The 286,269-nt window shown below is 50.9% G+C and overlaps 1 protein-coding gene and 1 long non-coding RNA gene across 2 annotated transcripts; one reads left to right on the top strand and one right to left on the bottom strand.

The window, feature by feature from the left end:
- Positions 1-59,447: 59,447 nt before the first annotated feature.
- On the bottom strand, positions 59,448-60,366 carry LOC123928148. The gene is made up of 2 exons (XR_006815627.1): positions 60,157-60,366; positions 59,448-60,065 (listed from the first exon to the last, which is right to left on the bottom strand). It is a non-coding gene; the product is annotated as an uncharacterized LOC123928148 (long non-coding RNA).
- Positions 60,367-66,546: 6,180 nt separating this feature from the next.
- Positions 66,547-276,758, top strand: PLXNA2 (plexin A2). Its single transcript, XM_045982465.1, has 32 exons — positions 66,547-67,234; positions 91,682-92,949; positions 98,557-98,739; positions 162,286-162,420; positions 199,962-200,062; positions 203,680-203,803; positions 205,517-205,670; positions 206,541-206,637; positions 209,687-209,801; positions 218,302-218,502; positions 220,294-220,390; positions 224,422-224,612; positions 240,498-240,649; positions 246,853-246,970; positions 248,736-248,872; positions 249,810-249,977; positions 250,130-250,223; positions 254,556-254,795; positions 255,624-255,767; positions 256,047-256,281; positions 258,766-258,908; positions 259,532-259,800; positions 261,740-261,806; positions 262,022-262,168; positions 262,805-262,964; positions 263,333-263,436; positions 267,291-267,390; positions 268,387-268,577; positions 269,939-270,108; positions 272,646-272,858; positions 273,601-273,751; positions 274,932-276,758. The coding sequence occupies exons 2-32, from the start codon at positions 91,717-91,719 to the stop codon at positions 275,025-275,027; spliced, it is 5,730 nt and encodes a 1,909-aa protein (XP_045838421.1). The 5' UTR covers positions 66,547-67,234; positions 91,682-91,716; the 3' UTR covers positions 275,028-276,758.
- The last annotated feature ends 9,511 nt before the right edge of the window (positions 276,759-286,269 follow it).

Raw genomic sequence — 286,269 nt, 5'->3', positions numbered from 1 at the left:
TTTATTAAAGCTTTGATACATGTACTTCAAAGGACTGGCCATCCTCCTTTTTATCTGAAGTATAGGAATTTTCTCTGGCATCTGGGCTGCTTGGAGCCACCGCTGCCTTCTGTAGGTCTCAGAACCGAGACCCTAGAAGATACAGAAGTTTCTGACAACCCGAGTCTTCCCTAAGCCTATTTTCCTTTTCTTGATCTGCTCCCACAGAGTTACAGGAGGGAGAGAGGGGACAATGTGACCTGGAGTCCCCACAATCAGGGCCCTGCACCATTTAGAGATTAGTAAAAGTGGCCTGGCCCAGAGACCAGATTGCAATCCTGGAGTTGAAAACAAACATGAAGATTCCCTGGCCCATCCACCCATTCTGTACTAGAAGCTTCTCACGTATCCTGGTCCTCCGGTGGTCACCTAATCTCGTTTTTAAGCCTGTTTTTAAGCCAACCAGGAGCTGGCCAACTCAGAAGTCAGCCTTACCTGCATATAGTTACCACTATTCTTTTAAATCTTCTTTACTGAGGCACTATACACTTCCTATCACCGTTCCTGGGCCTCAGTTCTGCCCTCTGGAACACCACAGAATAATCCAATCCATCTTCTCTGTGAGACTCTCTCACATGTCTAAGCCCAGTTGTTATCATTTCCCAAAGCCTTCTCTTCCTAAATGCATCACCAACTTTCTCAATCCATCTTCTGTTGACAAGACGTCCGGACCCTGTTCAGAGTGTTCTGGTTTCCATTCTTCTCTTTGTTAGTGTCCCTCTCAAGCATAGATCCCAGAACAGACCACAGTGCTCTAAGGGAGCTCTAACTGGGAGAGAGGAGGACAGTTTGCTCTGTAGATAAAAACTCTCTCAATATTTATATATAAATAAATGACATGGTAGATAAAGCTTATATATGTATGTCTATGTATTTCATATAGTGTATATTTATATAAATATAAATTATAGAGAGAGAGCCTGGTCAAGTCTATGGTCAGCCAAAGTCCTCCCAGATATTTCTTAGATGAAATGCACTCAGACCCATTCCTCCTTATTCTCTATTTGTGAAATTAAGCTTCTTTCAAACCTAAAACCCAGACTCTGCTTTCATCTTTGTCAAATTTATCCTGTTAGTCTCAAACCATCTTTCCAGATATCAAGATCTTTTAAAACTTATTTATATCCTTTGTCATATTAGTTGACCTCTGCTTTGTGTCATCACAAATTCGATAAGCCTGTGCTCAATATTTTATCCAAGTCATTGATAAATACTTGGAACATGACAGGGGTAGGTATAGCCCTTGAAGTTGCTGCCTGGAGACCTCCCTCCCTCCCTATGGTTATCATTCTAGAGATCAACTCTCTTTTGAACGGTGTGGATTTATCAGCTGCAAATCCACACAAAGCCTGGATTTTCGAGGTCATCCCAGATGACATCAGGAGAAACTCTGTCACCAGCCTTACTATATTCTTATTCTCTGTGTCTACATGACCCACCCTACCATCACCACCCCTGTCTGCCAGTCTAATAACGATGTCAAAAAAGGAAGTATGATTATTTGGCATGCCTTACTTTTAGGAAATCGTGGATGTTTCCGGTGATCACCTCTTTATTTCTTCTGTGATCACAGACCATCTGCTTAATAATATGCTTTAGTGTTTTTCCTACAGTGGGCCAAAGATCACTTGCCTATAGTTTCTATAATTCACAATTTCCCCTTTGTGAAACTGAGGACAGAATTTTCCTATTAATCCGAATCCTCAGATGACAGCGTCAAGACTGCCCAAGAGTATATAACTCTACATTAAATTCAGGGTCCAAAGAATTGGAGAATCTGCATTTTCAAAACATATTACTAAGCCAGACGGAGTGGCAGAGCCCAAGCCTCAAAGAATTCTCCTGACAACCTTGAGGATTTACCATCAAGGCCTGACTAACTGTTAGAAGATGGAGGATAAAAGTAGGTCTTAGTTTTCTCATCTATAAAACGATGGGATCTATTCTAGTTCTAAGTTTTAGTGATTTAAGAGGTTAGCTGCTAAGGGTGAGGAGAGAGGTGGCTGGATTTACCTACAAAGATCTAGTTTCCTCCCCCCTCCTCTTTTGGAGGGTTTCCACAGCTACAAAATGTTTATATGTCTTCTGGACCCAAGCATGCACACACAAATACACACACACACACACACACACACACACACACACACACACACACACCAGCATCCACAATCATTAGCTGATTTTCTTTCTGGTATGTACATTTGATGAGAATAAAATCTGCTGTTTTAACATGATTTCTATGTTATAATGAATCTGCTTTAGGAGCAGCTTGTTACAGAGTCATCTGTCAAGAATGTATTACTAATGCCATTTAAGACATTCTTTGTAATATGTTACTAGAGAACAGCACTGGGTCTAGATAACATTTATTAAATATTAGAAACATTGTCAAATAACTTCTCATACAAGTAAGGTTTGAGGAGTTTGTGTGTATTCACATCCATGTATATTTTTAAGGAGAATAATGAAATCCAATGTGAACAGAAATATTTGTTCTGTCAAATCCAACATACCCAATTAATGTTCCCTGAGACATTCCAGGGAGTATCTATTTATCCAAACAGAATTGCAGTAAACAAAACAGAGGGAGGCCAGAAAGACACACACACACACACACACACACACACACACACACACACACACACTATCAGCAGCCCCAAAAGGCTCTTACCAAAAAGAAAATTAAGAAAAGGAGTGCAAAATTTAGCCCAAAGGGCTAGGAAGAACCTTCCTAGAAATTACAAAGCAGATGGGGATATCTATTTTACCTCTGCTTCCTTAGATCTAGGTGGAAAGGTCTAAACATGGTTCTCGATCCTCATGGCTGGTAAGAATCACTTACAGAACCTTTCTAACCAACGCATGCCTAAGCCAAAACTTAGACCTACCTTTCTGGTAGGATTTAGTTCCTAAGCATGTTAATTTTGAAAAATCTCTGCTACAAAACTTCAGTAGATTGATAGGAATCCTGACTCCCTTTGCCATAGCTGCTGCTGCTTTTGATAAATACCTAAGGAATATTTAATGCATAAAAACACTTCATTGCTCCGAAAGTCAGTATGATGGAGTGGTTGAGTGCATAAGCCCTAAAGCCAAACTCCTTGGGTTTAGAAATGTCAACTACCTTCAAGCATCTCTGCACATCTGTTTCCTCCTCTAGGAAACAAGGCTGCTAATCGCACCTCCATGGAGAGCAAATGAGTTAATACACGTAAAGGACCAATGTTTCATTCTTGGTGAGCATTCAAAAGTGGAAATTATTTTAGGCAAACGTACTCTTAATTTCCAGGATCTTAGTTGACACAGGTAGCTATGTTTGCTGCTTGGAACTCTGGCCAGCTTGACCGTGCACTGCCTGGCATCTGATTTTTGTCCTGCCCTGTCCTGGTTCCTTTTTGCCTCCATCTTGCTTCACTCAGCTACACACCTACACACCTACACACCTACACACAATAAAGCATTTGCCATAAATTTTACTTCAAGCTCCATTTCCCAGGGAACAACATGAAGACTCTAGGATTACCAAGGCAATAACCAGATAAACTGGCAAAGAATGTTTCTAGGCTTTTGCACTGAAAGCATGAATACTCATCATTGGAATCAAAACAATTGTCAAAAGTGATGAGTTGCAATGGTCTGCCTTGGACTTGAGGGTTAAAGTAGGTACTGATCTAGAGAATAGTTCCCACCTCCATGCTCCTTCCCCCACATCCCCAATGAAAACTGCCAGAGGAGAAGTTCCATTTTAGTTCAAAAAAACTTTTTGCCGATCACAGTCCTGGAGGTAACCGGTGGGACTGAGGCTAGATTCAGGCAAGCCCCAGAGACCACAGAGTCCTTCCCTGGGGAACAAATCCACCTGGGAAGAGCTTGAGATGTTCCATAATTTGAAGGCTGACTTCAATCCCCAAGTACCTCTAAGGTCATACAATCCAAGGTCCATTTAGGAGAAAGAGAGGCCATGGAAAACTAGGACTCTTTGCATAGCTAAGCCTCTTAATCCAAGGTCTCGTGAAATGGATCCTCTCTACCGCCAACACGGTGCTGAGCAAAAGCTACTTGCACAGGTCCTGCCTGCATTCCTGAAACTGACTCAGGAACTGGAAACTGGAGGGGACCTAAACTCAAAAGTAGGACTCTTCACTATATGAATCTTCCTCCCTGATGAAGGGAGAGCTAGAAACAGGGGCTACTTCTACATAAAATTTGTCCTGTGAAACCACTGGACCCTACAGAGAATGACTCTGGGACCCAAATCTTTATCTAAGCACATTCATGATTAAACTTATTAAGTATGTGGGGTTCCAAAGAGAAATTGAGAAGAAAGGCCATGGTTCCCATAATTAGCTGTCTCCAGTTAAAGCCCTCAGCCCTCTGGGTAGTATCAGGAGAATGCAAACCCCAGGAGCAAGAATCAGCTCTCTTTCTGCCTCCCCAGCCAGCCCCAGGCAGTGATTCTCACCGCCTCTTCCTGCATGGCCTAGATCGGCCGTCCCTGTTCTCACCCACACAGCAAGGGTATGAGGGGCCACAAATCAAGGCCAAGAATTGCCTCAGCAACCACAGTCCTTATTACCGACACCACCCATCCGCGGCCCCGCATTTCCCTCCTGGTTCCATCTCTGAGCTTTAGCATATCCACTGGTTTCTAACATTTTGCCTGGGATTTGACATTTTTCTCTTTCCTGTACCTTTTGTATCTTCTCCATAGGCTTGGGTTTGGCCCTCAGCTGACCTTGCTCTGTCTTTGGTTGGGTCTAACTTGACTTTGGTTGACCCGCCTGACCTGACAGCCTTCTCCTGCCAGGTGTCAGCACCCAAATTTCAGCTCTGACCCTACACTCCCCACACTCTACACACACACAAACACACACACACACACACACTCTAGAATGATAAATGACCCATTTTGTGACAGAGTTTTAAAAGAAACAAAAATCATCTAATTCTGTTCAGGAGTTCCCAAGTTCGATCTATGATCCCCATCATAGCCGAGAGTCCAGATGAATTCCAGAGACAGCCCAGCTATACTCAGTGCAGCTCAGCACATAAGTCCTTTGCTGAGAGAAGACCTAAGCAATGCTCCATGCCCCTGCCGGAGCCAAGCTGATGGATCTTCTGCTCCTCCTACTCTGTTACCCAACCATCGGGAGCCCGGAAGCCTCATTTGGCCCTTAACAAGAAAGGGAAAGAGAAGTGATGCTGGGAACTGGATGAACTCAGAAAGGGGAAAACAAATCAAAGTTGTCTGCAGGTCCCCATCTGTGCTAGACCCACTCCTACCGGTGCCTCAGCCCAGCCACGGACGTGGGTGGATTCTCACTGAGGAGGCACAAAGTTGTTTCCTAAGCCACCAAATTCACATTACTTAAACGAGATTGAACTGTTTAAAATTTCAGTGTTGTCCGCCAAAAAAATAATAATAGGAAGTTGTATAGAGCAGAATGTGCTGACAGCAGTAATGTTTCGGTAATAATTCATGTGCCGTAGAGGATGCTCTGGAAGTCAGCCCAGCAGGCTAATGTAGATTGGGGATGTTCTCCTCCTGATGGCCAAACGATTGATTGGCATTTCTGCTCCATCATGAAATCAGCTCACAAATGAGGTGGAGGTGGTTCCAAAGGGAGGGAAACCGAAGAGGAACAAGGGAGTGAAGGGAGACAGAGGGGCAAGTTTGGGTAGAGAGACCAAAGTAACCCTTTCAAGCTCAGTCTCCAAACTCAGCCAACCCCCTTATCTTCTGCTATTATTTCAAAAGAAAGAAGCAAATCATCTCATAAAGATGACACTTTCCTATTCATTCTGTCTTCCACTTGGAACCAGCTCTCCCTCAAAAGAAATTAGCTGCTCCTTTCCAATTGTTCTGTTAATAAGATCCATACAACCAATTAATTCTTCTCTTGGTGCCCACAGAACTGAGTGGTTATTATCTGCCTCGGTCCTCTTTGGTAAATGCGCCATCAACTCTTGATGTCAATGAGTGGACAACGTGTCTCTCTGTTTCCCCAGGCTCCGCTCACCCTGCCATCCAGGTGCCTTTAGGGTCTCCTATGCCCATGAGTCAGAAAAGGAAAATGCACTTCTGAACTATGATCTATGGAATATAATTAGGCAAGAAAATATGCTGCCTTCTGACTGCATAATACATAACAAAGCAAAATGGAAATAAAATTTTAAATTGTATACATTAATTTTCCAGGATTTAATGTGGATTATTAAAAGACTTCCAAGTAGATATCCTCAGTGTTTTTGTGATTGGAGGGTAGGAGTCACAGAGAATTTCCCAAGGGCCTACCTAGTGCCTAGCAGTTGAAATGTGAGTAGACCATTGTGTTGTGTGTCATACGTGCACAAACATACACTGGATTTGGAAAGTAAGTATAAAAAATGAATGTAAAATATCTTTTGGTAACTTTTATATTGATTACACATTGAAATGATATTTTAGAAATATTGGGCCAATAAAATATACCATTAAAATTAATTTTACCTCTCTTTTGATTTTTTTTTTTTTTAATGTGCCCTAGGTTCAAGTTTCTGCTTCTTCAAAGAGCCTCAAGCTCCTGGTCTGCTGGTCTTCCTCTGGGAGGCAGTGCAGGAGGAAGACCCAGAGAACCAGGTCAACCTGGGTTTAAGCCCAGCTCTGTTCTTTATGATCTATTTCTTCTTAAGTTACTCAATCGCTTTAGTCCTTAGTTTTTTCATCTATAAAAAGGCTTAATGATAATTAATTTGCAAGATTGTTATGAAGATTAAATGAAAGGATATATGTAAAGCAGTTATTACCATGCCTGGGATGTAGTAGGTATTTAGTAAATTGGGATTGTTGCTGCTATCTGTCAAAAGAAGTGGTTAAACAGATGATGGCTAATGGTTTCATAAAGCTGTTATTGAATAATTGCATGCCACTTACCATGGGGTGGTCATTCCAAATCAAATTACGGATACAGAGGAAGCTTTTTAACAATTGCTGGCTACTCTGTTGATGTATTTTCTGCATGGGTTTAAAATATTCTCTGGGATTGTTTTAGATCTTTTTTCAATAGAGATAAGAGAACATTCTCTGATCAAGTTCTTTCTGCTCCCAGTTCCATGTCTGGACCCTGCAACTTGTCATAGGGGACCACTCACATCCAGTCCTGAGAATAAGAATCTCCCACCAGCTGATCTGTTGACATCACCCGTGGAGCTCAGGGTTTAGAGTGCGCTAGAGAATCTGTGGTGAAGACCTCCATCCTCCCCTCCCTACAGGTACCTAGCTGGCTGAACCCTTGAGGGCAACACTCATAAGATTGACAGAAGTAAATCTAGCCATGTAAATAAAGTTAAACAGAGGGAATCTTCTTTACCTGTTGACTTTTCATTAGCTTATTTAACTTCTGCTTCAGGACTTGAGAGGATCTGGCCCACACCTGCCTCACCAGCTGTGTTTTCATACATTGTCCTCCTTCCTTCACATTGGGCTCCAGGCAAGTTGGTCTTAACTCAGCCCTCCAACACGCCAAGGTGTTCCCTGCTTCAAAGCCTTCATATATGATGTCTCCTCCTCCCCCAAATTTTGCCCAACTCACTCCTCCTCATCCTTCAGCTCTCTACTTTCCTATCACTTCTATAGGAAGATTTTTCCTTTATTTTATTCTAACATCACCCTGATTTTTCTCTCCTGCCTTTTTATGGTCCTGACCATAATTTTACTCTTTCTTTCACTCTTGGGGTTATAGCTTTCTTGTTCTGTTGCCCCATTCCCAGCACCTCGTGCATAATGTGTACACAATCATATTTGTTGATTCAATGCACAAATAGATAAACAGACACTAATGTCCAAAGTGAAATTTGTTAGTCGTCTACCTTTCTACCACCTGTGTATTCTGGTTCCTTTCTGTTCCCACTCCAGAACCTCCTGTAGAGAACCTCCTCTCTTCCGTGATTCTTCAACAAGCCCCACAGTCAACCTGAAGATTGAAATCGATGAATTATTCTACAGCCTGATGAAGCAGTCAAGGGAAGAGTTCCATAGGATCCATCGATGCCCAAGAACACTGCAAATAACAATAACAATAGCTAATAGTTTAAGCACTTGGGAAGTGCCCCCCGCTGTATGATGAGTGCGGCACATACTATCTCGTGGGTCCTTCATAAGAGTCCTGTAGGGTAGGGATTCTAATTGTCCTCATTTTACAGATGAGCAAACTGAGAGCTACATTAGGCAGCTTGTCTGAGGCCATACAGCAGTCCGTTGCCAAGAGGAGATTGGAAACAAATAATCTGATTCCAACCCTCACGCAGCCCATCTCTGGAGTTCACTGTCTTTCTCAGCTTCAGAAACCAGCTTGGCCAGTGTCCACGCTGCTTCCTACCCAATCCAACCAAACTCCCTTAAGGAGTAACATCTCAATGGCAATATCTAAAAACAGTTCCCAATTCAGACAAAAGTTCTTTTTTTTTTCCCTCAGTGCTCTGTTATGGTACAAGGATTGACCGGTCTCTCCCTGGTTCTCACATCTACCGTTTTATTAACTAGATTTCTATAACTCTTTAAAAAAAAAAAAAAAGTACACCCACTACCACCACCAACAACAAAAAGCCAAGGTCACTGTGACTCTTGAACTTAATTGGGGGTGGGGGCGGAGAGGACGTAAAAACATTTACTTTGTCCCTTCTGTGTGTCAGCCACTCTTCAGTCTCACATGTCATCTCATCCAATCGCCTAAGAGCCCATTGTGTGGTTATTAGTATCCTCCTATTACACAAGATCTTTATCTACAAGATAACACTGAGCCTCAGACAAATTAAATAATTTGCCCAAGGTCACACAGCTCCTGCGTAGCAGACTGAAAATGTCATACCTATTTTTCTTTGATTTCAAAGTCATGCCTTTCCCTTTATACCCGTCATCTTTCTGGTTTGTCTAATAAGCCTCCTCACATCCTGTTTCTCAGTCCGGTTTCTCGTCCCTGTTCTTATGGCGGTTCTCCCCTCAGACATCTCCCTCTGGGCACTGGGTTCTAGTTCCATCTCCCACCACTCACAAAAATCTATTTCTTCTTTCCCCCCCTTCTTTTCTAGGCAATGGTTTGCCCAGTGTAAATTTATGTTTATATGTACGTTTATTCGATTTACATTTGCAGAGCAACTACATTTGCATATCTCTTTTCTACAGCCACATTTCCCAGAATGTTAACCAAGGCAAGAGTCCTGAGCCCAGGCTAAGGGAGCATTTTATTTGGGAGCTGGTCTTGTTCGAATGCAAATACATTGTCACATATCATCACATTAGCAGAAAGTAGACCCTAAGGGACCAGGACACAGGACAGCCCAGCTTTGGATAGGATAAGGGAAACCCTTACATAAGGCCGCTGGTGGATGAGGGGGCACCAAAGCTACTGAAGGTGGAAATGGAATGGAAAGAGCTCTGGGGGCCCTAGGAGGACACTGCAAGACAGAAGATGACCAAGTGACGTAGGGAGCACATTGTTTGGGAAAATGAATAGTGCTCTTCCATTTTCATTCAGTCTGGTCTGAAAATACCATTACCATTAACTTATCTCTAGAAAACAAATAAAAGAACACTGGAGAAAGATAGAATTAGAATGGGATGCTTCTAGGAGATGCCATTGGTCACAGAGGATCTGGGCCACTCACTGAATCTGATTAGACCGCGTACCCAGAGGATATGTACGAAACCACAAGCACCCCGCACGGCAGACATAGTTTCCTGGGTTCCTCACACCACTTAGGCCTGGCATCTACCCTGGTCAGGCAAACATAAAGGAGGAGTCTGCTCCTACTAGTGAGAGCTCTAGGGACGATCTACCTTGTGGGGTTTGCACCCTCCAAGCAGATCCTACCTTTTAAGTTTCCTCCTGGGAGTCACTGGACACCCCCTGCCACGGGTAAAGCCTGCAGGCTTTAAATTACACACAAAACAATCAAGCTGACTTGTAAATGCTGCGGTTTCGGTTTAAGGGCAAGTGTAGTGACAACTGTAAGAGATTTTTTAGAGATACAATTTGAAAATATTGACGGGCTATGTGTGCATATGGGGCCCAGGCACAAACGCCTGGCTGTTCTTGATAAGAGTCATAACGATATCCAGTTTATAGTGCCACCAAAAGGACCCTTTGGCCCTCTTCCTGGGCTGCCTGATGTGAAAAGACACTCCCTGAGCCACTGCTGTTCAAACTGCTCCCATTGCCATAGAGAGGACGCTATCCCTGCCCACCCTTCACCTGTGCCTGCAGCCACTCCTACCGCTCTGCCGTGTCTGGCTGCTACTCCCTTCCCAGCAGCTCTGCCTTTGGCTAAGTGGGAGCAAGACTAACTCTGAGATTACACTCTTCCACTCCCTGCAGACCAAGCCTTGTCTCGGGTGGGTCATGTTTTGTCTGTGATTTGTACTTCAAAGACTCCCTGAGGGGTCAGAGCCAGCGAGTCCAAAAAAGAACATACCCTTCCTTTTCCATTCCCTTTGCTCCATTCCGCTTTCCTCACTCCCCTTCCCCCTCAAACATGCCCCCCAAAATGTGGGGTATATATACCCACCCACACACATGGAACACTATTCTGCCATGAGAGAGAGGGGAGTCTGCCGTTTGCAACCAGGTGGATGGACCTTGAAGGCGTTATGCTGAAGTGAAACCAGGCACACGGAGAAAGTCAAACACTACATGTTCTTACCTTCACACTATGTGTGAAGTCTTACAAAGTTGAACTCACAGAAACTGAGAGTAAAATGGTAGTTACTGAGGCATGGGGGCGGTGAGAGGAAAAGGGGAGATGTCGGTCAAAAGATACCAACTTCCTTCTAGAAGATGAATGAGCTCTGGGGATCCAGCGAACAACATTGTGATTATAGGTAAAAATACTCAACTATATACTTGAAGGTTGCTAAGAAACTCGATCTTAAATGTTCTCACCACAGAAAAGAAATGGTAATTATGTGATGGGATGGAGGTGTTAGGTAACACCCCAGTGGTAATGACATTGCAATATATGTGTATAAAGTCAACACTTGGCAAGCTGAAAGCGAACACAGCGCTGTATGTCAATTACATCTCAATAAATCTGGAGAAAATCGTTTGAACAAGGATCCCCATCTCAGGCTCTGCTTCTAAGGGAACGCCCCCAGTGGCATGACCCTCCTGACCCTGGACTGGACAGAGATGTTCAGGAGCCCTAGCCTGGACAACACCCAGTCCCTCTCCAACCTCCACTCAGTCTTGCCTGCAGGTGATGGGAGCTGTCCTCTGTCCTGGGCAGGGACACTCACTGAGGACCCAGGAAGAGGCTGGCTTTCCCTTTACTTGATCAGATCTGGGTCCTAGGCCAGTCAAAGAGTCTGGCCCTGAGTTCACCTACAGAAACAGAAAGTGAGTTTTTAGCCTGGCTAAACCCATGCTGCTCCTCCTACCTGTGGAGGCAGGGAGGGCCTGGGGAGGGCCTAGGGAGGGTCTGGAGTGTGGCGCAGCGAGAGGGTGGGGAGAGCCAGAGTTCTCTTGTCCCAAGAGAAAGGTCAAGCCTCTCTTTTGTACCCAACACTGAATGGTCCTGACACCTCTTTTATTTTATTTTTATGTGTTTATTTATTTATCTAGAGAAAGAAAGAGAGAGCGCACATGAACAGAAGGCGGGTTGGCGCAGAAGGAGAGGAAAGAGAGAGAATCTCAAGCAGGTCCTCTGCTCAGTGAGGACCCCCAAGTGGGCCTCGATTCCACAACCCCAAGATCATGACCTGAGCCAAAATCAAGATTCAGAGCCTTAACCAACCGCACCACTCAGGCACCCCAAGTCGTGACATCTCTTTTAACGATCCTCTCCTCACTGGCAGCTGGGATGAGGGTGGCCGTTCTCCCATTAACCAGTGATGAAAGCAGACTCTGGCAGAAAATGGGGAAGCCAGAAGCACACACATTGAGGGGTGTTCAGGAAGTGACACCCCTTTTTCCCTTGCTTCTGCTTTCCAGTTTAGAAGAAAAAGTCTCCAGAAACAGAGAGAGATCAAAATATCACCTACATCTTTGGTAAGCTGTATGGGAAACGAGACCATCCCAAGTCTGCTAACACTCCCTGCCTGACGTCCACAGCTTCCTGCACAGTGAGAGGCTGAGTGGCCCGCCGCCGGGGAAGCTGGACATCAGCAGAGGGTCTAAGGTGACACACTGTCTCTGCGGGCAGGCAGGCTGGAAAGTGAGAAAGGCAAGGGCTGAGCTAGGATTCTTCCCCCAGATTCACCGAAGCAAAAAAAACATTGCCCTCCCCCAGGGAAGAGAGAGGGAGGGATGCGCCCCCTCCAGCAGACCACCCACAGATGCTAGTCTGTGGGTGGTCTGCATCCTTTCCATCCTGACTCAGTGTCCCTGGGGAGCGGGGGCTGTTAGTGCACTGGAGTGAGGGATGGAGGGATGCTCAGCCCGCTGTGACTTGAAGGACACTGCCACAGGACAAAGAGCAGTCCCACCCCCAAAACCAGTCACATCCCCCCAGGGGGGGAACCAGAAGTCCCGCAAGGTGGGGACACATGGCAGGAGCAGGAGGCCTCGTCCCAGAGGCCCGTCACCCAAGGCGCAGGCTGAGAAGTGGAGCTCATCAGGGAGACGCATGGCGGTCCTGCAGCCTGGGAAAGCCCAGGAGCCTCAGAAGCCCACGGAGGAAGGCATTGTTCCGCACTCCATCCAGCTCCTGACTGCAGTATCAGAGCAGCCGTCAGGCGGCCTGTGGCCTTTCCTGCGAGAGGAACACAATGCCGAGGCGGCCTGGTGGCTGGCTGGGGCCATCTGTGCTGAGAGCGGCAGTCAGCTCCCCGGGAGTTCTCACCTCCCTTTCTTCCTTCCCTGTCCTCTTTCCCTTTTCTTGACAGTGGTTCTTCTCTGTGAGGCTAATTGCTTACCTGTCACTGTGCCCAGGACTCCCCCCTCAGCTCCCTCTGCATAAGGACGGAAGGTGTCAGAAAGAGAATTTCTACTAATGCTACCCTTGCATGCCCACCCCCCTGTTCCTTTCCAGCTTCCAAAAAAGGCTACTGTTCCTTTGGCCTTGGCCTTCAGGGAGCCAGGGCCCCAAGCAAGTGTTCCCAGAACCGTGGCTCAGTCATCGGATTCGGCACACATCACTGTGTCTGGCCACATTAACGGGGTTATAAATATGTCTGGTAGGAGTCTGAGCTTCAGAAAGGACTACTCAAATAAACATGCTTCTTATGGAAGCCCCGAGAGCGAGGCTATGACATGCAGAGAGCTCGTGCACGTCATTTTCACCTTCATTTCCTAATCTCATCTACTATTATTTCATGCCACATGGAAATGGATGGGGAGCTCCTTGCTATTTTTCATGAATTTTCTCTTTAAGTGGTCTTCCCCCACCTGCTGCTTCAATGAGAGTGATAGCGGTCTTCTCAGATTCCCCCCGTCAGGCCAGGCCGGCCATGAAGACGGAACCAACAACCGGCGGCCCCGGAGAAATGGGGACTCCAGCCTTCCATGGAAATAAGGAAGGCGTGTTCAAGAAGGCAGCTGCCAGGCCTCAGAGACTTCTGTATGCTCACTCAGGCTTATTCGGTGTCTCAGTGATTGAATGAGACCCCAGCAAATGAAAGTTTGTAGATAAAAAGAATTATGGGAGCCAATTGGTTTTATATTTACTTACATGACTGGTTTAGAGAGTCCTTCTGAAATGGTCCTCTACGTCTGGCCCTATTACATTTTGTAATATGCACATTTCATGACAGCGGACACTCAGTTTGGTCCTGGAAATTTTAGTCAAACATTTTAAGATTATTTGTGACTCAAGACAAGATTGTGTAAATATTTCATAAAAAGACCTAATAATAATCACAGTGACAGCTAACTACTATTGACCATTTAAAATGTGCCTGTCAGTATTCTGAGCTCTTTAGAAAAATTGATTCATTGAATCCTCACAGGAGTATGTCCATTATGCAGATGAGGAAATTGAGGCAGCAGATCAGAATAGTAATGTGCTAGTAAGTGACAGGCAAGGATTTAAACCCGGGCAGACTGGCTCTAGATCCCTAACACTTAGCCAGGGAACTATACCCCTTCTTACGTTCAAGGTCATCAAGATTTTATTACAAACAGGCTTACCATATCAATAGAACCAAATAATGTTAGGGATTTTTTTTAAAGTAAGTGGTCCAATTGTCTCTACCTTGAATGTCTATATTAATGGATAAGTAACATCTATGCATAAATCCAGCAAGGTGTAGAGAGACCAATGAATTGTGGAGTATGAGAGCAGCCTAAATTGTTTTTGTAAAAACACTTGGCTTTAAAAAAAAAAAAAAAATGCCCCTAGGCTGAATTCTGGCAGCTGGCTGCCAATATGGGAGCCCTGTTTTAGTCCAAAATTTTGCAGACAGTAAAACTGTAGCCCAGAGAGGGAAAGTGGATTGCACAAGGTCACACATAGTGACAGAAGCAAGGCTAAATGGCAAGGCTCGGGGTCTAGCACCTTTCTGCCTATATAACACCAAAACCCTTCTCCACCCCTACTTCCCCGTCCCTCCACCCAAGTACCCATCTCTCTTATGCACAAGCAATAAGGTTTTTATTCTATTTGCAAAGTAAATAGAGCTGAGATACAGATTACTCTCAAGCATCGAAGCTTTTATCCAATATAAACAGAATCAGGGTAACTTGTTCCTGCTCACTCCTCTCTTGCTCATACCGCAGGCTCCGTGCCAGCCCTCGCCCAATTAGCAGAAGGCAAACAGAACTCAGGCATCCTGGCCAAACGGGGGAACGCTGCCTACATCCAGTGCAAGCAGGGAGATGCTCTTAGAATGTCCTCCTTCCTTCCCTTTTCCCCACTCACCCTCCAGGGGAAATCAAGGCTAGACAGTTACATCACAGAGGAGTCCACTGTGGGCTGGGAGTCAGCGGGGAGACCCAGGTTCTCCCACTGCCTCTTTGAGTCTTGGCTAACTCATCTGAGGTGAGGCCAGAATTAAATGGGTTAATAGAAAATAACGATCTGAAATATGGTACATTACTAAAGTCCCTAGTCTCTGCTTCTGAGAGTTCCCAAACTAGCACACATGTACACACACAACTTCATATATTAATACCCATGAAAAATCATGTACATGGCTGAAAGTTACATTTTTCTAACCACAGAGCTGCCATTATTCAAAAGACTATTTTTTCAGAACTTATCCAGAGAATGACATCAGGGACTTTAGTAAATTCAGTGTAACTTTAACAGTAGCAAATCTTCATTTTCTGAGGGGGAATTGATTTGACCTTTGGTAACAGCCAAAAGTCTTTCTGAGCTCTGCGGGATAAAGTTGGAACACAAGCCTGAGACACGAGTCTTGTCACAGGGAGTCGCAGTGGAGCAATGAAAAGGATTCAAGATTCTGTGTCAGAAGATCCGGATTTAGGGATGCCTGGGTGGCACAGTCGGTTAAACCTCCCACTCTTGATTTCCGCTCATGCCATGATCTCGGGGTCCTGAGCTCAAGCCCCACACCAGGCTCTGCATTCAGCAGGGAGCCTGCTTGAGGATTCTCTCTCCCTCTGCCCCTCCCCCGACTCGTGCTCCCTTGCGTAAGCACTCTCTCTCTCTCTCAAATAAATAAATAAATCTAAAAAAAATAAATCTGGATTTATTCTCCACTTAGATACTTGTCAACCTTGTGTCTCTGGTGGGCCCATAGCCTCTCTCAGCCTCGGTTTCCTCGTCTGTGAATTGGAAATGGTAGCCATTCCTTCACCAGATATTTATGAACATGGAAAGATAATATATGTAGATAGAGTGTTCTCTAAGCCATAAAGCCAAACTGTCAATTTGAAGCAGTTTTTGTCATTGTAAAAGGCATGGAGGGACAAGTATATTAAACCTGAAGGCAGTGTTTCGAAGTCCTTGTAATGGGAGCAAGAATAATAACATCATTGTAGAGTTCTCAAAGGGAAACCTCTAAACAGCCAATCTCATGTCCACATACTTCAGTCAGTCACCAAATGTCCTCTGAGTGCCCAGAAGTGCCCAAATCAGGGAAACCAAGTCAAACGCCTGTAGCTCCTTGTCCCCTGAAAGTTTGCCATAGAATGCGACTGGAGAGCTCACATTTACTTTTCGTTTATTTCATTATATTATATTTCAATCTAGTATAAAAAAAATCGTAGTGCAGAACAAATGTAGAAGCTTCCTAAGGCTCCCAGATGTCTACAAAATGCTTTGAAAAGGAAAAGGGGCTCCCATACCGTGTGCCAAAGGAGAGAATGAACAAAGGAGCAGGTGAACGAGGACCATGGGATGGTGGGATGAAGGGGGCAAGGGGAAAGTTTCAGGAAGGAAGTGCAGGAGGAACCAGGTTAGGAGTGCCCCCCACGGCTCCAGAGTAACCCCCTTACCAAAATGTACCCACCTTTTTTTCCTCCATCTGTCCTCTTGTGCCATAATCCCCCTGGTACAGAGCGGCCACCGTACCAGCTAGAAGATCCACCAGTATTTTCAGTTTCTCCTCAGACCCAGTCTATTTCTACTTTAGATTTTTCTGTATCGTGGAAAGCAATTTGCTGTAGCCTGGAGGAAGAGCGTGGAGGAGGCCCATGTAACCTCAGTCATGTCAGTGTCCTCCTCCTACTCCATTTCCTCGTGTTTAAAATAAAGGACCAGAGCCAAGTGACTACCAAGGTCCCTTTCTGCTCCAAAATTCATATAGGATGGCAGCAATGGCAACCTCAAGGAGTTAATTCACCTTGAAGAATATTTCAAAACTTGCATCAGCTTAGGTGAGGCAGAATATAAGGAGAATCACCCTTACCCCTTCCCAAGAAGACAAAGCTGCCCATCATTTGCCTTTAATCTGTTTCAGTAATTTTCGTCCTAAGAAAGTCACAGCTCCAATCAGCCCTGTAATCAATGGCTGTACCACTCCTGCACAAATGAGCTCGATTCATTAAAGGGGTCCTCTCTTCGATGGAAATGGGCTCCCTGCTGGGGTTGCAAATACAGGCTAAGATTGACTGCTCCCAGAATAGGTAAAGACAATGAGAGCAGGCAAGTGATGGCCAAGAGGATACCCAAGGCCTCTGTATGCCCACTCCATCACCGTGACCATGAACCAATGGCCACCATGGCAGCCTGGACATCTGTCTCTCGTGTAGGCTGCCTCTGGGCACAGAAACCAATAGTGACTCCCAAGCAAGCATCCTCTGTCACTTCCCTACACACCCTAGGGAAAGAAGTGCACCCAAGAACAGACAAAAGGAGAAACTCTTCCAAATGGACCTCACAGAAACCAGGAGTTTCTAGGCTCTCAGAGCCAGAAAGGGCTTTTGAGGACAACATACAGCCATGCACTGAAGGGGTATTCTGTTAAAGAACCTCAATATTTCTGAATCACTGATGGCCAGAAGCAGAGGAAATGAATATTTCAACTGTGTAAGAAATTATTCATATTCGATAAAAATTAGATATTTGCATATTCATATTTGGGGTCTGAGAGCTCTTTGTAAAGAAGAAGTGGACATCTTCTGAAATTTCTGTTTATATACACAGAAGAAGCCAATGGAGACACTTGGGACAGGGAAAACTTCATCTGTTCTACAAAAGTCAAGCTCTGCCTTCACCGTGGGTAGATTTTTTATTTCTGGAAATCAGTACTGTGTTTCAGGGGCCGATGATGGAGAAATCAATTTCTTTTTTGTTTCCCCCTTGAAACCTCAGAGAAGTCTGAAAGACCTGGACCCCAGTAGAGAATATGAACAAAGGCACTCATGTGGGGGGTCAGTCCTTGACCCCAGTAACATGGAAGACAGAGGAGAGAGAGAGAGAGTGCACACGCCCCCACACCTGCCCGAGCGCTAGGATAAGAGTCCTGTCCTAGAAGCAACAGATGACAAGTTGCTTAGTATCCTTTTCTCAAATTTTCTATTCTTAGTTGTAATTTCCTTCTGTTGCCCTCAAACCTCAGGTTTGCTCTACATGTCAGCCTGAGAGAGAGCAGTCTGGGGAAAGAAACCAGTTGCAAGACGCTACGGAGGACACACACAGCTGAGATCCAGGTAGATGTGTTGATGAGGCGGACCAACCAGGACGGGCCTGTGGAACATGTGAATGTTCCTCAGATGAGCCTTCCTTCAATTTATGTGGAGAGGACAACCTGGTACAGGGCTTGACATTCTGCAGCTAGGCAGAAAAGACAGGCTGGTGCTGATTTTCAAGAATAAAGGGCAGGCAGGCCAAGCTCTGAGGCTGGGGAACTCGGAGTCATCTGGGTCATCTGGCCTCCAGAAGGAACAAGACCAGAGGGCATCATTCAGGGACTTGCGAGTCTGTGACAGAGACATATTCTGTAGCCTGTTCTCTTTAACCCTAGACTCACCACACCTCTCCCAACGTTACAGAGCACAGCCAAGCTTTACTTACCATCCAGAGAAGAAGGGTGGGGAGGGAGAGGGCAGAAAGGAGAGGGAAGGGAAGGGGATTCATTCTGTGTTTAGAAGTATGCTTTCTAGAGTTACACTGGTTCCTCACTTTTTTCTTGACCTCACTCTGCTTTTGGAGACCGGCATCCTGTTGCAGTTGGAAGACCGGTTGACGTCCTCATTTTTAAAAGGTGGGAAAAACTGCTCTGACAGGAGCAGCTTGCCCCAAATTACTTGCAACTAACAGCCCAAGTGCGTTTGGAAGCAGAGAACAAAAGCAGCAAAGACAAAATGTGGAGGGAGAATACAAAAGAGGAATAGCCCCGGTAGGCCTGTAGCTCTAGCCCAGGGAGTGGTTTGAGGATTACCTGTGCAGCTCTTCCCATCCCACCTTCTCCACAAGGCTTCCCTAACTTGGCCAGCTGTCTTACTCTTCACCACCTTGAACCTCTAAAATAATGAGAGTGAGAAACCATAGCACCTTCCTGGTTTACATTCCATCTGTCTTACTCTGTCCTAACTTTCCTGGTGTAAATCTTGTCTCCTCAGTACCCCCAGCCTTTGGGGCAGGACCCGGATCCCAGGGAGAGTGCTCCACCACAGGCTTCTCTCTTTTAAATCGCCTCACAGAATTTGAAATAAGCAAATCATGCTCATTAAATACTTGCTTGATTACTCTTTGAGAAAACTTGCAAAATGTGTCACGGTGCAGATTCTTAAATTATAGAAGGAAACATGTAAAGGTAGGGAAACGAGACTCAGTTTTCTACTCGGGAAGAGGGAGAGTCAATGACATCTTGCCTTTCCTTCTTGTCTGAGATGTGTCATCTGTGAACAAGATGTCGCTACTGTGTTGGTAGACCACACCTTGCACTGGACCTTCTCATCCCGAAGCTTTCTCGTTTTCCCTGACATCTCCCTCATCCCACATACTATCCTACAGGAGCCTCGCCGCACAGGGGGCTCAAGCCCGGACCAAGGCCTTGAAGGACTCTGGCAAAGACACGGGCAGGAATTGGCCTGAGCCCGGGAAGCAGGGCTGCTCTGTGTCGCTGCGATGTTTGCTTTATTTCAATTGAAATGCCGAGTCTGAAAGTGAGGAATGGGGGTTCCGGGTGCATTTGTGGTTGGGATGTTGCCAGAACACAGAGTTCACTTTGCCTGCGGGGATGGGGCCCAGTCAGAGCCTGGGCTAGAAGTGAGTGATAGATGCATCTGGAAAACATGTGTCAGGCAGGTGAGGATGTGGGGGAACGTGTCAGGGGTCAGGGGTCCACTCTCTCCAACAGCTTCTTCCCCAAATCTTTTCCCTCTTTGTGTTTGTGTATCATTAAAATGTAACATATAAAGTGCCACCTCAGAGTCCTAAGGTGACTACGGGAGTCGTAAAACACTTTGGAGAACTTGAATTTTAACTTGTATCCTCTCCTCATTGCAAAACACTCTAGGGAGTTGCGGGAGGAGGCGGGGACCCGCTCAGACCGTCTTCTGCATCAGCGGGGGACACGATGACAAAAGACTGGGGAGCAGCAAGCATCTCCTGCCTAAAACACTCAGGACAAAGTCTACCGCCTGGCATTATGCAGCACTTAACCTTTTCCACTTGAAAAGCAGATTCCAAATTCATTTTTTGTCGAGCCAGGTCACAGCTCCGGGGCCCTACCAGAGAGGCATGCCTGCGGCCTCCATCCTTTCCACTCTGCCATATCGAATGCAGAACGAGAGACAGACCCTACTTTGTTCCCTATCTCTGACCTTCACTTCTGAAAGCCACTTGCTTTCAAGGTGAACAAGTCTTGTCTTGGAACCAATTAAATATACATACCACAGTGACTGGAGCGTTCTTGAAAGGAGGCGCAAGGGGAGGACCAAGAAAGAGGAAGCATTTCAGAATGAATTATTGATCAAGATTTCTCTCCTACACAAACACACGAACAAGGGTCTGGCGTCCCCAGCCAGGGGCAGATTGCATCTGGTGCGGTCTTCACGGGGTTAAGAAAGATAACCTCTTTGCTCTAAACTCTATTTATTTGGTGGATGGGAAATTCATTTACATCTCTGTGTATCTCCTTTTGTTTGGTTTTCCAAGAAAGCCTGAATCAGCAGATTTCAACAGAAAGCTAACACATCTGACAGGCTTAGAGAAATGATGTGTGCCACGCGAAAAAAATTAATTGAAAAAAAAAAAAAAACACTTTTCACTTATATAGCAGTTTTTAATCCCAGTCTTTAAACAGGTTATGGGTATTAATTAAACGTTATCATGCACCACTTGTCACCTTGGTTCTATGAACCCAGGTAGAAACATCATGTTTGATTATCATTAGGGGTGGAAACTGAGGCACTGTAGGAGGAGACAAAAAAAACCCTGGGGAAGTGAAGGGAAGCTTTATGAGGAGACCACCGCAATTTCCCTCAGCTCCTGAGAACGATGGAGACGAAAACCAGGCACAGGCCGCGCTCTTCCTGTCACCGGCACTCCTCCTGGTCACCATTTTCTGCTGACCCAATCGACTGAGGTGTCTTCTTGCAGGTCAACTTAGCAGCCATGACCAGAGTGCCCCTTGTCTAAGGCTGTAGAACTGATTACCATGAACGTATAAGCTGAAACAACACACAATATTGTCTCACAGCTTCTTCGGGTCAGGAATGCAAGCATGACTCAGCTGGGTTCCTGATTTTAGGTCTCCAAAGTCAGCGGTCATGGTGTTGGCCAGCGTTGGGTGCTTACCCAGAAGTCAGCTGAGGAAGAATCAGCTTCCCTGCTCATGTGGCTCTGGCGGGCTTCCCTTCTGCTCGGTTTTGTGCTAGCGTTCCTAACAGCCACCCACAAGGCCTCGCCGCCTGGCCTTCCGCAACACGGCCCACTTATTCATGGTCAGCAAAGAGCATCTTGAGTCCATATCAAGAAGGAGTCTCATAGAATGTAAACATCATCATGTTATAGGCTTGGTCATTACACGGGGGTCAGCGCATCCCTTTTGCTATATTCTGTTGGTTCCAGGGAAGTTACAGGTCCCGCCCACACTGGCACTGAGGGAATTACACAAAGGTATGAGTCTGTCTCCACACCCAGAAATCTGAAGCAGAAGCTCCTTCATAACTCTAAGCTTTGATGTAGGCTTTTGGAAAAAAAAAAAAAAAAGGTAAGGAGCTGATCATATTATGATATTATTACCTATCTAGCAGGAAATAGGAGAACTCAGCAGAATACTGAGCCCGTACAAAAATAGGTCTGTAATAAAGATCTCAGGGCAGTCCCAGTAGTTTAGTGCATTAATCAAGATATATAGGATTAATCCACTCACCCAGCAGCCAGACTACCAAAATGACCACCTTCAGATCCCCTTTCTTAGTACAGGGGAAAAAAAAGAAAAACCAAGGATAAACTAGAGAAATTAAGCTCCATGCAATAAAGATTTAAATGAATGCCTACTCCTTGCTCACACTATCCTAAAAGCTGGACAGAGACATAGGATGCTTTCAGACTGGGGCAGCCTTTCTCAAAGTGTAGTCTCCAGCTGGATCAAAGCCACGTGCAGGGTGTATCATGAAAGGCAAGTTTCTGGGTGCCATCTCTGACCTACTGAGTCAACTCTGTAGAGTGGGTTGTAGAACCCAGCAATCTGCATTTTAACTAGAACCTTGGGGCATCTCATTCACACTGAGGTTTGAGAGAGGTGGATGCACTTTGCAAACTTGAACATGCATACGATGACTCAACCGAGGTCTTGTTAGAATGCAGGTTCCAATTCAGTCCATCTGGATGTGGGGCCCGAGATTCTGTGATTCTAACAATCTCTCAGACCACGTCATTGTTGCTGGTCCTCTGAGCACACTTAGAATAGCAAGATAAGAGAGACTCGAAGATCCAAATACAAAATTTCTCCCCCTTTCCAAAGTGGCTGTGAATTATAGCATTTTAAGCAATTAAATATTTTAAGTGAAAATCTCTAAAAACTTCCCAGAGCCAGATGGGGATTGCCTTTTTCTGTGCACATGGCATATTGTGAATTTGGGAGGAAAGAGGTGTTTAGGCTTCTGGGGGTGGGAAGGGCTTGGGTCAGGAGAGTGAGTGATACCCCGGAGTGAAATTGTGACATCAGTGGATAGACAGTTAAAGAAATAAGGGCATGCAGAGGAGACAGACAGAACGGAGAATGGCTGGGAAGCCTAGAGTCTGGTCAGAGCTAGCTAGAATAGCCCAGACAGAGCAGCAACCCCCTTCTAGCAGGACCCAAGGGAGAGATGAAACACAGAGCCCAGGCGGCTCCTGAATCAGCCAGGGGGAGGTAAAAATAAAAGACAAGCAGACAGGAGTTTTAATAATTATGGATCAGAATTAACCAAGCATGCTGACCAAATTCACAAAAGCAAATGGAGAGCAAATAAGATTTCCTGGAAGAAGCCAGAAGGTAGCAGGCAGCTGGCAAGATAGATCGCCACCAATGTACTCCACCATCACAAGCTGACAATGGTCTATCTCAAAGATGAAGGTTTAATTGGAGTCACACAACAGTTGCAGGGAAAATGCCTGGGAGGTCCAGGTGGCTAATTAATATTTTAAACCTGAGTTAAGCTAACTCGATCACGGGAGTACCGGGGCCATTTTGGAAGTCCTGAGGCTGGGTGATCTGGAGGGAACTGGCAGTCAGGAGGCTTGCCTTCTCCTATTTCATCGACTCATTTGTTACAAATTTATTGAGTGCCGACCAGATTCTAAGCCTTGTGCTAAGTTCTCGAAAATCTAAAATAACTATTAAAGGAATAAAAGCAAGATCTCAGATAATAATGTTACTACTGATGATGACATTTAGTGATTAATTTGTGTTGAGTACCAACCTGAGGCATTCGTATTTACTGGATATCTTATATGTAAGAACAAGCTATTGAAGTAGTTAATGCTTTTATACCCATTTCTCAGATGTGGAAACTGAGGTGAGGAGATAACTAGACAGACTATCTCTGCTCTCAGGGACCTTATACCCTAACAGTCATGCCTCCCATTAATGAATTGAGTTTGGGGACTTTTCCTGCTGTTTCCTCTTCCATTGCCATGGCAATAAGAGCTAAAAATGTTTAGAGTTTTCTCTGAGGATATTATCTCATTTAATCTTAGTGATCACTTTATGAGGTAATTATTATCATCATTCCCATTTTACAGAGGAAGAAACTAAGTTTCAGAGAAAGATGTAATTTTCCTAAGAGGACATGCCTGAGATTTAAATGCAGGCAGCCTAACCCCTGCCTAAAACATGAGTACAAATTAGTAGATTGGACTCCATCTCTGAGCTTACATTTCACTGGAATGTCTGAGTGCCCTGAATTTCATGTAGTTTATAACCCAGATATTTAGTATCTGAACCAGCTATATGTACTAAGAAACTCAAAGGAACAGCCTGAATAAAAAGTCACAAGCTAAGGACGAGTTGTGACAGGGGAAAAAAAATCTATTTGATGTCCGTGGCAATGGGAATGAAGAGCAAATTCAAGGTCTCCTCCCCCTACGTGGACTCAGACCCAGCACTGCACAGGGATGCTCCATTCGGCTTGCAGACCTCAAGTCTCAAGAAATAATTGACTCCTTGTGAGTGCAGGGACTTGTTTCAGCACAGATCCAGAATGCAACCTTTCCTGATCGAGTTGAACAGGAAAGGATTTAAATTGAGGTCCTGAACTCGAAGGAGAACACATTAATCATGCTCATTGCTGGAGTCAGAAACAAATTCATTTTTCCTGTAAAGAGTGTTATCAAGCAGGAAATCAAGTCCACAGGTGAGGGAGGTGGTGAGATGCCTGGGAGCAGACACTGGAGTAAGTGCATCTCCAGACCCTGTAGAACTTCACACACACACGCGCGCGCGCACACACGCGTGCACACACACACACACACACACACACACGTCTCCATGTGCAGAAGACTCTGTGCAACCTTTTGGCTTGTAGAATGGATGACCCAGTGTATAAAAGATGCTCCAAAATTTGAGACCTTTACCTTGTCCAGAGTTGAAATGAGTCATTCATTCATTCAACAAATATTTAGTGAATGCCTACTAAGCTCCAAGCCTAAGCAGTTCAGCAGGGAAACAAATCAACATTGGCCCTTCTTTTCTTAAGCTCATTTCTAGAAACTAATCAAAAGACTTGATAATGATACATAAACCAGCTAAACAAGACAATTCTAGATGGGCACACATGTTATAAAGGGCGCACATAGGATGGTCTGATAGGTATCTTAGACCTGGTTGTCAGGGAATATCTCTATTGTAAGGTGATGTTGGATCTGAGACCTAAGGGATGAAGAGGAATCCATGTAACAGGCAGGAGGACAGTGATACTAGGAAGAAGGGAGAGCAAGCACAAAGCCCTCTGAAACAGAAAGAAGCAAGCTTGGCCTGTGCAAGGACCCAACCGGAGGCCACTGTGGTTGGTGCATAATGGGAGGAGCCTGCGGGATGACCTGAGTGTGAGAAGCCAGAGTAGGACCAGATCGCACAGGGTTTGATGCAAGTGAAAGCAACTGAAGCTTTTGAAGCAAAGAAGGGATTTGATTTGCTTTATGAAAAAGACTGCTTTGCTATAGGGTAGAGAATGAATTGTAGTGGTTCCAGATGGTGGCAGGAAGAGCAGCTAGAAGATGACAGCCATTGTCCAAACAGCAAATGATAGTGACTTGGATCAAGGTGGGGACCAGGGGGCACTGGAAAAAAGCAGGTGGATCTAGGAGCTATTCTGGAGGTAGAATTGAGAGGACCCACTAATGGATTAGGTATGCGGATGCATAGTGCACTAGGATTACCGTTTTTCTGTACTTGAAGATTGTTTTTGTGAACTGGGTTCAGCTTCATGTAACAGAGATGCCCCCATGTGTGAAGCACAGTCAACCAGTCTGGAGTTGCTCCTGCTCTTTCCTCCTGTGGAGGACCTTGAGCAGAGGTGGACCACAGGAGGGAGGAGAGAGAGTCAAGAGCCTGGAGGACACTTGTCCTGGACCTGAGGCCTCCTGGCACTATCAGCTTCCGGCGTAGCTCTAACAAAAGAGTAGTCCTTGGAAGAAGACAATGACACAAACTGTTGGGCACAGAAAGTTCGAAGATGGCCTTGCCAGCAATTGCAGACTGACCTTATCCCATCAACGAAGAATGAGCCATAAGATCAGCATGAGCACACACACACTGTGTGTGTGTGTGTGTGTGTGTGTGTGTGTGTGTGTAGGAAAGCTGAGTTAAATTGGGAAAGACATGGAGAGCAGAGGCAGGCTTGCTATTGTCTTTGGAGAGAAAGGATGTTCCTTACCTGTCTTGAATTAACAGAAAGAAAAAAATAACTACATCTAGATCCTGGATGTCTAATTGTCTCTGATTTGCAGCAAAAAATAGAAGGGTGGGTGGTAAAAATGTGACTGAAACAGTGTTCAGGAGCCTATGTTCCCTCAGAGCCCAGCACCTCCAGTCCTTTGTCCAAGCAGGTCCACACGTGGGACCCTAGTATGAGGAGGCCTGGCTGCTGCCTCACGGGAACCAGGCTGTGAGGCAGAGGGGATCCTGGGAAATGTCCCCTTTCGGGCCCCTGTCAAAGCCAAATAGTCATAGAGGGGTAGGTAGGTCTCTAAAATTTTCTTTAAAGTGAATATAAACCCAGAGCTGGGCCTGAGTGACCTGCCTGGGAGACCCGGGGGACGAAGCCGACTGCACGGTGGGAGGATAAGCAGCATTGCTGAAGAGGGTATGGGAGAGCGTGTTCTGCTTGGCACACGATGAAAGGGAAAGAACCAGCGAGGGGTGGTGCTCCTCTGACCCTTTAACGGGGGGGGGACTCCCTTCCCTCCAAACACTTACTATCTCCATGTTTTGACAAGTTACTTAACCCCTTGGGCCTCCATTGCCTTGTACACAGGAAACATATAATAAAACTTCAAGTGTCTAGAGATAGGGACTGGACAAGTGATCTCTGGAGGTCATTTCACAATGTTGGGCTTGTGGTTCTATACAGGAGACAGTGTCGTGCGATGGTGAAGAATGCGGCAAGGGAAGGAAGCTTATACCCAACTCCTCCATGTCCTGGCTGAGGAGCCTGGGCGAGTCATTGATCTCCTCTTTGTAAGGTGTGGATTACAACAGGGTTGTTATAAGGATTGAATGTGTTAATAGATGCAAATTGCTCAGAACAGCGCCTGGCCCATGGTTATGGCTCCATAAATATTAGATGTGTTTTCTCTGAAAACCAGCCTTCTGTACCAATCACCTTATTATTCGGGCTCCAAAGAATTCAACACATCCTTAGACTACCAGGATGATCCCAAGTCAACTTGTCTCTTCTCCTGCTTCCATGGAAACTTGGTCGAAACTAGTCCAGAGAGATAGGAGTTGGTGCCACATAACATCATTTGGGGAAGGACCCTGTGGTGTCTGGTTTCCATGGTTACCATCACAGCTGGTGGGATTGGATGTGACCATGGATTCCCCTTTGACCCGGAGACCTTGTGGATACCACAGCCACTGTAAATGAAGCCAAACTCAAAAAATGAGGCATTTGGGCAAAAGGTCACAGGGAGGGGCTATTTTCAAACATCAGAAAGTGACCCAAGGAGTCAATTCAAGCTCTTGTCCCCTGCTCAATGTTCCAGGGAATCACAAAGCTGAATAATATCTTCTCAAACTTGTTTTATTAGTAAGGCCAATGATTCATTAATTAACCACTAGTCTCATTAAAAAGAAGAGACGCGACTTCACAAAGCACAGGGGACCAAGGTTCTCAGTGCCAGGAGCAGAGGCCGTCAGGAGAGGGAGGAAGAGAACTTCGTGACCTGACTTGGGGAACAAAAGCATACCCAGAAGCCCTTCCTTCCCTAGTGCAATGGTGAATGTTTCTCCAAAATAGGAATAATAAATGGCATATGGTGGGTGGTTCCATTTTCTAACAAACTCAGACACCTTCAGGAGCAACTGCCATCTTATGCCTTCCGGAAGAAAGAAGCGTTGCAAATGCCTTTCCTTATGTAATGAAAGAGAAATCCGCGGTCCAGAGAAGAACTTGTCAAGATAGCAAAGCAGTAGAAGACTTGAAATAGAACTTCACTGTTCTACTCCAGCAACTCAGGAAGCCCGTACCTGATATTTGAAGCAAAGAATAAAAGATGGTTTCCCATAGGATCTTTGGGTTAGCCCCCTGGCCTGACCCAAAGGAGCAACAATGTTTTGAAAAGAATAGGGAAACCATTTCCTAATGGTCTTTCTGCCTCTGGTCCCTTCCCCTAAAATTCAATACTGTTGCCAGGGTGATGTTTCTAAAACTTAAATCTGCTTATGTCATTCCCCTGGTTAAATCCTTAAATGACTCCCCATTGACTTTAGGATAAAATCCAAAAGGCTTGTAATAAGACCTTTCATTAACTGGCTCTCGCCTTCTTCCCCGGCTTCATCCCTTCCCACCCCACAACGCACACGAGCGTCCATCCATCAGGATTTTCCACTGGCCCCCAGTAGCCATACACTCTCTTTTCTCTTTTCTTCTATGTGCTGAATGTATTGTTCCTTGCCTGTCCATCCTTTTCTTTCTCTTTTAAAAAAAGATCTATGTACTTATTTAACGGGGGGGGGGGGGGGGCGTGGGAGAGGGAGAGAGAGATTCTCGAGCAGATAGCCTGCTGAGTATGGAGCCCAAGGAGGTTCTCGATCCCAGTACTCTGAGATCATTTCCTGACTTCAGGTATTACCTCCTCCAGGATGTCTTCCCTCACCTCCAGGTTGGATAAGGCTCCTTTGTCAGTGCTTCTGCAGCAGGACACTGAAGAGACCCCGTAGCCAGGATGTTTCACCACCTGTGGAGTGATCCCGCTGCCAGCTGGCCTGCGAGCTCCCCCTGGGGCAGAGGCCAGGCCATATTCGTGCCTTATCTCCAGCCCCCTCTCCAGTGTCCGGCACAAAGTAGGTGCCTAATAGATAGTAAACAGATGTCTCTCTCTCACCTAAAGTAGTCACCTATCCTTTAGTAATATTAGATATAACTATTTGCCTGGCTATTTAATTACAACCTAGAAAAAAAAAAAACAGGGGAGGAGGATCAGTTGTTACTCAGAAAGTGGTTATCATCTGCTTTGTTAGAGAAATAGAATGTCAGCAATAACCCAAACTACAGAGGATCCAGAAACCATGTCTAGCTGGGTTAGGGGCACGTGACATTGTGGCATAAATGTGTGTGTGTGTGTGTGTGTGTGTGTGTGTGTGTGTGTGTAGGGAAGGGGCATGTGCAATTATGTATGAGATTTACTTTTATAATCTGACCTTAGTTTTTGTTGATTGTGTGTCTGTGCCTGTTCCCTGGGAGCATACTCACCAAAGTGAGGGAAAGGGGAGTAAATGGCAAGAAGTTGGAAGAAGTGAGTCCAATATTGCAAATCGCCCAAAGACACACCCTCCTCCCAAGGTATAACCCACAATCATACCTCAGGAATGCAGCCAGGAGCTATCAACGTTAGGGATCTCTTTATCATAATAACCCCTCACATTTGTGGTGCATGCTAGAGTTTATTTACAAACACTGTTACATTAAAGTACTCATTTGTTTCTGACACCATTCTAAAAGGTATGAAGACGATTTTATCTTGTCTGGTTTTATCTTTAAATAATGTAATAAAATTGTGTTGTGCCCACAAACAACACAAAAAATTAAAACCTTCATGATAACTTGTTGTGGTCTGCTCTGGTTCCATCCACGCCCCATCCCACACCCCGAAACCCCACACTAAGGGAAACCATCTGCTTTCTTGTATATGTGTTTCTAAAAGGCACATTTTTGTTTTAGTCTTTAACTACATAAAATGGGCATCACACTGCATGTGCCTCACCTTTCAAAAACTTAGTATGACAGTTCTGAGTTTCATCCATATTCTTGCCCAGAACTGTGGTTTCCTCCTCCTGCCTGCCAGCTCTTATTACAGATCTGACCGACTTTCCTACAGTTCCCTCCCCCACTTCTCAGCCAGGAGGTACGTGAGTTGTTCACACTTTTGCTACTAAACAGTGTTGCTGTGAATATTCTTATACATTTATCTTGGTATCCATAGACAGAAGTATCTCTTGAGTATTTATGCAGCATCAAAGTTGCAAAGGGATGGGGAAAGTGAATGTTTAATTACAGAATGACGTCGAACTGTCTTATGAGATGTCATACCAAATTGCATGCCAGTGAGCAACATACAGGAATAGCAACCGCCCTGTATCCCCTCCAACAACTTGGTTAACCTCAGTGATGAAGAGTGATACAATATGGGTCTCAAACTAGCATTCTTCAAGCCAGATCAGGCTGTTTGTCTTACAGGGTATTTTTCTAGTTGTTTTCATTTTTTTTTTTAAAGATTTTATTTATTTGAGAAAGAGAGCATGGGAGGGGAGGTCAGAGGGAGAAGCAGCCTCCCCGTGGAGCTGGGAGCCTGATGTGGGACTTGATCCCAGGACTTCGGGTCCATGACCTGAGCTGAAGGCAGTCACTTAACCAACTGAGCTGAAGGCAGTCGCTTAACCAACTGAGCCACCCAAGCACCCTTGTTTTTATTTTTTTGAATTTTAGTTTGAAAGTCTTTAGATGGAGACTGCAGAATACCACAGAGCCCACTACTCCTCGTGTCTGTTACATGGGCCAGCTCACACATTTATGTTATCTCCTGGCCTCTGTCAGCATTTGAGTCGAGAGCCCTGTGATTTATAAAGTCTATGAATTTAGACTTATGGAATAATAGTGAGCCCAAGGAAATGTGCTTTCTGAGAGAGTACAGGAAGAACTCATTTCTGCAGATTTTGATGAAGTATCCCCAAACCCAAAATTGGATAGTCTGTGCCGAACAGAAGGAGTTATAATCTAAGGAGTTAGTGGAGTCAAGGTCAAGCGACAGGCATGAATGCGATGACGCTTGAAATAAACAAACTGTGGAGGGGCACGTGCTGCCCCAACTCACCACACCCCCATTCTTAGACGTGCGTATCAGTAACCCCATTGTACAGCCAAAGAAAATGAGGCATAGGCCAAGTCGCTGGCTTCCATAATAAGAAGTGGGGAAAACGGGGTCCGAATTTATGGCTGAACAGTTGAATCCACACCCATGTACAGATTACTGTAGCACACTGCCTTCTGGGTAGCACACTGTCTCTTCTCTGTCGGAGCACTAATCAGGCTCAGGGGAAGCCCCTGCACTTTTTTTAAGATTTTTAAATTTTTTGTTTAATTTCTTCAAGAGAGAGCACGCACACGTGTGGGGGAAGGGGAGCAGAGGGAGAGATGCAGACTCCGTGCTAAGCATGGAACCCAATACCCGTCTCGATCTCAGGACCCTGAGATCATGACCAGAGCCAAAACCGAGAGTCAGCCGCCTAACTGGCTGAGCCACCGCGGCGCCCCCGCGAAGCACGTGAATTAAATCGCAAACCGTGGTGTAAGGTGACTGGAGCACTCGTTCTTGCAGTGTTTGGAGATAAGGAAATTGAGGTCTGGAGAAGTTAAGGGGCTTGCCCAAGATCGCCTGGGGAGTCTGTGAAGGTCCTGAGATAGGAGCATGCTCTCCTCACACGAATGCTAACTTCTCATTCCATACTGACTGAGCCTCGAGTTCCTGTCAAAGGCCCAAAGACAAGTCATTGCAAACTGATATAATTTACTCTTTCTGGGTTCAACCACATGTCTCCTTGCAATCAGACCCAGAAGTTGATAGTCCCAGAAGGAGCACGTGTGGGGAAGGAGAGCATGACTTTACCTGTACTGATCTAGAAACGGAATACCTTCACAAATGCGGATGTGGGGCTGCACTTTGAGTATAACTATCTTTTATGAAAAGCTACTAAAACAAGACACACATGCCAGAACTTAGAGATTCACTAATCCTTCTGGAAAGGAGGAAAACAGTCTTTCAAAGAACAGCAACAACCTTTCTAGAAACAGTGACAGAGGAGAGGAACCCCCTCCATCAAGTTTTAATGTGAGGCCTTTCTCCTCAGACTAGGTTTGGAAGGTGGCCAGAATAAACGGATCTCCTTTAAGAATAAATTCCACGTTGAATTTTTCTAGTCCAGATCTGCTTCCTGCAGTGTGGGATCCCAGTGAAGGCTATCTTCTAGAGACCAGAAGAACCCTCCAACTTCAGGATAATCCCCCAGAGAAATTTCACTGGATCATTTACCAGCAACAATTTTGACTCTGTTTCAGTTGAGAGAGAGAGCACGTTCCCAAAAGACTGAGATGTCCTTAGCAGGACGTTCCCAAAAGACTGAGATGTCCTTAGCAGGAGCTGCAACACACAACCCTGAGGAAGGCTTGGGTTGAGATCACTTGCCGTCCCTCAGGCACAGAGCTAGGCACAGGAGGTGCAATGATGAATAGGATAGACGTTGCCCTCAAAGATCTCACGGCCTAGTAGGGAAGGCATACACAGAAGCGAGCACAAATCAGGGTACCCTGTACAATGGCAGAAGTATGCAGCGAGGCCTGAGGAAGAGAGGACTGTGATTAGTGTTCCCAGTGGTAGAGGAAACCACTAGAAAAGGAGATGTAAGAGCTGAGTTTCAAGGATAGGTGTAATGCTCAGTTCTGTCCATTGGATCTCAAGCATGTTCCTGGAACCCTTTATCTTGGGTTATCTCTTAACCAAAAAGGGGGAGTAGTTATCTCCTGTGTGGCAGAAAATTAATACTTTCGTTTCGTTTCAGTGGGCCTAAGACTATGGAGTAAATGTATCCCCTTGAAAATCACCCCCGCAGAGTGCAGCCCTTTACCCACAGCACATGAAGAAGAGATATCTCCGCCCAAGTGTTCTCCAGCTATCTGGATCTGTTTCATACCTGTGGAGACAGGTTGACCTGATGACCTCTCAGCAGTAGCATCCTGCCTCTTATCTTTCTCCCTATTATCCAGCAATAACGGCAACCTCTCATATTGTCTCAGAATCCAAGAGTTCAAGCCGGCATCTCTATCTCCTCTGACCATCAGATCGCCAGATGTGACTGCCTCTGCTTTCCTCTCCAGAGAAACTAGAGGTTACTTTGGTTCCAACCCAGTGGAGGAGAGAAGTGGGGGAGGAAGGATTATCATCTCCCACTCCCAGGCAATTTTAGCATCCCCACTCTTCCTGCCCCCTCCCTCCCATCGAAGTCAAACAAAGCCAACCATTCCATCCTGATCTGTCCCTTTCCCCTGCACTATATAAAGCTAGCCACAGATGGCATGCACGGATTGATGCTCCAAAACTCCCCAGTGCCCACTCTCTTCCATCAAGCTGGTTCCTAAATCTGTGGACGCAGCAGAATTCAGAAGAGGAAGCAGCGTGATCATGCAGCGTGAGCATTGGCACAATGGCGCCTGGGCTGTGCCAGGGCCATGATGCCCGAGTCTCACCCACTCTGGTGCAGCCCTCAGAATGGCATCTGGTTGCCCCACTGTCCCTGTGATGGGATCCTCATGCTAAAAGCCAAGTTTCTCTCTTTAGTGTTCTCTGGGTAGTAGGTAAAGAAATTCATGATAAAGTAAGGAGAAAGAAAAAATGGAAATGATTAAAGAGCAGTAGTCGAGGGACTTGGAGGCAACACAAACTTGAATGCCTCCTTCTCTACTCATTCATTTTCCCCAAATACAGCTTCCAGAGGGGGGTTCTTGGGGAGGGCTAGCCAAGGAAGTAAAATAAGGTTTTAGGGGCTGGGGAGGGTCTTTTCTTCCTTGGGAGCTCTTGTGCTGCTCCCAGTAATCCTGCCCACAATTATCCTAGATTCCATCCCAAAGCACTTAACCATAATAATACTCATCTGTTGATATTTATTATGTCTCAAACACTGCTTAAAATGTTTTATTCTCATTTCTTCACTTCATCTTCAGGCAAAACTGAAGGCTAGTATTATTTTCCCTCCATTGTTCAGAAGAGAAAACAGAGATGTTAAAGAAGTTGCCAACATCACACAGTTCTTAAATGGCGGAGCCACGATTCTCAGCGGGGTCTATAGGATTTCAAAGACTTCTTCCCTGAAGGATCTCATCAGCCCAAACTAGCTGTCATAACAGAGCAAAAAGGCATTACCTGAAGCTTTCTATCTGGGAGATATTTACATTTTAATAGCCTGTCTCTTAACGAGGCTTCAATGAGCAAAGAAATGAATTGCTTGTAATGCTATTTGGGGCACTGTAATAGGTCACAGAGGAAATACACGGGGTCAGGGGTGTCTCGAATAATAGTGTGTAGACTGTTGTCTATCTCAACTCCATATAATGAAGCCAGGCCCATCAGAAAGAAGGTTGAAACTACTGCTTTGCATTTATTCCATTAGAAACTGTGCTTACTAGGGATTAAAAGCAAAAGAAGTTTTGTTTGGATATAGGAATATCTTGCCAGTGAAGAAGACTGTGGAAGTTTGGTCAATGACTATTATATATACACACGTGTGTGTGTGTGTACTTGTGTGCATGCATACACACACACACACACACACAGCTCTCACAATGCCCCTCCCCCCCCCCCCCCCCCCCCCCCCGCCAAGCCTGGGAGGGACTGAGTTGTACCTAATCACAGAGAGATGAACAAGGTGATTTCCCAGGAGAACTCCTGGCCTCAACTTGGAAACATTAAGTTTGACTTGGAATATTCCATTTCGTTTCCCGGAATTTCCTACAGACACAGTAGTTGGCATTTTCTGTCCTTAAAACAACATTAGATAAGCAAGGCAAGAGACTTCTAACACATTCTTTGAAAAGAAAAACATTTTTCCAGACTTGGGTCAAGAATGAGTTGTCCAGCCAATAACGTTGGGGGATCCAATTGTCTGCCCACCCCCTCCAGACTTTCAGATCTTTCAACCCAAGTTTGATTTTCTGTCCTCCTGGACCAGCCCTCCTCGGAAATTATCTTCTGACAGGCAACCAAACACAACTCCTTGAAAGCAAATAGCAGATCCCGAGGTCTTTATTTGTCTTTGTCTACTCCCTCTGCCTATGCAGGAATCATCTCCGAGTGGTGCTGACCTGTGCTGATCCTGGGACTGGCAGAGGCTGGTTGCCAGTCCCCTCCTCCAGGGCTCCCACTCTCTTACCCCTTCCCTCCCAGAGTGCTCCTGTGGCTCCCTACCTGAAGTGGAGAGAAGAGAAGGGAACAGAGACAAGAGAACAACACCAGTAACATTCCATCAACAGGGATCCTGCCCTACGCCCCTCGATAATAAAAGGAAATCTAAACAGGGCTTCAACTCTTTCATTCCAGAAATATGAATGCAATGAGCTAGATGCATATAGAGTTACGTTTCCATTCCTCTTCATCATTTTAGCACAGGGAGGAAGCCCTGAAAGTTCTAGTTCCACCCTATCAACAAGAAGTACATTCCTTGACAAATGCTTTCGTGATTAGCAGTTAGTTACCCGGGCACGCATTTGTCCTAGGGACATTGATACCTGAGAAAGGATGCTCACACTGGCCAATGCTTGACCTCAACATAAAAGCCACCATCCCTGTCATGGTTTCCTATAAGCCCTGTAAAAGTGCCCTCTTCCCCAGCCTCTCCGTCCTCCTTTCTTTTTTTAAGATTTTATTTATTTATTTATTTGTCAAAGCGATTGAGAGGGAGACAGTGAGCACAAGCAGGGGGAACAGCAGAGGGAGAGTGAGAAGCAGGCTCCCTTCTGAGCAGGGAGCCAGGCGATCCCAGGACCCTGAGATCATGACCTGAGCTGAAAGCAGACATTTAACCGACTGAGCTACCCAGGCACCCCTCCAACCTTATATCTTACTGATTTGCCACCTGGATTCCCCACTCACTCCAGTCCAGCCCAAATGATCTACTTACCAGATCTCCCATTTTAGTCTTAGTCCTGGCTATTCTTTCTGACCTGACCAATATTTCCCCAGAAATCTCCTTGGCTCACTCCCTTACCACATCAAATCATTGCTCAAATACCACCTGTCAAGGAGCCTGCCCGCCCCCCCCCCCCCCAGTTTCCTAATGCAAAGTTCATCTGCCCCCATCCAGTCCTCAGCCCCGTACTCTCCCAAAGCCCCCTCTACCCTGCACTGTCTTTTCTTCTTCCACGGCACTGGTCCTTTAATAACATACTGCATTTAGTTGTTTATTATGCTTATGGTTTATTTTTCCTTATCTTCATACCCCGCAAGAATGCTAACTTATGACAGTAGCGATTTTTGAGTTCCTTTATCACTGCTGTATCCCGAATGTCTAGGAGAATGCCTTCTGCATAATAGATGTTCAAGAAATGTTGGATGGGGGTGCCTGGGTGGCTCAGTGGGTTAAAGTCTCTGTCTTCAGCTCAGGTCATGATCCCAGGGTTCTGGGATCGAGCCCCGCATTGGGCTCTCTGCTCTGCGGACAGCCTGCTTCCCTCTCTCTCTCTGCCTGCCTCTCTGCCTACTTGTGATCTCTGTCTGTCAAATAAATAAATAAAATCTTTAAAAAAAAAAGAAAAGAAAAGAAATGTTGGATGAATTAATGCTGAGTGGAAGGATGTACTTCTGATGGCGCGATTTCAAATACGCTCTCCACCCATATTCCAAGCAACCAGGTCCACCCCCGCAGGGGCACCGGCTCCAAAGGAGAGCAAGCTCCCCACGCTTCCTGTGTTCCTCACAGCCTGATTCCCTAGTCCCCGCCCATCTATTTTCCTTTGCACATTTTGCACTCTGCACCCAAACTTGAAATGCACCTTCCAGCCTTTTGACCTCCTGATACATTTCCCTTTGTAGGTTTCAGGTACAATAACCCAGGGTTTGCTTCTCTACTTGCAATTCACCTGGATCTGCTTGGAGATTGGGTTCCTCTGCCTGGCAACAGCCCCCACATGCACCCTGCTTGGTTCCGAGGGGAAAATTGGACCCGTAAGCAAGTAATGGCTCTGGGAAGTATCTTTATTCATTGTTATCAGGAATACCTGAACACAGTTAAATTGGTAGCACCGAGCTCTCAGTGTCATCAGGAAACAAGTTCAGTAAAGAGTATGACGCACAATTATGCCTCTGTGTGTTCCGAGTGTCAGAACTAACTTTGAATTTGTACATCAGTCTGACAGGCACAAAACATGTAAACGCTGAAGCCACAATGATCACAAACCATCCCCCAAAAAATGGCACATGTGTTTTACAGAAAATTTCTCCTGGTCTAACTCTATCTGACAGCAAAAATCAAATTGTACTTTAGTTTTCAACAGCTACTCAATCTCAAAGTGGGGCAGTCACTCTCAAGCTGTCAACAGCCACACAGCCAAGCTTGATGGCACAGAGAGTCTGAGCGCTCTGGACCACGGCGAAGCTGAGGCATTTATGAGGCGCTCCCCAGGCCCACTGCCTCTGTGAGACTCCAGCATCCACCTTAATCACAAACTCTTCCCAACGGAACCCACCCCTCCCCATGCTGCAGGACCCACTTGCCTCACACTTTACAGTTTTAGCCTTTGCCCTCTTTTCCCACAGTAGAAAAATGATACCTACCCTGCATCTATCACTCTGTGGATTCCAGAGGACATTTACATCCACACCTGACTTTTACTCTCACGTCCACACTGCAGAGCAGGGTATCACTGTCCACATGTTAGTGAAGCAGGAACTGAAGTTCCAAAAGGATAGGGAAGTTGTGCAAGGCTCACAGCTGGTACATGGTGAGTCTAAATTCGAACCCAGGCCCACAAGTGCACAGCCAGGGCTCAGCCTTCCAACCTTGTCTGCATGATTTGCTCACACAGTCCTCAGTGCTCTTCAGCTCCCCAGGGATGACTTCTGCAGCTTCTGCAGATGAGCTCTCTCCATGCTGCCAACAGACTTCTCATGCCAACTGCATAGCAATGCCGTCTGGTTTGGGGGGCATGCAATGCACGTATCATAGTTCTGACACCAAACAAACATTCTGTGTCTGGCCGCCCTTCCTCCTCTGTGCTCCCTATCCATACCTTGACTATTGCACTTATTATATTGCTCCAGACTTATTTGTGTGTGCATTTGTCTCCTCCTAAGGGCTCCTCCAGGACAGGGGCTGTGTCTCGGCTCTGTTATCCCAGATTTTAGCACAGTGCCTGATAGGAACATTTTCAATAAAGATGTAAAATTTTTGAGACGTCGAATGAATGACCGTTGTGCCCAAGAGATGCAGGAGGATCCTTCAGAGTCCACGTGCACATCCCACTTTCCCGGCCCACATGCCCTACACGGCCATGCAGACCCCGCCAGAGCTCACCAGGAAGAGGCGTACTGTGCAGCCACAGCCCACTTTGGCATCAAAAGTCCCAGCAACCCTCAGTACTGTTGCTCCAAGAGTCTTGGGGGAAACTCAACTCAGTGGCGAGTTGACAGGGACAGAGACACAGGAATGGAGGAGAGAAGATCTACCAAGAGAACAGAAGGGGGAAGGAGGTGCCAGCGGGAGCTTCAGTAATGTCTCTAGTCTTGGCCTTGATGTGGTAGGTCTGAAAGACTCTGAGGCCCCTAGAAGGGAAGCAATAACTGAGTCAAGAAAAAGCTTATGCTTCAATCTGGAATTATTTTTCTATAAGCAGATCCTCGAGCTCCCTGAAAAGTGGCTTAGTTATAGTCAGTTTTATCTCCATAAAGCTTTGTTGCAAATTCCTTTTCCGACTGGGTCCTCTATCCTATGCATGTGCACACACGCACACACACACACACAGCGCCTGGGACAGAGCTCAAAGATCTGTCACAATGACATGACCTAGAACTTTCTCAGCTCTTTGTACAAATCAGCTAAATTCAACGATTTCAACGAATGTATTAGGGTCTTCTCTGTGTCCAGCAACATTCAGGACATACAAACCTAAAGAGACATGGCTTCTACCTGATGGTGTTCTCATCAAGGACATCACATAGAAGCCATATAAAAATTGGAGAAGCTATGACAAGTAATAAAAATGCTGGGGGATTAAGGGAAGGGAGCAGTGAATTTCCCCCAGAGAAGAATGAAAATCCCTGGTGGCGCTGGTGTGAATTAAGGGGGGCCTGCACGGGTGGTACTGGGGCCAGTTACTTAGGTGTCCAGGCAGAACATCTGTTTCTCTCACAATCTCCATTCCAGGGAGGAACTCAGACAGGACTTGAAGGCTCTCCTAAGAACAGTAAAAGTCAACCAGAACGCCAGAAAGCAAAGACTCTGGGTTCAGGGTCATCCCCATTTTGGAAGTGGGAAAGATGCTGGTCCACCAAGCGTGCTAACTCACTCAGAAATGGTACAGACTCAAGATATTAAATGAAAGCCTGGATATGAAGTGCTTGGAAGAGAACCTAGATGAAATCACTCTGTAGCACCTTTCCCCCTTCCCAGCACCATCTTACACTCTTTCATATTCACTTCCAAATTTGCTCCCATGGCAGGCCTGCTCCCAGTCTTGGGATCAGATCTAAACACAGGAACTTGAATAGTAAATTGTGGAGAAAGGCAGCATTCCATGGGAATAGCTCTTGGGACATGTCAGGGCTTGGGGAATACTTCCACATGACTCCCTAGGGAGCAAGTGAGTGAGGATAGTGGGAGGCCATGTCACCAGCATATGTGGGGGTCAAGAGCATTTGGGGCCATCAATGCCAAGCCAAGGAGTTTCCAGTGGATGGTCCCTGCAGGGTGGACCCCTGAAGGCTTCTGAGGAGCGAAGTGATCTAATCATGGCTCACCCGGCTTTCCCAGGACCCGTGTCATTACCTCAGAAGTTACCACTTTCTTACACAGATGACAGTATTGATTCTATCCCTAAAAGATGGAGAAAGCCTTTGCTGTCTCTATGGTCTACACTCTCTGTGGGTGCCTGGAACTTGGACTTTGTACAGATGTCTCTGAAGGGCTTCAATGCCAAGGACTCAACTAGACATGAAACACTGACACGTGAGCCCAGGTGAACACTGATGTGACTGTGTCAGCTCTTGGTGAGGAACCAATAGGTCTGTCTGTACAGACCCTCTGCCAACAGTATTCAGGTCCCCCGATGGCTCAGGCCAAGCAAATATGGTACATCTCCTTCTCATTCATGGCACGTGTTCTCCAAGAAGAATGTGTTGCTTCTTCAGTGAGAGGCAGTGATTTTCATCAGAAATTTATGGTATTAACCAAACCATGGGGAAGAGTTTCCACTGAGCCATGCATATTCCTTTGTGTAGCCCAAATGGTAACATGTGTTAGCTAGTGGGAAGCCACAAATGACCCATCCTTGGCACGGAATGGCATTCCAGGAAAAGCAAGTAAACTCTAATCATCAGAGGCAAGAGTGAATAGTGGTGTGGTCAGTCTTGCTCTTTGAAGAATGCCACTGATTACCTAGCAAGTTGCATTGAAATTCTCCAGCCTGAAATCTTGGGATTGGTAGGCTGGTGTGGAGCTAGGGCAGAATCTGTGAAGTAAAGAGAAGTGAGGCCTTTTTTCCCTTCTGGTTTCTGGGTTATCAGGGACTAGAGAGTGTTACCATGGCAAAATAAATAATCTGATAGTTACAGGGAACATATTTTTTAAAACATAAAAATGGGACATATGGTTTGACAAGTATGAGTGCACTTTGGAAAATATAAGAAAAAAAAAAGCATGTGAAATTGGAGCTGTTCCTGAAAAATCCTCAGCATGTGGTCACCTTCACACAGTGCCCTTACTGAGGAGGGATACAGTATGTACAGTCCAGGATAAGCCAATTAACACAAATCACTAATTGCAACTATGGCTAACCTATGGTCTTTGTGTAAGAAGAATTCATCAGCACTGCTCAGCTCAGCCTCTTCCTGACTCTTAGCAGCTAAGCTAGTCACTCAGAGGTCTCGGCCTCCTGCAAGCAAGCAAAAGAGCCTTCATTTCTGCACGTCAGGAAGTAACACAACTCTGGTCAGTGTCGCCTTTGGTGAGTAGACTCGGAGGCTAATCAAGTTACAGGGAAATTACACACTGTCCTCCAAGAGAGCTTACCCCGAGGGATTTATCCATCTCTTTTTTCAAACAATTTAAACCAGGCGAAAGTAACGGCTTTCCTTACTACCTAAGAATTGCTTTATTCTTATCTGCAAATGTCGTAGATGGTGTTGCTTGTCCCAGCATAGAAATACACACACCTTTACCTCACAGTTCCCTCTCCCCACCCCGCCTCTCTCTCTCTCTCTCTCTCTCTCTCTCTCTCTCACACACACACACACACACACACAGGATGTAAGAGTGGGCTCCATTTGGTTGTAGCTCCTGGGAGGGATGCAAAATGGAGCCAAATTTGCATAGTACGCCAGACAAGCCCTCCGGCCCCTGAAACTTCACACCTGTCTCCTGCCAGTACCCAAAGTGCCATCTGCTTCTCTGGGAAAGCCAGACACAAGGCCCCCTCTTTATGCCTTTGGTAGATGATGAGAAAATCTGGCATGGGGAGCCTTAATTACTCAAAAATAACTCCATGGTACGTAACATACAGCTACATGAAGATCCGAAGAAAAAGCCTTGGCAGTCTTTTTACAACCATTCAGGATAATGGTTGGGGCATGCAAAAGGGAAACTATTTAAGGACTCAACCTAGTCCCAAATTATTTCCACTGCCAAGAGCTCTACAAGTGAGGAGTTTTGTGTGTGGTAGAAAGCCCCAGAAAAAAAGCAATGGGAGGCACGGAGGCAGGATCCTATTTTCTCATCACCACTCTGTGCTTGAGCTGCTCTCCCAAAGAGCTTTCGACTACCTCCCATAAAGTGAAGTTGACTCATTAATGTGACTTTTCAGTGCAGGTCTATCTCCAGTGACGAGAGCAGAGCAGAGGGAAATCCTCTCTCTCAGACCTGCACAGATCTTGCCTGAGCAAACAGGAATATCTGAGAGGAGTGGGAGGGTTTTCAGCCTGGTCCGACCGAGCACAGGACGGGTGTGAGGCAGGAGGACACAGGTTTGCCCACAGTGGCACTACTGACATTTTGGCTGGAAAGTTCTTCCGTGGGGGGAGGTGGGAGGAGGGGTTACTGTTCTGAGCATTGTATTGCGCGACACCCCTGACCTCTGTCCACCGCATGCCAATAGCACCCCGCTGTCCCAGTGTGACCACCAAAAATGTCAGATGACCCCCGGCAAACAAAATTCCCCCTTTTAAGAGCTATTAAACAAGATAATCTCTTGAGGTTTCCTCAAAGCCTGTTATTGGGGTATGTGGGTGGCAGAGAGGGCTTAGACAGCATCGCATTTATCACAGAGAATCATATTTGCTTGATTATGAGTCTGTCTCCCATTCAGTTGCTAGTTTTGCGAGGACAGGAGCCATTTCCCTCTGAGCCCACGGCCTTGAGTGTTGAAGTGTTATGTGACACGATTGAATCAGTGACTGAATGAATGGTGGGCTGACTCCCAGGCTCCTCTCCCCATCCCATGTTCCCTATGCCAAGTGCTCAGTCCTTGTGTTGGTGGTAGGGACATGGTGGGGTGGGGGGTATCTTCAGAAAACTAATAAAATAAATGACTAAATAAATGGAACCTCTTGTCTAAAGAACACAGAGATAAGATAAATCATTTTGAGTCCTGGGAAAATTATCTCCACCATCCTGCCCTGGTTTCTCCGTTCAGCCAGAAAACACTTTAATTTATCTTGTGAAATTTTTCATCCGCTAGACGAACATTAAGTATTTCTTTCCTCTTTTTTTTTTTTTAAATATTCTTCTCTCTACAAAGGTGGGTTGGCTCTCAACTCATTGGAATAAAAGCTCCATTAGCCTCAGTGCACGTAAGTCTTGTGAAGTTGGCCTGGATTCAGGGCCGGCAGAAGGATAAAGAAATCTGACACTCATTCTTCACGTAATTAGAGTTGGTAAAATAAACTGTGTGCATTTCATTAAAGGAATGGATCCATCAGGCCCTGGACAGGGCGGGAATCCTATGCTCACAGCATCAGTCTTTTGTCTCAAATTAAGCCCTAGCTGATTAAAAAAAAAAAAAAAAAAAAAAAAAAGGTTCCCATAGAGTCATTGGGGAGCATTCCTGTACCCTGCTCCCTGTTCCTTTGTATTATTTAGTCTTGGAGCCCACATCATTTTTCAGCTGGCTCAAACCCAGCAAACACTACAGCTGTCCTCTTACACATGACACAGGTTCTCCAACTCACTGCAGAGTCCCTGATAGGATGCTTCCCTCCCTCAGTTGCATGATGTCATTTTCACGTGTGTATCCACATGTGTGTGGCCACGTTGGCCAAGAGGGCATTGCTTCCCCATGCTTGTCCGTAGCCAGGATGAGGTTACCCTGAGAAACCCATGGTTCTGACCCATCTTACGACACATAGCAACATGAATGAGACCGCTGATTAGAAATCCATAGAATGGGGTGCCTGAGTGGCTCAGTGGGTTAAGCCTCTGCCTTTGGCTCAGGTCATGATCTCGGGGTCCTGCAATTGAACCCCACATCAGGCTCTCTGCTCAGTGGGGAGCCTGCTTCCCCCTCTCTCTCTCCCTGCCTCTCTGCCTACTTGTGACCTTTCTCTGTCAAATAAATAAATAAATCTTAAAAAAAAAAAAAAGAATTCCATAGAATAACCTGTGGTCATGAAATAAATTCTCTTTGAAAAGTAAACAGCCCCTTCCTAAATTCAAGTTATGGTCCTCAGTTATGTTAGCACCCACTTTCGAAAATCGAATCCCACCGAACCCAACCCAGCTTTCGAAAAGCCAAGAAGTTCTTGGCAACTCCCTTCTGTGTTCTTGGATTACCAGACGTCACAGTCATAGCTAGGGATGGTCTTCCTCTCCATCATAGCTCTCTCTCCCGCCCTCACTTTGGCTAATGTATAATCAGTAGCCATTTCCTCAGATGGTCTTCCGCACCCCCCTTACCCAGCAAATGCGCTTTGTCTCAAATTTGATCTCTAAAACAGAGAGGCAGGTAGGTGGCAAAATTAGGCAGGCTTACATAACAGACAAGCGAGCTCTCTGTTAGCCGTGGAGGAACATCTGAAGCGAGAGGCAAGAAGGGGAGCCATAGGAACAGCACAGGGCTGCCAGGAAGTCAAGGAAGTCGCCGAAGCAGACAGGCTGAGGAAGAGGTGATGGAAGTAGGAGTTGTTTTGTCAGGAGACACCAGCGAGCAGCCAGAGAGTTTCCCTTACCGCGTCCTGGCAGGGCTCCGGGGTTCTGGTGCTGGTACTTGGGCCCAGTCGTGGCAGACGAGGAAGACAGCCAAGTATCAGCTAATGAGAAGACTTCTCTGATGACACGAGCTGTGAAACATGGCGGCCACCATTTCTGGGGGCCCTTAACATGAGGAGAGGCAGGGGTGCCTGAGTGACTCAGTCAGTTAAGCATCTACCTGCTGCTCAGGTCATGATCCCAGGGTCCTGGGATTGAACCACACATCAGGCTCCCTGCTCAGCTGAGAACCTGCTTCCCTCTCTCTCTCTACCTGCTGCTCCCCCTGCTTGTGTGCTCGCTCCCTCTCTCTGTCTGTCAAATAAATAAGTAAAATCTTTAAACAAATTTTTTTTAGAAAATTAGGAGAGGCAATCATCTATCCAGGAAAAACAATGCTGAGCTGGCCTGGATGAACTCTTAGCAGCATCCCTAATTCTAGAAAACTGTGGAACTCGAGGAATTACATTCAGGGAGAACGCAGCTCCAGAGCAGTTCTGGGGTGGGGGACGGTGGTGCTAGCAGGAACCCAGCTCTGCCCAGCGGCTCCACAGTTCAGGTCTCCCCTGGTTTAAACATGTCCTAAGGGCCTGGTATCTTTCCCTCATGGTCGTGGTTGGTCTATTTCGTGGTGTTTTCTCCTTCATTATCCCATTGATGGTGGAGTGTGTGTGTATATGTACATGCACATTTCCTTGGCCATTTGTGTCACAGGAACCTTTCCAGAGACATTTCTATGAGTATAGAAGCTTCAGCAGAATCGAGAGCAGACAGAGGTGGGTTTGGGGGTAGGGAGGGGCTCTGCTCGTGCCTGTGCCTTCTGTTCTCCATGAACTCAGCCATTTGGCATCCGTGACATCTCTCCCATTAAGCTCACTGGAGGGTTTGGGGGCAGCTCCTCTTCCCTGCTGCTCTTTGTACACCCTCCTCCCTCTCTCTGTCCTCACCCCCTTCTATTTTCTGCTCTCCTTTCCCCTCTGGTTTCTTCAATTTCAATGAGTTTATTGGCATGACGAATGTTGCCAAAGCCAATAGCACTGAGTCTCAGCGTCTGGGGATGGATTTCACAGTGGGAAGGGGGTGACCGGGGCCTCGGACCACATTCCCACTGTGGGTTTCTGCTTCAGTCTGAGCGGGTGGCAGGCTGCCAGGGACCTTGTTCACTTGGATTTCCAGTCTCAGCTGAACTCACCAGCCTTGTCTCCAGACGGGGAGAAAGTTCTTATTATGGCAGAGGTCATGTCTGGAGCCTCAGTTCTGGGAGGGGTGGGGGCTTCAAGCTTATGTTTTCAAGAAACGGTTTCATAAACAAGTCCCACACTGTCCCCTACAAACAGTGCTGTTAAAACTCCAGCCTCCCACAGACACTGCAAACCCACAGGCTGGGGCCAGAGTGACAAAGACCAGCCAGGCTCACTCCAGGCGTTCACAGGAGATTAGAAAGAGTCCTTGACAGTCTTCTAAATAAGTGAGAATCTTACCTTTTTTCGATATCACCGCCCTGCCCCAAACACACACACAAGAACAACTTGGAGAATGAGAGATAAGCAGGAGAAAATGGATATTGTGACAACTAGAGCCTCAAACATCCATTTCAAGTGAGTTGCAGCTAAGGAAGTCTCCTTCCTAATGAATGAGCCTGATGAGGCTGATCAAGCTCCTATTTTGCCACCCCCTACCGCCCCCACCCCCGACCCCGCCGGGTACCTCAGCTGATGGAAATTTCTATTTGCAATGAAAATCAACTTTGGAAAACGTCACAGTCAGGGACTTTTTTTCCTGCCTGCCCCAAGATTGATCTGGTCCATAGGATGCCCCAGATCATTGCATTCGGTAATTTCATTCTGCTTATGATCTATTTCTTATACGATCAATATGATAAATGCGATGGAGAGCAAAGTGGGTTACGCCAATGCTGGCGAAGTAAAGAGGAGAGGGGAGCGCTGGGCTGGCGCGCCGTGTGTCTCATGAAGCAGAAAAGCAATTCAGTCAGACTAAAGGCTACAGACAAGGCGGTATATTCTCCCTGATAAATGCAAATGATGTGACTGCATTCCCCCCAGCCCACATGGGGAGGGTTGGGGGAGGGGCGGAAAGCCCCGCTGTCTGGGAGCCCCGCATTCCCTTAGGAACCCACAGGCATTCTGCTCGTGCAAGCATATAGGGCCGGGGGGGGGGGGCAGGGGGAGAGTTGGGGTGCTGGGAAAGAAGAATTAGAGTTTGCTTAAATAATCAGGGCTAATGGCAAACCCCTTCTTCCTGACCCAGCCATGCCTCCCAGCATTGCCCGTTTTGAGACAGTACAACTGACTCAGGCATCCGGCAAGCAGAGAACCACAGGGAAATAGCAGACAGAGCACTGAACCATGAGAACCCCATCATCCTCTCTGAGCATCCGAGTTCCCCTGGCTACAGGTCTTGTTAGGTAACAATCAGTTTCGTCCTCTGCGTTGTTATTTGGTACTAGGGCCTTCTGTTCTCCCGTGTGAGCTGACGTCTCTAGATGTCCTCAGATAAGCCATCCAATTCTCTGCATCAAAGCTTCGTCATGTGTTCCGGGGAATCAATTAGATCTCTGCTGCTGCTGGAGAGTGTCTACGAAGACGGAATGAAATAAGGTACTACGTCATGTGCCCAACATGTTGGGTATTGGTTTAGCCACCACAAAGCCTCTAACATGAAAAAGAGGGGCGACGAGCCCTCAGAAACTTTAGAGATTAATGGGGATGTGAGTCAAATGCGTGATAAAAAGAAACAAGACAAATTCACACAGAAGAAAGAGTCCTCACCCAGGAGGTGCAAACTCTGACTTATAACCACAACAGCTGTACCACTCTCTTATTTCACAATCCCACAAATTCCTTCCCCACTTTGGGCCTCAGTTTCCCCAAAGGAACATGAGACAGTTGGGTAATCTCTAAGGCCACCTAGCTCTGACTTTTTAGGATGCTGTGACAAGTTGAGCCCTCAGGTCAGTGCAGGTGTTCAGGAGTGAGGTGAGCTCCGGAAGGAGATGTAACAGAACTTGATTTTAGAACAGGGAAGGGCGAGCTTTGGCAAAATGGTACAGAAGGGACATTCCAAATGTGGAAAATCAACTTTACTAAGTCGTCCTCAATATGGGGCAAGGACGTCCTGATCAAGCGGACAGTTTGAGTAGCTGGAACCTAGAGAAGAAGAATAAGGGGAAAGGTAAAGAGGTACGGAAGGTGCCCTTGGCCTCTGAGTCCTTGTCTAGAGGGAGGAAGGAGTGGAATGTGCTGCCGGGATGGGTGGGCTCTTCACACTAGTGGTGAGAAGAGCCTGGCCTCTTGCCTTCTCCCGCTCCCATCTGTGTCCAAAGGACCTCAGCCTTAAAGATCTTTCTCAGGAGTGTTTTGTCACAACATGCTGTTTCTTGTGTTCCTTCAGGAAATTAAACTGGGAGTTTCTCAGCCCTGCTAGCGTTTGATCCCTAACAGACACTTTTTTCTACTGCAGAAAGCCTGAGGAAGGCTGGGGAAGGTACAGGAGAGAGTATTGTGGTTGGGGCTGTCCTGGTAGGACGACTCTACGTTGCTGATTCTCTGCCTTCCCACACCTCCCTCTGCATGGAAGTCTGGTCTCTGGAGAGGGGCAGGCAGAAGGCCCCTCCATTTTCTCATCTAGACAGCAGAACCTGGAGGAGAGCTTCACTGGAAATGTTGGTAAGTGGCCACTGATCTGAGGGCAGAGCTGGAAACTGTGATCCAGCTGAGAGTCAAGCCACTCACAGCCTGTATGAAAGTGTCAGGACAGCTCACCTGAACACGTGCATTTGCAAAGGCCCCAAAGAACTGTGTCCTAATATGGACTGCATCTATCAAAGGTAGATCTTAGATTGTATTCAAGATGACCATCCATTTGCTCATGAGGCACAGTTTCACCTACTGGGAAAAGCGCTAAGGAACTGCATCCCTTCTCTCTAACTGAGATGGCTGAGGCCCGCCCAGGGTCCCATAAACCCACAGGTCTAGACCATCTTTTTGAGGACACTGGGGCCTGGGCAGGAAGAGGGGAACATCCACGGGCAGATGTTGAGCCACAGGAAGGAGTCTGCAGATTTAGAAAAGAAATAAAACTTGAAGAAGTGGAAACCACTTATTTTAGTCAAAGCTTCCTCATTTCATCTCCATACAAATGCCTCAGCAAATGTCACACTCCTAAAGGAGTGCAGGGTGGTGTTAGGGATCAAAAAACAAGTGCCCCCCCCCACCCTGACCTGCATGAAATGAGTTGCCTAGGATGACAGCATCAGCTTCCTTATCAGTGGCTGAGGATCGTCAGCCAAACCAAAAAAAAAAAAAAAAAGGTATGGGCTTGTCATCCAGAAGGAGAGATCTCTCATTCTTCCCCACCCTTCTTCCCTCTGAGTTCATTTCCTACTGACTTTACTCAAGCTTCTTTGGGTTCTCGGCCTTGAAGAGATGTTCGACTTGCTCTGCCAGCATCCCAGGCTGCTCTCCTTTTGTTGGTAATGAGTTCAAGTCACGGGAGAAGCCGGACCTCACTTCTGAGGCACGTGGGCAAGTCCCAGGCAACACATCTGCAAGGGCCGTTTGTCCAAAATTTCCTCTCTAGTCCTCGGACAACTCAGACTTCACTTTCTCCAGAACTCTCCAGACTCCTGATGCTCCAGAATAACCCCAGCACCAAAAATTCAAGGGAATTTTCCAATGGGAAGACTTCCAAAATCACCAAAGACTTGAATTACCTTTCCATAATTGGGAAAGGCCACCAAATAGCAGAGAAATGATCTCTTTCTTTTTCCTCTGGCTTACTAATCAAAATGCTGTCTGCTCCCAATCCAAGGAATGTCATGAGACCTATTCCCAACGAGCTCAACCCCAGTAATTGGAAGCAGCCCTGCCTTGCCTTTGGTCTTGGGTATTTTCATCATTGGACTGTTTGAGCCAAGACATAGGTTTTGCCAAGGAAAACTTTCCTTTGAAACCTCCATCTTATCCAAACAGAGAGCTGGAATTGACTCTTGGCAGCTCCAAAGATAGTTCTGAGTTATGAAAAATAGGACATATGTGTCAGCCAATCCATGAGACTGTCCCCAATCGCGGGGGGGGGCGGGACTTGCATATAAACCCATCTTTCCTTCCTGTAAACTGATAAAGTATAGAGTATAGAAGAAATTTGGTCCCATTCTTCAAGGGGAGACATTTGAATGTCAGCTCTTAACAAGACAATGGTTTGGGGAAGGTTGGGTCCAACTTGGAGGACTTGCAATCCTGGAAATCAGACTACTTGCAGGCATGATTTCCTTGGGGAAAGGAGCCGGTATTTATAAAGGAAACCATGTTTATACCCAGAAGCTGAAGAAAACATTTTGCAAATATTTAGACCAATGAGCTTACCTGGAAAACAGAGTGCATGTGATTGGCACACTGCCTTCTGTAGGGGAGGGTCCAGGTAAGGGACAGATGGGCCCTTATTGAGGAACTCCAGGTTTGGTGAGTTCCCTCCCCTGCTGCTATCTCATCCTGGGTTCCTGGTTTCTCTCCTAGTTGCTTCCACAGCTCTGAGAGGTGAAGAATTGCCATATCACACTCAGGACTCACTTTCACAGGGACGAAAACTACTTAGAACCATAGAATCTTGGGACGCACCTTCTTTCAGCTCAGATCATGATCTCAGGGTCCTAGGATTGAGCCCTGTGTTGGGCTCCCTGCTCAGTGGGGAGTCTGCTTCTTCCTCTCCCTCTGTCTCTCCCCATGCTCTCTCTCTCTCTCAAATAAATACAATCTCAAAAAAAAAAAAAAAAAGAACAATAGAATCTTATAATGGGACACCACCTTAAAGTCCGTCTATGTCAAATGGCCAGTCTCAAGCTAGAATGCCCATAGAGCACAATCCACACCAACAACGGGACATCACTGCCAAGAGCACAGGTCAACATGCCAGAGAGCGCAGGTCCGCATCCCCCCAAGGGCTAACTACATACCAAGGCACATAAACCACTTTGCCAGTTTAGGGGACGACTGGTGATTAAGCTCATGGGCTCAGAATGCTTGGAGTTCAACTCCACACGTAGTCCTACATGACCTTGGACAACTTACCTCACCTTCCCTGCCTCAGTTCCTCATCTGTAAAATAGAGATAAAGATAATACTTACCTCTTTTGGTTTTTGTGAAATTAAAATGAACTAATATAGGTCAGGTACTTAGATCCTGCTAGCCCACTGAATCAGGCAGCAGAGATTCCCTTAATTTAAAAAAACACTTTTTTAAATAAATAATCCTATGTATATACAGAAACATAAATATCAGGATAATGAGCCCTCGTGTATCAAGATGGTATAATGAATGCCTCACTGAGCTTAACAGTGATCCACATGTAGTCATTCTTGCTCTCTCTACATGCCTCCCACCTCATCTTTCCCCCCAAGTGTTTTGAAAAAATTTGTATTTCATCTTAAAGTATTTTGGTATGTATCTCTGAAAAGGGGGACTTTCTGAAAAATTAATAACCATAATGGCATTATCATACTCCCCCCAAAATATAAAAATAAGGCTATAATACCAAACTCAATCTTGGTATTATCTATGTCTCTCTGTCTCCGTCTCTTTCTTTCTGTTGCAAATGATACGAGAAAAGGTCCACACTTTGCAATTGGTTGATATGTCTCTTAAGTCTCTTTTAATTTATAGGTTCCCCTTCAATTCTTTCTTTCGACCATTTTCCCCTTGTTACTTTTTAGTCTGGAGATTAGACCATTTGCTATATAATGTTTCTGACAGTTTGGATTTTGCTGATTGCATATCATTTAACATGTTACTCTGTCCCTCTGTATTTCCTGTAAATTGATAGTTAGATCTTCAGGCTTGATTGATTCAGGTTCAATAATTTGACAAAATTACTTCACAGGCCGTGCTATGTATTTCTATGAGAAGGTTCACAGTGTCTGGCTGGTCCTTTTGTTGTGATGTTAGCAATATCAATGATCATTGTCTACATTTATTTACTCATTGTCAGGTTGCCAAATAAAATACAGGATGTCCAGCTACATTTGAATTTCAGATAAACAACAAATGATTGTTTAGTGTAAGTATATCCCAAATATATATATATATATATATATATATAGACACTAAGCAATTATTTGTTGTTCAAATGAAATTTATATTTAACTTGGAGTCCTGCATGTTCATTCGCTAAATCTGGCAACCCTAATTAGGGGCTGTAAAATGGTGACATTCTAATTCTGTGTGTCCTTCTTTGTTGGTTGCAATGCTTTTATACAGAGAAACTTCCCCTCGTCTAGTTGATAGACCTGAAATACCAACCATAGATGAGAAACAGGATAAATGCTTGATTTTTTTTCTTTTACTTATCAACTTAAAAATAATGAGATATTTCCTCCAATGACCAAGAGACATATCATTATGAACTCATGAATATGAATGTGGTTGTTGTGAATTTCAACCCTTTGCAGTTATTATCCATCCTGGTATGTCTAAGCTATCCCGTCTCGGGTCAGTGAGAATCTAATCTAGTAGGATCCTGAGTCCTTCCTACATGGGGACGCCAGTATTGTTTAATATGTAGCTTGCTTTCTGATATGACAAGATTTGGGGGACTCATCTTGTATATTTCCTGCACTGGATTGGCATCAGCCATTTCTCTAAGAAATCTTTTTTCCTTTTAAGAGAAAATGGTATTTAGAAAACATAATCTGGGAACTAGGGCTGTTCCTGCTACTGAATTTGTTCATTTCTTTTAAGTCTCTTCCATACAGAGAGCCACTAAACATGTACTTTTTTTTTTTTTTATTTCTTTGACAGAGAGAAATCACAACTAAGCAGAGAGGCAGGCAGAGAGAGAGAAGGAAGCAGGCTCCCTGCCAAGCAGAGAGCCCCACGCGGGGCTCGATCCCAGGACCCTGGGACCATGACCTGAGCTGAAGGCAGAGGCTTTAACCCACTGAGCCACCCAGGCTCCCCAACATGTACTTTTTAAAAGATAATATATACTGGGGTGTCATAATAATATGTCCAAGATACATGCAGAACCACAGGTATTTCCTCTCCTCAACAATCTCACATCAGTATGTCCTTTCTCCCATAATAAAATCCCTGTCCTCATTTGTATAATTGCTTATATGCCAACACACACATAAAACAACGGTACAGGTTCACAAAACCTACAGCCTCAGAACAACAATAGAACATCACCACCACCAACACAGCTGCAAAAAATAGCTCCAGGTTTTGTTTCATTTTGTAGTTCTTTCTGTACTTAGGGCATGTCCCACTAGGGATATAAAAAATACACCCTTGTTTTAAGTTACTTGAAATACTTTCCTGGTGTGGTTATGCTCCAACTGGATATACATTTAAGTTCTTTTTTTTTTTTCCCTCCTTTCATTTTACTTTCTAAATTTTTTAGGGATTGCTTTTTTTGTATTTTGTTTTAAGATTATGTAAAAATATTTACATAATTCCAAAGACAAATCTATAAAACATGATTTATTCAAAGAATTCTCATGCCTATCCTGGCCTCCTCTATTCCCTCCCTCTTTCTAAAGGTACACATGTTATTTTTATGATCTATCCTTTATTGGTTTCTCCTTCTGTAACTACTTTAATCTAAATAGATACAAAGATATATCTGTATCCTCCTCATTTTTCAAGAGTCCACTCGAATATCATTCTTCTGAGCCCCTGCAACCCGGAAATAGAGTACTCATCAAATCGATTACAGCCAGAAATATATACTGCCTGGCAATATACCGAGGTGGTCACACAGATTGTTTACGGCCACCCTCCATCCTGACTGTTCATGTCACAATTCTAATTGGTTGGTTCCCAAGTTTTACCTAATTACAGTTTGTAGCATTCATGTCTGCCCCTCTGGGTAGCAAAAGTTGCTAGGATTTCCTAGAAAGTCAAGGCCAGATCAGCCCTTATGCGTTTTTCTTTTTTTTTTTTTTTTAAGATTTTATTTATTTATTTGACAGAGAGAAATCACAAGAGAGGCAGGCAGAGAGAGAGGAAGGGAAGCAGGCTCTCCGCTGAGCAGAGAGCCCGATGTGGGACTCGATCCCAGGACCCTGAGATCATGACCTGAGCTGAAGGCAGCGGCTTAACCCACTGAGCCACCCAGGAGCCCGCGTTTTTCTTTTATATCCCATACAGCCAGAGCCACAATGAAAATCTGTTGAATTGAACGCATAAATCAGTGCTTATTAGCCCTGGATAAGCATCCAAATTACCCAAGCCACTTTTTCAACACACTTGTAAAAGTACAGGTTGCCAAGTTCTATCCGAGACCCACTGAATCAGAATTGCCAAAAGTGATCACCAAGAGTGTGGATTAAATAACAAAGCACGATTCTGCTTTTTGCCAGCTTGGGAGCCGTCGACCAATGGCCACTCGTGTAAATGCCCTGTTGAAGCACATACAAGGCCCTTGCAGGGGACGCTTCTTGGCTGACCCTCCCTCTGCTGTTGGAGATGGTGCGATTCTGCGCTGGTAAAGCCAAAAGGAAAACTTAGCCAGCCATGCCATCTACCTTGATGATTTTCTCCAGAGAAAACTTAAAGACGGATGGAGGGTGGGTTTGTGCCTCTCAAAGAGAACTGGTTGTAGGAAAGGGTTAATTACATTTGAAGGTCGCACCGTTTGTCAACACCTAGGATGAAACTGGCTTTGTGATTTTGGGCCTCGAGCTCTGTCACTATTAGCAAAACAGTTGCTTCCCTTTTCCAATCCTAGGATTACCCGAGGGCAGAGATGACACAGGGCTTCTCATCCCTTCCGGGAGCATCTGTCCCCAGGCAGAACTTAAGAGCCAGAGGGGATCTTAGGGATCAAGTCCAGTCCCTAAGGTGAGATGACTGTGGCCTGCATCAGAAGGGCAGTTAAAGTCAGCGGTAGGACTAGGATCCAACTTCCCTGCCTTCCTGGCTTTTGCCATCAGGCTTTTCCCTCCCTGGCTGTGTGTACACCCTCATCCATTCTGGGCTCATTCCCACTAACAGTCCAAGCTCAGAGGACACCTTCTGGTATGAACGGAGCTGCGTAGAGTCTTGGACATCTAGTACAGCCACGCAGGTTAATATAATGTGTCTGCAACTATGGAGAAGGCAGAAATCAGACCCTATCCCGCTTCTCTGGGCTTCAGGGACAAAAGCCATGGCCAGGCGGGTATCTAGCGAGTGACAATCAGCGTCAGCTGAGAGGAAGAGGCCAGTGGGCTGAGAAAATCCCCTCCTCCTACAATAAGTTTAAATGAGCTCTCCCGTTTGATTTTTCTTGCTCATCCTAGCAGTGAAGAGAGGCCGTGGGTGGGTGGGTTGGCCGGGGGCAGGGGGCCTCCCAGAAGCAACAGCACACTTGCTTCCTCCACATCTGCCTTTTTGCTTTTATCCAGAGCTCTCCAGGCCGGAGATTGTCTAATTGGTGTCCTGGTGGAAGGAGATGGTGGCTGAGCCTTAGAGAAATAAGGCTCAGGGATTTCTTCCATTGTGCCCGTCTCCATAATCCTCACCATTCCCTGTCCCCAGCTCGCAGTCTGAACCAAAGGCAAAAACTGGAGGGGGTCCACTGGTACATCTGGCTATTTTGGAAAGCTCCAGGGAGGGAGTCATCGTGGTAATCGAATGCATCAATTAAACCCAACAGATTCTTTTCAATCACGGCATGCGGGCACATGTGAACACACACCCATGCACACACATGAACACACTCTCACACACACACACAGACACAATCGCCTGTCTCAGTGTACATCCAGGGCTCTTTCTGGCCTCTCTGGCTTCTGCAGAGTGAGGCAAGGCAACAAATGTATTCAGTCCACAAGAATGAGGTTATGGGGGTGAAGGAAACCAGAGGGGGTGGACGAGCATGCTGCTGAACTTGAATGTATGCCAGAGAAGGGGGCAGAAGGGCTTTGAAGGCAAGAGTCCTATAGGGATGCTAATCGTATTTTATCGTGATTATTCTGGGTCTCTTTCTCTCACTGGGGATGCACACAAAACTGTGACGTGGGATAGGATCCTCCCGGCGGCTCGCCTATTGCCTTTGGAAAAGAGGTCAGTCAGTGGTAGAAAAAATCTTTCTGCCCAAGGCTTTTGGAGAAATCATTCCTTGCACTGGATTAAGGTTCAAAAGGAAAATTTAGGCTAGAATTTAAGAATCTTTCAGGCTAAAAGTACTGTAAAACTATAACAGGTGCCAAGAGTATAAGTAATATATTCTAGGCCTCTCAAAATTTGTAAGATGGTAAATGCCTTATCATTAGATGCACTCAAAGAATGACCACCTACTTGGTCAAGACTTTATTCGGAAATAAGCTCTTTGCAGATGAAATCAAGTTAAAACAAGGTCATCCTGGATGAAGGTGCCCCAATCCAATGAGGGGCGTCCTTCTCAGGTGTTCATGTGCACACACATGCGCACACGTACATGCACACGCGTGGGTGGAGAGAAGACGGCTATGTGAACACAGAGGCAGACATTAGCATGATACAGCTACATATTAAGGACTGCCAAGGATTGTGGACATCAGCCAGAACCTGGACAAAGCAAAGACTTCTTCCCTAGAGCATTCCAAAGGAGCAGGGCCTTGCTGACTCCTGGACTTCCCACTTGGAGCTCCGGCACCCGGAGAGAAGAAATTGTTGTAAATCACCCAGCTCATGGTTCCTGGTTCTGGCAACTTTAGGAAACTCACAGAGGGTCAGACCGAATGGCCTGGAGGGTCTCTTTCCACTGCAACAGCTGTAGTCTTAACTTTGTGGGGGTGTCTTTGTTGGGAGTTAATACGGCAACATCTTTCTGGACTGATTTCCACACGTTCATATCGTAAGAGGGAAGGAAGAATGGTTGTAAATGAGAAGGAGGGAACTGTGAGACCCATGGGGCCCTGTAGAGAGAGTGCGAACTGGACTCTCCTTCCCTCTGGGAAGGGACCGATTTTGTCACACGATGAAGTTCTCATGCACAACTGCTCTCTTCCTTCTCCTCCTCCTCCTCCTCCTCTTCCTCCTCGTCCTCCTCGTCCTCCTCCTCCTCCAAATAAGTGAAAACAACTGCATACTTGGCTATGGCTCTGGGGGACAGGAACCAGACCCCAATGCCCAGGGCTGTCCAGTGGGATTCCTGACTCAGGAGCCCCATTCCTTCCCAAACAATTAAGATAATCCAATCAGTGCAGCCCACAGCACACACTAATGCCTTTAGAGGCAAAATCTCCCCGGGCAGTGGGGGGACGGGGAGAAGGAGCCACAAAGCAGGGTGGGCTCAGTGTGTTCTCGTTGACTGAGTTACCTGAGCCGGATAGCTCTGAGGCAACGTCAATGCCTTTCTCCAGGGAACGCATGGCCAAAAGTAAAGATGGCATATGCTAAAAGGAAATAGAATCATCCAAAGACTTGAAGGACAGACCTGCATCTCCCTGAGCAATGCAGGGGCAAGTCGGGAGACCTTGTTTTGATCCTGGCTTCTCCATTTATCAGCCGCATCCCCTTGGGCAAAGCACTTAATCTCCTAAACCTCAGTGTTTCCTTGGAAAACAGGGACGGTTTTACCCAAGTTCCTGACTTTCTTTGCAAGACCAAAGAGCATCAGGTCGGACACAATGCTTCTTGCTTTGCAGAGGAGGAAAATGAGGCTAGTCCCCCGTCCTTCCCCCGACCCCGAAGGCCACCACCAGTGAATGACAGACGGGGGCGGCACAGAGCAAGGGCCTTGTAAATAACACATTTTCTTCCACCAGACCCTGCGGTTTACACGACCGTCCCGGCCGTTGACTCTAATCACAACACTTTGATGTCCAACTTCTTTTCCTGTTTTACGGCCGGGGGAGATGGAAGTTAGCAAGAAGTTGAGTCATTCTGCTGAGACCAAGAGGCATCGGTATGGGAGCCAGGAATCAAATCCACTCTGAAATCTCTGCTCTCAGCAACGACAACTGAGCTTGCGAATCTTTTTAGGTTACAGCTACCTGCTTCTCATGGACATGAAAACTTGCGATATTATATTATTACATTAATGGTAACTGTTAAATGTTATCGCAGTAAGGGAAGTGGGCGTTAGTTTGAGTCTGAAACTCATCCAAAGCACGGAGGTGATTTTCAGGTCCTGGGATGAGGTGAATATAAAAATTGCAAAACAGTTTGGCATATTCTTCTGTTAAGGATCTTTTCTGAGCTCATCAGTCAAGGGGAAGAGAGGATGGTACTGTGTTTAAATAGAGCTCTCGAGGTGTTGATGGCTATCCTCACTGGTGTAACAGGGAAACCCAAGGCATCTCTAATGCCTCAAAGGAGGAGACCTTTGACCTCCTGACATTTCCTGTGTCATCTCGTTCCATGTATGAAAGACATCCAGGTCCGTGGAGCAGAGCTGGATGGCTCCTGCAGTCAGCCTTGGCATGGAACATGGATCATGGGTGTTCGCCAGTGTGGATCCACAGGAAACCCCAGCATCAGAACCAAGACCTTCTGTTGGCTCTGGCAGACTGAAGACAAGTTGGAGGGAAGTGGTTTAACAGGTGATAAAAGAACTTTTACTTCCAGTGTTAGATACAAGAGAAACATAAGATATGGTTCTTGCCCATAAGCAATTTGCAATCTGATGAGAGAAGACAGGTGCTGAAGTGAAGCATACCGATTGGTAACGGAAGAGGTCAGAGCGGACTGTAGCGCGAACACAGCACAGCGGAGCAGAGGGGACCCAGGACTTGGAATTAGAACATCTGAGTTCTACTATCTTCTCTGCCACTTCCCGGACATGTGATCTACATAGTACTTAACTTCTCTAAGAGAAGGTGATCTCTAACATCTCTGAAGTGAGTTAAAAAAAAAAAAAAATGGCAGATATTCATGAGGGCAGGAATTCAGCAAGCATTTGTTAAGTGGCCTTTCTATACCAAGCTTGCCGTGGGTAGGAACAATTACAGACTCTTACACACTGAGCATGAAGTGCCCTTGGCCAAGATAGCAGAAAAGAGATGGGTCTGGAGAAGATCCTGGAGATTGCTGAGCCATTGGATGGCTGGCGGATGGGCGTGAAGGGGGATGATGACACATTCCAGAAGGCAGGAATCCCACGGGCAGAAGTTCAGGGAATAAAATGAGCTTAGCAATTTCAAGGGACTGATGGGAAGCCGGTATGCCTGGGGCGGGTAGGAAGGGGTTGTTAGAAATAGACTGTGCACAAAGGGTAGGGCAGGATTCTGAAAAACCTTGAAAGATGGCCTCTAAATCCTCTGATATTATAGTTACGGGTGTTATTTTTATTCAAGGGAAGAAAAAAGAAAAGAAATGCACGCTGCTCACCCAAACATCAGGACATTCTGTTCCTCTGTGATTGTACTTCGTGAAAATGCTCTCCAGCAAAAAAGAAAAAGAATGATTAAGGGAAAAATATAACTAGAGCCACATTCATTTCAACTCCACTGAAAGCACAGCAGGAGGAAGTCGCTGTGTTTGCCAAACTCCAGAAAGAGACACAATTGATGGGGGGGGGGGGCGGGGAGGGAGAGGGAGGAGCAAGCAGGAGATGGGAGATGAGGGGGGCACAGTTGTTTTATTCTCCCAAGAAGATGTTGTAAATAATGGCAAGGTATAGTGCACGAAAGGGGAAATTACTATGACAGGGCCCTTTCAGGGAGGAAAACGGAACTAAATACACGTTCTGTTATTCCTGATCTTTCATTCAACCCCCCCCCATTTACATGGGGGCTCCCTGGAGCTGATGTTTCCCCTTTGCTGTCACAAGCAGTCATTGACTGGAGCCCATCATTTCAAAATAACGGCCTGCAACCCTTCCATTGTCGTGATTAATACAGGCTAATAATTATTAGCCACACTGAAAACTGCACAGGAAAGAGGGGCGGCTGCCAGGCTGCCCAGCTCTATGGAAGCCAGGAAAGTTCCCCGTTGTTCCACCAGGGGGGGTGATGTCCCCGAGAGACCAAGGAAGGCTTTCTACTCTCTCACCTTCTCCAGGAGGCTGGGACCTGGGGCTCCCTCACCTGGGGGCAGTAGCCTGGGCTGGGATTCACCCTACAGCCGTCAGGGACCTTGCAGAACCACACAAAATGGGAATTCCACGAGAAAAACAAGAGGCTGGGGCTCCAGGCTGGTGGGGGAAGGAGAGAGAAGGTGAATGAATATACGATACCCAACCATGCCACGCTCTCAAGCCTTTGAAACAATAAGAAATATCGTCGGCTGAATGGATCGAAGGGGCTGGAGTCACCCGTGACTCAGGGAGATTCATAACGCCAGAGCTCTGAGCAGAAGAGTTTATCAAAGGCAGGCAGAGAGAGTAATCATCCCACTCGAGACAACTCAAATGCAAAACCCTATTTCTCAGCTCTGTCCCTATATTGCACTTCTCGCTGACTTTTTAGGCACTGGGATGTCTTCGCCACTACAAGGAGGCTTTCCTATATCCTCTGCCCTTCCTTCATCCTTCGAGGAGACAGGTGGACTCTCCTCCTGTAGTGAGTAGTGAGGTAGTGAGGCAGGGCTAGGAGAGGAGAGCATGGAGCCTCATTCTTGCTTCTTACAGATGGAGGGGCCGGGACCAGCAAGGGAGGGGGCTCATGCAAGGCCAGAGAAGAGCAGAAGCAGGCTCAGAACCCAGGTCTCCCAATTCCCAAGAGAGTGGGCCCCACTCTCTGCTTTTTGGTGGAAATAACAGTCTTTTCATTCATACTGCGATTCTGAATAAACAGTAGCCATTCCAGAAAACAAAAACAAGCAAAAACGGTGCTCTGACCCCAGAGGGGAAAAGAGGAAAGTCAGAAAAGAAAGATGGACGCAGAGAACGGCTCTTGTTCTGTCCTTCCTGCGTCATACTCTACCTGGGACATCTGGCAAGAGACTATTTCACAAACTGACACTGAGGGAAAAGCGTGGATCTTTCTTTCTAGGAATTCAAAACTCAGAAGACAGAAAGCAAGGCTAAAGAGCTTTATTCCGGTGCCTATTAACTGTTTCGCGATGCCGGTGATAATGCAGTGGTTTCCTGCCGGCCAAGGGCTCGTACCATTTCTGGATTATTTCTTTTCGGACCTTTTCAGTTCCCACGCTGCTCCAGATTTAAAGCATTGAAGCAGGCACTGGGGTCTGCACCTGGATGGCTGGGTATTTGATTTACTTAAGCAATGTGTTTCTTTGTTTTTGCATGGGGCAATGGACTTGACCCTCTGCCAGACCTGGGTGAGGTTCCACCTACCCCCACTCCTGCAGGGCCCCGGACCAGCCCCCACAGGTCTGGCTTGAGGCCTTCCAAACTGTCCCCAGTGGCTGCTCTCCCCTTATCGCAAACCAGAGACAGGACCCTGGGGCTGGGTCTAGCTTTTCAACCAGACCCTCCTCGTCCTTCCCACCACATACCAGCTCCACTCCCTGGGAGGGCCTGGGCTCTGTGTTAGGTACTCTATGTGTCAGTCAGGAAAGAGGAGTCGGAGGCTGGGGGCAGACAGAGGGAGAGTGTAGTGTTCTGTCCCAGAAGAGCTTGCAGTTCGAGGCAAGAAGAAATTCTTCTGCTATCGTTCTTGTCCTTCGTTCTCCCCTAATTAGGAGGAGATGTACGTTCAATTCTGCTGGGGTTTGTAGGGCACAAATGCAATCAAGGCAAAGGCAGACACCAGTGTTTTTCTCACCCTGCTCCCTGTGGGTCCCCACAAAGATGGACTGGCGGGCTCTCTGGCAGGAGCGGGGGTCACACGCGTTGCACGCAATTATCCCATTATTTTGAAAGGCAGGCATGGCCACCTACGTGGCGGTGGTGCAGGGCAGAGGCGACAGGAGCTGGTAGAGAGGTGTCTGTGCTGGCAACTTCCTTCCTCCGGGCCAGCTCTCATTGTTAAACACCCGCCCTGCAAAATGGGGAAGAAGTGAGCTCATTAGTATGATTGTTTATAATAATCACGATAACAACTACAACATGCTCTCCTTTGTAAGAGAAGATGACACTCGTGACCCTAAGTAGGGCTGAAGCTTTCCATGACTCAGGATGAACCTGCAGGAGCCCCGCCCCACCCCGCTGCAGGGGCTCCAGGGGGGCAGTGGGGCGCTAAGAGGGATGAAGCCCGACGCCTCCCATGAAGTACAGATTCCCACAGTCTCGTCACTTTTGCCTCCTCGGAAGACAATGAGACTGGAGAAAATGGATGTCAGATCAACCCTGGTTCCAATTCTGACCACATCATGTGCTACCTGGGTGGCCTTGGGACCAATGACTTGACTCTCTAGCCATCAGTTTCTGCATCTGTAAAATGGGGTGGTGATACTCACCCCGCAAGATGAGATTGGCCTGGACTACATATCATACGGGTCTTCTGCTGAGTGCTGTGGCTGAGATGGGGTCATTTTCCATGGGTAATTTTAAGCAAATGAAGGTATCATTTTGCCTCAAGAAAGAAACCTGGACAAAATGATCACTTCCTATTGGTTCTGAAAGTTTCTGATCCCAAAGGAAGAAACTGCGCTGCCTCTGTCCGGTCTTACCCCCGCAGCCCTGGGTGTGCCCGCCATCAGACGGAATCCTCACAAAGCCTGGAAGCCCAGTTCCAGCTGAAGCTTGGAGAGCAAGTGTCCCCCGAATCAACCTGGGCCATCAGAGCTAGGGAGCTCAATGTGGGGCTTCCTGGCAAGTGAGGGCTACCGAGCAGGGGAAGACCTCGAAAGTGCGCCTTCATGATATACCTCAGGCGGGGAGGGTCCATGCCATTCTCAGTCCTAGACAATTAAGGGAGGATTCACTGAGGCACCTTGGCCACTCTGCCTGCCTGGCAGGTGTGAGAGGACGTTGGCTGCCTGCTCCAATGTGCATGTGCTTTATGATTCTGTAGGCAAAGGTCAGAGGCAGAATCTCTCTTGCTCTGTAGCACTTTCCAGTGGAGGCATGGTAGGGAAAGAGACCCGGAGTAATAGGGAGACAACGCAGTCACCTCATAAGCAGAAGCGTATTTCCTTCTCTTTCTGTAATTTTATTTATTTATTTGAGAATGAGAGAGCACAAGCGCAGGCAGGGGGAGAGGGAGAATCCCAAGCTGACTCCACACGGAGCACACAGCCCGACACAGGGCTCTATCTCAGAACCCTGAGATCATAACCTAAGGCAACACCAGGAGCCGGGTGCTTAACTGGCTGAGCCACCCAGGTACCCCAATAAGCAGAAGGATATTTCTAAGCCCAACTACTTTCCCTGGAAAACCGAACAAGAGAATGAACTGTAGTTAACCGCAGTGGAGAAGTAAGTTTGGCTCTGGAAGGAGCTTCTAGATTTTAAGGCAACCTCCCCATATGCTTGCATAATTCTCTCCAAGTCACAGTCAGTGTCTTATTTGATTCTTGTGAAGCATAATATGCAAGGCAAGGGATATCATTTCCACTTCAGAGATGGGGAAACTGAGGCACAGAGCTGCTTAGCCTGGGATTATAGGACCAAATAAATAGTGCCTCTTTTTTTTTTTTTTTTTTTTTTTGGAATCTCCTAGAAAAAAATTAGGAAGGAGGGCCCCTTCACAGACTCGCAATGTAGGCACAGAGCAGCAGCCAAAATCGCGAGCAGAGGACTTCATGCAGCCCTCACCTTCCACACCCGCAGCCCAGCAGTCCAGACTCCCGGCCTGACCCCTTACCTTGCACCTTCGGATTCCTGTGGTTTGTTCCAGGGCATTATTCAGGTAGGTTTAGGCTATAGTTGGTTGGGCCTCACAGAGAATAATGTCCTCCCAGAGGAGCATACTAGATGGATTGGGGAGGGGAGGGGACTTCGGGAAAGAGGGCAAGGTATATGGGACGGGAACGTAAGCTCCACTTGCGGGAGGTTTAGCGAGAACAGAATGAAATCCTGCTTTGTTTGAAGTGGAGCCTTAACAGGCTCGCTACTGTTTAAAGTACACAGGAAAGCAGGATTTGTGAAGGGATGAGAGGGGACACAAGGGGGGGGGTGACATCTTTATGAATGGTCCTGAGAATCCCGGAGCCGGGGCCCCGTGGCTGTGTCCTGGGCCCATGTCCCCACGGCCTGGCGTGAGGTTCACCAGTCTGGCATCCCAGCAGCCTCTCCTGCATGCATGGGACTTGGCCCACGTACTCCTGTTGGGCCCGTCAGACCCATCCCTCTGTTCCTAACAATGCAGGGGGTAGAGGAGCCTGTGACCAGGGTCCACTGGGTGAAGCTGAAGTACGGCATGGGAGACAGAGGGGCCCACCCACGAGGGGAACGTGTCCCTGCCTTGAAGGCTCGGGGTGAGGGCAGCTGAAAGATGACACGCATTTGGAGTAGAGACTGCCCGAGTTGGCAGCAACTTTGGGAGCTAAATGCAAGCCTGGTTATAGGACATGCACTCCCCCAAATGTCCCCTGTTGACACTGGCAAGCGGGAGGCCCTGATCTCTGTCCCCAGCGGTCAGGTCACGCTGCCTCCCAGGCCCAGCCCCCATCCCATTCCAGGCACCCTAAATATATGCACACACACACTCACAGGCAGCGTTCCCATGCAAAATGCGGATGGCTTGCCACCTACCCCCCACCCCCCACCACCTCTGAAAGGGAGCAGACTTAATGCTGAAAGCCTGCCAAAGTATGGCCGGCTTCCAGCACCAAAAATACCTCCCGGGATCGAGGGGCTACTGCGCTGGCGTCTATTTGCGGGGTTGGAGCTGCTGCAGTGGCAGAGAAAGGACTCCCTCTGGGGATCAGCTGGTTGCCCTTTTGGGCCTCGTCTCCCCAAAGTCTGAGGCTTGCTTTCCGGAGCCTGAGAAGCCCTGCTCAACCACACTTGCCCTCTGCAGGAGAAATACTTATTCATTTCTCCCTGAAAAAAAACCCAGCCCCGTTTCTAGAATGCTATTGCCTCATCCTCTTCCACTTGTCTGATCTTTTTCCCCAAGTCACCCATCCAATGACGAGCAAAGAACAGGCAGTAGCGGGCGGGGGGTGTGGTTAGGATAACAGGGTGCAGGAGTCACAGATGACTTTGCAGGGGTGAGGCTTCAGGAGCACCGTCACTGGCTAAGATGGGCAGGTTGGGTGAAGGAGAACCCTGCTGAACTTATGAGGATTTTCCAAAGATGGGAATTTGGCATAAGACAAAGAGATGCCCGTCCATCCAGCCATCCAGCCATCCAGCTATCTATTCATTCATTTGATAAGTATTTATTAAATACCCACTACTTGCCCAGAACTGTGCTGGGCTGGGACCGTCTGTCCTTGTGGAAATGAGGATGAATTTCAAGGCATTGGCAGAGTTTCCGTGAATCCCCAGGGGTGATAGGTTTGACACCAGCTGGACGGGATGAGGAAGAAGACATCAAAGGCCAGAGAGACACCAGGAAACTTGAGTTCCACGAAGACATAGACAGGTCCAAGTGTATGGAGCCTATTAACACAGTTATTAGCACGATTTCTTTAAAAAGTATGTGACAAGATAATGAGGTATACAATTCTATTAAAAAAGAAATCTCACAAACTTATTGTCGATAAATAATATTTGTGGGATGAATGAATGAATGAATGAGTACCCAGTGATCGGAGGGGCGCACTTAGCAGAGCACCTTGAAAGACCCAAAGCTTGTGTATATTGTCATTATTTCACAGGATGTTACATTTAAATACAAACCATGAACTTGAGTTGTTCTTTTTTTATTCCCAAGATATATCGTTATAATTATGTACTTAACTAATAAGATCCATATTTATTCTAGCCTATTGGGACTAAAAATATGAACAAATCTTTCCATGTTAATGATGCTATTAATTCTTCCAATGGTTTTACATAGATCTATTTTAACTCCATCATCTATGTAAAGATTGGAGGTAGAAATTCCCATCTTATAGATGGACATACTGAGGTCCTGAAATGTTAAGCATGCTTCAGCCAGGGTATGGCTCAGTGGACTGAATTACTGTTCTCCTGGTGGTTATGCTAACGCCCGTAACCTCACAGGATTCAGATCTGAGACCGTGTTCAGTGACGATGTGGAAACTTGGTGATATTGTGTTATGCTGCCTACAATGTGTTCTTCCATGTGTCTTCTCTCTCCCTTGCTCTCTCTTTCCCTCCTTTCATTTGGGAAGCATGGAGGAGGCTAAGGATGAAGGATGGGGTAGGTGGAGGAGTCTGTTTCATTGTATCCTGTCTTGCTCCTCATTCTAGGATTTATTTCTGGACCACAGGTGGGGGAGGTGTTATGAGACAATTATTTAAATTGTATTATAATCTTCCCAAGATGTGATTAAATTGAGGCATGGGGAAGAGATGTGGGACCCCCTTCCAGGGTCCCACAGCATTCGATGTAGAACCAGAAAGTCCTCATGTTCAGCCTCAAGCTTTATCAGTTGGATATTTTCAACCCTACCACTGGCTGTCTTGGGTGTAGTTGGCCAGACTGATGTTCCATGTATCGACCAAATGGGAGAAATGTTGTTCTAAAATCTTCTAGCATCTTCTTCAAATCATATTCTTTAATAAATTGTGGTTTATATGCAGGGTACTCTGATAAGAGGGTAGACAAGACTGTCTGGATGGGGAGACAAGACCTACTTATAAAGAGAAATAAATAATAATATGGGGTAACTTATGATAATTGCCTGGAGGGGTGCCAACAATAAATGTTAAAGTAGTTCAAAGGAAAAAGCAGGTATGGATCAGGGAAAACAGCTTAGATAGAGTCTATGTGGCTCCACAGGACACCACCAGGAATAACCAGTGAACGTCACAGGGAGACAAATTTCAGCTAATTACAGTGGTGAAAGAACTTCTGAGGAATTAGCTCATTTTTGTAGATGAAGGAAAGCCTAGATTTTCTTACACACATATTGTACACTGTGTTGAATGGACGATTGTGCAAGACCACCGGTGAGTCTAAATTTCCAACTACCACCACCCCTTTTCCTAAGCTCCTGCTCAGAGAATTTCATAGACTCCCTCCAGGGCTCCCCGGAGTGATTTTTTAATTTTTTTTTATTTTTTCCTGTTTATACCACTGAGGACCGTGGCCACCAGAGGGCAGTAGATGGAGCTTATCCGAATACTTGAACATGTTGAGTAAACTCGCCTGTGCTTTAATTGAGAGCAGGGACTACGCAGATGCTGCGAACTCACTGGGGTCTAGCTTGCAGGCCTCTTTCGGAAAGCCTCATCCAGGCACTGCGGACATGCTGAGACTCTATGGCACGGAATCAATGGTCGTAAAAGCAACCGAGGCATTGCCATCCGGAATCCAGAAACCTCTCACCTTAGGTTATTAAAATAAGTTATTTCACCTCCACCTCTGATTGCCCTGCCAGCAAAGCTCCCTGGGCCTGAATATGGAAAGCGCCCCTAGGGTCCCCCCACGCTTGCCAGGTGCCCAGGATCCCTAATAGAGCTGGAAGCTTGAACTTCAGAGTAAAGCTCACCTTTGCATTAGAAAAATAATAATAACAACTTCAAACCTCATTTGACAGCTTATTGGCTTTTTGAAATTCACGAGCAGAGGAAATTTGCTCCCACCAATTCTGAGGCCCGGTTCTCCACCGCATCCGCCAAAGTCCCTTCCTCCCCACTCACCCCTCACTCAAATCAAAGATGAAGATGGAGGTGTGCAGGATGGGCGCGGTGACAGGTGATGCTAAGGCAGGGGTGGGGGAGGTGGGGGGAGCACATCCCCACTGCCCTTACCCACTCTGCGGGCGTCCTGAGCTCTACGCATAGGGGGCTACGCCAGCTGGGCTCACAAGGCCTCCACCCGAATCTCCAGGTCCTGGCAGATTTTCTTGCCCCCTCGGCCACTTAAGGTGGCCGGTGGGTCTGGGCTGAGCTGGGCTCGGGGCGGGCAGCCCGGAGGCCTCCCTTTGCCAAACCTGATTCTCCTTTGTTGACAGCTCGCGGAGGAGGCAGTCCCGGCGGGCGGGGGCGGGGGCAGGGGGCTGGCGGGCGCGGCGGTGCCAGCGGCGGGCGCGGCCCGGGCCCAGCAGGCGCGGCCGGCAGGGAGGGGGTTAACAAGCGCGGCCTCTATGATAATGAGCTGCATGGTAATATAGGGAGGCCGGCGCTGAGGACTCAGCCGCCGCCGCCGCCGCCGCCGCCACCGCGGGAGCCAGAGCTGCCGGGCGCAGCGGCGTCCGCGCCAGACTGTAGCGGGAGGGTGGCCGAGCGCAGTTGCTGGGAATTTGTCAGCCCGGAGGGCGAGTGATCGAGAGACAGACCCCGCGAGCTGGGGAGCGGTGGGGAGCGCGGGCGCAAGAGCTAGCCGAGCCAGCCCCGAAATAGATCTAGAAAGCCAGGTTCCCGGAGGAAATGGGACTGTGACCGAACCGGGGAGCTAGAAGGGAAGGAAGCGCCGGGCTTGCTGATGTCAGAGGAGCCCGGAAAGTCGCGCTGGAAAAATCCTAAGACAGCCGGGGCTCTGCTGCTTTCCCGGGAGAGACACCGCCAGCCACCCCCACACGCCCCCTCGGCGCCTCCGGGTTCCCCCCGCGAGCCCGCTACAGCGCGCGGCGGGGCTGCTGCGGGGCGACGGGGGACTGAGGGGCGCGCGGACCGGAGACCGAGGGGCCACTTCAGGAATACAGATAAGTGGCTGGCGGCTGGACGTGGATTTTAATGAATTTGGACTCCATGTGGATTTGGTCGTCCCCGTGATTGCGAGCTGCGGGCAGCGAGAGGGGCAGCGCGCCGCCCTCGGCAGCCGGCGGCCGAGGCGGACCGGCCTGGAGCGGAAGGACTGACCGACGTCGCCGAGCTGGGTAAGCGGCGCCTGGGGCCGGGCGCTCCGAGTCGCCGGCGCCCTCCACCCTCTCCCCGAGCGCGCGCCCCTGCCGCGGCCGTTGCTACCGCGCCTGCCTGGTTGGGGTCCCGGCCCCGGGCCCGGGGGCTCGGCTGCGGCGCGCGACTCCCCGCGCGGGGCTCGGCCACTTTCGCGGGCCGGAACGCGGCGTGCGCGCGGGTGCGGGCGGACTCGGAGCAGCCGCCTCCCGCCCGGGGTTCCCGGCCAGCAGCCGGCTCCTGGCGGGGAGGGCGCTCCGCGGCGCGTCCCCGCCGCGCACCTGCTGGCACTCTGCGGCTTTGGGGAGCACGGAGGCGGCGGGGCTGTCCCGAGAGCTGGCGCCCAAAGCGGGCCTCGCCTGCACGAGCCAGGGAGCCGGAGGCCACTGTGGCCAGCGCTGAATTCGGAGGCGTTCATTCTGGTGCCACAGTCCCTGGTGGCTGCTGCTTGTTCCGTCGGATCAGGGGACTTGGGAATGGAAGGGGAATGCTCATCCGCGCGGGGTCCCTGAGGCTCAGGGAGCGATTCCAAGGCACTGAGTAGGGATAAGTGTTCCGTGACCCTCTCTGTGCTCCCTCGTGGTTGAGCACCCATTAGCACCGTTCTCTGGTTAGAGCAGCACGAGAGCGTTGGGGGCTGAAGTAGGAGGCTGCCCAGAGTCCGAAAAGCTCCTAATAAACCATTTGAAAATATTTCCCTCCATGTGTTCCTTCTTGCCCCACCCCGCAAGTGATGGAGGGATCTTAGAACATTCTAGCTCTTTTAATCCATCCCACAGGTAGTCTCTGTAAATATTAATCCTGGTCTGGATGAGCAGAGGGAGTCACCAGAAATTGACATTCCAGGTCCGTGACAACTTTCTACCTGTTTGGCATGACCCTTGCCCTAGGAGGAGCTGCCTGCTTAGACTCAGCTCTGAGTGATTATAGGGGTGAAGTGGATAAAGGGCTTGAGAGTTCTAGGTCCCTTAAGAGTCTAGGAATGAGAGCCGCATGAACCCGGCAGTGGAATCTGATCAGGTCTCCCATAGGAACGGAAGAGCCTAAGGTGCCAGTCACATACCAATAGTGTCTATGAAAGGGACATAGGGACAGGACCAGTTGTGGGGGGGCTGCCAGCTGTAGCTTGTGGCAGTGGTTTAGGGCTCTAGCAGCTCAGAGGAACCCACAAAAATGTGGGGATCCATTCATTCTCTTCCTGCTATTCACAAGGACGGTGGACAAGGTTTGTGAGCCTCTGACTAAGATGAGTATCTGGGCCGAGCTGGATGTTTTAAGAGTAGGAGTCAAGTTCAGCTGTCCCCTCCCCAACACAGAAGAAGGCTCCTGTCTTGTTGGGCTTCTTTCCCAGACCTTGAAACTTCGTTCTTCCCTCTGGGCAGGCTCTGGGTTCTGGGGCCTTCAACAGAGTGACAGAGCCCTGGAAGAGATAGCTCTGGCTGGAGGAATTCAGCTATTCCTAAATAAATGCACAACTTTTGTGCAATCACCCCAGAAAGCTCCTGGAGTTGCTAGCTGCCCTCTCCCCTCTGACCTCCCAGCAAGAGAGGAGAATTCATTAACTTCCCCTCTCCTCACACTGCACCATTTGAACTAATTACCTGTGATCTCTCCTCCTTGGCCTAGGGGGTGGAAATGGGGGGGGGCATGTGGAGTGAGGGGAGAGGGTAGGGAACCAAGGAAACTGAGACCAATCTGTCAAGATACCCTAGCGAGGTGTTTTTTCTTTTCCTTCTTCCACCTGGCATTTCCCCCTTTCTCGCCGACCCTTCCTCATCCCAGAACTTGCCCTCCTGCGTCACCTGGAAGAGCCTTTCCCTCTCAGGGACCCGCTGATAAAGGGAGGGCAATGCAGGCTGCCCTCTCTTGTTCCATCACTGTCTTCAGCAAATTGCATTAGAACGGGGCAAACTGGCTTGCAAAGCAGTTAAATAGAAATGACATTTGGAACGATGTGCAGTGGGGATACTGGGGTAAAGTAAAAGTACCAGAAGGTCTCCTCTGTCCAGGGGTCATGAATCTGGCAGGAGAAGCCCCTCCTGGCCCTTCTCTTTAGCAGGACAGGAGGATCAGGATACCCCACAGTCTGGAGCAGGGCAGAGGAGCTGGTTGGCCTTCCAACCCAAGTCCACATGAGCAAACGATGTCCATTCCCCCCACCCAAAGAAACCATACCCTTATAAGATTGGTGACTCACCTTTCAGAGCTGGCCTGAGTACCTATCCCTGTTCCCAAAGAGCTGGGGAGCATCCTCCCTCCCCCCACATGCTTGCCCATCAGAAGCTGCAGGTGTAGTAAATGTATGATAGGAGTTCCCCATCAGGTAGACTGGAGTCTACCCTTAAAATGTGGTGAAAAAGAAAACCCTCAAAGAACAGCTCCTTCTCCACTAGGCCCCTTTCCCATTTGTGAATACTTCTGATGATTCCGTTAATCTCTATTTTGCGGGCGTGATACCAGAAGGCACCGGAGCAGGAGAGGAACCAGGGCCACAGTTAAATATACAAGGCGCCAGCTGGCAGCAGCGGAAGCTCCCCCCCACCCCACCCCCGCTCCGTTCAGGTACTATGGAATATTTACGTGGCTGGAGCTGTCACTGTTTGGGGGTTTATAGTCTCTAACCCGCCTCCTCTTCTACAGCTGCCTCCCCAAGATACGACGTTTGTTGTGGGGGGAGGCGGTTCCTATCCCCAGCAGCAAAGCCCCCCCCCCCCAGCCCCCAGCTGTCTCTCCGCACTGCCACACAGCTGTCTCCACACACACACAGATTGGGGCCTGATATACTTGTGTCCATCATGGCAAATGGAGAGGTAAGGCGTTCCAAGCCAAGCCAAAGCCCCTACCCCCGCCCCACCCCCCATCCCACTCGTAAAGAGCGCAGAGCATTGTGTTACAGTCTGTCAACTACAAATAATTCAGAACTGTCCGCAGGGAAACTGGTGGAAACCGGCTTGGGGGTGCTGTCGCCTTACCTCTCCTCTGCACCCCCCATCGCCACCGCCCTCACCCAGGGGCAGTCTGTTATCAATTCATTATATGTGGACATTCTCTTTCTCCCCTTCACATATGCTCAGCTCCAACAATGATGAATGGAACCGATTCCCTTATGGGAAACAGTTTTTTCACTTAGTTACAAAGATTTCATGCCTGATTAGAGTAAATGAAGGCTGGGTGTGCGTCCACTTCTTTTTTGGTCATTTCTAAAGGTGAGCCCTGCGGAGACAGAGAAAGGCAGTTCTTCCTGGGGTCAAACAGCTGGTTCCAAGGCGCCCTGGGAGGGATGGATGGTAAGAACAGGACGCCACTTTTCCCCTAGGCTTAGCCCTCCGGCTCTCTGGGCCCCCATTCCCTGGCATTGGGGCATATGGAACCTCTTTATCTAGCTCCACACTGTTCCATCTGGAATTTGAGGGCAGAAATAGAGGCGAGAAAGTTCTTTGTTGGGGAGCAGGGTCCCTACCAGGCAAGAGTGTAAAGGAAGAGGAGGAGGGGAGGGTGAGAGCTGAAGGAGAGGACATAGGCCTGAGCAGTGCAGAAGTTCCCTGCTCCTGCAGTTGGTTAACCATTAACCCCCTGCCCTGCCTTGGCCAGATCTCCTGCTTAGGGGGGAAAGGATCTGCCTCAGAAACCCAGAAGCCCAGCAGGTGTTCTCTGCGGGTCGCCCCCCAAACCACCCTCCCCTGCCGGCTCAGCAAAACACTTGTTCTGTCTCTCCTCCTTGCTCCAGCCAGAGGCTCAGTCCTGGCCCCCAAGAACCCTCCCCCCTCTTCCCTGGCAGGGCCACCCCCTTTCCCCCAGGCCTCGCCAGCTGTCCTTTCACCCAGGCATTGCCCGCTGTTTCATGCCAGCATGCCTCTCAGTGACCAGGAAGCAGGGGGACTGGTGGGGAGAATTGATTGAGGAAAGCAGGCTGGTTCCACTCAAGACCACAAGATCAGGTTCAACAATGTTTCAAACATATGTATCAACCCAGATGGCCCAGGTTTGCTTGGGGCACAGAGGAGGGGAGAGTTCCTGTCCAAGTTCCCTTCTCCAGAACTGTGGATTGTCCTAGTACTTCTGTGATCTGGCTGGCAAGTCCCCATATAGGCTCTCTGAGAGTGAGTCATTTGATCCCAGGTCATGTAAGAGCATTTCCAGTTCATCAGACCTGGCGTCTGGAACTTCAGAAGCTAAAATAAATAAATAAATAAATAAATAAATAAATAAATAAATAGCCAGCAGATGAACCAAGCAGGCAGACCAGCAAGAATCAGGAGCAAAGGCACACGTGGAAAGCCCGAGTCCAGATGGAGAAACAGTCACAGACACACAGAGAAGCAGGATGACGGGAAAGGAAGATAAGGATGGAGAGACTGACAGAGTAAACGGGGCACAAAGAGCTGAGAGCAAACACCGAAAGCAAGTGGGAAAGAACAGTGTAGGCAGAAGGGAGCTCTGCTCAATTTTCCCAGGCAAGAAGAGGCTCCATCTGGGCTGCAGTGGGAAGCTGAAGTAGCAGGTTATCTCCACTAGAGGGGGCTCTTGAAAACCAGGCTTGGCCCTAAACAGTGGTTTTTGTGCCTTTTTTTTTTTTTTTTTTTTTTTTTTTTTTTGAGAAGAAAGAAATAGATATATTAGGAACTCCCAGCTGTCACTACCCAGAGACTACAACTGGCAGGGTCCTATTGCCAGTGGGACCTCCGGGCCGCCGTCTGGGAAAGGCGTCGGCGGCATTAAGTGGGGGTGCCCCAGCAGGCCCCGACAGCGTGCATCTGGGGGTGGGCCCTGGGGAAGGGGTGCCCTCTCGAGTAGCAGGCAGTGCAGTCTGCTGGCCTGCCCGCCAAGAGGCTCTTGCCTTTCTTTATCAGCAGCGGAAGTTCTTGGCCCAAGCCCAAGGTGCCTTCACATGCCTCCCCCTCCCACCCCCTTCCAGCTCCCCAAGTGTGGATTTTTAAGATCTTCCCAGGTGGTGGCAAAACTGCTCCTGAGGTGACTCTTTTAGAAACAGTTTTCAGGAACCGAACGCATGTCAACGTTGCCTCACTGATTCCATCTTCATCTTCATATTCTCTGTGGGAGCCTTTCTCTGAATCATAATTCCCCCCTTTTGTCTCAGCAGAGGACAGTTTGGAGAGGGAACAGAGTGCAGAGGCTTTTCTCATCTGAGGAGATAATAACGGGCTAACGGGGGTCTGGAAAAAGATGGACGTCCGGGGACGGGCAGGGGGCCAGAGACCCGCTTCTTTTCAGCTCTGATACCAGCCTCTGATGCCGCATCTCCGCTTCCCTTCGGCTCCTGTTTACCTGGGGTCAAGCGGAGGGAAGGAAGGGAGGAAAGAGAAAAGAAAAAAGAAAAACAGGATAAATGTGTCATGTTATGAAAATTTAATTCTGCTTTTCCTTGGCTAAAATTCCTTTCAGCGTGAGAGATAAAAGGCAGTGGCGTTGTCCTCGGAAAGTTCAACTTGTCTTTGAGAAGGAAGAGGGGGAGGGATCCCGGGGCTCAGCGTGAGCAGCCCATGAATGAACCTCTTTCCTCCGTGCCCCCCACAACAACGTCCTCTCTGAAGCTGAGAGAGACAGAGAGAGAGAGAGGACAGAGGTCCCTCCGGTGCTTGTCTACGCGGTCAAGGAGCTCACGCCAGGCTTTCTCCTCCTGTCTTTAAGCACCCTCCCTTCCCATCTTAGTGGCTTGCTTGGGTTTGCAGGGGATGGAAGAGGGGAGGAGGGAGGACCCCAGGACATCCCCTCCAACTTTACCCTTGGTATATTGATCGGTACGCCACCCGTCCTGCCCTTGCATTGAACCCAATAGGAAGACACCAAAAGCAGAGAGTGGAATCCATTTTCAGGTAAACAGATAGAACTCAGTCACTGACTTGTGCCGTGCTGGCCATGGAGTTGCACCAAAACAGGGATGAAAAAGTACGAGCTGCTCCCTCCAAGAAATAGTAAGCTTCGGGGAAGGGGGTATTACCTAAGCCAGGCAGCCTCCGAGAAAACCTTATTGCACGGCAGGGTGGAGTTAACGGTGAGCTGGGGGACCGGGAAGGCGAAGGCACAGAAGCTCCTGGAAACTTTGGCTCTGGTCAGTGGAAGGTGGAGATTTCCAGGAGACTCACATGCCTGACAACTTCAGCTGGCTGTCAGGAAGGACTGTCTCACATTGTCCCATTCCTCAGTTTCTCAGAACTACCCCCTGATTCCCCTCATTCTCTGGGATTGTCAGCAGACCCCCATGTCCTTGTTCTCTGTTAGTCAACATCCGAGAGCAAGAGCCCCATGGCCCACACTCCCGAGGGCTTTCCATTCTGCATTCTATGCAAATTGTATCCCTTTCCGGTCCTGGCGGTGAGATGCCCACGTGGTTCATCAGGAAATGTTATTTCTCATCTGTGTTCACATTTCAGTATCCAGAATCCTCCTTTTTACTTATCCACTCTTACCTGAATGAACTCATGAAGTTGAACAGAACCGAGAAGAAAAAAATCGAATTTTACCCCTACCCCTTTGGCTGGGCAGGCAAGCCAAGTCCACCAGCCACCTTTGCCCTGTTCCTTACCTTGAAGAAGGGACCAATCTCTTTTTAAGTTTTCTGTCCAGAAAGACGGCAGGAAGGATGAATGGAAGGAGGTTAAAATGAGGAAGATTTCAACTCAATGGAAAACCTTTATCCAATCCTATAGTGGAAGGCCATACTCTCCCTGCAGCTTAAAATGGCCACATAAGATCTGGGGTGGGCAGACCCTGCCTTGGGACAGATGGGACAAGGGGGGATGCTTGGGGTTCAAGAGGCCTTTAATCTATGCATGTGTATGTGTAAATATATGTGGATCCGTATGTGTATGTGATACATACGTGTGTGTGTGAAGAAAGAAAGTTATGATCCCTCCCCCCATATGTACAGAACCACTAGGCTCTAGGGTCTGGGGCCTCTTCCTGTCCTCATTTTCTGCTTTCAGCTCGGGCTGTAGAATGCGGGCTTCAGAGAAGGAACTAACCCAGCACCTGCGCATGTCCCAAAGTGGTCGGCCACTCACTCTCGGGGCCAACGAGAAATCTAGGGACAAGAAGAGGCTCAGAATGTCGGGGAAGCCCTGGCTTCATCACTGCTCCGCAACTCTGGACAAACTGTGGAACTTCTCTGAGCAGGAGACAGAGCAGAGGCTCCTCCCATTAAGGGAGAGAGGGAAAGTTCAGGAGGAGAGGAAAAGGAGATAAAAAATCCCTACGTTCCCTGTAAGGCAGAGGGACCAGAGAGCAGACAGAAGTGGCAAGAGGGGATGTTGCTGCTTTGAAGTGGTTTCCTGCTTTATAAAAGCGAAAGGCCTCGGCTGGGCTGGGTAAATATTACGTTGGCCTCTGACCTCTGGCCTCCCATGACTGCTCCCCAGGCTTACCCTTTTTTTTTTTTCTTCTGAGCAACAGAGATACCTGAGGGAGAAGAACTTATTTTCTCCACTGTCCTCAGCAGGAGCCTTGGTCAAGGCTAGACGGGAAGACCACTCCTTCCCTGTCCCCAGACACAAGAGCCCTCTCTTGGGCCAGCAAGCTCTACCTGCTCTCCACACACGCCATGCTGGCCGTTGGTGGTGCGTCCCAGAGAGAGGAGGTCAGACTGGCCCGCGCACCCTCACCCCAGCCACCTAGGCCTTCCTGACAAGTCCTTTGGCATTGTGCGGAACGAAAACCCATACCACCGGGGTTTCTCTTAGGCAAATACTCCTCTGAGTTTTATCCAGAAAAGAACACAGTTCAAGTCCACCACCCCATTCTGAGGGGACCCCTCCCCACCAGGGTGTGGAGCCCTTCAGCTCCCTGCACCAGAGGTCCCAGCTGTGAGACACTTGGGGAGAATGATGAGAATTACCTGTGGCGCTGGGAAGCCCCACCTGGCACCCTTGTGTAGGAGGTTTGGAACCCCTGAGAAGGGTGTTGGAACAGATGGCCAGGAAGAGTCTGGTATCAGAATAAGGTCCTAATGCCCAGGAACAAAGGGCCTTCCGTCACACTTGTCACTCTTCCTCTTCCTGAAAGATTTCTCACCTGCCCACTGGGGCTCGTCTACCATTTGCTTTCTGATCACAGGAGGGGGGCAAGAGGGAGCACTTGCTAAGAGAGGTGGCTCCTGCCCCTTATCTTGTAATCAGTCTCTCCATCTGTACAGTGGAAAGGAAAGCTTTGCATGACTACCCAAGGACCCCCACTGCCCTTCGTTTCTGGAGGCGGGCAGAGGAAAACGGGATTTGGAAAATGACAGTTGTTACAAGTGTGCAAGACTGTTCTAAAATTTAGATCAGGAATAAAGCCAGGCTAGGGACACTTTCCTCCTCTCTCTCGCTCTGAATTTGTTTGGAGCTCTCTGAGAAAATAAGATTTTACTTAAAGGAAATCTGTATGCTAGAGGTTCTTCTATAGAAAAATAGGTAAAAGTCTCAGTGGAGACAGGAAACTGAGAGGGAAGGCAGTAGTGATCCTGTCACTGAGGCCACATACATGGCTCATGGGTAAATTTAACCAGTGTGGCTGGAATTTGAATTCTGAACGTGCTACCCTTAGGGTTTTGGTGGCTTTGGCTTTAAGAGTCGAGATGACTGATACTGTTCTAGAACCCGTAAGCCGGCGTATTTCTGGGAGTCTGCCTCCCATGGCAGAAGGGGCAGATCTCGTGGGCCCCTCTGGCAGCCTGCCTGCGGGAAGGCTTATGTCTCTCCTGCAGAGAGAGCGCTTCTCAGAGCGTGAGTATTTGAGGCAGACTCGGCATGAAGGGCATTGGCGGGAGCTGGATCCCAGAGCCCAGACTGGACCGTAGACCTCCGGGATTAGACCCTTGGCCAGCGCTGATCATTGCACACAACAGGAGGATGGCTGGTGAGATGCATCAGCTGTCATCTCTCAGTCCAAGAAGCCCCCTGCCCTCCCATGCAGCTGAGGCACAAGAAGCCTTGTCCCTTGCGGGAAGTGCAGAACCCCAGAAGGCGGTTCTGCAAGGAGTGATTCCCGGGCACCGACAGCCCTGTCCAAGAGCCAGCTGTGGGAAAATGAGAGTGACAGGGCACTTTGATTTTTTTTTTTTTCCTAAATCACTTTTGAGAAAACAACTTGAATTACAAAAGAAATGGGTGTTAAATGTAGACTACCTGGAAATGGTCTCTGAGGATTTGATAGCAGCTTTTACCCAGGCTCATATCGTAGATGTGAAACCCGAGTCCGAACTAGGTGCAGACGGTCTGGAGTCCCACAGGAGTGGCCATGCAGAGCCCTCCACGTGCAAGGACATGTGTCTGCCCCAGCTGAGCCCAGCACTCTCCAGCCCTTAGCCAGTGGTCTCCCAGTCTCCCAGTTCGAAGCTCTGTCCAGTGACCTCCCCCATCTCTCTCTCTCTCTCTCAAGATTTTATTTATTTATTGAGAGAGAATGAGCACACAGAAGCACCAATCCCAGGACCCCGAGATCATGACTTGAGCCAAAGGCAGACACTGAACAGACTGAGCCACCCATGCACTCCTCTCTCTCTCTCCCTCCCTCACTCGGCTTTGAGCCAGCAGGCACCTCAGGGTGAAGCAGTACTCCCTGACCACCGACATCTCCCGCTCTCTGCCAGTCCACGGGCACTAGGGCACCCAGACTGCCTCTTCGTGGAGCTGCTCAGCATGGTGTAGAAAGGCCCCCCTCTTTTCAATTGCTCCAAGCAGCTTTCCTCCATCCACCGCAAGCCTTGCTATTTGCACAGTCAATGGCTCTGGCAAGGCCAGGCCGCCCCTCCCTCCCCTGGAGGCACTGTGGGCACCGTTTGTGTCTCGGTCTCTATAGACTCAGCAGTCAGCACTTGAAGAGGGTGAAACAATGGCCTGAGCAGCTGCCTGCAGACGGGGCTGGCTGGGAGGCTGCCGGGGAGCAGCAGGCCAGCCAGAGTTTGTGCACCTGGCACCTGTGAGCTTTCTCACAGGGCCAACATGGAGGGAGTGAGCAGGGGAACTGGGATCCAGAGGACCTGGTCCAGGCCACCTGATTGGCTCCCTCCGCATGCCCGCAGCTTTCTTGGCCGAGCCTTCCACCAGCTGTGGAGTCCCTCAGGGCCTGGAGGGCAGGGTCCTGGCCCCTGGGAAGCCCACCATTTACAGCCTCAGGACAGGAAGAGGCAGGACACTTGCCCAGGTAGAGAAAGATGGACACTTCTCCAGGAGCCCGCCCAGGTAGAAAAAAGGTGCATTATTTGCAGAGATTGAAGTTGGTGCGACATGATTTCATTGGATTGAACATGCATTTATCGAATATGTACTGTGCGCCAAGTATTCTGGGAGGAAGGCATGTCTCCGTCCAGCTCGAGACAGGCTTGCAGTATGTCAAGGGAGTCAGGATGCACGTGAAGGATGTTCGCACAAGTTCAGTGTAAGTACTGCAGGGGGCCAGGAGAGAGAGGGACTAACCTGACCCGGAAGGGGCCCTCCAGGGAGGGAATGAGCCCCGCTGCATTTGGGGAATTTAAACAGAGGTTGGAAGGTGACAACCGCGCCTGAAGAAGGGATTCCTCTGTGGAACAGAAAGGTACGATGGTGTGATGGCTGAGATCCCCATCCACTTCTGGGTCCCATAACCTGGAGTCCCTGTTTGCTGCTCGGTAAATACAGCTGAGGGAAAAGGCTCCACTGGAAGTGAAGTGGCGTGTTGGCCCGGGCTCGCGAGAATGACCCGCAGCTGCTGGCCTTAATTCCACAGTAAATAGCGCGGGTTCTTCCCCCCTCCACCCCCATGACTCCCCTCCGAGCAGGGTGCCAGGAAGGCTAGGCTGGGCTAAGCCCTGGGCTCCCCTGGAGCCAGAATTCTCATCATCACGTTAAAGTGAGCACTGAGTCTACAAGCAGGGGCAGACCCGTCAGAACAGAGTCTTGGTCAGCTCTCTGCTTGCACAGCTCTAACTTCTAATCATTGTCATAACCAGGACGGAAGCAGCTGCTCACTCCAGTCTATTATCAGCTTGGTTGGAGACAGAGAAATTTAAATGACAGTACGATGCTTAGCAAAGAAACGAAAGTCGGTGTTAAAAATAAAGAAAACAAGACAGCTTGTTTCATCGAAATGGAAGGGTTATTAAACAGCCCCGAATTAATCAGTGATCTGCCAGGGCTGGGAATTGAAGAGCAGCAGGACCAGGGGAGAGAGCCGGGAGAAGGTGGGTGGGAGAGACGTCCCGTGGCAGGGGGGGGCTGCAGTGCTCTCCTCTCGGGCTGGTTGCCGAGATGGGGGGAAGCGGGCAGGTCTTCAGAGGGGGAGGTGGCAGCTCATTCTCTGCCCCCCAGGTAAGAGCAGTTAGAGGGCCCTGGGGACTTTGGTATCCCAGCCTCTGTCCTTACAGAGTCCTGCTTCTGGACTCTCCATCAGCCACCCCCGGCGTTAGCCCTTCTCCTTCCCACCAGCCAGGGCTGGGTGGGAACTGAATGGTTTTCTGTGGATGGCCAGAAGCTCCCCACCAGGCCTTTCCCTCTTTCACGGGAGTCTGCAGGAACTCAACTCTGAGTTGAGCTCCTGATACCCCACCCCCATTCCAAACGGCATTCCTGGGTATGACTGGAGTCTTGCCCAGCTGGAGGCAGTGAGTGATCCCTGAAGCAAGTAGTCTCACCTTGGAGATCTCAGGGGGTGGCACCTCCAACTCCAGGAAGCAGAGCAGCAAGCCTAACAGGAGCCCCAAGTCTCACTTCCACACTTGGTACCTTTGCTAGAACATTCCATCTCAGGTATGCCTGTCTTCTCACCCGCGGAGCTCTCCCGCACAGGCTGTGGGAGGAGTATGCCCGTGACATAGCATATGGGACGTTCTTAGTGAGCTCTAGTATCACTGCGCCAATGGCAGTTTCTATGACGGGGCAGGGGGTGGGGATGGTTCCTGGGTTCTAAGAACAAAACAGCAGAAGAAAGCTCTCGCAGAGGGCACAGAATGGGTCTGGCAGAGAAGCTGACTTGCTCACACCTTGGCAGGGCCATGGGAGGGGAGGCCGTGGCCGAGCCCGTCTCCGTGCACATGTGCACCCATGCCGCCGTGCAACATGTTGGATCTTGAACCAGTCACTCCGAGAGAGCATTCTCTGCTCTTTGACCCCAACATTCTTTCTCCCCAACCTCCCTCCCTCCTGCTTCCCTCCTGGCTGTTTACCCTTTTCCCGGCTCTTCTCTCACACCCCATTCATCATCGGGGCCAGATTCTCACTCGGGGAGTTCTTTTCATCTCCCGCCCCAGGCCCCACACCCTCCCACCACCCTCCCCCAACTCCCCTCTCCTGCTGCTCCAGCCTGCATCACGCCCACCCCCAACCAGCTTACCCTCCAGCACATTCTTCTTCCCCTGTGTCAGCCTCTCTGATAACTGTGTCCTTCACTTTCCCTCCCAGGAGGGCTGGGGTCCTAGACATTGCAAGCTGATGGGACTACACAGGTCTCCCCGAGGGGCTGATGCCACTCCAGGTGGTAAAGTTCCTGCGGACCACATGCTTAAACATCTGGGCACCGACAAGCCCCTTCAGTGGACAGATCTCTTTCCAGAATGGCAGCCCCTCCTGGTCCACATGTGTCCCTTTTATCCAGCTCCAGAGCACTCCTCCTGCTCCGTGTGCAGGGGTGTGAACATGCCTGTTACTTAAGAGAGGCTGCCTGGCAGCTCAGGATCTTTTCTGCAAGAGCTCGGTCTCAGACAAAGAGAGAAGAAGAATAGAACCAGAAGGTGGGAAGGCACAGGGTGGGGACACAGCCTGCTTAAGAAGCTCCCTCTGAAAAAAGAGTTACAACTTTGTATTCGGAGGCTGGCTGTCAGTTCAGAAGAGCGCGGGAGAGGAAGAGAGGCAGGGGAGGATCAGGTGGGGGTGGGAGGGGGGACTTTACCGAGTGGCCAGACCCGGTATGGGAAGAGTCTGGAGAATGCGGAGCTCCAGCCTGGGGACAGTCTTCAGCACAGGCTCCTGGTCCTCCGCTCCCAAGGGCCAGCTTCCCACTTTCCTCCTTCCCTCCTGCTTTCCTGCCAAGGGCACCTGGGTGAATCACCAAGAGCAGCAGAAGTGGCCCTTAAATCACCCTCAGGACCAGAGGAAGTGGGAGGTGAGTTGGAAAGCCTGGGGCTCAGGGACTGGGGAGAAAAGTGACAAGGGACAGTGGCACCTAGTTCCTCCTGAGAGGCCAGGATCTCAGAGGCTTCGCCGTCCTAAGAATCTTGCATCACCTGGCTGACACACAGCCTCCAGCCTTTGTCACCAGCACACACAGGGCAGCCGGTTGCTGTCAAGGGGGTGATGTCCTTGTGCAGCGTTTCTCCAAAAACAGAAACAAGGGTCACGGGTGTTTATTCAAAGCAGTGGAGTTTGCGGAATACTTTCCACCTCCATTGTCTCATTGACACTGAGAGGTGTCCTTCCACAGCTGGGGACATCGGGGCCCAAATGGTTAAATAACAGGTTCAAGGTCACCGGACTAGGAAATGGTTGAGCAAGACCTGAGCCCCAAAGCCCACAGTGTCTTCCCTGTGTCTGCTGCCTGGCCACACATGCACCACCATGAGTTGGACCCCATTCTGGAAGAGCCCTGTGTTCCGGAACTTTCCAGAGAGATTCTCACCCACTCTGCTCCTGATCACTCTTGCTGTCAGTTGGCCACTTATTATACGCATTTTGTGTGGTCTGTGAACTTGGGCAGTTTGGGTCTTTGGAGCTCTCTTGCCAAGACCGTTCCTGCACGAGGTCCGCCTGTGTTGCACGTCCTTCACCGACAGAGCTGGGGCCTCCCCCGCCATTCTTCATCCTTCTGCCCCTCATCATCCACCTCCCAGTGACATTGGCTCTTTCCCCAGCGGGTTCAAGATGATCCACATTCAGGACCCTTCCCAAACAGTTCACCCCCTTCTTCATTACCTCCATCAGTTAGGGCAAATCATGGAGCCAAGCGTGTTGGTTCATGCCATGTGGGAGGGCAGACTCGTCACTGAGAAAAGCACATGGGCATCCCTGTGTCCCCTCTCCCCTGCTTGTCATGACTCAGACCGAGCACAGAACTGAGGGAGAGGCATCATGCTGCCCATCACGGGATGCCGAAGAGCCAGGGATTATTCCTGGACTCTTACCTAAGAGCCTCTAATACGATGGAGAGTAGGACACAGTCCCATAACAAGACATCCAGCAACAGCAATACAGCGTGCCCTAAAAACAATGCTTTCTGGCTGACTTTGGAAGAAAGAGAGGTGATGAGGGGTGGGGAGGTCCTCGAGGCTTCCTGAAGCTTTGAAGGATGCACAGGGTTTGGATAGGCCAAGAAGATTGTGGAGACAGGTGTTCCAGGGAGAGCGGCTGTGGCAGTGAAACTCTGCAAGGTGTCCTGGGGACTCAACATCTGAACCAGTTCGTTGGGAGTGAAGTCACTCTGGGAGAGGGGGAGGGGAAGCTGTAGAAAGAAGAGCCAGCTTGGGAAGAACTTGAACTTGGCGATTTAGCAGTCCGGCCTTGAGTCTATCTGGGCAGCAGAAGGAGTTGCCATAGGTGGATATCACACTCTGGCCATGGGCTTGGCCAATAGCCAAGGAGTTTGAAGCACAGGAAGTGATGCAGGACAAGGCACACCAGGTAGGGCATCTGGGGCCAAATCTTCGCCGCCAGTGGCTTTCACTGGAGTCCGTCTTCGAGGAGAGTCTGGGCCAGTCTTACATGTCTCAGGGAGATGACACCAGGCTTGCCGGTAAGGAGACCCACTCTAGAACTTTGGGAAGCCTGACTTCTGGAAAAGGACGAGGTTTAAGAAACGCACGTTGATCTGGCCCCAGCGGCTCCTTTCCCTGCCGTGAGGACGTAGCTGCAGTGGTGGGGAGTGCTCCTTGTCCCTGGAGCACGTCAGCGGTCAGTGGCCGGCTCTGGGAGCCATGGGGTAGGGTAGCAGAGAGGCAGGAGGGTCCCCAAGAGAAGGAGGACGTGCCAGGAATGGCCAAGGCCATTGCAGTTTTCCTCCAAGAGAGGCAAGACTGGGCAGCTTGCCGGGAAAGTGAGAGGGGTTTGGGGCCAGGCCACTGGCGGAGAGCTGAGAGGAATGCCTGGTGTTTTGTTTGGGTTCTTTCTTCCTCTCCTCTTCTCTTGCTTTCCCTCCCACCACTGTGAATCGGAGCTGGGTCATTATTCTTTGAAAACATTACAGTTAATGGCAGCATAATATGCCATTGTGTGGTAACTGTAATTTATTTAGCAATTTAGTTGGGTACTTTCTACCCTGTGTCCTGCTCTCCTGTCCCATTTCAACCCCAGAGCCCCATGGCTCTCCCGTATACAGTAAGGATGGGATGAGAAGGCAGGAGATACGTCTCTGGGCTCCTTGGAAAGGTCATCTGGAATGTCTCTGAAAGGTGACTGCAAACTAGCAGACCTCTTGCCACCAAACAGCCTCAGAATCCACCTTGTAACAATCATCCCAACCCACACCCTTCTGCCACCCCTGGCCCTGCTTCGGTACCAAAGTAAAATGGGAGTCTCACGTGTTGACCTTTGAAATAAAGCACTTGCCCGGTCTTCCTTAACATTCTGCTGAGTTTTCCCAGACAAGTGACGAGAGGGTTTTGGGTGGCTCAGTGGTTTGGGCCGCTGCCTTCGGCTCGGGTCATGATCTCGGGGTCTTGGGATCGAGTCCCACATCGGGCTCTCTGCCCGGCAGGGAGCCTGCTTCCCTCTCACTCTCTCTGCCTGCCTCTCTGCCTACTTGTGATCTCTCTCTGTCAAATAAATAAATAAGAAATCTTAAAAAAAATTTAAAAAAAAAAGAAAAATAACATCCAAATATGTAGGTAGTGTGGAATAGTGGAGGAAGCATGGCCATCAGGAGGTCCTGCTTCCTAGTGGAATGACCCTGGTCTAGTAATTCGGTCTTGCCGAGATTCGGGTTTTTCATCTGTGAAATGGGGAGGAGAACACTCATCTTGCAGGGTAATCACAGAATTCTCCGTTGCATATGCAAAGGATCTAGCACCGTGGGCCACTTAGCAACCGGTTAATAAATAGTATTAGAATGGCGGCTCCCCTTTATTATTTTTGCTATAGGAGACAGATGGCAGGGGCAGTGGCTGACTTATGCTACTCGTGGCCCTCGGGGTACGAAGGCTCTTAGCACGAATCCAACTCAGTTTAGCAAAGCCACATCCCCACGTTGATGCCTAGCCTGCCTTTGGGAGGAGCCTGAGAATTCCTTTTTCTGTTCTTTCATCCCAAAATGCCTACCAGAACAGTGACCCCACTTCTCAGATGGTTGAAGCAGGGGCCAGCTCAGAGTCACAGGAGAAGCCGAGTGACCTTTCAAGGCCCCGTGCCCAGGGCGGGCTTGCTCCCAGGGCCTGATGCTCAGAGTCCCGCTAACTCGCCGCAATTCTTTCTGCCCCAAGGGTGAGGTGGCCACGGCAAGGCTTGCTCCTCCTTGGCCATCCCCCAGAGGGGGTTGAAGAGGGCAAAGCCTGCAGAAGGGGAGTGGGAAGGGGGGCGGGGGCGGGCAGCTGCTTGAAATTGATTGCTCTTGGAGTTTAGTTTAGACCATGGGCTCTCTCAGCGCTGCCCGGGGGGCGACCTTTAGATAATAAAGGGAATTCTGGGAGATTTCTGACAGGCCCATGACATATGGGGCAGGTCTGCAGGGTCAGGCGGTGTATCTCCCTGCTCCTGGCCCCAGGGTAATGAATCTTGTTTTGACTTTGTGAAGCTAGCCCAGGCACTGCCCCAGAAAGGAGCCGAGCCCCCTCCCCTCCACCGCCCCTCGAGTGTGTGTGTGCGTGTCTTTGGAACCCTTCATAATTCAGGGAGACAACTCCAAGCTTTTATGGCCCTAGAGGGGAGAGGACAAACACCGAATGTTTTGCTAAGGCCCTGGGAGGGCTGGTGTGGTTTCCAGGGCCCCATCGGAACCCACTGGGAGAGCCGGGGGGAGGGGCTGGTTTCGGGAAGCAACAGAAAACCCATCACCTGGGGTAAAGAAGGCAGTGGTCCCATAACAGAGCTGGGAGAGGAGCTGGTGTCAGCTGGAGGGAGGCACAGAATTTCCCATAGGGTTCTCGGGGCCTGCAGGTGACTCCCCTACTCCTCTGGGCAGGTGCAGCAGAGAGGACAGGAGCCACTCGCAGGAAGAGCTCCATGAGCTAGAGGCAGCAAATGCCATCTCTGATCCCCTGGGGTAAAGCAGTGACAAGCAGTGCCATTGAGGTCTCTGGGCCTCAGTTGGGCGCTGGGTGAAAGAGGATGTTTGCTGCCGTCAGTTCCCACAGAGACATGGAGATTGACATGTCTACTGCCCGGGCCCTGTGTTGGCGTATGCAGACACGCGTGCCTGCACGGGCCTGCCTACACGCCTAATTCCTTTAAAAGAACAACCCCCCGAACCACGATGGGAGATGGGGGAGTATGTTCTCCGTGCCCCCGCTGTCTTAGCTCCCTAGGGCTGCTCTAACCAAGTGCCACCAGTGGGATGACTGCCCAGCTCTGGAGGCTGTAAGTCGAGGTGTCTGGAAAGCTGGCTCCTTCCAAGGGCCATGAGAGAAGGGTCTGTTCCAGGCCTTTCTCCTTGGCCTCTGGATGGCTGTCTTCTCTCTCTGTGTCTCTCCGCTTGATCTTCCCTCTGTGCCTGTCGGCCTCTATGTCCAAATTTCCCCTTCCTATTAGGACACCAGTCATTTGGATTAGGGCCCAACCTAATGACCTCATTTTAATTTAATTACCTCTGTAAAGTCACCGTCTCCAAATACAGTCGCGTTCTGAGGCGCTGGGGGTTAGGATTTCACCACACAAATTGCGGGGGTTCATGATGGAACTCCGAACGCCTGCCTTTCTGCCTTTTTTGGCACAACCCAGCCTCTGCACTTTGCCCTGTCACTCTGCCTCTGCCCACTGTGCCGTCTGAGAGGTCATCCTTGGCTGTCATGTCATCACGTGGGATCCAGAGCAGAGAACCACACACAGCTCTGGTCACCCAGACCCTCGCTGCCTCGCCGCCCGGAACATGAGCTCCTCTTTCACAGCCGATTGGAACCCCTAGGGCCCCCCCACCACATTCCCTTCTCTTACTCCCCAGTGCTTGGCCACTGGCTCTGCTCACCCACCTGTGACGGGAATCCCAGGCACATACAGGTGGGGCATGTCCCTGCTCACAGTGAGAGGAGGTGGCTAGAAATTGTCACCAGAAGTTGTCTCAACACACACCGTAGGGCCACCTTATCATCCAGTATCCTCCATTCCACCTCCTCAGGGACGGATGCCAAGAGGCCCGTTTTCCCCCTCAGGCTCCCCTCACCTTCTTCCTCTCGCTCAGGGGCCAGATATAGTCACTTAGCTTCACATAACAGCACAGAGTCTGGGGGAAAAATGACATTCGATTAATGAAGCACACGCAGCTGGTACAGCAGTGACATCTAAATTGTTCCTTTGGTCCCTTTATTTTCGGTAGGAAATTCTCCCTCTCCCCACAGCCCCCCCCCCTTTTCCCTTTAAATCGCATGCATAAAATACGCTAATAACAATCTTCGGTGTCTGTGCATGAGTGACAGCTGAAATAAGAAAAAGACTAATCGTACCTCCTGCAGCCCTGTCACATGGAGATTAAATGAGCCTCCCCCAGCCCCTCCGTGCTCGCCGCCCCTCCCCCACTCTATCCTCTCCATCCTGGTCTCTCCTCAATGAGAATCATGGGCATTTGAATAATAATATTATAGACGCCATCAGGGTGACAGTGGGGAAAAAATCAGCTCAAACCCGTGATTATTCCTTCAATCTAATAATTATTTAAATACCAGATAACTCCTTTCACTCTAATTGAGGCCTTTCAGCTGTCGGCATTACCCAGGGCCTTTGCGTTCGCCCTCTCGCTCACCTTGTGCTACCCAACGTGCCTGGACTACCTCCGAGGTCCGTGTTCGACAGAGTGACGTTCAGCATGTTTGCATGTACGACTGCACAGATGACATGATGACAGGTCCTTCAGGATCGTGCCGCCCACAGGGGACAAGCCAGACCCCCAGAATCGCACATGCAGACATTTTATCCTCATAGACTTTAGTTCATAGAAATCTTAAACCCAGAGGAGACTTCTGAGGTCACTGGGACCAATCCCTTGCCTCTGGGTAAACGTCTTCCTACACAGCTGCTGGGAAAATTAGAACTGTTAGAAGAGCCCATAGTCTCCTTGGCATGAAGCCCAGGAATCCTCTCTAGACAGGATGTCCCCCTTAATACCTAACGTTAGTCTCTCCTGCTGCAGTTCTGACTCTTTGGGAAGAAGAGGCCTCCTGTCACTTAGACTGCCTCTGACCTGTCTGTGAGGTTGTCTGCACCCCAGAAAGATGTGGCTGGGACAGCACAGCTCCCGAGTCACAACGTGGGTACCATTCCCGGATGTGACAACGGCTGTGGCTTAGAGGAGGTCAGAGGAGGTCATCCTCGGGACACAGAAAGGAGCCGCTGACAGTGGCTCTTTCATCCCATCCCCCTCGGCCCCGATCCCTCACCTCCTCGAGTCTGCCCTGCACAGTCACTCCCTGCCCAGGCTGAGTGGCAGGCTCCCTTCTGCCCATCCGGGGACTGCCACCGTCAAAGGCACCTTCTTTGCCCCAAATGGGGCAGTCTTGAGGTGGAACATAACTGACTCCTGGGACCCTTTCACCTGCAGAGGAAGCACGGGACTTTCTATCAAAAGGTCTAGCGTGTCTGTGACTCACTTTGGGTCACATTGGACAACTGGTTTTTTTCTTTCCATGGTCTGTGGTTTCTTTATAGGAAGGAAGGAAGGTGGGAAGAAAGGAAGGGAGGAAGGACGAAGGACGAAGGAAGGAAAGAAGGAAGGAAGAGAGAAGAGACAGAGAAAGAAAAGAGAAAAGAAGTGAGTTGGAGTGATCTTATAATCTCCTTTACCATTGGCTCAGATTCCTGCTTTATAGGCTCTACTCATTAGAAAGGCGAGTTGGAACAAAGATCGGCCCTCCGCCTTCCACAAAGGTGACAGTGGAAGCCAAGAGCAGCAGCTAGCTCCTTCTCTGACGTCACAGCCTCACGGCCACATTTACCTTCGCTCTGTCACCATCTGGCTCCTCAGGATCCTGGCCGTGAGAGCCACCGAGTCAGTGCTGTGGTAATAACAGGCACCTTTTGCCGTTATTGTCATGAAGAATGTCATAGGCAAGAGGATGCTCGTGATGACGGTGCAAGCCAAGTGGTGGTGACAGAGGTGGGGACAGTGACAATAGAATGGAGAACGTGGTGGTGGTGTTGCTGCAGAAAGGTCCAAGGGTGTGAGATCTATGATCATGAACTTCAACTCAATTTAGCAAAAATGGTACCCCGACTCTAACTCTTCTTCCTGTTGGCTCCTTTTGCAATAACGGAGACGGAGTGAAGGCACAGAGGCGTGTCACCCAGATCTCCTGGGAAGAGGCATCAGAGCGGGTAGGCAGGGAGGAGAGGATCCTGCCCTGAGCTGAACTGGGAGTGCCTGATTGTCGCTTCCTCCCTGCTTTGCCACCGACACCTACAGCAGCTGATCTCGAAGGTATTAGATACTTCCACGGGCTGTCACCAACACCTGCCTCCTGAATCCTGATCAGGGAGATGGTGTCATCAAGCCCTCCGAATAAAATATTTAGGGATACTTGCTTCCCAGAGAGCCAGGGGTGGCCTCTCCTTGGTATCAGGAGTGCTCTGAGTGAAACGTCTTCAGAGGCCGGTCTTCAGAGGCTCGGCCGAGAGGGCGAATGTCCAGGAGCAGTGTGTCCTGAATGGGGACAGGAGGCGGGGAAAAGAAAGAACAGGCAAGTTTTGGGTCTTGAGAATGCCTGTGACAGACTGACTTCACACACAGCCACAGAGAGAGATGACAGAAAGGAGACGTCCTTAAGGGAAAACTCCCAGGTTGACGTTAGATAGTTGGTATCGGGAAGCAATGCTGGTTATACCAAGTTCATAGGCACGTGTTTGCTGACTTCTACCAAACCAAGGCTGGAAAACTCATTCTAAGAGAGATCGTGGAATGGCGGAGTTCATGAAGAGCTGGAAATATTGACAAATTATTAATAATAGTGGCTAATGTCTCTGGAACGTTTCAAATGGACTGGACATCATTCTAAGTGTGTTATATGTGTTAACTGACTTCATCATCATAATCCTATGAGATAGATGCTACTACTAATCCCATTTTATATGGATGGGGACTGAGCATCACAGAATGGCTAAGTACCTTGACCAAGTTTACACAGCTGTCAGCTCTGTTTGAACCCAAGCAGCTAAGTTCAGAGCTCAGGCATTTAACCATGAGAGCACACCACCTCTCAGCAGAGGCACAAATGTTCTGCTTTTCTCTGAACTCAGATAGGAGACCTGATCCTTGCCAGCTGGGCCCTGCTTTGGAATGGTAATATCAACCTTGGCACAGAGTGACGGAGGCTCTCAACTTGGCTGTTAAGTCAGTTGTCCTTGTGAGAGCCACATTCCCAAAGTGGACCATGAGCCTCCCTTGCTAACCCTGCACTGTAGACCGTGCCTCCTCTTGACTCCTGTGCACCAGTACCTGCTGCTACAAGGGCAGAAGGTCCCAGGAGCCATCGGTCCCAGAATAGATGTGATTAAGGAATAAGAGTTAAGCAGGCCAGTATAGTGGTCTAGTGAGAACTCCTGGCCCAACCAGCCTTACCAGGACCACAGTCTCAATGACAAACTCTAGAAACTAAAGGAAACACACTTCCACCAGTCTCCCTGCAGGCTGCTGAGAGGCAACGTTGGGACGTGTGCAGTAGTATGATAGAGAAAATCACTCTGGATCTGTTCCCTTTCCCCTGACCTAGGCTTCCCAGATTGAGCACCTTCACTGGGTCAGGGAGACCTGGGCTTCACGGTCTACCCACAATGTTTATTCCCATGAAAAGGAAGAATCTGAGCAAAAAGGGAGCTCAGGAGCTCTGGCAGGATTCCTGAAGTGCAGTCTCCTGGGGAGGCTTCGGTGATCATAGTAACAGTGGGCCCTCACTGAGCACTCACTGTGTCCCAGGCGCCATGCTAAGAGGTTCCCCACATCATCTCATTCTCTCTCGTGACAACCTGAGAGATACCTTCAGTCATTCCCCCGTTCTGCCAGAAAAGGAGGTGAGATTGACTTGCCCCAGAGCCCGGCTTGTCCCCAAATTGTGCCTAACAAAAGCCACTCACTATTCAAATTGTGCCTCAGGAGGAGAGTGGGCAGGGGGCTGAGATGGCTGATCTTAACCTCACACCGTGTGCTTTGGTGCTGTCTCTGCTACCAGGACCTTCTTCCTCCAGCCATGGGCTAAGCATGTTTATGTGGAGTGTGTGCCGTGGCAAAGGCAGGGGTGCAATGTTCAGCCCAGGACCAGGGAGCCTAAGGGCACTTTCTAAAAGACCAAACCCCAAGTGCAGGGTGGGGACACTTCCACGGCCTTCCTCACAGCTCTTCAGGGGACATTCTGCCCTCCGCGTGGCCAGAGGAGCTTTCCTGCCCAGAGAGAGGGGCACGGCCGGAATGGTCTCTTGTCATTCCCGCTCCAGCTGGAGAATGTGAGGCTTCTGTTATTTCCTTTCCACAGCTCCTCTTGAGGAATTCACGTCCTGCTACCGGCCCCAGGACGTCACTAAAAATAACCTCTGGTTTTCAAACCGAAAGCCCAAAACCCTGTCTGTCGGGAGGCTTTGCTGGTGCGCGCGTGGGGCCGGAAGGGCTGGGTCGGAGTCGCTGAGGTCAGCCTGGGCCTCATGCCGCTGTTGCCTTCCTCTTTCCAAGGAAGCCTGGGGCCTCGTGAGTCACCCCAGAACACCCCAGTGGAGCCTGGTTCGAGGAGGGTGGTCAGGTGGGGCCTCCCTCTGGCTCCATGGTGGCTGTCAAGGCCTCGAGGAGGAGCGATTCTAAAGATACAGAGCAAAACTGTGGATTTCCATGGTGGCGCCTGTTCTAATTCTACCCCATTCCAGCCAGATTGGGGGGGGGGGGGGCGTGCAGGAGAGAGGAGTTGAAGGAGACACGACTCTCCTAAGCCGCCTTGGAGCAAATTCTCCATCCTTAGTTTGGGCGTTTCCACTCCTTTCCAGAGTTATGTCTGGACTTGTCTGAGAAGGTTGCCGGACAGTCTGTCCAGCTAGAGAGCAGATTTCTCGGCCAGACAGCTCACTGCCTCCTCCTGCTGCTGCTGCTGTCCCTGTCCCTGGAAATCAGAGGCAGTGCCCTCAGAGATGGCACCAGCTCTACTCTCCCATCCTCTCTGCCCAGGAGTCTGGAAGCTCCCATAGGAGCCCCACCTTGCCCTTCTGGCAGCTTCCTTAGAATACAGAAAAGCTTTCAGACCTGGGGTCAGAGGGGAAGGAGCAGAGGAGACGGGACAAGAGAGTGACTGGGCTTCAGGGAGGACAGGCATGGACTTCAGGCATCCTTAAACTGTCACGGGGCCCCCGCAGTGGCTGGAATGAGAGCAACCATCGACTGGTCTCCCTTTGCTTCTCCCCACATGTTTGAAGCCCAGAACTCTTGCCCAGATGGCTCAGGCCGGACTCAGGGAGCCAGTCCCCCTCAGCAAGGAGGTCGGTTCCTCCCGTGCTTCACCGGGAGAGAAGCCGAAGTGGAAGCAATTTCAGCCAGACCTGGCCGCCTGCTCACTGGAACCATGGTGACACCATCCCCTTGTCCCTAAGCAGGCTGTTGGAGGGGGAGGGGTATTCGCCCTTCTCCCCAGGGCCATTCAGGCCCCTGAATGGCACACCTGAGAACCCCAGTCCTGTCAGGCTCCCCGTATTTCACTTCTCTAACAAGTTTCAACAGCTCACTCTCAGGGATTCTTGTTTCTGGAGAGGACGAGTCTGAGGGGCCGCGGGGGGCACCGTTTTTCAGAACGAACAGCTCTCCTTCCCTGTGGAGGACAGAGCCTGAGACGGCACTGAAATGCGGCAGTGCGAGGGGCTGGGTAGTCGGAAATAAGAAGGAATTTTATTGGCCACATCAGGCTCTGGGAGTAGTTGACCTGGAGAGCTGAGAAGAGGGCCTTCTAAACAAGCTTTTCAAAAACTGGAGAAATTTCCACTCGACCGGGAGAGGACAGACGTGACACCTGGGTAGGGAAGACCGGCTTTAGTGCCGACACTCGGATCGACTGGCTGGGTGGACTTAAACAGTCTTTTAACCTCTCTGATAGATAAAAAACGATGTCTCAAGAAGACAGAAATAGAGATGCTTTGTAAAGTTAAAAAAAAAAGGAAAGTATTTTACAGCATCAAGGCTGGAGACCAAAATAGATGACAGGATTCCCTGAACATCCCAAAGAGGGGGAAAGTGTATTAAAAATAGAAACACCAAAATACAGAAGGAAGAGACTCAGAGCGAGCCGGGGTTGGGACCCCGGGTCAAGTCATCCTCTTCCCTCTTCACAGGATTTCTTTTCCCCTCTGACCACTCTGCCTTGTGTTTTCCAGAACCATGTGAGGGCCAGCCCAGGAAGGCGGAGTAGATGAGAACTGAGAGGCGCAGTGTCCTCCTGCCCGCCCTGCTCAGGATGGAACAGAGGAGGCCCTGGCCCCGGGCTGCAGAGGTTGACAGCTGGTCGGTGGTCCTGCTCTCTGTGGTCTGGGTGCTGCTGGCCCCCGGGGCCGCTGGCATGCCTCCGTTCAGCACCTTCCACTCGGAGAACCGGGACTGGACCTTCAACCACCTGACGGTGCACCGAGGCACAGGGGCGGTGTACGTGGGGGCCATCAACCGGGTGTACAAGCTGACGGGCAACCTGACCATCCAGGTGGCTCACAAGACGGGGCCGGAAGAGGACAACAAGTCGTGCTACCCACCCCTCATCGTGCAGCCCTGCAGCGAGGTGCTGACCCTCACCAACAACGTCAACAAGCTGCTCATCATCGACTACTCGGAGAACCGCCTGCTGGCCTGCGGCAGCCTCTACCAGGGGGTGTGCAAGCTGCTGCGGCTGGACGACCTGTTCATCCTGGTGGAGCCGTCGCACAAGAAGGAGCACTACCTGTCCAGCGTCAACAAGACCGGCACGATGTACGGCGTGATCGTGCGCTCGGACGGCGAGGACGGCAAGCTGTTCATCGGCACCGCCGTGGACGGCAAGCAGGACTACTTCCCCACCCTGTCCAGCCGGAAGCTGCCCCGCGACCCTGAGTCTTCTGCCATGCTCGACTACGAGCTACACAGCGACTTCGTCTCCTCGCTCATCAAGATCCCCTCCGACACCCTGGCCCTGGTCTCCCACTTCGACATCTTCTACATCTATGGCTTCGCCAGCGGGGGCTTCGTCTACTTCCTGACGGTGCAGCCCGAGACCCCCGAGGGCGTGGCCATCAACTCGGCGGGGGACCTGTTCTACACATCCCGCATCGTGCGCCTCTGCCAGGACGACCCCAAGTTCCACTCGTACGTGTCCCTGCCCTTTGGTTGCACGCGGGCGGGCGTGGAGTACCGCCTCCTCCAGGCCGCTTACCTCGCCAAACCCGGGGACTCCCTGGCCCAGGCCTTCAACATCAGCAGCCACGATGACGTGCTCTTCGCCGTCTTCTCCAAAGGGCAGAAGCAGTATCACCACCCGCCGGATGACTCTGCCCTCTGTGCCTTTCCCATTCGGGCCATCAACCTGCAGATCAAGGAGCGCCTGCAGTCCTGCTACCAGGGGGAGGGCAACCTGGAGCTCAACTGGCTGCTGGGGAAGGACGTCCAGTGCACCAAGGCGGTAAGGAGACACTCCCCTCCCCCTCCTCCTGATGCGCCACTGGCCTTCCATTTTCCGGCGGGTGACCCGTGGTACCAACCTGTTCCCAACCACCCAGGGCCTCAGATGAGAGGGGTTTTAGGTTCCTGTTATCTGGTTATAACCAGGAACACAGAGCCTGACCTAGACCCAACACTTGGAGTGTGTGCGTTGATCCACTGAGTTGTTCCAAAAACGCATAGCAGGTGCCCTTGTAGGCCCTGCCGGCTTCCGCAGTGACCCAGCCAGCCAAGCGCCCTGCCTTAGTGGCACTTTCAGAGTGAGGGGAGACAAAGAAACACATAAGAGGTGTAGGCTGTCAGACAGCAGTAATTACTGTAGAGAAAAATAAAGCAGGGAAGAGGGAGGGGCCGTACCCAAGAAGATTGGTTCATTGAAAAAGTGGCATTTGAGCAAAGACTGAGGAAGGTGAGGAAGTGAGTCATGTTGATATCCGGGGAAAACATTCCGCAGAGGGAGCGGCAAGGGCAAAAAATTCAGGTCTTGCTTGGTGTGTGTGAAGAGGTAGGGAGCATGTGGGATCAGGGCATGGGATCGGGGCATGTGGGGGAAAGGACGGTAAGTATTGATGCCAGTGGGTGATGACGGGAACCAGATTGTGCACATGGAGGGCTTTGTAGACCACTGGGAAGCCAGGTGCCGGTGTCAAGTAGTCAGGGAGATATGTAAGTCGGAGGAGAGGGAAAGGAGTCAAGCTGGACTGGTAGATTGAAAACTAGGGAAAAAGAATCCAGAGTCTGGGCAAAAAGAAAAGATGAGAGGAAGGGAAGCTCGGAATCCAGACCTAAGGACAGAAGATACAAGAACAACAGCGATGAGCACTGCCCTGAAAGAGGGCCAGGATGCTGCCATCTAAGTGGTCACCATGATCCGTCCATCCATCTGTCCATCCATCATCCACCCCTCACTCCATCCATTCATCACCCATCCATCTATCCATCTATCCATTCATCCCTCCCTCTATCCATCCATTTCTCCTCCATCAACCCACCCATCTCTCCTCCATCCACCCACCCATCCATCCATTTAACAAGAGAGTACTGAAGATGTTCTGAGTGCCTAACACCGTCCCAGGCACTGGGGATGCACACATAAAAAGACGTGATAAGTACTCTCACATGTGTCATAATCTAGTGGGAGAGAGAGAGAAAAGGAGAGGGAGAGAGAGGCAGATACTGGCAACGTAATACAGTGGCTAGGAGTTTAGGCCTCAGAGACAAAGATCACAGTCCAAATACTATCCGTGCTGCTTCCTGGCTTCAAAAGTAATTTAAGTCTCTACATTATCATCTGTGAAACGGGGATCCTAATGCCTACCTCATGGGATGATCAGATGAGATAATACACGGCAAAGATTAGCACTGCATTAGGCTTACCATCGTTAGTTACCTATCAGGACGGGTGACAGGTGCCAAGACAGATTTCTGTGCAAAGTGTGGTGGACTCTGGATCTGCAGCTTGGGGAAAAATCTGAGACCAAGAGCCCCGTATGGCCTTTTGAGTTCCCTAACTTGAGGGTGCCCGCTACTGGAACCAAGAACCACTTCCTAAAGTGAGAAAACAGGTCATGCCTCATCTATGCTTCTGTTCACACCGTTGTTTGCTTGGTATGATAAGATAGTGGTTAAGACAGTAGACTTTGAAGTCCAGCGGATTTGTATTTAAAAACCAGTTCTACCACTTAAAACTCTGTGACTTTGGGCAAGCCATGTGTTTGGTCTGAGCTGTAATGTTTCATCTTTAAAATAGAGATAATGATACCCTCTTTTTATGACTATTAGGGAGATCAAATAGAAAATGTATATAAAATGCTTAGCACCATACTTGACACATAATAAGCCTTCAATAAATGGCAGGTAGATTGTTAATATTAATCATAATAACCCAGAACCAGTTATTTGCTCTTATTTCACTTTTTTAAAAAGACTCATTCATTCATTTATTTATTTATTTTAGAGAGACAGAGAGAGAGAGCGCACAGGGGCCAGAGGGGCAGGGGGAGAGAATCTCAAGCAGACTTCCGGATGAACATGGAGCCCGACGAGGGACTCGATCTCATAATCCCGAGATCAGGGCCCTGAGATTGCAACCTGAGACACAACCAAGAGTCAGATGCTTAACCGACTGCACCACCCAGGCACCCGTGTTATTTCACTTATATTAAATGAGGAGGCTGAACTAGATAATCTCCAAAATTCTTTACAGCACTGATATTCTATAACTTATGGTCTCCAACCAATCAGGAGAGGTGGAGAGGAAACGCAAGGGTTAACCCCCTTCCAGAGTCCTGCCTGGTTCCCAATGCCCAGCGGGGGCCTTGTCAGGAGGAAACTGCTGATTCCTGCCTGCTTCTGAGCCAGAGCGAAGAGGAAGCCTACACCCTTCTCTGGCTCCAGTGGCTTGCAGAGAGACAAGCCCGGGCTAGTGACCAAAGAGCAGCAAAGGCACTGGGAGAGAGGTGACAGTCGGTGGGACAGGACCTGAGAGAATAGCCCCTCATCAATCCCCTTGTCCCATCCCTGACAGTCGTGATCATTGGGTGCAACCTTTGCAGCAGTGCGGGCAGAGAAGCTGGAATACGAGTTGCTGCTTAAAATCCCGACAGTCTCAGGGGTTCCAGACCTGGGGATCCAGAAACATTTGGTGGCCCTTCAGGAGGGCGAGGGATGGGTCAGTGAAGCTGTGGTCCCACAGTTTAATTTTAGCATAATCTCTGGACTAACATGCCTCAGATGAAGGGCTTGAGCTTTGTGCCCAGAAGAGGGACGAGAAAGAGGACTGTCACTCACTGAATGGAAGCTGTGTGCTGAAGACCGAGCTGAAGACCGAGCCGGGCAATTGAAGTGTTACCTTATTTGATCCTCGGTATAACCCTGTGAAGCAAAGAGGATCATCCTCATTTAGCAGATAGAAAAACAAAGGCTCACAGAGACTAACTAAATTGCTTACATCTACACAACTCTAATGACAAAGCAGGGATTTGAGTTCCGCTCAGCCCATACGACTTCTTAGTCCAAGCTCCTTCTGTCCGGCCCTGCTGCTACTAAGGGAAGCCATACTTCAAGCTCTCACCGTTTGAGCAAAAATAAAGGGACATCAGATATTTGGAAACCCCTGACAATTTAGAGAAGAGAGAAAGAAATGCCAGTCAACTCCAAGGGCTGAGCTTCTGGAAAAAAATATCTCCCTTTCAGGTCTGGAGATTCTAGAATCAGGAAGGGTGTAGAGAAATCCACAATCATGGCCAGGTTTTTTTTGTTTGTTTTTGGTTTTTTTTTGCTGTCATTTCTCAGAAATGGTCTTGGTCTCTGCCTGTGCCCAGACTCTGCAGCCTTACCAGCCCCTGGAGAAAGTGGGAAGGAAACTGAAGCCCTGAATCGAGGACTTTAAGAGCTAAAGAAAGCTTGACCATCATTTGGTCCAATCCTTTCGCCTCACAGAGGTTCAGAGAGGGTTTGTGACAAATCCAGGTCACATGGCTGGATAGTGGGAGCAACAGGACTACAGTTCAGATTTCTTAAGTCTTACCAGGGTACCTGCTGCCTACGGTGTAGGGATGAGAAAGAAAAGCAAAAAATATAAAAAGCGGTAACTGATTCCTCTGACCTGCCTTTCTTGGAAGCTAGAAATTTCCATCATTGGGTCTAGTGCTGGGCTAGTCAACATTAAATAGCTGGTTCTATGCAGGGAGAGGGGTCGGGGTGGGGACACTTGATTAGAAGCATTTGGTGATTTCCAGGGTGTAAATAATCCCACCATGGCCAAGTTCAGGCCACCAGTGTGATGCTACTGACTGCAGACAAGTGCACTGTCATCCCTCATGAGCGGCCCAGCTTGGCACTGCCTCACTCCCTTCTTGAGGAGCTTATGCCTTCTGATGTATCTCCCTTTTCTCTAGTGGTTCAAGGTCACCCTTAACCTGAATGTCGGTCCCTTTGCTAAAGAATGCATACATTCTCTCTCTCTCTCTCTCTCTCTCTCACACACACACACACACACACACACACACACACACACTCACCGTACACTCAGACACACACAAGAGCAGCTCCACCTTTCCCACCAGAGTCAGGGCAGCTGCTCTCTGGAGAACCCCAAGGAATCACAAGATTCCTCACAAGGCTCTATTCCCTTGATCTGAGAAGGGAGCAGAAGGGAAGTCCCCAGTTTAGCCATCACATGCCCTGGCTCATAAACCATTTTTTCCAAGGAAGTCAGCTGTCAGTGAGTGATGCCCTAGCCTGTTCTTCCCCCGGTGAGGGTGAGAGGAGGAAGCTGAAGGGAGCAGCTTACAGGTTTCTCCCTAATGCTTTCTATGTTTCCCACAACAGTCATTTCCTTCCTCCTCTGGGATGCCTTTTCAGACCCAGGAGGAACAGCTTCTCGGGGTTCTTCCTGGCCCGGGGTCTGCAGCCTCTGCCCACAGGATTCCTGGTTAAACAGTCAGCCTGAGTATCTCAGGGGACCCATCGTGACCCAGCTCCAGGCTAGGAGCTGTGCCGGCAGGACGAGCCCCTCGGCAGCCCCCATCCTTAGGAAGCATGTGGTCTTCTTCTTCTTTTTTCTTGCAACTGAGTGAGATCTTAGAAATAATCCATTTACTTTCCCATTTAACAAGTCCAAGAGAGTTCATTACTGTTCTAGGTTTACACAGCCACTTAGCAGGTGAGCAGAGGCTAGAATTCAGGTCTTTCTACTTTGGGGTAAGCTCATTTTTCATTGGCTCAGGGTGGTCTTTCTAAGGTGCCCTAGTGGCTCCTGAAAAATACTCTTTATCTGGGCACACCAGCAGTCCCTTCAGACAGGAAGGAGACCACCTCCGGCATTGTCTTGTATTCCTGTCCCCATAGACATGGCTAAAGACTAGAGTGTACAGTAGCGGAAACCGTTGTACAGCTTAACAAAACTAAGGAATGGATTCTTCCATTTGCTCCCCAATAATTTTCTCAGAAAAATGGTCAAACAGTATGACGAATGAAGAAATGGAGGTGTATGCAGATGGAGTAACTTTTCCAAAGTATAAGGACCTGCCCCATATTATGATGATCCTTTTCAGTCTATCCTCAGTGTCCGATCTGATGAATGTTGGGATAGCTTGCAATGCCTTACACCCAAAGGGAGACGAGGCCTGGCAGCCCAAAACACAAACAAGAAACCCTCTCCAGCTGATAGAAATCCTGTGATGCTGCCTCCAGACTGAGTCTCCCCTGTCTAAATAGAAGGATATGGTCCCCAGGGACATGGAGGACATGGAAATGACCAGACAATGAGTTTAAGCAGTCATCTTTCTAGATGGCCCCGGATCTCTTGGCAGAAGAGTGCATGAGGGGCTGGGGTTTAGTGCGAGGAAGCCTGCAGACCCCTCTGTCTGGCTTCACGGGAGCCGGCGTAGGATTTATGAATCATTTGGTGACATGTTTTCGTTGGAGGCATGTGTTAGGTTCCTGAACCTCACATGTGTACCTTCTGAGGCCTGGTGTCCTCGGGCTAGCGGTTGGGTGTGGGCTAGTGTAAGGAGACTGCCCTTCTTCTGCTCTCATTTACCCCAATTCCCTCCCTTCCCTCCAGCCCGTCCCCATCGATGACAACTTCTGTGGACTGGACATCAACCAGCCGCTAGGAGGCTCAACTCCAGTGGAGGGCCTGACCCTTTATACCACCAGTCGGGACCGCATGACCTCAGTGGCCTCCTACGTTTACAACGGCTACAGCGTGGTTTTTGTGGGGACAAAGAGCGGCAAGCTGAAAAAGGTAAGAGTCCGTGAGCACAGACCCCACCCCCCAGTGCTGTTCAGCTGTTGGCAGAGATTTGATACAGGTAACTCTTCCTTTCCTTGAAGGGGGTTAGAATGGGCGAGTAGAAAGGGGTTAATTTTGTGGCCTGTCTTCTAGCTGCTTCCTCCAGTCATCAGGGAGTGTCTGGGGAAGGCCAGCATATTTCAGTATTGTCCAAACTTCACAGAATTAGAAAGGTACCTCAGCCTGAGGGCTGAAAAAAGGGGGAAAAAAGAATCAGCCTTTATCTCCAAATCAAGTAGAACCGACACTTTGACTCTCTGTGTCATGAATCACCCACATCACAAGTCCCTCGCCACCGTTCACAGAGTTGACGGCTCTGGTCAGAAGTCTTTGTTGCGTCCAAAGCAGCTGGTCAAAGCAGGTGACTGGGCCCAATTGGAAGAATCCAGGCGTAGGGTGCCCGCGTGAGAAACCGCTGTCCTGCCTTTCCTCTGCCTGTAATCGCAGACTCTTCCCCGCCCTCCCACTCCCCACTCCAGACTTGAGCTGCCGGGAGGAAGTCAGTGTCTTATCTCCAGGCTGCCCCGGGCCCCTCTGCCAGCTGGAGGGCACTGGCTGGCCGGGGCCGGCGGCGCAGAAGGCCTCTGGCGTGGCGGGCTCGGGCCAGTAGCTTGTTCCTACTTGTCTAGAGCTCAAGGTACGGAGAGGAGCGCGGTCTGGTTCATTATGTGGGGTTCCGGCAGCCACATTCTTTCCCGTTCCAGCTCATCCCTTTCCCCATGCTCACCGTCCTGCCTCCTTTCCCCAGTCCCGCCACCTGTGGGCTGAGGCCCGTGCAAGACCTCAGCACATCTCACCCTTTCGTGTCAACACTCCCCCCGGCAGCTCTTTCCCCCAAACCACTTAGAGCCCAGGGAGAAAGTTCTTTCGGAAATGTGGAAGGACGGGCGGCGGGGAGTGAGCCTGAGGAAGAGTTTGCCTGTTCTGTTTGTTCTGAGTCCCTGCTAGAGGAGGTGAGAAAACGGGTCTAGTTTTGTATGGAGGAGCTCAGCTGTCCAGACAGCTTCTGGTTCTCACGATGAGAAGGACCTTTAACCCTTTTCTGGCTCTGCTGAAGGTTACTACTTGTTCCGGTCCTGGGACCTTGGACCTTGGCTTGGCCGTTAGGCCCATGGAAGAAAGTATGGATGTGGTTCCTGCGTTTGCCTTTCCAGAATTTAGGGGAAGGGGAGGGAGTTGTCTTACTCTTATTCTACCAAGATTTAAAAGCAGCATATTCCGGGGCGCCTGGGTGGCTCAGTGGATTAAGCCGCTGCCTTCGGCACAGGTCATGATCTCAGGGTCCTGGGATCGAGCCCCTGCGGAGCAGAGAGCCTGCTTCCTCCTCTCTCTCTGTCTGCCTCTCTGCCTACTTGTGATCTCTCTCTCTGTCAAATAAATAAATAAAATCTTTAAAAAAAAAAAAAAGCAGCATATTCCACTGGGCCAGTGTGGAATTTAGCGTGGTCCCCTGAGTAGCCTGGGCTACTTCCCTGCGGGGTTATCTCCCTGTACTGGCAGGTAGATAGCGCCTTGCATGGGGGCATTGGGCCAAGGAGTCAACAGGAGTTGAAGTCCAGCCTGAACTCTCTCTGTCAAGCCCTGTACCCTGGGGTATCATCATCCACCCAGAGGGGCTCCCCTTACTAAGTCATCTGCCCACAGAGACCACCTTTTTCTCTAATGCACAAAGCCTTGCCAAGGGTCAGTGTTACCCACCGTGAGGCTGGCGCGCTGCACCTTCCAGCGCCTTCACTCACCATTCTGGATCATTTGTGTGGCTGTTTGTGTCCTTTATTCTCTCAAAAGTTCTGTTAAAGGCAGGGGTCGTGCTCCAATCATATTTATTTACCTCCTTCTGCCTAATTCTTTCATCAAGTGTTCACACATGGGTTAGGCCCCCAAACTGCTTTTGAGAAAGAGAACCATTCTAAGAAACCTTCGAGAGCATCTTGCCCAATACGTTCATGGCTGGGCAGGGAAACTGAGGCCCTGAAGCACAGACACGAGGACAAGTCGCTTCTTGCCCTGACACGCAGTTTGGCATCCTTTTTGCCCTAAGAGGCAGCCACGGAGCATGGCATGGAGGCCGAGAACCATCTTCAGGTCCAGGCTTGCCAAGGAGCTCAGGCCTCCGTTCTCATCAGTCCTGGGTGTGCGTTAAGGAATGAACGGCTGCTGACCGGGTGGACAAGGACTGGATGAGCTCAGAGATCCGGCCAGATGCAAAGCAACCCTCGTGCCGACCTTCCCAGTCAGCAGTGCCAGCCCCAGTGTCTCTGTGCATCTTGTGCATCACACCGGGGCGCTGCCTGGGGCATCTTTCCCAGCCACACACCCAGGTTAGCCAAGCACTCTCGGCCTTGCTGGAATCCTGGCAGACAAGTAGCTGTGGAGGCAAGTCAGCGGGTTCAAGGGCAAGGCTAGGGGCGCCGCTGCCGATGGCTTGTTCCAACCTGCAAGGTGGCCGCTCCTTCTCAGTCTTCACTTGGCCTTTCTTCGACTGTTTCTATGAGCTCATATTATCTCTCCTTCTCCTGTGCAGCCCGCCCTTCCTTTCCACCCACACTCTTTGGAGGCACCTGATACTTACACCCTGGCTCTCACTAGGCTCCCATTTACCCACCCGCTTGCCCCCACCCTCTTCGGAGCATCAGCCCATGAGGAATTTGTGGAATGTCCCCAGGAAACTCTACCATGGTCCAGGCCCCATAGCTCTTTCAACACAGGAAGGAAAATAAAGAAAAAAAAAAAAAAGAGTTTGGAGAGGGGAGGGAAGCAGGGTGCGTCAGAACTGGTCACTTCTTCCCTGCCTGACAAGGCGTCTGTCGGACTGTCTAGCCCTCAGCCACTACAGCCATCGGAACAGGATGTTCATGTGGGGAAGTGTAGAGGATGCAGAGACCGTGGCATGACCATGAGGGGCTCTTACATGCTGTGACGCATACTTGCTTATACACTGTTCTCTGCTAGCCAGTGGAGGAGCATCCCAGACGAGGCCTTCTGAACCCCAAGCCTGTAGAAGGAAAGGGAAGAGTAAGAATGAGACCTCAAAGCCAAGAGGGGGTCATATCTGCACCAGCTAAGAGTTAGTGCACTACAGGTGGTAAAAAGACAGGCCATGGCCCACCACAGGGATGGAATAATGGCAGAGAAACTAACCACTATGGTGCAGTCGATCTTGAAAGCTTTATTGAGGAGGAAGAGTACCAGGATTTGGGACAGAGAAACTAATGAATGGGCCAATGGGTGAGAGAGAGAAGGGCATTCCAGACCTTGGGTGCCACACTGAGAAGATACAGAGCATGTACCTGGAAGGTCCAGAGTGCGCAGGGAAAGGGGTTGGAGGATTGGTGAGGGGAAGGTCTGGGTGGTGCACCGTAGGGGTCCAGCCCTGAGAGGACCAAGTGAAAAGGATCTTGGGATTTTTGTTGACCACAAGGTCAAGTGGAGCCAACTGTGTGTTGCAGATTTCCCCAAATTAATTAGTCCTCACTGCTCTAATAGGAGAATCATTTCCAGGTCGTGAGACATAGTAGAGTTATGCTATGTGAAAAAAAATTTTTTTTAAGATTTTATTTATTCACTCGACAGACAGAGCTCACAAGTAGGCAGAGAGAGAGAGAGAGAGGTGGAAGCAGGCTTCCCTGTGAGCAGAGAGCCCGACTCAGGGCTCGATCCCAGGACCCTGGGATCATGACCTGAGCCGAAGTCAGAGGCTTAACTCACTGAGCCACACAGGCACCCCTGTGAAGAATATTTTTGAAAGGATAGTAACTCAAAGAAAGAGGAGTAGAGGAGGAAACAAAACAGCTTTCTTCAGATAATACAATTTAGAGCATTTATTTTATATCAGGTGTTATTCTAAGAACTTTATATCTACTAGCTCATTTAATCTTGACATAATTCTGTGAGGTGGGTGCTGTTATCACTTCCGTTCTATGGATGAAGAAATAGAGTCCCAGACATTCATCTGAGGCCACAAAGCTAGTAAATGGCAGAGCGAGCATTCGAACCTTCATCGTCTGGTTTCGGTGTTCACATGCTTGGTCTCCAAGCTGTGGAAGATGAACTAGACTTACGTGGTATGGCTCCAGAGGGCAGAAGAGAACATATAAGCAGGAGTTACAGTAAAACACATACCATAAGGAGGAAGTTTCTGGTGGCCAGACTGTCCCAACATGGGAAGAATTGATTCCAGAAGGAATGAGCTCCCAGTCATGGAAATATCCAAGTCACCAACCAGGCATGCTGTGGTGGGGCTCCTGCACCAACCACGTGATCCTTATGCTGCCACAGTTCCTCTGACAGGCGTCAAGGGAGGGCAGGCTGTGGCAGAGAGAGGGAAGCCCAAGCACTCTCAGTGTGGGCTTTGAAGTCACGGACTGGGTTCAGCTTGCTCTCGGAGTGCAGCAGGAAGCCGCCAGGGTCAAGGAAGAGGTGTAGGGTATAGACAGGACAGGGCATGGGCAGGATGGTGAGGGCAGACAAGCCTTGCGGGGGCGGGGAGGGCGGGGATATAAAGGAGGGGAAAGCGAGTTTATTCTGGGGCTGGGCCCCGTGGTGTCGTGGCTGAAGGCAGGCTGAGCATCCAGAGAAGAGAGGCAGGGAGCTCGTGCCGAAGCAGATGGAGGAGGACCAGTGGCATCAGGAACTGCAGACTCACTGACTAAGATGTCCCAGCTTGAAGGGAGGAGCCCAGGAGGCAGTCGGAGCACAAGTCGTGGGGAGAAGGAGGGAAAGAGGTGGGCTGAGAAGACAGAAGCTGACAGGACATGGGAGGGAGGACTCTCTCCAGGTTTGGGGAGGAGTCCCTCTGGTTCTTTCTCTCCCTCGACGACTGCTGAAGATTCTGTCTCTGTCCCAGCTTTGTGTCTCTGCAGGCCTCCCCTCCCCTCCCCGGGCCTTACCCAGCAGGAGCTGGTGGCTTTCTGTTCTGTCTTGCCACTGGAAACAGACTGGTAACACATCCTTTAGTCTGTCCCTCCAGGCATTGTGAGGAGCACCCTCCTCAGACCCCTCCCAGCAGGCAGTTTTGCCCTGATGGCATCCAACATGGGAGCAGCTACTGACTCATGTGTCCCCTTGAGGTTCCCAGATGCTGAAGGACAGGGACCCTCTCTTTCATATTTATGTCCCCCTTCCCCACGGCCAGACCCCACGTCGCTCACGCATTAGGTGCTCATTAAGTTTCTCTCCAGTGTACTGGGTGCCGCCTTCCTATGCCCGGGACCTAGGTGCACTGACCGAGAGAGAACGAGACGCCAAGAGTGACGGCTGTTGACGTGGCTGGTTGCAAGGGAAGGAAGTTATGCTGTGGTAGATATGTCAGGGGGAGGAGGGCGGCCCTGGGAGGAGGCGTCAAGAAAATGGGTAGCTTGGTGGGTAACAGGAAAAGAGTTTATGAACAACACTTGGAAGAGGGTGGGCGGTGCTCTTAGACACAGTGTCCGGGGTGGAAGAAGGGGACAGTGTTTACTCTGTTGCCTAGAGATCTCCAGAATAGCATGGCCGGCCATCTGCCTCCCTTGGATCAGACGCGGGCCCGCTGACGGCGGGGAGCAGGTGCAGAGGCCCAGGTAACCACCGCCCTGCCCGCACCCTGCCAGCCCTTCCCTCCGGTGACAGGACTCTCGGGCAGCTTTAGAAATCTACAGACACTTAGCCCTTTTCAAGTTCTGGGGAGAGCCCTGGCCTCTTTTGGCCCCACCTCCTTTCCCATTAGCTAACCAGCATGGCCTCGGAAATGCCTGTGAAATTCTTGAGGAAAACTCTGTCCTTCCCTAAGGGACATACCAACCAACCCAAGGTCCCTGCTGTCCGCAGCCCACAGGAAGCCCTGACTTCCCAAGCCCATTCTTCTTCTGATTTCACAAATGGTTTACTAAGCAAAGCCAGGAAAACTGGAGCTCCTTGCAGTAGCAGCTTGGGCGCTGGACAAAGATCCATTGAGAGCACTGAAGTCATCATTCTCCTGAGCCCCAGGGCTGTTGTCAGCTTTTTGGTACCACTGATTATTTACAAGACACTTTCCTACGGGTCTTTCCGTCTTCTGAGAATACTTCAAGTAAATACGGTGATTGCCCCTTGCATCTCCGCCCCATTTTACAGATGTGGAAAACCGAGCCACAGAGATACGAAGTGTCCTCCCGAAGGTGACACGGCCCCTCTGCTGGAAATAATGACATTGGCCTTTATACTTCCTCCCCAAACACACGGAAGTTCCTAACCTGTTACTTGACTTCCTCCTGGGGTGGAGCTGTCTTGGCCGCCAGGAGGCCAAAACCGACGAAAAGCTGAGAAACATGCTTTTCTGTCTGTGCCAACGCCTCCAAACAATAGCCACTCATTCCTCTGAGTGGAAATGATTCACTCATTTCTCAGTGTGAACCCTGGTTTGAGTCAACAACCGGGGCTGTGGGTCCAAGTCTAGGCGACCTCGGGGCTCTCCTGGCACTTGTGACGGCTGACCCGAAGCCCTGACCGCCTCGGGCATCTCAGCAGGGCTGGGAGTTGGGGTCCGGGGCAGCAGACGCCCTCTCCCACCTCCCTGGAGCCTGCAGAGAAGAGTCGGGTGGTGGCCCCGAGCTCACCACCACATCCCTGGTAATGAGTTTGGCTCCCTGCCCAGGCTCCTGCCGCCAAACGCGCTGTTTGTTTTGTTGTTTTATAGGCCTCTTGGGTCCCAAGCACTGGTCTTCTGGAAGCTGGGAACCGCAGCACTCGGTTGGCACCTGGAAGGAGGCATATTTTTACAGAATCCCCCAGACCCCCTCTTCCCTGGCCACCACATCCCTCTGTTTGACCATGGCAGGTGTGGGGGGGGTGTGGATTTCCATCCAGAGCCCCAGCTGCCCCCCAGCAAGGAGGCCCTGATCTCCCAGAGCCACTCTGAAAGGGGAGATGTTAAAGGCTCGCTTATTTTTTGCGCCTTTTGTGAAACTCCACAGAGGCTCCCATTCCGGACGGTCCCTGTAGGAGGCATCAGGCCGTGTGCCCAGCAAGCCTCTCTGCCGTCCAAGAGGGAGCCCCTGGGACTCGAGGCTTTATCTCAGGACAGGTGAAACTCAGGGAACTGGGTTTCAGGGACAGGGTGGAGGAGGGGTAAGGATTCAAGCTCACAGAATCCAGGTGACCCACATAAGGCCAGGCAACATTTGTCAGGGACCAAGGTGCTAATATTTACAGAGCTCTCATCTTTAGGAAAATACAGAGTACATCTTTTCAGGCCATTGAGGCTTGCTTGCCCATGGATAGAGGATGTGCTCATGTATGCTGGGGTTGGAGGGGACCTCCAGAGGCCACTGGTTCCGTTCCTCTGCCTTCAGGTAGAAACTGATTTGCATAAGCAAGCGTAGATGGCTTACGGGATATGTTCTGACGCCCCGTCGCTTTCTTTGTCTGTAACACGTGAGCAGTGACAGGAAAGGCTCACTTCGCGAGCTTCTGCTGAGAATTCAGTCCAATGATTCGTTGCTGAACCAAGAATGACTGAGTACCCACTGTGTGCCATTGTCTGGGTATACAATAGTGAACAAAGCTGTCAAAATGCCTACCCTCAGGGAGATTTTATCTCCCTGTCCAAAGACAGAAAAAAGGAAAGGAAAAGAAAAAAGTTAAGTCAGCACAACATATAATATGTTTGGAAGAGAGTAGGGGCTCGTAGAAAAAACAGAGCACGGTGAAATAATTCCTGTCCAGCATGGTGTGGGATCTGAGCGTATTTGCTCTTAAATATCACTACTATTGCGACTTTAACACATGAGCCTCGATTTTCTTCTTCTGTGGAGTGGGGTCGCAATAAACACTTGGCATAGTCGTTGGAAGGACCAAATGAAATCGTGTATGGAAAGTACTTCCTATTAAGTGCTTGTCACAAAAGAGCTTTGCGTTATTATTACTAACTGCCATGAGGCTTTCCCCAGATCCCACTTGTCGTCTGGCTCTCTGGGGGAGTGGAGCTGTCAGATCAGCTCCTTTTTTAGTGACATATTTGCAAGGTCAGAGGGAGGAAGAGAATCCTGCTCCCTTCCCCCCCAGCCCTGAGTCATGGGAAAAAGTACTTCGAAGACTAGACCAGCTGAGCCGAACTAATCTAATCCTGCTGGACATTGGCATCCAGCTGCATTAGTCACTAGTGAGAGCTTTCTGAGAGTTACACGAACAATATGAACGGACCCCTCCCCAGGGCGGGGCTGGGGGAAGTGGCCAGCTGCTCTGGCCGCTTAGCAGAATGAACCACAACAGAGCCCTTCTCTGTCCTGTGCGTGCTCCCAAGCCAACCATGTCCTAGAGCTGTCCATTCTGCCTCGGATAAACTATGGAGATTGGGGGCGGGACGGGGGCGCTCAGTTTCCTCCACGGGCCCCTTGACGCCTGCATGGCAGACACAGCAGATATAAAGAACCTGCTACAGAGCCCGAGGCATGGTAGGTGCCCAATAAATGATGGTCGTTGCTGCCGTTGCTACGAATGTGACTCTCACGCGTCTTATTGCTGCTACCACTTCTGTGCTGTTATCAGGCTCTTCTTCTGGGGCCCAGATCCCCCAAGTTTCTATTAGCTCATTATTCCCATGCCATTTTCTGATGACTAGGAAGGGCTGGGATATTTCTCTGCTCTGTCGCAGAGGTTTATACAGAAATTCAGAGAGGTTAAGGACTGGCTCTGGGTCACAGGGACGATCGAGGGAAGTTGTGGGAATTGGAACCAGAGCTACAAGTATTTCAGGTGGAGATGGGCCCAGCAGATGCTTAGGTCACTTCTGTGGTTCAAGATGATGAAACCAGAAGCTTGCAGCTACTCGAACTTCTGTTTTCTTCTTATCATGTGCTCAGAGAAGCAGGAAATCCATGGAGACGCGTGGTGGTGAAGGTGAACCTGGATTTCTGTCCTTTGGAGCCTTTCCTAGGATTCTGTCCCTCTCCTGCCACATGAGAAATGTCTCTAGGCTCCAGGGTGGGGTAGACGTTCAGGAGCCAGAGCCTTGTGGCTGTCCCAGTCAGCCACCACTCCTATTCCATGTTCTGGGTTTTTAAATCAAACGCTACTGCCACCAGCCAGGTGTCCCCACCTAACCCGGAAGGAGCAATGGCACCCACAGGCTTTAGTAACAAATCAGGACTCTCACCTTTATTGTTCAAGGTGGGTGAGCAGCCTGGAGGAGCTGGGGAGAAGGTGGACTCCCTCATACAAGGTCAGAATCTCACCCTGATTTTATACCTAGAAAGGATCTCAGAAAACTGGTCCAGACAAAGATTTTGGGCCGGTGAGATTATTTATTGTTACATTTTCTACTAAGACAGCTGATGCCTAGATCCGTTCAAAATCACTCGGGTTCTTAGCATCAGAGGCAAGACTCGAATTCGGGTGCTTCAAGTCCAGTGTTTGGTCCCTTCTGTCTCTGGCATATGGAAGAATATTCTTTCTGCATAAAACATCGGATTCACCTCCACGGCTCCCTGGCATACAAGCATTCCCTAAGCAGAACCTGTGGGATCATTCTCCCGGGGACAAGGGTCTGGCTGAGCTTCCTGTTACGGGCCTGACCACATAGCCTTGCTTTGGGGTGACCAGCATCCCCAAGCCCTCTCTTCATGCTTGGGGATCTTAGCAGGTCCTGGCCAGCAAGGAGGCTTGCTTGACCACAGAGTGCTTGCGTTGGGGCTAAGGTGTTCTGACCTATCAGAAGGACACTGAATTGGGAATCTCAGGTCTTACTTGTTTGTCCTCTCTAGGCATGCCATTTTGGGGGTGTATTGTATTATCAATCATACACTTACTATGTGCTAAGCACTGAGCTAAGTGTTTTTCAGTGAAGTGTCTTAATACCTTTGTAAGTTAAGGATCCATACTGTTTTCCGTGTGAGCAAACTGAAGCTCAACAAAGTGAAATAACTTGGCAGTGACGGGGCTTCCCGGTGGAGAGCTGGAGCCTGAGTCCAGGGCTGTGCTCTGGTCCACCCTGGCTTTGAGCACTCGGCTGGCCTTCTCTTCGATCCCATCGGTCCCTCTGTCACCTACCACCTGCCCTTCAGAGAGAGGCAAGGAGAGGCACAAGAGGAGCACGGGAGGGCTAACACTTTGCACTCTTTCGAGCAAAAGTGCCCTGGGAACCCAGGACATGGCAGCTGTCACCTCAGCACACGCTGCCTTGTATCACCCCCTCGGGCCTCGTCCTCCCCCTCCCCACCCATCTCAGCCCAGGCCACAATGGATGGGGTGGCAGCCCTTTGTGCCACACACAGTCCCCAGCTGAATCCCCTTTCTCCAGGCATCATTGTTTGCCGTGAGCTTTCTGAAGGGAAGACAAAGGAGTGTTGCTGACAAGGCCAAGAGCTGCTGTGTAAAGCGCGGGGGACTCGGCCCATCACCCGTGCATCCCTCCGAGGCCCCGGGCTCTTCTTCAAAGATGCTGTCTGGGATCTTTTGTGTGCCAGTCATACCCATTCAGAGCTGGCAGGGCAAAGGTTCCAGGGGGGTGGTAGGAGGACACTGAAAAATGGAGTCATTTTGATCTGGCGAAATTGGAAGAGACATTAATGCAATAGTTAACCGCAAACCTCCGCTAGGGGGATGGGCCCGAACGCTTGTTCTCTGTTTATGGGGCTTATGCAGTTCCATCAATATTGATGCCTGATGCCTTTGATTCTGACACTAATCATTGCTATGAATTAAATTTGCAGCCATATAATTAGGATTGCTATTAATAGGGCCCTGAGCTAAGTACTACGATGCTGCGTGTCTTTTTCTTGATAGAGAATGGCATCCTTGGAACTCTGCTAATGGGGCGCACCTGGGATTTGCCAAGAATGATGTGAAAATTATACATTCTATATTTGTGTTGGGCCTTTTCTGAAATACCAGCAACCCAAGGTGAGCCTGGAGGAAAGGTTCCATCCTGCCCACTGCTGTGGACAGCGACGAGGTGTGTCTCCAGCTCTGTAAAGTCGGTAGGAATGGCTATTTCAGAGCTATTGTGGTTGCTCGTGGTCAAGCCTCCAGCAGGGAGGTGGGAGCTCATGGTCAAGCTCATAGTCAGGAAGGTCTTCCCTAAATCTAACCTTAGGAGTAAGCTTAGGCTAAAAGACTGAATCTTCTGTTTCAGACTTTGAGGTGGCCATGAGTCAACTAAAGGAAGAGGAATGTTTCTTTAAGCTCTAAGCTTGGTTGAAAGGGGCTAAGCCAAGCCCCTACTGGGGCTATTGAGAGGTCCAATTGGACAGATGATTAGGCAAGACCCGTACTCACAACTGATCTCAAGGCCCCTCTCCCAGAGAGCTCCCTGGACCACAGAGCACTGGCTAATCTCATACCTAAAAGAACCTGCTGCCCGTAATGGGAAAGAATGACAAGCTTCTTCTCTGGGTAAATTTGTAGCATATTTATTTACTGGGGAGCCCCACCTGTGATTATGATCAGGCCCCCAGTTCAGGAGTGCCTCATTGCCCCATTCACCCTCAATCTGAGTAATTCATCACACACCCAAGGCTTCTCAAGCCTTCTGCTAACACAGAACATGTGGGAACCCACCCACCCCCTGCCTTATCACTTAGAATAACAATATGTGCCCCTCAACATAAGGGATGCATTAGTCCCTGCTCTTTTGACCTTCAGACTGAGAATAATTTTTCCTCCAAATCATCATTTATAGATTTTTTTTCCCTTTCATATTTTTAAGTCGTCATGAGAAGACAGTGGTTTGAGCTCACATCCTCTCCCTACTATTTATAAAGCATATAACCCTGGCCAAGTTACTTAACCTCCTGGAAACTTGGAGTTGAAGGTGATGATAGTAATGTCTACTTCATAAAGATGATAATAAGGTTCAGGACGTATCTAAATCGCTTATCACAGGTCTTCTGCACCTAAGAACGGCTCCCGCTCCCCACTTCTCTGTCTCCTGTCACGTAGACCCAGCTACAGAAGACAAAGGGGTAGCTCTCGGTGCCCATGGCCTCAGAAGAAAACCACGTTCTCTGCCACCCATGCTCAGGGACAGCACAGGGCAAATGAATTCCTCCAGAACAGATGGGGTACGAGAACATGAGTTCCAGAGGCCCTCAGCCTTCTCACTTCACCCTGACACACTCAACAAGGGCTTCTTTTTTGCCCCACAGCTTCTGCTCTTTCTCCTGCTCACCAGCGGTCCAGGCTCTTGGGTGGACCAAATCCATCCTCAAGGTCAGGACCCACAGATCCAGCACTACTCCCAGGCACTGAGTAACTTTCAGGCCGTGGAGGAGGGGGCAAGATGACATTAACCTCACCCAGAAGAGGCTCTTCTTACACAGGATTTGTGTGCATTTCTGCCTTCTCCCTCACACATACACTGTACACTTGGCCGTTCTATGCGAGGGTGTACTTAAAGACACGTGTGTGTGGGTAGACAGCAATTGGCCAGTGGCCACTATTGACCAGAGATGGAGGTACTTTTCCACATAAAACTCTAGAAAACAGTGTGTGTGGTTGAATCCCCAAGTACCTGACTTTTTCATTAATTAACAAACAAGGGTCCTACTCTTCATACCTGAAGCTGCGAGGGCATGGAGATTCTTGTTGGGTTATTGTCGGGGTCGCTGCTGCTTTTGTTCTCACTAAGTAGAAAACATTAATCAGATAATATTAGTCCTTTAATATTGGAAATTAACCTGATGTTGGGCAAGCACATAGTTACTCATAAATTCATTCAAGCACACATTCAACATAATTACACTCCCCCTATTTGGTTCTCTTGTCACCCGCAAGATCTTGGAATGATACAAACAAAACCCAAGACTGACTCACCCTATGACGCTATGCCGTTTACCCACAGATCCTCCTGCCCCTCCGGTCTTTCCAGGAGTCTCACTGCTCTGGAAGCCATAAAACACTGAGGGGCTTCAGTCTCAGACAGACTGGTGGTATTCCCAGAGGAATGGCCACAGTCAGAGAAACAGAGGAAAAAATATGCCCAACTTCCCCCTACCATCAAATCAAAGAAATAAAAAATCTGTCTCCTTGGTGCCTCCCCAATATTTATGTCTAAGCTCAGCAGACACCCCTGGGCTGGAGCCAGTCTGTGTATTAGCATTAGTCCATTACGCTTTTTATGATGCATGTTACCCACCCTCCACTCCCCCCCGCACAACATTTTATGACTGTCCTTTTCATTTCTGGAAAGAGCTTCACAGAATGGCAGATGCCTGCATTTCCCCACTCTTTGGGGAGCTATTTGTAGGCAGCCTGTCCCAGGCCATAAACAATGGGAGATAAACCACAGCCACTGGCAGTAAATGCGTCCAAGGCCAAGGAGGTGCAAGGGGCGGGGGGCGGGTAAGCTTGGTTCTATCTGTGCAAGGTCAGTGGCCTGTGGGTCTCGGGTAGATGCCACCCACAGAAGGACAGTCGAGGGGCTGGTGTGGAAATGGCTGCCTTCCAGATTTCCAAGAAAGCTCAAGGGCGCCCTACCACTCTCCTTCATGCCTGTCTTCCTCCACCGAGGCCACTTGTCCCTTAACTGCGATCAGAACCAGTAAACTTTCCAGTGAGAAGAGTATGCTTCCCCTTGGCATCATTCTTCTCCTGCCTGGTCCTGTTGCTACGTAGATTACTATGTACCACTCATCTCCCACTGATGCTTCTAGATGGGGGAGCATCTCCCTGTGAGCTTCTCTGCCTTGTCCCAGTCTCTTTCCCTGTGACACTCCTCCTCCTCCTCCTCCTCCTGTAATCTCCCTCTTTCTCGTGCCTGAGACCGGCTCTTACCAATCAGTTACCACTGCTTCTGGCTCATTAAAACTTCAGCCAGGACTCTGGCCATGGCAGTGATATTTATTTCCGCTTCTGAGCTGCACCCACAAGCAAGTCACTTGTGACGCCGCAGGAGACAGCACCTGGAGCCAGCTTTGCTCCCTAAAAGGCACCCCTGGGAGAAGAAAACCAAATTCAGAATGAATAATTGGTCTAGCAGAAATTTCAGATGCTTCCTACATGCACAAACAGCAACCGAAAGCAAAGGACAGAGCAAAGATAAGAGGGGGTGGGATGTGGAAAAGAAAAGCCGGCAAAGCCCTGAATTATTGGTGCATCGACTAGTTTTCTTCCTCATCAGCCTCATCTTGGGGGCAGGACGTAGACAGAGGGTGGAGGTGACATTTTTTTTCCTCCTCCTTATTTGGTTTTGGACTCCACATCAAATGGAATCATGTAGATGAAAGTGATGTGCATTTAAAATGTATGTACACATCAGACTGCTGGAGATAGTAGCTATTACACTGCGTGTAGGTTTTTTTGCAGTAAGCTACTAAATTATTTATTGGGCACTGGGCTTTAATCTCATAAACCTGCCTGCGGGCCCCAGGCACCAGCAGCCTGAGCACTGCATAAAACACAGACGTCGGACGGGCTGTACAGAGCACTCTGGTGACTCTGGGTAGGGATTGTTCATTTTCACTGGGTTTTTAATGCCCCCCACCCCAGATCAGCTCATTAACAGCAGGCAGACCCAATGAAGAACCTTCTCATTTTCCTATCACTGAGAACTTGGAAGTTGATTTGCACCTCGTAGTATCCTGAACACAAAGGACCAGGGAAGCTACTCCCTGAGTCTGTCCTTCGCTGACAGTGGGAGCCACAGATGAGAGAGCAGATGACTCCAGAGTCACTGGATGTTGCTAGGATTGTCCTGAGCTATGAGCTCCCCCCACACTCCCCAGGTCTCATCGATGGATGACCGGGCAGTTCATTATATATCCGGGGCCTGAATTTGTCACTTTTAAGAAAGAGCGATCTCCATTATCCTCTCTGGTTCCCAGTCCATACCTCTTGGTATGAATCTTCCCATCGTCTCTGCATGCCAAGATAAGGAGAACACCCTTAAACCTGGTCAGTGGTTTGAGGAATACAAACAGCTTTCATTTATGTTTTACCCATGCCAAGCTCATGTAGTCATCCTAACAAGCCCATGGGCTGTTCATCTTAGGGATGAGGAAACTGGCCCAGGAGGGTCAAGTCATTTGCCCAGCATCACCCAGCAGTGACACTTACAGTGGAACCTAGATGTCCACCCATTGTCCTAATCATCACCTAAATATGTGAGCTCACTACCATGCATGTAGTGTGGAAACTGAGGCAGAGATCATTTCTGACAGCCAGACCCCTTAGGGCTGTGTGGGAGTAGTGTTAATACCCTTGTTATAGAAAGTGGTGCTCAAACCTGGGGCCTCTGCTCTTTCAAGCAAATGAAGCAAAGCCGGGTCTGTTTGGTTTCACCATTCATGGTACCGTAGCCGCCCACCCCATCTTAGAACGCTCCTCTGCAAGGCACAGAGGCAGGGAGACCCAACAGGAAATATGGCAGAAGTTGAAGGTATGGCATTTAAAACCTGTGTTCTAGGATTCAGAGGGACCATGATCTACCAAAACAAAAAAACAAAAAACTGTAAACACTTGCATGTCTATAATTTTTATGTAGACAGCCCATCACTTTCGTAAGGTTCTCGAAGCTGTCTGTGATCCTAAAACGTGAAGACACCTTGTCTGATGGCTTTTAAATGGTGTGCCGTTGAGCCCTAGAGTGACCACTCTAATCCCCCAGTTCCACCCTTTTTTAATCAAAGCATCTTGTTCGCATCTATATTTACATATGTCAAGGTTATGAGTATGATTTTTTTTATTGTTGCTTAAAAAAAACAGATTCAAATGACAGCGGACGAAATGGTGGGCTTGTCTGTCCATCCACATGGTATGTATGCCTTGTGGCAGGCGTACACACCATTCTTGCACCCCCCCCAAAATGTGTGTATGCGCACACACACACACACACCTGATGTCAGTAGCAGCAGAACAAGGCAAGGCTGCAAGAGCCTTGATCAGGGCAAAGGGTGAACCAGAGGGAGAGCAGATGAGGCTTGCAGGTTGGGGAAGATGACACCAGCGGGAGACAGAGCAGAGGTCCCGGGCTTGGCTGCAAAGCCCAGTCAGCAAGGGCTGGGAGAGGAGGCTGAACAGGTGGTTCCCAGGGGGTGTACCCAGGACCAGGCCAGGCCCAGAAGGTAGGAGTCCTATCTGCTGGCTGGGCCCTAACCTAGCCATGAGACTGAGGGTGGGGTGTCCACGCCGGTAGGGGAGGACCTGTTCCCTGGAACCCTGGCATGTCTGTCTGCTCCTCACGTTCTCACTCTTCTCTCAGGCTAGGGCGACCTCTCCCTTCCCCTCACCCAGAACAGCACCTTCACCTTCTCATCTTCAAAAGGCTGTGGCCTCACTGCGTCCAGGAAGCCTCCCTTTGCTCACTCTGTGCCACACCCCCCCTCGTCACATGGCTGTCAGCAGAAGAGCACAATGGTTAAAAAGAGTTCAGGTGCAAGAGCCACGGTGTCCTGGGTTCCACTCCCGATCGTGCCCTTTCATGTATGGTGATACAGTAAGAGTCTTTCCCTTCTCTGTGCCTGCTTCCCCATCTGCAGGCTGGAGATGGTCGTGGTTTCTGCCTCGCTTGTTGCAAGGGACACGTACATGAATGTCCACATGTGAAGCGCGCAGATCAACGTCCATGAGAGACTAAGTGCTCAGGACATGTTACCTGTTATTATCCCATGTATCATCATGGCCCTTTTCCTTGTCCCCGCCCTTCAGCAATTTTAAGACAGGGGCTGCATTTGTCATCTCTGTGTCCAGAGTGCCAAGTAATTTGGCCAACGTTCAGTATCTGTTGAAAACGGAATAAAGGTGGGGGGGAGGGAGAGTGGGGAGAGGAGAGGAAGGAAAAAATCCTAGGACCCGAATCATCGCTCTGTTCCAGGGCAAAAGCATCTTCTAGTCAGAGGGGCTCACAGGTGTGTGCTATGCCTCCAGGCACGGTAGGACTTGGGGGTTCCCGCCGATGTCTATGACGGGCCATGGCTAACGAAGAGGTCCTTTGGGAAGTACAGATGGTTCCAGCAATCACATCTCATACCCAGAAATTCAAGTCATCACTGCTGCTGGCAAATCCCGTTGGGACTGGCCTTTCCCAGAGGGGACCCTGCCTTCAGCCTCACTCAGCTCGAAGCCTCCCTCCTGTCAGTGCTCCACCAGCAAAGCTCAGGTCTGCACCCAAAGACAGCTGGCAGCAGAGACACCAAGGGGTTTGGGGGGGGGGGGTGCTGGGTGCCCTCCCAGACCCCTCTGGGAGTCCATCAGGCTTCTAGAGTATAGCACTTAGTAGATGGTACGCCTGCAACCAAGAGTGTGAAGATGCAGAACAACACGCCTTCTTAGGTAGTGGACTCATTCATACATTCGCTCACCCATTCAGAAAAACAACCGTTCCTGTCTGTGCCTACTATGCGCCTTCAAATGTATCACCTGGTGGTAAGGCCACCGTTAATTACATGCAGCCGCCATTGTCTCAACTGGGGCGATTCCGTGGATGTTTGGCAACTGTCCAGAAGACATTTTGGGTTGTTATAGGTGCTCGGGGCATCTAGTGGATAGAGGCTGGGGACGCTGCTAGCCATCTCACGTGGACACAGAACAGCCCACGCAACAGAATGGGAGCCCGTCCAAAATGTCAGCAGGACGGAGGCTGGGAGGCTTTGGTCAGGGTTCCAAACATTTATTATCAATTACATCCCCATCACCGTGCTAAGCGCTTTGCTTCCTTCACGCCCCCTAAGCACCCTATAACACAGGAATGGTGACGTGAATCTTTCCAGGTGAGAAAACTAAGACTCGGGGAGGTTAAATTATTTCCCCATTAGTTCACGCAGTCTGTCTTTAACGGACAGCTCAGTGGGTGGGAGGTTTGGAGACCAAACCCAGGCGGCCTGGCCCCGAAGTCTGTGCTCATTCAAAACTATGCCAGCTCTCTGCACAAGGTCAGGAAGGAGAAAACAGGAAATAAGTGAGCGAGCGAGAAACCTAAGTTTGGGGAGGAGAGTGTAGTTGATAAATGCCACTGGGTATGGAAAAAGATATTACTTTCCCTTTCCCGCCTCCTTCTTTCCCTCTCCCCCACGTATACTCACAGAGGCGCACAGAAGCAATTGAGCAAAATCCTTGAGGGCTGCCGTTCGCCTTCAGGTTTATTTTGGTGTGGGTGGTGATGGGAGCCTGAGATTGTACCCTCCTTCCCCTCCCCACAAAATGTTTCTCATCTCACAAACACAGCCAACCCTCTGGCTGGGAGGAGGGTGGAAATATTTCTCCTACTCCCAAAGTGTCTTGATAAAGATCTGTTCCCTGCCAGCCTCCAGCTTCTCCTCGTGCTGATTTAGTGCTTACCGTAGGAGGTGTGGTATTTTATTGGTAGCTCCTGACTGGTGAGCTGTTTGGACAGGGGCCGCATGTGTAATGGGAAGAATGTGGACTCTGAAAACAGACCACCTTGTTGCAAATTCTGTCCTTGCCACCTGCTGGGGAGACGGTCTTGGCGAAATTGGTTAACCTTACCAAGCTTCGCTTCCTCCATCTCCAGAGTGACAATGATGATGCCTACCTTGAAGGGTGCGTCAACCTCTAGATGAGGTCGGTATGTTCATCTTTTCGCATGGTGTTTGGCAAAGAGGCAGGACTGCGGAAACGCTAGCCAATGTGCCCCTCCCCCCCCAGCCCCAGGTTGGCTCCCTCCAGAGGCTCAAACAGATGGAAAGGGATAGTCAGTGCACCCCTCCTGCTGGACCTCCCTTTGTGCTCTGGGTGTCTTCGGGGGCCCTGTGTGTAGGATAGCCCAGGCACCTGAGTGAAGCACAAGACGGCCGCCTGGCCCTGTCTCTGCGGCGAGTCAGCGGACGGAGACCACAGCCACCACCACCTCCCCTAGAGTGATCGTGTAGAGAAGAGTCATCCGTATTTTCCCATCAACCCAGCAAGGACCCAGAGAATGGCCCGGAACCATTAAGCAGTGGCAGCAGCTGACCCTTTCAGAAGGCATATCATTTTTTTAGGACTATAATTATTTTACTTTATTTTTAATTTAAATCCAATTCATTAAAATATAATGTTTTATTGCTTTCAGAGGTAGTGGTCTGTGATTCCTCAGTCTTATGTAATACCCAGTGCTTATTACATCATTACATTATGTGCCCTCCTTAATATCCATAACCCAGGTACCCCCTTCCCTTCAACCCCCTCCCCTCCAACAACCCTCAGTTTCTTTTCCTATGATTAACAGTCTCTTATGATTTGTCTTCTTCTCTGTTTTGTCTTGTTTTATTTTTTCCTCTCTTCCCCTGTGATTCTCTGTTTTGTTTCTTAAGTCCCACATATAAGTGAGATTTTATGATAATTGTCTTTCTCTGGTTGACTTCTTTTGCTCAGCATAATACCCTCTAGTTCCAACCAAATCATTGCAAATGGCAAGATTTCCTTTCTTTTGATGGCTGCTTAGTATTTCATTGTGCGTGTGTGTGTGTGTGTGTGTGTGTATACACACCACATCTTCTTTGTCCATTCATCTGTTGATGGACATCTAGGTTCTTTCCATAGTCTGGCTATTTTGGACATTGTTGCTACGAATATTCAGGTGCACGTGCCCCTTGGGATCACTACATTTGTATCTTTAGGGTAAATATCCAGTAGTGAGATTGCTGGGTCATAGTGTAGCTCTATTTTCAACTTTCTGAGTAACCTCTATGCTGTTTTCCAGAGTGGCTGCACCAGCTTGCATTCCAACCAATAGCGTAGGAGGGTTCCCCTTTCTTTGCATCCTCTCCAGCATCTGTCGTTTCCTGACTTGTTAATTTTAGCCATTCTGACCGGTGTGAGGTGGCATCTCACTGTGGTTTTGATTTGTATTTCCCTGATGCCGCATGATGTTGAGGATGTTTTCATGTGTCTGTTGGCCATTTGGATGTCTTCTTTGGAGAAATACCTGTTCAGAAAACATCATTTTAAAGACGAAATCATTTAAGACTCTGAGGGTGGGGTGACTGGGGGGCTCATTCAGTTAAGCATCTGACTCTTGATTTCAGCTCAGGTCTTGATCTCAGGGTTATGATTTCAAGCCCCATGTTGGGTCCCATGCTGGGTTGAAAAAAAAAAAAATATTCCCGAGGCTGGGAGGGATCCTGAAGATCCTCAGTTATTGTCCTCACAGCTGTCCCTTTGCCCTTCTCCTAATGCTTCTCACCCGAGAGGATGTTGTAGAATGGATACGCATTCATTGAAAGCCTACCATGCAGCAGACCCCTGGCCCCCCCTCCACGTTTGCCCACCCTCCCAATCCTGGCACACGGCGCTCAGCCCACCTGGGACAGGAGGGCGTGAGCGATGCTCTGAGGGCCCTCAGAGGAGGAGCTTCCTTATCTCTCTGCTGTCCGACCTGTGAGCCCCGGAACCTCAGGGTCCTGCATCACAGGATGCCGCACACTCTTCCATGCGTCATCTCGGTCCCTTCTGATGGCATCTCTAGGGGTGGGTATTCTTACCTCCACCTGCAAGATGCAGTAAATGAGATCCCCACTAGATTTTTCAGTCAGCCAGTCCTGGAGCCTTTGACATAAACCCTCATTTTGTGGTTCAAAGTTCACCACTTCCCATGACGCCTTGGTTCCCTTATGTCCTTCCTTATATCCTAACCCAAAAGAGCCATTCAGACCACTTTTTTGGAAGACTGTGGGTTATGGGCCATGGGAGATTGAAGGACTGCAAGAACAAGGGCCGTTTCCTCAGGCACCTACAATCTATTTGAAGGCATGGGACGTGTTTTCCTCCTTCCCGCTTCTCCTGAAGACGGGAAATGGTGCACCTTCTGACAGAGGCTCTGGCTCTGAAACAACACGGAGCTGGGGAAAAGAAGTCCAGAAACTGAGTGGTCTGGGCTCTAGCCTGGCCATACAGCCATGACCTCAAAGAAGTCACCCTGGTCCCTTATCTATAAAAAGGAGACCTTGATAATTCTGATTCCCGCGTCACAGGATTAAGGGACAGATTTAGTGAGACATAGTGTGTGTGGAAGAATCTGGAAAACTGCTCACTGCTGTCCAGATAGAAGGGATCAGTGCTGTCCCCTTCCCCACCCCCTGCATCTAACTAGTAGCCTCAGACCCTGGGGACATACTTCTGCAGCTCACCACCAGTCAGTACCCTGAGTGTCCTAGGACCAGGGCGATTACAGTCACCTGCTTTCCCTGCTGTCCCAAAGCCTTGCCCTTCCCCCCATCAATTTCATAGGTGACTTATGTGATGGTGAAAATGCCACCTCCATGGAAAACAAAAAAAGAAAACCTAGAATGACCAAGGCCCTGCAGAGAGAACCTGAAATCTGTAAGTTCTTTACAAGACTGTGTCCTGGTGATGTCCTGCAGGTGGAGGAAATCAACCTGTGAGGACCTTGCACAAAATGTCAGTCATTGTCCCAACAAGAAGTGTCACCACAGTTCAGGGAGGGCAGAGTACCTCAGGACCTCTTCCCACCATGCTGGTTGCCAAGGAGGGTTTTTGATGGGTGAGACTTTCAGGTTTGCCTCCAGGAAGTTAGCCGGAGGGAATATAAGCACAGAACAGAAAAGGACGTCAGACTTTGGGGGTTTCTGAGGAATGCATTGGTGGTTTAAGGCTCTGTGGCCACTGCCCCGCCACCTTCCAAATCCAGCCTCTCGCACAGCATGGAACAGAGATCGGCTAGGTAACAAAAAACAGCTTCCTCTCTCTGGTCTCCGGCCTGCCCCTGCCAACCTGGGAGCCATTACCTTTTCCAGATGTGGAATAATTGCAGGGCTCATCACCCCCGGGGTCTGCTGGGAGCTGTCTCCAAGGGTCTCCAGGTCCTTTTATTTAATCCTCATGATGGTCACTCACAATAAGGATGAAAGTGGGAGCTCCTGAGTAGAGGAGCCAAGATATCTGCCCAAAGACACAGCGAGCTGCCCAGAATTCCAGCTCAAAATTCTGAGGTCCTCCAAACGCTGAAAGATGCCTCTTGTCCCTCCCCCTTACTTCCTACAGGAAGAATTTTGTACGAAATCACATTGCAGTTCTCAGAACGGCACTCCATTCCTTAGCCACCTCTCTGCACATGTGGGGCCTCCCCCTCCTCCCCACTTTCTCCATCACCCCCCCGCCTCCAAGCCTCCCTTCCTGAAAGACGTTCTTGACACTGTCATTAAACAGCTGCCAGCAACACCTGCTGGCATTCTCCCTTGCAAGGATAACAGCCCAACTTTAAAAAAGAAAAAAAGAATACTAAGCAAAAAAGGCTACAGGAGGTGTAGCTGGGGGTTTGAAATTTGTTTGGTTTTTGCCAAATTACGTTTTCTCTGCATTTCTCTGTTGATTCTCCTTTGCACTTTCCACTCTCCACTTATGAATCCCCTCTTCCAACCCCCACTTTGAAAATCAAGAAAAGAAAAACTGTTTCGGGATTAACTACGGTATCAGCCTGTGGCTGGGATCTTTGTGCCTCCAAGAAAGGTCGAAGGGGCCATCTCCACCCACTTTAGTAGTGGAAGGGAAAAAAAGAGAGAGAGAGAGAGAGAGATGGAAGAGCCAGTCATTACCTCCTCCCTTCCTGGGCCTTCTTCCAACAAATGTTGATGCAGGCTGATGAAGGTAGGGTTCTCAGAACCTGTGCCTAATGAGAGCTCCCTTGGAAAGTCATTACCTGAGTGGCTTTTCCGGCCCTGTTCTTCTACCGTGGAGTCTCTCCTGTTTATTCCAGAAGCTGTCACAGGGGGACCCATCACAGCTTTGCTCATGGCCCCAGTGGTGCCCCAGTGGTTGCTTAGCCTTGATAGATGCCTACTCAGTGCTCCCCATCATGCTGCCCGTGGAGGTCTAGCCCGCTCCGAAACCTCCAGCAGCCCATCCTTACCCACACTGTCCCTCAGTGCCCTGGGATCCTGCCACCCAGCTAATTCCTCCTGCTGCCAGCTGGAGCTCAGATACTAAGCCCATTATTTTTTTAAGATGATAGGTCAAAAGCAATGGATTTTTTTTTTTTTTTTCTTTCGGACAGAGGCGAACAAGGAATGAAGTGGCAGCTTCAGGAAACTGAGCTTTATTTTCCTGTTGTCAGGGGCTGGGAGGCCGGTGAGGGCTAGAGGGGTTCAGTTTTGGGAAGCAGGGTTCAAAGGAGCTTTGCGAAGGTCAACCCAAAGCTGTGTTTGAGGCAACCATCAAACCGATGACTCTGCTGGTTTTCTATTGTGTCATGGAAAAGTCTTCTAGGGAATTCTTGCCAAGTCTTTAGAAGAAAAGATATATATAACTAAAGATGTGTGTATTTATAGAGAGATGTATGGATATATTTATGCCAGTCATGCCCATGAGCTCTGCGGGGAGGAGGAGGAGCTCTAGGAAAGGCGGCGTCAGGATCTCCCTGCAGCTTTTCCAGGCCCTCGGCAGAAGGAAATGAGAACATCACGGAAGGTTCAGAGATCTTTGGCTTCCATCCCCTGGGACCCCCTCTGGGACCGAAAGATGCTCCCTAGTGGAGGCCAAGCCTCTGAGCCCCGAGTTTTCCTTTGAATTCTTCAGGCAGGTCCCTGAGGTCTAGAGGACATCTTGGAAGGAAATCTTTCTGGGGGTCTGTGATCCCTGAGTAACCTAATCTTCAGAGCAGAGTGTGGGAGGCAAGGAATCCATATGGGAAATTGCAAGGATGCCGAGGGGGAGGATATGAGGCCTGAGAGCTTGATGCCCAAAAGAAGGGAAGGAATGGCTCCGAATTCATTTGCTTTCCACCTGTGGGAACAAAGCTTAATTGGACTGTTGGCCTTGGAGGGGCCCAGACCCTGAATTTAGAGGCACTGGGAGACTTGCTGGCTTTGCTGGGACCATCTGCTGGGCCTCCCCACCTTCCCCCCACCCCCGCCAGAGCCTGGAGGAACAGCTGAGGCTTACTGAGAATGGGCCAGAGAGCCTTTCCAGAATCTCCCTGCAACTACGTGGTGTGTGTCAGTGTGTTTGTGCGTTTATGTGTGCGTGTGAGGTGTGTGTGCACATGCACGTGCGGGGGGACCGTCTGTAGTGTGTATGTGTGCGCGTGTGTGCACATGTGCTCTTCCCGACTTCTCCCCGCCAGGGGACCTCTTGACGTGGGGAGAGCAGCTGGGCCCCTGAGTGAGCTGGGTGGCAGGTTTAGCTGGGCGCGCCTGGTATCTGACTCTGCATCTCTCATTCCATCTCTATCATGTCAACAACTTTCCAAATTGACTGAAGCGTAACGACTTGCCTCATCCCCTAGTCCATGTCCCTAGTCCCCCACCCGGCCCACGCTCGCCCTGGTGGAGGCCCGGGGTGCGATGAGTAAGTCAGGCTAATGACACTACGCCCACCTTATCGAGGATTGCCCTTGGTGTACCTTCCTTGCTTCTGAAGCGGGGGGTGGGGCTGGGAGGCAGGGTAGCATTCCAAAACCCCATCGGTCGTCACGACGGCCCCCTGCACCCCTCCTCTGCGACAGAGAGCCACCCCCTCCTCCCCGGGGCAAACTGACTAGCTTCCTACTAGCAGAGACTCAGGGTCTAAAGAAAGCATACAGGTTGGCAACGTGAACGGAAGAGTTGTGACATTCTTACACGTATGCCCACCCCACCTGGCCGGGCTCCCACCCACAGCCTGGAACCAGGAGGCAGCGGGCAGGGGGTCGCGCACGGGGCCGGGTGACGCTGCAGCTGCTGCCAGCCACCCTCCCTCCATCTCTGCCACTTGCTTTCTCTCCTGTGGGCAGCAGCTTCTGGCCCCTGATGGTCAGCGGAGTCAAAGAGGCCCTGCAGACCTCCCTTCCTCAGCTCCTGGTCCCTTGCTGCAGAGGGTGGGTGGTGGGGAGGGAAGACGAAGAAGGAGACAGGAAGGCAGAGGGAGGGTGAAGTGAAATGTTAGTGACATTCAAGCAAGTGACTTCCTACGGCTCCACTGCCCACCCCCCTCCAGACTCAGGATGAACCTTGTCTGCTTTCCAAGCCATCAATGACTTCTCCCCCGCCTGAGTTGTCAAACCCTGGTGCCCCCACCCCCTTCCTTCCCAGGCACGCAGGAACACATGTGCCTCCCTCGTCCAATGGCAGGTCCATCTGTGACCTTTATTCTTCTGACCTCACCCCTGGAGGGGAAGGGAGCCCCAGAGGAGCTTGCACTCCCTCTACCAGACTGAATCCCTCCTTCCCCACCCCTGGGCTTCAGCCTTCCCGATTCCTCCAGGTCTGCGGGAGAAAGAGAGGAAAGGCTCTCTTGCTGGGCCAGGAGGTTGGCAGCCCTGCCTGGATTCCACATGTGGAGAAAGCTGGCGGGAGCAAAGTGTCCCTTCTTATGATCCCAGTCCCTTGGCCTCGGCTGGCTCCCCCAGCCATGGAGGTGACCGCCCTGTGAAGTTATGTTAATTCACTAGGCCATCCAGTCCAGCTGCACATTCTCCCCAGAGACAGGCTGAGCTGCCCCTCCCCAGGGGGCAGTGGGCGAGAACCCAGCTGCGCTGGATGCAAACGCCCTCTGTAGCTCTGGTCAGTCTAAGACAGGTCTTCAAGCCCCTTTCCCTTCTCGTAACTGCAGAGGACAGCCGCAAGGGCTCTCGTTTCTGCAACCAGCAGGAGATAGAGATACGCCTCAGTTTCACCACCACCACCTAAATGAGAAGATAGCACTGCAAGGCCCTTCTAGAGCTAACCTTCCGTGAATGGAATTTCCAGGAAGTTCCATTCACGGGGGCCGAGCAAAGCCCTTTTAGTAACTCTGGAACTGCAGTAAAACCCTCTCGTGGGCTTTCGGTGGTCCCAGTTTCTCAAGGAAGAGATGTGAGCTGGCTTCTCATCTCCCTAAGGAGTTGAACCGCTCATTGCGTTTGGAGCCGAGCTAAGTGCCGAGCTAGACTGAACAGGCGGTGGAAAGAAAGAGGACCGAGGCTGGGTAGCTTAGCTTTTGTTCCTGTAGCAGCAGCTATAGCAGGAAGGAGCTGAAATGAGATCGTAGACAGAACTTCCAACATCAGCCGCTTCTCAGGGGGATGTACGCTTTCCTTCCCTACCAAAGTTTCCAAAGAAGAAAATTGGAGGCGTACATTTGCATCTCGAGTTATTTTGGGGGGCAGGATTAAAAAACACATGTTCTCCTCGTATCTGTCCACCAGTACTTCCAGGCCGCAGCCCCGGTCCCCACCCTCCCAACCCTGCGGGGGCCTGGTCTGCAGATGGTGGCAAGAGGTGGGCTTGAGGAGGAGGGGGGCTCGCTGGAGAGCAGGGGTGACTCCCCTCCCAGCTCCTCGCTGACTTCTGACCTCTGCACCTCTCTTGCTGGTGATCCCTAAATTACCGAGCTGTCTAACCCTCTCCGGGGAGGAGAGGAGCAAACAGGGCTGATGGGAGGTGGAGCAGAGAAAGTATGAGGTGGAGGTCAGGGGTCGTTTCACAGTATGTTTTGGCAGAGGAGGCCTGTGGAGCAGCCAGTGGGATCAGACTTTCATCCTTCCAGAATTTCCCCAACAAGGAAAACAAGGGCTATCACTGGAGCCGTGATGTGGAGCCTGTGCTCTGGGGAACAGGGACTCACCCCTCGGGATCTGCCTACCTGGGAGGATGTGAAAACAGTCATGGCCTTCCCCTGTGCTCTTCTCAGCCTGGGCAGGTGACCAAAGTGTCTGCGGAGGTCACAGGCTCTCCTTGAAGGGGCTGCGATGGATGGGAAAGGCTCCTCAGTGCCCTAGGCAGGACAGAGCACCTGGGACACTCCTCATGGCCGTGCACAGCGCCGGGTCACTGCAGAGAACCACACGTGCAAATTTGTTTCCTGTGCAGGGACATTAAGGTCTGAAAGGAAAGAAGAGGTCACAGGCTCAGGCCTGGAGGCTAGATTTTTCCTGCCGAGTGAGCGCTGGGCTTGGGGATGGGGCTGGAAGGCTGGGAGTTTGGGGTTCCAGAGGAGCCCACAGCCCCCAAGATCCCTTCTCAAACTTGGGCTGAAGGAAGCGACCAAATGCTTCCCCCACCAGGGGAACATTCTGGTCTGTACTGGAACAGCTGGGATTCTTTCCCGGCTGCCTCTGCTCTGCTGCCCACACCCCAGCTGAGGTGTCTTCTGCCCCAGCTCCCCGTGGCTGCTTTGGGGTGGGGGGCTATGGTCACAAATACTCTTGAGGGGCAGGAACTCCATACAATGAGCTGGTCTTAACTGGAGTAAAGTCTCCAAAGATGTGGGCCATGGTGTCATGTGGCCTTGTTTCCAGGCTCGGTCTGCCACTTGCTAACTGTGTAACTTTGGGCAAGGTACTTAACCGCTCGGACTCAGTCTCCTCATCTGCAAAATGGGGTTCACTGGAAAGTGGATGCCGAGTGCATACGCTGTGCCTGACGTGTAGGAAGCTCACGGTCCGTGTTAGTTCTTTTTCGCTCTGTTTTGTCTCCCAGCTCTTCCCTGTCTTTAACACAGGCACAGTGACCACCCATGCCCAGGCAGCCATAGCCACTGCCATGGCCAAGGCAGGGACTGAGGGACGAAGTCTTTCCCTTCACCCTGCTCTCAGCCATCTGGGCGCAAAGGTGCCCACTCAGGCCCCCGACCCCAACCCCTCTCCCACTCCCTGGTGCAGGGGCGTTTCCTCTGTTGACAGCCTGAAGACAGGTCATTTTTCTTCTCTTCCCATATAATGGCCTTTACTCCCCTACCCTCCACCCCCTTTTCAAACCTTAATGACTTTAACATACACACAGTTCTTTAAAAAAAAAAAAAACAGGCCCCCAGTGAGCTGCCCCAAACCTCTTGTAGTGGAGGAGAAGCGACCCAAGCACATGTTCACAAGTCACTGCTTGCGATGACAGGGGGCCTTGTGCTAATTTCCTCCTGTGCTTGAAGCCCAGCATGGGGGCGGGGCGGCAGGCGGCAAGAGGGAAGGGATGGGGGGCTTGGGTATTTGGTTGTTCCCTTTGATCCTCCTGGAAACGCTGTAGCATTTAGGGAAATATTTCATCCCGGGAAATCTTGAGAAATCTTGAGGAGTAAGAGATGGGTTGCACGAGTGGCGGGGGCTTCAATGTGGAAGGAGACCGCTACCAGATGACCTTTTCTCTCCTTGAGATTCCGAACCTCTGCTCTGCCTGGTTCCTCTGGGCAAGGGCGGGAAGAGATGATCTGTAAGGGGAGACTCCAGCTCGAGAAACTATTTATGGCTTTGCTGAGGCCTCCTACCCCAACATGGATTCTGTGTCTGGTTTCTCTTCGTGGCTTGCCATGGGAGGCATGGAGGCAGGCAGGGCCCCGGTGCCCTCACCTTCTCCAGGGTGAGCCTCTCCCCAGCTGCCTGCCTCTGGCTATCCCCTGATCTCCCGGGTTGGCATCTCGTCTGCAAACTGAGACCCACCAGATGTTCTTTCCGGGGGTGGAAGGCAGATGCTCCCTGCCTCTTGGCTGCCTCCCCATCCCTTCACCTGCCCAGACTCAGGGCACACTCCCCTTCTAGGAGCGGGGAGGGGACTGATGACAGGGAGGGTCCTGCGGCAGGGAGGGAGGACCCAGGTCTCGGAGCCCCTAGCTGCACCCCCCCGCCCCCGCATGGAAGCGGAGCTGGCTGGGATCCAGGTTTTCCTCTAAGGCAGAAGCAAATGCACCAAAGCCGCAACCTTACCCCTTGACCGAAGACGGGAAAGTGCCTGTCTGACCTCACGTTATTGGTGCTATTATCATCATTATTGGTAATATCACCATCATCATCCTGCAATTTACCTGTTTCCATGGCGGGGAAGCGTAGGCCCCCTCTGGGCATTAGTTTTACGACAAAATGAGTCCTGGCAGCCTCCCCGCCTCTCTCCTTCCCCCCTCACCACCCACGGGGCCTTGCCTCCAGCGCTGTCACCACAGACTCTCTCTGGCCTGTGCCCACCACACCTTCACCCTCGTGGGGCGGGCCCTGTGTGGTGGGGTTCGATGCCAGGGCAGGGGAGACGCCCCCCTGTTGTGGGCAGGGAGCGTCCTTCTTCTTAGGAAGAAGAAAAGCACTTCAAGCCTTGCCCTAAACCAGTGGTTCTCAAACCTGAGCCTGTATCCACAACCCCCGGAGACCTTGGTACAGTTCAGACGGCTGGGCTCTGCCCCGGGGTCTTGGACCGATCTGATAGGGACCAACCTGGAACACTGCTTCCCTCAGATGCCGAGCCAGCATTTCTGCCATGGTGCCGATGCCCTCATTCTGGGGACCGCACCTTGCAAACCACTGCCCTACATCATCCTAAGCTGGGTATATTGAAGGGGTGAGCCACTGAACTTCCCGTCTCCTCCCGTCCTCACGATACAGGTCTTCCCACCGTGTCTCATTCAGTGCCCTCCGAACGGCTTTCCCAGCCCGGGGGCGGAGGGCGCAGGAGCAGCGTGAGTTAAGGGAGTGCTGGCTCCAGCATAAGGACCCCATGGAGAGAAGGCAGAGGCAGGAACACCCCCTCCCCACCCCCTGAAGACTTATTCCTTCATTCGGTATTTTAGGCCTTTCTCAGGGGGAGGCTGAGGCCAGCCTGACTCACTGAGTAAACCTTTTTTTTTTTTTTTTTTTTTTAAAGATTTTATTTATTTATTTATTTGACAGAGAGAGATCACAAGTAGATAGAGAGGCAGGCAGAGAGAGAGAGAGGGAAGCAGGCTCCCTGCTGAGCAGAGAGCCCGATGCGGGACTCGATCCCAGGACCCTGAGATCATGACCTGAGCCGAAGGCAGCGGCTTAACCCACCCAGGCGCCCCTCACTGAGTAAACCTTTGTCAGGAAGGCTGGGCCCCAGCCAAGCTCTCCTCCCTCATTCCTTCCCACCTGCTTCTCTAGCTGAGCCTCAAGTTCCGCAGAGAGGGACAATGTCCCTGTGCACACTGTCCCCACGCCTGTGAACGAATACGTACCCAGGGCGCACAGCATGTGCCCTGATCCTCAAAGCAAGGCTCCCACAGTTGCTTTTGCCACCCCACCCCCCCGGCAACAGAGAGCTCGGGGATTCTCCAGAAGCAGTGCCCTGGGAGCAGAGACTTTCTCTTTCTTCCCTCGGGTACCTCTTCTCTGCAGGAAAAGGAGGAGAGAGGATGCGAAGTGACACTCGGGCTCCTCCTGCGCGGCAGAGCCCATGCTAGATTCGAGGACATAGTCCGCGATCCGCACGGGTGTCTTCTCCCTGATGCTTGTTCTGCTCTGGCTGGAGCCCAGAGTTTTTTCAATAGCAGGTTTGAAAGCTCGGGGTGCACATTGTACCCACATAGTAAAAGATGGAGGAAGTCTGGCCTGGTCTGGTGGCCTCTCACCTAGAGAGTATATTCGAATCACTGAGAGCTTGTTAAAATACACCCTGTGTAGCCCCGGCTGGGCAGGGCCTGAGCATTTCTAGAAAGTTCCAGGTGGGGCTGATGCCGCTGGTCTGGGGAGCACACTTGGAGAACCGCTGGCCTAGTTCTCCGGGCCACTGATGAGGCTTTTTGCTAGCCGTCATTCCCTGTTTCACCCTGTCAGAACCTTCCTCTCACCCCTCCATAAACTGACACCCTTTCTGAGTTCACAAGGAAAAATGTGACCAGCTTGCTAATTCCATGTTGTTTCTTCCTTCATTCAAAAGAGAATAATTAGGGGCGCCTGGGTGGCTCAGTGGTTTAAGCCTCTGCCTTCGGCTCAGGTCATGATCTCAGGGTCCTGGGATCGAGCCCCGCATCGGGCTCTCGGCTCAGTGAGGAGCCTGTTTCTCCCTCTCTCTCTGCCTGCCTCTCTGACTACTTGTGACATCTCTCTCTCTGTCAAATAAATAAATAAAATATTTAAAAAAAAAAAAAAAGAGAATAATTATTACAGTAAACACTTATGTAGTGCTTCCTAAATGCCAGTGTCCTAGAGCTTTGCATATATTAACTCTTCTAATCCTCATAATAACGCTGTGAGGTATCTGTAATTATTATCCCCATCTTACAAAAGGAGCAACTAAGGCACAGAGAAGCGAAGGGTGTGCACTTAACCAGAGGCAGAGCAGGGACGGTTCTAGAATCCGTACTCCTAACCAGGCCTTGACTCGCTGCAAGTCATTCCTACGTCCGACACCGCACCTGACTAGTGAGAAGTTGAGACCCGGCCTGGGTGAGCTGGGAGGAATACAAAGATACGTGTTGCATTTTGCCGAATGGTAACAAATGGAATATGCCATCGGAGAGCACCGAGACAGAAATACGTACTCGGGCTGAGGGCCTGAAGCAGAAAGAACAAGGGCCTTGGCCTGGCAACGTTGAACAAGGCATCAAAGAAGAGTAGGCATTCGAGCTCAACTGATAAATATAGGAAGGAGTTCTCAGATCAAGAAAAGGCTGAAGGCTGCTCCCCAGCAACGGCAGGAAGCGTCTATGCAGACCTTACATGCACGACTGCAGTACGTGCAGGGCCTGTGAGCAGATCGGGGCTCCAGGAGGAATGGAGGAGGTAGAGTCACGGTGGAGGCACGCAACGGCCAGGTGCTACGCGGTCTGGACTGGCACGCTCAAAGGTTCGACTTTGAAGGCCTTCGAGCAAGTCAGGGACATAATGGGATGTGTAATCGTGAATGAGAACTCCAACTCCAGGGCTACACGCCAGACACACCAGTAGCCCACCTCCCCGCGCTGTTTTAGTCACTTACTTCCCCCAAATGAAATACTCTTTTCTTGGCACTCGCAGTACCCTTTGACTGTCTGGCTTTCACTCTGGGGCTTTCTCCAGTTCTATCTTTCATTGTTCTCAAGACTTAACAACTGCCTTCATCCTCATGCGGACCTTCTCGCTCGTTGTCTCTGGCTCTTATTCTCTATGACCTCAAGATCTGTGGGTCTTACTCTCCATACCCCCAAGGCCTGTTGTTACATGGCCTCAAAGCCCATGCTTGGGGTGGCCAAGGCTGCCGCTCTGGGAAGTAAGGGTATGCTTGGATACATGGGGAAAGCAAGAAGCCTGGTGATCACAGCCTGGCCCACATCCATGGAAATGGATCAGACCCGGAGCTCAGTAGAGGCCATTGGGACCTCCTCTGCGGTGCTCACCTCCACGGCATTTAAAAGACTTTGCTGGGCCCATCTAAGCTGATTCTTATCATCTGGCTAGAAAGGCTGGTGGGAACTAATGCCAGAAGCTACATTGTCCTTTGACCTTCTTTCCTCAGCTGTGAAGTGTCGGGAAGTCTTAACCCACTATTCAACAGATATTCTTTGTGCGTTAGATTCACCTGACTTTGAAAGCATTTTGCAAAGTGTAAAGCCCCAGACGAGTATGAAGGGGAAGAGAGGTCCATCAGGCTGGTGGCTTCAGACAGAAACAGAATTGAGGCATCCATCAGTTCACGTTAAACAAAACCCCAAGATACCCCTCAACAGGAGGTTGACCCATGTCCAACCCTATAACCCTCCTGATGAGTCCCTAGGTATCTTTTAACTGTCTTTTGAGCCGTACGGTCTTCCGTCTTGGTCTGTCAGGTTTTCTTACACACTCTCTTAGGAAGACTGTCTTTCTTATATCCTTTCTCCAGCCTGACCCTTGCCCCCTGGGGCCTCAGGTTGTAGCTCCCATCCTGCACTGGGGCTGTGGCTCACCTTTCCAGATTTCCAGCCCTGTCCCCAGGGCTTACTTGGGGGTGCGGGGGTGGGGGGTGGGCAGCTGGCCCCAGACCTCCCAGCAGAGGACAGAACCAGGCAGCATATAGAGCTCACCAGGTTGCCTAGAATTTGAACGGGTGCACAGTTAGGCCTTGTCCACGTTAACACCCCCTTTCCAAGGTCATTTTTCCTTTATCTTCTGGCAGGCCACGTAGCCTCACTCCTTTCCTACTCACAGGCAGGAGCCTTTGCGTCTCGCATTCAGAGGACCCGGGGTGGCAGAAATGCCAGCCATGGGGGGATGCAGGGGGAAGGAAGGAGGGACCTCCTCCCAGAAAGAATGACTCCGCTTGCTTGCCCAGCAACCAGCTGTATCCCATACTTGCTTCCCCATTTTCCTGTCAGGTGCTGAGCTGGGATGAGTGGACCTGGGTGGGAGACCCCCACTGCTCCTGACCTAGCACATCCCTGTCCCCCACCCCGGACCCGTGCTCGCCCCTTAGCCTTCTTTTACGCTCTCCTCAGTCTAGCTTCTGAGTCCTGTTCAGGTAAAGGCTCTCCAGGTGTCCCGCAGCGCTGATCAGACTCCTCCTCCCAAAGACTTCCACCAGATCAGCCCGTCTGCTCCCCGCCGGAGGGCTGGTCGGCGTGCCCCTGAGGTCTGTTTCCTGCAGGGTCTGCCAGCTCCCACGGAGTGGCCAGAGTGCAAGGTTCCAGCCGCAGCTGGCTCCAGGCTGACCCAGCTCCCCCAAAGATAGTAATGGGCCAGGCCCGGCCAGAGAATTCCGGGTCCCAGGGAGAGGTCACATCAGCCGGGGCCAGATCAGTTTGCCGGGCATCCCAGGGACATTGAAGGAGACTGGGAAATACAGACTCACTGGCTTGGGAAGATTTCTCCCGTGGCCACCACTGCAGTCTGGGGACTATGGGCACTTTGCCGCAGTGAACCTGAGGGTGTAAAGGAGAAGAGGAGGCATGAGGGCGGGTGCAGAGCAGGGGTTGTGGTGTGGGGGTCTTGTCGAGCCCTGGGGGAAGCTTCAGGCAGAGCAAGTGGGCAGAGCGTTCAGCTGAGGGCCTGGCAAGCCCCACAGTCCTGGTGTACCAGCCAGCGGTGTGCAAGCCCCTCCCATTCTTACTCTTGTGCCGTCTCTGGGCCAGTGGAGGTGAGCTGCTTCTCTGCTTGCCTCGGATGTCCTTCTCAGCCCTCCTCCTCGTATTTTGTCCTCGTCTCCCCCACGCCCACCTCCAGCCCTTGTCCTCCATATGGTCTCCACCTCTGGCGACGACCATCCAGAGATTCTGACAGCGCCTCCTTCCCTCCCTCAGCAGCCCCAACGTCTTACCACCTCTGCCAATTGAGCCTTCTTCTGACCCTGCCTTCTGGGCCCCTCCCTGCCTCCCCCAGGTGCCCTGCAAGAATAGAACAAGAACACACGTTTTCCTGAGAGCTGTCCCTTCTTTCGCCATCCCACAAGCAACCATAAGCCTCCAGGCCTTCTCAAGTCCCCAGTGCCCTCCTTCCTATGTTCAGAAGCCACTCTCACTGATACAGGCCAAGACCAGCATGCAGGCAGGGCCCCTCCATTACCAGGCAAGCCCCAGACAGATTTGCAAAGACCAGTCTCATCACGACCCCAGACTCTGGCCTCTGACCCCAGTACCCTCCTTGGAGGGGGCTCTGCATAAGGAGGAAGACCCACGTACTCCCCTCACTCTTCTTCTCTCCAAGGATCTGCATCCCCAGGGCCCTAATTCTGTCCCCCGTGTGAGTATGTGTTCCTACACTCCTCACATCTTGGCACCCGGTGCCCGTGTAGCATCCCGGGGTGGGATGGAGGAGACAAAAGTCCTGCAGACCGCAGGAGCAGATGTGGCTGAGCATTCTTGCCGGCTCGAAGCTGCCCATCCCTCCAGGTCAGGCCTGTAACGAAAGGGTTAATCTTACTTCTCAGCCCCAGTATGGCTGGCTAATGCTGGTTCAGCTGGTAACATTTTCCCTGGCCAGTCCCCTGTCCGCCGTTAAGACGGGCTCTGCATACACACTGGGTCCAGAACGGGATGGGCTGGGAGCCAGGGCCTTGGCCCTGAAATCTTGGCCAGAAGTGGCAGCTTTGTACCAAAGGTCTGGTCCTTTCTCCCGGATTTGAGTGGAAAGAGAGCCAGGTGCAGCCATGTGTGGATCCTGACTCTGCAATGGGCTAGCTGTGTGACCTTGAGAGCTTCGCTTTCACTCTCTGAGCTATGATGGTCTCATTTCCTAATGAGCATCCTAATGTCAGACCCGCGAGACTCGTTGGAGGATTAAATACAATAAAACATTCACATGCGGGAGGTGCTCGGCAAAGCCTAAGGAAGTCAGAATCTAGACGGTGCCCAGAGTGCCAGGAGATGGAGCACAGACTTGGTGGAACCTTGGAAGGGCTCGCTGACCCAGCAGGTTTGTTGGGAATCATGGGGGCAGCGGTCCTGGGAAGCACATCCAACGTTTCCAGTGCCAGGTCAGCCTCTAAGTTTTGAGCATGTATTAATTCATGACCCTGCAGCCCATTTTCCAAGTGAGGAAGTTTGGCTTATGTAGTTTAAGTACGTTGCTCCAAGTCACGTGGCTCCTTAAGGCCACGGCCAAGAGTCAGACTTAGGGAGAAGGGCTCTGGGCTTCACTCCCAACCACTGCCTTCCACGGCCCTCCACTCCCACATGCCATGCAGGTAACTCCAGCCCAGAGAGAGCAGGGACTGACTCAGCTCTTATCTTCTTCCTCCAAGGCCTGGGCTTCTTTCCATGGCATCAGGTCAATCAGCCACACTCCTTAGGAGGAGCCGGAGGGACCCCTCTTCTGTAGCCACTCAGCCCCAGAGCAACTCAGTTGCCCCATCTTCTCTGCTGCTCGAGAAGCTGCCCACTGAACACAGGGAGCAGCTTGGTTCAGGCTCCTAAGATGCACGCGGGGTAAGGCGCGAGCCCAGTCAGCCCTCCCTTGGGTACAGTGGACAAGGTGCATTCTGGGGACACCAGGAGATCTGCTCTCTCTGCCTCCAGAATCTTTTAGAAGAAGACAACTTCTTTGGGACAGTCACCACCCCCAAACTCAGAGGCCTCGCTCTCACGCAGTGAGATAAGTATAAGGGCGTGTGCTCTGTTCTACCTTCCCTTGCTGACATCAGACCCTGGGGAGCCCTGGGCGACACTTACAGATGCAGCAGGGCTGCGGGCATCTGGAGCAGGCAGAGGCATCCGCAATGGAAGCAGCAGTGGGGCAGCGGGGGCGCGGGGTGGGGGCAGCAGTGAGTTGCAGGTACTGAGGCATTGTTTGTAAGGCAGTAGCAAAGGAGAAGAGTGCATACCCTTTTCCAGGCCTTTCCTGATGCGATCCCATGACCTTTCCAATTACACTTCCCCCAGCACAGAAATGTTCCTCTATGAGTTAACAGAGGCCCCAAACAAAGGCTTTCACATGGGTGTGCAAGCACGATGAATGTGCACCTCTTTCCCTGAGCCACTTTCCATGACGCTCAGGCTAATATTGATTGAGCACCTACTATGTGCCAGGCACTGTGCCTGGCGCTTCCCATTCGGTTTCTTGTTTAATCCTCACCACACCACCCTATCAGGTAGGAGCTACTATTGTTGTCATGTAATAGTTAAAGACATTAGCATTTACAGAGTCCATTAGGTCATTTAGGCAAGTTTCTTAAACTCTCGATGCTTCAGTTTCTTCACCTCTAAAGAGGGGAATAGCCTTCCTAATTGGGATTTGAAGATTAGATGAGATGGTGCATAGAAAACCTTTAGAATGGTATTTGGCCACAGTGAGCTTTCAGTAGATGTTAGCTTTGATTATGAGTACGATTATCATTAAGTCTGAAGGTACCCCACCCCTCTCCCCAAATCCTTAAATCTTACTAGGACTTTAGGCTCAAGCAGAGGCATGCTGTCACTCTTTGATATGGATAGTTTGCCTCTTTCTAAGTCCATCAAACGTACCCACTTATCTTTAATCTGTGTCCCCTTGTCCCATCTCGCAGTCGGATGGCAACCCTTGATGAGACGGTACCATCCATTACAGCACCACGAGGAGTGACACCCCCTCCAGGAAGCCTTCCCTCCCCAGTCCCACCTGATCCCGGAGTGTCTGGCACCACGACCGTCATCAGGCATTTGCTCACTGGCATTGTTCCCTGTTGTTTTTCTTTCCCTGTCTTGCTCTCATTAGATCCTGGGATTCTGGAGAACAAGAACTGCGTTTTGTTTATCTTCTCACTGTAAGGACATTTATCACTAGGAGGAGCTTAAAACACTAGTTGGTTAGTGGATCGCCCAATCACGGTTAGTGGCTCCTTAAAAACGATACAGGTTAGAGGGTGGAAGGCATCTAAATCCGTTCCGAAGGCCAGAATAATTTTGGGGTCATGGAACCCCATCATGAAGGCTATTTGATTTTGCCCACCAGGTTCATCCCGTCCTCTTGTGCTTGGCTGAACTAACCCCTTTATGAGCCCCCCACAGATCACTCTGGCCTGCTAGCCAGCCTCTTACCCCCCCCCACAGGGCCCCCAGTTCCCCTACCTCTGTGGGTGGCTGTGTCTCTCCTCCTGGCTGAAGTTCAGACCCCAACTACCCACCCCCCACCCCGCTTCCCCTCAGCCTGTCAATCACCAGTCTCTGGAGATGGTCCCTAAGGCCCATCCCATTCTCCCCAGCCTCCAGTCACAAATGACTGCTCCAAGGCAGGCTGGTCTTTGTTTAACGTTCCTTTCATTTGACTTTGGGTTAAAGAGGAAGATAAATGACACTCTGTCTCTTTAAGGTAAAAAAGAGGCCTTTAAAAAAAAAAGACCTCGATTTTTTTTTTTTTTTTTTTTTTTTTTTTTTGCCTTTTAAGAGGAAAAAAAATCCTCCAAGTTATTAGGGGAAAGAAAATCATTTGACTTAAGCAGCCTCTGGCAGTCTGGTGACACTGAGACAATCTACCTGTCAGCATCCATCAGGTTTGGAAAACAAAGCCATCTGCATATGGGGAAATAAAGGGGGGCTGGGGAGTGAGAAGAGGTGGGGAATATCTAATGAGGGATGCAGGGGACACCCCACACTTAGCCGGAAAAGTCCTTGGAGACCCTCTTTCTGAGCGTGGCAGGGACCAGAAAAGTCCAGACATTTAGGGAAGGATAAGTCTGGAATTTAAAAATTTTTTTTAATAGTAAAGGAATTTAGAGTTTATCCAACCTAAGTCCTTTATAGGGGCGGGGTGGGGTGGTAAATAAAGTCAAGATCATGAAAGAGAAGTGACTTGCTCAAAGCCGTACTTGGTTTGTGCCAACACCCAGACTAGAGTCGGCTGTCCCTGGCATCGTGGGTTTTGTCTTCTCTGCGGCCTGAGGTCTGCTTTCTCACCTGTTGAGCATGCTCTTTCTGTTCTTCCTCTGTCCCCATCCCCCAAGCACTGCCCCAAATCTGTCTTCCATTCCCCTGGATTCTGCCTTTGTGAACCCCAATGTCACCTCCAAGTCCAGGACTAAGTCTCTCTGACTCCATGGTGCTCCCAGCCCCCACAAAGCTGGGGCCACTCTAGAGCGTATAGGAGAGGGGCCCCTCTCCTCGGGGAGAGGAGCCCTGGCTTGTTTCCGGATAGGGCCAGATGCACCCAAGGTATACTTGTGGATGGAGCAACGGTCTGCACTGGGACCAGGCCTCTGCAGTGATTGGCGCACCAGTCTGCCCTGGGACCAGGCCTCTGCAGCATCTGGTCCGCTATAGGAGACAGAGAAATATTCCTGATGAGCCAAAGTTCCAGAAGCACCCGAGCTGCTGGTCTATGCCTTTGCTGATCACGTGTAGCCCATCTGAACTTGTTCTGTGTCTTGTCGCCACTCCATTAATCTACTCTTGTTTATCAATTTTTTAGCATGTGTCATGTCTGGGTCTGGAGCATGTGGCCTGTCACTCCGTCTGCTCTGAGTCCCAAAGGTCAACCTCTTCTGTCCTCTGGCTCTCTGCAGCATACGGGGGCATGCCGTGCAGGGAGGCGCCTGCCTTTCCCCCAGCCCGGCAGTCCCATGTCCAGTGACTCGGTCTGGAAGCATCAGCAGGCCTGGGTGGGGACAGTCAGAACAACCTCTCTCCGGAGTTCACTCCAAAGAGTGCAAGATGGGCTCATGGTCAGCTCTGCCTAATGGAAAACTGCCCAAGGGGAACAGTGTCTTTTGAAATGAATGTGGGGCATGGAGTCTCCAGTCCTGGATCCCCGGGGAGTCCAGCCTCTCGTGCCTGCTGCAGAGTCCCCTTTCTGTGGCCTCATGTCCTGGTTAAAACTGGGACTTAATGGGACAATATAACCTGGCCACAGCTGGCCAGCTAAGAACTGTCTTGGGGCCCATTAGCCTCTCAGGAGCACTGCCTGTCATTCTTAAAAGCCACACCCACTTTATCTTCTTTCTGTCTTTATTTTCCCTTTTTTTTATAAAATGAGAAACTCCCCAAGTGTGTAGAGCCTCCTGGAGGCACTGGAAAGAGCCCTTGAGTCAGACACCTGAGTGGTTAATCCCAGGCTAGCTGCTGGGCTTTGGGCAAGGCATTCAGCATCTCTGAGCCTGTTTATTCTTCTGCAAAATGTGGCCATAGATTCCACTGCATGGGATTGGTATGAAAGTTGAATAGGAGGAATTCTGTCCTTCAACTATTTCCTGAGCATCTGCTATACAGTGGTCACTTGTAGGGGTTAGGGATATATCGGTCAACAAAACAGGTAAGAACGAGTTGCATTCGAGTGAGCATGCTCTCAGCTGAAATCCGAGTGGAAGGCATATTTCCATCCTTGGGGCACACCCCCTCCTCCGAACAGATGCCCCCACTCCCCATCCAGATGCAGGTGTCACTGTGCCCACTTTCCACATAAGGAAAGGTTTAGGTCAACTGCCCAGTGTCCCACAGCCGGAAAGTAGCAGCCTCGGGATTCGAACCCAGGCCTTCTGACTCTAAAGGCCTGCCCTTTCGGTTCCACCAAGCTGCATCATATAACAAATGCACTTTGTCACCCATTTCAGTATTAATAATGTGGGACCCCCCCAAAGCCAGAAAGTAATCTCTGGATGGATTGGAGGGGGGAAACAGAGGCAGGGGCAGCACACGGGTGCTGGTGCTTGATCTGCTTAAGTACATTTGGGGAGGGGTTCAACGACGGGGAGCTCAATAGGGAATTGGTATTTGGACTGCTAAATAACCACAATTTATATTAAGCAGAAAGAGAGTCATTATGCCCCCTGTGCGGACTGCTGTGGCCGACCGCATTACGAGGCAGGAAGCCGATGGCGCTGTGGCCTGTGGTCTGGTGGAGAAGAGTCCACCTGGGGTCCTGAGATGCCCTTCTGGGGGTGGGATGTGGGAGCAGGTGGTGGGGAAGCAGGAAGAGGGGGACTGCACTTAAGGACCTCATCTTTAGGTGATACGTGCCTCACCCCTCTTACTTTTCTGGGCCTCCCGTCAGGAAGGCCACTCCGGTTCTCATTAACGCGAGCAAATATGCGTCCCAGCACTGGGCAGGGGACACATGTGTTGATATTTAATTATGTAGCGTGCGCTGCGTCTGTGATGGCTCCTCCAGGGAATGGCGGCTGCGGACAATGAGGTCCGATGGAGTCCATTCAAAGCTACTTAGTTAATTAATGCATTAGCGGCTCCCGTGCCCATGAGGGCTGTGGGAGACAGGACACCAGCTCTTTTCCTGGCGTCTCCTGTTCCTTCCCCTGCCTGGCTTCCTCGGAGCCCTTTCCTTCCAGACACGCTCGATGAGATTCTCAGTGGCCGGGGCAGCCCCGTGAGGAGCTCTGGACCAAGATTTAGTAGGCAAAGGGAGTCATAACTCGGCACACAAGTCGGTGAAGCTTCGAAGTTAGGGCTGGGTTTCCTCCAGCAACCCGAGAGACTGTGGAAGTCAGCCTGCTGACATGCCTGCTTCGCCCGGAGCCTGGCGTGCTATTTCGGGAACTCCCTCTCCCGCTTATAGCCCCAGGTGCAGGAGCAGGTGCTGAGCTGCTCTGAATCCTGTTGCCTGGGGAAGAGAGTGGCTTGGGGCCTGGGGGGAAGGAGCGGAGGTGGTGAGCTCACCAGGTGAGGCGGGAGGGACAGAAGCCAGAGGTGAGGAACCCATCCACTGAGAGCTGCCAGGAGGGAGACCCTTCCTCCTCGGTTCCTGCCCCCATGTGTGTCCCCCCAACCCTCCTGCCGCTCCAGGCCTGCTTCTTGCCCTTGGTTAATTATCGTGTCAATGCATGATGCCCTCCTTTTGTGTTCTTTGCAAATCTCATGACTGCACTACTTTGCACATTTGTTGATTTTCCTTGCCTCACCCCCCTGGCCTATGGACTTTATCTCTCATTCTTTTGAACTCTCCGGAACAATTTCCAAATCTGTCTACATTGCATTTGTCATTAAGGCTCGAAGTTTTCTGCATTGCTTCCTCGGGGTGCAAGCTGCCAGGACCAGGACCCCATCAAGGCCAACTTCCCGGGCCTAGCACTATGCTGGGCACAGAGGGTGTTCCACAGCCTTTGAAGGGATGCGTTCTGTCCTTCTCAGCTCTTCGAGGAGTCCCTGTGGTCGGTGACAGTGTCTTTCTATGTTTTGGAATCTCTGCTCCCACGTCAGTGGGCAGAACCTGTTGAGGGTTCCGGCCATGCCAAATGGGTGGCTGTTTGACTTTAGTTCTTAGGGCAGCCTTTCCGGGCTGAGAGTGCACGGTGAGAGCGGGGACTGGGAGTAGAACCAGGGAACCGTGGTGTCGCTGGGGGAGTTTCCAGTCAGTTGAGATTTCTTTTTTTTTCTCTTTTTCCAAATCTTGCAATTTGGGGTTGATTTCTTGCCATACCATTCCCTCCCATGATTTCTTGCCAGTCTATGAGAAATGTAATCTGCTCTTTCCTGGGGTGGTGGACTGGGGTCCTTTTCCAGAGTCCTCTCCTTGGGCCGTTGGACATGGGTCCTACCTCATGTGGGAAGTAACCTTCAGTCTAAATCGACCTCAGCTGGAGCAGGAAGTTGAACCTTCGGGGGAGCTTTCTGAACAGGAAGGAAGAATATAGTGAACCCTGAATCGGTTTGCCAGTGAAAGTCTAGACATTTGTTCTCTTGGGTCAAAAAATGAGACCCAGTTCCCCTGACCTACGTGGAACATGAAGGCCCACCTGGAAGTTTGGGGCTGCCCTCGATCCTGGGATGCCGTGGCCCTGAGCCCAGGAAGGGATGCCACAGCTGCAGGCTTCCATCTGGGTGTGAGGGACCGAACGCAAATGGCCCCCAGGCCAGCCCAGTGCTGGACCAGCCTGGACCCAGTAGAGGCCAGTGGGCTTTAAAGACAAATGAAATTGAGGGCTGGGCTGTTGGGGACAGCCCCAGGGGAGCAAAATGTTGAGAGAATAAAGGATACAAGATGAGACCTGGACAGGAGATCAGGAAACACTTCTTCAAATGTACATTCTGCTACTTCTTAAATATGTGACCTTGGGCAAGTCTCATAAACACTCAGAGCCTCGTTCTCTCATATATCAAATTAGGACAATAATTCTCACCTCACGGGCATGTTTTAAGGCTGCAGTGAGGTACTGTATACAGAAACACTTCAGAAGCAATAAAAACATTCTATAAATGTAGGGTATTATTATTCCCATCCATCCAGGACTCGGTTCCTCTCCCTGGGTAAGAGAATGTGTGCTATAAAATGAATCAGAGCCTGGCCATCCACCGCCTCAGGCAGAGTGGGCCGGGTGGCTGCACGTTGTCCCACCCAAGTCATGGCTGGAGAGGCCTCGTAAAACAGGCAAATTGAATCCGCCTCCCCCATCCCCGTCTCCGTGCTCATATTCAAAATGGTGGCAAATTAAAGTTGGAGCAAAAGAGAAGCCGAGGGTCCAGCCCCTTTGGTTCCATTGCTGATTTCCTGTCGCAGAGGCTTCTCGTCGCCGCAATTCTCATGGCAGGGGCCCCCACCTAAGCCTCTTTGCTAACAGAGTATTTTTAACCTGCCCTCCTTCCGCTTTGCCCATCTGCAGACAAGGGTCCTGGCGAGATAACAGAATCCATTAGTACCGCTAGCGTCAGGCCGCGCCTGCTAACTACGTCCGGAGGCGCTCCCTCCCACCCGGACCCGCGCAGGGCGAGGCAGCCTGGCTCCGGGGCCCGGGCGAAGGAGGCTCCAGCTGGACACCGAAAGGAGTTCGCTGCCCCCCACCCCTTCTTGGGAGTTTTCAGAGCTGCTCCCTGCCCTTGCTTGGTGAGGAGCCCGTTTATCTCACTTCTGACAGTGAGGATCAGATGCTCTCCTCTTGCCTTGTTTCTCAAAATCCCACAAGGATTTGGGGGGAAATGTCTGGAAGTCATTTTGACTTCTCCGAGGAAGACACCATCCACAGGTAACAGGTGGTAAACTTGGTGGGAGGAGGGGAAGGAAGACCCACCCGCGCGGTCTTACTTTCTAGCCGGGGTGGGGGGCAGACGGAGCCGGAATTCAGGTAGGGCTGAGGCAGGAAACTTCGGGGGAACACAGAAGAGGCAGAGGTGGATGGGCAGCAGGGACTGACCAGGGAAGAAAAGCCCTAAAGATCTCTTCAGCTGGAGCACCACGGCTCTGAAGGTATCCCCTAGCCCAGCGTTCTCTATCACACACGCACACAGCAGCCCCCTCCTGCTAAGACCAATTTCCATGCTAAACTGTTCATTATTGCCACCCAGCAACACTGCACAGAAGTGTCAGAACCCATCAGTATGGCGGGAGTGGACAGGTGAACACATGAATACCTCCCCGCCCTGTGCTCCACAGGGAGGCATGGACTCTGGGGAAATGGTGATGAGAAGCCACGGGGCTGACGTCCAAGGGTGGGAGAAGGGCATCCAGCCGAGAGGCAGAGCTCGGGTCACGGGGAGGAGGGACTTCCTGAGCATTGACAGGCCGTGTGCCCGATCCGGCCCTGAGGTGCAGCCCACAGCACGGGCTTAAGGGGGAAAGGACACCAGCGAGTCACAGTGCAAATAACGGCTTGTCGCAGTGGTGACCAGTTGAAAGTGATGTATAAGGTCCCATCAGCAGCCGAGACCCTGTCACTAGGGAACCCGAGCTGTTGGGGCTGGGGAGGGGCCAGAAAGGTCTTCCCTGGGAAAGTGATGCAAGCTGAATTCTAAATGCTCCAGCAACCGCGTTTCACCCCTGCTGTGCAGTTTAGGGCCCTCCCACCAGTGGTTCCAGGCGAGCTCCACCGGGCCTTCTCCTCCCTCTCCCTCATGGCCATGTTTGCTTAGCTGTCTGTCTTCTCGAGGGCCCCCACCTGCCCTCCTTCCCACTAGCTCTAGCTGAGCTTTTATGAGCTGTTCTTCTGGAACTTGGGCCGGCTTCAGCTCACTGATCACTCTCTTTCACCTCCCTGAAAGGCTCCTCCCAGCTGTTAGGCTATGGCTCAAGCTCCTAATCAAGGTCCTGGCACCCCCCTACCAGTGATGCCTCACCCCTTCCTGCACCCCCTTCCCTGCACCTCTGCTACACTCACACCCCTTGGTCCCAGCTTTGCCAGTCCCGTTTCTCTTCCCTAAGTGCCCCTTCTTCAGACCATGCCTGTGCCATGGCTCAAGCTGTTCCTGAGGCCCCGTCCTTCCTTTCAGGGGCGACTCAGATCCCATCTCCTCAGTGAAGCCTTCTTGGGTTTGTCCGGTCAGCTGAATCATCACTGGTTACGGCATGTGGCAGAGCCCGCTCAAATGTGAACTACTTCTGTTCCTTTCCCCGAGACAGTGTGCACGGCGGTGAATGTCGCAGTTTGGATTGGGACTACCTGGGCTCAAAATGAGGTCTCTCTGTTTGCTAGCAGTGTGACTTCAGACAAGTGGCTGAACCTCTCTGGGCCTTACTTTTGTCACCCGCAATACAGCGCTAATAGTAGACACTGTCTCATAGAGCTGTTGTGGACATTTCGTTGTTCTTCTGGGTAAAGCACATAGAATGGTACCCACTGGCTATTATCTTTACGTCCTATAGTATCATAATCTGTCTTCTCCTGCTTGTGAATTCCTGGAGGTCCAGAAGCACACAGAATTCATCTTTGTTTTCCCCCAAAGAGACTCTGCTTCTCCCCATAACCTCTCAGAACTTCTCCCAGAATGAAATCCAAAAGACCCAATCTAGAAAGGGCCCAGAGGACATCTTGAGCCAATACCAGTTTTACAGATCAGTAAACTGAGGCCCAGAGGAGTGGGAAGGAGTTGCTCTGATCACCCAGCTGGTCAGCAACAGTGCTAGACATCTGGTGGTCAGGAATACCATGTCTGGGTCTTACTCACAACTTTCTTGCTCTGGTACAAATGCAATTTCTGTCTTCTCTTGAGAGAAAAACAGACGGTCAGTATCATCTCCGGCCTTGCCTTGGCAGATCACTGAGCCACACTTTCAGATGGCCCCCCGCAGCCTCCCATCCTCCCTGCCATTGCTCTCAGTTGTCCTCAGCCCTTTGGCCCTTCCTAATGAGGGAGGTTTTCCTACCTTCCTCTCAGGGTGCTGTGTGTTCTTTAAATAGAAAGCTGTGAGTGGGATCGGGGCTTGATCTTACCAGAGACTCGGGGTGGGGAAGGGGAGGGGAGCCCAAGCCCTGCAGACACAGGCTGGCTGGCCCCCAGCCCCGACCCCCAGCCAGAACCCACCCTGCCCGGCACCCAGGTGGCATTCAGGTTCCTCCCTTCACAGTGGATTTGATACAATCTGGAAAACACATTAAACATTACACAGAGTAGTTGACGCGTAATTAATAAAGTACAGATTTTGGCTGGAAGCCTCAACTTAAAATAGCACCAGGACTGGGGAGAGGAAGGGCAGGCGAGGGAGGCTGGGAAGATGGCGTGTGATGAGAACAGAGACAGTTATCTCTGAGAATAACAGGACCACTTCTCTCCAAAATTGGGGAGGGAGGAGACAGAGGACAGTTTTACTTACTGTTTTTTTAATTAAAAGGGTGAGACTGGGACTCAGGGAGGCTAAGTATCTTGTCCAAGGATACTCGCAGGTCCCAGGACAGAGCCAGGGAGCTGGGGGAGGAGGACAGCGCCTTTGACACCTGTCCCCACTCCCAGGTGGTGGAAGACCACCGCTGGTGTTTCCCGGAACCGCTCTCTCGTGAAGTTGCACATTCCAACTGTTTTTAATGTGAGAGATGTTTTAATGGCATTTTGAGACAGCCTGTTCCCTCCCCGATTCTCCAGAGAGGCTGGAGGGAGCTTCGCATCTTCTTTGAAGAAGCAGGAAAAAAAAAGGCCTTTCTTCTGCGAGCATGTTCAGAGAGCCCTTTGCTGCAGTTAACCAGCCTTCTGGTGTGAGGGGAGAGGTGAGGAAGGGGCTTGAGGAAGTGGAGGAAAAGGGGGGGAAAGGCTTCTGTGGTTAATTCAAATGCCTGGCCTCAGGGGCATTCTCTATTGAAGCTGGAGCCCTGCTGCTTTCTGCCATCCAGATCCTAAACTGGTTTTCTGAAGCAAAATGCAAATTTCAGCCCCAACTAATCAACCCTGACAGGGCAGCTCACCTCCAGCCTGCCAGTCATTAACAAACGACCCAAGGCGGACCTGAGAGAAGAGGAGTGCTAGATGGAAGGAGGAGGCTGCGTGGAGGAGACTGAGATGGAAGGTTCTAGAAACTTCAAAATCAAATCACCGTCTAGTAGACCTTGACACCAAAAGGGACACTGAGGCCCATTTCACCAGACAGGAGAGCCTGATGTAATCCCCTTATTTGATCCGCAATACTACTTCTCTCTGCCAGGCAGAAATGAACTTGATCTTCCTGTTAAAACCACAGTGAATGGGTGAGGATGTGTGAAAGTCTGATTATATTATGAGACCCTGAGGGCCCTCTGTGAGAATAATTAATCTATTAATTACGTGACGTAAGGAAAACAGCACTGGCTTCTAGGGCACCATCTATGCTATATTTCTTTCTGTATTCCCAAAGCATAAGCCCAGTCCTTGGCACACTCTTCACACTGTTTCAGAAATGTTTGCGGCCACATCAGGAGACCAAAAACAAATCTTGGCTCTAAAACCTCCCCAAGCCTCCATGTATTCATCTGTAGGATGGGAGTAAAGAGAGCTTCCCTTTCCTCCAGCCTGTCGGGTGGAAGGAGACGCTCCGGCTGTTCTGGAAGCCGTGCCATGGCGCAGCACTGTGGTGCGATCAGATATCCGGCTGCCTTGTTCCTGGTTTTCCTTTCTCCCCTCCCATGTCTGGCCCAGGGCCGAGGAGGCACATCTGACATCAGAGAGACACAGGAACCTCGGCCCTCTACCTCCCAGGCTCCCCCATGCAGGCAGCTGGGTCTCAGAGATCCAGAACTTGAACCCAGAACCTTATATAGCTACTTCTCCTCAGGAGAAAATGGGTGAAAGATTCCAAACGGGGGGGGTCCCCAGCCATGGGCAAAGTCCCCAGCTCTAACCCTTTCTACCTGTGGGGGCAGGGAGTGTACTGAGGAAGGAGAGAAGGGGCTGGGAGGAAGGGTGCTGTCTCTGGTGCACAGGGGGTGAGGGGCAGCCAGGGGGAGAGGCGGGTTGGGTTTCACTGGCATTCCAGAGCAGGCTTCCGCCACGCAGCTGAATCAGAGCTGAAGGAGCTGCTGAGACCAGAGGAGCCTCAGAGTCGACTCTGGGCAAACCTGATAGTCCATCTGGAACCCATCCATGGCCTGCCTCCCTCCCCCCTGCTCTGAGCTCACTGGGGTGGCCTCAGTGGGGGAAGCAGGGCCAGGAGCCTCCCCCAGCAGGCTGGGCACAGCCCCCAGGTGCTAGCCCACAGCCCCGGTTGTTCCCTTACAGCCCTGAAAGCACAGGTCTTCCACGCACCGGCCAGGCTTCAATTCCTGCCCCTTCCTCTCAGAAGCTAATCTAGGGCTCAGAGGAGTGCTGAAGAAAAGGGGGAAAAAAGCCTCCGAGTTCTCCACACCAGGGTTATTCAGGCGGCCCGAGAATGCCAGCCCTGTTGTGCATCACGAAAAAGTTTGAGTGGGTGTTATGGTAGCACTGGGCTTTCAGAATCTTCATGAAGTTGACCCCTACCGCCTTGGCTGTCAGAGTCCTCGATCTCCCTGGATATGGGTGTCCCAAATCTTCTGTCACTCCGACATCCTAAATAAATGCCCAAACTCACAATGGAAAGATCTCACAGCTGGAAAATGTGCAAAGAACAGGGACCAACAGCTGCTGGAGCCCGGAGCCTTACCCTCAGCCAGGCCACGATGATTTGCTTTGCAACCTTGCTTTCTCAAGGACTCAGGTTTTTTTCCTTCTATCATGGGATCCCACCCCGACCAGATGATCATGAGGATCAGAGAAGGAAAACTGAGATGACAGACAAAAAACATGAAATGTCCTTACCAGCGCACATTGTCTGCAGAGCAGATGACCCTGCAATGTGCCAGCCTCAGCTGGCCTCAGCCTCACTCTGAGGAGTCCTCCCCAAAGCCTGGAAGAGAGAGATTTATTTCTCCCATTTTGCTGGCCTGTCTCCTACTCCCTGGGTCAGTAGGAGTCATGGCAGACTTAGCACCTACCATCTTGTATTAACCTTTGACTGCCACCCGTCCCACATGTGGAGCTGGATACCTCCGGGGCTGTCCCTCCCTCCCCCACGTAGAGACACTCAGTGCCCTCTAAGAGCAGAAGGAATCCCCTCCCTGAAAATCCCCTTGGCATGATGTGCTGGAGCCCACTGTAGGGAGGAGCCTGCAGGGTGGGGAGAGATATACCCATTTGTTGGAGAACCTGACAGGGTCCAAGGCAGCTCGGCTCACCAGGCGGGAAACAGGCAGGCCCCATACCAGCCACAAACCTCTTTCAACAACAAACTTTGTGAACAGCCCGTCTCCCAGGGCAGCTTCCTGCACTGTGTTTGCCTAATCTGTCTGTCCAAAATCCCTCTCCAAACACGAGGTTTCCTGCCCCACACTGGCAATCAGAGAGCTAATTATCTGGGATTAGAGATGGAATTGGGGGGGTTCCCTTCTAATTACAGGAAAAAATTAGTCCAACGATGTTGGCAAGGCCACTGGGATTAGAGCTGGAGTCTAAGCTGGGACACAGGTGAGGAAGGTGGGAGTGTCCTGAGCTCTGGGTCAGTACCTTCTCCTCCTGACTGTCTCTGGAGTCTGTGAGATGAGGGCAGAAGGGGAGCTTCTTGCCGGGGGACCTAGGAGAGGGATGTGTGTGTGCTCATATGCCAAAGAGAGGATGAGAGGCAGAGAGACAGACAGGGAGGTAACAGATGAGTAGAAACAGGAATTGGCAGGAGAAACAAGAAAGAGCAGGAGAAGATGGAAGATTAGAGGTAAAAGGAGATGACCAGACAGACAGACATCTATGTAGAGACGACCATTTGTCTCCCCACCGTTGCTGTGGGCCACGTTCTCCTTCAGAGGGGAAACACAGAAAGGCAACAGAATCGGGCCTCCCTTTTACCTTCCTCCTTCCCCCTCTTCCCACTCCCTTTCTTCTGGTGTCCAGGACACCGACCCCGTTTTGCCACACACCGTGCTGGTGACAAATGCTCTTGACCTGGCCAGGGGACAAGGAGGAGGTGGGGAGCTTGATGACCTCCATGGGGCTTCTAGTAATTTTGAGTTTCTTCTGTGGCCTGAAGATGGGACTTTCTGCCAAACAGTCCTTGCCTTCTCTCCTACGAGGAGAATCTCTTGGCTCAGAAAACCATTCATTCACTAATTCATTTATTCATTCTTCCGTTTTACACAGTTAGAGAACATTACTGTGGGCAAGACCCATCGCTGATCTGTGGATTTCAGTAACCCAGCAGAATGCAAATTGAAATCTGGTTCTTAGTTTTTAGGGGTACCTCCCTATTCCTTCCCTCTCTTCCAACGTAACGGCACCTATATTTAAACCATCCTAGGAGTAGTTCAGGCCTTTGCTCGGAAACATCCTGGCCAACAGTGAAAGGATATGAGCACACAGTGCAGAGACCTGAGAATTTATCACAGCAATTTACAACAGAGTACAAATTCACGTGGTGCCAACAGAGCATGTGAGAGCATGAGCATAATTATTTGTAAGTATTCCCATCCCACTTCTTTCCAAATAAGGAAATAGAGAGCTCAATAATAAAAAATTTGGCAAGGGTATGTATTGAAACTCACGCAGAACTAGAAAATCCCAGTCACATGAGGGGAGTAGAAATAAGTGTGCTAGCAATAAAGCGAATGTAAGCACCAGGACCCAGCCCCAGATTTGGCCTGAGTATCCTGGTAGCCAAGTCAAAAAGGGAAATGGGATGACCTAGAAACCCTTACTCTCAGATAGGAAGAAGTGTACCTATTTTCCAGGAGAGATGATGCCCAGACATTACATTCTCGAAATGATCTATCCCGCGAGACCATGTATATAAACCAGAACAAAAGTTTGACATCAGAATCAGAGCGTCTGTTACATGACAATTTCTGGTATTAACTCCTGCTGACGCGCCCAGGCTGTCCAGGCTACCCAGGCTGTTGTATCCACGTAACAATCAACATCCAGTGAATTCCTCTCTTGGAGCAACAACAATGAACGGCAAATAGATAAGGCCAATAAGGAAAGCGAAGCTTGCTGGTTAAGCTTCTGTCGTCCAAGAATTTGGCTTTCTGGGGCTGTAACTTGATTCAAGGATAGAATGCAATTTTTTAAGCACCCGATTGTGCTTGGCACTCTGCTAAAAGTTGAGTAAAATGAACTATAGAGATTCAGCGTCTAGATCTGGGAATTTATAATTTTTGTTGGCACTTTTACAGGGGCTCAGGCAGCAGCATAAGGGCATTAAAATGACAGACAGTAAGATGTTAACATCATACACAAGACAAAGGTGAATGCATTTTCAGGAAGCATGTGGCTTAATACAAGATCATAGAAGCAAACTGACCCAGGCTCAAATCTCTTTCTACCACCTGTTGTGATCTGAGGCAAGATACTTGACCTATCCGAGCCCTAGTTTCTTCATCAGCAGAATGGGTTTGGAGATTAAAGTCGATATTTTAGGTAAGGCGCCAGGGGCCCTGTTCAGCACTGAGTCTGTGCTTGGGAAGTGGTAACTGTAGTCCGTTCTAGGATTACTAAATAAGGCTCCTTTGCCAGCGGTGGGGAGAGGAGCAATGGGCAAGACAAGGAGAAGACAAGGAGTTTTCTGATTCTCAGCAGAGTGCCTGGAGACCCCCTGGCCTTGCTGAGAAATCCCCTCAAAACCATCGGCTTCCTCCTGGTTGGGACTGTCCAAAGCCAGTTCTGTAGATGTTCCAACCTAGCTTCTTTCCCAGGAGGCCCTAGAACGCTCTCTTTCTTGACTCTGCTTCTGTCACAGCTTGATTGGAACCCATGACCCTCCTTTCTCTCATCATTTCTTTTCCCTCCTGGGAAATGGATGGCACCTGGGTTTGGCGGCCTTGAAAGGTCACTGTTTAGGCTCCTACTTCCTTGTCAAACATCAGCCCTCGGGTGCCCTTCCTCTACTTGTCACAGGGAGACTCAGGTGCCAGTAGGGTAAGGAGCAGTAACTCCTGTCTCTCCTTGAGGTCTCCCTCATCCAGATTGAAGGCAGCCAGCCCCCCTCACCCCCCCACTCCCCCACGCCCCCACCCACCTCACCCCACCCCCCCCAGCCTCTAGGTGAGGGCAGAAGGGGGTTAGGCTAGGAAGCCACACAAAGCTCCCTGCTCTCCCCACTCACACCTGCCTGACAGCTGGGGACCCCAGCACTCCCCGGAGCCACAGAGCGGGAGCCACAGAGTGGGATATCCAGGTGCGGGGGCCAGGGGCCCAGGCACACAGCAGACAGGGGTCCTCAGGACACACCCCTCTTGCCCACCCTCTCTCCAGCTGCTGCTTTGCAGTTTCTCCGTATGTTCCAGCTCACTGCCAAATTGTCAAAAGCTATGAGAGGCAAAGTGCTGTTCAGTTAATGATTCCAGTCCCTGGAGAGGTGGAGCGCTCTTTTAAGAGAAAAAAAAAAATAGAGAGGAGTGGGGGTGTGGGAGGGGCGGAAGAGGGGGATGCTTTAGTACTCCGCACAAAAGCTAAGCTGTAGCTCCTTCCAGCTCTTTTTAAGGAGCAGATTAGAAGTGGGTAGGTTTGCCCCAGCGGCCTTCTCTCTGTGGGGAAAAGCCTGGAGCCTCCCCCTCACTTTTCTGCTTTTCACAAAGTAAAAGGGTTTGAATCAGAAAGCTGCCATCCTTTTGGCCCCAGTGGCCTCAGCCCTCTGTCCCCAGCACAGGTCCTGTGGAGACCCTAGCAAAACCTTTCCCTCTCATACCGAGGCTGCCTTCCTGAGCTGACCACAGACTCCCACAGTGCAAAGGGCTCCTGCCCCTTCCGCCCCCTCTTTACTCTCCTCCCCTCCTCCCCTCTTCTCTTCCCCCTCCCCTCCTCTCCTCCCTTTCCTCCCCCTCTCCTTCCTCTCCCTCCTCTTCCCCTTCCCTCCTTCCACCTCTCCTCTTCCTTTCTGCCTGTTTCTCCTCCTCCCCCTTCCTCTTCCATTTATCCTCTTCCCCCCTCCTCCTTCTCTCCTCTCCCTCCCCCTTTCCATCTCTCCCCCTCCCCTCCCCCTCCCCCTCTTCCTCCTCCTCCCCTTCCCCTCCTTCTCTTCTCTTCCTGTCCCTCTTCCCCTCCACCTCCTCCCTCTCCTCCCTCCCCCCCACCTCTCCTCTTCCTCTACCTCTCCTCTTCCACTTCCCCCTCCTTCTCCTGCTCCCCATTCCCCTTCTCAGGCTCCTCCTTCTCCTTCTTCCCTTCCTCCTCCTCCACCTCCTTCCTCCACCCACTCTTGCCCCCCCCACACCCAGCTTACTCCCTTGGAATGGACAGAAGGTGGGGGTGACCCATTACCCCAATGGGCCCCTGAAGAATTTCCTCCCTGCCCGATTTTCCTCCTCGGGCTTGGTCCCACCCAAGTCTGTGGATCCAAAGAAAATTCGTCAAAAATTCCTCACCTCCCCACAGCCTTTTCCAGGGTCCCAGATGCCTTCCCATTCCTTATCTAATCTGTCCCCTCCACAGCCTTCTCAAGTAGGCAGTATTGTTTTTACCGGTTTTGCAGATGAGAAAAGTGAGAATTAAGTCCCTTGACTGAGTGCCCCCATGTGACCTCCGCCCCAGCCAGTGAAGACCTCAGCCCTGACTGGACAGTCAGCACCTCTCAGCCTGGAAGATTGAAGTGTGGGCTTGAAACATCTAGGAGGGAAACTGAGAAACCTAAGAGGCTGCCGGAGAGGAGACCTGTGTGCCCTTTAATTTCCATCACCTCCAAGTGTGATCTGGCTTTATGGGTTGTTTTTTTTTTTAAGGTTATTTTGTTCCAAAATGTCCCTAGAGTCATTCCTTGTCAGTGTTGGTCTCAGGCATCTGCTCAGATCCTCATGCAGAAAATTCCGCGGACTGCTCGAATGCGGCCACTCCCTGGGTGAGGTGATGTGGGCTCTCCAGACTCCAGGAACACATGGCACCCTGGGATGTGAAAGCCTCTTGGGTCGGGAGGATGGGGGGAGGCTGGGCAAGAAGGACAGGGCTGCTCTTTGCTGCCTATGAGCCTGCTGGACATTCTGCTCATGCTCCGAGAAAGCCAGTGCAAAGTTTGCCCTTTGCCAGGCCAGGGCGCTTCCCTCCTTCCCTCTGCCCAGTGGAATCCTGACACCACCGGTACTATTGTAATGAGCCCCCCACACACACACACAGGGGCTGCATTCTGGCGCTGTGCCCAGCAGCTGTGGGGCATTGGTGCCAGGACGGTCTAGGCATTGAGGAGAGGCAGGTGTCCAGTGAGAGGGAACAAGGTGACCGGGAAGGGTCTAGGGGCAACGAGGCAGGCACGTGGTCAGTGTCAGACCACGGAGATCAGACAGCCCTTGCTCGGCCTCCGCCACCCCACCCCATCTTGATTAGAGTGATCAGGCCCCAGAAGAATAGCAATGAATTAATTAGGGGTCTGTTGTCACGAAGCAGCTCATTATTAAAGTCCTTCTCCTGGGAGGGGAGATGGGGAAAGGTGTGAAGACGACAGCTAGTCAAACAGAATCTTTTTAAAAAGAGCCAGACCCTCCCCCCAGCTGTCTGTTCTGCCCTTGGGCTCTGCTGGGAAGTCAGACATACCAGAGCACAGGGGCACCCCGTGCTGGTGTCTCGGGATTTCAGGGGATAGAGGCCTTCTGGCCCCACTTCCTTTCCCTCCTCCTCTGATGCTCTTTCTCAGACCCCAGCTCAGAGGCCATCTCTGCACTTTAATTAACCCTTGCTTTCCATTTGCCTTTAAGCCAGCTGAGTTCCAGCCGAGTAGGCCCGGAGTTCTTTCCACAGCAGCACCTTGAGCCTTTGCAGGGCTTTCCTCCCAAGAGCTCTCAGTAGTCCACTGGGAGCCAAAGAGATCACTTCAACAGAAGCAAGTGTGTACAGCGTCTTTACATGCCAGGTTCCAGACGTGGTGGAGGAAGGGGGAGGATGTGCAAAGCCAGCTTCTCTTTCTTCATTTCTTATTTTCCAGAGATGGGAAAACAGAGGCCTGGAAAAGCGAAGGCCTCACAGAGTTGAGATTCTGGCTCTTCTGCCCACCAGCTATGTGACCTTGATGTCACCTCACACCTCTGTGCCTCTGTTCCTTCATCTGTAACACGGGACTAATAGGGTTGTGGTGAAGATTTAATGAGAGGGCGTGTAGAGAGCACTTAGCACAATGTCTAATACTCATAAGGGTTAAATAAATGGGAGCTGCGGCTAGTGTTCCATTCCTAGCCAGTTTCAGTACCAGGGACTCATTCATTCCATCACCGGGTGCGACTCAAGCCCTACTATGTGTACAGTACTGAATGCAGGAAGGCATATGGAGCTGTACCAAGAAGTGTCTGTTTTCTAGGAACTTAAAGTCTTAGGAGACATCATTGCATGAGTTCACAGATCACCGTGGCAAGAGACTTGCTAGGGACTCTGGGAGTTCAAAGGAGAGATCAAGATGGGCTTCCTGGAGGAGGGGGCATTTGGGTTAGGCCTTGAAGGATGGCTAGGATCTAGGAAGGAGAATAAATTATCAAGCCAAGACATGATGACCAAAAACCCGGAGACGTAACTGGAGAATGGTGAGAAGGCCATGCTAGCTAGACCCATGCATGGCAAGGAAGGGACATGAGCTTTTCTGAATTCTCAGTGGGGGCAGTTAAAGGTGTTCTGTGTGCATGTGCGTGGGTGCATGCAATGATTTACTTTCTTTCATATTCCAAAAGTAGTGTATGTTCATCACAAAAAAAAATTAGAAGTGAGATAAGCAAGAGAAAGAAAATTACAAACACCTGAAATTTGAGGATTTTGCATACAGAAAAGGCAGGATCAAATAAGTGTTTTAAGAAGATTAATCTGGCCGTGTTGGTAGAACAGATTAGAGCAGGAATATGCTGGAGGCAGGGAGATTTCTCAGGTTATTGCTGTAGCCCAGATAAGAGGCAATAAAAACTCAGACCTGGCCTGTTAGCAATAGGAAGAGAAATACGGCCACGTGGATGTGCTCTCCAGTCTCTCGGTTACCGCGCATTTTCTGCACCACGGTGTATGCAAGCCACATGCATTTTCCAAATGACTCTTCCTCCTGCGTTGAGGCACAAGCCCCATGTCAGATAGCTGTGCTCACAAGTCTAGACCTCCCTTCCCATCCTTACAGCTTTAAATGTCATCCTCGGTGTTAATGAAAGCCAGAGGTTACTGTTCCAGATTATAAAATGCAGGGCAATTTTAGGCCATTGAAAAGAATGAGTTAATTAAAGAGGGTAATAACCCTCTTAAATGCCCCACCCTTTGCTCTTTTTCCAGACTGCAGGTGGCCTTCTTTGTCATAGTGGAGGAGACAGCTATATGATCTATTGTGTCCCCCAGGACTTATCTCCAGGGGTACTGAGCACTTTTTAGATGTAATTTTTAGTCCCAGTGCAGGCATTGTCCTCTTGTTTGACTTAGGGAAAAGTGAGGACCCAGAGGGAGCCTCATGAAAGAGACAGAGTACAGGCTTTGGAATCAGGCAGACTCCGCTTTGAGCTTGGTTCTGTCCCTAACTTGCTCTCGACTCTTAATGTTTCTTGTTCTGTGAAATGGGGAGGCTGACGTCCCGGTGTTCAAGATCATTCATGTTTATATCTCCAGCCTTTTGCACTTGGGTTGACATGTTCTATCGATGTTCAGTAAATACGTTGAACCACACTGAGATAACGGAGATAAGCGATTCAGAAGCCGCCTGTGTTCAGTCCCAGGAAGTGCTACTTTGCTTTGCTGGCTCGCCCGCCCCTCTGCCCTGTGGGCAAGGCATTTCCAAGGCAGTTTACCTGGGCATCAGTCTGCCTGATTCTCACCACACTCCCTTCCAAAGCTTGGCAAGGAAGCCTGCGTCGCCCTCCTGGTGGGCCCTAAGAGATGCTTCCAAATCATTCCAGTCCAAAAATCTTAAGAGGGTAGATGATATCCTGAGCCAGGCAGGGCATCCCCAGGCAAGGAACCTGTGTGCGGCACCTCGAATGCGGATTCTGAGAGCCTCACGTGGCTGGAGCTTCGAGTAAACAGAGATATCGATTTGGCAGAGGTTGCTCATTATTCTTTATTAATTCCTCCCCCAACCCCACCATGCCCCACCTCCCCCCAACTCTGCACTCCCTGCGAGTTATAGTTTTGCTGCTGTGTGATGTGATTTGGCTGTGGCCGTTTCATGCTTCAGCTGTCCCTCGCCAGTGTTTATCTTATTGTTTCCCAGAACAATCAAGTGCTTCCGCTGCCCCTGGCAACTTCTTCTGGTTCCCGGATCCTCCTAACTGGCCAGAGTCTGAGCTGGAGCCGAGTTGCAAGGTGGGGCCGGTCCAAGGCCAGAGCCCCGCACTCCCAAATGCCCGTCACAGGCACCTGTGTGAGCTCCCGCCCCATCCTGGTCCTGGGAGCTCAAAACCCTTCCTGACAGAGGGAGAACCAAGTAGTGGGTTCTTTTGCTTCTTGATCTTGATGTGACTCTCTGCTGAGTCATAAAAGGAGAGGCCCCTGAGATAAGGAAGTTGGTGCCCTTTTGAAGTGCAGTTGGTCCTTAAACACAGGACGGTCTGAAGCAGAGGCTGCCCCTCTCAGTTCTGCGGGGCCGCGTGAATCAGTGCTCACGCAGCCATCCAGCCCTGGCTGATGAGGAGCAACGAAGCCAAGATTTAGGAGAAGAGACCCTTACTCCAGCCAACCTCCTCTACTTGATCTCTGAACACTTCTAGTCACTGCTCGGGAAATATTCACTACATCACCTTCACCTATCGTAAACCAGGCCCTTAATTCTCGCTGTTCCGAGATGCGGAAGTCCAGAGAACCAATGGTTTCTTTCAGGAACCCCTCTCCACATTCCAGGAGAAAGCCTTCCATGAAGGAAGAAATCCAGGAGCCTCTAGAACATGAAACCCTCTGCCAGATCACCCGCCCTCCCACCAGTTTAATATCTAGGGCAGATTCCCAACATGCACAGAAATAGAATTAATTGTACATGGAAATGTCAATCTCCAGTGTCAAAGCCCCAGTGACTAACTGAGAACTCACCTGGGACCAGTTCTAGAACCATCTGCATATGTGTGGGAGGGGGTGTGTGTGTGTGCACCTGCACGCACCGGGTGGGGGTGCAAAATTCACAAAGTTTAGCCTCTCTTAGTGACCTTCTTTCTTTTCAGGGCCAGGAAGGGTCCTTGGCCTTGTCTCCCCTCCTCTCTACTCTCCTGGTTCCCTGTGACCCACAGGCTGAGTTTCCCTGGCTCCAGTGTCCCTCCCAGTTGTCCCAGCATTCAGGGCCAGGCTCCCTCCAGGGATCCTCGGCCTCCCCGGCTGGGAGTCTGCATGGTTAGTTCACCTTTACAGACCTCTGGGGAAGGGGCGGACAGAAGCAGCCTGGGGGGTGCTGCTGCCTCTGTGTGCATGTGTGTGCGCGCGTGCGTGCTTGCATACGCAGCGGGGGAGGAGGCATCTCAGAGCTGAATTTACCAAAGGCTTCAATCTATAAATAATTCGGGTCATGAAGCTCTACAAAAATAAACTTGAGCTTGAATCCTCTCGTGCAGCACTAAATGCCCTGCAGATACACTCGCTCATTAACTCATCCCCAAGTTCAGTCTGAGCAGCACCAGGCCTGCCCCACCTCTCCCCTGTCTAAACATCCACGTGTGTGTGTGTGTGTGTGTGTGTGTGTACGCACACCCCCACACAGTCATATAGTACGCGAGCCCTGAGTCCTGAGACAAAGATAAAATCAAGTAATAAAGGTCTCTTCCAAAGTGACTTTTCCGACGTAAAGCGACAAGCCCTCTCAATAAATGCACGTCAAGAGTCCCATCCTCTCCAGGCACTCAGGTCTGAGAGACGAAGTTTCCAAGAAATCTGGGCTCAGACATAACAATAACACGCTTATACTGACATCACACTTGAAATGAGCCAAACCACTCACATCTCCACCCCTGCTCCTCCGTTCAGGCATCACCTCCCCCAGGAAGCCTTCCACTCAGGGCCTCCCTCATGCCCCAGCCTCCTGGGGGAGTTGGCCCCCCTGCCTGCCACCCCCTCCCCCTGCGAACTCCTCTCACAAGGGCTAGTTCTCGTGTTCGTGAGGACTAGTTGGCTTGTCCGTTCCCAGCTCCTGGGGCTTCTGAAGGGGATCCTGTCCCATAGCATCCCCAGTGCGGAGCGCGGACCTGGCTCACAGCAGACATGTCATAAACAGATATTGGACAGTCCTGAAATTCATAGCTAATAACTCATTTCACTCTCCCAGCATCTTTTCTGTGCTCATAAGGACAGGAGTTCCCACCTTTTTTGGCTTCTACAGAAACTATTACACAAACAAGGGAGGTGACTTACCTGAAGTCACATAGGCAGTTAATGAGAACATTGGGGTTAGATCCCAGTCCTCCAGACACCAACCGGTGCCTCCCTCTGCACGGTGATGCCTCTCCAACCAATCTGTTTCCTACCGGGAGGGCCCAAGAAAAAGATTCCCAATTGGTTTTCAGCAACTCTTGCCAAGTAAATAAATAAATAAATAAATAACATTACTGTTTATGCTACCAGTACTGCTAATAACGTGACATTAGGGTGACAAATCCCAGGCAGGGGGTCCATAATTTAGAGCTAACTATAGAAGAAATTGATGCCCAAGAAAAAGGTTTGGAGGGGCCTACAGGTAAGCTAGTTAATTGGAATTGGATATGCTGATTTGTATTGGATGTTCAAGAGGCTGTCATTAATTTCTGCACAGGCCTAGCTGTGGTTTAAAGGAAGGCACTAATGGGATTACTATTTCCTTCTCACTTAGCGGAGGCCCCTTCCAGCTGGAGGGCCCAGCAGTCGCCCTCCCCTGGGCTGCACCTCGCATTTCCCCACCCCACAGACGACCCTGATAAACTGACTTTTCACCCCCCAATGAAGGTCCCTGAAAATTAGGTTCTGAGTTTATGGTTGACTCCAGGCAATGGGTGATTGCCCCGCCTGGACCTTGGGGTCCGAAAGAGGAAGTGTGGGGGAGGGGAGAGCTAGGACTTTCCATCTTTCCCATCTGTTCTCTCTGCTCTTTTCCTGGCGGTGACGAACAGCTCGTTTGCCCATTAGTATCCTCTCCTAAGAGAGTCGCAGAGCACCTGAGAAGTCGCACTGTGTGTGGGACTCCCTTCTCTGCCACTCTGTGTGATCTTGGGAATGCCATGGAAACCCCCAGGCCTCAAATTTCCTATTTGTAAAATGGGAATAATAAGAACATTTACCTCCGCGGTACTCATAAGGATAAGAGAGTTGATTTTTGTTAAGCACTTTCAACAGCGCTTGGCACACTGTAAGAGCAATAGGAGGGTAGCTGTTATAAGTTCTTGAGGCAAACGGGGCCCTTCGGAAATTCACTAGGTCTGTGCCACTGCCTTCAGGTAGGGTCATGTGAGCCATGAAGCACAAGAAGTTATCCTGTGTTCAAAACCCTCCTGAGACGGTCGCAGGATCCTACAGCCACTCAGCCTCACAGTGAGCGCTCTACACAGCAGGAGTTCTTACTAGAACCAGCCTGAATCTCCTTGCATGATGGTGTGGGCACCTTCTGTCTTTTGCCGGTTTCGATAAAGACTGTCACCCTCTGGCGGGCCCTCTTATCCTACCTCATGAGCTTTGTCCAACCAAAATGGCCTCTGTAGCTTCTGCAAGTCCACTGAGGCCAGGCCCTCTCAGGAGAGGAGGAGCCCAACCCAAAAGACATATTCAGGTGACTCGCCTGCCCCCAAGTGTGTCACCTCCCTTCTCTGCCCCAGCTCCTCCCCTGCTCTGCGCAGCTCGGGCTGTAGACCCCCTCCTCTTGGACTGGTTCATGATCTTCAGTCTGTTGTTGCCTTGTGGTCATTGAAACCTGGCCCTGGGGACACAAGCTGAAAACTGTGTCACCGCAGTTTAGTTCTTCTGGGACAGCACCAAATAGACGCGATTCGTTGGATTTAAAAATCCCGCATTGGCTCGGGACTCCCTGACTGGCACCGTACCACTACCATCCTGTGTCTGGCAAGGATGGAGACAACTTTGAACCTCAAACCTTTCTCTCTGAGGCAGAGCAGTCTGGGAAACTGTGTGCTTGCCCAGAGGCAGGACCCTTGTCCCCAGGGTACGCTGTCTCCATCCGCCATAAGCTCTCCTCTGAGCCACACGGGCTAGAGCTGGGGTGAGCCCCGGTTCCACCACTGGCCAGCTGCGAGCCTGGAGTGGAAGAGCTTCAGTGAGGTGAGCGCCAAAGTCCTTACAGCTCTAGCACCTGCTACGGTGGCTCTCCTCTGGCCGGCACTGAGCAGATCACCATGGCCTCTTATCCAGAAGGGAAAACCGAGGCTCATGGGAGGGATCTGAACGCAAACTGTACCATTAGGCAGAACTCAAGCCCAGGCACGGAGTCTGAACAGAAACCTGGGAACCCTGTGTCCCAAACCTATACTCTGCCCACTTTGGTGCATTGCTCAGAGGGAGCACAGGATGTTGGGGCGGGGGGCAGGGAGAGCTCCGCTGCCTGCTGACCACCTGGCCTCTCCTGCCTGCCAGACCCCGCCCCCAACCCATGCCCTCGACGCCCTCGCCTCCTGGCCCCATCCTCCATCTTCTCTCCAAGCTGGAGGCAGTTAGCATGGGATGAAGAAGTAAGTGGGGAGGCAATAGTGCTCTTCCCTCCAGGGATTTAGACTGAATGAAATAGGATGCTTAGTTCAGGTTCAATACCAGGAACAGTTCTGTTCTGGTTTGGTTTTAGCTTTGACGTTTGAGAGTTATGTAGGTTTGATTCTGCCTTCAACTGCTTTGTTAAAAGATTGGGGTTGCAGATGGAAGGAAAAAAAAAAAAAAAACCTGCGTAGATCTCTGATTCAGGAAAAAGTTAGAGGCTGGGATTGGTCCTAAATGGAACACAGCGGAGTGTGTGATGATAAGTTGACTTTGATTCAATTCCAGCTCTAAGCCGGCCCTGGGTACCATCTCGTCCCGGGGACCACAGAGGGAAGGCCAGACTTGTGGCGTTCCCCCTTTGGACTTTGTGTCCAGGCCCTGCCAGGGAGGCAGGCGGGTGCCCGGGTTCATGGGGTGGAAGCTACCCCAACTGGCAGAAGGTTAACTAGCCTCTCCAGGCAGGGAGATCTTGGGCCAGGCCTGAGGGGTTACTGGTTCCATAGCTCCTGGGGCAGAGCCGGTAGCTTGAGGAGACTTAAATCTCCCTGAAGAGGAGCAGCTGTCGTAGGGAGAGTGATGAGAAGCGCTGGCCCATTTCCCCTTCAGAGGAAGAAAAAGAGCCTGAACTCCCCCATATAATGGAGACAGAACACTGAGGTCAAGCCAGCGGGAAGCCATGACCCTCACATCTTCTCTTTACTGTCTGCAATAGCCCAAGAACTTTTTTGCCTAAAAACTGCTGTATTTCTAGAAGGACCTCAAAGAAATTTCAGATCGGTCCATCTAAGAGAGAAAGCTACTTCAGATGTTATGGGGAACCTTTTTAATTGTGGGACATTTTTCCTGGTAGAGACCCTTCCCTCTGCTTGAATCTGTAATCATATTTGTGCCGGGGTAGAGGGTAGTAACCTCAGCCTCGTGACATCATTGCTGACCCCAGAGTCTTCCTCCTCTCTCTGAGAATGAATTAAATGACCCCCCTCGCCCCGTCCCTTCCCCAGATGCAACAGCTTTGAACACAGGAGCCATTAGCTGGGCAGAGAAAGGGCAAAGGGGAATTTATTGTGATGTCAGGCACCAAGCTTGGCCCTTGGGATGAGTAAGTCCTGGTCCTTGCCCTCAGGAGCTCCTGGTGTGGTGAGAGAGGAAAGACCGTGGTTAGAAGTACAAGAGAAAATTGAAAGGGAATTTGAGGGGGTGGGTGGCCTGAATCCTACAATCTTCCAGAGAAAATGCCTTTTGACCTCACTTTGACTTAGCGCTAGAGTTCATGAGACTTCATCAGCTGGTTCCTAGTTCATGTCCTTTCAACAAGTATTTCTCAAGCGTCCCATCTTATCCATCACCAGCCAGGTTCCTGTACCCATTCTCGTCCTCAGAGGGTTGTTAGAGAAATAGAAAACACATCCTTGCCTTCGCAGTGTTGACAGACTTACGCACATGTGAGCCAATTAGAGAACAATGTGAGTGGGTAGTCAATACACAGTAGCTACTACATACGCAATGAACAGATCAATTGATTACAATCCTAAGACAAAATGGTAAGAAAAAAAAAAGCATCTGGGTGATGAGCAATTAGTATGGCGGAGAGATTAGGAAAGGCTTCATTGGAGGAAAGAGGGCTCGAGCTAGAGGGGGTTTAGACGGACAGAGGACAGAGATAACAAACCAGGCTGGGGATTATTTGTTCAATGGTCAGCTGCTATGTTGGGAACAAGAAAGCAGGAAGGCAGGAGCATATTCAAACCGAGGACTCGTGGACACCAGTTTTTGTATGACCTTAGGGATTGTCTTTGCAGAGCTTTGACTAGCCCTCTCGACCCTCCAGACTAGCAGCCTCCACATCACCCGGGAATTTGTTAGACATGAGAATTCTCAAGCCTCATTTCCGCTGAATCAGAAACTCCAGGGGCGGGCTCAGCAATGCATTTTCCCAAGCCCCCAAACCCCGCCCCCCAGCCCAAGCTGCCCCCACTCCTGCCTTGAGATGATTCTCAAGGTGCACAGCCTTGAAAACCACTGGACTCCATCTCTGCTTCTAGACCCTGGCCACTCATCAGATTCACCTGGAGAGCTTTGAATCCCCAAGAAGATGCCCAGACCACACCCACAGAGATTCTGATTAATGGATCCAGCCCTGGCATTCCTATCTTTTAAAACTCCCGAGATGATTCCCAAGTGCAGCCAGGGCTGAGAAGCAGTGAACTTGATGGTGTCGGAGTCCGTCCTTTCTGACTTATTTTCCAGAGCTGGGCTCTGAGAGTCTGAGCCAGGATTTTTGGCTCTCCAGAATCCCAGGGTGAATTTGCTTACATGCAGGGGATACGTTTGGGGGCAGAAAGACCTTTTTGAGATTCTAAAATCTTGAGTCTCTTGATGACCAACTTTTTGATCTTTCATGTGATTGTGTAACCATTCTTCCTCACGCGCCCGAGGCAGAAACGCTGTAAGCAGATGTTGACTCCCCAGCCCTAAACACCAGTTAGTGTGCACAAGCACACACTCACACACACACACCCTCCACACCACGCTGTAAATGTATGTAGACACACACCACAATAACCACATTGGGATATTCAGAATTGTTCCTAAGGGCACATACACACACACAAAAGAACCCACCATCGGAAATCCCAGACCCAGCATGCTCAGACCGCTGGGGAAGGGATCTCTTTTGCTGGAAGCTGGGCTGTTTGAACTGAGAAGCATCTCTACCTTCCCTGAAGCCAATTCTGGTTCAAAGTAGCAACTAGGAGTAGGGTGGGGGTAATTATCTTGGTAAAGGGACCTGCTCTAGGCCAAAGCAGGTAATCCCCTGGGGGACAGCTGAATACCGATGCTGAGGATGCCTTGTTTCTTTTGCAGATTCGAGCCGATGGTCCCCCCCATGGAGGGGTCCAGTACGAGATGGTCTCTGTGCTCAAAGACGGGAGCCCCATCCTCCGGGACATGGCCTTCTCCATTGATGAGCGTTACCTATACATCATGTCTGAGAGACAGGTAAGTGCAGACACCCGTCCCTCTTTTCAAAGCCCAGGAGTAACTGATAACCGGTGACCTTTGGTCAGAAACTTTTCATCTAACCAGGGGGATCCGCTGGGCTTGCGGCTCCAGGGTCCAGGGACAGGCAGAGTCCTTGAAGGCTTTCACGGGGAGCCAGAGAGAAGCAACTGGGGCCAGCCACTTCCCGGAGGCTTCTCTCCAGGCCACAGCCCCTGTCTCAGTGCGTGATGAACAGCCCCGCAAGAACGGGCCAGACTGCACAGAGCAGCTTGGTGTGATTAGGGGGTAGATTTACAGCTCTCGGGCCCACAGAGTCTGCTGCTCGAGGGAGCCAAAGAAGTGTAAATAATCCAGGCCTCCTGGCTAGGCCTGATCCTGGGAGAGACAGACCCAAGATGGGGCCCCAGAAGGAGATAAAAATCTTGGCCTGAGTCATAGACTGATGCCAGTAGAAGCTGGCCAGCTCTGGGAAGCCAGAGTTGGCCTGAGAAACAGACTTCTACCCTCTGCGCGGTAACCATTGGGCAGGGTCCCCACCTTCTCTGATGAAGCATGATACCCCCTTAGTGTATCTGCTCTGAATATGTGTGAGCAAAGGGAAGGTAAATGCGGCATAGCCACAGTGATGGGCAAGAGAAGCTGCGGGGGGGGGGGGGGGGGGGGGGAGGATTTGCATATTAATGGTGATGCAGAAAGCAAAGCAAAGACCTTAAAAAAGGCTGTTATCTGCCATTCCTTCAGTCAGTGGGTCTACTGCTGTTCAGCCAGAGCATGGTCTTGGCATTGACTCTTGGCTAGACAAAGATGCTGGGCTGGAGGACCAGTGAGCGTTCACAAGGTACCTCCCAGCTCCTGAGTGTTTGTCGTCCGAAATACGCTGTAAAGATGCCCGGTGTACTTCGTGAACCCCACCTTGCCCAGAGTTCTTTTCCTCTTTTTTTTTTTTTTTTTTTTTTTGAATATAAGAATTTTGAATCCGGAATGAAGGAAGAATGGAGGGAGGAAGGAAGCGACCAATGGGCACATAACTGCATTGAGGGAAGCAATGATGCAGCTCTAACTCAAAAATTACTTCTTGAGAACAGATGACACAAATCATATGCAGATTGCATGCAAATTATATCCAGACCCCCTTGAACCCACCTGTCTTTTTACCTTCTTTCATATGGCCCCTGCAGTTGAGGCATAAACAGGGGCAGATGGGAATTTGGTGAAGCTGGAGGAGGCTCAGCCTAACCAACGATGGGGAAGACAGTCTCAGAAATAAACACTGATGTCTCATTCTAATAAAACAGTCCATGGACCCTAACAAAGCCCATTACTGGGAATATATTTACCAGGAACAATGTGCTGGGAAAGCATCAAAATGAAGGGGACTTGGTCTCTACCCTCAGGTTGTTTACAGTCTAATGAGGGAGACACGTAGCCAGTCATCTATAACATCCCACTGAAGCCTATAAACATTCTGCCTTTTCTCCCTATTCTTTTCTATTTATAGACACAAGGTTATTTCTTAAACAGAAACAGTGGATGCTCACCATGCAAATTCCAGCAATACATACAGAAAAGAAAATAGCAATGAGTTCCCAGACGGGTCTGCCCAAAATGTAACACCATGTTAACATTTGGTGAACACTGTTCTAGATGCTTCTGCAGGATAATAACCAGACAGAGGGACGGACAGATCGACGGCAGTCCAGATAGTGGATAGATGATGGTCAGAGTCAGACAGAGGGACGGACGGATCGACGGCAGTGCAGATAGTGGATAGATGACGGTCAGAGGGACCCGGCAGATCCACAACATGTGTGGTGTTTTCAGAGCACGTTATGTATGCCTGAGGACCAGGAAGGCAACTCTGGCTAAAAACTCTTTCCTGGGTTCTCTGAGCCCAGTGTGGTGGAAAAGCATTGACAGCAAGCCGAAGTGACCAGTGAGGCCTTAGGAGAACTGAGAGAATGCCTAGGCTCAGATTTTGGCTGCATATCTGTTTCTCAAATGGGATGTTTCCTGGAATTATATTCAAAATGTGGCCAGAGGAGAAGGGCCTGGGCTGGAGCTGGAGCCTAGCAAGTGGCCTTTGGCGAATAAGATGACCTCCTGAGATCATATCTGGTGTCACCTCGGAGAGCATCAGCCCTGGCCCAACCAAGGGTCCGCATAATGTATCTCTAAGTGTCCTGTCCTTTGTCCTCATTTTCTGCTGCTGCTGTGCCGTTCTTGTGCTGTCTGCCCCAAGCACAGGGCTTCTGTAGTAGCCGGTCCCACTGAGCAGCTATGGGAAGAACTTGGGGTTAATGGGGCTGTCTCCAGGCAGGTGAGATATTAGTCCAAAGAGCTCCCCATGCCAGGTGGGGCTGTGATCAGTGGGCAACGTCTAACAGGGATTTGTAGCCGAGCTCTGAGACCTGTCACCCTGAGAGCTGTAAAGTGTGTAGAAATGGGTAGCAAGGTGATTTCACCTGGGGCTGCGCCCAGGGACGAGGGCCAAGAACAGCTCAGGGGTCCATTCTCTGAGCCCGAGCAACTCGGAGTATGGGGTACTCACATCCTTCAAGAAACACTTTCATGGGTGCTGATGAAGACGGAGTCTGATGGCTTAGGGTCTGGTCCAGTTATGGCTAGACCTGGAAGCATGACCCTCTCCCTAGTCATGGAACAGAGAAGTTGCTTCAGATAATAAGATTGTCTCTGAAGTCCAAAGCTCTCATTTGGATCCTCTCTCAACATTCCATAGCCACGGGGCCTTAAACCAGTCACTCAGCCTCACTGTGCCTCGCTGGGGTCAGCATGAGGCTCAGCAGAGACTCCGTTCAGCAGAAGGGAGTTTCTCTCCCATGATCTCACATGCCACACAGACCCTGGGTCACTGAGCTTCTGTAGGGTCCCTTCTGGCTCTCAGGTCTTTATGATTCCAGCTCAGGAGGGTGGTGACCATGAGTGACAATGAAGGGGAAGTGAAGTGGCTGTGGGCTACCACCAGTAGGCCTCAGGCTCAGCCTGGAGCTCCATGTTCTAGTCCCGGCCTGCCTCTGACCAACTGGTGGGCCTAGACTCTTGAGTTCTCACAGACTCAGTTTCCTCCCTTTCAGAGACACAGTTAACAAATCTAACTCTAGACTCGCTTTCCTGTTGAAGAGGCTTGTCCAAGGTGTTGGGATTGAGACTCCCCTCCATCTCCAGAAGACAACACCAGAACTACAGTAGGCAGGCCTGAGGTTAGACCAAATGAGGAACTTCTAAAACAAGAGTTGTATGAGGCCATGGGTGTCCGTGTGAACTTCCTCCCTGAACAGTGACAGAGGGGGCGGAAATGCTGGCTGGTTATGGATGAGCGTACTCCTGTTTTGAGGCAGTGATTTAAGACTTCTGAGGTTCTGGAAGACCTGAGAATTTCTAAGACATCATGGGAATGGGGCTTCCCCTCACTTTCTAGTAAATCTCTGAGCAACCTGCTGTCATCCCGGCCCTCACCTCATCCCTACCTCTTGTCTCTCTGTCCCCCTGCTGCTTCCCCAAGACACAGCACCTGTTGTACCTTGGCATCCTGGGAGTGTAGACCCAGTCTCTGGCCTCAAGTTCTGCCTAGAAAACTTTGCATCTCCCCACAGAGCTGGAACGATCCCATACAGCTCATTCATTCTCGCTCCCTCTCCCTCTCTCAGTTAATTACACGTAATTAAGAAATAGGACTAGTAAGAAGTGTTGGGTCGCTGGTGCCACCGCCTAACAAGCCGATGTTAATGGACTGTTAATAGATCCAGGGCTGGCCAGTCCCAGGAGAACATTTGGGAACTGATTTTCCAATCCTGCTAATTGCCCAGGTGCCCCACGGATAGGATGCCTGGTTCTTCCCTAGAAAGTCCGCCCGGCTTCCTCAACAGCAGATCGACAGATGCTGTGGATGTGAATACAAGTTCTCCCATCTCCTCAGTGTCTAATGGAAGTCAGACAGCAAGTCCAGGGGAAATCAGGCTACAAGCCAAGTGCAGAACTGAGCGAGAAGATGAAAAGAAACTTGATAGCTCCAGTTTCCACCCAACTCGTCAGGTTGGCCACTCCCAGATACAGAATATAACGCTGTACTCGACGTGGATGGGAAAGAGTATGGGGATGGAAGCAATTATTCTATTTTATACTTTAATTAGTTTGAATTAGCAGAGGGAATAGAGGCATAAAATGATCCAGCGAAGGGTGAAATGGAAAAAGGGAGTCACAGTGGAGAATGGCTCCTTGCAGGCTGGAAAGGGCCTTGGGAACAGCAGAAAGGCTGGCAGTGGGGGCGTGCACATGTGTGTGCGTGTGTTTGGGGGTGGGTAGGGGCATGGGATGCAGCTGTCTATTTCAGAGCCTGGGAAGGCAATATAGTGTAGTGTTTAAGAGCTGGAGCCTGAGAATCAGACTGATCTCCCTTAAACCCACAGCCACTTGCTAGACATTCGGCTTTGAGATCTCACACCACTAAACCTCAGTTTCTTCATCTGTATAATGGGCCGAATAATGGTAACCGTTCTGTCTGACACATAGTGCCTTCAGTGTGCTGTATAATTATTATCATCATTGCTACTATCAGTCATATTATTAGAAGTTCCCTGGGACCCCAGAGAAGGCTAGAACCCTCTCCACTTAAATTATGGCTGGGATAGAGTTCCCAAGTTAAACATCTCTAACCTGCCATTCCTGCTCTTCCCTCCTAAGGGACGGCTCAGAAGCCCGTGGCCTGGCCCAGTGACAGCATCAGGCGAAGTCGCTCATAATCTGCTATTTATTTTAAAAGTCCAGGAATGTGCCCAGCAGACTAAACAGTCCCACTCCCCTTGATATAGGCAGAGGCAGCCCTGGGCCCAGATGTGAGGCCCAGGAGGCCAGTCACGCAGGCATCTATGGAAAGAAGGGAGGGGCACCCTGAGCATTGGTCAGGTCCCAAGTCCTCAGGGTCCTGTCTGGCTGCACACGATGACACGTGGCCAGAAAGGGGCTACCCATGAGGCTTTTCATTTCTGGCCTCTACAGGTAAGGAAACCAGGTCTCAAAAGGTAGGGCTGCCATTCCCCAAGTAGTGGGCACTCAGACCCCAGTTCCGAGTGACCTTGTGTTTGTCTGTAGCTAGCTCACTGTTCTGGTCACTTATTGCTACATAACAAACCACTTCAGAATTCTGGGATGTGAAACAAACATTTTATTATGTTCGGAAGCTGTGTCAGTCAGGGACACAGACGTGGTACATTGAAGAGGGCTTGTCTCTTCTCTACAACCCAAATAACTTGGGGTGCTAAGAATTCTAGGGACTAGAATCATCTGGAAGCTTCTCCTGTCTGGGAACTAGAAGGCTGGGCTCAGCTAGGACTGTTGACCGAGTGCCTCAGACAAGGTGTCTCCATGGGGCATGAGCTTTCCTCACAGCACGGTGGCCCCTAGAGTCCAACTTCTTTTTTTTTTTTTTAAGATTTTATTTATTTATTTGACAGACACAGATCACAAGTAGGCAGAGAGGCAGGCAGAGAGAGAGGAGGAAACAGGCTCCCCGCAGAGCAGAGAGCCCAACGCGGGGCTCGATCCCAGAACCCTGGGATCATGACCTGAGCCGAAGGCAGAGGCCCCAACCCACTGAGCCACCCAGGCGCCCCTAGAGTCCAACTTCTTGAGCATGGCAGATCATGGCAGACACGGCAGATCATGGCAGACACAGCATCTCAGGACTCAGAGAGTGAGCCTTCCCACAAATAAGGTAGAATTATTGCCTTATGACACACCGTTAGAAGCCGCATAGCTGTCTCTCCTCCCTGCCCCTTCACCTCTCCACAGCCAGTTACCTGAGGTGATTCTGATTCCATGGCCTATGAGCACACTTCGAAAGGCAAGATTCAAGTTTCCTGACCCCCAGGGTCATGGAAGCACAGAGCACCAGAGCCAGTAAGGACCTTAGGGATCACCCATCCTGATCCCACAGGAGAACAAGGAGGCCCCGCGGGCACCTGAGTGGGTTAGCTGCCGCTTTAGTGTCATGCCACGCCCAACACCCAAGTCCAGAGTCATCAGAACTGGCTTGATGTCCCAAAGCTCACAGGGAAGCGCCAGGGGCTTTAAAGCCTACTGGTGATTAGCTAAATGTTGTTTAGGTCCTAAATGAAGCCCACATTAAATGTGGGCTCGGAGAGTGCTTCCTGCAAGCCTGTGAGGGAATCCACCAGGAACAGGGTCGCTCTGCCAGGAAATCACCCAGACAGTGGCACACAATTTTAAGGGGTTCTCCTGGGCAGTGTCCCTGCGGCGATAATACATCAGCCCCCTCTGAAAGAAGGCCGGCCTCCGTGGTGCCCCACCTTGGCTCTGCGGGCCAGTGCTGACTTAGCCTGCAGAGAAGCACAGGAAACTGACCTTCTAATTACCCCAGCCTTAAGTAATTCAAGAGAGTTGGAGCAAGAAAAACTTTGGAAACACAAATTATTTGGGAAGATTGTGAAGCCATCCTTCTCTGAGGGGCTTATGGGCAGAAGAGATCCCTTCCCTGGTCCTCGGTTAAGGGGCCTCTGTTGAAGGTGTGTGCTGGGTGGAGAGGACGAAGGGACGGACGGGCCACACCACTCCAGCGTGCCATCCCCGGGTGTGCCGTATGCCCCGGCTAAGCAGAGAGCTAATTTGGGTTTCCTTGATTTGGGGGAGGGCCTACCTACTGCAAACCTGGACCTAGTACCCAAAATAAGCATTTTCAAAGGGCCTATTGTGACTCGGAAGTAAGAGTCTCCTATCTAGAGCCGCCCCGCCAGCTGCCAGACCCCAAAGGCATCTAAAGGCTTGAGGAAGGGAAAGGAAAAAATGTGGGGAACCACACTTCCAGATGTTCCCTGCTCATTTATTTTGACATCTCAGACTATTATTTTGATTGTGCACATTTGTTTAGTCCAGGCAATAAGGCTTCCCAGGGTGCGGGCAGAGCGTGCCAAGGTGTATTTTTACAAGGCACCGGGGTCCCAGTAACAGGAGCCCTCCCTCTGCCCTGGGGCAGGAGACCTGGATTGAGCAGCCGGGGGAGGAGAGGATGTGAGCAGGCTTGGACTGTAGCAGAGCCTGAGGGGCTTTGGGGAGAATTACAGAGTTTGTGGATTAGGAAAGTGAGGATAAGCGAATTTTCGCTGCACTTTTGTTTTCAAATGTGTCACTTTCAATCCAAGCCTTTGATGCACATGTGTTTCTGGTTAAGGACAGGGACCCTGGTGGGCCCAGGAGCTAAGCTGCTCCTTTCAGTGCCTTTCCCAAAGGAAGGGCAGAATCCTGCCTCTTGGGGGAGGGGGCCCAGGGAAAGGTGACCACCCCAAGCCTGGGTTTTGATTTTCCCTCTTTCTCTCCCTCCCCCGCCCCCCATTTCAAATGTCAAGGAACAAAGAGGCTGACACGGAGCTATTAATATTCTCATTGGAACATTTTTCTAATAAATATTTTCACATGAGAGAAAGGAAACGCAAACCCACCCTATTAATCAGACGCTTGGCTTGTTGTATTTAAGAGAGAAAACTCCAGCCTCTTATTTTAAAATCCTTTGGTTTGGAAAGAAATGATTGAACACAATGCCCAGGCTGGGAGAACTAGTGCCAAAAAACCTCATTTCTCTAAATGGGCAGGGGGGCTGGAGACTTTCTCTAATCCTTGGCAAGGGATTTGATTTCTCTTTCTAGGCAGGTAGTACTGAACACTGACAGTCTGCCTACCCAGGGTGATGTTTCTGTGTCTGAGAGATGGGAAATCATAGGGTCTCACTACCAGCAGGAAACCCACTCCCTTGTTTTTAAAGGTGAGGAGACTGATGCCCAGAGAGGGGCGTCACTTGCTGATGTCCTTCCCTGAATGACCAGGAGAAGCAGAATTAATTCTGATTAATCTGGTCCAGCCCAGAATTCTTTTCCCAACTTGACAACAGCTTCCCTCGGTACAGGCAAGAGAGAAAACTGGTTGTCTTTAAAGACTTTCAATTAAAAAACAACAACAACAACCACCACCACCTGGGCCCAAGAGAGTCACTGAAGATGTTCCCGAGGGTCAAATTAAAATAGGGAAAGATTTGCATACTATTTGCATACATAGACTCATTGACTCAACAGACCGTTAAAGTGTCTACTATGTATAATGCATAGAGCTGTCCACTGACAAGTCATTTGCATATGCAGATATAGGTAGGGCAGCCTTTCTAAATAATATTGCAGCCAAATGTTACAAATAGGGCTGCCCAACGATAGGTACCTTCTTGATCTCTTTCTGCTCTTTTCAGCGCAACGGTAGCCCTGCGAAGTGTGCTTTTGTGCAGTAATAAAATAGAATCCCTGCCCTCAGGGAGATCTCATTCTGGTGGGGAAGAATGACGGGGAGACAAATTGCAATAGGGAGTGAGCCCGGCTGTAGCAGAGACACACAGTGTGCTCTGTGACTGAAGCAAGTCCGACCAACCGGGGAGGGGCCTGTCCTTGTCTTTCCATTCTCGGGGTCACTCCGGCAGAGGGCTCATCTGCTCTCTGACACAGCAATTCGGAGCTGGTTAGACCTCAGAGATTACTGAGTGAAGAGCCGCCTTTTCTCTTATAGATGAGGACAGGAGACAGGAGGGGGAGGTGACTCTTGAGAAGGGAAGGTCTACCGAACCAGGATGTAAGGAAGCAAATGGGGGAGATGATGGGCAATTTCTGGACCCCATGAAGAGTATAAGCTCTAGACTGTGCCTGCCTGCTGAGGTTTGAGGTGTTACTACCCACTTCCTGCTGTGTGACCTGGGGCGAGTTGCTTTACCTCTCTTTGCTTCAGTTTCCTCATCTGCAAAATGGGCATAATTATGGCGTTTGCCTAAGGATTAAATTAAGTGAATTAATACATAAAAAGCCCTCTGAAAAGTATCTGGCACCTTTTACCTGCTTAATAAATGCTGTTAGTCGTCATGGTATTTTATGATCCTGTCCCATGCATAATCACCAGACTCAGGCCCCCGCAGATCACACCCTGCCTGCAGCCACACCTAAAAAAGAAAATTAACCACCCTGCCCTGACTCCCCGCTCTACTTTAAGATGTGTTGAAATCTAACTAACATTCAGGTTGTGTTTTTCTTATTCTAGTTTACAAACATGACCTCAGCGAATCCAACAGTCCCATGGGAGGAGAAGTACTGGCCTCACCTCTTTTAGAGATAGGAACACTGAAATTCAAGTCTGGCTAAGTCATTTGCCCAGAGCCACCAAGCTGGTTAAGAGCAGAGCTGGGACTCCACCCCACCCTTCTGAAGCCCAAGCCACTCCTCCCATTCTGGACACGGCGCCCCCTGGCTGCCGTGTGTGGGCACAAAACCCTTCCCCTCCTGTTCCCTCTCCACCTGGTTCCAAATTAAGGAAAAGGTTTAGCAGCGGCTTTGAAGGCTTCAGAGGACCAGCACGGACTCATAGGTCCTCGTTTGATACCCCCAAGGAGACTGGAGCCGTGCACTTTTTGTTTTCAAAACCAACAAAGGAAAGTGAGCACTGCGAGGCGCCTTCCGTTGACTGTCCAGGGAGATGGCTCTGGTGGTCAGAGTGGATGGAGAGAGAGTGCCCTGCCTGAGGGGGGGTACAGCTGCGGTGTGGCCTGTGTGGCCGACCACAGGCTTCACAAGCATTATCTGGAGTCCTTACAACAAGCTTGGAAGGTGGGCATTATCACCACCCCTGGGCATGCAAGGAAGACTTGGCAAAGTTAAGGGACCTGAGCAAAACCCTTCGTACCACCCCTAGGAGCCAGGGCTGGGGTGGAGGTGCAGGCTGGTGTGGTCGCAAGGCTCCTGCCCTGCTTGCCCTACCCCACCACCAGGGAAGCCCAGGGGGTGATGCCATGACCCCCTTGTACCCCCTCTACCCCCATCCATAGCTGGCCATCTTTGCAAGGAGAGCAGGTCCAGAAGACATGAGACCCTGATTCAGGCTACTCCAGTGTGAACCAGACAAATGGTATCCGTGCCATCACTGCCCTAAGGGGGGGGGGGCGGTCCTTGGGCTCTTGGGTTCTGTGCTTGCTGTCTTGAGACTCAGGAAGCCCCACAGTGACGCCCCAGAACTCTGCAACCTGCTTTTCAGCTCCTTCCCGGAGCTCTCGCTCGTGCTCCCCGTGTTGGGTTTCTGTAATTGAATGTGTTTTATTTAGACCATAACATTTAGTGCCACTTTGGATTTCCAATTAGGCTTCAATCAAACGCCGAGAATCTGATTCGTTTTGTTGTTTTGATCAACACAAAAGATGGCAACATCAGAGGAGCCGTCGTGAAAAGTTATTTCCATCCGCTGATGAGTAGGACAGTTGCTGTGATGTGAAGATACGGCTTTCGAAGTGTCGAGAGATGCACCAGGCGTCGGGAAGGGGCAGGGGGCGGGGAGGGGAAGTCAGCGAACCCTTCTGAGGCGCAGAATTGGAAGTTCTGAGGTGCACAGACCATTCTCCACAGAGAGGGCAGGAGGTGGGTGCTGGCTGCTGGGCCCACTTGTTGAGGCTCCATCCTCTTGGGCCGGGCGTCCTGGGTGCCCATGTGGGAGCAGAGAGGAGCTGGGCCTCAGTCCCACTGGCTGCCGGTATGCAGGGCTTGGGCCTTTTATGCAGGACAGGTTCTGTGAACACCGGGTTCCCAGAAATGGGAAGCCAACCATGGGTCGCTTTCTCCAGACAACAGCTTCTGCGCTCCTCAGCCAGAGGTGACCAGCTGTGCTGGCTTACTGACACACGGGGGCTCTTCCTCAGCGCCCGTGAGCCCCGGCCTGCCACTCACACGTGCTGCCCAGCGGACAGCTGGTCCCCCGGGGCCTGGTCCCAGGGACGACTTGAGAACCGAACTGGGAGCTGTGAAGGAGGTGTGTGGGGCAGGGTGGGTGAGGGTTGGCCGGAGGTGACAGGAGAGTGACAGGGGAGTGGTAAGTTAGGATTCTGCCTCCAGTTAATCCCTGGAGTCTCCCCTGCTGGAGCCTCAGTTTCCCTACAAAGAAAAGTATTTGAATGATGCTTGCGGCCATGACATTTAGCGCCCCGGTCTGGCCACAAGCGTCTGAGGGACAGAGGCTGACCTGGGTCTGGGAGTGTGTGTGCTTATGAGAACAGCGTACGTGGCGGACACGTCAGATGAGAGCAAACATTCCTGTGTTCCGGGCGTGGGGAAGGGTCGCCACACGACACGGCTCTTTCAGACCACAGGTCAGGGCTGTGCTCACTGGGGGGAAGGCAGGTCTGTGCTCCTTCTCCTCGGGCTTGCTCAGTCTTCAGAGCCCCACTTGGCTGCATTTTCCAAGCCTGCCCAGCTCAGGGACCCCGCGTCAGCCACTGTCCCCAGGTCATGGTTTGTGTGCTGCACAGTTAAATCCCCAAAGCCTCTTCCACTCTGCACAGAGCAACCTTCCTCACTCCCCCTCCTGGTTATTCCCACTCCCCACCTCTGCAAACAGGTTGGGGTTTGAAATTTGCACCAGGTGGAGGGAGAACTGGCTGTGTCATCAGCTGCTGGTGGCTTAGCAAACAGTCTGGGTTCAGCCTCTGTCCCTCAAGTAATGTTTAATGAGAAGCAGGAGATGGGCAGAGATGAGAGTTGGGCAGGAGGAAGATTGGAAAGAGAAAAATGAACAGAGCTGAGAACAATGTCTTAGTTAACCACTCAGCTTCCAAGCAATTTATCAAACAACCTTTGAGAACCTATTGTGAGCACAGAGCTCGTTGACAAAATCACACATACGCCAGGGAAAAAATATTGTGATACAGTGTGCAGAGGGCTGGGAATGCAGGAGAGGGTGCTTTCCAGTAGTCTGTGAATCAAGGAAGGCTTCCTAGAGGAGGTGTTGCTGTAGGTGACTCATGAAAGTGGGGGTTAGGGGGAGCTCAGGAGGTGGAACAAAAGGCACAGGAGTATTTCTCAAGTGGAGGAAAGCACAGAGACATGAACGAGTCCAGCGTATTCAGGGAATGTCCCCCAGTATGACATTGCTGGAGCTGAAGTCAAGGGTCAGGAGGTATCAGTCCTCGAAGACTATCTGTAGCTCACAGGTGGCGAGAGGACTTCAGGTGGACTTAACCCACCCGCCCTTCTCTCCACCCAAGAGAAAGTGCTGCGGGCTCCCTCAGCCCCTACTACTGCCCCACAGAACTTGGCAGAAAACGATCATGCACCAAGCTCCCAGTGTTTCCCCTTTGCTGACAGCAGCCCCCACATCTCCCTCGGGCCAAGGATCTGAGAGGCACCCCCAAGAGAAAGGGTGCCAGGGCCAGTCACAGCCCGCCACCGACCCCTTGGTGATCACGCCAGTTTGCACCACCCTTCAGGATGCCGCTTCTCTGTACGGAGGGGAAAAGCTCTGCTCATCTAGGTTCACAGGAAGAGGAAGAGAGAAATCGAACCCGCTTCATACATTCATTCGGTCATCCCAACAAAGTGTCTTGGTAGCAGAGACCATGCCTCTCTGGGCCCCTTCTGTCTCCCGAAGAGATACTGCCCTGTGTGGCCCTTACTAGCGGCTTAATAAACACTTGTTGAAGGTTAGGAAGAGAGGGAGAGGATGGCGGGAGACAAGTAAAGAGAGAGTGCATGCAAAGGAGACCCTGTAGGATAGTGTAAGGAGTTCATCTTTGGGGGCAGATCGGCCTGTGTTCAAATCTTGGCTCTACCATTCTTTGCTTGGCCTGGCTTGTCCTAAGTCTCAGTTTTCCCTTCTGTAAAGTGGGGGAAACGATAATACCTGCCTTCTAGGGCTGCTGAGCTGAAATGACGGAGCCCCACAAAGTGGCTGGGACAGAGCGGGAGCCGAACCCTGAAGACAGGTCCAGCTCTGCCCTCTTCCTGCTCTCGGGTTCACCCATGAGCTCCCTGGTTCACCGCCGCTGAGCCCCCGTAACTAACATGTTGTTCATTTTTCATCCTTAAGTCATCTGCCAGTTGCATCTATTTCTAGCCTCTGTCTTAGGAGACGAGAATAAGGAAGGGAAACAGATAACTGCAGAAGCTCATTTGCCAATTGTCAGCGCCTGCCGTCAGCACAGCTCTCCGCCTGCTTCTCCCTGGGTGCCTGGAAAAATCACTATGACCTTTTATTTACTCGTTGATCTAGTCAGCTCAGGTCTCTCTATCTCCCCCCACCCCTCCAGCCTACCCTCCGCATTCCCACCCCTCCACCACCCCAGTGCTGGCTCCTTGCCTCCCGTGACCCCCATCTCACTGCGGGGTGGGCCTGCTCTGCCGGTCCCTCGGAGCCTCCCTGTCTTCATGATCAAATTCTTAAAAACCTGTGGGCACAGACACACAACAGGAAGAAGCAGAATCTGCCCGGTGCCGGCACCAGGGAGGATTCTTGCCTTTGACCCTCCTCCATAGGCCTCCTCTGAGTTCCCATTGCACCGAGGAGCCAAACAGAGGTTGGGTTGGGCCAGCCAGTGACCCGCCCCCCAGTGAGTGACTCGGTGAGCCCCAGCGCTGCCCAGAAGAGCAGATGTTCCTCCCAGGCCCCCCCAGATTTTGCCCTCTGAGCTCTACTGTGCATCTCCTCTTCCATCTCCTTCCCCGAACCCCCACCCTCTCCTCACACCTCTTCTGACTCCTGGCCTGCCCTGGCTGGTGGCTATTTCTGCTTTTCTTTCTCTTCCTCCCTTGGCCCAGCCGTGCCTTCACCTATGGCCCCTCTGAGCCAATTGGGCTGAGGTGTGCCGCCCTGGGGATATGGGGGTGGCAGCTGAGGGTGGTGACAAGGAGACCGACGGGGCTAGCAAGTGAGTGCTGACAAGAAGACACTCCCCAGAAGCCCTGGGAGGCCAGGAATGAGCCAGGCAGACCCGAAGTGCCCATGCTTTGGCTAACTGCAGGAGTTAACGATGTATATACAATGTTCACAGTGTGTGTGTGCGTGTGTGTGTGTGTGTGTGTGTGCAGGGCACAAACACAGGTCTGTATATCAGAAACCCCCCAACTGGCTTCCACAAAAAAACTACCCACGATAGAATATGGCTTTCTTACTCCACCGCCTTCGGGCCATCTGCCTTGGATGTCCCAGAGCCTTCCTGGCCAAGCTCAGAACTGGCCGGCCACACGGCTCCCTCGAATTTCAGGGAGAGGAATTTTAAAAAGCCTCTTGTGCAAGTCAGCTCCCTGCTTCCCGAGCTCTCTTCTTGGCCCTCGCTGTCAGCATCAATTTTCTGCAGGGAGTGATTTAACCTTCATTTATTCATTAATTCTTTTTTCCCCTTAACTTCATTAGGTAAGATTTATAAAGGTGCTGAATTGGAAAGGTCACCCATCCCCGGGCCCAGGACATGGTGTGCCTGCGTCCCTTCTCTTGAGCTTCCTTCCGGGAGGGCTGTGGCGGTAGGGAGGGGAGGAGAGTAGCCGAGGAGAAGGTCAGAGCAGAGCTTGTATCTCCCCGGGGAAGGCAGGCCAGGCAAGGGGGTTCCGGGCCCTCTGAACACTGTGGTACCTGCGTGCTGATGGGAGGCCCAGCAGCCGGCGGGGAGGGCAGCCGGGGTTCAGCAGCTCTGGAATCCCCGCCCCTCCTCTTTACTAGACTGACCTTTGCCCAAGTACCTAATGTAAACCCTCAGTTTCCTCTCAGATACATTGTCAGTAATGCTAGACTCTCCTTCATGGGGTTGTGGCAGGGATTAAGCTGGTGACGTCAGAAGACTGAGCACAGGGGACGTGGGGCACAGCAAACATTCAATAAACAGTAGCTTTTTAAGAAGATCTTACATCTTCTCAGTCCAACCCTGGCAGTCTTGGGCAGCCGTCAGCTCCCTAACCGCTAGAGATGGGCCGGAAGGGAGTCTGATTTCTCCAAGAAAGGCGAGCCGCAGAGTCCATGATTGGTCCTATCTCCAGAACCACAGGAAAGGTCTAAGCTCTTAGAAGAGCCAGAAAAAGAGAGAGCCACCCCTTGATTCAAGATTGCCTCCCCAGGCCCGGGAGATTTCTGCAGGAAGCCAGGCTAAGCTGCCATCCTGCTCTCTGCCCCGGCCTGGTTGCCCTCACCGCCCAGCCCATCCCGCAGTTGTCTGTAGTCATGGGCCTCTTCCGAGCCTCTGAGGCCCACTGGGAGCAGCCTTCAGCCATCTCATCTCAAGGAGCTGTCTCTCTCATTAACAGCCTCCCTAGATGAAGAAAAAACAGACTCAAGGCTCAAGAACCATGCAGGTATTTTGAAGTTGTAGAAAGCAAAAAATGTCTGCCTGCTGCCAGCTCCCTGTTTTCTTGCTCCTGTGCCCCCAGCAGAACTCAAAACTGCCCCAGTCCACTCCAATCAGAAGGAATTGGGCTCTTTGAGCTCCTTTAACTTCATGGTAAAAATGACAGTTAATATCCAGCGTCTCCTGCATGAGACTCCAAGCTTCTAGGAGACTGGATGCAGGTCAGAGGTACCCTGGCCCTCTCAGCACTGACTGTGCACTCATTCCCTGTTCGAGAAAATGCTTTTAATAGAAAAGCATGGGGGAATGGGGGTAGGCAGATCCGTTCTGTGGGCCAAGCTGAGAATATTGGGTTTGAATATGATCACAGAGAATGACAACAATTAATCTTACCTACTGTTCTTAGAGTTAGGGCCTCTGGAATACTCAGAGAGCAAACTAGAGTGTGTCCAGATTAACGGAGAAAATTTCCAGAATCCCATTCCCCCCACCTGGGATCCCCTGTCTGTTTGCCATGCCACTGAGGAGTAATTTGCAATGGAGGAAGGAACCCTGGGGCTGGGAAAATCTGCCCAGTGCCTCCTCTCCGCTAGGCAGAATGAAGAGCAGAGCTGAGCGGCGGACAGCAGCACCCCCTCCCCAGCCACCCGGAGGAGCGCGGGGACTTCTGAACAGTAGCCATGGGGAGACGAGACGCAAACTGCTAGTCTGGTCCCAGGGCGGTCCCCTTGGTATGCAAATCACTTCACATGTATCATATTAGTTTGTTCTGTCCTCACGCTCCCAGATTTAATGAGATTCTTTGGGCATTGTTAATAAACAATGCTTGACCTTTTTAGAGTGGCAACACTGTCGTTTTATTTCATGGAATAGGGCCCCACACAACAGACCATTTGGTATCGTTATTGTTCCATTTTCAAATGAATTTAGTTCTAAAAATGAGTTCCTGGGAGTCTCACAGTACCCGCTGAGATCACTGGAGATACTGATCACTGAACAGTCCCGACAGGAAGGGACCAGTAATCATACCTGAACTTGAAGGGCATTCCTCATTAGCAGAGTCCTTCCCCGCTTCTCCAGCTGTGGCTGTTAGCAAGGCCACCGTGCGTGGCCTCTAAGGCCACTGTAGCTTGTAGTGCTGTCTTGGCCTGCCTATGGACAGTCTCCTCTCCCTGTGATTCAAGCTCAGTCAGTCCTGGCATTTGTGGGGAAGAAAGACAGCCTCGAATCACCCTTTTTCACTGGGCTTCCCTGAAACATAAGTTATCAGTCAGTGGTAGGTCTGGCTCCATTTTGCATGAAGTCCGGTGGCTTTACCAGTGGCCCTAGACTAACATCTAGTGGCCATGGGGCAATGGTGGTTGGCGGCAGTATGGTCCGTGAAGCCACACACACAATTTAGTCTTTAAGTATTGTCTGTCTCTGGGGTCAGCTGGACTAAATAGGCACCGCCCTATCATTCCTGAAACTCAGCACTGCTGCCCTAAGGGACGAATCCCGCTTCAGGGACAGAACGAAGGTGATTGACGTTTCCTGAGTCCAATGACCAGCCTCGTCCTTCTCAAATCAGATCACAAGCCCCTCCTACCTCAGGGACTGCCTGTGGCCCAGGGGTGTCGCTTTCCTGCCTCCTGTGGCTACATCTTAACGTACAAAATTACTTTCAACATAAACAATGACAGATAACCATTAGAGGAGAGCCATCCTTTTACATTGTAAAAATAGAGTTGGGAATTGTCACTTTTAAGAGATAAGAGAGAGACATATGGGAAGAATACCAGGAGACTCTCATTTGCCTCTTAACATTAAATCTAAATCATAAAACCATAGACAAGAGACTCTTACATTTGGATCTTGTTTTGTTTTCCTTTGTTCGTGAGAAGCATATGGAGAGCGCAGAGCGCACACACTCGAAACATCCTTTCCATGCACTTTGGTTCCCCCCGTGGTAAAAATGAATGAAACCTCCCGCTGGTTGCCCTCTGAGTCTGTAACCTCGGGACTGGCCTGGATTCAGTGAGCTTTCTCAGGGTGAACTTGTGGACCCATGCTTGGGTGTGGGCATATGAGGCTCTCTTCCTTCCCCTTTTCTGCTTTGAGTTAAAATATTTCAGAAGTCACTAATTTGTGCTACAACATGGATGGGAACGTGATGCTAGATGAAAGAAGCCAGCCACAGAAGACCACATTTCGTACGCTTCTCTTTATATGAAATGTCTGGAATAGGCAAATGCACAGATAGTTGGTGATTGCCTGGGGCAGGAGCAGTTGTCCCAGGAAGAGGGGGACTGCTCCTGGGTACAGGGTTTCTTTTTGGGGGTGATGATAACGTTCTGAGATTGATGATGCTGATGGTTGTACGATTCTGTGAAAATATTAAAAACCATTGATGGGTGCACTCCAGGTGGGTGAATTTCCTGAAATTATGAATTATAATTTTGTGGATTATATCGCGATAAAGCTGTTATTTAAAAAAAAATAGTAGGAAGACAGGGCCATACTTGTGTGTCTACTCCACAACCTGGTTCCCCTGGGAACCACCACCCAGACGGGCATGGGCAGCCCAGCACGGTTGATGCCAGGGTATTGCATCCAAGAGGCCCGCCATCCTCCTCCTCATGTTCTTGTCCTTTTCCTGTCTTCTCTCTGCTCTGCTCCTGCCTCCGTTTCTTGCTGTTCTGATTCCTTCTGTCTCCCTTCTCCTTTATCCTTCTCTCTCCACTGATCCCACCAGCCAATTGGCTTTCCTTGACCCCAGGAAGCTGAAAGGGGGAGAGAACAACAAATAACAGTGAAAATTAATCATACCCATAATAATAAATTATTAATATTATTATAAGTTATTATTAGAGCTGTCCAGGACTTAATTTAATCTCCACAACATCCCTATTAGGGGGATAATTATCTGTGTTTTATAGATGAAGAAACTGCGGTCAGACAAGCAGAGGGACATGCCCAGGCTTGTCAGGAGAAAGACCAGAATTCCAACCCAGGTCTGTCTGGTCTCAGAGTCTATTCTCCACAGTATGATAAGACCTCGGATATGAGGCTGGGCTTGGTTATTTATTGATGAATTACAATAGAAGTAATTTGATGGGGTTCGGAACTGCAGTATCTAAGATCTCATCTGTTGGTCTGATATTTATGGCCATTAATGGATGATATCTGTGTGGCTTTTCCATTCATTATGGTTTTCATTAAGACTCTAATCCTGTTTAGAAGTCTGTTTGTCATTTTTAACTCCTCTATTTAATCTTGGGCAGCCCTAATCCTTCTTCACGACAAACCCAGAGGAGACAGCTCCTGATGGCTCTTCCTGCCCACAGTTGTGGTGCGGGCGGGGGGTGGGGGTTGGCGAGTCGGGTAGGAACGTCGGTGTGTTACAAGTGTGTGTGACAGGAATGTGGGTGTGGCATGTCGGCGTGAGCATGTGGGAAGTGTGTGCACGGTGTCAGGCTGTTGCTGCGGTGACTGTGTGTTTGTGTTCCGTGTGTTCACGTAGGAACACAAGTTTGTGGTGTGTGTGTGTGATGGTGTTCTCTTTTCAGAAGCACAGGAATTCTTGAGTTGAGGCCTGGCCATTTGCTCCCAAGCACAGGGACTGCCTCCCCCTCCCTTTCCATGTGTATAATAAGCCCGCCCCCACTACCCCCAAGGTGAGGGGTTGTTAAGAATCCGGAAGGGATGAGGGGCCTGCCCGTGAGATAGTCTTGGAAGTCAAAGGGGAATCCTGTCACTCATCTGGATCTTGAACCTCTCTTTGGAGCTCCCCCACAATGGAAGGAGGGCTCTACCGCCCTGCATTGTTGGTTTATAGGAAACATCTTCCATTGGCCTCTACTTCCTTGAGGGAGGCCTAGAGTTGTTTTATTTTGTTGATTCTTATTTAAAATGTCTGCTCCCGGTGGAACTAGTAAGAAAAGAAATCTGAATGGCGATATCTTTCTTGTGTCCTTCACTACCGCCAGAACACATCCCGAAGCTCATTCTCTCTGCTCTGGCTTGTGATGTTTTCCTGCCCAGGACATTTCACCCTCCCTTCCTCAAGTCCCACCCCTTCTGGGGAGATTTCCCTCTTCCTCAGCCCACGCTGGACTCCAACTTTCTTTCTGCCTCCCACAGGGCTGACAAGAGGTACGATGTTTAGCCCTTAAAAATATTCTATCTTTGGCTCAGCTAGGCTTGAACTCCAGTAGATCCACATCACCATTTCAACTCTACTCTCCTACAGACTTGGGACCAGATGTGATGGTTCAGGTTGTGTACTGCACAAAAGTATCTGGCTGAGGGGGAAATGGGGAATGAAACAAGCCCTCACTCATCTCACCAGCTGTGCACCTCGAGGGGCCGCCTTTTTCCAGTTGCACACAAGTGCTGTACTGGCTAGAGGTGGCTCAGAACGGGAGCTTCCGAGAGAGTTCAATCTTGTTGTCTCAAGGCCTCCAGTAGCAGCCAGAAGAATGTTTAATGAGGGCACAGAGAGGGCTGCTTCCCCTTCTTGGCCCCACGTCCTCTTCCGGAAGGCCTTTAGCCCCTCTCTGATTAATCCCCTCATGTTATGATCACCACTTAACTCTGCTTGCCCTCGCCCCACTCCAGCTTAATTTTCCCTTCTCAGTGTCTGCCTTTTAAGTATCCTAAATCTTGTTTTCACATCTTTGTTATGTCCTTCCAAGGAGTTAGCAAGCTCTAGGAGGGCAGAGAGCGTGTTTCCATTCCCTTTGCTATTGGGCACCCCCGTGACATCAATCTGAGCACTCCACCCGCCGTGGAGGCCGAATCCATGTTGATACAACTGAGTCGCCAGCTGAAGGAGAAACCAAAACTCCAGGCTCAGAGCCAGGGGCATTGACCCCACTCCCCAAACACCAGCTCAGCCAAGTGTCTCAGGTGACACGAACACAGCCAGGCAGCCTCCCTCCTGGCTGTGGACCTAGTTAACCCTGAAATGTCAATAAGGGTTGGAAAGTTCTGGAAAAGCTCAGCCCACCTCATGGTCTCTCTCTAGGGTGACCCAAAGTGCTGGACAGGGAACTTAAGAAGGGGCCCCAGTCCTTCACCATATTAACCTTTGGTTATCACTCAGGGAGTGATGGATGAGATTTCTGATGACAGTGGTTTGGCCGGGGACTAAAGCTGCACCCGTCTGAACCTGGGTTTGGTTTGGGTGACTGGCTGGCCCCCATGAAGGCAGACAATCACAAGAAATGGCCCTTCGCTGGACCTGTGACATTAGGGCTTGATTTTTTCCTGGGCAGAACGATGGATAAGGCATGCCCCGTGGCGGGAGAGATAGCTCCTGCCTTTCCTTCCTGAACACCTCCAACCCAGAGCCCTTGGCTGACCCCTTTCACCTCCATCTCCACCCTTCAGCCTCAGCACCGCCCCCCCAGGCTCCTCCACACACTCTCACCCTCCAAAATAAAGCATTCTGGCCGTCACTAAAGAGCAGTATTGATGCTCCATCCCTGCTTGGCCTGAAATGATAATGCATCACCCATGGTGTGCATCCAGACGGAGCCAGATTACGCTCAGGTGGTTAAAAGTCCAGGTCTAATTAGAGTTCCAGGGAATCAAGCCATTGTATTATTAATGATTCTCCAGCAATGTTCTGATTAAAACAGTAATTTTAATAAGCACAGCTCGATGCTAAGTGTTCACTGAGCACCTAATTACATCAGTTATAACTCCAAAATTATTTAAAATTCCCCCTTTTTTTTTCCAGCAGACCCGGCATGCACCAAATAAAATAGAGACTCAGACAACTTGGTGATTATTTGCTCTAATTAATTTCCTAAGCACCTGTTAAAAAAAAAAAAAAGGTAAAGGAAAAGAATCTTTTGTTTCTCTTCCATTTCCCCAAGTTCCCCTCCACCCCTTTCTATGCCCAGCAGCTCCGTGACATGGGTTCCATCCCAAGCAGCGCTTGGAGGAGGCCAGGAATAGAAAGCAGGGAGGAAAGGGAAGATTTAAACATTCCCTGCCACTGCCCTCCAGGCAGGGGGGATCGGCAGAGCTGTAATCCCCACAGGTGGCTCAGGCAGGGCTGGCGCTGGGGTCTGGGAGGCAGGGGCCCCCAGAGGGCTTCTCACCAGGAACCAGCACCTCCTAACACCCTTGTCTCCATTAGACCAGCTTGGGATGTCACATTTAATGATGGTGCTCGCATTCCCTGAAGCCTTCCACTGGAGCAGTTCTCAAATTCTTAGGACCCGTGAACCCCTGGAGTTGAAAAAGAGACTTCTGCACCCCCTGTCCACTCCCAAGGACACTAGGGTTTCAGAAAGAACACTCAGCGGAACCATCTGAGAGTCGACACCCAGAGTTTTCTTTTTTCTTTTTCCTTTTTTTTTTTTTAATTTATTTATTTATTTGACAGACACAGATCACAAGCAGGCAGAGAGGCAGGCAGGGAGACAAAGAGGAGGAAGCAGGCTCCCTGTCAAGCAGAGAGCCCAATGCGGGACTCGATCCCAAGACCCCGAGATCATGACCTGAGCTGAAGGCAGAGGCTTAATCCACTGAGCCACCCAGGCGTCCCCAGAGTTTTCTTTTTATTTAAAATCATGTTATCGGTAAGTTATCAGTTTGTCCCCAGAAGTGACACCAGGAGTGCCGCGGATGCGTGCGGGCAGCCTGATCCCGAACCACGCAGCGTCATGGCTCTGACTTCGTGTGACGGTCATGAAGACGTGCAGTTAGGAACAGGGCCCTTAGCGTTCTCCTGCCCGCCCATATGTTGGCGAATAGCACAGAAACGCTGCTCTGGTTTGTCTCCCAAGGCTCCTTTGCCTCTGTCTTCAGCACCTGCGCAGCATATCAGCTCACTCTTTTTTTTTTTTTTTTTTTGACAGACAGAGATCACAAGTAGGCAGAGAGGCAGGCAGAGAGAGAAGAGGAAGCAGGCTCCCCGCCGAGCAGAGAGCCCGATGCGGGGCTCAAGCCCAGGACGCTGAGATCATGACCTGAGCCGAAGGCAGAGGCTTTAATCCACTGAGCCACCCAGGCGCCCCTCATCAGCTCACTCTTGGATAGAAATACCCAAGGCCTTCAAGGCTCAAACAGTCTCCATCCAAAGTTATAATGTCCAGTTTCAGACCGAAAGTAAAATTCTGGCCTTGACCAAAGCTCAGATCCCTCCGCCCCCGTCCTGCTGCCTGGGCCTCCTGCACGCTCCCCACTTGGAGCCACGAGGAGTGGTTCTGCTGTTTTTCTCACTTCTCTTCCCCCATCCGAGTATTGCTATTAAACTCTTTGAGGAAGCAGAGAGGAAGGGTCCTAGAGACCCTTTTGCACTTGAACTGGAGTTGTCCCAAGATAGTTTCCCACTCTCCGAGCTGGCCAACAGCTCTGCCTCTTTTGGGTCTGGGTCCTTCATGGGCCCTTGGACACCCCTCTGCTGAGCTGCCCTCGCCATAGCTCCCAGCAGGCAGCTCTCTGCTCCCAGTCCTGATTTTCCAGCTCTTCTGTCGTACTCTTGCTAGTATGTACCTGTTCTGTCCAGGGGTTTGTCTCGGACAGGTCATAGCATGCTCCTAGGCCAGCTCGACTTCCGAAGGTGTCCACGTCTGGATCTGGTGCAAGGGGGCACTGCCACACCCTCGGTCGCCCCCGTCACTGGGGTGGGGGTGTTCAGGGAGTGCCCAAGATCTTGCCTTCACTCTGCCTCCTGAGAGCTGTCAGCTGAGTGTCTGATTTCCTGTCCTCTGAGTTTTCCTGTCGACTGTGTCCCCTCCAGTCCGGGGCATGCATCTCAAGCTTTTCAAGTGGTCCTATGAAAGGGTGGCTGGCTAGGTTACAGCATTCCAAGGGCTTCCTCCGAACATCTCACAAAATCTTCTCCTTTTCATTCCTTGACCCCTGTATTTCTTTGATCTAGGCGTGGGACCCAAGATGAAGAGTCGAAGAATCTTGACAGTCTGCTCTAAAAAAATTGTGGGATCGTCTGCCATCTTAGTGAGCTTGCTGTGGTCACTGTAATTTGGTGCTTTGCCGGATGCTTTAATTCTGCCATCTCGTAGTATTTACAAAAGCAGAAACAGGCTCAGAAAAGTTAAGTGGTTCACCCAGCACAGCTGAGTACAGGGTGATGCCCAGCCCTGTTCTAACTCAAAGAATCATGTCCTTTCCATGACACCATGCACCTCTGCTGGGTGATAAACAGTAAGTCTATTTAAAAAGAAAAACGGGAAAAAAAAAAAACTAAAACCTTCACATCACCTAATGGATCCCAGCAGAAATGCCAGGGGCGTCAGCCACACCTAGAGAAACTTCACATAGTTCTTAGTACATTTACTTAAGAAGCTTAAAATAAAACCTGGATCACTGGGCAAGTGTGATTAGCTTCTCAGCAGGTATTTATAGACCTATTTTGTGTAAGAAAGTGAAGTCAGAGCATACAGGGATATCTCATACAAAGAAGTAAAAAGCAGAGCCCTGTGAGTAACCTAAAAAGATAGAGTCCTAAGAAGACTCTTTTTTCACAAAGTGCATTAGAGTCCTGCCAGCTGGGCAGGTGGTTATTCTAAATTCAGAGACATCACAGAGGTTGATCAAGGAAGGCTGCATGGAAGAGGGGGAGTCCAGGGGTGAGCAAGAGGGGGGAGGACGTTCTGATACGCAGGAATGTGTGAGTAGAGTTAAGGAGGCAGGACTGTGCGCAGCATGAGGGGCCACTGTGCCGGGAGTGGGGGTTTGACATGGACAGAGGGAGTCTGGAGGGGTAATGTCAGCCTGGTGGGGATCAGAAGTTAAAAGGCTCAAATATTGGGGTTGAAGGAGGACATTTGGACTATAAACTTCATCCAAGTGTCAGTTTTTCTTGTTTTTGGAAAAAAAAATTTTTTTTATTATTTAGGTTTTTTTAGCTGAGGGCATCATTATAAAACACTGCCTCCTGGAAGCCTTCCGTGGTTTTCCCTTTACTCCTGTAGCTGTACTATATCTCCATCATTCTGTGCTAATATTTCATTAAACTGGGGAGGGGGGGTGCTGCTTATCTGTTTTCCTGGGGCTTGTCTGTTTTACACTATTAGTACCTAAAGAGTAGAGACATGTCTGTCCATTCTTTGAACTTCATGCCTACACAGCATATATACCATGTTCTTAATATGTGCCTGTTCCTAATAACTGACCTCTGTGTGCTAGACACCAACCCAATGGTTTCCTAACCTTCATGCCTAAGAGACAATTTAATGTAGAAGTTTGGAGCAGGAGCTCTGCAGCCAGCCTAAAGAGACTTGAATCCCCAGCTCTATGACCTCCTGGTTGTGTGACCACCAGTGAATTCACTGTGACGCTCTGCGCCTCTGTTCCTTCCTCATCTGCAGGTAGTGAGTCTTACAGAAATATGTGCTATTATTAGGCCCATTTCACGAATCAACAAGTGAGGCTTAGCTGAGAAGGTGCCCGAGGTCACACAGCTAATCAGCGAAGGGGCAGGGATTGATTCGGCCCCGGGCAGTCTGACTTTAGGACCCATGCCGTCCACCTTCTGGAAGAACAGAGAAACGAGCATATTCAGGGCACATCTGGTGTCCAGAGAATAGAAGGGAGACGCCTGGGACCAACAGCCACCATCCTGCTCCAAGGACGCAGGCCTGCAGCGGGGACCTCCTCGGGGAGGCAGCCGGGATGCTCTGACAGGGACAGGTGAGGGACACATGGTGCAAGAGGAAATGCACAGCTTGTCCTTTTTCTCCTTTCTGCTCTGTTTCTACCACCCTGGCCTTCCACGATGTTCCCTCAGTTCACCTTTCCCGCCAGTTCCCTGCTCTCCCAGCGCTCATTCTTGGAGCTTCTCTGCGTCTCCTCATGCTCGGTCTCTGCTCCTGCCTTTCTCTCCATTCCTGCCTCTTTAAATATCACTATGGTTCCAGGCCTGCCACAAAGGGTGACACTTTCCTGGCGCCTGTGGATGATCACTCTCAGCTAGGAACCTCTCCAGCGACCCTCGGACTTTCCAGCTTACCCACCAGATGATATGCCTCTTGAGGGCAGCGTAAGACCGTGACTAACTTGACTTTGTAGCGCCACAGTATGAGACCTGATATCTGGTCTGCTGGATACATGAAGAGATGAATGAATTAAAGATTCATACCTTGATGGACTTACGAATAAGTAAATGAGTCCATAAGCCCATAGGCAAATATAAGAACCAATTATAACAATCAACTGATAAACACCAAATTACAAACAACCGTATGTAGGTCCACTCATGAATGTAGATTCCCAAAGCCAAGTCACAAGCCCTCCGGACTCGCCCCTGGGTACAGGGCACTGAGGCCCTGTTGCTGTTGCTGCCTCAGTGGAAGGGTCTCTTTCCAACTGACCAACCAGCCTATGCAGATGCCCAGAGCAACGTGGCGGCTCAGAATCCAGCAAAGCGTGGAGCCTTCCTACCTCACACACCACCATCTTGCCAGGATTGTGTGAATGAACTCATGAACTCTGTACAGAAAGGAAATTTTTAAAATTTAATAGAAGTGTAGGAGACTTTTTGTCTTTAGACAGAGATTTAACATATACTATTATCCACCATCTCTCTCTGTCTCTCTGTCTCTCTCTCTACACACACACACACACACACACACACACACTTCCATTCACCTACTAACTTGTCCTAGGAAGTTGTGAGTGACAAGAATCTGCTCTGTGCTTCCCAAGGGAGCCAGACACTTGGCATATGACGAAAAATCAGAGGGACTATTTTCCGATCTCATGTGTCAGGAAGACAAGATGGCCAAGTCTCAGATGGCTAGGGAGGAAAATGGAAAACGGAGAGATGGCTGAGAAGATGCCCTCCATAAGGTCCCCTGGAAACCCAATTTCTGTTTAACAATATGAGGCTTGAATGGTTTCTTGTCTGCTCAGATCTATGCAACACTTTAGGTGGAGAGAGGGAGGTCCACCTCAGCTCCAATGCCTGTGGGTAGAGCGAAGCTGGCTCTGAGCTTTCTTACATGCATAGCTGTTGATTAGGGTGTCCTGAAGGAGGGCTCGTGCGTTTGGCCTTGGCCAAATCTTACACTCTTCAGTAAGACTGCTCTCCTTATGTCAGGGTGACCTGGGCTCTTCAATGGGCTCTTCAACGTGGGGTCCCTTCAGAACCCCAGGAGCAGATGTCAGGGAAGATATCAAGAGTGGGAAATTCGTACACAATTCATACAGCCCCTGAGAAACTAAAAGCTTGTGTCACTGACCATGAGTGCCAGCCTCAGAGCCAGAAGCACGGTTGGATATCAGGAGACAGAAACTGGAGCTTGGTTGGGAGGCAGTGCTGGGGCTTCTGCCCAAAGGAGCTCATTCTTACTGTCCCCTTCAGGAACAAGGATGTCCTAAATGCTCCATTTCCCCTCTTATGGAAGGATTCCCTGAATCCTTATTCCAAACCACACCAAAGGTAGGCCCCACCTTCTACCCAGACAACAGCAAAGGTACTCGTGGTCCAGAACCTGACCAGCATCCTCCTGGGCCCTGAGGATTCCCACCGCAGGGCTCACCTGCCCAAGCGGATGCACCAGAGAGGCTGCAGAGAGAATTTGGGATTAACTGGTGCTCCACCCCCTCTCATCTCCTCTGCTGGTAACTGGAAAGCAAGGGGACAAGAAGTTAAGGGGATGGAGCCCAGAAACCAGGGCCTATAAGGCAGAGGCCCAGCTCTTAGACAAAGTCAGTCTCCATGTGGTAAGGTTGTACTCGGGCTCTGGGCATCCAGGGGCCTCAGTGGAACCACCTGAACAAGTACAAGTGCGGATGAATGAGCAGGAGTGGGTGGCTGGAGTCACCCCCCGCCGTGTTACTCCATCCCCCTGCCCTTATCGCCTTCCCCGTCCTGGGGTAGAGGAGTTGATGTTGACCCGAGAGGGAACTTGGTGGCACCTGGCTGGTCCAAGGCACCTGGACCCCACGTGGGAGATCTGTCATTTCTTAGGCCCCACTTCCCATCCCCGATTTCCTCTCCCACCCGCTTTCCCTAACTGAACAAACCCACGGTTGTCATGGAGACAGCGTAGTATCTGCTTCTCTGCTCCTTGTAGATCCTTCTGAAAACCAACACTAGAAAGGACCCCACTTCCACCTGCCTTATAGTGCTGGCCCAGAACTCTTGTCTAAGAAAATACGTTAATGGTGTTTGGAATATCTACTTTGCCCACTCGATTTCCTACCCTCTTTGTGCTTTTCCTTTGCCCAAGTTTTACCTTAATCCTGAGGAGACGAAGCTTGATCTGACTTTTTTTTTTAAGATTTTTAAAGATTTTTTTAATTTATTATTTATTATTATTATAATATATAATATATATTATATTATTATTATTTATTATTATTTATTTATTTATTATTTGACAGACAGAGATCACAAGTAGGCAGAGAAGCAGGCAGAGAGAGAGGAAGGGAAGCAGGCTCCCCACTGAGCAGAGAGTCCGACTCGGGGCTCGATCCCAGGACCCTGGGACCATGACCTGAGCTGAAGGTAGAGGCTTTAACCCACTGAGCCACCCAGGCGCCCCTTGATCTGACTTCTTTCCGCAGAGGACCTTGAGTTTTTAGGGCACTTCGGCCTCAAGGAGGGATGATGTCATCACTAAGGACAGCAGTTGGAGTGCTGTACTGCTCTTCATGCAAAGGGCAGACATCATTCTCCCCGTATGACAGGTCAGCAGTCTCAGCCCAGAGGGGCTAGGCGGCCGGCTCAAGGTCACGCAGCACAGGAGTGCAGAGCCTGGGTGAGGGCCCTTTGCCCCTTTCCCATGCAAACACTGCCACCTTCAGTGGGGTCTGTAGATAAAGACTGAGCATGGTAATAACTACCACTATTGAGCACCAGCTTCATGCACAGCTCTTGGTGTGCAGGTGTCAGTGAGGCCCCCAAACAACCCTGTGAAGTTGACATCATTATAGTCACCATTTCACAGAGAAGGAAATTGAGGTTGGGAACGCTGACAAGTTAATGTCCTACGGCTTATCAGCTGTCCACCTTTGGTGTCCACCAAAATGTCAATACAAAATATGGCCTCTCGCTGAAAAAAAAAAAAAAAGACCCCAGGAGAGGCCATTGCCCTAGTGCTCATCAAAAGGATAAATTTCACTGGTCAGGGCCAGAAATTTCTTTTCCTACCGCCCTTTCCCCTTTGACTCCTGCATGACCCTCTCTGCTGGGCTTTATGAATGAGGAGGGAAAAACTGTCATTGAAAATTTCAACCAACTTTGGATTCTACTCTCTGAGTGATAGATAGCTTTAATTACTCCAAACTACTCAGCCACTCCACTCTTTTCCCCCAAGTCATTAAAAATAGATTTTGTCTTTGAACTCCACTCCGCCCTGAGGTCCCCAGATAGTCAGGAGTTCTTAGGAGTCAGCCCCAGGGTCAGCTTCTGGTCAGAAGGTTGCATGTTGCTTTAGTTGGAATCACAGACTCGAGAACCTCCAGCTGGTTTTCCGGGGGCTCGATGCCTCCTTTTTCTTAAAGATATTGATCATGTGACTTTTTACGGCTCTGAGGACAGGCAGGAGGCTGGGCCGATGTTTACTTTATGAGGATTTAAGGAGGTCTCACACATGGCTATTGATTTTTGAAGAACTGAATGTAACCCTGGGAACAAACCAGAGTGAATTCTTCACGTTAATTACTGGGAGGTTGATTCGTAGAAATGACTGAAGCTGAAAATGTGAGCTCAGAGGTGCTCGGCTCCCTGATGAGCAGGTACTGTTGTGTCGGTGAGAAAGGTAAGAAACTGGAGGCTTAAGAGGCAAACTGGGTTGCCCCAAGCCACACCGCTAACTCCTGGCGAGAACAGGACAGAAAAGCCCCTTCCGCCTCTGTGCTGAGGGCTCCATGACGTTCCTGGGAGGCTCGGGATGGAAACCCAGCAACCTGCTCAGAGCCTCTGCCTTTATTGTTCTGGGTCCTGGCCAGCTTGACAAAGAACCTAGTAGGGGCTCTTCCCCCTTCACCAGCCTCTCTCCCTCTCTGCACTCTTTTGTTGCGACTAGCTCTGGATTCGCCATTGGACTCATTGCTAGCAAGCCGGAGAGTAAAATGAGCTAAGAGGCATGCAGTGATCAGATGGGGATGGGTGAGTGTCCAGATCTTCCTAGACTTAGGATGGGGAGACGTCCCCATGAAACCATCGTAAGCCGGAACACATTTCCTACACCTAGCCTACCAGCATCCTAGCAGAGCCTAGCCTATCTTAAATGTGCTCAAAACACTGACGCTAGCCTACGGATGGACCAAAAACGTCGAACACAGAGCCTGTTTGATAAGAAAGCATTGCCTAGCTCATGTAATGGACTGGATACTGTGCTGAAAGGGAAAAGCAGCATGGTCCTGTGGGCACAGAATGCTGCGAAGTATTCGGGTTGTTTGCCTCTGGGATCCGTGGCTGACTGGGCACTGTGCTCACTGCCGCCGCCTCCCGAAGCATGAGAGAGCCTCGTACCACGTACTGCTAGCCTGGGAAAGGATCCAAATTCGGAATTCAAAACACGGTTTCTGCTGCACGCGTATTGCTTTCACGCCATCTTAAAGTCTAAAAACCTTAAGTCGAACCATACTACGTCTGCGATCGCAGTGTCCAAGAGCATGGTTAGGCACTGAGGCTGGCACCTGATTTCTAGGAGAAAGAGAGGCAGCCCAACAGCCAGCCCCTGTGGTGGCCTCAGGAGAGGGGGGCCCTCCATCTTCAGGGCGGCCTGTCTCCGCCTCACCCCTCAGCCCAGAGTCAGACAGACCTGGACTCCAGCTCTGTGCCTGCTCCCTTCCTGCAAGGCATGTGACCTTGGGTGGGTTATTCCCCGGAGACTGTTTCCTAATAAGTAAAGCGAGCCTGAGAATACCTTGCCTGCGAAGTTGGCACAGGATTAAATGAGATACTATGTACCACATGCCTGGCATGCAGTAGGCACTGGATAAATTAAATCTGTCATTGTTATTATTCATGCTGCCTCGTGCTGTTCCGCAGGCCTGTAACTGCTAGGATCAGAGCCGGGTGGTGCCAGCCAGGAGCCTGCAAGCCTTCAGCAGAAGACCCCCTATTGCCTCCTCACCCCTCCATCCTTGGGGAGCAGATCCAAAGAGGGGGTCTCGTTGCTGCCCCATACCTCTGCCCCCACCCACTCCCAGCAGGGAAGTTTAGATGAAGATGCGGTTTCAGGCATCCAGTAGACAAGAAAGAAGCTCTTGGCCTGAAAGAACAGGAGGGAGAAGCTGTCTTTTCCCATGGAAACTTGCTGAACCGTAGGCGATGGAGTACAAGGCCGGTCAGGGCTGGTGCAGCCTGTCCTGTCCCTGGAGGGTCCACTCTGGCTTGGGCTGGGCAACTGGGTCAGCAGCCCATGTCCCTCTCCCAGTGAGGACTCTGAACCCTGGCCCCATCGGGTAGGTAGGGAAGGACAGAGCCCTGAGCACTCAGATGTCTCGAGGCTGATTGCACCCATTGCCATGGGGCTGACGGGGTTTGGGGAAAGCCTGTGTAGAAACACTCCACCCACCCTCCCATCCCCCCATGAGTTAACTACTGGGTACCACCAGCAAGCTACGCAGAACTGCAGGGACAGAGAAGCCATAGGCTTACCTCCCCTCGGGTTCCTGCCTGCCTCCTGAACCCGGCTCTGGGCTCGCCTCAAACCTTGTCTGCTGAAACTGTCCCCGAACCTCCCGTACCCCCACCCTCAGAAAGCTCCCTGACAGTATGTCACCAGCGTGGGCCATGGAGGAGCCACTTTGCCACTCACCATGAGACGGAGCTGGGGCTAAGCCCTCTGGGGACCTCTCTTTCCTAGTGGATCAAATGGGAATGACAATACCTAACAATGGCCGCCCTGTCTTCCTCCCTGGGGAGCTGTGCAGATCAAAGGAGGTAAAGCATGTGAAAGCACTCGGAAAAGCTCAGACCCTCCCCTGGTTCATGGAGGCAGTGCCCCGGATGGCAGTCAGTCCACGTGCCGGGCCCGGCCACGGCTCTCCTCCGACTACCCTCTGCCGTGGATGAACGAGAGCATCGCGCTTTGCTGGAAAATAGTCTTGAACTGGGGAAAAAAGAGAAAGTGGGGCTGAGACCTTCCTAAGTGGAAGGGGAGAAAGGGCCAGCTGGTGGGACCACCTAAAGGAGGTATGAAGGCAAGGAGCAAGGCTCAGGGGACAGTTGGGTTTCAGCTGCTCTGTGCTTTGCCCTGGGCCCTGGGGACCGGAAGGCTGTTGATCAGACCAACTGCCTGCCCCAGACGGGCTGTGTGTGCCACCTCCCACCCCGCCACCTGGCTCCTGGCCACTGAGAAGGCCTCTGTTTCTTTCCTTGTGTCAGGAGGCCCAGGACACGTGTGGGGACAGGTGTACCATCTGGCGGGGGGGGGGGGGCAGCAGATTCCAGGGAAAAGGGGGATTAAATGCCCCACCAGCCTGGAGAACAGCTTTCCCTGATTTTCTCCTGTTCTCTCTGTATCTCTCGTGCACGATTGCAGAGGAATCCCGCAGGGCCTCGGGAATACTGAGTGCCATGCCCCCCCGCCCCAACCAGGCAAAGCTCCGCTCTCTGTCCTTTGAGCCGTGACTGTCTCTTGGTTCTCCGTCTCTTGTGACATCTATCCCGTTGTGTTGAGATTGTCTGTTTCCTTGGGTTTGTCCTCAAACCAACCAAGAACTCCAGGAAGGCAGAGAATACGGCCCCAGTGCCCACAGAGAGTGTGACACAACAGGAACGCTCAGGAAGTGTTTAAGGACTGCAGGGAGCCCCGGCACAATCGGTTGTCAGAATCCCATGTGTTGTGCTGCTTCACCACAGATCTTTCTCTAGGAGACCCATCTGGGTTCTCAGACCCACGTCACTCCTTTCCGGTGGCGGAGACATGACACTGATTCTCTGTCCCCAAGCTCACTTGGCAAAGGGCTCTGTTTCCTATGCCTACCCCTGGACAACTCTGAAGAGTGGTGTTGTGTTGGTGCCTGAGGTACTCCCTGTCCAGGGCCTCCGACATCTTCCTGGCCTTACCCCGGGTGCTCCAAACCCCAGCGGGTCTGCCATGTTCTTCCAGAACTTGAGGCGTGAAGTTGGTTCGAGCCATTCCCTCCATGACTTGTCGCCTGAGCCAGTAAGACTCTGATGTCATGTTCCTGGTGGGACAGGGCCTCCCGCCCTGTGAGACTACGCGTTGTGCTAAGAAGAGGCAGAGTGGGGGAACCACCCTAATCTCTGCACAGCCCCGCGGATCCCTTCCCACACAGAGCTCCAGTCCTGCTGAATCAGGCCAAGGAAGACACTCGAGATGCAGGGCACCAAGGCCAGAGGAGCCAGGAACGCAGTATGAGTCACCTTTAATTAAGAGTATGTCTTAAGTAAATGACTTAATAGGACAGTTATATTCATTAGAGGTATAATTACGAGACCTAAGATCAAGCAGCAGAGAGTGCAGAGCGCGAGTGTGGAAGCTGTCCGGAGCAGCTCCGCAGTCCCAGGGAGAGCGCGGTGGACGGGTCAGGAGAAGGGCATCCTCCGACGCAGGCTTCTCATTGCTGCTCTCCCTTCCCAGCCTAGCTACCCTTGGATCCCAGCACTCAGCCGAGGGGGTGGGTGAGCCTCCGGCGTAATTAAAATGCAATCATAATAAACAAACACTAATTACAGCGTCATAGAGTGTCCCATTAAACTCTGAGTCAGCTCCGACAAAGTGCGCCTGACTCGGTGGCCATTCTGGGGAGGAAGCTCCGGCTCCTCCTGGAGCTGCTGGAGACCACGCCTGTCCCCACCCAATCCTGCCCCACCCTGCCGGGTCCTAGAGCACGTGCCCGCCTGTCACCTAGGACGCAGGGCCAAGCATCCGGATTTCAGATGTTCAAACTTGGTCCTTTAGGGTCTCCAGAGACTCAGAGCTGTCAGGGCTGGTTTCTCCCGAGCCCAAAGCAGTCCCCAGAATACCTCCTTCTCCCACTCCCCTAAAGCAGTCTCCTTCCTTCCACTGCCCCAAAGTCAAGTTTTATTCCCTTTCTTCCTGGCCTGGGGAACCCGACATTTAAAAAGACCCAAGGAGTGAGGTTATCTGTGCCAGCGGTTCCCAATCTTTAGGTAGTAAGAATGGCTGGAGAGCTTGTTCGAAGTACCACTCAGGCCCCATTCCAGAGTTTCTGACTCAGTGGGCTCTGGGTTTCGTGCCTTGTAACCTCACAGGTAATGCCAACAGTGCTGGGTCCAGGGCCATGCCTGGAGAGCCATCATTCCTCCTTGAGAGCTCCTGGACCCTGTCTTTCTGGAGGACATTCTTCTGGCCAAGCCATGGCAGTCTGGGGAGCTCAGACACTTCATAAGTCCCCGGTTCCGTGGTCTTCCCTGTCCTTCGCAGCTTAAGCCAAACCCGCCTCCCCAGATTTGTACCCACTGCTCCCCAGCTCTCACGCAAGGTTTGCTGAAGAAAACTCTGCTTTTCTGTTTGCACCGAAGCTCTTCCCTCCTGGGACGCTCTCCTGTGTCCATGCGATTCACCCTTCAAGACCCAGACCCATGCCTTGTTTTGTCGTGAAACCTGCTCGGGACGCCCACCCAGAGCCGCACGGGCCCATAGAAACGGAATGCAAGCCAGAAATGCAAGACCCATGTAAAATGCTCACTTTTCTAGCAGCTACATTTTTAAAAGGCAGAGGAAAATTAATAGTCGATTTTATGTAACGCAGTGTCTGAAAACTTTCATTTTTAACCTGGGTCAATAAAAAAGTGTTCATGTGATACATTTTTTTTTTTTCCATACAAAATCCTCAAAATCCAGGGTGCCTTGTGTCCTTGGAACACCTCTCAATTTGAACCCTCCACGTTTCAGGTGATTATAAGCACTCGAGCTTGTGGCTACCCCGTTGGACACAGCAGACATGAAAGTATTTTCTCTTTGCTCTGAATCCCCTCAGCTTTCTTACAGTGCCCTAGAGCTACATCACTCTCCTGTCTTGTCACTGCTGGTCTGTTTGCAATGTGAAGTTGGTGGCTGTGACTTCAGGTGCAGTTGTTTTCATTCCCCTGAAGTGCCTAGCACTGGCCCTTATCTGTACGTAGGGGGGTGATCAATGAATCAGTGACTATGGGTTGATGAATGAATAGAGGAACACGTGAATATGGGAAAGACAGAGAACCCACAGAAACATCTGACATGGAGGGTCTCCTGCCGGTCCCGGTGACATTTCTTGCCTCTGCTTTGTGACTGCCCTGTAGATCTTGGAGGAGGGGATCATTCGAGTTTTAGAACCATCCCCCACCCCAGAAGTTTCCTGTTTCACTTTGCTCTTCAACTCAGTGCATTATAAAAAAAAAGAGAGAGAAATTCCCACCAGGAGGGCCCAGGAAACAGGAAAAATAGTTGTGCTATTGGTTTCATGTTTGGAGAAGAACAGGGTTCTCACTATCTCCGTGGCACTTGGCGTGAAAGTGGGCTTTGTTGCTGGAGACACTGCTCCCATTCAGGGCCGTCTTTCCCAGCTGCTGAGAGCCGGGCTGTGTTTTGACAGACGGGCCGAATGCAATGCAGACAGTTGTTTTAATTTCCAGCCAGATGCAGACATCACTCACACAGAGCCCGAAACCCAAGAAAGGAAGGCTGGGCCCTGGGCTGCAGTGGTGCCCAGGCCTCAGAGGGCACGTTGGAGGTGCCTGGCAGAAGACCCCGGTGTTGTGGAGTTGCAGAGATCCTGGAGGGCGGAGAGGTCCAGGCCCAGGAGAGGCAGGCTTTCAGAAAGGTGCTCCTTGGAGGAGTCACAGGCCATAAGTCAGAGAGGTCAAGGTTGTTTCTTAAGGCAATGTAATGATGCCAGTGGCTGGTAGCAATGGCTAGATGGTCTCTTCTATGTATTTATTTATTATTACTTACTTATTTTAAAGATTTATTCATTTATTTGAGAGAGAGAGAGAGATAGCGTGCGAGCATGCACGAGCGGGGGGAGGGGCAGAAGGAAAGGGAGGGAGAGAATCGTCAGCTGTCTTCACGCCCATCACAGAGCCTGATGTAGGGCCCCATCTCAGGACCCTGAGATCATGACCTGGGCCAGAATCAAGAGTCAGACTCTTAACCGACTGAGCCCCCTGGCACCCGTGGATGGTCTCTTTCGACTGTACCAAGTCGTTCAGGGCAGGAATCGTGAGCAGACTCAGGAGGAGTTAGGTCAGCTGCGAGAAATAGAACAGAGTGTGAAGGACAAAGGCAGCCTCTCTCTGGGGGCAGAAATCCCTCTCCCAGCCTTCCAGACACCTGTCACCTTGACTCACTTTCGCGTCCCAGTGACAGGAGTTTCTTGCCAAAGCGAGGGCTGAATGTTATTGGACGACCTTGACGTTCCTTGGCTGGGCTTTCCTGAAACTTTTGACCCGTGAGTCCTGTTGTGGCCACACAGCTGCCCTTCAGACACTGGGAAGCCACCTCAAGACTCATCTCTTTGGATGTGGACAAACATCCCAGGTCCATGAGCTGCACCCTCAGACGGCCACGTGAGGATCCCGCCCTGCCCTGACCACTGTTCCATGAAGGACCCCTGGTCGAACAGCACCGCTCTTGGAGTAGAGACCTGAGTGGGGCACTCTCTGGTGTGGGGCGGACTTTCTCTGCCCTGACACCCTGTCTGTTCCCGCGGCCCAGGGGCAGTTCAGCTCCTTGAGCTGTTCTGTCAGCCATCAGGGCACACCATGGACGTGGCTTCGACTCACATCCTCGGGTCTGGTACGTGGGGGCTATTTCAGACTGGCCTGCACTCTCCCAGGACCGGTTTCTTAAACTGAATTGCCAGATTTTACTATTATCCTTCCTGCATTATTTTCGTGATTAAAAGAAGGTTAGGACTGTTTAAAGCTGATCGTGTCCACCCACTTATAGAAAAGCCTTTTGATGCGAATATTAGGTATTAGGATGCGGTAGGAATGGAGAGCACCCAACCAAGAAAGGGAGCCTCCCGGAACATGTGCACGAGACCTTTCATCGTCTGGCCCCAGTGCACATCCCATGACATCTCACCCTGCCCCAGCCAGGCAATACCCTTGAGTTCTGCTGAACTTGTCCTTAATGACTTTTGCTCGTGATAATGGCTCATTGTGCTGTGCCCCTCCACGTCTCTGCACCAGCGCTCTCCTCCCCTGACTCAGGCTTTCTCCAATGGCCTCTTCCCCCCACGCCTTGTTCTGGGTACCCCTCCTCTACGGTGACGCCTGTCCCAGGGGAGGAGCTCCAGCTTTGCAGTTACCAACTCCCTCTGGACTCTGAGCTACGTGGGGCAGGACCCGTGGCCTGATGGCTAGTACGTAGCCCTGGAGCCTCACTGTAGTGACATCTGATACACGTTTGCTAGATAAGCGTGTCAAACTTCTCCCCATCCTCTCAGGAGCATGCTATGAAAGTGTCCCGGGCAGATCCTTTGTCCCTCTGCCCGAGGCAGAACAGCGTGCGGCTGGACCCCAGGCTGTGTGTTTGCACTTGGTTTACACATCCTGTGGGTGGGGGACCTCTCTGCCCTGATGAAGGAGAGCCCAGCCCCAACCCAGCAAATGACTTTGCAGCCCATCAGCCTCCTGCCCCAACCAGTGGCGGTACCGAGCATTGCAGATGGAAGACAGCAATCTTTGGACCCCTTTACCTGGCCTGAATGTCACACACACTGGGCAGGTGGTGGCCTCGGGTCCACACAGGCCCGTCTCAAGGCCCTGCAGGGCTCCACAGGGAAACTGGCAGGAGCTCGCTGCGGCTGCACCCTTGGGGTGGGGGGCAGGGACTTGATCTGTAAATTCCCACTTTCCCCAGCAAGACGGAATCAGGCAGCTCATCTCTGTGGATGTTCCCATTTAACCAGACTTTTCAAAAGGATGGAAGATTTACTAGAAAAAATTGCATGCAGACATCAGAGAAAGGGATAATTGGACCCAGGTGGTATGTTGGGTTGGATATAAAGAGACTGCGCCATACGATGAGTGTTATTGGATAGGAAAAGTTTCTCCTTCTCTCCCTTTTCAAATGTGTTCTGTGCGAGCAGGGTGTCTCAGCCCAAGCCCAGCTGAAAGCCCTTCAGAGACAAGTTGGTGGCACTTAATGGGCTTTCAGCAGAGGTCACCATTTTCACGAGCCTGGCCAGCTCTCGAAGGACTTGAGTGGCAGGCAGACAGAGACAGGAAGATACGCTTCCGCCCCTGGTGAAGGAAAGAAGGAGCCTTGGGCCGGCCACCCCCAAAAACACATTCCCCTTAGCTGTAACCCCACCTTGCACCAGGCAAACAGATGAGAGAGAGGCCATTGATTCCCATGCCCCCCCCCCCCAGCGTCACCTCTTTATGGGCGGTGACAGTGCAACTACTGGCGGGAGCAGTGTAGGTGAGTCTGAACACAGATCCGCCAGTCCTCATTCCCTGGTCTAACTGCGCTGTCTTTCATCTCTCTGCCAGATCACCAGGGTCCCCGTGGAATCCTGTGAGCAGTACACAACTTGTGGGGAGTGTCTGAGCTCGGGGGACCCTCACTGTGGCTGGTGCTCCCTGCACAACATGTAAGTTGGGGATCGTTCCAAAAAGGAGCCTGGAATGCAGATGACCAGGTGCTTTCCTGGGACTGTTGATGAGGATGTGACCGGGGTTTCCAGGGTGAGAATTTCCAGTAATTCTCATCTAGGTTGGAGAGCAGGAAGAGAGGCTGCGGGCAGGTGGGGGTCCTTCTTTCCCAGCATCATGCCTTTGCCTCTCATTTCACTTCCAAATTCTGCCCTCCTGGCTGCTCCCTAGTCTGCATCTTGTCAACGCCGGGAAGGTAGTGGCAGCAGAACCCACCAGGGAAGCTACAGCATTCTCTAGGCTTCCCCAGAACCTCGTCAGTGCATCCTGCCACCTGCCGCCCGCGTGCAGATGGCAGTGCGCTAGGGTGGGCTTGGGGGTGGGGGATCTGGACTCCAGTGAGCTGCTGTGTGACCCTGGATGGTCCGCTGACCACTCTGGGCCTCACTCCCCCAGCGCTGAAAAGGGATAATGTCTACCTCTCAGGTACACTGTGGGGCTTAAATGAAATAATAAAATGCTTTGCAAATAAGGAATCGCAGAATAGGCTGTACAAATCAAAGTAATTATTATGAACTCTGAACCTTGGGGAGGACCCTTCTGGCCTCATTAATTCATGATTTCAAGAAGTCTGTGTCTCACTCTAACTAGTCTCACACCCCTATTCAGATACACCCGGCCCCTTGAATACCAGCTCAATAGAAATGCAAAATCACACTTAAACTTCCTAATTCGAAGGGCCCCAGAGGGAGAGAAGAGGGTGAAAACCGAAAGGCAGGAGCTGGCTAGGAATTCTGTTCCCGGATGGACTTGGAAGCTCCCTGGCTCGCCGCCAGCCGGCAGAGCATCTCCGTGCAATGAGCGGGGTTTGGGGTGGAGGCGGAGGCGGAGGGCCAGAGTTCAGGGTCCTGCACAATAGCTCTTGGCTTCCCGCCTCTGTGGCAGGTGTTGCAGGGCCTGGGGAGGGAGGGAGGGAAGCAGGCGCCTCACAGATGCAAAATCCGGACTGGATTTGAGCCCACAAGTACTGGGTTCCCAGCTTGGGTCTGGAGGTAAGAGGCTCTTCAAGAAGTTTTGCAGAAAACGTTCCTGCCTGGACAGTGAGTCGCTGTGTAGGTGAGACAAGGGGTGCGGCTGCTGCTGAGCACGGGAACGGCTGATGGGGCCGCCCCTGTGTTTCCCATCCGTGGGGCTGACTGGCCTCTCTCATCAAGAGGATTTCTTCCTCATCAGGGACCCTGAGGGCCGGCCCGCCCCCTGCACAGTGCCCAGACTACCTGCCCTCTCCTCCTCCCTGGGGCAGGCCCCGCCCACTCCCTGCACTGCCTGCTGCCCGCCCAGCCTGGGTGCCCCCCCCGCGCTTCTCCCAGGTGGAACACCCCTTACAGATGGGGGATTGTCACTGATTCACCAGCAAGGACAACCGTGCTCCCCAGCTCATGCTTGAGCCTACTGATCTGTCACAGTGCTGGAGTCTCCCGGCGGCCCCACACCACCCCTGTCTTCCTCCTGTCTGGGTGGGCTGTGGCTTCTAGAACCGCTGAGCTGCCACATCAGGACAGATTGCAATTTCCTCCATCCTCTGAGCTCCTTACCTGTGGCCAAGAATCCCTCCCACCTACAGGGCACACCTCTCCCTCTAACCTGTCAAGAGCCCTTGGAAATGAGCTTTTTCCTCTTCGTGCCCAGGGCTTGCTCCTCTTCCGTCCCCCTCATGGTCAGCAGGCCCCCCGCCGTGCCCTCGCACCTGCCCCCCTCGGCCTGCCTGGGTGGGAAGGAGTTGATGGGCCCAGTTCCAGTTCCCAGGCCCGCATGCTGGACTGTAACTGAGGCCGAGGCCGAGGCCGAGGGAGATTGCTGAAGAGGCTTTAGGTCTGGGGGGGATTTGAAACCTTCCTGTCTCTTCTGTGTGCCTGGCTCTTGCAAGTGTGTTATTGTCTCCTAGGCTATTTATCTCTGTTAGGGCTGTTGCCATAAATAGTATGATAAAAAAGAGCCATTTCAGTGAGTCAATGAGATAAAGGCCCCAGTCAAGAGCTCACTTTAGAGCTATCTTAAGGATTCACTTAAACCTCAATAATTCTTTTCTTTGACAGCATTCATATTTAGATCCATTATGTGCCTGGAAAGGAAGCGGGCAGGGGCGGAGGAGGGGGAGGTGGTGGTGGGGGGGAATCACTGCGTGATTGTGGCATCTTGTGGTATGTCAGGGGGATTTGGTCTGGAGAAGCACCAGCCCTGGAATGTGCTCGCCTGTGACATGGGCGGCCAGCAGATGCCCCGCTCACAGGCGTCCCCATGCCCACCTGCCGCACCCGGGGCCAGGATGAAGCTGTCGGGAGGGATGGCTGGTGGCACAGCTTTCTGACGGAGGCAGCACCCCCACACCCCAGTCTGCTTCTCTGTCTCCAGGCGTTATTTCACAGCGCGGCTATGTATTTAAGATGCAGCATGTGACAGGGAGACCATCTCCATGAATAAAACATGGTCCCTGCCTTCAGAGAGCCATTAGTCCAGCCGCAGGATCGCCTGCAGGCCATCCCACACAGTGAAGACCTGTCCCGCCTTGGACACCTTTTGGGGGTAGAATGATAACATTAACAGTCATCATCATTAACATTATTATAAGGGCTGAAAAGTCATTTTCTCTTTTTTAATGAGTTATTTATTTATTTGAGGGAGAGAGTGCGTAAGAGCAAGCGAGCAGGGGGAGCAGTAGAGGGAGAGAGAGAGAGAGAGAGAATCTCAAGCAGACTCCCCACGGAGCACAGAGCCCCACCCAGGGCTCCATCCCAGGACCCCGAGATCATGACCTGAGCTGACATCAAGAGTTGGGTGCTCAACCAGCTGAGCTGCCCAGGTGCCCCCAAAAAGCCATTTTCTAAGTACTCGTGTATTTAATCCTTATGCCAGCCCTGTGAGGTAGTATTATCACCATCCTCTCCATTTTATGGTTGAGGAAACTGAGGCATGGAGACATTAAGTCACTTGCCCAAAGGGAGACTGTAGTATGCAGTGGGCCTGGGGGGAGGAGGGAAGCATCCAGGCAGCCTGGCCCCAGAGCTCCCATGCTGAGCCTCTTTTGGGCTACCCCTCACATTCCCCAGACTTCCCGCCCTTGCTCGCCACATAACCTGTAAAGATGCTATCAGGAGCTATTCTTTTTTTATTTTTTTAAGATTTTATTTATTTATTTGAGAGAAAGAGACAGCGACAGAGATTGCTAGATAGAGCAGGATCAGGGAAGAGAGGGAGAAGCTGACTCCCCACTGAGCAGGGAGCCTGACATGGGGTTCGAACCAAAGACCCTAAGATCATGACCTGAGCCAAAGACCTTTAGCCGACTGAGCCACCCAGCCGCCCCCAGGAGCTATTCTTCATGTCTAAACTATACCTCTCATGTTGGGGGTGAGTCCCACTTCCTCTTAGTCTGTGTTTAACTGTGATCAGGACCATCTGGGAGTCACCCAGTCCCTCTGGGCTAAGTGAAATCATCATGAGAAGACAAGCCAAGAGCCTCAAAGCAGCAAACCGCTCTTAAAACCCCCAGGGGACCATGGAGCCCAGCAGATGGGTCTCAGAAGCCTGACCCCTTGTGAATGTGTGTCCCTGGCAGGTGCTCCCGCAGGGACAAGTGCCAGCGCGCCTGGGAACCCAACCGATTTGCGGCCAGCATCAGCCAGTGCATGAGCCTCGAGGTGCAGCCCAGCAGCATCTCGGTGTCTGAACACAGCCGGCGGGTAAGGAACGCCTCCCGGGGGCCGGGGCGGGGTGGGGGGGCTGCACAGAGCACGCACGTGGTGTACGCGTGTTCCTTCAACATGTGCACGTGTATCTGTCACTGGATCTCACTTTGAACACTCCAAGGAAATGCTGTGTTTATAGAAAACCAATGGTAGCTCCTCTTGTAAAGGGCACAGACATTCTCTGTACTCCCGGCAAACTCATTACCCATTGATCTGTTTTGTAAATCTAGATTCTGCATTTAGTAACAAACATCTACAGCATAGTGCGATCCGATACTAAATAACACATTGTTTGTTACATGCTCTGTTTACATTCCTCCACTTCGTGCGGTTTTTCACACAGACCTTAGAGTTGCCTCTGTGTGTGTGTGAGAGAGAGACAGAGACAGAGAGAGGAGAGATAGCCAGACAGAGACTGAGGCTTAAGTCACAGTCAGTATGTACTTAAAGAGAATATTAAAGAGACTAAAACAGCCCTTAACCACCTGTTGAGGTACAACCCCAAATATTTCATGTCCTTAGGCCCTGCACGATTATTTTATTCTGAAGGTTTTATGAGCATTTACGGATGTTAATTAGTTAATGAACCTTCCAAGATTTCTGTTCATTCATCCCCACCAGGAGGTTTTGGCTCCCATGGAGCCGAGGGAACAAATAGGGGAGTTTGTACCTAAGTCTCTTGGCCCCATGGAAACGAAACTGGGGCAGGGATTCAGCAGCAAGCAAATGTTTGGAGAGGCTAGGTGACACTCACTGTGAGTGAGAAGCCATGGCAAACAAATAGAGCCAGGTGTTGGTGGGAAGACAATGGGAGACCTATGTACACTGTGGCTCCCGACTTGGAGGCTGGCGGGGGTGGGGCGGGGTATTGTCGCCATGCACACTTATGGTCACCCCCTGTTGCTAGAGGAAGCCAGGCACATTTTTTACCTATTGTGTCAAATATCACTTAGATATTCTATTGTGTTGTGAACAAACTCATTTCTGACGCTCAGTGGTATTTTTACCATTCAGAGGAGGGTATGCGAGCTTGAAAAAGCTGGAAAGTGCTGGCCTAGATCACTGGAACCCACAGGCAGCAGCTGACATCATCTGAGCCATTGGTGTCCACGTTCCTTGCTTTCTCTGGTCCTCCCAGTTCCTTGTGAAGCCACCGCCCTACTGGGCGGGGGCTGTCAGCAAGCAGGGCACCTAGGGTTGGGGGCACAGAGAGGCAGAAACTCTAGGACATTTGCCATCCTGATAAGCAGCCGCTGAATCGTAGCCAGGGAGAGGGCTAGCTGTTGCCCACTACCCCCGGAAACCTCCAGATTGGTAAGCCAGCGTTACAGCTCGTTTGCAAAGGGCTCAGCTCAAGACTTGCTTTCCAGGGTCATGGTTTCATGTCAGAATGACAAGAGTCAGAGGAATTTTCGTACCTTTCCCTCTAGGGCCCTTCACCCAGTCCTTTATGAGGCTGGCCAAGACTGAAAACTAAACTCAGTGATATTAATAAAAGCCATCAACTCTGCACTCCAGTAATTATTCTGTGTCAAAGCCAGAGGATCACTAGACCGATGTCTTCCTTAGATATGAGCTCGGGGGACATGAGTCCGCAAGCAGGCCACAGCAGGGCCAGACCCGGAGCCCTGGTCCCCGGAGGCCCTAGAACTCTCTCTTCCTATGGTGCCATCTCTTTCCTCCTGAGGCTTTTTGCTCCTCCCACAGCTCAGCCTAGTTGTGAGTGATGCCCCTGACCTGTCTGTGGGCATCTCCTGTGCCTTCGGGAACCTGACCGAGGTGGAGGGACAAGTGTCTGGGAGCCAGGTCACCTGCATCTCACCAGGGCCCAAGGACGTCCCGGTCATCCCTCTGGATCAAGGTAAGAAGTGTGTGCCATGAGAGTCACATGCCAGGGGCTGCCCTACCAGAATGGTCAAGAGTAGGGGCGCCTGAGTGGCTCAGTCGTTAAGCATCTGCCTTTGGCTTGGGTCATGGTCCCAAAAAGGGTCCTGGGATCCAGCCCCATATCGGGCTCCCTGCTCAGCGGGAAGCCTGCTTCTCCCTGTTCCCTCTGTCACTATATCTCTCTGTCAAATAAATAAAATCTTAAAAAAAAAAAAAAAAAGAATGGTCAAGAGTAGAGTGCCGAGGGGACGGGGTGACGCACCAAGGGCACAGGGGACGGGGCGGGAGTGCCAGCACAAAAGCTGCCCGACCAAGCCTTCATATCACAGATGCTAACATGGGCTTATACAGCTCGTTGGAGCCTGACAGCTAATTGTCATGGCCCAAAGCAAAATTCAGGAAGAAGGAAGTCCTTTGCTCCCATCTGGGTCAAGTCTGCCCATGTGCAGAGAGTTTTTCCAGATTCCCCTTCCCTTCTAGGAATGGTAGTGGCTCCAGCCAGTGATCTCCAGCGGGGTTCTCCCCGTGGAACTGGGGGCTTGAGTGGTTCGGGCCTAACATAAAGTCTTTCAGTAACTGAACATGCCTGACCAAAGCAAGGGTTTCCATGGGATGTGGTTCATTCCGTTTCCCCTAAGAGGGGGGTGGGAGGGTGGTGTCTGGGTCTCAGTGACAGGTGTCTCAACAGGACCAAGGGGACCCTCTTGGGAGGCGATGCCTCAGGCAGTTTTCATCTACCATCTGTGCCCCAAGAGAGCCCTGGACCCGTTTAATGGATTACCCTCAGATTCTCCACTGGGCCCCCAGCTTGTGTCACCCTCTCCTTTTTTTTTTCTACCCCCAGACTGGTTTGGGCTAGAGCTACAGCTGAGATCCAAGGAGACAGGGAAGATATTTGTCAGCACCGAGTTCAAGTTCTACAACTGCAGCGCCCACCAACTGTAAGCACTCACCGGACGGGGGCCTTGCCCCGGGCACGGGTACAGGTGTAGGGTTCTCACAGCTCCAACGTGTCGGTTTCACCTCCTAGTCTCCCTGGGGGCCCGGCGTACTGTCTGGGACAGAGTAAGCTCCCCGTAAACGTTCCTTTTCAGTTCTGTTCGGTTTATTCAGTTATGTTCAACAGAATGGCGCTCACTGTTCAAGCCTCTGATCTCATCCAGGCTCCCTTGCCTGGACCCCCAACAACCCTGCCCCCAATTCTCAAGCTTAGACAGTAAACAGAGAGTTTGACGTGATGATGAAGGTCTCGGTCCAAAGACTGTAAGACCAGTTGGTGGTGGCTTTGAAAGGAGATTGACAGTGAATGTAATTAGACACATGCTCCGTATCCGAGTCCAAGGGAGACTCGAAGGTAGAAGTCAGCTATGACACAGCTACCCCCAGAGGAGGACAGGATATAAAGGCCCCAGGCTGGGAGGGGGAGAGCAGACTTTAATTCCACTGTGGTCCAAACCCAGCCTTCAGCTTTTCAAAGAGGAGGGAGAAACCAGACCAAATTGGCAGCCCCTAGCGGGGCTTGAGTAGGCCCCAGCTGGCGTCGCCAGCCATGTCCAGCAGCAGAACACTTACCAGTGATGCCCACAAGCCATGAGCTTCTGCAGTGGGGCAGGAAGAGAGACCCATATTTAGTTTCTATCTTCTCTGGAAGAGAAGCTGAGACTCCTTCTATACCAACTGGGAACTCTATACCTTCTGGTTTAGGAAGAGGGAAATGGGTCTCTTTAATAGGGCCTCATAAAGGCCATTGGACCAGTGACCCTGGACATTCCACAAGGAGAGAGATCAAGCAACAACACCACACTGAAGGAGCAAGGAGCAAGCATTAGGGATATTCTATGGACCCGTCCTTCCCATTTCCCAGGACAGGAATAACCTGAGATCTACATAACTCCAAGGCATCCTGTCTGTAGGGTCCAGGCTGTGGACAAGATGGGCTCAGCAATCCACATGGGGAGAGGGTCTGTTTGCCACTGTACCTGAAAAGGAGTACAGTGCCTTTAAAAGAGACCAATGAGCCAGTCCTCCCGAGTCTCCTCTTCTCTGATCTTGATTTTTATCATGGGAATCAGCTGCTGGAACTCTAGGATCTCCACAGTAGTTAAGGAAGGAGACACCATTGAGCGCCACTGAGGTAAGTCAATAGATGTGCTGAGAAAGACAGGACAAGTGATAAAAACGGCCTGGGGTGGGGGCAGTGCGTAAGTACAGAAACCGAAATAAACTAAATTGCCCACTAACCACTGCGTCCCCATCCCAGCTAACCCCGCTGGGGAAAATGCAAGCGTCTTGGAGAAAGAAACTCCCCACCTCCTTCTCAAACTCCAGCACAGTGGTGATGGAATTCATTGTTGGTGAGAGCATCCTCATCTCCAGGGCAGTTTGGTGTGATGTCCCCACTTTGCATTGCTATGGCAACAGAAATGCAGTCACAGACAGCAAGTTTTAGCCAAAAAAAAAAAAAAAAAAAAAAAAAACCCAAACAAAAAATACCCAATAACAAAACAAAAGCCCACTCCTTGACAGCAAAGATTCCATTTTATTGCCAAACTCTATCTTACCCTGTTCTACTCCTGGCATTCCTAGCAAAAAGTCACAGAATCAAGTACAATCCCCTGCTTTTAATATGGTAGACTGAGGCCCACAGGGATAAGTGCTGCAGCGAAGGTCACAAAGTGAGCCAGGGGAAAACCCCGGCTTAAAGCTCATCTCATCTTTCTTTGTCCATTTTCATTATTTACTTGCTGAATCCTAAGATATTAGCAAGAACCAGTCGGTGTGGCCTAAGATCAGAAACACAGTCCCTTTGGGCATATCCAGAAGGGGGTAAGACTGATCAGCACAGGGAGGAGGAGGTGTAGATGGGCTAATGCACCCAAAACAGGGTGAAAGTTCAGCCCCTCACCCCGGATGGAGACCCATCCACCAAAATGTAAAGAGAGCGGCCACCAGATGGCGCCAGATCGCAGCCCCAGCTGTGTCCCTTCCAGGTTGGTCTAGTTGTCGGAGGCTAGATGGCGAGGAGCTGACAAGGAGCAGGAGCACCGACCCCACTGACAAAACCCAACTCCATTATAATGGTCTGGTCACAAACAGCCCCCAGGTAAAACTAGAGGGGAAGAAGAGCTTACCCTGGCAAGAAATGCATGCAACACCCCCATACTACTGCTCCCCTACTTAGAGCCTGAGACAAATTGCCATTTCATGTTGTTATATTGTTAACTCCCCCAAAGCCTAGAAACACGTGTGATTGCTCTAGTCTCTGACACTCAAATGTGGCTTAAAAGCTGGAAATAACAGGTAATTTGAGCACTTGAAAGTAACACATTTAACATTGTACCTTTCGAAACCATTTCCTACACATTATCTTGTTTGATGCTAAACAGCCCTGTGGAGCAGACAGGAAAGTTTTATGACAGACAGATGAAGAACTTCCAAAGCAGAAAGTGAAGTGACTTGCTCAAGGTGACCCCAAGTGGCAGTCCAAGCCCGGAATCCCATCTGCCCAATTTCTATCCCGGTGCTTTTCCATATTATGTCTTATGTCTCATGCCTTACAAGTGGTGGGATGCTGGTAAATATTTAACGGCCAGCAATCAAGAAAAAAACCTAGTACATAGTATTTGCCAATTTCTAGGGTGTAAATACTCTGTCCATGGCTGATTTCAAGTTATTAACATGATGCCGACCACTTGCAAAATTCCTAGAAATGTAAATAATCAGCTCTCCTGAGCCAATGCAGGCCAACTCTCGCACACCACTGCTCTATAAGTTACATTTTTTCCACTTTAGACTCTTTTTTTTTTCCAATTTTCTGGTCCTGTGAACATCTTCAAAGGAGATTCCACATTTCTCGGTGCCCCACGAATCAACCCTCCTGAGAGAAAGCCTAGGATAACCAGCTTCCATCATAACACGAGGGCCACCTGGGACCCTTACCTTCCCTGTCTGCTCCCTTCTCTTTGCCTCTTACTGTCTCCATCCTTGCAGGTGCCTGTCTTGTGTCAACAGCGCCTTCCACTGTCATTGGTGCAAATACCGGAACCTCTGCACTCACGACCCCACCACCTGCTCCTTCCAGGAGGGCCGGATCAATGTTTCAGAGGTAAGCAGGGCTTGCCTTGGCATGGTGACGTTTCCCAGTGCATCTGAGTGGCCCTCCCTTTTCAGGTGGGCAGTCCAGCAGCTTGGCCATCTTCCTGCCCTGACCCGTCTTGGTCTTCCTCCCAGAGATTCTACATGTTAGTAAGACCCCATTATTATAAAACTGAAAAAAAAAAAAAAAAAAGTGGCAGAAAATATCCGAAAGGCAGAGAAAGGTGCTGTATCTTCTAGACTCCTAAGACTCTTCTACATTCAAAGGCTAGAGGGGAACTGAGGGTTGAGATTGAAAGCTGAGAGGACATATCCAACCAACCAGACTCCATTGTCTAGAAGAGGGCAGTGAATGGCATTGATTCTTTGAGTCTAAGGCCTTTGCTTGGCTGCAGACATAGTGTGATTCAATGGAACATTCACTCTCAACCATTCTTTCATGCCAACCTCTCTTCCAACTCCAAGTTTCAATGATTCTTTGACTCCGATGTATGACTGGGTGGGTGGCCTTCTCGAAAGAGAAGGAAATTCAGCTGGTGAAAAAGAACCAGGCCTTGCTAAAAAGTCCCAGTCTGTTATACCGCCATGTTCCATCCCCAAGGCCTGGCCCACCTTTGTTGTCAACACGGTGAAATATCAGATTGCTTGTCTTTCTAAGGAATATCGCATCGGATGAGTATCCAGTGATGCTGACTTTCATACACATTCGCAGCTTGCCTTGGGAAAATGAGGCGTGCTTGGTCGCCTTCCCTTTCTTGTGTTTAATGGTTTTCACACCCTAGAATGGCCAGCTGGTTGGGTTTGAACAACTGTAGAGACCTATGTATTCATATAAGCGGCACACGTGTGCATACACACATTCCCTCTTCTTCCACCTTTTAGAAAATCTGCAAATGTAAGTAAGTGACAGCATGGCTTGTGCGTATTCTGCTATGCTCTTTCTACATAGCCGTTGCCATTGCACTAGACCAGAAGCTTCTTGAAGGCAAGGACTGCATCGTATCTTTAAATCCTCAGTGTCTTCTTCAGGGAGTGTTTGTGGAATGCATGCCTGAAAGAAGGAAGGAATGGCCACTTTACCCAAATGGGTTCCTTGGATATCATTGTCTCTGATTTCAAGAAATAGAGTCTTATGGGAAAAAAAAGAGAGAGAGAGAGAGAGAGAGAGAGAGAGAAATAAGAGCCTTCTATGTCTCCTAGTCGTGATAGAAATGCTAGTTGTTTCCATGAATAAACATAAGAAAGTATATTTCAAATCATCATGATACATTCTTTATATATCTTAGAATTTCATTTGTCAATTATACCTCCAAAGGTTAAAAAAAAAGTTAAGTAAGAATATAGTAGGCCTTGAACTGTTTCTCCAACACACACCCATGGCCTTGAATTCTGCTGAGTTCTGAAATAATACATGTTACATTCAGCCAGAAACATGGGATGTGCCCATCTTGAAAGAGAGAAACATAGATGGTGCCCACCAGTGGTGTTTAAGACAGGCCATCTGCAGGTGCCCCAGCATGATGGAACCAGTTATGTAGTGCCCTGAAAACCTTCCAGAGAAAGATTTCCCTCCGACCAGCTGGTGTGTTTGGATATAGCTAGCCTGAAGGAGCTGCCCTGGTCTGAATGGACACTGGAAATTAATCCCAACCCTGGGATTCTGCAAGCATGTGGCACTGCTTTCAGGCCAGTCTTCTTACTCAAAGGAAAGGACCCAAGGGCCACGGGTACTGAGTGGAGGGTGGTTCACCCAGCCAGGGAGCCCACAGGAGAATGGCGAAGGGAGGTGAGGCGGACCAGGAACAGCAGAAGCCGCACACAGGGCTGCTTGGAGGCAAAGGCAGGCGTGAGAAGATGGTGCTAAAAGGTCTCAGAAACTGACCTTCACATGGGCCCCTTCTCAACTTTTAAGTTCCTTCATAAAATGAAGCCAGGCCGACCACAAAACGCACAAGAGACAGAGAGGACTGCAGATCTAGACGAGAAGGAACAGCTGCTTCATTTTCTCCCAGGGGCTCCCCCTCCGGCAGAGGGAAACCCAAAGCCAAGCCTGGAAGGGGCCTGCCGCTGGAGGGAGGGCGAGAGGAGGGGCGTGCAGAGCGAGACAAATAAACTCCGCCGGGCTGTGGAGGCCAGAAGGCTAATTGGAAACACGCCGGCCTCCCTCGTGCCCTTTAGAAGTCACTGGAACACAGTCCCCTCACAGTCACGGGGGAGAGACTGGAATGTTCCAGGGAGCCGGGCCATGGAGAAGCTGTTGCCACCCGGCCACTTGGGATTGGATGAATACTGAAGGAGCCCTGGGGGGAACCCCAAAGGCTTCTTACCCCCAGTTAGTTTCACTTTCTTTCCTGAATGTCTGTTGCTTGGGGCAGAGAGGTACCCGTTGTCCCCCCCTCACATCGCCGCCTCTCCAGAGTGGAACTGGGCCAGACTGCCGTTTTCTCACTGCTGATAAGCACAGGACCCCGATGGGGGCCCCTGGATTGACACTCTGGAGGCCGGGGGGTGGAAACCTGGTCTGTGTCCTGCTCCTAACTTCACCCAGGAAAGAAAACAGGTTCAGGTTCCCAGCAAGCTTCCTCAAATACTGCCGGAGCTCTTGGGCACAGTCATTCACTCATCCCTTCCCAGCAAAGAGCTCCCAGGCTCTGCTCTTCTCTGTCCAAAGCTCTGCCTCTGGGGAGTCCCATTTCTGAAAATGTGGGCAACAGCAAAAGTGCACGTGTCCAGCTTGGGTGGGGTTTTTCTTGCTGTAGTAGGGGTCTGCGCCGATGTCTTTAGGTTTTTCTGGGCACGGGCAATCCCTTAGGTGCCTATTCTTTGTACAAAAGAATATTTCTTTTGTACGTCTAAGGGCCCCCTAACTCTGAACCAAAATTTTATGTCCAATTCCTCAAAACAATGTATGACTGATGAGCTTCTTTGATGTATACGGAACATTAACATAGCACACATTTGTAATTTTTCACATGTGACAAGAGTTCTCAAAGCATGTGTATCAGGGTAGGGGGACCAGCATCACCTGGGTACTTGTTAGAAATTCAAATTCTTGGGGCGCCTGGGTGGCCCAGTTGGTTAAGCGTCCGCCTCTGGCTCTGCTCACAATCCCAGGGTCCTTGGATCGAACCCCGCATGGGGGTCCCTGATCAGCAGGGAGTCTGCTTCTCCCTCTCCCTCTGCCTCTGTGATCTCTCTCTCTCTCAAATAAATTAAATGAAATCTTTTTTGAAAATTTCAAATTCTTGGGTCCCGTTCCAAATGAGTCTAAGGATTGAGAGTCATGGACATGTGGCATCTCAATTGATTTTGGAAACAGACCTGCAGTTTCACATAATTCATATTTGACATATGTAGCAACCAAGATGCTAAAAATTTAGGTTTTTTGCCCAAGGCAACAGAGAACTCAGGCATCCAAAAGAGCTGAGTACAGTATGCTTTCTGCAGAAAATCAGAGCCAGTCAGCTTGCTGGTCTCCATGGCCACAGCCACACTTGCCGGCCAGGTCCCAATTTGGCGTTATGCTCCTTGGTCGTGAGGGTTTGGGTGTGCAGGGACTGGTGCCAGTCCATCTCTCCGGATGGGGAGGCCGCCCGTGGAAGCTGGGTTAGTAGGCCCACGTGCAGACACTGACCAACCAGCCTGTGAGGTAGATTTGCCTGCTTCTTCCTGGGGGTGTGATGGACCAAGTCCATATGCTTAGGCTTGATAAGAAAGTACCTGAGTCAAAATAAAAATATTGGTAGTGAACATTTTTTTTTTAAGATTTTATTTATTTGACAGAGAGAGATCACAAGTAGGCAGAGAGGCAGGCAGAGAGTGGGGAAGAAGCAGACTCCCTGCGGAGCAGAGAGCCCAGTGCAGGGCCTCGATCTCAGGACCCTGAGATCATGACCTGAGCTGAAGGCAGAGGCTTAATCCACTGAGTCTGAGCCACCCAGCTGCCCCGGTAGTGAACATTCATTGAGTGATTATTACATATACAACACCATATATATATGTATATATATATATATATATACACATTTAGTCCACTCTATGAAATGGGCTCTATTATAGATGAGTAAACAGGGGTTTAGGTAAGTTAAGTAATTTCCTTAGGATCATCAGATACATGCAGAAGGCATGACTCAGAGTCAATGTCCCCAGGCTGACTGTGGTAAGCCGACGTCCTCTGATCCTGGGTTCACGCACAAGCATGTGCACACACACGCAAGAAGTGCGCAGTGATATTCGTGTTCGTATTCGTTTATTGCCATTTACAACATATTTTCGTAGGCCTCTCTTTTAAGCCATCTAAGCCTATTGGGTATTTCTGGGCCCATTTTATAGATGAGGAAACTGAATTTCAACTGAACCATCTCTCAAGCTCTTTTTAAGGTTATGAGCCAGACCTTTCCATGACACAGAGCCTAGGCGATCTCTGATGCCCACCCCCCACCCCGCCCCCGAGTCTCTGCCTCCCTGGGCTGGATCAAGCTGGGACATGGTGTTAGCAAGCGGCCGTGCGCAGGACAATGTATGGCTTACTGTGTATGACTTTCGGCTCTAAAAGCTCATCTCCCTCCACGGCTAAACCAGGCCTAGTGAGATGTAGATACATAAATATCTTCTTTACGCCCTGTCCCAGGGGAAAGATAGAACCAAATAAATCCGATTAGCTTCCCAGGATACTAGCTGCTCTCTCTCTTTGAAGTCCAGTGGGTGAAGATAATGCCATTTCCGCATGGGAGAAGTCGTTTCGGAGGGCCGAAGGGGCCTCTGTGCTGAGCAGCACAGCTAAACAGAGCGGACGACGTGGTTCCCGAGCAGTGTGGGGCTCCCACGCCAGGGTCCTGCCCTCCCAGGAGCCGGGGCTCCTCCTCCCCAGCCTACCCCCCGCCCCTGGGATGTTCCCAGATAGGACATCTGTTCCTCTGGACAGAAACTCAGATTGTTGCCAAGGAGGTGATCCTGCTGCCAAGTTGGCCTGGAGACAGAGAGAGGAGTAAGATGACCTAAAGACAGGGAGAAAAGCGGTAGCGATGGGCATTTTAACCTGATACCCGTCTTAACATTCTGCAGGGAAAGCATCGCAGCATAGCGTGGTTATTTGCGCTTTCATTCTTAAGACAGCAACTGTGTCTGTGTGTCTGTGTCTGTGTGTCTGTGTGCGCGCGCGCGCGTGCACGCTCACAGAAACAGTGGGGTTGCAAGTGGCCTCATTGTATCTGATGAAACCCAAGGCCTTCCTCAAGGCCCTGAGGCACTGAAGTTCCCGCAACTTAGCAGTGCTCCGGGCTGCTGGCTCTTCTGCACCTGCCCTCAGCCTCCACGCCTCCCATTGCTGCCCAGGACTTGCTGCTTCTTCCTTACTGTATTATTCACCTGAGCCACTCACAACCCCAGGCTTTTCGATCCTCCCCTGCTTCCCAAGAAGAAGGCAGTATCCCTGACCCCCAACCCCTTATTTCCTTTACCCTAGAGAAGAAAAGAAAGAATCCTACTCCTTGTGGCCTGAAATTGCAAAAATCAAAACAAACCCCACCCCCACAAAAAAACAAGCAGAGGGTTAGACATCTGTCTGTACTGAGGCAATCTTAAAACCTGTTAAGGCATTTGGGAAGCCCCTAATCATGGTCTTTTTTTTTTTTTTTAAGATTTTATTTATTTGACACAGAGAGAGAGATCGCAGGTAGGCAGAGAAGCAGGCAGAGAGAGGATGCAGGTCTCGATCCCAGGACCCTGAGACCATGACCTGAGCCAAAGGCAGAGGTTTAACACACGGAGCCACCCAGGCGCCCCAATCATTGTCTTTAAATTTGGTCCTTGCAGGTCTTGAAACAGCAGACCCTGGGACTCTTTTCTAAAATTTTAGAATCCTTTAAGAAAAAAACAAAAAATAAAAAAACAAAACCAAAAAAAAGGAGTACTTTTCAAATGTCTTCTTATGATTCTCCAACCTCCGGGTTGGACCCAACTTAACCTAGACAAAAAGATAAGGATGTATACGTGTGTGTGTGTGTGTATTATATGTAAATAAATATGTATATAAATATATATGTAACATATGTAAATTTGCCAAAGTTAAAAGTATTCTACAATCTTGTTTACCGACACAAGACATCATAATTCCAGAAACACATCTTGAAGATTGTGCTGCTAAAATCTGAATTTGTTCTCTGAGCTTGTTAGAGATGAAAAACAACTAGTCATCACTTACAATGTATCAACTAGTTCTGTGTCTGAAAATTTATTCTGTCTCAGACACACACACACACACACACACGCACACACACCGTCATTATACCTCAGTCTTATTTCTAGTCTAAATTAAAATTTTAATTTATTAGACACGATGGGGATTTTTTAGCCCCTAACAGGAAATAGTATCTCCTTTTCCAGGGGATGCCTGGGTTTCCCTAAAGTGGTGTTCATTTTTTTTCTTGGCTATAAATATATGAAAGACTCTGTCAAGCGTGCCCTCAGGGCATGAGAGGAAGAGTGCCGGAAGGAGCATGTTTATGAGTTGGCAGCTTGAGTGACTGGCTTCTAAGCAGGGACCCATCTGCTCTGGGCTTGTCTTATGATCCTGTCTCTTGTAGAGACCTTGTCTGCTGGGGGTCGTCACATGCAGCTAGCCTGCAGGTGACAGAGGGCACCAGTGACCCCACGCATTCCTCCAGGTCCTGCTCAATAAGTTTCAGTGGAAATTTTATCCAGAGTTTCATAAATTCTCAGGATTCTTACTAGATGTGGACAGGCCCACTGAGTAATCATGCGACTCCAGAAGTAGGGACCATTTCCAACCACAGCTTTCGAAATCAAACTCCTCGAGCTTCTTGGTGCCCACAAGGCAGGGCTCGACCCTCATGCTCTGAAGAATGTAGAAAGCCGGAGGTGGAAAGAAAGTTTGCGATCTTTTCATGTGTTGCTTCATTTTCTCATTGTCTGTTTACCCTCCCACGAGCCATGCCCAAGTGCCCCCTGCATGTCAGGAACTGGGATAGAGACCGGGGACCCTGAGGTGAATGAGACACAGCCTGACCCTCCAGGCTCCCACACCAGCGAGGACAGTGAGCCAACAAGAAACTGCAATCCTGAGGGCTAAATGCCATCACGGGAGAACATCTGTAACCCATCCTGAAGGCCAGGGCAGGGAAAGGGTCTGGGACAGCTTTCCAGAAAAGGAGCTGCAGAGCTGAATTTGAAGGCTAGGTATGAGGCATTCAGCTACAGAGTGGCTGAGGCAGGAGCCAGGAGGTGCCAGTGAGTGTTTCCGGTAGAGAGAAAAGGATCTTCAAAGGACCAAAGGCCCGAGAGTTGGGGACACCGCCCCATAGAACTCACCTGAAATCCCAGATGGCTGGAGCGGTGCATGAGAGCTCCCAGGGTGAGAAGGAGGCAGAGGCCAGCTGGTGAGGGCTTGTACCTGAGGCCTGAGGAGAGAAACGACTGCCTCAGCCCCAGCTGTGGTCCCCTACATCTCCTCTGAATTCTGCCTCTAAGGCTGTGCATTGTTCAACACTGCCTGTGTCGCCAATGGCTTCTTACCAGGGAGCGCGTTTAGCACTGGGCTGAGGATCATTCTCCTTGTTCAAGACTGTCCCACACCTCACGGGAAGTACAGCAGCTCTGGCCCCAGGGCACTAAGTGCCAGGCACCCCCCTCAAGAATTTCCCTGTTGGTCCCAGGAGACAGGAAGTGACCGCCCGTGGAGGCGGCTGACCCTTACCATCCTCTCTGCCAGAGGCTGCTGGTCTCCGTCTTCCCCACGAGGTAGAGCATGGGCAGGGATCAGAGCTGCGGGAAGGTGGCAACGTGACCTCCGGGAGAGAAGCAACGTCTAGGAACAGGAGCCCGGGAAATCAGTCCGGCTCTCTCACTTCCTTGGGCTCCCACGGTCCTTCCCACAGCCCCTCCCCACCAAGACTTTCTTTTCTCGGTTTTGTTTTCCGAAGCAACATGGCATTCACGCAGGGCCTGGTAATGAAATGAGATAAAAAGCCAGAGCAAGTGTTTAGAGCGTTGCCCGGAGCGCTGATCCCCCTTCTGGAAAGGCCGACTCAGCGGGAGCGGAGAAGCTGATGCTGTCGATAACAGAATGCTTCCAGCCGGACGGTGCACGGGGGACAGGAGCCGGGGAGGGCATGAAACCGAGAGGCAGACGTTCCAGGCTGGGGACAGGGATGCGTGGGGGCTGTTTTTATCCTGTGTGGCAGGAGATAAAATCCACAGCCTGCCACACCGGTGCTTGGAAATTAATTCCTAAATTGTAACATGCACAGCAGATCTGGGACAGCGTGTGGATTGGGGATGACAATATCAAAGCCCCGGGAGCTAAGAGAGAGATTTCATTTCCCCTTGCTGACTCCCCAGTGCCCCTTAAACCAGGTACATCCTTCTCGTGGGCAGCCCACCCGGGTACAAGGAGGTCTGGCCGGGCACCCGAGTCCTGCCCCCTGCCCCGGCTGAGATGCGTACAAAGGTGCGAGTCAGGATAGATGGCGTCTCTCCGCTTGCTCCCCCAGGACTGTCCCCAGCTGGTGCCCACAGAGGAGATTCTGATACCGGTCGGAGAGGTAAAGCCCATCACTCTGAAGGCTCGAAACCTGCCCCAGCCGCAGTCAGGCCAGCGAGGCTATGAGTGTGTCCTCAACATCCAGGGCGCGGTCCACCGCGTGCCTGCCCTGCGCTTCAACAGCTCCAGCGTCCAGTGCCAGAACAGCTCGGTAAGGGGACTCCCGCCTGCGCTCTCTCCGCCGCAGAGCTTTCACTCTCCGCCGTGCCGAGACCAAGGCCTGAGCTGCCCCCGTTCCCAGAACCTCCCGGGTCCATGGGCTGACCCCACATCCCCGGGGGCAGAGGAGGGTGCCAGCATCTGGTACCCCTCAAAGCAGAGCCGGGCAGGTTGGTGGTGACAGAGGAGGCCGAGGGACACGAGAACCCTCTGGTGGGTCAGTGGAGAGCTTTGTGCCCTTCCTGAATTCAAAGAGACCTCTTGGCCTTCGGTGACAATTGTAGCCCACACCAGCAGACGCCACCACACACCGCCGTCGCCATTTAGGTGTAAACCAGAGGACAGGGGACAAGAGCTCCGGAGAAGCAGAATGGCAGGCGGGGAGGGGGAAAGGAGGAAGGAGGGATCCGTGAGTTTCGAGAGCTGCAAGGGTTAAACCAGTCTTGCACGCCAGACAGAAAGCACGAGGTGTTTAATTATAATACTAGCCCAGAGAAGATCTTTTTATCTGCCAACTCCTGTCTCTGACTATGGGGGGTCAGCTGGAGACGGGGGTGATGTGACAGAGGTGTTGAGGGAAGCTAATTCGCCTGGGAAAGATAAGGAGAATCTGGGCTTCTTATCAGGGGGTTGTCAGATTCCCAGGTCACAGGCGCTTGATAGAATTTGTAATCAGTGGAAGGCCGCCAAGCACAAGGCGAAGGTGGGATGAGAAAGAAATGCAACAGGACAAAGGGAGGAAGCAGGTGGGAAGGGCAGTGGGCAGAAGGGGCGGACAGGAGCATGGCCTGCCCTGAGATCTCAGTGGCCAGGGTGGGCCAGGTCTCTCAGCAGGGGATTCCCAGAGCCTGTCTTCACCGAGGGGCAGAGGCTGGGCCACCCGACAGCCTGTTTCTGAAGTGTGTGCCAGGCTTGCAGGTCCTCTGTGGGACTAGCATGGGAGAGAGCGAGAGTGGACTCCTGGCCACAGCTTGAGGCCTTTCGTGGTCAACCTGGTCAGATCTGTGACCAGAAGCTCTGAGCTCTTTCCCTAATGGACTGTTGGCCAAAGTAAAGTTCACCTGCAGCCAGAGGACCCCTGCAGCACCCAGCCCACCAGCCGCCACAGCCCTGTTTGTTGTGTGTCTGCTCTGCTCGGAGGCTCTGGTGGGATTCACACAGCAGGACGTGGACTTGCACGTGAAAAGATGCAGAGCAGCTCTCAGGCAGTGAGAGACAAAACTGGCAATGCAGGGGTGCGGTGGGGAGGGGGGCAGCGTAGAGAGAGCTTGGTGGAGGCCTCTAGGGATGTCAGAGAAGACACCCGGGGAAGGTGAGTCTGAGCTGGACCAGAAGAACACAGGCAGGTTGAAGGGTGGAGGCTGGAGAGAGAAAGGAGCTCCTTAGGGGATGTGAGCTGAACGGGGGCAGAGACATGCTGGGGCCTTTGTGTCTGGAGACAGGTGGATTCAAAGCTTTCTGTAGGAGGGCAGTGGAAAACAAGGTTGGAGAAGTGAGTTTGGATTTGGATGATGGGAGGCATGGAGCACCACACTAAAGGCTTTGGGTGGGATCCACTTGGCATTAGTGACTGGGAGTCGGGGGGAGGGTGTCACAGACATCAATCGAGCAGCAAAGGGGGTTCGCTTGATTCTCCCTCTGCTCCTTTCTCAGCCCAGAGGGAGCCGGAACCCCTGGTTTCTCTTCTGCTGTAGTCCCGGTCCCCCAAGGTGCCAGCAGCATCCCTGAGCCCCTGTGATAGGGAGCCTCACGAGCCGTGTGCTCTCTGCCCCTCTCCCCGCAGTACCAGTATGACGGGATGGACATCAGCAACCTGGCCGTGGACTTCGCTGTGGTGTGGAATGGCAATTTCATCATCGACAACCCGCAGGACCTGAAAGGTGAGCACCTACTTCCGGGTAGAGTTTTGATCTTTTCGTGACCCTGGGAAAGACTGGGGCGGAGGGATCAGAGCCGGCCAGCCGCTGTGCCATGAATAATACACTCCCTCTGTCAGTGGAACTCTTCAGAGGATCCTAAAGCAACATTTGGAGCCATCAAAGGAGTCCTGTTGGGAACCCTGTTTCGTTACAACCAGAGCATCCGCCGGGCAGCTGCCGGCTCCTCGCACTTTTCTTTGGCTCCCGGAGACTTTGAAGTGTCTGCACAACCTGACCTAGGGAAGCAGCAAGCAGGAATGTCCTGCCAGGTTCCAGGGAAATAGAGATTCTGTTTTCAATTAGGGTCTGATTCCCCTGTCCTTGGTCCCGTCACTGCACAAAGAAGGCTTGTGAGGCTGCACCCCCCGGTCCTAAGGTAGGGGGGGTGGGCAAGCCGGAGCACGAAAGCCCAGGACTGCTGCAGGGAAGCTCACCGAGGAGCTGGGCTGACCCGGGAGGGAAGCTCCATGACAGCCACCCCGATCCATCATTGTAAAAACTTGTGGGCAGCTCCTCCCACGTGCCAGGCAGGCGTTGCCCTCTGGGCAGCAAATATCAATGTGCCCGTCTGCTCTCCAGAGGGACAAAAGCAACGCCAGTGTGGGTAGACACTCACTTAGTGATTTTTTTTTTAAGATTTTATTTATTTATTTGACAGACAGAGATCACAAGTAGGCAGAGAGGCAGGCAGAGGTAGAGAGGAAGGGAAACAGGCTCCTCGCAGAGCAGAGAGCCCGATGTGGGGCTCGATCCCAGGACCCTGAGATCATGAACTGAGCCGAAGGCAGAGGCTTTAACCGACTGAGTCACCCAGGTGCCCCTCACCAGATGGTTTTTTGAGATGATTCTCCTTAATCCTCGTAACAACCCTGAGAGGGGTGTGCTAGTATCATTCTCATTGTATAGATAAGGAAACCGAGCCCCAGAGAGGTTAAGAAACGAACCACGAGTGCTCGCTTCTGCAGCACAGATACCGAAAGTACACAGGTTAGCACGGGCCTCGGCACAGGAAGGCACGCACACTGATAAGGCACTCCAGCCTTTTAAGACAGTACGTGGAATCTTAAAAAAAAAAAAAAAAAAAGTCAAACTCATAAAAACAGAGACTAGAAAAGTGGTTGCTGGGGGCTGGTGGGGGGAAATAAAGAGATTGTTAAAAGGTGCAGACTTTCAGCTGTAAGATGGATAAAGTCTGAGAATTTAGCGCAAAGCACAGTGTAATTGGTAACGCTGCATGGTATGATTGAGGTTTGTGGAAAGAGTACAACCTAAATGTATGTTTCTAATCTATCTATCTATCTATATATATATATATATACATATCTATCTATCTATCTATGTATCAATCACTATATATATGATTTTTATATATAATCACTATATATATATAGTGATTGATATGTTAACTAGCTAGATGGGATGAACCCTAGCACGATGTATATGTATATCCAATCATCACAGTATATACTTTAAATACCTTATGATTTCTTTGGTCAGTTATGCCTTAATAAAGCTGAAAAAGGAAAGGAAAAAAAAAAAAAAACAGGCTGAATCAGAAAATTAAGAGCCAGGATCTTAACCAAGGACGTCCAGTCTCAAGAGCTCACATGCTGGACCACCCAACTGTCCTTCCTCGGGCCACTGTGGGATGTCAAGCCTTCTGCCCTCCAGACACTTCTCCTCACACCGTGAGCCACATCTCACTACATTTCAAGTAGCTAGAGATGCACCAGCTTCTCCCTCAGCCTGAGGGTCACCCATGGGCACAGAGAGGGGACCAGAGCCACCAGAGGCCCCTACCCACACACCCTTAAGGAAGATGAGTCCACTTAGGCTGGGAGAAAGAAACTGAACCAGGGAAATTTCTGTTCTCTTTCTTCTCGTACCCTGGCCACATTTCCTCACTGCTGAAAGACAGACATTTTCCCCACCGAGGATCTGGGCTGGGATCCTAGAGGTCGCCTTTGCACCTGGAGCATAGAGAATGGCCACATCTGGGCTTACCTCAGACTCCTCCCTAGGGGCTCTCGACATCTTGGGACACTCAGGCAGCACCATCTCCTTGTTCGTCCCTCCGAGGGCCCATGTGTTTCTGGTGCCTGTGCGCTGTGTTGGGTGGAGACGACCATGGTGTTTATGGACTTGGGTTCTAGAATCTGGACTTCAAATCCTGGTGTTTTCACTTACAGGCAGGGGAACTCAGACTACTTACTGCCCCTGTCTTCATTCCAGTTTCCTTCCCTGTGAAATGCGGGAAGGGATGATCCCCTGAGGTCAGCAGGAAGACCAAATGAGGTATCAGACGCGCACCGTTTGTGCAAGTTAGTAAACGCTCACTACTTAATAGTTCATCTTAAGATTCCCATTTCCAGCCCTCTACTGTAAGAAGCCGTGGGCATGAGGACGTTTAAATGTCGTCCCTGCACCTGGGACTGAGGGACACATGACAGAGCAGAGGAACAGGGTGACGACCTATGGAGGAATAAAAAAATGCCCCCCCCCCGGAGCCTGTACCCAATTTCCAGCACAGGCACCCCCCACCCCCAGTCCTGAAAGCTTATGTCTGCTTGGCCAGAAAAGTTGAAAGTGATTCTCTGAGTGTTCTGTTTCTGAAGAATTCTACTCAGGATTCTGAATTCAAAACATCGGTGGGTTGAGAGTGAAGCCCCAGGTTCCTAAAACACACCCCTGCAGACTGGCCTGCCCAGGCCTTCTAAGTCAGTAAGAGACAAAAGCAAAGGGCAAGGGTCTGCAGACTCCCAAAGTGACCTGTTAAGTAGCCAGGTTGTCCTCTGTGGGAATGTCAACCCCCCAATGCAGGGGACATGAACAGGACTGTGTCTACTCTGTCTCCTCAGTTCTGCCTGCACTTTGCCAGCCACTTGGCCTTTCTTAGAGCCGAGCTGACCTCTTTCCCAGACGCCCCAGTCCCCAGTGTCTGGGCAGGATCCTCTTGAGATCTACAGTCTAGCGGCACAGAGAGCTGGAATGCCACCATCCTAGCTTGGACACTAACCTTAGCAAGCTTCCAGAGTCATTATATGCTAAGGTGCTTGGGTGGCTCAATCAGTTAAGCATCTGACTTCAGCTCAGGTCTAGGTCATGATCTTGGGGTCCTGGGACCAAACCTGCTCAGTGGGGTGTCTGCTTGCCTCGCCCTCTGCGCCTTCCCCCTCTTATGCTTTCTCAAATAAATAAATAAAAATCTTAAAAAAGAAAAAAAAAGACTCATTATATACATCTTGGAGCTTCATTTTTGCCTGAAATGGAGAAATCAGTCCTTGCCTATTGTGAAGAGGGCCCCATGTAGGAAAGACAGTGCAGAAGAATGTAGCGTGACCTCAAAGAGAAGACCCTAAGCTTGTGTGGCCCATCAGGTGTGTTATGGGCACTCAGGCACTGTGCTAAGTACTTAAGACACGGTAACTCATTCAAACCTCCCAAAAGACAACGATCACCCCCATGTCATAGATTAAGTAAACAAGGTTCAGGGAAGTGACGTTCTGTCACATTGCTAGAAGTAGCAAGGTCACAATCCAAGCCCGGATATGATTCCGTCTAGAGCCAGAACCTTTTTTTTTTTTTTTTTTAAGATTTCATTTATTTATTTGACAGAGAGAAAGATCACAAGTAGGCAGAGAGGCAGGCAGAGAGAGAGGGGGAAGCAGGCTCCCCACTGAGCGGAGAGCCCAATGTGGGGCTCGATCCCAGAACCCTAAGATCATGACCTGAGCCGAAGGCAGAGGCTTAATGGACTGAGCCACCCAGGCGCCCCTAGAGCTAGAACTCTTAAACAGCATTTTCTGCAGTACCTTTCAGCAACGAAGAGGCTCAGTTCAGTATTTGTTCCCCATCAGTTTCCCTTGCAAGGATGATGGCGATCACCGGTGTTGTCCGTGCCCAAGGACTGTGTGCGCCATGGTGCCTCCGAGAAGAGGCGCGGTCCCCAGGAGCCCTCTCCAATCCCGCTGTGTCGCCCCCTGTCTTTTCAGTGCACCTCTACAAGTGTGCAGCGCAGCGGGAGAGCTGTGGCCTCTGCCTGAAGGCGGACCGGAAGTTCGAGTGCGGCTGGTGCAGCGGCGAGCGCAGGTGCACCCTGCAGCAGCACTGTACCAGCCCCTCCAGCCCCTGGCTCGACTGGTCCAGCCACAACGTCAAGTGCTCCAACCCACAAATCACCGAGGTGAGACCCACAGGTTCCCGGAGGAGGCGGGGTGGCCAGGAGCCGGCCCGGGATGGGTGTGCAGTGGGACAGGCATTCACGCAGAAGAATTCAAAGTGTCCTGCACATTTCATGTGGGGTGTGGGAAGCCTCTCTTGGGCGCTTCGATGGCCCGCGTCCGGGTGTAAGGGACAAGAGTATGGATGTGTGCCCTCAGGCCGGTGTGTGAATGTGGTGCCCATCGGTGTGGACGCATACACACAGGGGAGGCAGAGCCAGCGCAGCCTCCCTGCCAGGCCGGCAGAGCCAGGTGGGGACGGGAAATTGGCTGCCTGGTGGGTAAACATTTCAGAGAGCAGGTTTAGCTTTTCTCAGCAGAAATGTGATTTCGGGAGCCACAATTAGCTCCGAGTTGCAAAGTTGAACATGGAAGGCGAAAGTAAAGGCAGGCACTACATTGGCCACCATGCCATTTCCCAGGATTTACTCTCTGTCCCAATTTGTTTGTGCATTTTAATGGAAAGAAATAGGTAATTAATTATCCTGGAAAAAATAAGTGATGTTTCCTGAATAGCAAATTGCAAAGGCAGATGAATAGATGGTGTGAATGAAAAAGCAGCTGCTCGGGTCTGAATGGGCTGGGAGAGGAATCGTCGTATTTAACTTCGGTTGCATTATGTGTTCATCACTCTTCGCGGCTCCTTATTCACCGACTGTCACGTGTGCTTCGAAACCAATTGCACGTTCCTTATGGGGACTGGGAATAAAGGCACAGGCAGGTAGCGCCGCGGTCCGCTCATTTAAGAAAGCAGTGAGGGGCTGCTCCTTTTCTGTGTCTTCCCCAAGTGGATGCACTTCTCAGCTCATTTTCCTTACAAGCCAAAGAAAGCAGCTTTGGCTTTCACCTATGTCAGAGTATTGAGAAGCTTCCAGAACTTCCATGTGATCATTTTGAAGCTTCAGATCTGTTGAAAGAAAACCCTCAAGATCAAATGAGTGTTGTTAACCTAAAACAGGTTATTTGAAGAGGGAGCTGATGTTTATTTACTGCACTTGGCCATGTCTTGTTTAATCCCACAACCACCGTGGGAGGCAAATCTTCTCACCTCCATTTTACAGATGACGAAAATGAGGCTCGGAGGAGTGGCGTGGTTGCCCCAGTTCACGTAGCTGATAAGTGGCAGAGCTGGTATTTAAGCTTGATTTATTGGATTATAGAACTACTTGTAAAGTCTCTTAACTGCCCAAGTAATGTAGCACAAGAAGCAAGGGCTTCCCCTTCCTTGATGTCCAACCGTCCTAGCTCAGGTAGACCAGGAAGATGCCATCCACCCACATGGCGGGACATCCCAGGAAAAGCACAGTGCAGTGGGAGAGTGTCCCCTGCCAGCTAGGTTCTCGTTCATCCTGGTGGGAAGATGCTGTGAGCGTGGAGATGCAGCCCCTCAGACTTCCTCAATTTCATTTTACTCTTGGCTGTGGCCCATGACAGTGCCTACTGACTCTATCCCCTGTCTTTCTCTGCCATAAAAGTGCTTGCAGCCCCTGTTGGTAGGGTCCCAGCCTCTGCCCTCACACAGCCAGCTCCCTGAGCTGCTCAGGGCTTCATGCCTTTTCCCAGATTCTAGTGATTTCCAGCAACTGCCGGAACCTGCTCTGCCCCAGGAATCTTGAAGCTGTACTTGTCGGTCTGTGTCTCTGCGCCTGTGGTATAGGGGAGCTTAAATTAGGCAGGGACTCGCTTCCCTCGGCACCGCTCACCTCCACCCACCCTGGCTGCCGCCTCAGCCCCGTCTGCTCCCCACCTGGCAGGGGTGCCTTCCCAGCCCTGAGGCAGGCGTCTCTCCCTGGGAAATCTCTGTCTTGGTGTCGCCCCTGCTCACTGACCGGGGACTGACTGGCTGCTCCGTTCACAAAGGACACCCAAGCGACATGATGCTAATTAACCCCCTGAGGTAATTAGGCTGTAATTGATTTTCCCAGTGAACATCACACTGGGAGTTGGAGGCCCCAAGCAGTGGGGTCTCCTGTTGGCGTTTTTCAGGTAGAGGCTGTGGAGAAATGAAAGTGCGTCTCTGGGGAAGACAGACAAATCCATGCTGTGGCTCAGGCCATGCAGGGAACATCATTCGGGACAGGACATCCAGGCCTGGAATATTTTATTTGCTTGAATCAGGAATAGTCCCTTGAGTTTTGTGTCCCCTACCCTCAATCTCCTCCCTTCCTTCCCTTGGAAAAGTCATCTTCAATTTTTTTTTAACTTTTCATTTTTGAAATAAATTTAGACTTATAAAAAGGTACAAAAATAGTACAAAGAACTTTCATATACCCTTCACCCAGATTCTCCAAAATTAACATCTTATATAACCACAGGACAATTATCAAAATCAGGAAATTAACATTTATACAATAATGCCAGGTAATATGCATTCCTGAGTCACATTGTGCCAATTGTCCCTCTGATTGTACCCCTTTTCCTGGTGGAGGATCCAACCCAGGGTCACAGGTGATGTTCTGTAAGCACGTCTCCTTAGTGCTCTGGTCCTCAGTCTTTCTTTGTCTTTCATGACCTTGGTACTGTCGACGAGTACAGGACAATTATTTCGTAGAATATCCCTCGATTTGAAGATGGCTAATGTCTCCTTATGGTTTAATTTAGGCTGTATGCTCATGGCAAGGAGTAGTAACAAAAACGTGGAGTATGTGTAAGAAGGGCACAGGAACCAACTTAAGTTGGCCCCAATAGCCAAATCTGGGATAATCTGAGCATGAAAATAAGTGATACTATTTGAGTATAAGCAATAGGATAAAATAAGAATCCATGCTCCTTCTTGATATAAATAAATAATTCATGGGGGAGGTAGGAAGCTCTTCTACTAGAATTCTAACTCAAAAATGTAAAAGGACCTAGGGAAATAGAAAATCACCATTTGGCAAAATTCACAGTAATAATTATTTCAGGAAGAATGGCTGATGAATACTAAAATTAATAAATGAAAGTATGATGAAAAATAGGGTATTTACATAGTCTCAAGCCATCTCTCCACAAGATATGTATCAATCATAACAAGAAAAATAGACACGTCACAGAGAAGAGATCTGGTAGACACTACTTTTACCCAATGATGGAAGTTAGTATCACTTCTCCTAATGGGAAAAATTGAGCTCATGTGCCTCTCTGGCATTCGTGACCAAAAATGTATCATTTGTTAAAAGTAACTTTTAAGAAGAATCAGCTCATTTTCTTTACCTTGGCTTTCTTGGCTAATTCCTTGACGTTGGCATAGATCTTTTTCTTAATAATCAGAATTCTGCGGGATTCGTGCCCTTGTATACGTGCCTCGCCCTTGTCTCTGGCCCTTGCCAGTGGTGGCTGCTGGAGGCAGCAGAATTTCCAGTGCTGGAAACAGGTAGGGGCCAGAATGGGCACTGCCCTGCCCAGGGGCAGAGAGATCGATGTGATGACCTGGAATGAGTTCTGTTTTAGTAAAAGAAGTGGGCTCAAGCTTAGCTGAGTGAACAGCTGGGTTCATCTTTAACCCCTTCTCACCCAGCTGTCTCCGTGGCAACTAAGCCCACCCCTAGAGACCCACCTTCAAGGGCAGCTCCACAGAGGACAAGTCTTACAGCCAATGTAAGAATTTCTCAGTCGGCGTATACTGCAGGTTCAAGCCCCTCTCAGGACGCACCGTCTGCTCCTTCTCAGCCAGCCCGTGGTGTGATAACGATGCTGTCCCCCATGGGAGGCATCCCAGGCTGCTCCCATTCTAGCTGTCATGCCCGTGTCTGTGCATGTGTCACCTGTTCAACCACGGGGACAAGAGTCGTGCAGAGCTTCAGAGAGGCCGTGAGATGCCTGGCCCTCCACATTGCGGTGCTTCCAGAACTGCTGGGATCTCAAAGAGGAGGATGGCACAAGCCACCCGCTAGAAAGGAAGGCCCAGAAGCAACATTTTCTGATGAGCTGGAAGGGGCAGCATCGGCAGGAAGGAAAAAGAGACCGAATATGTAACTGGGGAGAAAAATGTAGGAAGGTCGAGGGGCTCTAGAGCTCCCATGGCAGAGATCTCCACTCAGAGTGACTGTGTTGGTCAGCGTGGGCTACAGTGACATAGAACAACCAGCAGGGCAGGCTTAAACAGGAGCTCTGTGTTGGCTCGCCGTGCTGGAGGCTGCAAGTCCCGGATCCAGGCGTCCGCAGGGATGGGGCCTTCCAAGGGCCCCGAGGAGGGTCTGTTCTGTGCCAGAGCTGCAGTCTTGGCATTCCTGGGCTTGTAGACGCATTGTCTTCATCACTGCATGATTCCTTCTTACGTCTGGCTCTGATTTTTGTTTGCTTGTTTGTTTGTCTAAATAAGGATCCCAGTCATACTGCATAAGCCCCACACTAATGACCTCATTTAACTCGATGACCTCTGGAATGGTACGTCTCTCCAAATAGGTCCCATCCTGAGGTAATGGGAATTAGGGCTGTCACATACGAATTTGAGGAGGATAAAATTCAACCTCTAACAGAGGGTTGCAACAAATAAATATTCATTTAATGAGTGACTACTGCATGCCAGTCACTGTGCTAGGCTTGGAAGTTATCACGTGGAGAAGTTAGTTCTGGGAGGGGAGGCAGGAGGTGCAGTGTCACTGCAAAAGCCCAGCCTATCCCTGAACATGGACCACCTGGAGGAGGCTGGAATCTGCTTGCCCACCAGGCCATTCTGCTTCATCCAAAGGACCTAGGACAGAGACTTCTCATCTACACCCTTTTCTGTTGTCTCCTGTGTAGAAGGAAGACTGCAGCAGGGATCCGGGTCTTGACACCTAATAAGGACTCTTACCTCAGGCCAGGGACAGGAACAGACATGAGCCCCATCCTAGTCTGGGAGTGTTAACAGTAATAGCCAGGCTCTCCTGTGCACCAGGACCTTTGCACACCTACCCAACCTAACAATCCTGCAAGATGCCCAGAATTATCTTCATTTAAGAGTTGAGGAGATAGTGCTTTGGGAAGTAAATAATTTGCCCAGAGTCACCCAATGGGTTAGTGGCAGAACAAATTCAAAACCAGGACCTTCTGACTCCGGAATGCAGACTCACCCTGCAATACCAAGCCAGCTGTCTCCGTCAGAGGGATGGAGGGGTTTTCCCTGGCCATACACTTTTCCACCTCACTCCACGGCAAGTGTACCAAAAATATCTGTGCCCAGGATCAGAATTCCCCTGGAAGGTCCCAGGGGAGGCCAGGAAAACTGGGAGTATTGAGGCTTGAGGTAACCTTTACCTGACTTCCTAGACATAATTAAGTCTACACTTATTCTTATGAGTGAAGGGGAAACAGGAGGAGCATTTTGGGTATGTTTGAACTTAGGGTAACCCCCTTCTTGTCCGTAGGGTAGGTATTACTTTAATTCTGTATGTTGATTAGAGTTATCAGACTTCATCTGGTGAGTTTCTGATTGTGTCTATCAGTGGGAGGATGGGGTTGAGATCGAAGTTGGAATTTACTGAGCGTGGTGGTTCGTTCTTTTTAAGCATCTGAGCTGAATCTGAGCCCAGAGGATGGGGCCTACGTAGCTCACACCTGCAGTGATGATAGAAACCAGGGGGAAGAGTAAGCAAAGTGACCTTGAAATGCAAGGACAAATCTCCAGGGTTGGAGTCCTCAGGGACTGCCAGGAACCTATCGCCATTGGGTACCAAAGAATATTCCTGTGCGTTTCTGAGCTCACCTGTGTTTCTGGCCACACCGATGCCAGGCTGTAGGGCAGCCGGTTTTACACTCATTTCTCCATCGACCCCATTGTAGATTTTACTTTATGAATTTTTCAATGTCATTAACTTGCCCAATCCCTTACTAGTTGAGGCTCAGGGAACATAAATTCTCTTTAATACTACCTTAGGTATGTGTAACTGGAAAAGAAAACCAAATGTGGAAAACCATGTGCATCGCTCTCTAAAACCAAGCAAAAATAATAGTTGATACAATATTAGTTGGAGATGACCCACTGTTCTTGCATTCCATCTGCTCTCCATTTGCCCAAATAATTGAAAGTAGATTTTTTTTTTTTCTTCTTTCCTGGATTCTCTCGGTTGTGAACGCATTCGTGAAATTGTTCGGGGAGTTGAACATTTACAAGTATTTATCTGTAAGGCTGCACCAGATCTCTGCAGGAAAGGCCAAAAGCCACCTGCCCAGGGCCAGAAAGACTCGCTGCAAAGTTCCCAACAAATAAATAAGTATGTCAGCCAGCTTTCCTGAGAAACAAGTCAGCACTCTGATCTCCCGTTCATTTATTTGCAGGCCTCATTAATATAACATCACTGCAACAAACAGCTAACGGGGGATGGTGTCAGAATGAATAATGGAGTTACTCTGCTGAGATAACAATTAGGTTTTGAATGTACTATCAGCTAAGACAGAGCCAGCAAGGACTCACGCTGCGTAGGAGAGCTCGTGCCCCCAGGGCCAGAGATCCCCACAGAGCATGTCCGCTGGGCTCTAGTCCACCTTGAAGAGTGGGCACACTCGCCTGCACACTTGTGCTCATACACATACACGCCCAAAGTGGAAAAGAATGTGACAATTTGCCATTGTGCACCCAGCCAGCCTCCAGGTGTCTCTGGCCAAGCATCAGGATGGCATCAGAATGTGCAGGCACAGAGTTGGCGCCTCTGCCTTCTGAAGTCAGGAAAGCTCCAGCCAGCAGGGAGGGACTAAGTGGCTGAGTCAGAAGAAGATCAGCTGCCTCGGTACTGGCATCTTGTCCCCTCTGGCTGGTCCTGACTGGGGGGGGGGCAGGCACTCAGGGCGTGATCCCAGTCTCAGACACAGGAGCTTTTACTATGAAGCCTGTCCATCAGCTGCAAGGTGTCTGTCCTGGAGCACCCTCTCTGGGCACCCCTCCCTTGGCTGCTCTGGGAGGCTTTGATGTCAGTCTCTCCCAGGTGCCCGTAGGAACCATGTGTAGGGTGCCGACAGTCTGCTGGAGCCGTGGAAGGAGCTGGACAGGCCCATCAGAGAGGCAGCCGTGCAGAACCATCTCGACACCAGCCACTTGTCCTCTGGATTTCAGCTGGCCTGGCTTCTGCCCAGACTTCTTCACCATAAACTCGTAATAAGAAAAATCGTAGCTACCTTTCGCCAAGTGCTCACCGGGCACCCAGAACTGCTTTTAGCACCCACATCATCTCGTGTAGACCTTCTAGCATCCTGGATGAGGGTGGGGCTACCAGGATCATTAGCCCCATTTTACAGGTGAGGCAACCAAGGCACAATGAGGGGTGACAATGTTACCGAAGGCACCCCGCTAGTAAGTTTTAGAACCAGGAATTAACTCGCAGCTGCTTGACTCTAGAGCTCCACATGCGACCTGTACAATATCCTTCATCTCTTTCATGGGCTCACTTAGGAAACCAGAATTCTCAGCCCACAGGGCAGAGTGGGGGAAGGTGCCGGCACGGAGCGCTCATCCAGCCTGCCGCCGAGAAGGAAAGAAAACCAGTCGTCCCTGCTCTGGGCTTCAGACTGGACAAGCACAGGCAGATGACGAGAGGGCGAGGCCAAGGGGGCGTGTGTGCACATCCACAGGGGAATGGGGACAGAGAGGGGGTGGGGGAAGTGGAGAAGTTCAGAGACATGGCAGAGACCTACAAAGCCAACTGCAGAGATGCTTGGAAAGTCGCACGTTCTGGCCTTAGCCCTGGGAGAGGGGCTGGGGGACCTGGGCAGACGGAAACCCACGAGTCAGCTAGGTTATAAGTTCTCCCAGCTGATGAACAAGGGGTCTCTTCCGGGGCAAGAGGATGGTCAACTCAGGCAGTGTCTTCTGGAGGCTGGAAGCACAGGTTAGCGGGACCTGGTGGGCTCTGCCGCTCACTGTGTAACCTTGAGCAAATTACTTAACCTCTCTGGGTGCTATTCCGCATCTGTAAAAAGGAAATTACAATAGGACCTCCCTCAAAGCTTGTTTTGAGCCCTAAGAGGGATAGAATATGTAAAGCCCTTGGCAAAATGATAAGTACCTAATGAAATGATATGAGAATATGCAATGATAAAGGAAATGAAATAAATGATGGTAGCCAGCATTATCAGAATCTTCAGTGACCCGGGCCAGTGTTCAGTGTCTGTCTTCCGCCCACCGTGTCTATCAGGCAGGAGATGTGACCCAAGGAAGCCAGCTTCGCTAGGATGGAAGCCGGGCCTCCTGAGGCCTCGACCAAGAAGCGGCCCTCCTCTGACCCCTTGAACCCCTACCCTGCAGGAGCCGCCCACACTACCCTCCAAGGCTCCGTGCAAGTCCTGGGAGGGGCCCTGGGCAGCACTCCCCAGGCTGCCAAGCCCCTGGGCCTGGGGCGCCTCGCAACCCCCTCCCCGATGCAGCCTGTCAGAACTCCCCAGCTGTAATTAATCGTCCGCATCTGCTCCCGCCCTTGGGCGGCTTTGTGGCACAGTTCCCTCCGAACTGTTCAATTAGTGACTGCAAGAATCAGGGCGAGTGTAGCATCACGGCGGCTGCTTTCCAGGTCACGGCGCCCACGGTGGAAAACAAATATGACACAGTCTGGCAGGAACCCAGATCTGGCGGGGTTGCCCAGGAGCTCAGCGGGACTCCGTGGGGCTGCACGGCTGGCAGGTGGGGTCGCAGGAGATGGAGAAGTGGTTCCCATAAGAGGCTCGAGGAGGCTTGGAGAGGGCCCAGCAGGAGACTGGTTAGTCCCCTACCATCAGCACAGGCCAGCCTCATCCCACATCCTACTTCTCACCCATCTGGGCATAGGATGAGCCGATAAAAAGTCCTCGGCCAGACCTGGGTTACCCACCTATACACCTGGGCACTACCAGTGACTGCTTCTGGGGAGGGCATAGGGCTGCTGCACTGAGGCCTCTGCTGTAACCCATTTCCCACATTCTTCTTCTTTTGTTTTTTTTAAAGATTTTGTTTATTTATTTATTTGACAGACAGAGATCACAAGTGGGCAGAGAGGAAGGCAGAGAGAGAGAGAGGAGAAGAAAGCAGGCTCCCCACAGAGCAGAGAGCCTGATGTGAGGCTCGATCCCAGGACCCTGGGATCATGACCTGAGCCGAAGGCAGAGGCTTTAACCCACTGAGCCACCCAGGTGCCCCCCACATTCTTCTTCCAAAGTCTGCATATAGACAAACGTTTTATTTTACAATGAGCTAAAAAGCCAGTGCTCTTCAGGCAAGGTCATAACACAAGTTCCCATGACGATGCAAATAAAGGTTTCTTTCAGGAGAAGAGACTAGTAGGGTGAGAGGTACCTAAATAGGAGAAGGGACCTCAGGGAGGGAGAAGAAAAAAAAGACCTGGGAACAAGATGTAGGGTTTAGCCTCCCTCTGGGACTTGCCCTGGGCTGGCCGGGTTAATGGTGTGTGTGACAAGCAGAGGGAAGTCATCTGCACCGGCGCCACTTACCGCACCTCGAACAGGCCTGCGCACCAGCCGCAAGCTTCCTTTGGATCATTACACTCTCAGAGGATGCCTGGAAACCCCAGGGTCCAGAGAAGACATCTGAAATGATCAAAGGGTCTAGAAAACAAGATCTTCCGACAAAAGGCTAACAGAATGGCAGAAGCCAGGCCAGGGCGGCTTCGCTGCTGTCTTCCATACCTGGAAGGCGTCTGACAAGGAGGCAGGTGTTCACTCATCTGTTCAATGAGGGATCACACCAGAAAGGCGCTTCAGTGAAACTTGAGAGAGAGCGCAGGAGGAATTTCTTGAGATTCGGTTGTTGCAATACTGCATTGCACCCGAGCCACACATGGACACTTCCCGTCCTCCCGCTGTCCTTAGAGAACACAGTCTGCTCTGTGGTCTGGTTGGGACCAGCGTTTCCCAGCGGTGGAGAGCTGGGGACACTTACGCAGGGCTGCTGTGTTCCGGGCAGTGTGCTAAGTGTCAGGTCGCTAAGGAAAAGTGAGATCGTCTCTGTCCCAAGATAGTAATTATCTTATTGAGAAAAGAAGCAGTTTACAACCTGGTGTGCCCATGACTTTCTCGGGGCATTCACTAAAGGCAGTGGGGAGTGTAGGAGCAGGTGCTGTGAAATCTGCCCCAGGGGGTCAGAGAAAGCCTCACGGGAGAGGCATCTCTTAGCAGAGGCTTGTAGGAGAGATAGGCCTTGGTCAGTGGACATGCGTGGCAAGTGGGGGGAGCGGCCTGTCAAATGCACCTGGCCTTTAGACCCTGTAGTCCTGGGGACCCCTAGCTCTCCCCAGGAGCACGTTCCATACAGGAGAGAGCTGAACCTGAGCCCTGGGGAGGTGGGCCGGGGAGGAGGGCACAGCAGGAGTGAGCACAGAGCACAGGAGTGCGGTAGCCCTCTTCCCTCCACCCCCCCCCCCCAGCAACAGCAGCTGCTTCTGGGCACTTCTCTACCTCATCCCCTGCTTTTGAGATCCACAGAGAAGTTCGATAGATTTCTGGTCCACGGGAGAGGACGTGCTGAGCAGCATGGGGCTGAAATGATCAATATCTAAAGATCCCAGCTGATTTCACATGGTTTCAGCTCCCCTCCCCCCCGTACACCCTCACTACATACACTCACACACACTCATCCACATCCCAAACTGTCAAGTCGTTTGTTTGTGTGGGTGTCTCATTCAGAATTTCTTTCCTGGAAGCATTCATTGAGTTCATTGTGTGATGCTTTGCCTACCCCAGAATGGCTAATTGCCAAGGGAAAAAGAAATGGCTAGAAGGGAGGGAGGAAAGAATGAAGACCATTTTAGACAGGGCCAGTGTCCTCCCAAATTTATTCTGGGTGAAAGGGTGATGTCTGGCTCAGAGAATGCTTCTGCACAGGGCCCAGAATCCCCCAAAGCCAAGTTCCTGTCCTCAGCAGCATGGACAGGCTCAGGCTGTAGGATGCCTCTCAGGCTTTCTCCAGTCAGCCCGTGGGCAGCATTTTCTACCCACCCCCCCAACGTCACGCCTGTGTCTAAGTTCCCTCGTCCCCGTGTCCTCTTTCCAGAGGAACAGAAGGATTGCCAGCCCTATAAACTCACTGCCACTCCACCATTCCACATCTGGGAACCATCTTCACCATCTGGGAAGGCGCAGGTGCAGGGGGACACAGGAGAGGAAACTGCCAGTCGTTGGGACCTGCTCTCTAACCCACTGTCCTGTTAGGGACTTTCCAGTGTTGTCTTCCTTAACCTTCAGAACGTCCCTGGGAGGGAAGTATTGTTATCTGTTTTCTGATAAGGACGCTGAGATGGAAGGTCCTGTTGCTCACACATGTTAGAGCGAACATTCAGGTTCAAGTCTATCTTGCCATCTTCCTGCTGCAGGTGCTCCCCGAGTCTCCGATGGGCTCTCTTCCCTCTCCCAGAGCAGCCAGCAGCAAGAGCCTTCTAAACTGGAATCCAGGACACACGGATCTGACCACCATCCCACCCCTGTCTTGGTTCCCCTCTGTCAGTCGGTGGGGGTGGTCTATATAACTCCCATCCTGCCTTTTCACTCTCACCCATGCAGAAGGCTAGTTCTCCCTGGCCCTGAAACCCCAGAACTTCTTCCTGATCAGAAAGGCCCTCCTCGTAGTTCTGCAAGCAGGGAACTCCACCAACTTGGTCATTATAGACCTAGTTCTCCCGAGAGAACCGAGCTTTGCAGATGCTACACAGAGCACCCAGAATCTAATGTTGCTTTTCGTATTGCTTGTGGGCCAGCTCTAGGGTGGATGTGGGACCCCACAGCTGCCTGGTCTGAAGTGGTATCCTAAAAGATCCTATTCACTTTCTTTCTGGAGAGTAAGTCCTTTTCTCCCCAATACTTGGTCCTGGGAGAAACAAGGAAAGCAGGATGCCTGGGTTTTTACCACTCCAGGCCACTGCACAGACCTAAAGGCCCTTATTTTCTGAGCTACCTGGAAGCCCTCAGGTGTTAGGGGATATGTCTGACAGGATACCTTTCTCTGTTCCTTTGCACCCTGAGTCCAGACTCCACCTTGACTCACTCTGATTTTAAGCTGGGAAGAGCACACGTGAAGTAAAGGCACAGAGATGGTTAAAGTGCCGTGCGTGGGCAGGAACAGCTGGCAGGAACAGCTGGCATCTGGGTAGAACATGGAGGACACAGTATAAGATAGCAGATGTGGCTGAAGAAGTAACAAAGATCAGAACTTGAAGGATGAGGGGCGCCTGGGTGGTTCAGTCCGTTAAGCGTCTGCCTTCGTCTTGGGTCATGATCTTGGGGTCCTGGGATCGAGTCCCGCATCGGGCCTTCTGCTCCAGGGCGGGGGAGTCTGCTTCCCCCTGTCACTCTCCATCTCTCAGATAAATAAAATCTTTAAAAAAAAAAAAAAAGAAGAAGAAGAAGAAGAAGAGAAGAAGAAGAACTTGAAGGACGAGTGCCAGGCCAGGAATTAGGGAATTTGCCTTGTCAGTGGTCAGAGCCATTAAAGGTTTTCCAAGCAAGCGACTAGTCACCTGGCCCAGGGTACGTTCATGGAGGTTAGCCGGTGGCAAGAGGAAGTTAGCTCTAACATTGGACCACCTTGCAGTTAGGCCAGTGAGAGCTGGTGGGGCTCTGCTTATCGCCGCCCGGGAACACAGAGCGGGGCCCACGTTCAGAAGATGCCGGGGAATGAGATCTGCTAGTGCCTGGTGACTGTTACTTATTATACATGGTAGGTAGGTGAGGGAAAGGAGACAGGTGAAGGTGCTTGCAAGGTTCCTGGCTGGGTGCACAATGATGCCACTGACCTTTAAAGAGGATCTGGGAGGATCATCAGGTTGGGAGTGGAAGGAGGAAAAATTAAGAGTTCATTTTCAGACACGGTGAAATTTGAGGGGCCTGAGGGACATACCTGTGGAAGCAGAGATGTCCAGGAGCAATTAGATATATGGATATGGCGCTCAGGAGAGAGGTCGGAGCGGACGGTATAGATTTGGAAGTCATCAGTAATGGAGACCTGGGGAATCCTTTCGCAAATCAAATGCTCACCTCCTCAGCTATGTTTGGGACATCCTGACTTTTACACATCAGTTTGGGTTTAAGCGAGGAAGATGTAAGCTGGGTCCCTCGTAAGCCCTGGGCCTGCACGGTGGTTGCTTGAGTCCTTGACCCCAGACCCCTTTGCCACCTACCCCAGGTGCCGGCAGCAGAGCACGCAGAGCACGTGCTGTGTGGGAACGAAGACCCCCAGGGACCCAGCATCCCCCAGGCCTTTTCCAATGACCCGTGAGGACTCTGGTTCTCCAGGTTTGGATTCCAGCAGCTGTTGGTTAGCTTACAAGTGATCGGCTGGCGTCTCCACACCCCACACTAGCTATCTCTTTGCATGTGTCTTCATGCCAAGACTACAACACTTGCTAACAATTAAAAAAAAAGTCTTTCTTCTGTAAACAATATGCTGGCTTATGGGACATGCAAGCTGGCTCTTCTTCTGCTCAGCTCTGTACTGGCAGATGGACTCTGCAGCCCCTCCCAGGGACAGTCATGTCTCAGACCCCACCCTTGAATGTCAGAAGGGGACACTGCGATGACTCGCCAGCTGAAGGAAGCTGCTTCGCAGAGCCTGCCAACACTGTATATATCCACAGTACAATCCCCACATGCTACCTGCGAGATGGAAATATTTTTAGGCATTCCAGAAAGATTTCGTTTCACAGTTTTTCTGAAAGGTTGTAATTAACTGCAGCGAGCAAAAGAATGTATTTTTAAAAATAAAAGTGGGGGAAGGAGAGCAAAGGGATCACCACAGTTTTTTCAGTTCGGTTTGGTAGGTGGGTTCCTGTTATCCAGGTGACTGGGGGAGGGGCAAGAGGGGCCTGTGGAGCTCATTCCTGGATCAAAGGAGAACCGGGCACTTGAATTTGCTCAAAGCAAATTCCTTCTGACTGATGTCTCCTGCAGGGGCATGGAGGCATCCCCTTCCCTGTTGCTCATTAACAAGGGTCTGTCTAGCAGAGCCAAGGGGGCCCAGGTTCCAGGGGAGAGTGTGACAGTCAAGATCCCCTATGGGTTATTTTTAGATCCCCCCCCACCCCCGCCCAGGAAAGCTGGGGGGCTACTGGTTCCTCAGGACAGCTCTTTTCTCTCTGCATTGTTCTGCTTCTCCAACTCACACCCAACACAGAAATGCCTCCAAGGCAACTCCACTATCCTTCTCTTGATTCAGTTCATGAATCTTATTTAGTTTTATTCAGAGGGTGGGATATTTTATTCCCAGAGAAGGAATCGAGAGCCTCAGACAAGGTGACTTGGGTGAAATGAGCCCCCAGATGAGAGAGCTCATGGCCTAGCCCGTCAAGGAGGAAGGGAAACCACCCCATGTAAGAATTACAAAAGAGGATGAGGGTCGGGAGGACTGATTTCAAGTCCTGGCTTTGCAGCCAACTTGATGAGATCCCAGGAGTCAGCCAGGCGGGGAAGAAGGCCTGTTCGGGTCCTCCTCCCCACCATCCTCTCTTCTCTGCCCACCATCCCCTGGGCATTCATGGTCAAGTTGTTTGCACAAGTCATGGTGCTCACATCACAGGAAGAGCTCACTGCCCCTCTGGGGAGCAGGAGGGAAGAAAGAGTTTCCAGAACCCTCTACAGCATTTCACCTATACTGACCTATCGTCTCTGCCCTGGGACACACTTGACTCCTGCCCACTGGATGCTCTGCCAGTTTGTAAAGGGTTAAAGGGAGGCTCCCAGTGGAAGGTCCCAGGGCAGAAGGTCCCAGGATGCAACTTCATTTAGATTTTGGTGGAGTCTTGGCCTTGACCAAGCCACCCTTCCCTCTCTCCATCCCTCCCTCCCACCTGGTCTTGCCGTTCTTATGGTGTAGTGAAAAGAGCTTCAGACTTTTTTACAATTGTACATATAGGTTGGACAAGAATCTTACTGTAAGATACTCTGAGCCTGCTTCCAGTGATTTGCTTGACTTCTAACTTCCTCCTGCTTCAGATAAGTATGGACCACAAAGAATGAACTTACTCCCTGGGCTCTCAATCTGTTCCATCCCAAAGAGCCTCATTTTTCCAAGAGTCTTATCTAATCTCAGACAGAGGTTTACACCTTGAGAGCGCTTGATATCTTTTCCTGTTGGGTCAAAGGAAAATGAGACAGCATTTGGTGACTGAATTAGGAACTAACGGAATGATCTTTGCTAATGAGAAGCCAGCAAAATTTGGAAATCCTAAAGTTATTTTTTTCTTATGGTTCCAGCAGGCATCATGGGATTTTTTTTTTTCCAGTACAATGTCAAACACACTTCGCATCTTTCACCATACCCCCCCAAGCAATTCCTAATCTTAGACTCCTCTGGGCTCCCACAGCTTTCCTCTGAATCCATCTTATCACTGTGTGCCCCGCATCAGCATTATTTAAAGCTTCCTTTATCTCTTCCTCCTTGACCAGAAGTTCCTTGAGGCTAAATTTCCTGATTTTCTGACTATTCGCCATTGTAACCCCCACAGCGTCTAGCAAGTGGGAGGGGCAATAATAGCACAAAACAATGACAAAGCCCTCCCCCCCCCCCCAGGCTGGTAGAGATGATTATCCCCACCTTCACTACTAAGCACTGAGGTTTCAAGAGATTGGGTGACTTGATTACAATCGGAGGGCTTGTGAATTAGAGACACGTCTCAACCGAGGATTTTCCTCCAGGCCTTGCTGATATATATATATATATATATATATATATATATATATATATATATATTTAAGTAAATGAATGCATGAACGAATTAATGAACCTCAGGAACCAAGGAAATCATATAAAACGAGATGATGTCAGGAGCCTAGATAGGCTACAAGAAGTAAAGGAAACATGCTCCGTTCCCCCAGATTCCGGGCGTGCACGGGGTCCCGCAGCCTCCCTCTGGGCAGGGTGAGGACCCTGCTGCCTCTTCCCTGTGGCCCCGCAGGTTTGTGATCCCATTTCCCTCCCGCAGATCTTGACGGTGTCTGGACCACCTGAAGGAGGGACTCGAGTGACCATCCATGGCGTGAACCTGGGCCTGGACTTCTCTGAGATCGCCCACCACGTGCAGGTGGCTGGGGTGCCCTGCACCCCCCTGCCGGGGGATTACATCATCGCTGAGCAGTGAGTCCAGCGCGCTCTGGCCCCGCCCTTTTTCCCATACAGCTTCAGGGTGGGGACTCTCCCATTCCTTTCCCTGGGACGTCTGCAGGATTCCCTCGCATCCCTTTCCTCCCGTGGACCCTGCCCCCAGAAGCCTGCCCAGAGCCCTCTTCTACCCCGCCTCCTCTCCCGAAGGCTCATACCCTCTGCGATGCTCCGTTCCCTGGCTCCTGAGGCCTCCAAGGTCCCGGCACGATGCTGCCCTTCATTCCGTCTTCGCCTGGCCAGTGGTGACTGAGCCATGTTCCCAACCAGCCCAGGCTCCTCCTGGGTCTCCCTGGCCCCTCCCGTGCCAGCCCCCATTGGAATGCATCCCGCACGGTGGGCTGCGGGCAACAATTTGTTTGGCTCATGGGGTTCTGACAGCAGCTTAATCCGAGCAGGGCCTCCGCCGGAGCAAATTCATTTATTTCACTAAGGGAAATGTCAGCTGGAAATTAGAAAATAGGCGTGTAGCAGCGGACAGGCGAACGGGGCTCCAGGAGTGACATATGTTCCAATTTGGGACGTTCATTTAGCAGTGGAGACCGCTGTGGAGTCAGTGGGCAGGAGCTGGGCACAAAGCTGGGGGCGGGAGTTCGGCAGGAGGGAGGCTTCCTACCCAACAAGAGACAGCGAGAGGGAGCAGCCAGATCATTCTGCATGATTTGTCAGGTGAAGTGGAGTCAGGTCACCCTGGTTCCATTGAGAACACAGCTGGGCCAGGGGTGCTAGGAGCCCTGGCCAGAGCAGGGGTTGTGGGAGGGGCTTCTCTCCCTTAGCTCCACCTCCCGGAGCCCCAGGCTCCCCCCCCCCACGTCCCCAGAGCCAGCCTCCCATAACACCCAGAAAAATGACATCACTTTATCTTCTGTCAGTACTTGCACTTTCTCATCCATTATCTCACTTTAGTTGGGAAGGACTCTGAGAGATAGATGTTGCTATCGCCCTTGACAAAGCAGGAGAAAGCCAAAGGCTTAGAGAAGTGAAAGGACTTCCCCAGTCCACTCTGTGCACAAGTGTGGGATGCAGAGCGGGAACCTGAGGCCCCTGACTTCTCCTCCAGCTCTCTCCCATGTCCTAAGAGCGATGGGGCAAGGCTCCTGGACAAGAGTGGTCTGAAGATCCCATGATCCATCAGAGAGTGGCCTCTGGGGTCAGGGCCCACGATTCTGACATGGCCCAGAGTAGGGTCAGAGTCAGAGGAGTGAATTCCCAGACTCTGAGGACCACATGGAGGTCTGCTCGCCCCCACAAGTGGGGACAAGAAGGAGCCTTTCGGATCCTTCAGACCAGATCCTCCCCTGACAACCTTATCTCTGCAAGGACTGAATCTTAGAGGCAAGGCTGGCTGGGTCTCCAGGAGAGAGGTGAGGCGGAGGAGCCAGAAGAGGAGGTGGAAGCCTCTGGGGCAGGAGGCAGGACAGAGTCCTTCCGGGTCAGCATCCTGCCAGGCTAGGCTACACACTCGGTCCCATTGACACCGAATCCACCTTGGTCTCAAGGGCCGCCTTGTGCCTCTGGACACAGGCCAAGTGTCCAGCTTGGTGAGATGCCACCGGCTCCATAGGAGAGGGTCTGGGGGGCTGCCGGGTAAGGCTTTGAGCTGAGAATTACAAACTCTTGAGCAGCTGGACACAGAGATATTACGGATTTGGAATTCATAGGTGGTCTAAGTCCCAGCTGCTTTGCTCACCAGGCCTGAGACCTCAGCAGACTGTCTGATCTCTCCGACCTTCCTCAGCCTGATGGAAGTCATGATTCCACTGTACGGGTTTTGGGAGACTTTCAGTAAGACGTGGAAATGGGCACTACGGTGTGCCCTAGGAATGGGCGGCAGTATTCTATCTTTGAAATCAAAGGCACCACCCTCACTCGGGGCCACGAGGGAGAAAGTGCCGAGAGACATGAGAATGGAGTAGGTGAGGAGAGCCCAGGGAGGCGACTGGTCACCAGGGGTCTCGGCTGAGGCCAGTGGCCAGGCACCCTAGAAAACCTCCTTCTTCTGGGGTGCCGGGCGGGCAGGAGGGAGCAAGCCCTCTCCGAATCTCGGCTGGGGCAGCCCTGCTTCCCCACCGTGCCAGGGTCATCGCCGCTCTCAAGGTTTCGGAGTTTGTGAACATCATTTAAGCCTCCATCCAAGGCAGCGAGCAGCAGGCACAATCGTTACAGATGTCTGGGAGAGATGAATTTGGCTAAGCGGGCTAGCGCAGTGTCCCGGGTGCGGGCAGGATTAGCGGGCGCAGTAATGGCTCACCATATGCTTGTGCCACGCCATCCGTCACTCAGCAATTAGGTTAATGTTGGTTAAAGGGTCCCACTTAGTCCTGCAATCAGCACCCACCTGTCTGTGGAGGGCCGGCCGATTCCATCACAGGACATGTTCTGGGTGATATGATGCAGGTAGAGGCTTAAAGTCTGCCCCTCCAGGGACAGGGACAACGCAAGAGGGACTCCGCCAGGGTCCTCAGACCCCCTGCCTTCCTCCTGCCTCCTCTGCTGTACCTGTGAACCCAGGCCTGGCTGGCTGGATGTCCCCTGCCTGGGCTCTCACCACAGGAGTGTACACTCAGGGGAAGAAAGGCACTATCTCTGCCAGGCTGGGGGGAGGGGTTGTACGATATGGGGGTGAGCGCCCTGGACTAGGGCCCAGGAGCTCAGCTGTTGGTGAGCTGGGTGACTTTGGGCAAATCACTTTGCTCCCAGATCCTCAAATGTCTCATTTGGAAAATGGAGAACTGGATGTTCTCTACAGTTGCATCTGTGGTCCTCAGGATGTCAGAACAGTGAACGCTCTGCCCCACGGAACTGCCCTCCTACCGTTAGAGAGCCTGTGGGTGTCACACATGTGTCTCCAGACGCTCCCTCTCAATCAGGAAGGAGTTGAAACTCCAAACGCTGAAGCCAGGTGGTTATTGGTCAGGCTCCTCATTCTGTAAGGAAAAAGTTTAGGCATACCCAGCTATAGGCTCCTTACGAGATGTGGGGAGCGTAGAGCCACCAGACACACCAGAAGGAGGCCAGGAAGGCAGGCGGCCCCCAGAGATCCAACCACAGGAACCTTGCCGCCTTGGAAGGCTTGAAGGGGGCAGTGGTGCACACACCGCAGCCTGGGGTCATCCACACCCAGGAAGGTAGGGAACACGGGTAGCCAGCTCTCAGAGTCTTGGGAAACCAGCTGGTACTTCCCCACCCTTGCCCCCCAAATCTCCCCACACTCCCAACAACCTCATCTACTCCCTCGCATTTCTGCCATGTCTACCTACCCCCACCCCAAAACACATGGAAGGCGTTCCACTCATCCTGGAAGCAGTGGAACAGAATGGTCAAAGGCACAAGCTTTGGAGCCAGGCTGCCCTGGATTTGAATCGCGGCTCAGCCATCGTGACCATGGATGAGTCACTTGGCCTCTCTGAGCCTGAGTGTCATTGCCCATAAAACGGAAATGATAAGTGCGCCTTGGAGGAGAGCCTGAGATGCCGTGAGACCCTGTCTTGTGCAGTGCCTGCCCCAATCACGGCTCCATAAATTGTCACTCTTACTCTTATTATGGTACTAAATCTGTTTTGTCCCGACCCTCATTCCTTCATATAAGCCTTTCTACTCCCTGCCGCTCCCTTGCTTCTTCCTCTACCTTCCTCTCTCCCTGAGCTCCGAGAACACGTGCCTACGACAGATGTACTCAAGGATGCCCCTCCATCCTTCGGCACAAGCATCGCACCCCAGGAATGAAAGAAGAAGGGTTAGAGGCCATTGGGGTTCTTCCGAATGCTGACTCCTTAGGATTCTCACCCAGTTCTTCTCTTCCAGCTCAGACCCTCTCCTAGGGCCCACAGTTGCCCACTGCCTGCTCCCCACAGCAGGAGGAAATTAAAGGAATTTGCGAATTTGCATTGTGGGGAGAGGAGGTGGGGAGAGGTGTCAGGTGCAGTAGAGGCAGGGAGCGCATACACCTCGCTGTGGCCCAGCCCCTTCGCCTGCATCCTGCCCTCCCAGGTGGGGCCTTCAGAGCCAAGGACCCTCACTTGGTCTTGGATGCTTGGGCGGTGCTCATCTCCCATCCATCCCTCTTCTCCCATGTCCTTGATCTGAGAAGCTTATCTCTTGGGACATGAGCCCTGAGTGAGAAAATGTTCTAGAAAAGACCATGTGCCAAGTGGCTCCAGCCCCTTGTTAACTCCCTACAGACACAGCTGAACAGTCCCTTCGAGGCCTTGTCCTCTTCTAGATGGACCCTTGGGACCGAGGAAGAAAAAACATGCCCCGGACTTTCACACGTTCTCCTATTTCCTCTCTCCAGGACGTCAAACCTGCCATGATTTCCTCCTCCTTTCTTCTGGAGGATGACTCAAGCACAGAGTAGGGGGAGAGCGAGTAAGGGACCAGAGGGCCCTGGTTAGAAGAGAGGGAGAGAGATTTATGTGCTCCCCCCTCTTATATGTCCTCCTCTTGCCCTGCAGTAGATGACAGTCTCCTCTCAAGCCCCTTGAGAGCACAGGGGATGGTTTGCAGGCTGGCGGGGACCCTGCACCAGGGGCAGGCACTAGGGCTCAGGAAACAGGATGAGAGATTTGTGACTCCAAGCAGGTAGCAGCATGAAAATAACCACATGTGATACCTTAAATTAAGCTTCTTGAATGCTCTGCTAATGAGGTTTAAGAGGACAGTTATGTGTAAAATATTAATGGATCATCACAATTGTTTTTACTCCGGGTTTGTAATTAATTTATTTATTCACAGAGAAAGGGAAGGGAGAGTATCCTTCCGTGTGCATTCAGTACTTTCTTGTTGAATCTAATATGCTAAACGTAATAAGACAGATATTGCATGTTAAGTCAATATGCACCAGGAGTTAAAGTACTTATTTGGGATTAACTGTTATGAAGGAGGTGGAGATCCGCGTGGCATGCCGTGTGTGGGAGCATGCGGTGTATTTGTTTAATGCAAGCTTTATTACATCGAAATGAAATCTCTGTTTAGTTACCTTCCTTCCTAGAGAAGCTGGGGAGATAAGCAGTGGCTGGTTAAACACCGACCTTCCCCACAGTGCTGGGGGAATGCTTGGGATTAGTGTGCCCTGCTCTGTTTTCCTGGCTTCCCACTGAACAGACTTGCCGGGGGCACCAGGCTCCTGGGAACTCTGGTATGGTGCTGGGAGGAAAAGCAGAGCCCTTTCTTCTGTCCCTAGCTTCCTTTTTTGGCAGAGCCTGGTGGGGCCCTTTCCCACCCTCCCCATGCCTCCTAATTCCAGGCAAGAGAAACCCTCAAGAACCTGATTTCCTCAGTCTCTCCCATATCCTCCAGCTGCCCACTGTTTCTAGAAGGCTGCTGTGGCCAAGGCAACCAGTGTCTAAATGTGCTTGCTGTAACTGATCTCAGGCACCAGGGAAGTCATTACGGGGGGGTATTGGTCCCCTGCTTCATGAGAGAGAACTCTGCCGCATCCCCTCTTCCCTCCAGCTACCCAGCCTCTTAATGTGAGACGTGACTTCCAGCCCCACGGCTGGCTCACTGCCTCGCCCACCAGCATAGTGCACGCAGACCTTGATTAAGTGGGAGTCCAATGTCAGATGCTGTCCTAATGAACTCATCCACCACCCACCCCCTCACCGGCTGCCGCAGGATTCCCCTCCTCCCTTTGGCCGGGGGCTCCCGTTTTGGGCACTCACTGTCTCACCAGATTATCTATTCCCTTTTTAAAACTCACCATAGGAAACAAACCACAATGGAATCAGCTTGGCAAATAGGCCCTCCCTCCCTCCTTTTGGGAGAGTTGCAACTTTGGTTTGTCACACAGGAAAGAACACTGACTAAATCACCTGCCCTAGTTCTCTCTGTCGGACTTTGGGTTTTATTCGACAGAGACTGGGTAGCTGCCCAGCCCTAGGTCCTGCACTCAGCACTGGGAAGATAAGGTTATTCAGAGAATTAGGCAACATAGCGTCTGGGGGTGCACCAGGATTTGGAGGTGATCTCATTCAGTCTCTCACTGTACAGATGAGAGGCTGAAGATCAGAGAGGGAAAGCACTTTACTCGGGGTCACACAGCTAGAGGAGTGAGCAAGCTGAGTCTTAGTATAGCCCTAGTGCAAGGGTGTGAAGAGTTATCCAACGGGATGGGAGTGAGCAGGCTGGGAGAACGGTTCTGGCCAGGCCTCTCACGGGAAGCTTTGCTCTCTCCTCAGGATCGTCTGTGAGATGGGCCATGCCCTCGTGGGAACCACGTCCGGGCCCGTGCGCCTGTGCATTGGCGAGTGTAAGCCAGAGTTCATGACCAAGTCCCATCAACAGTACACCTTTGTGGTGAGTGTTGGGTCCTCCATAGGGCTGAGCTCCCAGCAGAGGCACGCGTCCGCTCCAGACTTCTCAGGAAAGTCCCACACCCACCTCCAAAACCAGGGGTAGGGTGGATGTGTGACTAACAATGTTGTTAGAGTCCCAGAGAGCCGCAGGTCGGAGTGCTAAATAAGGCAAAATCAGGGCTTTCTTAGAAAGTGGATCCTACCCATAGGGCAGGGAGGGGCTGCCCTTTGTCCCCCCAGTGTGACATCTTAGTCTCATTCCGGCCTAATGAGGACAGATTGCCTGAGGGACCTTATTAAAAAGGTCTATATTTATCCACATGCTTTGTTTTCTGCCAAGGATATTGCAAGTAGGAGTTTAGAAAAGTCACTTCAAATCCCACGGGACGTGTGTCTGCAGCAGGCCCACGGGATCGGGGTGTGCGCGTGAGTTGCTCTGTGTGTTGGGTGGTTACGCGCACATACACACATTCTCACCATTCTCACACCTGAAAATGTCTCCTCGCACTCAGGTGGCGGGCAGTAGAATCACGAAGGCTTTCCTTAAGGCCAGCCAGATCTTCCTTCTGAATCAATAGTGTGCTTCTGGGGATCTTCCCACAGAACCAGTAACTTGCCTCTGGGGCCCCAGAGTCCCTCCTCTGACCCTTACCTATATCACCACATTGAGTCGTTCATTAAAAAGTGTTAACACCAGCCAAGGGGTCAAACCAGCCTTGCTAAGAGTTTCGACAAATCATTAGACCACAAAACGTTATTCTCTCTAAAACATTTTACCACTTGCTCTAGGTTTTCTAGGCTTTGCCTTCTTATCTTGGCATCTCTGCCCTTTTTAGCCTAAGGTCTTTTTCTCAGGTTGGAGAGCACGGCAGCCTACCCCATCTCCAACGCAAGACAGACAGGGTCTCAGGTGGAGACAGAACGATAGACTGTCCCAGCTGGGAGGGGCTTTAGAGATCATCGAGCCCACCCCCCTCTCAACATGGGTACAAACAAAAGCCCAGAATGATCCAGAAACTTGCTGCGAATGGCTAGTGCAGGCGTAGTTGCTCAGTTAAATGGACTTTCCACTCCACTCCCCTATCCTCCAGGCAGGGGCAATTCCTTTCTGATTTAGGTCAGCTGCCTGATGCACTAGAGACCAGATGACATTTCTTTCAAGCTTCAGATTCAATTTTACAGGTTAGTGAGTTTACTAGAAAGTCCTGGTCACTGATGGGCCATCCTCCTGATGAAGGTTGGGGAAGCCATGTCAAGCGTTCACAGACAGCTCTGTGCACCAGGTCCCCTGCGGTGCCCCTCACGTGCTTCAGAGGGGACAGGACACATGTGTGGGCCATTAATGGAGGACTTGAGCCCCTTGATGGCCCAATCTAGACAAGGATGCTTTAATTCAGTCTTATCGATTTTGTGCCAAAAAAAATCAGTACAGGTTCTAGATAGAGAAGCATTTTCAAATTGCTCTCAATTTGTAAACTAATTGATAGATTAGTCCATGTTACCTCTGCCTTCCCATCAGTGTTATGAGCGCAGGATTCCCCAGGGAGTTAATTAATTCTAAAACATGGTCCTTCTGCTTTCCTTGGACATGCCAGAGCCTCTTCTTAGACACAATCTCAGCTCCAGGAGAAGAGATTGGAAAAGGCAGGAAAAGTACCTATACCCAGAGCATAGACACAGTCCCTCCTTTGGTCCTTACGTCTAGCCTGGGTCTGTCACTTTGGGCAAAACCTGAGCTGTGACTGTTTCTCTGCTTCTTTCCAAAGAACCCTTCCGTGCTGTCACTCAACCCCATCCGAGGACCAGAATCAGGAGGCACCATGGTGACCATCACGGGCCATTACCTCGGGGCTGGCAGCAGTGTGGCTGTATACCTGGGCAACCAGACCTGCGAGTTCTATGGGTAAGATGGACTCACAGGAGCCCTAGATGGCTGGACATGTGAGGCGCGTGCACACCTGCTCTGGGCGTGTTCACACAGGTGCCCGCCCCTTTGCTTCCATGGCGTGGACAGTCTGGGTCCAAACACCATTCCCGTCCCTCTGCCAAATACATGCTACTCAGTTTATAACAATACGTACCACTCGTGAACCCGCCAGGGGGCTAGACACTTCTAAAAATAATTAGGGTGAGGGCCCTGAGAACTGCTGGGGAGGAAATCCCAGAAACTCTTCGGTCATCATTGGGACTGGGCACTGATGAGGTCCCCACTCGGGGACCTTGAGAGACACGGAGGCTGCATGGCCTCAGTTCTCCGCAAGCACACACACTCATCTTCGGGACATCTCTTGTGCATAAAAACCGGAACACCTGCTATTCGCCGGATCCACCAATAAAGCCCTGGGGATATGCAGATGCCTGATAGCATTCTGACAGATCCCATGAGTGAGAGCCCAGCATGCCTCAGGATTATCTCCTCCTCAGATTGGAAACCCCCTACGGGCAAGGACTGTGCATTCCCTTCTCTGCGTAGTAGGTGCTCAGTAAATATTTTATTAAAAGACTGACCAGACTCTTAAGCCCTGGCTACCTAGTGTATTCTAGAAAAATCCAGAAAAGAAAAGATTCGCCCAGAGCCCATGAAGCCCTGCCCCTAACCCACATTCTGTAATCCCCCTCTCTAGTTTGTTCCCTCCCTATTCCAACCATAGGTGGAGCTCCAGTTAAAGAGGGACCCATATACACAGGCAAGGGGTCTGTTTCATTGTGTAGAGTAGGAAAGAACAGAGCACCTCGGGCCTTTCCACACCCTCAGACCGAGGAAGATCCCAGAAGAAGCCAGAGAGCTCTCCCCATTGCCCAGGCCTTTCTTCACCACCGTCCTGCTGTCTCCCTGTCAGGCGGTCAATGAATGAGATTGTGTGCGTCTCACCCCCATCATCCAACGGACTGGGCCCTGTCCCCGTTTCCGTGAGTGTCGACCGAGCCCATGTGGATAACAACCTGCAGTTTGAGTACATAGACGACCCCCGGGTGCAGCGCATTGAGCCCGAGTGGAGCATTGCCAGGTGAGGCAGAGGTGGGAGGGAGGTACCTGGCTGTCCCCTGACCCTGATATAACCCCTTCGGCCAGGTGTGACTTGGGAGGGGACCCAGGGATGGCGGTGGCTCACAGTTTGAGAGGACTCTGAACCTGACCAGCCTCTCTGCTTGCTCCCAGTGGCCACACACCCCTGACCATCACAGGCTTCAACCTAGATGTCATTCAGGAGCCACGGGTCCGAGTCAAGTTCAATGGCAAGGAATCTGTCAATGTGAGTACCCCCTAGTCTGCCTGGCCCTCCATAACCACAGTCCTGAGTCCACGTTTGTGATGCGCTGAGGTCCGTGTTAGCCCGGGAGTATCCACCTACCGAGGAAGAAAGTTAGTTCAAGACCCGAGCCCGGAATCAGGGCCCCAAACACCGGAACCTTACAGTGACTCTTACAATGACCATATAATCATTTCTGGTCGGAAGGCGCTACTACGAGCGTATAAATGTACGGGCTTCTGAGCTTGCGAGACAACGTGAAAGGGCTCCTGTTTCATAGGCCGTGTTCACTTGGAGGTCCGATAAGAAGAAGTGTGAAAGGGTGAAGAAATTCTGCCTCCAGAATCAGACGCTTCTGAATTGGAAGTGAGGCACTGCCATTTATTAGTCGTACAACCGTGATCCGGTCATTTAAGCTCTGTGATCCTCTGTTCTCTGACTGTAAATGCTGATGATAAGACTCTCCACGCAGCTCTGTAACACACAGCCCCTGGCGGCCCCGGGTGGGTGGAGGACAAACCTTCCTCACTGCACGTGGCTCCCTCCACCCCGCCCCGGTGACTAAGACGGCCGTTCCAACATTTGACTTTACTCTCCTGTGCCCAGCCGTCTCACTTAATTTTTTTCACAATGGATTTTTGTGATTTTTTTTTTTTAAAAGAAGTTCTTGATCATAAAAGCAGAACGTCTGAGACGGCGTTACCAGTTTTGTTTGTTTTAGTTTTAGTGGCTTCATCTCGGTCTTGTCAGCCAGTATTTTCCGAAACACGATTGTATTCATGATTACAGTCCAGGAGGTGCTATTAGGGCCATTATTTGTCATATAATTGCTATTATTACTGCTCTGACCTCAGAGGATTGAGTAGGCTGTGATGGAGATGGGAAAGATGGTGTTATCTATCCTCTCATCCCTGACAGGATTCCAGCATGCTAGAAGCTTCCCTAGGAAGTGCTGAAAGGCACAAAATGCACGGTCTTTGAAGGCTAGATCTGAAAAAGTTACAGGGATCCTCTGGTCCACCCCCTTCATTGTCCAGCTGCAGAAATGAAGGCCAGAAAGGAGTAATGGCTTCGCCCCAACCGGGAGGGTAGCTGGTAGCAGGGCCAGCAGGATCCCCCAAAGCTGGGCTCTTTGCTACTAGAACAAGTGAGGTGCTGGTGATCTGGTTACGACATTCCCTTGTGGCAGACATGCGGGGACACCTGTGTCACACCGTTAGTAGCTGCCACAGTCACAGCTCTGTGGGCCAGGAGAGCACAGGGCTCCTTATCCCACATGGAGAGTCTGATCCATGAGTAAAAGAGCCTGTGTCTCCACTCCACTTCCAGACCGAGGCCAGTAGCTCCCAGTAGCTCCCAGCAGCTCCCAGACCACCTTGTCAAACTCCAAGTCCTAAGTGGAGGAAGGAAGGAAGGTGATGGGTGGTGATGGGAACGGTGCACTCGCACTCGGCAAGGAGGAAAGCCCCACGCCAATTAGGCACGTGTTTTAACGCACAGGTTTTGTTATGACTCAGGTGTGACAGGGCCGACAGAACAGGAGACAACTGCCGTCGGAAAGACGGTTTGTTGTATTCACAGAGCCACAGGGAAGGGGGCCTGCCACGCCATGGGGGGCCACGTGGGAAGCGCCAGGGGGATGTAGAAGCAGAGAGAGAGAAAGGCGCTGTGGCAGGTGCCTTTATTATCACTTCTGTGGGAAGGAACCGAAGCAGGCAAGGTGAGCGGGTTTAGGATCGCCTGGTCTGAATCACGGTCAAGGGCTCTGGGGTGCAGGGGCTGTCCCCAGCTGTCCAGTACTTGGCCTGGTGTGGTCAGACATGGTGGAGAGCTGCTCAGAGCCTGGGAAAGGAGGTGTGGGGGGGTGGACTCGGGATTGATCGGGTTGTCTAAGAACAGCTTGCTCTGGCTGGCGGACAAGTTGTTTGCTGTCTCTAGGTGCTGGCTGGCCCTGGGAGGGGAGGTCCTCCCGGTCAGTAGGCCCCAGATGTCACAGCATCAGAAACATAGAAAGTAAAAGACATGGTTAACATGGTAAAGAGGAAGTATGTGACCAACGAGGTTAACCTCCAAAGCCTGCAGCCTCCATTCTCCGGAAGCCACTGGAAGAGAACACTGGTCTGGGAAGGCCTGCTTGTACCTGACCTCCATGTGGAAAGACAGGTCCTGAGTGACCCCTCCCCTCACCAGGGTACTCCTGCAGCCCCAGGGCAGGAATGTCCCAAGCGATTCCCCCAGCCACCCCTCACCTCCCCCCATGCCCTCCGTATTTCGAGGAGCTACGTAATAATAATTCCTCCCTGTGGAGAGCTGGGCATCGCAGGCTCAGTCATGACCTGCCCGGGGTCTGCAGGCCAGAATGCCTGGAGGAGAGGCCTGGTGTGCAGTTTTCATCAAGCCTAGGTCTACACCTGGGAAGTTCATAAACTCGGCCTGTGCCTGGGTCCGGAGCGATGGGAGAGCAGAGCTCTGCCCGCCCCCCCTCCCCGGGGCCTGCCTGGGCACCAGGTCATCCTCAGCCCCCTGGGGCTTCCTCTTGCCTCTGGAGTTTGAAGCAGCCCCAGTGAGAAGTGAGAAGGGCCAAAGCCAAGGCCACAAAACCCCAAGGAATGTTTGGCAAACAAAGTGCCGATGCAGCACTGGGCGGGCGGGCAGGAAGCAAACAGAGGCCGCTTGTTTGGGAGTGATTTGCTTATTCAGAGATGAGTCCAGTCTGGGGTGCTGGGAGGCGTGCGGACGGAGATGGGGGGGTGGAGGGAAGAGCGCTGCCCACAGAGCACAGGGTCCAAGACTCGCCGGCTCAGCTCTGCCCTGTGACGGCTCCCCCGCCCCCACACCATGTTCCCCATGCCAGGGCGTCCCCAGCCAGACACCGAGGGGCCGTCCCTCTCATACGGGACAGTGGCAGTTTGTGCGGGAAGGGTGGGAGCAGGCCCTGCCCTCCAACAGGGCATGAGGCCCTCAGTGAGCAGGTCTGAGGAAACTCTTCCCCTCCCTCTGGAGCGTGGGGGTTAATACTTGAACTTGGAGCTCTGACATAATCACTGTCAGCTTTTCTGCAGCTTCACACGCACTCCTGTTTTCAGAACATGAAGCCCGTGTGTGTGTCTGTTGGCCAGACTCACAGCATGTGTGGACCTGCCAGGACAGCGTGTACTTGTGCAGCCGAGATCTCCCAGATGCCCTTGGCTGTGGCCCGGACACCCGAAGCCCAAACCGGGGCGCGCTGGGCACAAGCCAGGAGGAGAGGGGGTGGGAGGCCATGATTTGTCTGCAGGCCACAAGGAGTCCTGTGGTGGTTCCTTGGGGCTGGCCGCTGCCTTGGGCAGCCCTGGAATTAAACTGCCAGAGGAGGGAGCTGCACAAACCCCTGCCAAGCAGGGCCAGCAGCTAGAGTTCTCATAGGGACCCCAGGGCCCACTCAGAAAGAAAGGACATCATCAACTCAGTATCAGTACTGGGGCTGTTCCCTTGTGCAAAGTGAGGGAGCAGAAGAGAGAGAGCACGAAAAGAACATTCACAGAGCTGAAGAATTCTTTTTATTCATCAGTGTACTTAATAAACATTAATTCAACACCTACTGGGTGCTGGCAGAGGGCTCATCTCATGCTCCTTCCTGCTCCCCAACACACACACACACACACACACACACACACACACACACCTCTTACACTGCTCCTGTCCTGCTTTGTCCTCAATCACTCCACACTCCCTCAACCCTCAACCTGTGCTGCTGTCCCCTCTGCCTAGGACTTGTTCCCCACACCCCACCCTCTCTTTGTCTAGGTGAGTCCCACTCATTCTTTGGATTACATTACACTCATTTCTTCCAAGTGTCCCTGAATCATCCACAGCCCATGGCCGTGTGTGCTCACACACACACACACACACACACATCCTGCTACTCTACCTGGTCCTTGCCCACCAGGGCGTTTCTCACACCCATTCATGCATTTAACAGGGCTCTAGCCCCTTCTTCACACCAGGCCCCCTGCCAAGACTGGGTGATAACGCATGTTCGGTCCTTTGTCTCCCCCTGCAGACGGTGACGCTGTCGCTAGATGGCCCCGGCTCCTAGCACACTGTTTGGCACAGACTAGGCACTCAAACTGTTGGTGAATGAATGAGTGAATGAATGAATGATGTTAAAATGCATTCCCCCCCCATAAAAAAATTTCACAGCCCTTTTTCTCAAGAGGATCACCATATCATGAAGATAACCAAGGAACACAGTGGTGATGGGCCAAAGCAAACAGGGTGGGAGGCAGTCACATGACACCCCGCCCCCCACCCTCACACAGTCTGCATTTTAGTGCTGTGCTCTGGGCCTCCTAGGTGTGCAAAGTTGTGAACACCACCACCCTGACCTGTCTGGCGCCCTCCCTGACCACGGACTACCGGCCCGGCCTGGACGCCGTGGAGCGGCCAGATGAGTTTGGATTCGTCTTCAACAACGTCCAGTCCCTGCTCATCTACAACGACACGAAGTTCATCTACTACCCCAACCCGACCTTTGAACTGCTGAGCCCTACTGGAGTCTTGGATCAAAAGCCGGGATCCCCCATCATTCTGAAGGTAGGATGTGCAGAGTGTAGCCTGCCCTGCGCGGTGATGGCGACACCCCCCCTCACCCCGGGCCCTTCCCGTTCTCCTTTGTGGACTCGCGGAGTTGCCAGCTCCCTGCAGAGGGGCCTCGTTTATAGATACGGACTCATCCAGCAAAAGATCTTGCACTTGGGATTCTCAAGAGACCCTTTCCAATATTTCTGTTTGTTCTCATGAGCTTCGGGACCCCAGGGTTCTGCAGCGCATCCGAAGTAGACATTTCCTTTTATCGCGCACTTCCCTGGTCACCATAACCCGCATGTACATTTCAAGAGATCATGGTTCCTTGGTACGATCTGTCCATGGGTTTTTTACTTTTTTTTTTTTAAAGATTTTATTTATTTATTTGACAGAGAGAGAGATCACAAGTAGGCAGAGAGGCAGACAGAGAGAGAGGAAGGGAAGCAGGCTCCCTGCTGAGCAGAGAGCCCGATGCAGGGCTCGATCCCAGGACCCCAAGATCATGACCTGAGCTGAAGGCAGTGGCCTAACCCACTGAGCCACCCAGGCGCCCTTGTTACTTTTATTTATATCCCGCCTGCCCTCGTCCATCGGAGGAGGTCTCCCCTTCCTGTCTCTTACCCATCTCTTCCTGCCCTTCTTTCTCTCCTCCCCACATTTTCCCTTTGGCTCTCTAAATTGTGGCTGTTTGACGTTTTCTCCAAAAACTTCCCGGGGGCCATCTATTGGTTTTTGCATGGCTGCCCTTCCCCCACCTCTTTAATCTCTTTTGTAATAGGCGATTAGCTTCTGCACGCATGTGTCAATTATTTCCGTTAAGATTACTGTTATCTACAGGGCAAAAACCTCTGCCCTCCCGCCTCTGGAGGCGCCAAACTCAACTACACGGTGCTGATCGGGGAGACCCCGTGTGCTGTCACCGTGTCCGAGACACAGCTCCTTTGCGAGCCTCCCAACCTCACGGGGCAGCACAAAGTCATGGTGAGTGAACTCCCTTCCTTTCCTGACTTCCTCCTCTCCCCACCTTGCATGTGTGATCTGTCATTAAAGTAAGGCTTCTTCATAACGCCTTGTCACCATGTTCTGCGTTGGAATGGGTAGGAGTTGAGGACACGAGAAACGACAGGCAGGTAATAAACAGGAAGTTGTTCCATGTCAGAGTCTGTATTGTGTGGTTGTGGTCTTTCATGCCCTCTCTGAAACATAAGGATGCGATGGCATGCCAGGGCTCTACAGCGTCTGTGTGTGTGCAATGCACAGGTTCACGTGGGCGGGATGGTGTTCTCTCCTGGCTCGGTGAGTGTCATCTCAGACAGCTTGCTGACCCTGCCAGCCATTGTCAGCATCGCGGCGGGCGGCAGCCTCCTCCTCATCATCGTCATCATCGTCCTCATTGCCTACAAGCGGAAGTCTCGGGAAAACGACCTCACTCTCAAGAGGCTCCAGATGCAGATGGACAACCTGGAGTCCCGCGTGGCCCTTGAGTGTAAGGAAGGTAAGTGGAGGCACCGCCTCGCTTCCTGGCCCCATTTCTCTTCACCAGTCTTATTACCTCCTCTCTCTAGACAACGCCTCTCTCTTACCGTGCCTCCCACCCTAAGCATCTGTTTGCCCAGAAACTCCCTTTGCCTTTAGCGCCAGAGAAGTCCTATTAAGAACGACCCTGGGGGCGACTGGGCGGCTCAGTCAGTTAAGTGTCTGACTCTTGATTTCAGCTCAGGTCGTAATCTCAGGGTTGTGGGATGGAGCCCCACGCTGGGCTCTGCACAGGGCGTGGAGCCTGCTTAAGATTCTCTCTCTCTCCCTTTCCCTCCACCCCACCCTTCTAAAAAAATGAATGCCCTGAGTGAGTCCCCAGGCCTGCTCCTCTTGTTCTAGTCCTTCCTGTGCCCTGACTCACCCCCAAGCTGGTCCCCTTTCTCTCCCTTTCAGGGCCTCCATTTCCCCACGGTCGGAGCCTCCCAGGCTTGGCCCTCTCAGACCCTATAGACCCCCCATATGGGAGTCTGGCTCCTGTGTCTTGCGTTGCTGCCCTGGGAGCCTGTGGAAGCAGCAGCAGGAAGGGCAGGGAGCTCCCACCTGCCTCTGGCCTCAGCCCCTCCCCTAGGACTAGTTTCCCACCCGTGCCGCAGGCTGAGCGCGCCAAAGGCCGCCACTTGTTGGTGTCCTTGGCCACAGACACGCGTGGGAGTAGAGAATGCTTTCTTCTGTCTCCCACGCAACCACAGCCTCGAGGTGACAAGTATCCCAGGCACCCTCAGGCTGAGGACCCAGCCAGTTCTCTGAGTAAACATTTCAATAAGGAATCAAAACATTCTTTTGCTGCAAATGTCAGGATCAGAGCAAGGCCTCTGCTGGAACAAAAGGAAGCGCTGGGCGGGGGACAGGTGGGCAAAGGCTTCTGTTGGTGGTACAGGGCAGGGAAGGAGAGGGGGGAGGGGCATCCTGGAGCCAGGCCGGCCACCAGAGGGATGCACCCCAAGGCTGGGTTTGGTGTTCTTAGTGTCCCCTTAGCACACACTATGTGTGCGTGTATGTGTATGTGTGTGTGTATGTTAAAATATACAAAACATAAAGTTTACCTTTTTTAACCCTCACTGTCTCTACACCCCAGGGCTCTTCCTTCCCCCAGTTCAGTAGCATGAAGTGCATTCACACTGTTGTGCAATCATCCCTACCGTTCCTGTCCAGAACTTTCTCACCCTCCCCAGCTGAAACTCTGTAATCATTAAACAAAAACCCCCACCTCCCCTCCCCAGCAGGGGCTGGCAGCTGCCATTCTACCGCCATTCTCTCTGTCTCTGTGATCTGACTACTCTGGGAACCTCCTGTAGATGGAATCCTACAGTATGTGTTCTTTTGTGTCTGGTTTACTTCGCGCGGCAGAATCTCCTTCCTTTTAAAGGCTGAGTAACGTTCCGTTGAAGTTATGAACCACCTGTTGTTCATTCATTTATCTGTCCTTGGACCTTTGGGCTGTCTCCACCTTTCAGTAGCGTGAATAACCTTGCTAGGAACATGAGTATACAAATATCTAAGTCCTTGTTTCGGGTCTCTTGGGTAGATATCTAGGAGTGGAGTTGCTGGGTCCTATGGTGACTCCGTGTTTGTCTTCAAGGAACCACCAAATCTGGTTTCCAGAGCAACTGTACCAATTTACATTCCCACCAGCAATGCACAAAGGTTCCCGTGTTTCCACACGCTCGCCAGTACTTGTTTTCCATTTTTCTTTTTTGAAAAACGTTATTTATTTATTTTGAGAGAGAGAGAGCGCACACGAGCATGACTGGGGGAGGGGCAGAAGGAGAGAGAGAATCTCCAGCAGGCTCCCCGCTGAGCACGGAGCCCAACTCGGGGCTCAGTCTCAGGACCCTGAGATCATGACCTGAGCCTAAACCAAGAGTCAGATGCCTCATCAACTGAGCCACCCAGGAGCTCCTCCATTTTTCTGTAATATCCATCCCAATGGGTATGAGGTGGTATCACATGGTGGTTTTCATGTTCATCATTGCCCAGGGTTTTTCCATCTTGGTTTATTCTCTTGCTTCGAGGAAAAGAAAAAAAACAACAACAAACAAACAAACAAACAAACAAAACAGGAGCAAAGCTGCCTATTCTTGTCTTTGCGTCCTCCCCCTGGCTATTGCCTCTCAGCTGTTTCTGGGACCTGCAGCCCATGCATGACCCAAATCATAGTATTCTTCCCTTTCCTTTGTTTTAACTACACTTGTAATACCTAGAAAGACACGTCAAAATGATGCACCAGCATAGAAGAGGAAATAACCTAGAAATGGCCCACACGCCCACCTAAGAAAGGAGGCCTGGAGATAGCTCATCCCTTCTGGAAACGTCCTTTTGCAACCCTTCCTGTCTGTACACCACAGGCCCCGCCCCTCCTTCACAAACGTCTTCTCCTGCCTTGCCCCTTCCCTGTGCGGGGTGCCCTCCTGAGCCTCCTCATCTCCCTGCACTTTCATAGCCTTTGCTGAGCTCCAGACTGACATCAATGAGCTGACCAGTGACTTGGACCGCTCGGGCATCCCCTACCTGGATTACCGCACCTACGCTATGCGAGTCCTGTTCCCTGGCATCGAGGACCATCCCGTGCTGCGGGAGCTGGAGGTAATGCCTGCCACCCTCCCCGAGTCACTCCAGGGGGAGGCGCGGGGCCTGGGGGTCTTATTCCGGGAAATGCAGCTGGGGCCCAGCAGCTCAGAGGAAGGTCAGGAATGATGAGGACAAACAGCTGGGAACAGCTTCACCACAACAGGCAGATCTCGGCCAAGGGGGGCACGCAGGCTCTTTGGGATGATTCCAGGGGAAGACTCATTGTCACTTTTTTAATTAATGACTAAATTAATTAGCTAAGATTCTGCCGCACTCTCAGATGGATTTAAGGTGGCTTACGGAGAGACGTGATTCTGTGAGGTTTGTTTGTTCATGTGTTGGTTTGTTTTACTAAAGATAATAAATCAGGACAGGGAGGATTAAAGGGAGACGAGTAAACCAGGCGGGTCTGACGGAGTAGCTCCTACTGAATCCCGGGGAGAATCAGACGGCCCGCACCCCCTCACCCCCTCAGAGGGCTCTGCCCGAGCCAGGCCTCCCAGTGGGCGCGCCGAGCAGAGCGGAGACTGCAGTGACCTGCCATTCCTACCCCGTCCCGGTTGGAGAGCCCTGCCGCCCTCTCAGGTCGGGGAGGCCGAGGCTGTCCCCTGAGGGCGTGCCCGTCCTGTCCACCCCAGGTCCAGGGGAACGGGCAGCAGCACGTGGAGAAGGCCCTGAAGCTCTTCGCGCAGCTCATCAACAACAAGGTGTTCCTGCTCACCTTCATCCGCACGCTGGAGCTGCAGCGCAGCTTCTCCATGCGCGACCGCGGCAACGTGGCGTCGCTCATCATGACGGGCCTGCAGGGCCGCCTGGAGTACGCCACCGACGTCCTCAAGCAGCTGCTCTCTGACCTCATCGAGAAGAACCTGGAGAACAAGAACCACCCCAAGCTGCTGCTCCGGAGGTGGGCCCCGCGGCGGGGGTCAGGGAGGGTGGCGGGTGTTGGGGGGGGAGGAGTGGGAGGACAGGGGAGGGCAGCTGGTGGGGGTGGGGCGGGCACACGCACGCGGGGCGTCCCTAGAGCAGCACGAGGGGCTCCGCACCCCCAGACGCGACCCCGCGCACTACAGCCTGAGTCCGTGCGCCCTGCAGCGCCGAGCCTGGTCTCCCCGGGGGCCGCGTCTGCCGGGGCTAAGCGACATGGAGGAGCCCAGGCTCGGGACTCGGCTGGAAGCCCAGCTCCGCCACCCGCCAGCGCAGTGCCCCCAAGCCTGTGACGTGGCCCTCTTCTTCAGCGTCCTCACGGACGCAGCGGCAGCAGCAACACGCCTCCCGCTGTCTGTCCCTCCGCATGCCGCTAGCGCCGCGCTGTCCTGCACGGTGGCCACAGGCGACTATGAACAAAAATGAGATAAAACGTAACGTTCAGTTCTTGTGTCGTGCTCGCCACGTGCCGAGGGCTCAGCCTCCACGTGCTGACCACCAGACTGGCCAGGGCAGTTAGAGAACCCTTCCTTCATCACAGAAGGTTCTGGTGCTCAGCGCCGGCGGGAGAGTTGTGCAGCCTCTCCCTTCTGCACCCAGTTTCCAGGCCCCGAATCTCCATCAGGAACCACATGCCTCCTCCCCAGTTGCTGTTTTCCGAGCAGGAGACAGGGCTGGAAACCTTGTCTCCTTTCCCCAAGCCTTCCCTCCCTGGACAGACCCCAGGGAGCCCAGCAGAGCTCTGGAGCACCTCTGACACCAGGGGTTGGAAGGCACCTCCTCCATTTCTCCGCCCTCCTACTTAGCCTGCTCCTAGGAAGAGGTCTCAGGCTTCCAGACCCCACGTGGGGTGAGGAGGGAGGAAGAATGTCTTTGTTTCCTGAGTGCTGAGCCCCCATCCTGCCAATCTGAGCATTAGAAACTCTCATTAAGAACTGTTGTATTTAAATTAGAGCTAATCTCAGGCACAATGCCGGGAGAGGGTGCTGGGAGGGGCCCGGGGACAAAGCTACAATTTCTTCTGCCATTGTCACTCTCCCCAGGCCCAGACTGCTGAGCAGCCCTGGCAAATGCCTGGGATTTACTGAAACCAGAGGGTATAATTTGCGCCACGTGCAGGGTGTTAAAACACCCCTCGGCATCCCCATCACTGAAGGTCTGTCATAGCTGCTTTGTTCCTTCTCGAGTCCCCAGATCTGCAGCCCAGGGTGGGGGCTGGGGAGTGCTGGTGTTTGCAGAAGCAGATTCCCTGTCTGCTAAACACTCGTGCCCCCTGCTCTCCACCTGAGCGGCTGGGATCCACGACCCCACAAGACAGCAGGAATGACATGGAATCGTGCTTACTGGGGGTCAGTGCTATTTTTAGCTCCTTACATATGTTAACTCATCCAATTCTGACAACAGCCCTGTGGGGTACACACTATTATCATTGTCCCGATTAAGAGATGGGGAAAATGAACCCAGAGGGGTGAAATGACTGGCCCAAGGTCCCACAGCCAGTACGCGGCAGTCAGGATTGGAATCCAGGCTGTCTGATTCTGAGAGGTTAGAGCGGCATGTACCAGGGACCTCCCGGCTATGAAAGTGGAGTATTCAGGCCTGCAAGGTATCCCAGAGGGACAGAGAAACTCTGTTTCTCATCCTGAGGCCAGCAGGAAGTAGGGAGAACTAGGAATTGATAGCCCTGTGGAAATGGGGTACTTGGCACCTTCAGCTGCAGACCCAGAGCACCACTCCATTTCCACAGGGAATTGAAGCCCAGAAAGAAAAAGCCTCTGGCCCAAGGTCACACTTTCAACCCTGGTGTCCTGGTTCCCAGCCCTGTGCCCTTTGATGCCCTGTTTGGGCCACGAGCCAGACCCCCCTCTCCGACACCCCTCCATAAAGAACTGCCCCTCACATCCCTTCTTCCTCCCCAGGACAGAGTCTGTGGCTGAGAAGATGCTGACCAACTGGTTTGCCTTCCTCCTGCACAAGTTCCTGAAGGTGAGAGTGGGGTTGAGCCAGGGCCTAGCGTTGCAAGCAAGACGAGGGGCTGCTGTGCCAGGGCCGGCCATGAATGCTGCATGGGGAACCTTCGGGAATAGCAACCTGCCTGGCTGAGGTGCTCCAGAGCAAGGCAGGTCTAGGAGCGTGGTGAGGAGAGGGAGAGGAGGAGCCGGCTGCCCCGCCCCCAGCCCGCGCCCTGCCTGTGCCCACAGGAATGTGCGGGGGAGCCACTCTTCATGCTGTACTGCGCCATCAAGCAGCAGATGGAGAAGGGCCCCATCGACGCCATCACGGGCGAGGCCCGCTACTCCCTGAGCGAGGACAAGCTCATCCGGCAGCAGATCGAGTACAAGACCCTGGTGAGGAGGCCGGGAACTCAGGGGACACGGCAGACCTCCTGCCTCTGCTCTCGGTACTCTGCCATCAGAGCACAAAGCCAATCCCAGTGGTCAACAAAGAGTCTGGGAAACAGCCTGGGGGCGAGTCTGAGGGCCATGCAAAGTGTTCTAGGAGTGGGGCAGACATGCCTGGGCTTCCCCTCCCCATCTCATTCGGTGGGCCCAAAGAGCTCTGTCTGCCTCAGTTTACCCCAGACAATAGGCTAGGGGCAGACCACCCTCTGTTAGGTATGGGGAAATTAGCATTATGGGGGAGAAGGTGAATTTGCTAGTTCCTAATATAGAGGCTTTGGGAAGCGGATGGTCAGCCCTTGATACACCTGGAACCATCTCCAAACCCCTACGACGCCTGGTCCCAGGATGACGGTCGCCCCCAGGCCAACCAGGACCTACAAAGTAGAGTCTCAATTCTTTGAGAAGGGTAGGCATGACTCAGGTTGTCATTTGGCAGATGGCAGGAAGGCAAGAGAAACTGAGGCACAGACATTTCTCCTGTAAGAGGGATAAGCCTTGGAAAGAGGATTCCAAGGCCTTGCTCCCTCTCCCTCAAGTGGCCCCTTAAACACCCATCCTGTTCCCGTTCTATCATCCTTGTAGATCCTGAACTGCGTCAACCCCGACAATGAGAACAGTCCAGAGATCCCAGTGAAGGTGTTAAACTGTGACACCATCACACAGGTCAAGGAGAAGATCCTCGATGCCATCTATAAGAACGTGCCCTACTCCCAGCGGCCGAGAGCTGTTGACATGGACTTGGGTAGGAGGCCCGGCCTTGGAGTGTCGGAGGCAAAGAGTCAAAAAGTGGCTTCCAGGAGGGCATTTGGACAGTGGGGTGGGATGGGATGAGAAAATGGGAATCTCCACCCTGCCCAGGACCCTCCTGGGGCCATGACTAGGTCCTGCCCAGAAGAGGGACCACAGGAAGTACTTCTCCCAAGACACTGCCTGCCCACACTTTGCCCCAGCTGTCTTGACCCCATGGAGCCTATAATGTCTCTAAACACTCTGGGTGGCACCAGCTTGGAGCTGGAGTTGCCAGGTCCCTAGAGGAGGCAGGACTGGGTGACCCGGGTTCCTAGGCCCCTGCCTGCTCACTCTGCTACCTGCACCACCCCCTCCACCCAGAGTGGCGTCAAGGCCGGATCGCCCGGGTCGTGCTGCAAGACGAGGACATCACCACTAAGATCGAGGGCGACTGGAAGCGGCTCAACACGTTGATGCATTATCAGGTGAGGGCGGGGGCTTTGCCCCACAACCTTTGATCCCCCCAGACTGTTCCCTTAACTCCAGGGTTTGCTCTTAGGCCCTTGGAAGCCATCACCCCTTTCATCCTCCCTCGGAATCTAAATGGAAGATTCTCAGTCATGGTTCCCCATTAATTCACTAGGAAACTTATTAAAAACATGAGTGCCCACGGGGCACCTGGGTGGTTCAGCCGGTTAAGCATCTGTCTTTGGCTCAGGTCATGATCCCAGGGTTCTGGGATCGAGGCCTGCATCAAGCTCTGTGCTCAGTGGGGAGCCTGCTTCTCCCTCTCCTCTCCCTCTGCCTACTGCTCTGCCTACTTGTGCTCTCTCTGTCAAATAAACAAATAAAATCTTAAAAAATAAAACAAAACAAAACTCACGAGTGCCCAGACTCCACCCTGAGAAACTAACTTAACTGGTCTGGGAAGGGCAAGGCGTTTCTCTCCTGTGTACCTCCAGGTCTGCAGAAAAATTGCAACTTGTGAGGTCCTCCATAAGGACACCAGCCATAGGGTTGTTCTCAGCATCTTACTGATGCAGGTTCTGCTACTCACCTGCCATAGCACCCAGGGACGAAATAGACTTGTTTTGAGCTCTTGCATTGTGCCACATACTAGATGATGTCTTTGGGGAAATTACTCAAGTTCTCTCCCTTCTCAAGTGATCCCCGTCCCATGAAGTCATGTGGAATAGATTCAGTACAGGAGACAAAGTGCTCAGCACATTGGCAGATGCACTGAATGAATTAATAGTTAAAAAAAAAAAAAATTCCAGCAAAAGAACAAAAAATCCAGAAGGGATCTATTCCCATCTCCCTTTTCCTCCCATGGTGACTACTCATGGCTGGGGCTCTCTGTAAGATTAAGCACAGGTAGGCTGGTTGGGATTCGGGGAAAAATACTAAAATAGAAGCAGGAAATGAGAGACACCGAGGGAAATTAAAGCAACCAGAAGAAGCGCCTCAGGCTGCAAGACCCTACGGGATTGCCTGAGTAGTAACACCATCCTCCATGGTGCCTCACGAGGGGTGGGGACAGAGGGACTGGCGGGCCGGACTGGCGAGCACCGAGTTGCCACGGACCAGGCCACCGGGGGTCCTGAAGGCCGTAGAGGCTGGCTGGGAGGTTCCGAGGCACAGAGGAAGCTGTTGGGGGCCACTGGGGCAGCCCCAGAAACACCCCTGTCCAGGCTTCATCCCCCTCGCTGGCCATAACCCTGACTGCACCTAGCCCCAGGTGGATGGAGTGTGGTGTCTGAGACGGGTTCAAGGCTTTGCAACCTGTATTTCAACCCCCGTTTCTCCACTCAACAGTGGGATGACTTTAACCTCTTGCAACCTTGGGCTCTTCATTTGCAAGATGACATCTGGCTTGCAAAGGTGGTGGGAAGAATTAGAAATAGCAGGTGGGGTCCCTGGGATGGAGACTGTCCCCAGGGTATTAGAGCCCCTTCCTGTCCATTCCACCCCACCCCCCTAACAGGGCCTTAGGGCATCCTGGAGACTATTTGGAATGAACCAGTCTGAGCAGAAGAAGCAAACGCAAAAGAGACTAACCTTGTGCCTTTGAATCAGAAGTTTCTCAAGGGCAGGAGGGAGGCCTTTCTTTTCTGTCTGTGATGCCCTAACGCTTGTTACTGGGCTGTCCATCCTAAGGCTCCCAATCAGAACGGAATGCTCTGTTCTTACAGTGCTCCTCATACAAAGCACTTTCAATTCCCCAATGTCATTTCTCATTCATATATTCATTCATTCCTCAAATATTTACTGAGCTTTCCCGAGTGCAAGGAACTTCCCACATGCCAGCCCTGAGTGACAAGGAACAACAGGGATTGTGCTTCCCTTTGGGGGACAGTGACGATGCCAATGATGCTCGTAGTAACACTTGTACCAGCACTTCCCGAGTGCCCACTGGGGGCCAGGCGCTGCTGTCAGCCTTCCTGTGTTCCGACTCCTTTGAGCCTCACGACAAACCTAGATGCCATTATTATCTCCAGCGACAAATGAGAAGACAGAGACGCAGAGGGGTTAACGGACTTCCCTGAGGTCATGTAGTAAGAGGCAGAGCCCAGGTCTGACCCAGCTGGAAGCCCGGACAGTGAATATTTGCACCGCCTGTCAGTCAAGAGAAAGGAAGGCTAGGACTGAAGACGAGAGACACTTAGTGAACTGTGGTCATTCGAGTCACCTTGTGAATCCTCCAGTTGCCAGCAAACCATACATGCAGAATGTAATCTGTTCTTCCTGGGAGTCTCCTCCTAGGCTGTCAGTGGCAAGGAGAGTTCCTGAAAGACAGAGGTGGAGAGGTCCCCCGCTCAGTTCCAGAGCTGGGAGGATGGTGCAGACCCCTGAGAACCGCCCAGCTGGGAAGGGCTGGAGCCTTGACCCCTTCCAGGCGCCCACAGGAACCCAGGGTCCTGCAACTTTCTGCCACCAAGTCCAAGCACTGCCCCTGGTGACCCTCCTTGAAGTCAAAGGTCCTGGAAGCCCCTACAGGACTAAATCTGCATAATCTTAATTAACAAAGAGATGTTAAAAAAACTTGCCGGGCTCCCGCAGATTTATAGGGAGGGTAAAATTAAACACCACTACTAAAACCAGCTATCAGGGAATCTCGTTAGCACTAATGTTCCTTTATAGTTTGACTTCCCAACATTTAATTCTTTTTTGGTGGGAGAGAGGGACTGACAATTTAAGACCCAGAAAGATGGTTTTACGACTGGTGCAGCTATAAATCAAACTTATAAAGTTCATAAAAATTGTTAAAATAAAAAATGGTTTAATAGGAATGTTTTATGGCCCATAACATTATTATAGCTGTTTTATTCCCTCTGCATTAGGGGTTTAATTGGATCGCCACAATTCTGGGGATTCTCCATTTTTATTGGATGGAGGGTAATCTTAAATCAAAATGGCCCCAAATGTCTTCAATATGGCTCCTCATTTATCAGCCCTTTCCCCCCAGGCTGGGTGCTGAGCCCGGGCACCTCACAAAGGAAGGGGAACGCGCCATCTTTCCCTCTGGCTCCCTGAGAGCAGCCACCCTGTTGGTGAAGCTCCTCAAGGTGGCCCGAGCAGTATAGGACCCAGGCCAGAAAGAAATCCGTGCCAAAAGGGAAAATGGCTTCAGACCAGTGTGACTTGAAATAAAATCCCAAATTAAGATATAATGGGGAGAACATGTACTCTGGAGTCTGGACAGGCCTGGTTTCAAATATCAGCTGTACCACGTAGTCTCTGTATGACTTTGAAGATGGTGCTTCACTCCCTCTCTGCTTCAGTTTCCTCACCTGTAAAATCGGAATAATTGTACAACCCCACAGGGTTGCAGGGAGGCTCAGCCAAGCCCCAGATGTCCAGTAAAAAGATGATGCAAGTCACACGGGTAACTTGAAATTTGTTGGCTAGCCATGTTTAAAAAGTAAAAATAAACTGACAAAATTAGTGTTAACAATATATTTTATCTAACCTAGTGGGTTCTAAGGTAATTATTTCAACATGGGACCAATAGAAAAATTATTGTTGAGGTAGTTTGTGTTATTCTGTCCATGCTAACTCATGGAAACCGGTGTGTATTATGCATTTATAGCATAGTAGTCCATGTTATAGTTAGTAGTCTGTAGTTATCTCCATTACGACTGACTGGATTTCAAGTGGGCGATCAGTACAGGTGGCCAATAACTACCACATCAGACATATTGGCGAGCAGCAACCATATTATTTTTAGTATTCCTGAACTCCTTGTGCTCTACCCCCATATCTATGTCATTAGCTTCTGGAAGTACTTGACGATTCAGTTTCCTGGTTCACCCACACGGTACCTTTCGTACCCTCTCAGGTGTCAGACAGATCGGTGGTAGCCCTGGTCCCCAAACAGACCTCGTCCTACAACATCCCGGCCTCTGCCAGCATCTCCCGGACATCGATCAGCAGATACGGTGAGGACCAGGAAGGCAGCCTGGGCAGCTCAGGGGCAGCTTCCATGGCCTACCTGGGGCCCCTGGCCATCCCTCACAACAGCAGGCGGCCCTTGCAGCTGCCCTCTACCAGTCAAGGACATTTGTGCATCTGCTTCCCTCCTCCCAAGTGCAGTCACTGCCAGTGTGGCTGTGACCCCAGAGCTGCAGGGGGGTGCACCGTGCGCCCTTCCTTGGGCAGCCACGACCTGGTGAAGAAGTGCAAGGGGCCCAGAATCAGGAAGGCACGTGGATGAGGGTTCCTACTTGCCAGTCCCCATTTGTACCTGTCATTCTGGATGAGTTATTAACGGTCCCCCTTTACTCTCAGAAGTGTCCCAACTGGGGCAGGAGATGGGGCATCCTAGCCTACCCATCCCTTAGGCTGCTGGGACCCCCAGTGCCCGCCAGGTAATAAGGATGATGCTTCACTCTCTCTTGCTCCATTTCTTCTGCTTCTGTGTATGCAGTAAAGTTTTTGGGCTGTCCAGCTAAAGGACACCTCAGGACTGCGCCCAGACATTCCAAAAACGGCTTAGGAAAGTCCATCTCCTAGCCCCCAAGTAAAAAGGAACCACTGACTCCCAAGAGAGGCCATTACAGCTCACAGCTTCTTGGCACCCAGATTTTTCATCAAAGCCCCTATGAAAGTATTCGGCTGACTTTCTCCCTATTGATTATTCCTTGCTGTGGAAGCCTCAGGGGATGGGGGGTGGTTCACAAATCCTGAAGGCTCTTTGCAGCTCACAGAATTTCTAAATCTTCTTTTTAAAGAAAAAGGCTTTAGGCTCCTCTGTCCTCATGCCAACCAAGGATCCCCAAATAACCCACCAGATACGAGGTCCCAAGGTCTCCTTCCAATGGAAACTGGTTTATTCTGAGTGAGTGCAGTGGGTGGGCAAAGATTCTAGAAGGATTCTACAAGCAAGGATGGTGAAATCAGTGTCTTATGAGCCTCCATGGCCCTCTTCTCCTCAGACTCCTCCTTCAGGTACACAGGCAGTCCTGACAGCCTGCGGTCTCGAGCCCCCATGATCACCCCAGACCTAGAGAGCGGGGTTAAGGTGTGGCATCTGGTGAAGAACCATGACCATGGGGACCAGAAGGAGGGTGACCGGGGCAGCAAGATGGTGTCTGAGATCTACTTGACCCGGCTACTGGCCACCAAGGTAAACTCCTGCTCTGCCCAGACCGGGGAGGGCACCTCAGAGGGGTACGTCCTGCCTACCCTCCACCCCAACAACCAGCATAAGGGTGTCATGGAATCTGTCCTTTAAGGGGACCCATTCAAGCAGGTCCAGGTCCCAGAGCAGGCTTTCCAGAGGTTCAGGCCACTGTTGTTCTCTACCCATTGGCAAAATATCATTATTACTGTTGGCAATAATATCATTGCCCCTAGCTGCTCTCATCTCTGGGTTCCTGCACCTTTGAGGAAAATGTTGGGGTTTACTTATTGGTGTTAGCTGGACAGATAGACCAGCGCCCACCAACACTGCCTTTTCCACCCACTTTCTGGCCACAGTGGGAGGGACAACACGAAGGCCAGTTCCTGCCAGTAATCAGAGAGAAGGCTCCCCCTTCCCTGCCATCCCATTGGCCCCCAAATGCTGATGGAGGGGAGGTAGCCACAGTGCTAGAAGCTAGGATCTAAAGCTGTCTTCCAGCTTTCCAGGCAAAGAACACATCTGCCTGTAAGTATGGCAATTCTATGGCCCGTATTTGCCAGCACAGGTCAGATTTCAAATACTCTCCCTTACTGACCGCACAAAAATGCTGCTGAAATTCTCCCACAGTGGCATCCAAGTTACAGCTCTGACTTGCTCCCCAAAGGGACATAGAAATACACCCTCAGACCGTATGTCTCAAATTTCGCTTTTCCTACTATGCTAATAAGAGACCAATAGAGCCACGAGGAAACACTGGACATTTTCCTGACCTTCAGAGGTGTCCCTTGAACCTGTAAACTGGGGGACGGCCCACCTTTGTCACTGCCCAGAGACCCTCCAGAGCCCTGTGGGTCGGGTCTGAGCCTGGGTATTCTTGGCTTTGGACCCTTCACCTGCAGCACCGAGGCCACGCATATGGCAAACCTCTTTGCACTTTTCAGTAAGACCCTCTGCAGCCCTGCCAGGAGGCTCGTGGTCTCCAGCTCGGTCTTCAGACACCCTCCTTTCTCAGCACGCGCCCACCAGTCCCTGTGGGCAGCTGGGGCTCAGAGCCCTCACTGTCTACGGAGACACCCCAAGCACATTCCCGCCTGGCACGGACACAGGCATAGATGGGGCATGTGGCTGCGGGTTGGAGGAGAGATTCTTCCCAGGAATCTGCAGCCTCTTCAGTCCCTCCCACCTCCCCGACACCCCAGCGGCCCCCTCCCCACCCCCACCATGCTGTCTGCACAGCCTGGCGCCGCAGACGAATTTCCAAGGCAGAATTGGTCCAAAGCACCATCTGCTCTGCCCGTCTGCTGCCTGCACCCCCACTTTCCCCCGCCCTCCCCTTCACTCTCGCCCCCCCGCCCCTCCCCCAGGGCACCCTGCAGAAGTTCGTGGACGACTTGTTTGAGACCTTGTTCAGCACAGTGCACCGAGGCAGCGCTCTGCCCTTGGCCATCAAGTACATGTTTGACTTCCTGGATGAGCAGGCGGACAGACACGGCATCCACGACACGGACGTGCGGCACACCTGGAAAAGCAACTGGTAAGCCCTCGGGGAGCGGGCTGGGGGTGGTGGCTACAGCCTGGAGAGGCTACAGGCTGGGGGAGGTGGGGCCAGCAGGGACCAGGGGGATGGGGGAGCTGTGCTCCGCGGCAGCTGGGTAACCCGAGGTTCCCAGAACAAACAGCAGACATGTGCTCTGCAGAGCCCACGTGGGCCCTGGGCCGCAGGCACCAAGGGGGGCCACCCTACCCTGGCCGAGGGCCTGGCACCGGGACATGGGCTTGAGCTCTGCCCTTTCAGGCTGAGAACCTTTCCCAGACAGCACTTCCTCCCTGACTCTGAGCCCTCTGGTTCTCAGGAAGTGTTGCTGGAGGAACCTGAAGGGCCATACTGGAGACCTAGTGACCGAGCTACGAAGCCAGGCAGCGTCAGGCATTCTGGGTGGGGCAGAGCCCAAGGCACCTCATCCTGAGACGGGAAAACCCTGACGTGAACGTAGACCCCTGGGGAGACAGCTTGCCCTTGCTACTGACTCGAGCCCACCAACCAGGGGGATGTCATGGCAAACTTGACCCCTGAAGGCCAAGTGATGACCCCCGGTGCCTTGGGAAGCAGCAGGCAGGATGTGTCCTGTAGGCCTGACTGCCTATTCTCCCTAAGGTAAACCCCGCAGCCACACACAACAGTGGGAGAAGGGGCTTCCACAGGCCCCTAACAGATGCCTTTTCTCTCCTGGGTTTGAGATCTAGACCACAGACTGAGCTGAGGACTGGCTTTAGGGTCAGACAGGGCCTGGCTGAGAGCCGGAGTCAAAAACTTTCCTCCAGGAAAGAGCCCGGAGAAGGGCGAGAGGAGGTCTGGGCATTTGGGTTGGGCAAGCAGCCCACACAGCTGTCTGGAGTCAGCGATCTCCTCAGAAAACAGAGCCGACACAGATGGGCTGCGGCTGTTATTTGGGAATCAAAAATCCTAGCAACCAGCAAAACACTTTGGAAAGACCCAAACCCATATAATCCTTTCTTCTTCAAGATGCTGTGGTTGCTGGCCCTCTGGAGTCTGCAACTTTGATCATGGGGGAGTGAAATGGGGAGACTCTGGTGGTCGCGGGTGAGGAGCCCACGGCCCGCTTCACCGGGGCGGGCCTTTCGTCTGCATTCCCAGCGGCAGGGCCATGGCTGTCTCCTTGGCTTTGGAAGGCTCCCCAGCCTGGCACTGGAAGTGTGCAGTCTCAGGGAGATGAAGAGAAAGTTCTGGATCATCCCCATCTCGCTGCCTTCTGTTGCCAGATAGGCCCAGCTCATAGAAATCTCCTACCCTGCGGTTATGGCAGGAGGGGTCCCCTTATCCAGACCTCAAGTAGCTAATGTCCAAGGAAAGAATATTAGAAGCTCCCTGAGGCTGCCAGAGAATGGGAGGGTGGAAGAGATGAGTCACTTCTCAGCCCAGGCAGCTCCTCCCCAGCTGCAGAAAAGTGCCATCCTGTTTTCCTTTGAAAGATAAGCAGAGATCATCCTGGAAGGACTTGGAATGGGCAAAGTGGATCTTCGCAAGACTCGGCATGATGGAGACATTTGGGAACATTTGGGGCGCTTAAGGGTCAAGAGGAGATGAAGAAGGGGAGATGAGGGGCCGGCTGAATTTCTGGAATGTCATCTCAGGCCAGAAGGACAAGCCAGGGAACAAAGACCATTCCACAGAGAAGCCCAGGAGTTAGGGCCCTGAAGGCAGCTGGAGGAGAAGGCCAAGTTGGAAAACGCACAGAAACAGCAGCTGTCGTGATTTTGAAGGGGAGTAAATGGGCTGAGCCTCCTTAAGGCCTCAGAAGCAGAGAAAACCCATTCTGCTCTGGTTATAAATTCCCAAGTTGCAAGAAGGAACACTCCTAATGACTGATCAGTTCCTCTTGGGGTGGGAAAAACTTAGAGCTGCAGTGAGTTCATTCCCAGCAGGCCAACAATGGCTTCCTCTCCTCCCCCTGCCCCTGCCCAGAGAGGAGAGAGCCCTGGGGAGAGCCCTGAAAGAGCTGTCCCCAGGGGGGGCCCACCGCTCAGCCTCCGTGGGCCTGGCCAGCCCTGGGAAGCAGCGCAAGGGGCCAGGCTGGGCGGGGAGCACAGGTGGTGCCCTTTGTGCGGGTTCCCAGGCAGCGCCCCGGGCTGCGGGCTGCGTCTTTCAGGACAATGGCCACGGGCACTGCAGAGGGACTCTAGTCTGGTGGCTTTGTCTGAAGCTCTGAGAAAATCACGCAGTTCTCTGTCCTTGGGCTTCCCTGGGGCCCTGGAGGCCTTTGGGAAAAGCTGCCTGGATGGAACAGAAGCCAGCCACGTCCACCCCGCGGTGGTCAAGGCTCAGGGTCAGCACCCAGTTAGCGTAGAGTGGCGCCCCCTCCCTTGCCCCAGGGTCAGGAGCAGCTTAGACTAGATTCACAGCCCCGGCCAGAGCTGCTCTCTGTGCTTTCATTCCCTTGCCCTCCCGGGAGAGAATTACTACTGGTAGAGGGAGGAGAGGAATGTTGGTGGACACCATCCGGAGTGCAGCCGAGGTTCGGCCCTCAGGGTCTGCTCTGCATTTCCCTGCAGCCTCCCCCTGCGCTTCTGGGTGAACGTGATCAAGAACCCCCAGTTTGTGTTCGACATTCACAAGGGCAGCATCACAGACGCCTGTCTGTCCGTGGTGGCCCAAACCTTCATGGACTCCTGCTCCACATCAGAGCACCGTCTGGGCAAGGACTCCCCCTCCAACAAGCTGCTCTATGCCAAGGACATCCCCAGCTACAAGAGCTGGGTGGAGAGGTCAGTAGCCCCCCCCAGGACAGGCCCTCACCCCCGTCGGTCTGCACCATCCCCCATCCCATGGGCCTCACTGACTGAGGATTCACAGCCCACAGCCATGTTTGTGGTACCCTTGGATCTCAGGCTCCCATCCTTCCCCCTTATCCAAACTTCTGCTGGGGGGAGAAGGGAAATTTGTGCCCTTGGAGGTCAGATCATTATCATTCTGATTACCTTTTATTGAGTACCTGCTAAGCAACCAGTGCTGTGATAAAGATTTGTTTATCTATCATTAAAATATCCAAGGGAGTTACAAAATAAATATTACCCTCCCCATTTTACTGATGAGGAGACTGAGGTTCAGAGAGGATAAGTAACTTGCCCAAGGTCACACAGCCAGCAAGTAGTAGATTGGGAATTGGAAGACTGCCCAAGGTCACACAGCCAGCAAGTAGTAGATTGGGAATTGGAAGACAAGGAGTCCAATCAGAGTCTGGTCAGCATCTGGGCTTTTAAACATTCTGGGAGGGCGGGGGCCCCTGCAGTGGAAGCTCCCAGCTGGATGGACTCTGGCCTATTGAGCACCAGTCTCTAGACCTCAACCTTAGCTTGAGGCAAGGAACCAGAGGAAGACCTATCAGAAGAGAAGTAAGGAGGCAGGAGCAACTGGGGGCATCCGTTGCTCTCAAGGGGCCTGACGTCGGAGTCCTGCAGGTGAGTGGGTGCTGGGTCCCCGCTAAGGAGCCTGTCCTCTCTACGCCAGATACTACGCAGACATCGCCAAACTCCCCGCCATTAGCGACCAGGACATGAATGCCTACCTGGCTGAGCAGTCCCGCCTGCACGCGGTGGAGTTCAATATGCTGAGCGCCCTCAATGAGATCTACTCCTATGTCAGCAAGTACAGTGAAGAGGTAAGGCAGGGCCTGGGAGAGGACAGAGGGCCACACGCTGTGGGGGGTCAGTTACACAGAACACCGGGCTCAGCCCGTCAATAACAGCAACAGAGGCTAATTTAGACGACGTAGTCATGGAGTCAAAAACCCATGAGCTCAGGGGGCACCTGGGTGGCTCAGTGGGTTAAATCCTCTGCCTTCAGCTCAGGTCATGATCCCAGGGTCCTGGGATGAAGCCCTGCATCAGGCTCTCTGCTCAGCAGGGAGCCTGCTTCCTCCTCTCTGACTACCTGCTTCTCTACCTACTTGTGATCTCTCTCTGTCAAATAAATAAATTAAATCTTTAAAAAAAGGAAAAAAAAAACATGAGCTCAAAACTCATTCCCATTGCCTTAGGCGGCAGCCTCTCCTCTCCGATTCACCCTGCGCTTTCTTACACATTTCATTGTCTTTCACTCATTGTTAACACAATCAGTAACACTTTTAATAACATAATTGTTGTTCCTTTCAAAGTGTTGTACACCTAATTTCATCCTCTCTCAAACAACAAATCAGACTCTTCCTTGCACTTGGGGCAGACGCTGGCAGTCATGTTTCAGGCACGCAGGCGGGCCTTAATGTGAGCAGAGGTCGCACGGGACAGCTCCGGAGAATTTCCAAGGCACGCATTGGCATTGTCCTTGAGCTTAGCATTAGTACCAATAATAATAATGATGATGATAATAGCGAATATTTACATAGCACTTTGTCAAATATGCCAAATATCATTTGAAACTCGTTATTTTAAGATATATACATATATTGGGGTGCTTGGGTGGCTCAGTGGGTTAAAGCCTCTGCCTTCAGCTCAGGCCCTAATCTCAGGGTCCTGGGATTGAGCTCCACATTGGACTCTGCTCTGCAGGGAGCCTGCTTCCTCCTCTCTCTCTGCCTACCTCTCTGCCTACTTGTGATCTCTGTGAAATAAATAAATAAAATCTTTAAAAAAAAAAGATACATACATATATGTGCACACATGCCCACATATACACGCACGTGCATACATACATGTATTCACTCAGTCCTTCAGAGTATCCCCAGTTGTGTTCATTAAACACCAGAATGGCAAGGCAGGGAGAGGGATGAAGGAGTCGGCCAATGGCTTCCTCTACCGAGACTGAGTCCTGAAGTCTTCCCCGCCTTTGTTTTTGCTCCTCAGCTCATCGGGGCCCTGGAGCAGGACGAGCAGGCCCGGCGACAGCGGCTGGCGTACAAGGTGGAGCAGCTTATAAGTGCTATGTCCATCGACAGCTGAGAGACGGAGCCGCACGTTCCCAGGAAGAGGGGCCGGTGAAAGCTGTCACACTGGGCATCTCAGAAGGAAGGACAAGTGAAGGGGAGCAGACCCCAGAGCTTGCTGTCCCCTGAGACCCCATCCCGGGGAGAGGGGAGGGCCCCTCCCCCCCCACACCAGCCACGGCCCGTCCCCGCGGCCCCTGCCAGGAGAGACCGCGGGTATCGTCCACCCACAGGAACCACGGAGAGAGGCAGGGGGCACAGAGAAGGTGGTTCTTCAAGCTGAGAGGCATGAACTGGGGAACAGTTCTGCCTCTGTGACTGCTGCTTTGCATGAAAACTCATTTGATGTATATTGGGGAAATAATGAGAACTTTATTTAATTTTTTTTAAGAAAAAGGAAAAAAAAACAGAAATAAAACAAAACAAAAAGCCTCCCTGTTCATCCCGTCCCACTTCTGTTTCAATCTGATGTCCGTCCCCATTCCTTCTCCCCGCCCTCCCCCCTTCCTCAAATGACTCCTATTTCCAAATGCCAGAAAAGCCTGCAAAGAGAAGCTGGGAGGAATTGGAAGGGAAGTGATCATTTGCTTTCCCTTGAAATGACAAGAACATGAGAAGGAGGAGAAGAATGAGCACAAGTTCACACCAAACACTTCGCAAAAATAGAGGCCCAGACAACCTGGAATCATCCCAGCGGCCCTAGGACCGTGGCAAGTACTGAACTTAGCACTTACCGTGGGGCCGCAGAGGGTCTCAGCCTGGCTGCCCCGGAAAGGAGCTTTATGGACCACACACCTGTATATTCTCATCTCTGGAGAGGAGATCTATGTCTGTAGGGTACCAATGCTTTCTGCTACTGGTTTTTGTTTTTTTTTTTTTTTTCTTTTATTTAATCTCAAACCTCAAGAAATGAAGAGCTGACCTTTGGTACTTTTCCCTTTGGTTCCCATAAAGTTACTATCAGAAGTGGGGGAGAGGTGGGCCTCTCCCAGACCAGACGCCTGGCCTCCCTGAGGACACTGGGCAGCTTTGCCTTACATCAGTCCCTGTCATCAACCAGGCCCCTGGGGGAGGAGTCTGGTGTGTGTGGCCCCGGCCTCCAGGAGATCCCATCTGGGAGCTGATTTGGGGACATGAGTGTTTGGTTTTAAGTTCCACTCCAGTCTGCCGGGGGTTTCTTGCAATTAAAGAGAAAGCAAAAACCAAACACTGTTTACAGCAAGCAATACTTGAAGAGCATCAGTTAAAGAAGTGGCCGCCTGTATTGTGATGCTTTCTTTCTGTCCTTCTCTTGTGCCTGCAGAGGGGAGACAACCCTCCACTCATGTGTGGAAGGAAGCTCCTGGTCGATCATATGAGCCCTTGGCTCAGTAGAAATGACTGTAGCATCCCCACGTGACTGTCTCCTGCCTCCCTTTCTGCCTCCCACGTCCTTGTGAGTTTGAAGGACAAGTGGGTGGCTTCTTACCGGGCTTCTTTCTTTTTCTCTCTCTTCTGCTGACACCTAAAACCATGGATGGCCAACCCTTCTGAGTGTAGTTTCTAAACAAAGAGACCAAAGCTTCACACCTTGGCCCAGAGGTCCCATGAAAGCCGTGGGAGTCATCCAGGGGAAGGTGGCTCTGTTGGCAGCAAGACTTTGGCGACCGGGACAGCCTTCAGAGTTTGCAGGCCTTCCACACTGGCAAGGATCCAAGCAGGCAGCTCCAGCTTCTCTGTAAGCAGCATCAGAGGGAGGGAGAAGAAAGGCCAGGGAAAGGTAAAGGGGTGGGAAGGGGACAGGCAGGAGAGGACCATCCTCCCCTTCCCACCTTCCACTTTTCGGGGGGCTGCAGTGTTGGGAAACTGGACCGCCAGCCCCAGAGAGACCAGACCAGGGTCATTTCCTCTGTAATTAACTCTGGGTCCCAGCTTCTCCGTGCCCTGATTTACCTCCAAACAATTCAATCTCCAAAGGCTCTGCTGACCACAGTGGATTCCCCGGAAAGGACTCTGGGAGGGGGAGCTCTGAGGGCTGGCTTCCATCCCTGGCGTGCGGCTCTGCATCGCTGCACTAACCACACAGCAGACATCGCCTGGTCTCCTCAGCTTCAGTTCCTCGCCTGAATGCAGCTGTCGAAGGGAAAGAGAAAAGCATTCAGCAAAAATCCTCAGGAAACTCGCTCTTTTCATTATAACTCACGGCCAGCCATGCCAAGGCCACTTTCTTCTGATAATCCACTTCTGCTAAAGTTTCTCTGGGCCCTATTAATAGCCTGAAAGAAATACTAATGACTGGCCTTCTGCACTAAGCCAAAGTGTTTGCTCTTCATAGCACCCAAAGCTTATCAGCTCGGAGCCTGTGATTAATGGCGATGAAAGGAGAGAAGATACAGGCAAGACGCCTGTAAGCGGGGGTCGCTCAGGGCCACAGAAAATCCCCGCCCACCCACACATGACTTCTGAGCTCCGAACAAAGGTTTTCTGATCACACGGCTGCTCAGAACAGCGTCCAGGGTTTTGCTCCACCAAGAAGTGAAAGGAAGTTCGACGTTTCCACAGCATCTCACCAAGCCTTGCCTCCACACATCTACCTGAGCGTCTCCCAGGAGCTACTTCGGGTGACCTTTCACTGCCCTGGGGCTGCTTCCTTGAAGGCTTCTCGAGAGTGTAGAGAATGATGGGGGGATGGCCAGCTGGAGAGTGGAAGGGAAGGACCCAGAGCTGACATAAGTGGCCTGGGTGCATTTCTCAGGATGGCAAAGGAGGTGGCCCGGGGATCTCTGAGGAAGGAATTCAGAGAAAGGAGAATTCGGTGCAACTCAAGCCAGGCCATGAAGGTGAAAGATTATCGAGTCTTGCCCCCTTTCTAGCTTCCCATCTGTCCCTCCTCCACCAAATCTTGGCTTTGGGTCATCAAGGACCAATGGAGTTCATGCGAGTAGAATGAGGAGAACGGGGAATCACTTGACCTCTCTCCTCACTATTATCCAATTTGAAGATATCTTGACCTCATGTAAGGAAAAAGGCATAGCCCCTACCCCCCATGAAGCCCTTCCATCTTGGAGGGAGACAGGAAGGGAAGTTTCTCTCAAAAATCAGTCCAGCTTCATTTGTTTCATTAATCTGTGCAAGAGACAGTTTGCTGGAAAAGGACCCCAGAAATATGCTTGGCAAGACAGAAGGCGCTAAGGGACAAGACAAAGATGGATAAGACATCTGTCTTGGTGGAACAGGTCCCTCCAGCTGGCCTGCTGCCACCCCTGCTCTCAGCATGGGGTCGGGGAGTCAGGTATTTCTGGGCACGCCCTCCTCCCTGCCCCACAGCGCATCTCTCGAATCACTTCTGACCCACCACTGCAGAAAGCTCCCTTTCTTGCGGAATTCAGTCATGCAAAGGGTGGATCAGCTGTGAGTCCTGCTCAAGGGCGGGACTGGTTCCTCCATTCCTCCATTGGGGAGCCTTCACATGCTGCTGCTGTCTGCTAGGGACTGCTATGGGTGCTGAAAAGCAGCAATCAATGAGAACAAGAACCTTCTTCTAGCAAATTCTCCAGGTGGCTACTGGTCCTTGCCACCAACTTAGTTGGCACAGTTCTCCCCACCACCTGCAGAGGGCAGGAATTTTGCAGAAAGGGGGCCAGAAGAAGGAAGAAAGCCAACCAACCCAGCTGCCTTACCTTATTCTGGGGACATTCCTTCTGCAGTGAGAGCCTCTCTCACTTCCACGGCCGCTGTCTCTTCTGGTGGCCTGTCCCCTGCTGCTTGAGCTCCTGACCTTCCTTCATTTCCACCAAAGGAGGACAAGAAATAGCATTCGAGGCCTCTGGCTCCACTGAGCACGAAGCAGAAGCAATGGTTAGATGTGCTGGACTAAAAACGATCTGGACAGAACAAATAGAGAATGTGTGAAAGCCTCTGGCGGCTAAATCTCCAGGCGCATCCCAGTTGCCACACAGGCCCCCGTTAACCTGTAGCAGTTAAATGCTGGGCCGGCAGCTGCCCTCGGGGAGGCCATTTTTTCCCAGCCACACTGTTGCTTCTGAGGCTCCTGAGGCCTGGCCACAAAAAACTTGAGACTCTTGGGGCAGGGGCTAGGGGGTGATGAGAAAATGCAAAACAGCCTCGTAGTTATAGGGCTGTGGAAGCAGATCCCACAGGGAGACTTGGGAGATCGAGTTCAGAACCTTCAATGCCTTGTCTCAGGAACAGGCTTGGAGAAAATGGCGGCATCCTCTTCATAACTCCAAAGTCTCTCTTCCCCATCTCTTGCCTTTCTCCTGGTTTTCCCAAAGAGGGCAGTTTTAGCACCCAGGGCTCAGTGACACCATGAATAAAAGGTAAGTTTCAATCTTGGTATCAGGGGCTGTCCTGGGAGCTGATTGATCAAGACCCCTGCTTATCAAACAGATTCTTGACTTCTTGTGGACAGCCCCATCTCGTTCTCCTCACTGTAGCAGGGCTCCACCTCAGACTGGGCTCTAATCCTTTCTTCTGTGCAACCTGCTTTTCCTGTCTAGCCTCAAGGAAGATGGGAAGCACCTTTGGATTTCATTCAAGGCCTTGACTTTGGCTTTATTTGCCCTCCATGTTGACATTACAGGGGGAGGGCATGATAGAATATGGTCCCGCATTAGCAAGTGTGTTGGGGAACAAGGGACAAGCTCTTTATACATGAAACTAGGGACCTGAGCCCACCTGCATCTCCCCCCAACTTCTCCCACCCAAACCCACTCTTCCTGACACACTGGAATCTGTATTATATATATTTTTAAGAAAATACAATGATAGTTGTCTGGTTTTGTTGTTTTTACAGGTGTTGTGGAATAAAAACTGTAAGAAAATTAAGTATTTAAAATGTTACAATAAAATGGGGGTTTTTTGGTTATTCTAATATATTATTGTGTACCTATTGTAAATATGAAACACTCCTATTTTGCAAGCCAAGGACACAATTTGTACTGTTGTTATATATAAATAAAGTTTACTGGATAAAAAAAAAATATCTTCAGATAAGCCTGGTTGTTCAGCGGCATATATGCAGAATAACATTTCATGGGCATATTTGAGAAGCAGGCTACTTAGGAAAGAGCTAAGTGGTTTTAAGGGACTTCTAGAAGTCTCTCTATAGCCGGAGCTTCTTAATGTCCAGTCATCATCATCAACACACACACACACACACACACACACACACACACACACACACACACACACGCTTGCACTCTGCTCCAGCTTGTACCAATGGGTGAACACTGCCCCCTAGCCCCAAGACCCCAGAATACAGCTTTTCCCCAACAAGAGACAGTGCAGAGACTTTGGGTTAAGACCCTTTTGCCAGGGAAGATGAGGTCTCAGGAGAATGAGGAGATCCATCCCTGGTCCTTCCTGAAAATCACATTCATTCCTTTACACAAAACGTGTATTAAGCATCTACCATCAGGGCATGGCGCCCTGGCAAGGCTGGGGGAAGGGGCAGGAATAATAAATGAGGAACGCATGGTCCTTGCTCTCATCAAGCTTTAAGGTTGGTGAAAAGCACAAGGATTCTGAAAAAAGGCATGTCTTGGCGACACCATGAGTAGAGTATTTTTGTTGTTTTCCTTTGACTTTCAGCTAAGGGATGAAGGGGGGATTGGGGAATGATGCCAGATACTGTGTCCTATTAGAACCAGCTTGGGGCTCTGACGGGGGAATCGGTTGGGCGGGTGGAGTCCCGGCAAAGAGCCAGGAAGGTAGCGAGTTGATTTGAGTTGATCCTTGGACCTGAGGATGCCACGCCTCCTTTCCTCTTCTGTCCTCTCATTTTTCTCTTTTTCCTTCTTGTATCCTCAAGTGTGTGGGTGACTTCCACTCTTGGCAGATAAAAGGAGTCGACGAGGTCAGCTAGATAATCTGTCAGTCTGACATCTCGGGAAACTGCGCACCAGGAGACCTCTGAAGGCTCCCTTCCTGATCACCAGGTCAGAGCTGTTCTCTGGGGCCCCAGCTTGGCACCCACGTCAAAAGCAGAGGCTCCTGAAGGACGAGATGCAGCTTTGCCCTTCGAGGGCCTCCAGTCTGCGGGGGGAGACAGTCCCTGCCTTCAGGGCGCCTGCCGTCTGACGCGGGAGACACGCCCCTGCTGCCAAGGCCAGCCCAGTCTTGCGGGAACCGACAACACATGGACAGATGGGGCCTGGGACTCGAAGCACAAAACCATATAAAAGGCACGTTCATAAGCACAGTGCGTGCTGTGCTGGATTCAAACAGAGCATCCCTGCTAAGATCTGCCGCTGCTTACTGGGCGGCTCTGCGTTTATGAAGTCTGTGCGCATGCGTGTGGACACGCACACACGCACGCACGCACGCACGCACCGTTCCCGGAGAGACTGGAGAGATGTAAATGCTGGTCCTGAGGGTGAGGAAAATGCAAACACAACACCCTGAAGAGCCAGGCGAAGAGCAGAGCGCTGAGGCGGGCGTATCATGAGCGCGCCGTTTCCCACCGCGCCGAGGGTCCGGCCGCGAGCGTGGACCAACATCAACCGTGCCGGCTCCTCTTTAAAACTCCGGTCCAGAGCGCGGCCCCGGTGCGTTCCACCGCAGGGAGAGATGACCCTGCTGAACCCGGGGGCCTGGTCACCGTGTGGGGCAGGGGCGGTCCCAGGAGACCAGGCTCGGCAGCGCTTGCTGGGATCCCGGCCATTGGCTGGCCTGGGGCCCCGCGCAGGGCCAACTGCACGGAGGAGGAGGCCATTTCTCGGTGTGGGCTCCCCGGTCTTTCCACTCCCCGCTCGTCCCTCAACAACTTGGACTTGAGATTATTTTATTATTTTTTTAATTTTTATTTTTAAGATCGATTCATTTTGAGAGACAGAGTGTGTGTGAGCAGGGGGAGGGGGAGAGGGAAATCTCAAGCGGACTCCGCGCTGAGCAGAGCCGGACATAGCTCTGGGACTGGATCCCACGACCCATGAGCCAAAGTCAAGAGCCCAACGCTTAAGGGACTGGGCCACCCAGGTGCCCCAAAGCAGGCCTATTATTAAATACCTGCTGCAGGGAAGGAATGACAGGGGAAGAGGGAATCCACCACACCCCCTACGTGTAGGGTTCACTGTTGTAGTCCCAGGACAGGGCACAGTGAGTCCTGCCCCGCCGCAGAGGCCAATAAGAACGTTCTGAAGAATGAACGATTGAGCGCCTAAATTTTGTGGACCACCTACAGTATTCCAGGCTCTAGAAAGAACATCCTCTCATATGAAAGCCATGGTCCATTTTTATAGTCTGAGGCTCAGAGAGGTTAAGTGATTTCCTGAAGGCCGCACAGCTATGGCAGAGTTCCCACCGCTCTTTCCCTGACCCCCTCTGCAATAAGGTGCCTCTCATTAGCTCTAGGCCATTTAAGACCTGGAGGTCTTCCTTGCAAATGGGCCCTCCTTTTAACAAGCAGGTGCTGTGGGAGCACTCCCATCGGCCTCCGCTAACATTCATATTTGTTCAACACCGTCCTCATTGATTCATCACTTGAGGTGAGCTGGACACTAGATTAGGCACTGTTGGGCATATAAAGGGGGAAAGAAAGCTAAATGTTAACGTTGCAACTTTCTCAGAATTTACAATCCCACGTCAATAGCAAATCATTATTCTAAGAGAGAAAGACTCCGCCCTTTTCTTAGTGGGGAATTACATATCATTCCTACTACAAGTGCAAAATAATTTTGCCAAACTCCAGCAGTAGGATGCTCAGACAGCTGGGCCCCTCCATTTGAAGGAAACCCTGCATGAGAAGCAACTCGAGAGGACTTACAGAAGTGGGCGCTGTTGGTAACCTGTGCTTGATCACAGTATTGATCACAGTAACACCGGGAGCTGTCCGACCCTCTGCTCAGCAAGTGAGCTGAAAGACGGAGGAGGCTCCCACCTGTGGCTCGAAGCTTGGAGCCAAATTCGTGACCCACCTGTAGCACACATGTGTACCAGACCCTCAGCAGCAAGTTATTATCATATTCATCCTCTTCCTGACTGTGCTTTATATCTCTGTCTTATTTATCTTTATTCCTCATACCCTACTCTTTTCTACTTGTTCAATTTTCTCTATGTATCCCTGGCTAAGAGCACAGGACTTGGATTCAGATTGCCTGGGGCTGAAATCCATACCCATGCTGTGTGTTCTGGGACAAGTTCCATAATCTCTCTGCATATCAGTTCTCAAATCTATAAAATGAGGATACTGTATATTGAAGAGAGTTTTGGGAGGGGTTAAATAAGATAATTTATATAATGGACTCCTTAGATTTTATAATAGGTGAATGAGACAGAGAAAGTATTAGCCATCCTTCTTTTAAAAGAAGAACCATTCTTCTTTTATGGACAGTCCAGCAGGACCTACAGGCAGGAGGAGATGAGGGTCTCTCTCTGGCTCTGGGAAGAAGCCGAATTAATGCTCATAGGTTTCACAAAGGAAACTGATGCTTGAGAGTTAAGTCCTTAGGAGCCTAGGGTGGCTGTTGACTGAGGAAAACAGGAATGGATCAAGGCTTTACTCAAAGGCAAAGCCAGCCAAGAAGTGGCCAGTAGATATGCTAAAAGTGGACAGAAAACAGAGAAATGAATCAAGCCAAACCCCCTGGACTAAAGCCACAGAGAAAGTACAACCTGCTACAAAGTCAGTAGGTGTCTTCCTGAGCCTGATTAGCGCCAGGGTCCGAAAAATGTTTGGGGCCCCGTAGGAAAGACACCCTTTCACCATGAAAGCCAAAGGGTAGGCCAGGCCCATAGGCCCAGGGCAGGGGCACCAGAGATGGGTATGTAGGTTGGAGGCAGAGGGCACATACCCCAGGAGGGCTGATGCCCAGTGAGAAGCCAGAGAAGCAGAGTAGGAGAGGAAATGAAGGGCTTACCAGACCTTTATGTGTACCTCCCCTCTTTCCCCTCAGGGAGAAATCTGAGCACCTCTATCCCCAACTAGTTCCAGGTGAGTGTATGTGTCAGGGTTTCCCAGAGAAACAGAATCAGTAGAGCAATAGGGTGTGGGTACGTGTGTGTGCGCGCGCGTGTGTGTGTGTGTGTGTGTGTGTGTGTAGGGGGGTAGATTGACAGAGACAGACACAGACTTTCTGGAACTGGCTCACATGACTGGGGCTAGGGGCTGGCAAGTCTGAAGTCCAAGGTGCAGGCTGGCAGGCTGGCAATTCGGGCAAGAGCTAACGTTGAAGTCTTGAGTCCCAAGGCCATGTGGAGGCAGAATTTATTCTTCCTTGGGAAACCTCAGTTTTGCTTTAAGGCCACCCATATTATAGGGGGCAATCTCTTTATTCAACGTCTACTGCTTATAAATGCTACTCACATCTAAAAGTACCTTCACAGCAACACCTAGACTGGTGGGTTTTGTTGTTTTCTTTTTTTAAGATTGTATTTATTTATTTTAGAGAGAGTGTGTGAGCAAAGAGGAGAGCAAAGGCAGAGGGAGAAGCAGACTCCCTGCCAAGCAGGGAGCCCGATGTGGGGCTAGATCCCAGAACCCTGGGATCATGACCTGAGCCAAAGGCAGACGTTTAACTGACTGAGCCACCCAGACACCCCTAGACTGATGTTTGACCAAAGAAGTGGGCACCATAGCCTCACAGAGTTGCTCCAAAAAATTAACCATCACAGTGAGGAAATGACAAGTCAACCCACTCTCAAACAGTGAAGCTACACCCCACGCCAAGGATCCATAAATCCATCCACTTGGAGGCTTTCTTTTTTTTTTTTTTTTTCTAATTGTAATGACATACACATTAACAAAATTGACCATCTTCCCCGTGGTCAGTGTATAGCTGAGGGGCATGAAGTACGTTCACACTGTTGTACGGCCATCCCCATCCGTCCCTTCTCTTCTCATCTTGTCACACTGAAACTCCATCCCCACTTAGCAACTCCCCGTGCTTCTCTCCCCCAGCCCCTGATGACCACACATTTATATTTGGATGCATTTTGAAACCTGGGTTCTTTTACTCTTAATTTCCTGGTAGAAATTGCTTTTGAAAACTCCCTACCTTTGCTGGTTAAGCAAAGAAGAAAAGGGACTGAGATCATGGAGGTGTGGAGTGACCTCAAAGCAAAGCATGACAAAGGGGCCAGGAGGGTTCCAGCTCCAGACCCAGGGAGAGGGGCTGACTCTGTGAGTCATCACGGGGAATATGGGAAGTGGGGAAAACTGGAAATCATCCCCATCTCTGGTCTTTCTCTTAGGCATTCCTAAATGTCCATTATCCTAGCCCATTTATAATCATACACCAGAAGTATACATGAAAAACTGGTACAAAGAAAAAAAAAAGCCTAGTTGTTCTGTCCCCAAGAATCACGTGGAATTCCGTGCTGCCAGGTCCATCTTCTCAGTCTCGTCTTTCCGTAGCTTCCCATCTTCGTTTGGCTCCATTTTTCAGTTACTAGTTTGCACCCCAAGTGCCCCCAACTCTGAGGATGCATTTTAGAAAAGCTGAGCCTGGAGCGCTGGTGGGCGTCCAAGGCACCCCCAGCCGGATGGGAGGGAAGCCTGAGGTGATGGACCCCAGAGGGTAGGAAGGTGCCCGACTCCACCTCCACCCAAGATGACCCCTGGTGACTTTAAAGGCCACAGAACCACGATGGGAGCTAAGTCCCCGCTGACAGCCATGAGCCTTGAGCTTGGGGAATTACAGGAACCCACCTCCTTTTCCTTTACTTTAGAGGCAGCTCTTAGTTTCCATTTCCATTCCATTTCCCTGTAAGAGGGTGAGGACGCCTATGGAGGAGAAGGAGAACAGACATGATCACTCCTCTTAGCCAGTTCGCCCAAAGTGCTGGGGTCCTGAGTTCTTTCTTCCTTGACCTTAATGTTGAAGGTGTTAAGGGAAGCAGTGTGTGCACACGGGTGAGCTTACTATGGGGAAGGCCACCCAGACATGATCAGACTGACTCCTATAAATATCTGAAGAGGAAATATTGCTTACTCCCATTTTAGAGATGAGAAAGCCGAGGCTAAGAGAAATTATATAGCAAACCCAGAATCACACTGAGGTTAATGACCTCGTGGGACTTGACTCCACAGGTCTTCACAAGCTGTGCCGTCAGGGGTCTTCGGGACTCATTAAAGGGGCCTCGCCGGTTCCAGCACACAGTGCTCGAAGCAGAAGGGGTGGATGGTCCTTACAGCTCAGAAGCAGCCGGTGACCGCATCGCTCTAGCTTTCTGGGCCCTCAGGCCTCTCCCAGCAGAACAAGGGCAAAACACAGAAACCACAAGACTCCTGGAGGCGTGGATCATGCTCCAGGGTCAAG

The sequence above is a fragment of the Meles meles genome, chromosome 17, assembly GCF_922984935.1.
Source record: "Meles meles chromosome 17, mMelMel3.1 paternal haplotype, whole genome shotgun sequence".
In the NCBI taxonomy this organism is placed as follows: domain Eukaryota; kingdom Metazoa; phylum Chordata; class Mammalia; order Carnivora; family Mustelidae; genus Meles; species Meles meles.
The sequence above is the reverse complement of the archived record's forward strand: the minus strand, read 5'-3'. Positions and strand labels throughout refer to the sequence as shown.

Excerpts from the sequence above, each read along its gene's own strand:
- PLXNA2 (XM_045982465.1), top strand. The coding sequence starts at position 91,717 with ATGAGAACTGAGAGGCGCAGTGTCCTCCTGCCCGCCCTGCTCAGGATG. Across the intron at positions 162,421-199,961 it reads ACATCATGTCTGAGAGACAG|ATCACCAGGGTCCCCGTGGA; the intron begins GTAAGTGCAGAC and ends TCTCTCTGCCAG. Across the intron at positions 262,965-263,332 it reads AGCTGTTGACATGGACTTGG|AGTGGCGTCAAGGCCGGATC; the intron begins GTAGGAGGCCCG and ends CCCTCCACCCAG.